General features: G+C 36.6%; 6 protein-coding genes and 3 long non-coding RNA genes across 14 annotated transcripts; 3 read left to right on the top strand and 6 right to left on the bottom strand.

Annotated features, from left to right (window-relative positions):
- Nucleotides 1–6,536: 6,536 nt before the first annotated feature.
- On the bottom strand, nucleotides 6,537–14,965 carry LOC129278963 (uncharacterized). The gene is made up of 7 exons (XM_064111581.1): nucleotides 13,731–14,965; nucleotides 13,117–13,219; nucleotides 12,388–12,643; nucleotides 10,835–10,898; nucleotides 9,899–10,058; nucleotides 8,648–8,748; nucleotides 6,537–7,152 (listed from the first exon to the last, which is right to left on the bottom strand). Exons 1-7 carry the CDS (start codon nucleotides 14,943–14,945, stop codon nucleotides 6,583–6,585), a joined length of 2,469 nt encoding a protein of 822 aa, XP_063967651.1. The 5' UTR covers nucleotides 14,946–14,965; the 3' UTR covers nucleotides 6,537–6,582.
- Nucleotides 14,966–17,617: 2,652 nt separating this feature from the next.
- On the bottom strand, nucleotides 17,618–53,433 carry LOC129279346 (histone deacetylase complex subunit SAP130-A-like). Of its 4 annotated transcripts, none has more exons than XM_054915439.2 (18): nucleotides 53,302–53,433; nucleotides 46,474–46,773; nucleotides 45,103–45,655; nucleotides 44,400–44,539; nucleotides 42,960–43,096; nucleotides 41,214–41,749; nucleotides 40,250–40,345; nucleotides 39,141–39,395; nucleotides 37,071–37,145; nucleotides 35,972–36,145; nucleotides 32,349–32,505; nucleotides 30,688–30,801; nucleotides 29,489–29,764; nucleotides 28,841–28,965; nucleotides 25,458–25,619; nucleotides 23,989–24,092; nucleotides 22,485–22,598; nucleotides 17,618–22,228 (listed from the first exon to the last, which is right to left on the bottom strand). In XM_054915439.2, the coding sequence occupies exons 2-18, from the start codon at nucleotides 46,756–46,758 to the stop codon at nucleotides 22,079–22,081; spliced, it is 3,453 nt and encodes a 1,150-aa protein (XP_054771414.2). In that variant the 5' UTR covers nucleotides 46,759–46,773; nucleotides 53,302–53,433; the 3' UTR covers nucleotides 17,618–22,078. The 4 variants fall into 4 exon arrangements, with proteins under 4 accessions (XP_054771414.2, XP_054771415.2, XP_054771410.2 ...); XM_054915440.2 differs by having other exon boundaries at nucleotides 25,458–25,616; XM_054915435.2 differs by having other exon boundaries at nucleotides 35,930–36,145; nucleotides 53,302–53,427.
- Nucleotides 53,434–55,043: 1,610 nt separating this feature from the next.
- Nucleotides 55,044–63,581, top strand: LOC135156999 (mediator of RNA polymerase II transcription subunit 11-like). Its single transcript, XM_064111285.1, has 3 exons — nucleotides 55,044–55,278; nucleotides 59,860–59,990; nucleotides 61,636–63,581. Exons 1-3 carry the CDS (start codon nucleotides 55,152–55,154, stop codon nucleotides 61,780–61,782), a joined length of 405 nt encoding a protein of 134 aa, XP_063967355.1. The 5' UTR covers nucleotides 55,044–55,151; the 3' UTR covers nucleotides 61,783–63,581.
- An 8,750-nt stretch (nucleotides 63,582–72,331) lies between these two features.
- LOC135157060 (phosphatidylinositol 3,4,5-trisphosphate 5-phosphatase 2-like) lies at nucleotides 72,332–124,433 on the bottom strand. 3 transcript variants are annotated; one of them, XM_064111525.1, is made up of 22 exons: nucleotides 123,274–124,433; nucleotides 121,306–121,386; nucleotides 116,787–117,020; nucleotides 115,388–115,526; nucleotides 112,191–112,285; nucleotides 111,426–111,528; nucleotides 110,717–110,925; nucleotides 109,026–109,143; nucleotides 107,108–107,204; nucleotides 105,427–105,565; nucleotides 104,560–104,659; nucleotides 103,048–103,136; nucleotides 101,084–101,165; nucleotides 97,921–98,010; nucleotides 89,651–89,767; nucleotides 87,718–87,812; nucleotides 85,822–85,909; nucleotides 84,490–84,586; nucleotides 82,590–82,657; nucleotides 80,880–80,969; nucleotides 79,373–80,379; nucleotides 72,332–76,008 (listed from the first exon to the last, which is right to left on the bottom strand). In XM_064111525.1, exons 1-22 carry the CDS (start codon nucleotides 123,412–123,414, stop codon nucleotides 75,940–75,942), a joined length of 3,348 nt encoding a protein of 1,115 aa, XP_063967595.1. In that variant the 5' UTR covers nucleotides 123,415–124,433; the 3' UTR covers nucleotides 72,332–75,939. The 3 variants fall into 3 exon arrangements, with proteins under 3 accessions (XP_063967595.1, XP_063967594.1, XP_063967596.1); XM_064111524.1 differs by having other exon boundaries at nucleotides 72,332–75,870; XM_064111526.1 differs by having other exon boundaries at nucleotides 73,400–76,374.
- An 8,475-nt stretch (nucleotides 124,434–132,908) lies between these two features.
- On the bottom strand, nucleotides 132,909–147,110 carry LOC135157019 (phosphatidylinositol 3,4,5-trisphosphate 5-phosphatase 2B-like). Its single transcript, XM_064111356.1, has 3 exons — nucleotides 144,960–147,110; nucleotides 138,143–138,284; nucleotides 132,909–134,521 (listed from the first exon to the last, which is right to left on the bottom strand). Exons 1-3 carry the CDS (start codon nucleotides 145,074–145,076, stop codon nucleotides 134,274–134,276), a joined length of 507 nt encoding a protein of 168 aa, XP_063967426.1. The 5' UTR covers nucleotides 145,077–147,110; the 3' UTR covers nucleotides 132,909–134,273.
- Nucleotides 147,111–200,061: 52,951 nt separating this feature from the next.
- LOC129256567 (uncharacterized) lies at nucleotides 200,062–205,311 on the bottom strand. Its single transcript, XR_010296117.1, has 2 exons — nucleotides 205,162–205,311; nucleotides 200,062–202,764 (listed from the first exon to the last, which is right to left on the bottom strand). It is a non-coding gene; the product is annotated as an uncharacterized LOC129256567 (long non-coding RNA).
- Nucleotides 205,312–208,513: 3,202 nt separating this feature from the next.
- Nucleotides 208,514–211,579, bottom strand: LOC135156977 (uncharacterized). Its single transcript, XR_010296044.1, has 3 exons — nucleotides 211,226–211,579; nucleotides 209,781–209,871; nucleotides 208,514–208,931 (listed from the first exon to the last, which is right to left on the bottom strand). It is a non-coding gene; the product is annotated as an uncharacterized LOC135156977 (long non-coding RNA).
- Nucleotides 211,580–211,600: 21 nt separating this feature from the next.
- On the top strand, nucleotides 211,601–215,877 carry LOC135156976 (uncharacterized). Its single transcript, XR_010296043.1, has 4 exons — nucleotides 211,601–211,904; nucleotides 213,768–213,869; nucleotides 214,286–214,404; nucleotides 214,903–215,877. It is a non-coding gene; the product is annotated as an uncharacterized LOC135156976 (long non-coding RNA).
- A 4,011-nt stretch (nucleotides 215,878–219,888) lies between these two features.
- On the top strand, nucleotides 219,889–223,779 carry LOC135157084 (uncharacterized protein K02A2.6-like). Its single transcript, XM_064111580.1, has one exon. The coding sequence runs from the start codon at nucleotides 219,889–219,891 to the stop codon at nucleotides 223,777–223,779; it is 3,891 nt and encodes a 1,296-aa protein (XP_063967650.1).
- Nucleotides 223,780–235,876: the final 12,097 nt, after the last annotated feature.

Raw genomic sequence — 235,876 nt, 5'->3', positions numbered from 1 at the left:
ACATATATCACTCTTGGGCCTTTTTATCAAAGTGGAGACAATGGCAGAGTTGGGATTCAAACTCACAACCTTGCGATTATGAGTCCAATGCTCTAACCACTGGACCACACGACCCTTACATGTCGTAAGGATGTCCCGGTCCTATGTCAAAACTCAAAGTAATAATAATGAAAATTTTAGCTCTTTTTTTTAAGTGCGATCCATATCCACCTTACAATTTTCCTACAAAGTGCTTGAAATATAAAGCTGTAATTGACTCTTTTTTCAGATCGGAATATCAAAGTTTCATGATTTTCATGATTAAAGATGTATTTAGAATGCCTAGATTCTAGGTCTAAATATGAAACACGCGCGCGCATGTTTATTCAAATACTCAACTTGATCTCTATTTAAATCATAATCCAGTTTCAGATCACAATATCAAAATTTTTCTGCTCGCGCTTTGTGCTCGCATTATAAATGTAGGAAGCCCGGTGTAGGAAGACCCCCTATTACTCATCCTTTTCATGATTTACAAATCATTGATTTTGATTGATTATTTAAACACGGTAAAAAGCCCTCGATCAGCCTATGGCTGTTTACAAAACATGAACAGAGTGGCCCATATTTAGGTCTAAATCTCGATTTTTTTCTGCTCGCGCTTCGCGTTCGCATCAATTGTTACAACAATTGATTAAAATTTTCCATTCTTTCTTTGAAATTTTCTAAAAATTTCAGCTCGCGCTTCGCACTCGCATTTTTTTATTGTTGTAATATGCTAAGTGCAAGCAGTCCCCTTAACAGGTACCTTTTCAACAGGTACCAGTTCAAAACGTATATAAAAAATTTCTGCTCGCGCTTTGCGCTCACATTATTAATACTCATCCTTTTCATGATTTACAAAACATGAATAGAGTGTCTCGTTCAGTAAATATTATAGGACTAAATCTCGAAATTTTCCGCTCGCGCTTCGCATACACATCAATTGTCTACTTATATACCTATTCTGCTTGAGTTACAAAAAGTGCTTAGAATTTCCATTCTTTAGGTGAAAATGTCACCAAAAAAATAAGCTCGCGCTTCGCGCTCGCATTATTTGATTGTTAAATGCTAACTGCACGCAGTCTTTAACAGGTATATTTTCCATCAGTTCATTTCTGCTCGCGCTTTGCGTTTGTAGTAATTATTAAGTTGCATACACATCTTTTCAGGATAACAAACATTGCCCAGAATGTTCAAATTTTAGGAAAAAATACATAACATTTCCAAAAAATTAGCTCGCGTTTCGCGCTCGCATCATATTAATAAGGATTATGATATTATATATGAATATATAAAAATAAAGCTAAGAAGTGACTAATAAATGAGGACTACCCCTTCAAAGAAACAAAAACAAATCATCTTTGAGCTGCCGATCGGGGAAAATATGGCTGAAACAAATTTCCGCCCCCCCTATTGGCGAAGGCTGGATCCGCCCATGTGTCCCCCTACCTTTTGGGAGAGATTTCCGCCCCTGAAACTGCGATATGTTTACCGCAAATTTACAAAGGTTGCGATCATGATGGTGATGATAAAAATGACGAAGATAATGATGAAGATGACGATAGTGATTACTCTCTCGAAAGAAAAAAAAACTGCTAAATGAAATAGTCAGTTTAGTGCTACTGTTATATTAATCACATTTGACTATTTTCTTGTCGTATTTGAGTAGGACTCGGTCATTTCTAAAATTATGTTCTCTAAGATTGGAAATCAATCAATAAGATTGTGATGGGGGCACCAATCCAAAATTAAATTGGGAGTAAGATTGAGTTCTAAATCGGTCAAAGTGATATATTTAATCTATTTTTGGATTAACCCCCCCCCATTGCGATCTAAAGACCCAGACTATCATTGACCTAGTGTATAATGATGGCCGGACACTGCCAAAAAACACGACGTTTTTAGAGGTGGAGTTCAGCCTGATGAAAAGTTTGTTAGGGGGGCGTGGGGAGGGGGCTGAAATTGACCGAAAGTGATGAGATGAAAAAATAGGATTTACGCTAGAGATAACGAAATGTGGTAATCACATGATGCAAAGTAACAATACAGATGTGTAGTACATGATCTATGGACATTAGCGCTCACCAATCTTTTTTCTTTAGTACTTAAAGGACAAGTCCACCCCAACAATAACTTGATTTGAATAGAAAGAGAAAAATCCAACAAGCATAACGCTGAAAATTTCATCAAAATCGGATGTAAAATAATAAAGTTATGACATTTTAAAGTTTCGCTTCGTTTCACAAAACAGTTATATGCACATCTCGGTTGGTATGCAAATGAGGGAACTGATGACATCACTCACTCACTATTTCTTTTGTATTTTATTATATGAAATACGAAATATTCTAATTTTCTCCCCATTGTCCTGTGAAACAAAGTTTTGTTTTTCCCAGAACATGTGGAATTACCATTGTTTAACATTTTGTGGTTCAGTCAAGTTTGTCCTTATCAATCTGTAAAAATTGAAATATTGCATAATTCAAACAATAAAAAACAAAAGAAATAGTTAGTGAGCAACATCATTGACTCTCTCATTTGCATGTAACTGACTCGTTCATATAACTATTTTGTGAAAAATAAGCGAAACTTTAAAATGTCATAACTTTCTTATTTTACATCCGATTTTGATGAAATTTTCAGCATTATGATTGTCTGATTTTTCTCTATTGATTCAAATCAGCATTTTTCTGAGGTGGACTTGACCTTTGATATTTCTCATTTTCTCTCCCTGCGATATATTCAGATTCATATTTAGCTTTCATCAAACAAACTACATGTATAACCAATGGGCCTTTTTCATGATCTTCGATTGTTGCAGATTATATCATTCACCTACGCTTTCCCTATTTCCCCCGTTTTGTTTCTTTCTTTTCTGTCTCACTCTTCCTTTACCCCTTCTTTTCTTTATTTATTTTTTCTTCTCTTCCTTTCTTTCTCTTTATTTCCCGCCTCTTTCTTAGTGTTTCCTTTCTTTCTGTCTGTCTCATTTGTCCTACTTTGTCTTTTCCCCCTTCTTTCTCTCTTTTCATCCTCATTTCTTTCCTTCTCTCCCTTTTTATTTCTTTCCCCTTCTTTCTCTCTTTCTTATGGGGCAATGCAATCAATTGCAAGTCAAGCAATTAATTGCAATTCCACAATAAGTTTGCTGGTCTGCTTCTTGCGACTAGTAATAAAGTGAATCAGGCGAGTGTTTCATAAAGCTGTTTGTAAGTTAAGAGCGGCTTTAAGAACGACTGGTGAACCTCTCTTACGTGCTATTCACCAATGAAAATAATAATGGTGAACATCAAGACCACAAGAAAGGATCACCAGTCGTTGTTAACTTACGAACAGCTTTATGAAACGGCCCCCTGGTATAGTTACGATTGATATATCAATTGTAGATTAGCAATGAAGATTTGCATTTGATTGCAAACATTTTGTCTTTTCTTTGTCTTTCTTTCCTACTTTTTCTCTCTTCGACTCCTTTTTCCCCTTATTTCTGACCTTCTCTTTCTTTCTCTCTGTCTCCTTTATCCTACTTTCCTTGTTTCTTTCTTTCTTTCTTCCTTCCTTTCGCCTTTCCCCTTCTTTCTTTATCTGTCCTCTCTTGCTTCTCTGCCCTCTTTCTTGTCCTCTCTCATTTCTCCCTTACTCAAAAATTAATGAAAATCCCACAACCTACACATGCTATGACAAATATGAAATATAATTTCTAAAATTAATCCAACAGCAATGTCACAGGAATAAAACAAGATCAAAATGAAAAACAAAAACGTTCCATCTTATAGTAGCATGGTAACATGGCAATATGAAAGTTTAGCACTTTTTGACTATTAAACAGCCGTTCAATAGTTAGAAATTGAATTTTCAGAAAATACAAGCAATTATTATCATTGAATTGTTGAATATATTGAATTAAAAAACATTGCGCTTGAGTAAGAAATCTATAAAGTGTTATGGCTGGCACTTGCACACATAAGATTTGGTTATACAAATCACTACATGTAATCAAATAATTGAATAACTATTTTGGTAATTGTTTAGTTTTTACCAGACGTAGTTACTGTTTGGTGTGACGGTCTACATACATTTGAAATAATGCACACGTATAATTCATTTCCGGTTCGTTTTTAATAAACCGTACAACAGAACCTGGGCCCATACCACAGAGCTTCGCAATCATTGTAGAATATTGTTTTTCTAAGATGGATTGTATTGATTACAGTGTACAATTAATTGTGAAAATCAAGCGTACAATTAATCATTAACCTTTGTATTACAGGACCAAGGACCCAACTGTATTGAATGTTACTATTTAATTCAATTTCCTTTCAACAGAGTATACATGCATGGATGCAAACCTCTTACTATGAGTTTTTATACTTTGAGGGGTGCAAAAACAAGTTTTGGGTGAAAAATGGTAACTTCAACATTTTTGCCATAGACATAGTACAATACAAATGTGGGTAAAAGTATTTTTCGTTAAACATTATTTCCTTGAAAAAAAAAGGTATATTATAAAAAAAATACTGTAAAAAGGAGCATTTTTGGAATGCAGTGTGGCAGGGTAATGCAAGTTATTGACACATTTTCCGACAGTATTTCATAAAACTTTTCATAAAGGACAACTTGCAAATTTAATTAGCAAATCAAAATCAAGGATATTGATCTCCGATGGTACCAATTAATGACTGATAACGTCATCAATAATAAGAATCTTCATGAATTGGGTCCCAGGAAAAATGAATAGCACTTTATAATGTACCTTAATTTACCATCACAGACATGTGGTAGGTATTCCCTAAAACTTTCACTGTAATCATTTATCCCTTTATGTATATTCTTGCAATTTGAATGACCAAAGGAGATGAGACTAGCTGTGAGTCATATGACATAAAAGGACAAACATTAAAATACAACTGCTCATTTTTCTTTTTGATTGTTCTGAAACTACAACAATTGACAAACATATTCTTTATTATTGAATATGCGATTTTCTGTACATCTTACGATATATTTTTGCACTTAACTGCAATAAACTTGAAAGTCAGTAATGGTGAAATTTTATCAAACCTCAATGACAAATTTGCATTTCAGTTGAACGTGATTTTAACTTGATTGGATCAGAAATCAAGAATTGTTCACAACATTCTCAAATTACCCAAACAACAAAAATATGCCACTTTAAAATAGTTTCTTCATAGACAAATAAATCAATGCAAAATGATAACTCCAATTTTTTCTCATCATTCAGGTTACATTGTTGAAAGTTTTGCAGCATAAACACAAAATTTACAATTGCTTGTAACCAAAAAAAAAATCTTAATTATAGTAAAATAATGAAATACATTAAGTCAGTAAGAATATCTATGAGTCTGAAAGTACTCTTGCATCAAAATGGCAAATGCTGCATTCATGTAGATATTTGCTCTTGCATTTCATATCAATTTGTGATGTAAATATAGGATTTAATACTGCAAACAATTTACATCAAGTCACCTTTCAAACACTACTATGAACTTTCGGGGTAATAATAAGAAATTAAAGTTAAACGGTAGCTTACAACTTGTTTGGGGGAACCCAATGTTCATTCTTCTCCCTTAACACCAATCTATCTCACACTAACCAATTAGTACAGTGTAAAATCTGGGGTGTTATAACTGACATCAAGTTGGTGTCCCTACTAGAGGACTACACCACGAGGTGTTAGAATTACACCCTACAAATTGAATATAACACCAAAGAACCTAAAAGGTAACTATTAACTAATATAGGTGTTGATGGAACTAACACCAGAAAGAAATTAACATTGGAGTAAAATGACTGGTGTCCTCTATGTACACCAATCAACACCATAGTTTTTTGCTGTGTACCAACTAACCTTTATGAAAACAGCAAGCATGCTACACACTGCCTCCTCGATTGCATCAACAGATACAGAAGTCTCTGGTACATCCAATGAAAGTACTGGCTTTTAAAGTTTTCATATGGTTTATAAGTTAAATGGTGACCTACAACTTCTTTGAAGGTCTTGAAGGTACAGCCTTAGCATCGTATATGTTCGAAGATGATCTACTCCTGCCACCTTTTTAAAAAAACACTGCACTGCAGTAGTACTCCATCTACCATTAAGCATAGTACAGATCCTTTCCTCGATTGCAGCATCAGATAAAGCAGTCTCTAGTAAATCCAAGGTAAGAACTTGCTTTCCAGAATGCATAGTTTATGAGTTAAATGGTGAACTGTAGCTTGCTTGAAGGATTTAATGGTACATCCTTTTTTTCAGCAGCGTAGAAGGACCGTCACTGATCTACTCTTGTCATTGTTGTCAAAACATTGCAGCAGTAGTCCACCAACCATCAAACATGCTACAGATGTTTTCCTTGATTTCAGCATTGGATGCAGTAGTCTCAGGTGAGTCAATGGCAAGTTCTCATTCAGGACTTGTTTAAAGGACTTTAAGATACATTCTTCCTTTCAGTATAAATATTGATTTACTCATGCCAATCATTGTCTAAATACTTCAGCACAGGAGAGAGTAGTCTTTGATGAATCCATGTTGAGTACTTAATTGCTTTACAGAATGGACAGAGCATAGGAGTTAAATGGTGAACTGCGACTTGCTTGAAGGATTTTGAGGTACATCCTTCCTTTCAGCATCGTAGACGGTCCAACATTGATCCACTCTTGCCAATCATTGTCAAAATACTGGAGCAGGACTTGCTCCCTCATGTTATGCAGCATGCTACAGACTGCCTCCTTGATTGCAGCACCAGATACAGTATCCTCAGACGAATCCATGGTCAGCAACTGCTTGGAGTTTTCCAAGGTCACATGGTACTTGAGTGTGTGTTCCTTCCGCCCGCTGGTATTCGGGATCTGATGGCGCAGCTCTGCCCCGCTACGACTTCTCTGGGTAACCCTTAGTCGCGTCCCTCCTCTCAAGGCCATTGATTCTTCCACGTCGATCCACTCTTGCCAGCATCCGTCATAGTACTGCAGCAGAAGGGAGTTCATCGGATGTTGGAGCTTTGAACATATGGCCTTCTTTAGGTTGGCACCCTTGACAGTTTCATTGGGCGAGTCGATGGCATATATCACCTTGGTGATTCCCTGAGTCACGTGGAATTTCAGTTTGTAGATCTTCTGCAGCGAAGAGAACAAAGAGGAAAATATTGAAAATAATCTTTTCTTTATGTTCTTTATGTGATTGAAGGTTTCATTCAGCGAGTGGAAGAGTAGAAGTACACAGCAAAAAGTGTGGTGTTAACCGGTGTACATAGAGGACCACACCAGTTATTTATATGGGTGTTAAATTGACAGTGTTAGTTTAACACCTATAGGTGTTATTACACCACATTTGGTTGTTACATTTACACTCTTTGGTGTTATGTTCAATCTCTAGGGTGTAATTTTAACACCTCAGGGTGTGGTCCTCTATTAACACCAAATGGTGTCAGTTTTAACACCACAGTTTTTACAGTGTACCATGTATGTTGGTGTTGGTCGCAATGTCCCACTTTCCATGATTTTCTCAATAAATGGACAAAGTCCTAGACTTTCCAAGACACTTAAGAACTGTAAGTACGCCCTCTGAACTCATACTTTGCCTGGTATGATACTAGTACTTACCACTTGGTCTCATTTACCATTTTATCTAATATCCATTTAGGCTATACCGATTCCTACTGATATCTTATAATTCAGTCTACCATGAATAGATGAACTGTTTATAGATCAAATTTTCCTTTGACAAAGAGCAAAATAATTAGTTGACGAAGTATAAGTTATATCCTCATAGGCATTAGACTATTATGCGCCAGTATGTTGTTTTAGTACTATAATGATGATTTGATGTTACATGCGCTAAGTGTAAGCGCGCCACCTTGTGTTGGTGTCTTGGCCACGGTTATTAAAGACTGTTACACGTAACCTCAAAGTTGTCTAGTTTATTTACTTCTTTTCATTAAGTTTTTAGTTGGCCCTTATTAACCCATGGCGATGAGAATTATATGTAGAATAACTGTAGTGTAGAACAGCAATTAGACCAAATAGAAAATAGACCAAAATGGGTTCAGTGCTTGTGATATTGGACTATCTGACAAATGGGCCAACTGCTTGTAGAGTAAGTGAATAAAAACCCACTATTGATGCCGGCCGTTAATTGTAGGAGTCCCCTATGAAGCATGATGAATGTTAGTATTGAATCTTCCAACCCCAGTTCACAGTTGGCACCTTTTGACAGTTTCACTGGGTGTGGGTCGTGTGGTCCTGTGGTCAGAGCATTGGACTCGTAATCGCAAGGTTGTGGGTTCGAATCCCAACTCTGCCATTGTCACCACTTTGATAAAAAGGACCGAGAGTGATATCTGTCGTCTATAACGTCAGCCACTATGACTGATTAACCTAGACGTAAAATGTTTCATAGGTATATACAACAGCTTGGCGTTTACCAGCAAAATGCTGTCCTGCCGAGTTCCTGCAGGAGTTACCGTAAACAGAAACAGAAACAATTAAGGGTGTTACCAATTTTATTTTCCTATAAGGAAGCAAGAGATGTTAATGTTGTGGATATACATTACATTTTATAGAGACAGTCAAACTGCCCCCACACATCACTTTGAATCACATGTATATTTACATTTGATTTAGAATGCTGTCCTCTATTCTCTATTGGGGCTCTCATGCTACTACTCTGCTGGGGTGACCTCCAACGGTTAGGCTCCAATTGTGGTGTACAAGCTGAAAAGATAAGAAAAGAAAAAAGTAAATTTTCTTTCTCCAAAAAGAATAGAAATAAAGTTGAGAAAGAACTATTGAAGTTTTTTACAAACAATTTTGGAGCAAGCTTTGAAAAAACGATCAAGAAAATAAAATGCTCTATATTAATCACTGTATGAAGCTGCTAATACTCATCAAATAGAACAAAGTTTAGGTTTGTCAAATGTTAATTAGGCAGCTACAGTGTCATGATTAGGCATTCGTTCTCAATACATACCAGACTTTACTCAATTGCTTAGGATTATATGTTAGGTTAAGCTCCACATATTATTATACTGTTAGGTCTAGGAAGAAATGGTCTTGAGACAGAGAATGGTTAATCAGCCAAAGATCATCATCTGCCTACAAAAATGTTTCATTATGAATGCATTCCCTTTGAATGGCATCAAAAAATAAAGATGAAAGTACGTCCCTCTCAGACTTTATTCTCATCCAAACAGAATATCCCAGCTGGATTTTACGTTTTATTTCTGGGCAACTTTTCATAAAGCCTTGCAGTTAAAGTAACTTTCCAAAATTGTAACTACCAGAGTAACATTGGTCAGCAGTCAATTAAAATCAAGGTTTCTGTGGTAGCTTTAATTACAACAAATTAAGAATAGTTGTAACTCTTTATTGGGGCCTATATCTGCGATTAAATCATTTTTGTTGTTGCAATTTTAAGCCCTTTTTAGACAATTCCTGTCCCAAGTTCAGAGGCAGTGCTGCTGTATCATTATTATTGGTTGTAGAAACAGTTGCAATTGAACAATACTCCACCAATCAAGTACTACTTTAACATCATCCAATCATAAGCCTCCATTTGGAATATGTGCTTGATTTTTGGATTGGTATTTAAACAGAATTCCTTCTGCAATGTGCCCTTTGTTCTCTTAGACCATGGTACTTCTTACCTAATGACATAGATACAGATTCTTCAGCTTCAGCATCAGTTGTAAAGAGTTGCAATTGAACAATGCTCCACCAATCAAGTACCTGTACATGTACTACTTTAATATAATCTAATCAAAAGCCTCTGTTTGGGATTTGTGCTTGATCTTTGGAGAACTTTTGCAAACTATATACAACCCTCTATTGGAATGTGCCCCTGTTTTGTTAGACTAGTCCTTACCTGATGACCTTGGCATTGTTGTTATATCATCATCGCCATCCTGATCATCAGGGGGCTCTTGCTTGATGTAGAATGTCTGGTAGTCTGATCCTTCAGACTCTTCATCAATAACCTCTTGTAAAATTTTCCTCATGACATTGGAGTTGGTTTGGTCTCTTTCCTAAAAGGTCAGATTTCAAAATAGATTTATTCTATGTCTATGTTGATCACTATCATTCAATTTGGCAATTATCCAAGATACATAGAAAATGAATAAGAGAAAAGGCAATTTGATTAGAAAACAATATGAAGTTAAATCTTTTAGCATTTGAAAACTCATACTGAAAAACAATTTCTTCAAATTTCACAACAAAGTCTTTTATCTTTACACTATTCTACTGAAAAGTATTTTTTCTAGAGATAAATGAATTTCTTTTAATTCCATAACTACAATGCTTTATTTACAAAAAAGAGAAGATACTTTTAGATAAACCTATAAGAGAAGTTTCAAATGAGAAATGATGTGGGAAAGCAACTTCTGAACTCATTTTCAATGAAAAACATTTACTTAAAACTGTTCAGTTTGCTTTTGAATAAAATTATTTATCTTTCATTTAAAAGTGAAATAGTGGTTTTCAAAATATATTTTCTGTTCATGAACAGGGCCTCTGATGCAATTGATTCAATCAACCACATCTATGGATGGCCAGCAACGTCAACATCTAAAACTAAAAGGCAAATCTGTTCAAAATATTTTCTAGACATGATGTATATTCATACTTATTCATTGCATGTTCTCTCAAAGATTCAGTGTGATTCTTTTTGTTTACTATGGAGATTGTGCAAATTTCCTGTAGAAAAAAAATCATGGTATGGATGGATTTCCATACAATTGAGATTGATTTGATCAATCGTAACTCTTTGTATAAAGACAGGGACCCTATGTTGCAAGCTTACCTTACTGGCTTCTGTCACAGTGTGTTTAGGTCTTGCTTCAGCGGTTGACACATGATGAATATTCCTAGAATTAAAATAAACAGAGAATTAGTAACTTGAAAAATACTTAAATTGTACAAGAAAGAGCAACAGAAATAATATGCAATGTTATAGAAATATAGTACTTAATATGAAACTTTTCTAAGTGCTGAATATTATTACCCCAGCTCCAGCACGATTACCATGATCGGGAGCTCAAACATTTAAGGAATTATTTCATTTCCCACACCTGGATGGAGAATGGCAAACCTATGTAGGAAAGAAAAAACATTGACAAGTATAGCAAGATTTGAAATTTATTCAAATGATTTTTCCTTGTCTACACATAAGCAAATACAGTGTGTTAAGTAAACAAAAGTGAAAGGAAATTGTTGCTTAGAAGTGTCCATTAAAAATGAAGGTGGGGAGAAATAAAAAGAGAAGAAATATCAAATTCATTATTACACAGTAGGGTCCTGCTTTTGGAAAACATGAAATTGAAACAAGCATTATACATACATACATGTATGCAAGACTACCACACTTATTACTATTATCACTAGTATAACAATTTTTTGTTACAATTCTACTGTATAGCACTGAGAAAGCACTGTTTATCTAGTTTCCTATTCAAATTATATAATTTTTCAGTGTTGTCATCGTTGCTATCATCATCTTTTAAACTCATACATGTATGTAACCTTCTCTTAAAAGATCAATACATTCATATCTTCATAAGATCACAATTAAAATGATCATAGCGATACTGCTTTTCTTGAATAGCGAGTTTTTGCTCACTTATGCATATGAGCAAGGCATTTAATTGACAGCGCTCTTTTATCATTCATTCATATAAATGGAGATGCTATATCGTGAATGCATGTATGTGTGCACTTGTTGTTTGTTTTTTTAAAAAGAATTTTCGCTCAACGACATACGGGGCTTTCAACGACGTGGGCATATGGAAAGCCCTTTTAACATTTATTTCTTCATAAATGTTGAAAAGGCACCCTTACGCCCATATCACAAAGTGGAAACTTGCTATCTCATCACTTTATCAACTCTTAAAGTGTATTCACATCTTCAGAAGATCATAATTATGATTCAATGGTGATGATACATGTACTCCTGCTTTCATATTTTAAAGACTTTTTATTGTTGTTTGTATTACTATTATTTTGTAAATTCCATATAATCTATTTCATTATCATCATATGCCAACACCATCATCATCTTTACTATCACCCCAAAACCATCAATAAGTTGCCAGGGAAGCCAAAATTGTTCTTCAAAAATCCAAAATCCAAATCTTAGCTTGTATTTCTTCATCTTTGTACTGTATCTTATGCAATCAATCAACAGTATAATGAACTGCTTTAGCTTTGCACTATGGGCCAGCAGGGGACAATTTCATGAATGCTAACACTTGCAACACACACCTCAGCAATTTCATGATTGATTACATTGATATTAGCAATGAACTGCATTATCAATCACTATGTGCGATTAATCAATCCAAATCCTTCAATACTTACACATCTTCAGTAGACTCACATCGATCCATTGCTTCACCTACTTGTATTACAGGGGTGTCTTTGGAGCGTGATGGTGAGTTATGATCAAACCGTTCAATCGCTTGCTGCTGTGGATGTGCTGTAGGTGTGGACGAGGTGGTAGCAGTGGATGTATACCTTGTCTTCAGGGTTACAAACATCTTGCATTGAGTGGATGCATCTGCAGATTGTACAAGGAATCTTGGTAGTTCGGTCCAGCTTAGGTCAGTCATTGTACCTGGCATAAAAGTTCAATACAAGATAACGATATTGATTATTTTCTATTAAGAAATTGCATCTATAGGTCTGATGAAGTCTGCACATTTAAACACAAAGGATCAGCTAGAGCTACAAATAGTAGGTCCAATATATTCTCTCTAGGGTATCATTCCCTGGGGATGTGTTTGGGCTGCCATGTAAAAATTATATATGAATTATGTACATTTTTCTGTTAAGACCCATGTGGTTTGATGAACTTCTCTAGAGAGAATTACTGAGCTAGAAAGCTGAAATCCGTTTGTTTCAGTTTTCAAAACATTTTTACTTTTTTGGTTTCTCCTCCAACACAGTCGGCTAGCCATCTCATACTGGAGATCTAGTGAAGGAAGACAAAGTTGAGAGGAACAACTGACAAAACAGAGATTGAAGCTTTTGATTTACTACCGACCATACTGCTACACCTTTCAAGAATTTGGGTGGGGAGGGAGGTACCTTTCTCGATGTTTGTATTTGATTTCAAAGTCGTCCTGTTGTCCTGCTGAATGGGATTGGTTGCTAAGTTACTTGAGGAACCAGTCAAACTAGGTCTAGGAGTCTATGAAGGAAAGAAACAATAACGAAAATATAAAGTGTAAATAAAGTTTTAATGATCATTGAGAGAAGAGAAAAGATAACTCTTCTTTATCAAATAAACCCAAAATTTACAATGATGGTTCACTCTGTCAGTGGAGAGAGCTTACAGTAGTAACATACATTCAATATCTCGACTTTTTAAAAATCAAGCTAGACCCATTTCTTTTTATTCATGTGTGTACATGTACATCGATCTTCCCTCCCAGACAGCTGGTCTCAGTGCAAAGTTTGAATGTTGCTATTCATTGCAATCTCCCATTTAGACATTTCTTGTCGCAGAATACTGTGTAAATTCAACTTTTGTGATCAAACGGAAGAAGTTGGGCTATATTTATCCTTAAAAGATTATTAATACTTTTTAATTCCACCTATTGATGGATAATATTCTCAGAAAATCATAAACTTAAAAAAAAAGTTCCTTTATTCATAACTACATAAAATTTCAAAAGAATTGAAAGAGGTGGACTTCTCACCTGAACGATGTTTACCAAAGGGCCTTTGAGAGCAGTACTGGTACTGGCAGGGATTGGAATATTGGGTCTAGTGGTGGTAGCCCTGTTCATGTCAGCAACAATGCCATCCCCAGATGATGCCGGAGTTGGAAGTGTGATAACCGTGATGGCATTGCCTTTACTGATGTTTGAGCTTCCCGATAACACCTCCAGTATCTCGTCCGTCAAGCTTATCCTCAATGAGTGCGTGGTGTAGATCTTCTTGCAAGATGCTGCTTTGCTGATTGTCCGCATCAATGAATTCAACATGTTTCTCCCCAGGGGTGATGTGCTGTACCAAGGAGATTGGTCCTGAAATTGATCTCCTTGGCAGGCCTGGGGAATCGTCCGTATCCTGGGCCTCTGCCACAAGAACGGACAGTCCAAGTGAAGTTTCGAGATGTACTTGTTCAGGTTCAGGACAGGGCAACGAGGATTGCCAGGCATGGCTTGCATTTTAACGTCATCGTCTCGAAACGTGTAGTAGAGTTTGTTATCCTCCCGATGCAAGACGAACTCACTGTGTCTTGCCAAGCGGAGGATCTTCATGCTACTTCTACCGAAGTAAAGCACAGTATCCAGGAATACTTTCCACTGTAATCCTTGTGGGGTCTTTAAATCTAAAATCGCCTGGATACGTCCCATGTCCTCTGGTGTGATCGGGGAGAATTTCCTAGATTCCTTGTCTCCATGGACTCTCCTTATCTTACGAACCACAGCCTTGTAAATACTGTTAGACGAAGGAAATTTGTCTCTCTTCATGATGTTGACACTACGGGTTTTAAGAAAGTGGCGCTGCAGGCCATATCGAATTGCATGCATTGATTTTGTGGAATAGAAGCCCCCCTTTCTGCTACGAGCACCTTTGTAGAAGTTTGACAGAAGAACATCCAAAGACTTGATGTCAATATCATCATCAAACTTTTTGTTCACTCGCTTACTGAATTGCTTCAACAATGATACTGCATATCTAATCTGCTTTACAGTATTATAACTGCTGCTCGGCCCGGATTCAGATTGCATCCATTCCTGTAAACCATCGCCTTCAAGCCAATCTAGAACCTGCCTGACATTTGCCTCCATAAAGTTAGACTTATTTGAACTTGAATCTAAAGTTAAGTTGTCATCTGCATTGTTTGTTGAACCTGAGCCTGGTCCTAGGTCTCCTCCTAATCCTAATGAAAAAGTTCCTGCCATTTTTTTTCATTAGGCCTAGATCTAACCTTAGATCTAGGTCTAAAGTTAGATCTTCTTAATCTTATCTAGGCCTAGATCTAGTCTTACTTTTTTATTTTCAGATTTGCCAAAGTCTAGATCTATCAGTATTGCCTTGGGCCTAAATGTTGGTGTTAGTATCTTCTTACTGTTGACTCTTGACTTGTTCAGGCCACGTTGAAAACTTTGTCTTCCGTAGATCACGAAGTCGCAAGCAGTAACGTTACTCGTTAGGCCTTAAACTGACAGACAGAGTCACAGGGACACAGCAACACGTGGCGATGTCTATACTTCATACTCAATTTAGCCCCGGGGACCTAGCCACTTCACACACAGCACGGCACATATTCGGGCTGCCGCAGTAAGCCGATGTCATCCCCTGGTCCCGATCACACCAGAGCGAATGGAGAGTGGCGCGCAGAGCCTGACGTCTAGTCTACGTTAGAATCTATCCAAATCAGGCCCAGGCCAGGGCCAGGGGCAGGTCCACAGACCACACTATAGCGGACTGGAAAAGTGCGATGTGGTCCATCCGAGATCCAAAACTCTAAAACTCTCGCATCGATTATCTTAATTCTGATAGCCCCTCAGTCTCGCGTTACGGTTAAGTTTTTCTCCTTGGCCGGCCTTGCTCCTTTTCTTTTTGAAAAGTTGAAAAGTTAAAACGTGGTACGCATACGGTCGACACGATCACATGGCATGGTCATGGCGTCAGAACAGATCACGTCACGTCAATATAATGATTCGATAATGTACGACGCATACAGCGCATGCGCACATGAGGCGCTAATAAGTGTCGATAACAAATGTACGTGCAATGGTACTTTTCATGAGAAGAAAAATAAAATGTTCCATTCAACGAGGCGTTATATGCCAATTTATATTTAGCCTCATGCAATGTTGTTAATGTTGAATAGAACATTTCACCTTTCAGTTTTTTCGAACGGAAATTGTTCTTAATATTGCACAAATATACCGGTACATTCATTATTAGTTTTATATGACCCATATAACGTAGGCTAATTATAACATATTCGTTATATAACATGTATAAGATTTTTTTTTTTTGACCGGGCGGGGAGGGGGCGGGGTGAAAACTGCTATTGCGAAGCCTAGAATCCATATAAAAGAGGCCTAGCTGTACTTTAAAATGATTGGCGACTAGAACAACGGAAAAATACATTGAAAAGTACAACAGTGATGGGGTCAAGGGGGATCCCCAAACACTCGTTCAGGATTACGATTTTTTTAATACACATTGATGTTTCTTATATTGGTAAACAACCTCCAATTTGGAAAAGGCAAAATTTGCATTACCATGATGAAATACTATTAGACTGTATGTCATTGTGATCGATCGTTCCATGTAAGAACAAACGATTATTACAAAAATGTATTATATATTGATTAATGTCAAAATGCAGAAGAATTAGATTATTTTGTGACTAGGGGCCCATGTATGGTCTCAGTCGGTGCTTTCATGAAGTGAAAAAAAAAATGAAAGAGAAAAAGACAATTGAGAGGAAAAACGGAAAATCATACAAGAATTTCAAAAGGAGAGTCTCGTTTGTGTAACTGCTTCCTACCCTATACTATAGCAAAGATACTACAATGCCTATAGGCCTATAGTTCAATTGAGATATATGAGACGTCATTTTTTTCATCTTGCCCCGCCCCTTCCGCATAAATTGAGACAATTGATATATCAATCGCTGGATAGGAATTTAGAAGCAAACACACAGATAAATTGTGAGATTTATAGCAAAATGTCGGACAGAACATGATTAATAAATATCGCAATTGTGAAGGGGTAGGCCTAATCACGAATGAAGTGTCCATTCTTTTTCGTTCTATTTAACTTCTTAGCTAATGTTTGAATTTTAAAACCATACTCCTAGTTGAAGCATATTGCATAATATTTGTATGGACAAAATGGAGAATGTTGGCCTTACATGCATGTAAGGCCATCTTTCATTGTGCTCATGCAAAAAAAAATCAACATGATGAATCTTCCTCTAGATAGCACAAACTTTTGCAATCAGTTTAGCTACAAAATGAAATGGGCCAATGAAGAAAACTGTTGCATGTTCAGAACACTGACCTGGACCCAATCAGAATTGTTCTTTCACAGGGCCCAGGTGGGTGTTTCATAAAGCTGTTCGTAAGATAAGAGCGACTTTAAGAACGACTGGTGATCCTTTCTTTTAGTAAATGGTATACACCATTGGCAATGGTTTAGCGCGTAAGAAAGGATCACCAGTCGTTCTTAAAGTCGCTCTTAACTTACGAATAGCTTTATGAAACGGCCCCCTGATCAATTTTTCTCCTCCATCTCAGTAAAACGAAATAGGTATATAAAACTCTCTGTTTATAAAACTTTATTATAATTATTTACCCATCGTATAATTTCCACTTCTCAATCTCCTTCTACTCTTTCTTTCTTCTCCTCCCCCTCTCTCTAACCTCTCTGGTCTCCCTCCATGCCTGTTGCGAAAAAAAAAAATCCTCACCTCATTCCTTCCACATACCCCAAACCACACACAAAAACAAACAAACGAAGAAAAAAAAATGTTTTGTTTCTTCAGACATCATAATTTGTCTGATATATTGTGATTTTTTTGTTTTTTGTTCAAAAAAAGTCAACAACAAAAAGATTTAAACTGAATCCTACAGGTATGTGACATCTTTATGTACAGGTATAATACAAATTAATAATAATAGTGAACCAGTACTGGTCCTTACACAACAAGAATATATTACAACATAAACACACTATTACATCCTTCGTATACATATCTTATTCATATTAAAGCCTTTGTATAGGCCTACATACTTTCTCCTCAATATGGCTTTTTCTTCCCTTTCCTAAGTTACAGTACTTGACGTGGAACAGATATTCGCCCTGGGCTTTCTTACAACAGAAATGCAAGATAAGGGTTTGCTATTGTGAAGACATTGTGGATCAGATATCACAACGTTTAACATCTTTAATCTCCTCAACAGGACTTGGATATAAACCCACTGCCCACTACATGATTCGAATATGACAAAATTTTTGAACAACTTTAATTTTGCAGTAAATATGAAAGCAGCAAAATCATTATAGTTGGAGTTCTGCAAAATGATAAACATATCAAAACCTGAAGTCTGCTTTGCTCCAAGCCTTGTGGTCAGAATAAAATCCAAAATTGCAAATGGAAATAAGCTTTTATTTCTACCAGCGTAGGTTGAAATGGCTGGAATTTCAATTTTGGTATTCATACCACTATTTGGAAGTTTGATTGTTCAGAGTTTATAGGTTTGAAATGTTCATATCAAATGATGATTACAATTTCTTTGATTATCGCATCGCAAGGAATTGTGTAGTGTGTGCTAGGACTTAGGTGGTCTAAACCAGGTTTCACTGTATATGTAATATGAGGAACAAAGGACATCACTTGCAAAGATGTGAACATCCAATGTCATCATTCACATTGCTGGAATTGATAACAGTTCAAGATATAGAAAGGGAAATTCACAAAATTTTGAATCAAGGGAGAAAACTCATTATAAATTCATAATTGAAATAAATAAAATTTTCTCATCGTGCTACCATCATTCACAGCTTTTAACCCCCCTTACATTGCCACATGTGGTTGACTCTGTAACAGGAAAATCGCTATCGTGAAAACTACAAAAATACTGGAGAGCTGCACTGTAAAAACTGCGGTGTTAAAACTGACACCAGTTGGTGTTAATAGAGGACCACACCCCGAGGTGTTAAAATTACACCCTAGAGATTAAAAATAACACCAAAGCGTGTAAATGTAACAACCAAAGGTGTTGTATTGACACCTATAGGTGTAAAACTAACACCACCAATTCAACACCGGTGTAAAATAACTGGTGTGGTCCTCTATGTACACCGGTTAACACCACAGGTTTTGCTGTGTAGCTATTTTGAACACATGAGCCAATTGTGGGACATCAGAATTTCTATCAAAAGATATTGAAGATATCAATCAAGCACCTTTATAAGTTTGCCCTTCGGGAATTCGCCAATATGAATTTTCAAATTTTTTTGTGTACAGACACAATTGAAATGAGAAGTTATTGTGCATTGGACATCCAGACCCTATTTTAAATGATGTATTCTTTTCTGACAATGGAATGTATTCTTGAAGAAAACTGAGAAACAAATTAAGATCATGATTTCACTTTTAAATGCACTACTCTTTAGTTAATCTCATGATAAGAAAAAACAAGTAGATTTATTTCTGCTTCTTCTACGAGAGACATCATTATTTGAACAGTTTCAAACTTCAGTATTTTTAAAAACGAGACCTTTGAAATGCTAGCCTGTGCCTTTAAGAGAACACAGCAAATCTCATCATCAAGAACAACACCTTGAAATATTATGCAATCTGCAGTGTATAAAAAATCAAAGCAAAGTCACTGTCGACCGGCAGCAGAGCCCACAAAGCTCCACTGAGAGAGTTCAATTGCCAGCCACACATATAGCTTAGTTGGTAGAGCGGTGGTTTTGAAATCCATAGGTTTGATTTCCACTTGGTTCGCTAGTGCTCTTTGGTAACTTAAGGCATCAATCCTCATTACCATGTTCCTTGGAGAGGAACGTCAGTCTTTGGTCCTCAGGCAGATTGCTTACAAGCATTCATGCTTTCCTAACAATCATGCTTTCAGGGGTGTGAGTGGTCACAAATAAAAAGTTCTGAAAAAAGCTGAAGAGTGTTGAAAAAGTCTGAAATAGAAAGAGCTCCCATACTTTTTGTACAGAGGAAGGCCAAAAATAAGCTGAAATTAAGCTGAAAATCAAAACAAAAAAAATCTGAAATCAGATAAAAACCTGAACTCTCACACCCCTGTGCTTTCCTAAAGAATCACCACCACCACTACTACATACAGTTGATCATATCTTTTTTAGGTGTGATCAATTCAAATGAATCTATGGAAAGCCAGCTGCACCATACGTCACCCATAATGAGTGTGGCATAGTGCTCCCTCGTGAGAACATGAAAAATTTATCTTTGTCAAAAATAAGGGCACACTAATTGGTTGAAATTAAGCTGCATAAACACGTATATTCATCTCTCAATCTGGCTCTCTAGAAAAAATAATTTTTCATGTACAGAAGACTTTGCATAAGTCATCTTTCCGTAAGCCAAATAATCGCCGAAGCATTACTATTTCAGATCAGAACATGCAAACATGTTAACATCTTCTAAGCTATAGGTCTTCAGTGACTCAATGGCCCGTATTCTGAAGTCGGGTTTAACTTAAACTCAGGTTTAAAGTTGTGGTTTAAGTATGGATAGCCAATTGTTACATAAATCACTAAGAGTAGAGATATCATATTCCGGCTCATTTGGCTCTCAAATCATTCGTAATTGTCTAGGAAGTATAAATCGATGATTGTCTTCACCATTGAAGAATCAGGAAAGAGCACAGTAAATATAAGAAACATACAACTTAATAAAAATTTTGACACTTTTGGCTTCCCATAATTTTAGTACAGAGTTAGACCATGGTCTAAGTTAAACCTGACTTCAGAATACGGGCCAATATCAATAAGGTACCCTAGCGTTCTTCAAACAGACTTTCACTCTACAGGACGCCGCACACCTTACCACTGGTCCACGACCCAACTCTGGAACAAATTGCATTTAGCTTATTTTCTGAAAATGTGAACCAAAAAGAATCTGTCTAATTTCAGGTTCAAATTAACTGTAAGTTTGGATGATTGCAAGCCCTTAAGTTTGGAGAAAAGGCCAAATTGGTTTCAAATCTAAGCCAGTCATACATATGATTGCTATGATGTCATTGTGACAAGATATTCAATACACTTTTATTCAAATTAGAAGGTAGCAAAATCACAGATTCAAACATCCATGATTTGTACGATGATTAACACTTTACACAGAAAGATGTTCCACGTCTCAATATTTGCATCGGATTTTAACACATTTTGTTTGAAAATCAGGTTGCAGTCCAATCGTATGGTGTGCGGTGGCCTTTAACTTTGCTTCTGATAAATAATATGAATAAAGCAATTCATGGAGCGTACATGTGGGCAATGCTAAGGACTCAAGGTGCTGACTTTCATTATTACCGTGACTCTAGCCCCCATATGGAGACAGGCTGCATCTAAAGATTTGTGGAAATAATGAATAGCCTTGGGTCAGGGAGTACATTGACACATAGGCCCATATTCTAAAATCTGGTTTAACAAAACCCCCAGTCTAAGTCAGGGCTAAAATTATGGAAAGCTAAAAAAGTAAAAAATCTGTCGACACTGTAACGTGTCTTGTGTTTACTTGGATCTTCCCTATGCTTTAACGGTGAAGAAAACTACTTTAGATATTATTCCGAGAGAGATGTGAACGAAGCGAGCGCCAAATTTGCTGACAAATCAACTTCTAGTGTATAGGATGTATCGGATTAATGTGATAATGGCTATACATAGTTAAACCCAACTTCAAACCAGAGTTTATATTAAACCTGAGTTCAGAATATGGGCCATATTCTTGACAGTTTACTCTCTTTAGAGAAAATGATTATTCTTGTGGGACAAAGGTTCAAAAGATCCAACCCCGGGCAGTGTTCATCATCAGATCTGACAAGTTCCCTTTGCTTCAATTGGCTGAGAAGCACAGGTTTCTTACTGTCACCATGTTAACTTTTTCTGTTAAAACATCCATCAAATCCTTTCATGAAACGCTCTCAAGGAGTTCATCAGGCGTAGGTTTTCATCAGGAACGGCTGTTCTATCTTAGGGGATCGCCAGCATTCAATAACTGCAGCAATAGCCAGTACGTCTTCCAACGTTACATCTGTTTCTACTATTCCCTGCTCGACTTGACAGCACTGACCCTTGTCCAAGCCATCAAGGGAGCACTCCATCACCCTCTGTCATCTAACAAGTTGTCTGATCTGACAACTTTCCTGGATTTTGATTGGACGAGAAGCACTGATACAATGGTAATTGTCAGATAAAACGTCCATCAAGTCCTTTCATGAAACGTTCTCCTGGCCTGAATAGACTCCGACCCCATCTATAAATAATAATGATGCTCCGTGGAGTGCGAAAGTTCTTGAAGACTACGCAACATCGGATTTCAAGGACTGTGCTTCTTCTTGACGTGCCTCTTGTTGGCGTGTTTCTTGACGATACCAGCAACCTTGGTCTTGTGGTCCAGCATCTTGAGTATTGTTCCTTTGGCTTCCTCTAAGTATTCCATCACATATTGACTCCTTTGTATTGATCCCTGTGAATACAAACAGCCAAAATAACAGTTCTGAAATTAGGATCAGTTTGTAAAGTAGACACAGAGCAGTCATACCACCAACCCAAAGTCCCTAGCACCCCATGTTGTCATCAGATCTCGTTGATTGACAACCAACAATAGTCAACACTTCACAGAACTCTACCCAGAAAGACTTCTTCTCTTTTAAACACTCGTAAGGGCAAAGACTTGAACAAATAAAATAAAATTAAACTATCAAAACGAAATGCGCACTCACCTGTACTAGTTCTGAGAGTTTATCCGTTTCTGATTCTTTCAGTTTGCTGTTCAGCCCCAGTAACCCATCTTTCATTGACTTCATTTCATCGTAACAATCCTTCTCCATCGTATTCTGACAATAGAATAATGATAAAATATCATGTTACTGGATATTCTATGGGATACACATGCTTTATTGAAGGTGCAAGATACCCAGGGCTGTTGGACGGTTTTGTACAAGCGGCCATCTTCAATACGAAGGACGTCGATGTAATTTGCGTACAGCTGTCAGTCATCGGCCAGTCGTGCAGCAGCACATGCACACATGCATGGGACACATATGTTACACTACATCGACTTTGGCCAAAACATCTGCTGACGACAATTCATACAGCAGGAGGCGGAGTCAACCTGCCAAGAAATTTTAAGTATTGCGAGCATCTACAAGGCGCAAAGAGAAGCTCCGCCCTAAAGGACTTGTTGGGCACCCGTTATACATCCCAATACAATGCACTGACACAATGCCATGCAACTCTTTTCTTTTCAGCATCATTCGGTATCATTGCGACACTCAACATTTTTGCGAAACAGTGTCATGCCAAACGTAGGTCTTTTGTAATCCATGTAAAAATGCAGTGGAAATTGGCTTCATTTTTTTTAAATTTGTACTCTTTGTGATTCATCAGCAAAGGAATTTTCATTTTTCATTGTTTTCTCGTTTTGGATACTTTTGGTTGATAAACAGCAAGTAATGAATTTTATGAAAATTTCACCAACAAAGCATAGAACTGTATAACTGCATAGGAAAATGTAAAAAGGAACAGAGATAAAGCAACAGAAATTTGGAGGATTATGCTTTAAAGGTCAAGTCCACCCCAGAAAAATGTTGATTTGAATCAATAGAGAAAAATCAAACAAGAACAACGTTGAAAATTTATCAAAATCGGATGTAAAATAAGAAAGTAATGACATTATAACGTGTCGCTTATTTTTCACAAAACAGTTAAATGCACAACTCGGCAACACGCAAATGAGAGAGTCGATGATGTCCCTCACTCACTTTTTCTTTTGTTTTTTATTTGTTTGAATTATACAATATTTCCATTTTTCCAGATTTGACAATAAGGACCAGTTTTACTGAACCATAAAATGTTAGAACAATTGTAATCCCTATGTTCTCAGAGGAAGAAAACTTATTTCACCTTCCAATGAGGAGAAAATTAACATATTTCATATAATAAAATACAAAAGAAATAGTGAGTGACGTCATCAGTCCCCTCATTTGTATACCGACCAGGATGTGCATATAACTGTTGTGAAATCTAGCAAAACTTTAAAATGTCACAACTTTCCAATTTTACATCCGATTTTGATGAAATTTTCGGTGTTATGCTTCTTGGATTTTTCTCTATTTGTTCAAATCAACTTTTTGTTGGGGTGGACTTGTCCTTTAAGAATAGATAGAGCGAGAGAGGGAGAGAGCGCAAGAGATGGAGAAATAGAAGGTTCAGACCAGAACTTACTAAATCATCAAACTGGTAGGCAATGTGATGTATCTTCCAGCCATCTGTCTTCTTTAGAATACCTCGCTGATTGGCAATTTCATGAATACCAACTTTCTTCTCTTCTGTAAACAACAAGCAAACAAACACAATCAATTACCACTTTTGTGAAAGTAGTGGTGTTGATAATATAATACCTTTCACAGAAGAAAAACCCAACTGAAAGCATTCCTGAAATGTAAATAGATCTTGCCTGTCGTACTAAGTTCATTTCTTTATTTTAGTAAACAGGAATCGTAAACTGCAAAAATACCATCATAAAAAAATGACAAATAAGAGAGCATTGTTCTCACTCCTGCCACACTCTCTGAATACATGTTATCCGAGGATTAAATATTTAAGAAAATAAAGCTTAAGAATTTATTTCCATCAAGGATATGATAGAGTAATTAGATATCGTTTTTTTCTATTGAACAAGCTACCATCCACATTCTAATCAACTGTCACCAGGGGGGCATTTCATGAAAGGACTTGTCGGACGTTTTATCAGACAAGTCCCATTTTATCCGACAGTTACCATAGTAACAGTACCTCTCAGCCAATCAACATCAGAGAAAGATGTCAGATCTGACAACTTGTCGGATGAAAATGTTGATGAAACACTCCCCAGGTCTCCGAGACAATCTTAGCAGAATTTAAGCTTTCCCTTTTACTGGGATGCACTGTATAAATGTGGCTTTTTAATATGATTGCAATATCGATCTCTGAAAACAGGTTTCCTTTTTTCTGGGTCACACTGTATAACTATGGATTTTTAATATGATGATTGCAATATTCATACGTTTCAACTGTCATCAGTTACAAGTTTTTTAATGATAAAGTTACATATCTCTGAAAACAGGATTCCTTTTCTCTGGGTCACACTGTATAACTATGGATTTTTAATATGATGATTGCAATATTTATCTGTGAAAACAGATTTCCTTTTTTGTGGGAAACATTGTATATCTGCCGATTTTTAATGAGAGCAATGTTTATCTAACCCCCCAGGTTTTTCTTTTCTGGGAAAAACTGTACAACTGGATTTTTAATGATTGCAAGATATTTGTCTCTGAAAACAGTTTCTTTTTTCTGGGACACCCTGTATAACTGTGGGTTTCAATCATTTCAATCAAATCATATGTTTCAACTGTCATCAGTTACAATTTTTTTAATGATAAAGATATATATATCTCTGAAAACAGGATTCATTTTTTTCTGGGACACACTGTATAATTGTGGCTTTTAACGTTCAATGATCTTTATTTCTGAAAAAAAGGTTTCTTTTTTCTGAGAAGCATTTTATAACTGTGGATATTTAATGATTGTGATTTTTATCTCTGAAAACACGTTTCCTTTTTTTCTAGGACACACTGTGTAATTATATTTCTAATGATTGCGATATTTATCTCTGATAAAAAAAAACCCGGATTAATGAGAAATAAACTTACCCTTGGGTTTGACATCAGTGTATCTCTCAAAATGATTATGAGCTGGTTTCCAGGATTGTCTGTAGCTATCCACCAACCTTGGACATGGTCTCTTGAAGAACTGCACAACCTTCATAGCCTCTGCTTCTGCATTGGCTGCTGCTGCCGCCGCTGCTGCTGCTGCTGTAAAAATACAGATGGTTGCATGCAAGAGATTAAAGGAGAATGAAACTCTTGGAGCAAGTTAGCTTTTGTGAAGGCAGAAAAAGCAAAGAATAAGATCAACAAAAGTTTGAGTAAAATAGGACTAGCAATAGAAGAGTTATGAGCATTTGAATGTCAAGATCACTAATGCTATGGAGATCCTCTCATTGGCAATGCGACCAAGATCTATGATGTCACAGATGAACAACTCTCCCCTTTTGGACACTGAAAATATAACCCAAAACATCTCTTTTTGCTCATTCTAATCATATGACAAATGATTCATCAATTATATAAGGTTGTGAAACCTCTGTACCTGTCCTCTCATAAAGAGAACACCTCACCTTGTGATAGACTCTATAAAAGTGAGAATATAAGTGAAATAAGTACTAAAATAATGAGGGAGTTGTACGTGTGTGACATCACAGATCTTGGTCGCATTGCCAATGGGAGGATCTACATGGCATTAGTGATCTCAATATTCAAATGCTCATAACCTTCTTATTATTCATTCAATCTTCCTCAAACTTTCAACAATATGTTTCTTTGATTTTTCTCTTTGATATGGATTCAGCTTGTTTCAAGGGTTTCATTCTCCTTTAACAAACAAGTCAGTTGCCCATATCACAGTCGACAGATTATGAAAGACATGTGCTATTTAATTTCTGAAAGTCAAACAGACTTCTGGGGTCCCAAGAGAGTTACGTGTAAATAAAAGTTCTGCTAACGATCTCAAAATTAGTTAAAACAGAATCCAATATAACAACCAGTGATTGTGTTTAAAGAAAACCAAAACCAAAGAAGAGAAGCAATCTTATTTGAAAGAGTAAAATGAGAGGACCAATTTAAAACAAGTTTCATCAAAATCGGTTATAGAATAAGCGAGTTATGGAAGTCTGAAAAGTCTTGTTGTACTTTCTATGGGGATCCTCAAATTGGCAAACATGCTTCAAAATGGCTGATTTTGTGGACAACCCTCCATTTGTTTTGTCCACAAATTTCCAGATTTTCACCTTTATTTTACATATTTCACATCTCCTCCTGACCTTGACATATGTGGTGTGAGTCATATTTTTCCATGACATATGTTATGCTCAGATTGAGGCAATATGCATTTTTAAAGATAGAAGGGAAAATCTGAAAAGGTTGTGTACAAAACAAATGGAGTGTCTCCAAAAAATCAAACATCTTGAAGCATGGTTGCCAATTTGAGGATCCCCATAGAAAGTACAACAAGACTTATTATACGTCCATAACTTGCTTATTTCACAAAATTTTTGATGAAACTTGTTTTAAATTGTCCCTCTTATTTTACTCTATCCAATAAGATTGCTTCTCATCTTGGGTTTTGGTTTCCTTTTTAATATAAGTAAAAAGATATGTGGCAAATAATTCTGGTAATTAATAAGTATCACTGAAAAATAAGCAAAATAAGCACAACATTCCTGCCAGATGAGGGGTATTTTTTCAAGCCATGACAAAACATGCTCCCTCATGTGCTCATCTGTGTTGGCTTTCCAGCGTAGATTTCGTTATTTTAAAAGTTTAGTTTGTATAAACCTGCTCGTCTACATGCTCATAAAAGAGAAATCTCGGTGATTTGGTTTTATTTCATTTGTTTTCATCTCACAAAAGAACAATAACATAATAAAAATATCTCCTTCGGGTGGCCTTAAACGATCGTACAATTTTCGTTTGGATTCATGATCACTGTAGGATCTACCAGTTTGATAAGCACGGAGTAATACAATGATTTCAGAATCATAGGATCTTAGCCCATTAACATAGTAGTACAATCAGCGCAAGGGAATGGCATATTGTACGTACTCCTACCATCAGCGCAGGGGCATCGTACAATATCTTCCCAATCTCTGTAGGCCTCTGATCTGTGGCATGACATTTGCTCCTGCGACAATTGGTCCTGGCTGTATTTCATCCGAACTGAAGGGTTAGGGTTGCAATAGGGTTTTATATTATGTTTAGGGTTGTGGCATAGGGTTAAATCCAGGGTTGACGCTAGTCATTTGATTTAATAGCGTGTGGAATTTGGACCGAAGCAATTGTCGCCGGAGCTCATGTCATGGAATCCTTTGTATGGCTTTGTCTTTGGACTTCTACGATACTCAACACATGAAATCACCTACAGTGCCACCCAAAAAAATGTAGACTAAGCCATCGCACAATGATCGTAGCAAATGTAGACTTGCCATCACTGTCAGCATACGTACGATGCTGGTTATGATCCTTAGTACTTGTATGATGCTATATGTATATACAGTGGTGCTAAAAGTTAGTGAACCCCTACAGAAAATGAACATATTTAAAAGTGTTCAAATTCTGCCATCTTTTAGATATTCAACTGTAAAGTCAGGTAATAGAACATTACATAGTTTGTTTCTCTGGGCTTGGCGGACGATATTGTAGTGTTGATTTCTACATTCAACACTCGGCATGAAGGAGTGCATTTTCTGGTGGGGTTCGCTACCTTTTTCGCACCACTGTATCTATTAAAAACATTCAAGCATGAAAACACCTCAGCAAAATAAGCATTTAAAGGAAAATGCAAATCTTAAAGGAGAATGAAACCCTTGGAGCAAATTAGCTTTTGTGAAAGCAGAAAAATCAAAGAATAAGATCAACAAAAGTTTGAGTAAAATAGGACTAGCAATAGAAGAGTTATGAGCATTTGAATGTCGAGATCACTAATGCTATGGAGATCCTCCCATTGGCAATGCGACCAAGATCTATGATGTCACAGATGAACAACTCTCCCCTTTTGGACACTGAAAATATACCCCAAAACATCTTTTTTAGCTCATTCTAATCATATGACAAACGATTCATCAATGATATAATGTTGTGAAACCTATGTACTTGTCCTCTCATAAGGAGAACACCTCACCTTGTGATAGACTCTATAAAAGTGAGAATATAAGTGAAATAAGTACTAAAGTAATGAGGGAGTTGTACGTGTGTGACATCACAGATCTTGGTCGCATTGCCAATGGGAGGATCAACATGGCATTAGTGATCTCAATATTCAAATGCTCATAACTTTCTTATTATTCATTCAATCTTCCTCAAACTTTCAACAATATGTTTCTTTGATTTTTCTCTTTGATATGGATTCAGCTGGTTTCAAGGGTTTCATTCTCCTTTAACTGAAGTTGAGAAGTCTAGTCTTAGTGGGATGAACTGACCTTTTGCTGCGTTTTTCTTCTCTTTCTTCTCTTTTTTATGAAGCTTGAAAGGCACTTTCTGTTTCGTCTCTTTCTCATCGTCCGTTGACTGGTCATCCAGCATCATGGGATGGTCAGTGGCAATACTGGAAAATAAAGAGATATCACCATCGTCATAGTCATTATCATCATCATGATAAACATAACTGCTATCATTATCATCATAACTATAATAAACATTTATTTACATTATCAGGGTTCCCACAGAAATTTGAAAACAGAATTCCATGACTAAATTGCTGCTTACCATGACTTCCCGGGAGTTATGTAGAATTTGGGATGTCACAAAACTGGGAAAAATGGAAATCATGAAGACCAATTATAATAGCAGAGTAGGATCACAGTGTATGAGAGTTGCGAGACACGACAAACTGGAAAGCTGTCATAGCCAAGAGGTAAATGCAATTCCATGACTTTTCACAAATTTTCCAAACTTCTGCAATATTTTTCATCATTTCTTCTGCTATTTTCAAAATAAACTTTTTGTCAGAGCGAGCTTCCCCTTTAAATGTAAAGATATAGATGTTAGTGACTACTTGATATGTAAATTAAACAATTCTATTAAAAAACTATTTGCTAATCTTAGAATCCTAATCCTGCACTACTTACATATGCTGCTGTTTCCGCGGTTTCTTCCTCGGCGATGGGCCAACTTCCTCCGTACTAGCTACTGAGGGCGCCAAACTACTAATGCTGTTCTCATGCGTCAAGGCAGAGCCCCCGAGTGGTACCAGGTCCAGGCCATTGGTGTCTGTTTCCTGTTTGATCCGGATCGAACCACTCCCGGTGGAGATGGGACCACTGCCAGTAGAAAGGGGAGCGGTGTCGGTACTTGTCTCTGATGCGTTGCTGTTTTCAGAGTGTTGACTGCTGGGTAGCGAATCACTGGACATGGAGTGGAAGCATAAAAGTAAAGGAAAAGGATGTTAAATCTCAAATCTTTACATACGCAAGGATTTTGGAAGAACTACTCTTGTGCCGCACTCAACCCAGGTGAGGTAAATGGGTACCTGATCAGAATCCTTTCCTTAAACTGCTTATGCAATGTAAAACAAATTTGCTGGGCCTAAGCCAGGGTAATAATATCAGAGTCCCTATGGAAGTGCGTAGAAACATTAGGTGGTACGTGCGCTATACAAGAATTGAATATCATCATTACTATTACTAAATTTCAAAGGAATTGTGTAGAGTACATGTGACCTTTGGAAGAATTCAATCAAGTGATATCATTCATGCAATTCTAAAAAAAACACAAGCTGATAGATAATAATAGAAAAAATAGAAAAATAAATAAATGAATAAAAATGAACCAAATAAATTTATAACTCCATAAATGAATGAATAAAGAGGACAGGGTGCTACATAAGCACTTGCCCGATTGCCCGGGGCAAGTAAACGTTAGAGTCGGGCAAGTGTTTTGAAGTAAAGACCAAAAGTTCTTGCCCGAATGGGGAAAGCAAAATTCTCACAGTAGAATGACCAAAATTAGGCTCGATATGATATTGACCCTAATTTTGGTCATGGCAATAACAAGGTAGATCAGTTCTTGTCAAAAGATAGAAAAAGGTCAATGGTTTATAAAACCGCAATACTTTCTTTTGAAGAGGTAAAACTTTTTTTTCAAGGATTTTTTTCAGGCAAGTGAAATAGATTTTGGGGCAAGTATATTTCAACTATTTAAAATTTACTTGCCTGACTGGGCAAGTGCTTCTAAAAAGTTATGTAGCACCCTGGAATAAATGAATGAATGAATGGATGAATGAATAAATAAATAAATAAATGGCAGAAGAAGGGAAGTCATAACTTACCTTGGCTTTGGTGAATTACTTGTGACAGGTATTCTTGTGATTTCAACTTTGACCCCTGGGCTCCCTGGTTGTGATGTGATGGCACTGGCCATGACAGGTTTCCGACTTGTCGCACTTGAACAAAATAGGAAAACAAGAACGTATATTCATAGGCCCGTAATCTGAACTCAGATTTAACTTAGAACATGGTCTAACTCTGTACTAAAATTATGGGGAGCCAAAAAATAAAAAATTATGTTTATATTGTGTATTTCTTATGCTTACTATTTTGTTTCCTTTTTCTTTCATAATGAAGGAAAATACTTCAAAATAGATCAGATATCTTTCACAGACAATTTGAGTGTCAAATGAGTTAATAAATTGGATATGTGGTGTTAGGGATTTGTGCCCTAATTGGCTCTCCATAGTTAAACCACAACTTTTAACCAAGGTTTCATTTAAACCCAGAGTTCAGAATACGGCCATTGAATCTAAGATAAGGATTTCTATTGGTGTCAAATCAACATCTTTGAGACCACTGCATTAACAAATATTATCTCATGATTCTAGTAAAACATGCATAATTGCTACGATAAAAATAGCATAGCAATTCTGACAGGTGACAAGGTATTTTATCCATGGAGATCTTTAATGTGCTTGCTTTTCAGCTTAGATTTTATTATTTTAGTTGGGTTATATAATCTTACTAGATCATGGTCTACGATAAAATGGTAACAATCAAGCTACGTTTTAAAGACTTTCAAGAATGGGTGAAATGATCGCTTGTTGGAAATGCTCGAGTTTAAAGACAAATGCTAGTTGTGTATAACGATCTCAAAATAAATTCGAACAGAATCCAATAAAATGACCACCCAAGTGTTTGTGGATGGATAAATAAAAAATATGTGGCTGTGGGAGAAATTGTGTAATTGATGAGAAAAGAGCAAAATGAACAAAGAATTCCATCAAATGTTGGGCATTTTTCCCCAATAGAAATATCAATACAATGTCCCACACACGCTTTTCTGTGTTAGTGATCATAAGTGTTATCAATTTTCAACTACTATTTTATGATTTCACAAAGATAAGTTCATGTTAATGTTCCAGATCTAGATCTATGATAATAGGGTGACAATTAACGATGATTTTAAAGACTTTCTCATGCTTCACGAATGAAATATCACATAAGAAATCAAACGAATTAATGAGTTTCATAAAATTACAATATCATTCTATATACATTATACTAAAGATATATCTATACATACATGTAACCTGAGTAAGCATAACAAAATATAAGAGCAAATTATCATACATTATCAATATCTGCAGAAATGCAGGGATCCACTAAAAAGTAAATGCTTGTAGTTAATAAATAATATAGAATTTGTATGGTGCACGTATCCACCTTGCTAGGTGCTCAAGGCGCTCCTATATTACCCCGGCTAAGCTAGTCTACCGATTCTGGTGCGCACAGCTTTTTGAGGAATTACTTCCTGCCGGTACCCATTTACCCCACCTGGGTCGAGTGCAGCACAGTGTAGATAAATTTCTTGCTGAAAGGAAACACACCATGGCTAGGATTCGAACCCACGACCCTCTGTTTGAAAGACGAGAGTCAGAACCACGAGACCACGACATGCCCGTGGTTTGTTTGATGAAGGAGCAAGAGCGGAACTCACCCATCGTTATTTCTTTTCCTGAGAATACTTGGTCGGGGGGAAGCACCTGGATTGGCTGCGGAGGAGGAAGTGGGCATCTGACCCTGGGTCAACCCTAGAGTTCCTGGGGGAACCTGAGACATTGAGAATGAAGGAATGCTGCTGCCATCAGCTGATCCTGGAGGAAAAAGGATAAGATAATCGGCGTAAAGCTAACGATAAATGCGAGATGTGGTAAACATTTACAATGTATATATAATAATATAGGGTATTTATATTGCGCACATATCCACCTTGTTAGGTGCTCAAGGCGCTCCTATATTACCCGGCTAAGCTAGGCGTTCATAGCGCACACAGCTTTTTAAGGAATTACTTCCTACCGGTACCCATTTACCTCACCTGGGTTGAGTGCAGCACACTGTGGATCAGTTTCTTGCTGAAGGAAATTACGCCATGGCTGGGATTCGAACCCACGACCCTCTGTTTCAAAGTCCGAAGACTAATCCACTGGGCCACAACGCTCCACAATGAGTTTGAACAGATTTCAGTAAAATGACTGGGCAAGCGTTGAATGGCCATTCTTGGTCACGTGTGTGACCAAAATTATGACCAATCTTTTCTTTAATAAGTTATAAATCTAACATTTTTTAGAAATTCATAATTATGATTTTGAAACTCCTGTGCATTTCAAAATGAAATCACACTTTCAAAATCATGCTTCTGTGTGAAGTCACACACGTGACCCACTTCTTTTGACCTTTGACCTTGAACCTGCATATTGGAGGCAGCAAAAATATTTCCAAATCATAGGTGACTATAAAAACATGTTAATGTTATATAATCTTTGAATTACCAAATCTCTAACATTTTTAAATTTATAACTAATTAAAGTTAAGATATGTCCTAATTTTGGTCACACTCGTGACCAAGAATGGCCCTTGTATGTATGAATAAAAAATATTTGCCAAATGATTTTGATAGAAAATGTGTAAATGCTGATGAATTGATGGAGCAATAATGATACTGTCCCATTTGTGCTTATCCGTGTTGGTGAGCTTCAGTGTGGTCATTTTTGGCCTAGATTTCATGATTTCACAGTGTAAGATTTATGTAAATAAACCCGATCTGGATCTACCGCAATATGGTGCTATTCATCTTAGTTTTAAAGACTTTCTCGTGAAATCCTTCTTTGCTGAAACTACAAGCGATTAGCTTCAAACCTGTTTATACAGACTACTTAAAGCCAATATTCTACAGCTACTTTTAACAGGGGGGTATTTCAAGAAAGTTGTCAACACTGATTAAATTGTCAACTCTGATAGTTACCATAGTATCAACAATCAGAGTCCAGCGTTTCTCAGCCAATTAAAACCAATCCACTAACATTGCTGGAACTGACATTTTAGTCAGTGCTGACAACCCTAGTGTAACATCCTCCTGCTAAAGACCTAAATTAAAGGACAAGTCCACCCCCAAAAAAATTATTTGAATAAAACGAGAAAAATCCAACAAGCATAACACTGAAAATTTCATCAAAATCGGATGTAAAATAAGAAAGTTATGACATTTTAAAGTTTCGCTAATTTCACAAAACAGTTATGCTGCATATCCTGGTCGGTATGCAAATGAGGAGACTAATGACGTCATCCACTCACTATTTCTTTTGTATTTTATCATATGATATATGAAATATTCTAATTATCTCCTCAATGTCAAGTGAAACAGTGATTAATTCCTCCCTATATACGTGGAATTAGCATTGTTTGATACTATATGGTTGAGTCAAGTAGGTCCCTATGGTCAAATCTGTAAAAAAATGAAATATTGTAAATTTCAAACAATAAAAAACAAAAGAAAAAGTTAGTGATGGACATCATCGACTGACTCAATTGCATGTCACTGACTTGTGCATATCACTGTTTTGTGAAAAGTAAGCGAAACTTTAAAATGCCATAACTTTCTTATTTTACATCCGATTTTGATGAAATTTTCGCTGTTATGCTAATTTGATTTTTCTCTATTTATTCAAATCAACATTTTGCTGGGGTGGACTTGACCTGTAATCATGTAATACTTCGTGGATCCTTACCCTAGGCACAACATTCTGATCATGTAGTATTATACAATATGCCCACAACTATGATATATAGACGATGAACATTGCAAGTACTCACTAGTCTATTGAGGTACAAAGTCATATGCTGTGGCATTCAGAGCTGCATTAGCACATTCCTCACAAATTAAAATAATGTAATGTAAAAAAGTAATGTAAAATAGATTGAGTATTCTTTTTTTTTTTTGAGAATAGTCACATGCATGAAAAAATGAGTGTTAAAAAAACCAGTGGAACGCCTCTGGCAGTCTCGCCTGCATTACGCGATTTAATATAACAGCAGTGCTAACTTTGAAAACTACTATAAAATAATCATTCACAAAAACACCATTCATATAATGACATAATACCACATTCATTGACCATAAATGACATTTGAACGGTGACTTAAGACATGTCAACTACATTTCATTCACTCTATCCATAAACTTTCAAAGTTATGATGGCAATTCAACAATTACCCCAACATGGCCTAAGTTTATTGACCTTAACTGACCTTTGACCTTGGTTTTGTGACCTGAAACTCACAGGGGATGTTCAGTGATACTTGATTACTCTTATATCCACAGTTTTATGAACTAGATCCATAAACTTTCAGGGTTATAATAGTAATTCAACAAATACCCCCAACTTGACCAAAGTTCATTGACCCTAAATGACCTTTGACCTTGATCACATGACCTGAAACTCGAGCAGGATGTTAACTAATACTTGATTAACATTATGCCCAAGTTTCATGAACTAGGTCCATATACTTTTTAAGTTATGATGTCATTTCAAAAACTTAACCTTCGGTTAAGATTTTGAAAATAATTCTCCCAACATGGTCTAAGTTCATTGACCCTAAATGACCTTTGACCTTGGTCATGTGACCTGAAACTCAGGCAGGATGTTCAGTAATACTTGATTAACCATATGTCCAAGTTTCATGAACTAGGTCCATATACTTTTTAAGTTATGATGTCATTTCAAAAACTTAACCTTAGGTTAAGATTTGATGTTGAAGCCGCCGCAGTCGGAAAAGCGGCACCTATAGTCTCGCCCTGCTATGCAGGCGAGACAAAAATATAAGGCTTCAATGTGCAAAGAGTGCATTGTCATTTGGCAAGCATGCATATCTTTCCTTGAAACAAGATATATCAAGCTGAACTTAAAAAGTACAAAAGAATCACATGCAATATGCAAAACTCAAGTGTGTATAGTGTATACGCCAAAAATATCAAAACGAATACTTCAAACTGGTATCCAGACCCTAATCATTAATTTCAAAACAAACAAATCTAAGACTGAACAGATAAAGAATACTCTGTGCAAAATAATATAAAATAATGTGAAATAAGGAAAACATGCACACCAAATCATAAAACTACCTAGTTTATCATAATGTTCCAAATCTACCCACAGCAAACATGCTACCTCTACTTCAAACTTTCCCACTGGACACGACCACACAGGTCAACAGACATGCCAACAAGCATTTTTGACCAACCTTCCCCCACACTAGTGCTGGGCACCCCCGGGGTAGTATTACCCTGCAAGCCAATAGGCCGCCTGTGGTCCGCTCCCACCATCATAGTCAGCTGGCCCGGCCTTCCGGGGGCCCCGACCATATTGGCTGCGTGGGCCGTGGCTGCCAATGCTGCTGCAACGGGACTGTTCTGATTGAGGGATGAGCCGGGGTGAAGAGGTAATCTGTGTTGGCCATCTGAAAGGAGTGTGGAAAAAAAAGTTAAAAGCTACTGAAACCCTTCAATCTGATTGGCTATTAGGAATTTTATTATAGAAACTGTGCATTTGTTATTATAACAAGCCTTTCTGAAATGGGACCCTGGTCATATGAAAGCAATCCATGGAACGCTACCAGACCAAGTTCTGAGGGGTGTTACATAATTGGCTCCAGTACACCAAAAAAAGGAAGGAAATCTTTGGGTGTGTTCAATATCGAGTTTCATATTTAAACATCAGCATAAATCATGATTGAAAACTCAATTACAAAACACAGAACACAAACACGATCAGCTGAACACTGTTTAGTGTCGAAAATATAAAGCTGTTTATATGTTGATCGTCCTTAAATTTTCTGCTTTCTTTAGCGCAGCTTTATTGTGTAGTTTGACCAATCACAAGAAAGGTCCATTCTGGCACCTGCTTGTATAGGCTTCCACTGCGAGAGCAAATTTAAAGATGCTTAAAATCTCAATCGTGTTCAAGGTTGCATTCACTGCGCTGAAGATCATAAAATCTGAGGTGATCGCGTTTACAAACGCATCTTTTCTGATGTTTAAATTTTCCTCCGAATCATGATTTGAACACGTTTACTTTTACGATAGGCAATGGAGGACATTGAGCACACCCTTTGTTTGTCATTATATCCATGTTTTGTAATCGTGTTTTTAATGATTCATGTTGCCATTTAAATTTTGAAACCGACATTGAAAACCCCCTTAGACTGATCAACCAAATACATTTTCACTTTAAAACATATAAGTATGGATTAATACAGGGTGTTTTTTTATGATTAAATACCTGCTTAGAGTCTAGAACTTATGATTGATGAGTACTTTGAAAACTAATTATGATTTACATAAAAAGACAGAAAAAAATATTACAAGGGAAGAAATAATACATACCAACTGGCGGTCTAATGATTGGATTGTAACCATGACGACCTGGATACTGTTGCATAGCAACAGCATGCTGGTAACCTATGGAAAACAAAACAAAAAAATATTTAAAGTTATTACCGTGAAAATATAGTAAAATGAGTTATAAATCATACTCACATTTATTCAATTGGAGTCACTGTGTGTGATCATTAAAGGTGAAAATACAGAAAAATCTTAAATGCATAAATTGTATTATAAAGTTTAGAGATTAATCATACGCTTGATTGTACAATGTAGTCAATGCAATCAATCGTAGAAAATGTTCTATGATCATTGGTAAGCTTTGTGTTACGGACCCAGATTAACTCAGGCCGTGGTTTAACTCTATGCTAACATTATAGGAAGCCAAAAAGTCAAATTGTGTTCACTTTCTTATCTTTCTACATTTGGGGTAACCTGTACAATAACTTGGGATATAATCATTAGACCATACCGTATATAGCTTCAAAGAAAATGGGTAAAACAACTATTTCCAAGCTGTATGTAAACTTGTGAAGTATCATAAACAAGCAATTTGTTTGTGCTTCAAGAAGGGTTAGGCTGATTCCTATGATTGATTGCACTGATTATTGCGCATGATCAATCATAAAATAATAATAATAATAGGCTTTTATATAGCGCCATCTATCTAGAAATATTCTATTCCGAGGCGCGTTGTTATTATTATTACCCCGGCTTTAGCTCAAGCTGCCTTTCAGCGCTCATGCATTCAAGGAATTATTTCTGCCGGGTACCCATTCACCTCAACTGGGTCGAGTGCAGCACGATGTGGATTAATTTCTTGCTGAAGGAAATTACGCCATGGTTGGGATTCGAACACACGACCCTCTGTTTCAAAGTCAGAAGACTAGTCTACACTGGGCCACAACGCTCCACGTAATCATGTAAATCGGCATGATGCAGCACGGGCCGCAGGGGCTTCAGCCCCTGCCGCTTTTTTCCAAAACCGTGTACAAAAACGAAATAATGACCATCTGGTTGATTTCTTGCATGGTCAGCCTCTCCCCCCACTTTTTAAAACCGTTCCGCGGCCACTGCGATAATCAATCGCTAGGCTTTGTATCATGGGGCCCTCCTCTCAAACACAGTCAAACCCTATCTTCGCAGCCACCTGTCTATTGTGAAAACATGGCTTTTTCAGTGGCCGCCAAAATTGTCTCCCATTCGAATGGAACATGGGTTGCAGAATCTGTCTATATGCTATAAGGGCCACCTGTCTTCAGAGGCCACTTTTTCTGTTTCCCTTGAGTTGTCTTACTAGACAGATTTGACACTACACTTTAAAAAAAAGAAGAATATATTTATCATTTTAAAAATCCTTTTTTTTTTTTTTTGGGGGGGGCCCTACTTTTCACAACCTACTGCCTAAATATACAACAATAGATATGCTTTAACAAATTAAAGGGGAAGTTCACCCTGAAGAAAAGGTTGTGGTGAAAATAGCAGAAAAAAATAATAAAAAATATTGGTGAAGGTTTGAGGAAAATCAATTCAAGATTAAAAAAGTTATTAGAATTTAAAGTTTTGGATTTGTGACGTCATAAACGAGCAGCTGCCCCATATGTTGTAGAATATCAAATGCATAAATTTCATTTTTTTCATTGTTCGTCATGACTTATTTTTGTTTCCTATTTAGAAATGGGTGTGAAATGATTTGTCTACTGATATATTGATGGTACAGTAAAAACAATTTTCAATTTTCTGAGAAAATGACATATCATTGATTTTTTTACAACACGATATGTAGGAAAGCTGATCGCATACGACGTAAAAAATCAAATGATTAAAATTCTAATAATATTTTATTCTTTGGTGGATTTTTCTCAAATCTTCGGCAATATTTTCATTATTATTTCTGCTATATTTACAGTAAACATTGTGTCAGGGTGAACTTCCCCTTTAAGTAAAAAAGAATGAAATCTTTTCCCTGCTCATCCACCCCGCCCCTCAATCCCCGAGGGGAAAAAACAATTAAAATAAAATATGGATTTTCATCATTTCTTCAATTAGGAGACTGAATCCACTGATTCTTACCTAATTCTGGATGATAATAATACGAGAGGGCATATCTCTCCATCTTGACCTCCGTTGACCCTGCAGGCGTGGTGTGGGTGACCGGTACGGTGGTGGCGATGGTAGCAGGGTGGGTCGAGGATGGGGTACTGGTGGTCACACCCGGTGAGCTCCGGTGCATTTGGATATAGGCGGGTCCCGTTTGGTCCGAGAGCATGGGGAACCTCTGGGCGGGTGGGACCTGTGGAGTGGGCTGCTGGCGGGGATAGACCTTAGCTGATGGGGTAATATTAAAAAAAGAAATATAGGAGGTGAATTCATTGGAATATCTGTTGGTATTAAAGATTTTTATGTCTTCATTTATTCATTTCAAATAAGTCAGATTGATTATTGACAATATAAAAATGGTGCACACATGAAAAATAGGATAAACAAATACAAATATAAGAACAGGAAAAAAAGAATCATATTTAACACTGTACATGAATATCAATGTGAAAGTAAGGAAAGAACTACAATGAGGAAATTAAGAAGAAATAAGAAAGAAAAGCAAAGGAGAGGAAATATGACAGAAAACAGGAGTGGAAAGATGAGAAAGGAAGAAGAAATGAGATAAGAAAGGAAATATTGGTGAGGGGGGGGGGTACATGGAATATCAAATAATAAATAATGAAATACTAATTATGCTGATAATTACAATATTACTTAATCATTAATTAACAGAATCTGGGTTTTGCTACTCAAGACAAAGGCCTTATCCTTGGACGACAATTCCTTAGCCTTTGCCATAGCGTCAGAGGGATAAAGTCATTTGACCTTGGCCTTTCTGGCCTTGTGCTCAACACTACATAGAATCGAACAAATTTACCAATAAGTGTTTGAGTCTAGAAGAAGATATTGTTTTCTAGCCAAGTGATTCCTGCAGGAAATAACATATGAGTGGATCGTCTGCAGAGATTGGTCGATCCCAAATGTGGCGACAAAATCTAGAAGTATTTCCTCAGGGACCGGAGAATGTTGAAATTTTTAACTGAATCCAGTACCAAGGATACTGTTCTCATGAACCATTTGGTTAATTATACTTAAAAGTGGTAGATTATTGGAAAAAACAAAATGAATTTGGAACTTACCAACAGGAATGTTGCCTGAATTAGTTGCACTGGGCTGTGATGTTCCTGTGCCTGATGTCGTGGGTGGGGGCGCCCTGACCATATGGTGCGATGACGCTGAAGCAATAAATAAATCAATGAAGAATGTAAATGCTTTCATGACAAAATGATATTTTACATTGAGTTCGTAGTTTGAGTGATGATTTCTTATTTCAATCAACTAATTGAAAGGAACAAGATTTTCTATTCAGTTTCTATCATGACATTGACACGAGTCTGAATTGTGTTTGAACTGCATATACATCAAGTGAGCAACAAACTATTATAAAAAAAAAACATATTAAATTTTCATACTGATTATGAGGCTGATGCAATTGCAGAGCTGCCAAGTTGTATTTTGCATTTTCAGTATTCTTATCCCCAAAATCAGTATTTTGACAAAAAAAATCAGTATTTCTACCGTGTGAGATAAATATTTTGTATTTTTCCCCAAAAAAATGTATTTCATAATAAAATGCTTGGCGCACTTGCCCATCACGGCGCTCAAGCTGCATACAAGCTAAAATGCGCACTGCTCTTGCAGATGAAAAAAAAAACCCATTGAAACTTGTGTATATCTCACCCTGGTTTTTACAAAATGATTGAAAAAAAAAACAAGTTACCTGAAATTACATTGATCTAATAACCATATTTGTGTACGTTTTATGAAATAGAGACATATAGAGATGATTTTTCTCAATAAATTACGATTTTGTTAAAAAAAAAAAAAAAAAAAACAAACACATTTTTTAATGAAAACGTACTAATTACAGCTAAAACGTACTGGTTGGCAGGTCTGCAATTGCCATGCATCCCTTTCAATAAAGTTTCCTCCTTTTGCTTTTTTGTTATTTTTAATTACCAGGGGCTCTGCATCAACAGTGATTGAGCGAAATCACAGCATGAGGACCCTCATACCCAAACGGGGGTAGGTTAGGCTACTTACTGCTCGCCGTACCAGCAGGGACAGTCGTGATTGGGTGAACCATACCGCCGACGTTGGTGACCACCTGGGTCATCATGTGACCTGGTAGAGCACCCGGTGCCCCCGACGACGGGATGCCACCCCACCTCTGAGTCGGTACAGACCATCTCGGCCCCATCACCTCCGTTGGACCTCTGTGCATGGGCCTGACATCTACCCTCATCTCTACCTTGGTAGTCTCAGCGGCACTTCGTGCAACATCGTCCCTCGGGTGATCCTTCTCCAGGGTTGAGGCACCCTTAGGAGCCGCCATGGCCACGGCAAGCTTGACTCCTTGCACACGCTCTTCCGCTTTCCCGTCCTTCTTCGCGTCTCCCGGTTTATCGGTGGTGTCTATCCGCGATGATGGTCTCGTGTCGGGTTTGGGGTCCGTCTTGGCGGCTGGGTCGGGTTTGGTGGTATCCTTCTTGATGACCATCTTAAGTTCAACCTTCGTTTGCTGGGAAGAGCCATCTGGTTTCAAACCTTGACTTGATGGGATCATATGAGGTATCAATCTGACAGAGAATAAACAAAAAGAACAAGGAGAGATCAATGAATAAGAGTATTCAACATAAGATGTTCTAAAAAACCTTGAATAGGTATGTTACTTGAAAGAAATTGAGATCACTTCTGGATTATCTTTTATCATTTAGCACACATCTATATTTAGAACGTCAGACTAATCCAACATTCCGACACAATCTGACATAATAGATTAGCCATTGGAGGCCATAGTATGTGCTGGTATTAAATCTCTAGATTCAAACCATTAAATAATAGTCACTGATCCAAGAGCACACTGGTGAATCACTAAGAACTTCATTTTAAGACAAAAACCTAAACAACACTGGGATATTACCTACCACCTTTTATCGCAAAATTTTAAATTCTTTAAGACAGCCCAGAATAAGCTTACTTTTAGAGCTAGGTCCATATACTTTCTAAGTTATGATGACATTTCAAAAACTTAACATTGGGTTAAGATTTCAATGTTGACGCCGCTGCTGTCCGAAAAGCAGCGCCTATATTCCCGCTCAATGCAGGTGAGACAAAAACAGCTCTTTCTAAGCTGCCTTTGTTCTTTTTAAAGGTCAAGTCCACCCCAGAAAAATGTTGATTTGAATAAATAGAGAAAAATCAATCTAGCAAAACTACAACATCAAAATCGGATGTAAAGTAAGAAAGTTATGACATTTTAAAGTTTTGCCTATTTTTCACAAAACAGTGATATGTACAACTCAAATCAGACAGTCGATGATGTCCCTCACTCAATATTTCTTTTGTTTTTTATTGTTTGAATAATACAATATTTCATTTTTTTATAGATTTGACAATAAGGACCAACTTGACTGAATCATATAGTATTAATCAATGCTCATTCCACATGTTCAGGGAGGAATTAATCGCTGTTCCACTCGACAATGAGGAGAAAAATAAGATATTCCCTATTTCATATAATAAAATACAAAATGAATAGTGAGTGGATGACATCATCAGTCTCCTCATTTGCATATTCATCAGGATGAGCATATAACGGTTTTGTGAAATTAAGCAAAACTTTGAAATGTCGTAAGTTTCTTATTTTATATCCAATTTTGATGAAATTTTCAGTGTTATGCTTGTTGGATTTTTCTTTTTTATTCAAATCAACTTTTTGTTGGGGTGGACGTGTCCTTTAAATTTTGAAAAACATTATGAGAGATCTCGTAAAGATCCTAGGCCTACCTTAGTGATTCATGAGGCTGTGACGAAGCCAGAGTACTGGCTGGGGATGCAGCCCGAGGGAGGGCTCCTGCTGCCAGGACACCAGGTGACCCGGCTCGCTGCGTTAAGAGATGGACCTGACCTGGTGCATGGTGGCGCTGTTCAAATTGTTAAAAGAGATTAGATATTTTATATTCTGAGTTGAATTCTGACGACAAGGGTTGTGAGGTTAAGACCAGGGGCCTGTCTTTCAAAGAGTTACGATTGATCTGATCAATCGCAACTATGGAAAGCCAGCAAAGTCAACATGTGAAGGCATGCTGGTTCAAAAATTCTTCTGGATATAATTGTATATCCATAAAGTCATTGATTTTTTGACAATTAAGTGTGTTTTCCTTTGTTTACAAAGGACATTTTGTCAATTTTCGGTAGAAAAAATTATGACACTGATGGATTTCCATAGAGTTAAGATTGATTGGATCACTTGTAACTCTTTGTAAGACGGGGCCCAGGAGAGCAGATACATGTTAATCATTAATTAATTCTACAAACTTCAACTGCATGTATAAGCACGACTTGAATTTGTATTCCCAGAAAAGATTATAAAGCGGTTCAAAATCCATATCAGCAAGACTTTCTGAGTGATACATGTAAGTACTCCTGGGCCCCATTGTACAAAGAGTTACGATTGATCCGATCAATTGTAACTATGGCAAGCCAGCAAAGTCAACATACGAAATGCATGTTTGTTAAAAAAAAAAACCTAGATATGAATGCATATCCATAAATTCATTGATTTCTTGACAATTTGGGGTGTTCTCCTTTGATTACAAAGGACAATTTGCAAATTTCCTGTAGAAAAAATTATGACACTGATGGATTTCCATAGAGTTACGATTGATCGGATCAATCGTAACTCTTTGTACAACGGGGCCCTGGGCCCCATCTTACAAAGTTATGATTGATCCTATCAATCGTAACTCTATCGATATCCATCAGTGTCATAATTTTTTTTACAGGAAATTTGCACAATGAGAAGCACAGTGAATTTTCGAGGAAAAAATGGAATGCAAGAATATACATCATAGTTAGAATATAATTTGAACAAACATGAATCATAGATGTTGACGTTGCTGGCTGTCCATAGTTGTGAATGATTGGATCAATCGCAACTCTTTGTAAGAGGGGGCCCTTATGTTTCTATGTAGTATAATATGCTACAGGAACAATCACAATACAAACTTTATACTAAATTTACAATATATACTCCTGTACTTTACCACCAGCAAAAATAAAAACATCATAAAAACTATACACATTTTTTTTAAGTGCTGGTGATTTTTTCTAGCAAGTAATACATAAAATAAAAAAGGCTTCAAGGATTACAGATTATTGTACATATTGAATAATGGACTAAAGGACACATTCAAGCAGTATCAGAATGAATATCCCTCAACTTACAGAGTAACCATACATGGGCTGCTGAGGAAATGTACTGGTGCTAACAACTGCGCCTTGAGGGACACCAGCTCTGGTCAACAGGGCTGTAGTGATACCCGACTTGGCTGTGGCAGCAAGACCAAGGTTAGCTGATGTTGCTCCTGGATAAAAATTCAATATCTTGATAAGTGTGGTACAGATAATGTTTAACAGTTTAACAGATAATGCAAGGAGTATAAAATGTATACAATAGCCAATAGATATGGTTCAGATTCAGTGAGAAAAAAGAGGAAAATTCCTGTTACAATTGAGGAAGCTCAGTGACAGGAAATTTGAGGAAATTTCAGGAATCCATGTAGAAAAAAGCTTTATACATAGAATAGTTTATGGATATTATTACCTCATAAATGTAGTTAGTGGGTAGTGTAGTCTGTTGTAATTTTTCCTATTTTATTGCAGCATACTGATTAGACAATAGACATGGACTGTCAATAAACTTATTTCATTCAAAATTTAAAGACTTTTTAAATCTATATATTCATGAGTTTTCTGAATTTCAAATGATACAAAACTAAAATATTTAGATATTATGTGCACTAATCTGGCATCTAAAAAGAATATCTTAATTACCCTCCCCCCTTAAAAAGAAACAAGAAAATCCCCTATATTAAAAGTAGGGAAGTCCAGCACTATGAATACCAAAGTGGGAAACTTGTTAACATACCCCGGGGAAGGTGTGCGGAGTATGGGAGGGTGCCTGGTGGCAGCTGCAATCCAATAGGAGCACCGCTGATATACGGTCCCGTTAACATACTATGGGTAACTGTCGTCGCCCCTGCTACCAGGTGTGAGGAGGGGATCGAGCCCGCTTTGGTATGACCAGGTACTTCTGCTGCTTGTGAGTTGGGTGGTAGCTTCTGAACAGTGGGGATGTACTGGGCTGGGACACCGGTTGCTGGGACAACGCCTACAGCTGAAGCTGCAGCGCCCGACGTCGCAGCAACCGTAGTCGTGATCCTTGTCGGAACCACAGTGGTCATGGTAACGCTCAGGGGTTGGTACCCTGGTCGAGCTTGGGTGGTGACTATGGCGGGGGTGTTGGGCGTGGCAGAACTGGTGCTGTGGGGGTGTGCAAAGGGTGTAGTGGTCGGTGCGGTTGAGGTGGTGGTGGTGTAGGAAATTGGGGCACTCGGGGTCAGCAAAGGCTTGGTGGACGCTACCCCTGATAGAATGGGCACAGCCTGTTGTTTCAGGTTAGGAATGCTTGGCTTGATGATCTGTTCAAAATAAAATTTAAAAAATTAAATTAAAATAGTGTTAAACTATATTTCATAAAGAAATTAAATTTCTATGATTTGTATGACTGTACTTCAAAGTAATGCAAACATTTATATCGGATTCATTTTTTTAATTTGAAAACTCGGGCTGGTGCAGACGGCCCTTGGATAATCTCATTGTCCTAGAATATGGCACCTACATGTATTTAATAACATAGTGTTCCTGTTAATGAAAGCCTCAATAATTTGAAATTAAATCGGATAAAGGAAAGGATTACAGGTTTTAACAAAGTCAGATGAGAATAGCGACACAGCTATAGAGAATATGAAAGCAGTCTAGAAAGATAGAGGTTACTTGAAACTTATCAGCTGCTTTACCTGCCTATTATAAAATTTATTCTCATTCACAACTCTTTGAAATCTAAACGAAAACCAGTGTGGTGCCAGGCTCATTTGTATCTTGATGCTATGATTTTCTAAGACCTAACCACACATACATGTACTCTGTGCTACAAATAATCAGCAATCATTATTACCGGTATCTTCAGAATTCTTAATGAAATTATTCCATTCGATTTTGTCCAGGATTTTTTTCTTTAGTTGATTTTAATTCCAACACTTCGTCTAAAAATATCATGAAACAGAGCCTACATAACTACATACATCAACAGATGGGTGATTACACATTAAATAACAGCTAAAAAGTCAAATCAATTAAAAAATTGTGAGCCAATCAAATCTGATAAAATTGACTTTATCTTGCTTAAAATCGATTTTAGCTGTTAGTGAAAGCCAATCATCCCCCAGGAGTAACTCACAGGTACGGTAGTTTCAATGATGGCAGGCGTTGGCTGCTGCTGTTGCCCAAGAGTAGGCGAATCACTCTGTCTCAGCAGTGGAAGCGTCGTGGACAGGGGCGGATGAACCGGCTGCACTATTACTTTGGCCTTTTCCTGGGGCTTCTTCTCGGCTACGACCTTCTGCGTTGGGGGCGGCTGCGTGGGCTGCTTGGGGAGTTGGGTCGAGGTCTGGCTGGCCGGCGCTGAAGGGCTACCCCCAGCCTTGCCGCCCCCTCCCTCTGGGGGCAGTGTGTGACTGCTCATGTTTCCAATTTTGGACTGCAGAAAACAAAAGAAGACAAATATCAGGTTATAAATTTGAAGGTTAAAAAAAAGTAGGTTCTCTAAGGGGGTGCTGCAAGAAAACATGTGTACTTAATCAAAAATTTCTGTTGCTAAATTGCAAGTACATTGTAACAAGTAACATTGGAAGAAGACTATAAATCAAGAATGGATATGCAAGTAATACCTTGGTCACATTTGCTCTACGGCGGCCGTACGGCGAGTCGAAAACAGCCGTTTTATTCAAACAAACTATGTATAGCTGGTACCAAAAAAATGTTAAAACGGCTGCTTTCGACTCGCCGTACTGCCGCCGTAGAGCAAATGTGACCGAGGTATTATTGCAAGAAATTTGTCCAGGATATGCCAAAAGTCGCCCCCAAAATCATGCATTCGGGGGTGGTATAAAATCTGGAAGTTGCCCCCGAAATATTTACCAAGCGATAGCACGCTGCGCTGCTAGCTCAACGGCCCCGGCCCAAGCCGGCTGGAACGCACAAGGTCCCTCCATAACTTCGATAGTGAAAATTTTCCTTTTTTATTGCATTTTGAAGATACTATCCTAAATTTGCAAGAAAATAAGATCGTGAACTCTGAACAAAATCACAGGATTTTTTTTCTTCATTTTAGCGCATTTTTCGGCAACCCCAGTTCTTTAATCTAAACTAAGCCTTCGGGTGCTCTTGAAATATGCCGCGGAATCCGAAATTTGAAGGCCGAAATTAGGATTTCAGCGGGGATTTTTGGTGAATAACAGTCAGTGCCTGGGTATTCATATATTGGCAGATTTGGCACTAATGCAGTTTCACACCACCTGTGTTGTTGCGGTGATGATTGACTGTGAGCTGTGCTGCATTCTGTGGCTATAAGGATGGGTGAATAGTCCTGGGTCGCACAATACATACATACATATTTACGAAAAGTGGAGCCCCCTAGAGGTAAAAAATGGAGCCCCAGAATTAAAAAAAAAAGGAAAATGGAGCCCCCAAATATTTATTTTTTCCCTGACAGGTAGTGTTTATGCTTAGCATGCAATAATGTGTACACATTACTTATTTTAACTACATACATTGAAACAGCAGTATTACTCTCTGGAGGGTATATTATATCATTATCTGTCAATCTACAATGTAGGACCTATCCTGTCCGAGATGTTAAATCTTCTCCAATATGGGAAATTCCATGAATTATGAACATGAAAAAATGGAAATTCTTGATGAAATGAAAATCCATATTGTGAGAAATATGAGGACATTCTCCCAAACTTTTTTTTTTGTTATAAAAAAAATCAGCCAACATTGACAATAAAAGAGAGTCCTCTACACCTACATGTAGGCCTAGACATGTACATGCACTGTCAAATGTAATATCTATCTGATAAAAAAAACACAATACCTGCATTCCTAAACCTAAACCCTTCACGTTTCTACTTTCTACAATGAGGCATGTAAATGTAATCTGTAGGTCTAGTCTACTTGGATACAAAAAACAAAACAAGAAATACATGTTGTATTTGTTAGTCAAGAGGCTACGGTCCCTTTAGTTTAAACAGTTCAGTCACTTCATATGGACTGTAAATATATAGCAAGTTCTATAAAATGCAACATTTCAAACAACCAGAGAGCCTACACCTGCAAAAACATACATGCATTGCCTTCTCCATACACACTACTAGTACTACTCAATACACAATGCAGAGATCACATGACATAAGGTACTTCCCCTTTAGTGAATCACCTCCATGGCTGTGCTGACATTCAAAATTGGCACTGTGCCAAAACCTGGATATTACCTGGGGATGCACCATACATGTACGGTACGCATAATGTCCTGTACATGTACTGTAATAAGATTCCACATGTACATGTACCGTACATACCGGTATTTGTCAATAATATTGAATGTGTCTAAATATTTCAGCCCATATTTTGTTGATAATTAGTATTTACATATGTCCATTTTTTTTAAATAAATTTAAACTGGAATTCTCCTTTTTTTCCTTCTTTTTTTTCCAAGGACAACAAAAATATTTACAACAGGTCAGTGTTGAATACAAAACTACATGTAAATTGATACACTGGAACTGCCAAGGGGTGGAATCTCAAGACTTATTGGAAAAAATTGTAATAATCATCTAAAATTTGAATTGAAGGTCAAGTCCACCCCAGGAAAATGCTGACTTGAATAAATAAGAAAAATGAAACTAGCATAGTTCTGAAAATATCATCAAAATCGGATGTAAAATTAGAAAGTCATGACATTTTAAAGTTTCGCTTATTTTTCACAAAACAGTGATATGCACAACTAGATGATGTCCATCACTCACTATTTCTTTTGTTTTTTATTGTTTGAATTATACAATATTTCATTTTTTTACAGATTTGAAAATAAGGACCAACTTGACTGAACCATATAGTATTAAACAATGCTAATTCCACATATTCAGGGAAGAATTAATCGTTGTATCACTTGAAAATGATGAGAAAATGAGAATATTTCATATAATGAAATAAAAAAAGAAATAGTGAGTGGATGACGTCATAGTCTCCCCATTTGCATACCAGCCAGGATGTGCATATAACTGTTTTGTGAAATTAAGCGAAACTTTAAAATGTCATAACTTTCTTATTTTACATCCGATTTTGATGAAATTTTCAGTGTTATGCTTGTTGGATTTTTCTCTTTTTATTCAAATCAACTTTTTGTTGGGGTGGATTTGTCCTTTAAGTATATTTTGAAAGGCCTACATGTACACTACAGTACATGTACACCATTAGATGAGTAGCCGATCAATATACTATAAAAAAATAGATACCTGAGAAAATCACCATCAAATTGCAAATCATCCTTTATTGCAAAAATAAAAACACTAACAAAATGATAAAATATCAAAAGAATGTGTTAAACATGAACTTCCAAACTACTTGAGTGTTGTACAATTTTTTCCTTCACAGCTCACACAGACCATGTTCATTCTATATGCAGCAAATTCTAATGAAAATGCTTTTGACTGTTAGAGCTGTCAACATGAATCACACTATGTTTAATTGATCAGATACATAATTTTTAATTGTAACAATGAGAATTGAATTTCTCCACCTCAGCGTCGCGTAACGTTGGGGAAGTACAATAAGAAACAAGATGGCGGCGTAAACATCGGGCAAGTCTCTTCCGTCTTTTCACAATACTTTTTCATTTTTTTGATGAATTCTTGTTTTAAAAATAACAACGAGAGCGTAGAAATGTCGGAAATGAAGTTTTATCCCATGTACATGATAGAGCTAGATCTTTTAGAAGGAAAGTAGAAATCTCGGGGGTGAAAGTTTCAGGTTTTGGCACTCCTAGTACCATTACATGTATGGACCTCATAGGCGACATCAGTAGTATTTTTGGTTAGAAATCTCTGAGAACAGGATATTTATATTATTATATCACAAGTACAAGCTATATTCCTTTCTCTTATTTAAATTATAATTTTATAGTGTAAATGCATCGTTAGCAACAACAAAAAAATGAAAGAAATGAAGGGGAACTTACATTTTCACGGCTTTTTCCTGATTTTCTGGGCAGCTGCTCTTCTCTTCTGACTCGCGATCGAAGCTGATATGAAGATCACGTGATTCGCGTTCTCGTCAGCTGATCGGTTGGTTATTCTTTTCGTCAGACGTCGGTATTTTATAGATGGCAAATATAGCGATCTTCAACGCTTATATATAAGCGTCGAAATTTGTAGCCATCTCCTTGTATTAGTCTATATATATACGACTTGTCAAACTGTAGCGAACTAGTTCGCTATTTTTCGGATCTCTATATATATACGAGGGGGCATTGTAGCGAACTAGTTCGCTATTTTTCGGATCTCCTCTATGTATATAAACGAGGGGGAATTGTAGCGAACTAGTTCGCTATTTTTCGGATCTCTTCTATATATACGAGGGGGAATTGTAGCAAACTAGTTCGCTATTTTTCTGATCTCTACAAGAGGGGGAATTGTAGCGAACTAGTTCGCTATTTTTCGGATCTCTACGACGGGAAATTGTAGCGAACTAGTTCGCTATTTTCCAGATCTCCTCTATATATACGACGAGAAATTGTAGCGAACTAGTTCGCTATTTTTCGGATCTCCTCTATATATAAGCCTTTATACGATGGGAAATTGTAGCGAACTAGTTCGCTATTTTCCAGATCTCCTCTATATATACGATGGGAAATAGTAGCGAACTAGTTCGCTATTTTTCGGATGGCCTCTATATATACGACGGGAAATTGTAGCGAACTAGTTCGCTATTTTTCGGATCTCCTCTATATATAGGCCTATATACGACGGGAAATTGTAGCGAACTAGTTCGCTATTTTCCAGATCTCCTCTATATATACGACGGGAATCTCCTCTATATATATATACAAGGGGGAATTGTAGCGAACTAGTTCGCTATTTTTCGGATCTCTTCTATATATACGAGGGGGAATTGTAGCAAACTAGTTCGCTATTTTTCTGATCTCTACAAGAGGGGGAATTGTAGCGAACTAGTTCGCTATTTTTCGGATCTCTATATATATATATACGACGGGAAATTGTAGAGAGCTAGTTCGCTATTTTCCAGATCTCCTCTAGAGATCAGAAAAATAGCGAACTAGTTCGCTACAATTCCTCCTTGTAATATATATAGAAGAGATCCGAAAAATAGCGAACTAGTTCGCTACAATTCCCCCTCGTGTATATATATATAGAGGAGATCCAAAAAATAGCGAACTAGTTCGCTACAATTTCCCGTCGTATATATATAGAGGAGATCTGGAAAATAGTGAACTAGTTCGCTACAATTTCCCGTCGTATATATATAGTGGAGATCTGGAAAATAGCGAACTACTTCGCTACAATTTCTCGTCGTATATATAGAGGAGATCTGGAAAATAGCGAACTAGTTCGCTACAATTTCCCGTCGTAGAGATCCGAAAAATAGCGAACTAGTTCGCTACAATTCCCCCTCTTGTAGAGATCAGAAAAATAGCGAACTAGTTTGCTACAATGCCCCTCGTATATATATAGAGGCGATCCGAAAAATAGCGAACTAGTTCGCTACAATTTCCCGTCGTATATATAGAGGAGATCTGGAAAATAGCGAACTAGTTCGCTACAATTTCCCGTCGTATATAGGCCTATATATAGAGGAGATCCGAAAAATAGCGAACTAGCGAACTAGTTCGCTACAATTTCCCTTCGTATATATATATATATAGAGGAGATCTGGAAATAGCGAACGAGTTCGCTACAGTTTGACACGTCGTATATATATAGACTAATACAAGGAGATGGCTACAAATTTCGACGCTTATATATAAGCGTAGAAGATCGCTATATTTGCCATCTTATTATTTCCCGTCAGACGTTAATAATATATATTTTATAATGCTAGCATTCATCGCTAATTTAGGTGAAAGAGATTGAAGTTAAACAGCGCCAGGTCGGAATCATAATTATTTTGGAAGAGTGTATTTATACACTCGATCTCATACCTGACGTAGACGGCGCTATTCAACAAATGCACAATCTTCAATATAAAAAATAAAACAGAAAGAACGCCTTGAACACAGGCCAAAATGCCTAACGATTTCTCCGCGGCATTAACAACTATCGTAAAGGGCGCTCCATTTATCAATAAAGATGGATGCTAAGCTGTCTATGGCGACAAAATTTGCCGCAAATATTTACGAAGAATTGTGAGAAATGGTCTGAAAATGCAACAAAAGAACCGGTGAGTACCGATTAAACATTATTAAAGTTGTAAATAGATTATACATACCTTGTAGATTTAGTTTTTAAGGTGATATTAGTGCTTAGTTCTAAGCTAGGGAGGCCCAAACGCGCGTGAGTGGAGTCCCAGTTTATTAGCACGGGTAAGTATTGGGGTGTCGCCTAGAGTGGGTTTTGGCTGGCTCTGTGTGGGTCTATGAGATAGAAGGCCTGGCTTCGTATGAGAGTAACCTTATGTTAGTAAATGATTTTTACTCTCTAGAAGCCGCCTGGCTACATTGCAGACCAGAGGCAGAGGCTGCCAGAGACAGAGCAGTCAGCTTGTGTTAGGCCTAGGCCTAGTTGTTTATAAAAAAAAAGAGTCAACATTTTCAATTCACATCACATCAGTGATCACATTGATTGTACAGAAATCTACGATTCCTAAAAATTAATTCAAAGTAAAATTATTAAATGCCATATTCTAGAGGAACTCGTAAATACTTCAAATCAAGCAGATATCATATGTCATTTGGAACCATTATTAAAACAAGACATGCTACTGCTAGTTCAGTTGCCACGAAAACACCTACATCGCGACACCGACGGCTCGCACAAGCCGCGACGGTGCCGTACCAATTTACACGGGAATTGTACATGTTCCCGGCAGCAGACAGAAAACACGAAAATAAGGCTCATGTTTGCAATACAATTATCACCATACCGTACGATAAATTTTCTTTCAAATCGTTCACTCAGATAAGAAAATAGTATAGATACTGACTACTTACAAAGATATTTCTTGTCTATTGTGAATCACGTAAATTTCCCAAAAATCTTTGACAAGACACTTCGTTTTTCGCGAAACAATCCCTGACGTACTTCCGATGTTTGAACCGTGTACCACGCCAGGAACTGTTTTTGGTAGCCTTCGTCTGATTGGCCAAAGTACCAAGTAAATACGACAGGGTCACGCTTTTTAGAACGGGGGCTGCCATTGGATCGACTCTGACCCATTGACAGCCTAGTCAATTCATTAGAGGGGTATAAATCAATAGACTGTAGAGGGAACAAGAATACTCACCGGCGCAAGGTCAGGGTGTATTTTTTGCAATCACATGTCAAAATTTACATCCAAGTTCAGAGAATTGAACGAAGTGACTGTCAGGTGAAATGGATTCTGCAAATCCAAAGAATGATATGTCTCATTGGGGGGGGGGGGTGATTCACTAAAATGTTTCAATCATGTCAATTTTCCTTATGTACAGGGCTGTACCCCGGCCGGTCAAATCATGGACCTATATTTGTGCGCGTGCCGATTGGTGGACAATTTTTTTTTTTTTTTTTTTTTTTGTTTTTTTTTTTTGGGGGGGGGGGTCTTCGATTGGGGCCAGTGCCCCCCATCATCATGACTATATAGGGGAAAAATTGACAAAACGAAAGACAAAAGAATTGTCCAAAGACTAACATAGGCTACTATAGCTGTTTATAAATATTTTTTCATCTGATATTGTCCAGTTATATCATCTTTTGTTTTTTCACCAGATCAAGCTAGTTCGTGGTCAGCCCTTTCCCATTCTTAGTTTTCCTCCTTTTATAAAGTAGTTATCTTGTCTTGTACTGTCCTGTCTTTTGTTTTGTCTTGTCTTCTATGTCTTGTCATCCCATCTCTCTTTCTGTTTTTTTTTTCTGTCTTGTGCAACACGCACATCCTAGTATACGAAGACCTCTTTGTGTGAAAAGCTTTGCATTTGTTCAGTAATTATATTTGCATCCGTATGATTTCTTTTGTTCTCTTTTTCTTTCCTGTAATACATATATTGTACGCATATGAGAATAAGTCTACTATACTTCCTTTCCAAGGGGGATCCACAATTTACAAGCTTTGCTTTTTATATTATACTGTTTTTTCTGTTTTTTTTTTTACGAAGTAAGAATGCCCTTCTGTAAAATTGTACTTGATTTGTATTACTTTATATTACTTTGTATTATGTTTTGAATGGAAATGAAATAGAAGAATTGAAATTGAAAAATAAATAGAATCATATAACCAAAATATGATTTAAACATTATATAGTAAATAATATTCAAATACAATACACAAATTCATACAAACGAGAGAAATATATATATATATATATATATATATATATATATATAAAAAATGAAGGAAAGAAAATAATGAGACCCAAAGAGAAAAGGGAAATATAGCTAGGGGACGGGGGGGGGGGCAATTTTTGCATGGGACGGCCCCAAAACTAACTTTTTAATTGCGAATGAAAATTTTGATAGTTTATTGTAATAAAATCCAACACCCAACGGGCAATTGGGAATTAGGATCCCCAGCAAAGCTATGGGGTTCCTTGTTGTTCAGATTAAATTTATTTGGCTCATGCACTCTATCTACGAAGCGTCGAAGGCTGAAACTTTCTTATGAATGAGTATGGATATGGGACGTGTTTCAGCGATATATTTTTCATCCCCATATGAATGGAATCGTCCACGTTACAATAATCATTTCTCAGCTGAGTGCACATTCGTTCAGGTAGCTAGCGCTAGCGCTGGCCTAGTCTATATATATATGCACAGTACAGCTACATTGCATCGCATGTAACGCCGGGGTATTAAACGCGCGCTATATATGATAGCCAGCGCGGCGCGAGGTATATTCCGTACATACAGTTTCATCATGTCATCCGGATTTGAAGATAGATTAAAGCAACTGGAGAGCATTGAAACAGATATTGCCTTAGTTGTCCAACATGCAGGTATACTCTCTTTCCGCTATGATTGCTTATTTTGGTTGAATTTTGAGTGTGTCAGTGATGGGTGAATGAGATTCCCATGAGTTTAATTGAATTGTTCATTGATGATGCGATGCGACTTGATTGAGTGAGGAGCAGTGACCCAGGCCCAGTGACAGTGCAGTGTGCATACGTACATCCAAGCATCAACTCAACCTATATCGACCATGGTATTTCTGTGTATTGAGCAGCTGCAGGGAAGCGTTTCATGAAAGGTGAATCGGTTATCAGGCCAGGCCGTGACCAGATTTCACAAAATGAAATACGGGACAATCAACATAAAAAATCAACAAAGAAGGCCACACTTGTACTTGTGAAAAAATATAAAGAATTGGAAGGGAGGGTGAAGGAAAGAATGAAGGAGAGAAAGAAAAAAGAAAGAAAAGAGATTAATTGAGAAGAAAGAAACAAAAAAAATGAAGCCAGAAGGGGGAAAACAAAAAGAGTAAAAGAAAGTTAGAATAAAAGAAGGATGAAAGAAAGAATAAAAGAGAGAAAAGGGTTTCTGTCATTTGAATTGAATATAGAAAGAAAGAAAAAGAAAGGAAGGGAAGATGAATAAATGTTTGACCGACAAAATAAAGGAGAGAGAAAAAAAGAAGTAAGAAAAAGGAGGAGGAAAGAAAGAATGAAGGGAAGGAAAATGTTTCCTTCATTCTTTGACAGAAAGAAAAAAAGAAAAACAGGAAGGGAAAGAAAGAATCAGAAGGAAAAATAAAATAAAGAATGAAAGAAAGGAGGAAAGATGAGGAAAATAAGGAAGGGAGGAGAGATTGAAAAAAAAAGATAATGGAAGGAGAGAAAGAACGAACAGAAAAAGGAGAGGAAGGGAGAAGGAAGCAAAAAAAGTTTAAGGAAAGAAAGAATGAGGGAAAAAAATAGGAAATTTGATAAAGAAGGCAGGTATTAGAGAAAGAAGGTAAGACAGAAAATGAACAAAGAGAGAAAGAATCAGGAAAGACAGATATAAAGATAGATGGAACATAAAAGGGCAAACAGGAAGGATGAAGAAAGAAGGATAGAAAAGAAAGAAAGAGGAAAAAGTTAAAACTTCAAGCAAACAAAAACAATCCAATCTAACAAAAATTATAATGATATTTGGTATTTTTTAAAAATATTTTTAAAATTTAAAGTTGGGGGCATCTGTTTAATTACCATCATAATTATGGATCTGATTCATGAAACTTGGACATAAGAGTAATCAAGTATCACTGAATATCCTGTGTGAGTTTCAGGTCACATTATCAAGGTCAAAGGTCATTTAAGGTCAACAAACTTTGGCCAAGTTGGGGGTATTTGTTGAATTACCATCATAACTTTGAAAGTTTATGGATCTGATTCATGAAACTTGGACATGATAGTAATCAAGTATCATTGAACACCCTGTGCAAGTTTCAGGTCACATTACCAAGGCCTAAGGTCAATGAACTTTGGCCATGTTGGGGGTATCGGTTGAATTACCATCATAAAGTTTATGGATGTGATTCATGAAACTTGGACATAAGAGTAATCAAGTATCATTGAACGTCCTGTGCGAGTATCAGGTCACGTGACTAAAGTCAAAGGTCATTTAAGCCTTTTAAGGTCATTAAACTTTTGCCATTTTGGAGGTAAAATTATTAGATTGCTGTCATAACTTTCAAAGTTTATAGATATAGTTTATAAATTAAAATGTGGATTTAGGGGTAATCAAGTGTCACTGATACATGTAAGTCTTACATGTAGGTCGCATGATCAAGGTCAAATGTCATTATTGTCAATGAACGTAGTATTGTATCATTATATGAATCCTTTTTTTTTTTAATATTTATTTTATAGTAGTTTTCAAAATCAGCACTGCTGCTATATTGATATGTGCGATGCAGGTGAGACTGCCAGAGGCGCTCCACTTGTTTGTACCTTAAGAACTAAAAGTTCATCATGTCACAGTTTGTAGCTCTGTAAGAGTAATCTTTTGAAGTTGTGTTTTGTTAGATTCACTTTGTAAAAAGTTGGTTTCAGTGCAAAAATGTTGAATTTTGTGAACAGAATCTTACACCTCTAAAAGCTGTGGTCATGTGACTTATAAAATATTAATGAGTATGCAAAAAGCTGCCAATACGTGTGTATATAGTCAATCAGATGACAATAAAATCAAATTATTTCATGGATAATACATTGTAATATTACAGTAAGTGAATAAATATCAAAAGAATTATGTTAGAAAAAAGTTAAGGATCTGATTTTGTTCGAGAAAAAAAAAAGTGAAATTCTAGCTTTTTTGAATCACTAACTACTTTCTAAACCTTATTTTTTGTACATATAGAGGTGCATATCACAATATTTTCTCAACACAGGATGTTTTCAATAGCAAAGCTTTGCTGTTTGGGATATTGGCACTAATTACTATTAAATATGTCAATATTTTCGCGTGTTAAATTTGTGGCCGATCGGCAATTCGCGAAATCCGTGAAAATAACAGCTTACAGTATACAGTATATGAATTAAATATCCATCAGCTGCTTCAGACAAAATAAAGTTACCGAGAGGTTAGAGGGAGACTAGATGAAGAATACTAGGGCTTGTACGGCATCATAAAATGTTTTGAATTCCGGCAGGGATTTATTTAATCTTTATTCTGCATGTCATAGGCCTATATATATTTCTTAGTATGTATATATATATATATATATATATATATACACTAGCTTATTTTTAATATACTTTATATTTGGTGAACTTTGGTCTCTCCGGTCGCTTTATCCTCGAGTCTCGCCCCCCCTCTCTCTCTCTCTCTCTCTAACATTATAGATCTTGTAATGATCAAACTAAAAAACCTGATTTGCAAGGGACTACATGTATATATATTTCCCCCCAAATAACAAAAGCTAACTTACTAGTTATGGAGATAAAATATATTATGATCTACAATATGATTCTCGTAAATTAATAGACCTATTCTTTAATGGAAAAATAGCCTCAGGCTCTCTTCGGATCCAGCCGACGTGCTCTTTTTAAAAGTCGATAGGCATTGACCTGCAATCACCATGCTCACTTTTCCTACAAAATCTTCCCAAATTTAGCCCCAGAAAACTATGAAAATATTGTGAGCATTGAGTTCATACTTTCATTGTGCAATCATGATTCAAAGATTGTTATATAAATCAACATTCAAGTATCAAGAATAATTTCAATACGAAGAAATCAGACTTAAAAAAAAGCCTGGATTTTGAGTGACACTACACAAAACATATGGCGTTGTATGGCTTCCCGAAAGCCGATTCCGCGTTTGCTCTGTTTTCATTCCCGTGATCCTTTGCGGTGACATACGCCATCACGCTATTTGCGATAAGGTCTATACACCGGGTGGATTTCCCTAGGAAATCCATTTTTAGAGGGTGAAATAGGTTTGTATCTGCCAATGAAGGTGTAAAAAGTGTGTTAGTTTAAATATGAAAATTAGAGGTTTCTTACCAGACCGATCTCATGTAGATCCCTAGATCCATTTGTAAACAAGGCAAATACAATAGGCTTGACCCTTGAACCGCTTCATTATGATGTACCTTCGATTAGCGATGTTACAAAATGCTGTTTTGAAGAACAATTTATAGATCAGAATCATTATTTAACAAATAATAAAATTTGATACGTGATTATAAATAATTATTATTATAAATAAGCAGTTTCTTACCAGTATTTGTAAACTGATTCAAGAACAAGGCAAGAAAGAAAAAGAAAAAACCCAAAAGTTTATAGGGTAACTACTTTTTATGCAGTCTGCCCTCTGTATCACTTGATCTGAAGGTAAATTGCCAACTCGTCCATGCATCACATGGTCTACATTAATAGTCTATTGCCATTCCGTCCATCAACATTTTGTCTAACAACCATTTGGTCCAATAATCACTTTGTCTAATCACATGTTCGTCTATGACCATTTTGTCTCATAACCAGTTGGTCTAATACCCACTGTGTTTTTATTCATTTCGCCCAATTAACACTGTCAAATTAGACCAAATGGTATATGGACTAAATTGGCTATTGGACCGACTTGATATTAGACGAAATGGTGAGTTGATGAAATAGCATTTAGACCCTATGGATACTGGACGAACTGATGGTAGACCAAATGATAGTAGACGAGTTGGTAATTTAATAATAATAATAAATAATAATAATAACGGCATATTTACCCAGGGTAGCCACTTCAGTTCCAAAAACTGTTCTCCCAGCGGACCCTGCTATACTTATTACCCCGGCTTAAGCACGGCTACCTTGATAGGGCGCTCGAGCATTCGAGGAATTTCTTCCTACCGGGTACCCATTCACCTCACCTGGGTCGAGTGCAGCACAATGTGGATAAATTTCTTGCCGAAGGAATTACGCCATGGCTGGGATTCGAACCCACGACCCTCTGTTTCAAAGTCCGGAGACTAATCCACTGGGCCACATTGCTCAACCAATTTGACAAATTGGCAGTAGACCAATTGGAAATAAAGTTAATAAACCAAACTGAAAACGTTTTACAATATTTTTTTTGCCTTCCCTTTCAATCCTGATTCACAGGAAAAGTGATACAAGAACTCTCCAAGGACAGGCCACTTGAGAAACAGGTTGACTCCAGCACCAAAACCTTTGCCAAGACACTGGAAGCTGTGGAGAAGAGACTCATGGAGCAGATAAATTATCTTTCACAGGTAAATGGATAGGTTCATGGTAATAAAGATAATATTCCTCTTTAACCCTAATTCTCCCGGGGGGGGGGCCATAATGGCCCCCCCCTTGACAATTTTCGCGATATATCTGCTGCGCAAATTTTGTTGACCTCGCCGCTCACTGACTTTTTACTTTCAAGTCTCGCGCAAATTTTGAGACCAAATTTGTGACGCCCGGGTACACGGTTACGACATTACGCAACATTATGTAAGTGCATGTCAGACCCAAAATTGCTCATAAACGTGATTTCATGTACAAATCCAATGCAAATTGTGTATTTAGCCAAAATTCATAAATGTATCATTATTTCTACTTTTACTGATTAAACTGAATTAATTTTGCCTTGTTTATGATCAGAACTAAGTCTGGAATGATTTCCATTGAAAAAAACAATAAAAAACAAAAAGTAAAAAAACAAAGAAATACATAAGAAATTCATAAAACAATAAAATACATAAGAAATTGATTTCCGAACCGAAGTTTTTTTAATTGCGATTGTTAAGATTGCTACAAAGAATTTTTTTACCAAAAATTAGCATTCTAGGAGCTTTATTTAGTGAATTATAGCAAAAAGTATGATTTATGCATAAATTAGCATAATTAATTCATATAAAATAAAATCTCATTATTTTGGAAAATTTTACCATACAGCCTTGTAGATTACATCGCACACTACCAGTGTGCAAATTTTTGCGTCGCTCGCGCAATCGGCGGCCGAGATCTTAAGGGGGGGCCATAATGGCCCCCCCCCCCCCGGGATTGACAAGAATCAAAATACCCCGGGAGATTGAGGGTTAATGTAGCCCTAAGGCTATCTATATAGTGACACAATATTTGCTCCTGCACCAATTGCTCTGGGCTTAATTTCAAGATGTAGGGTTAGGGTTGCAATAGGGGTTTATGTTCGGTTTATTTAGGCTTAGGTTTAGGGTGGGGTATAGTGCTGAACCCAGGGTTGGAGTTGGTCATTCGATTAGTGTGTGGAAATTAGAGCGGAGCAATTGTCGCCAGAGCAAATGTCATGGAACCATCTACATTTATATTCTATACATGTATGTACCAAGTGATTACTTTTGATTAGTGTTTTTGTAAAGTCATAGTATTACCGTATTCATTTAGTACTGGCATGCTTGCAATTTTGATAAAATTCAAAATTGAAATATTCAAATCAAACATATCTTGTGCCCTCTGTAGGCGGTAAAGACGAGTGATGGATTTCTGCTGATAGAAAAGGTTCTTGCAAAGACGTTCCACTTGTTAAAGAATATTCCATGTTCTACCTCCCTTTTGATACCTCCTATGGTTACATGATATTTGCTCCGCCGGCGATTACTCTTCTGCAAATTCCGCACATTAATGAAATGACCAACTTCAACCCATCATTTAATAATACTACCGCTATACCATATCCTAAACCTAACCAAACACCTAACATAAAACCCAGTTGCAACCCTAACGTTATATCATAGATGAAAAGAAGCCTGGAGCAATTGGCTTGTAACCCTTCTTATTGTATCTGTATTGTTATTTTTATACTGTTATTTTACTGTTTTTCGTACAATAAAGTATTAATGGAAATTGCAAAACGTTCATTTGATCAATTCGATCCAATTCTTGCAATTCCAGGTATCAACGGGACAGCCCCACGAGGGATCTAATTACGCCGCCCAGAAAGAAGCTCAGATGGCGATACACAGACTGGAGCATGCCAAGACAAAACTCGTAGAAATCAAGAAAACGCTCACGGTTCCGCCATCGGGAGTGTCGTCGTGATGAATGTCGTAGTAGTCGTTTGCATGGACATGTTATGAGACTCCCCCATTGGTGTAGCCATGTCAGGCATGTCATACTGAGAGGAAGAGAGTAAGCCACGTCCCATTATCGCTAGAGACTGACATCGTCGGTGATGCAAAGTGAGCCGGCAAGTGACCAGTGTTGCCATGCTGATGTCAGCGCTGGTGTCAGGTCATCTTGATGATACATGAGCATGCCAAGAACTAAGTATTGAACAGTTTCAAAGGATGAGATGGAACCACTGATATTGCCATCAGCCCTTTGTCTATTTCATCATATCCATTTGATAACTCCAGGGGCCTGTAACACCAAGTTTAGCAATCATTGTATTGTAGTTGTCCTCAATTATTTTGACGATTGATTACATTGATTACAACATACAATTCTTTATTATCATTATTTGTTTGGCGTCAGCTGTGCCTGGGAGGCGAAAAGCGAACTGAATCACTGACCCGCAGGTCTCTCCTTCGGATAACTGATTTGGGGGATGGAGGCGGACCACTACACCGGGGTTTCCCCCCCCCCCTACTCTTATTCGAATAGTGCAGTGGGTTATTAACGTGCAAAGGTGGTGACTCTCCTCTACATGGGGCCTCCAGTTAACTTCCTATCCAAGGGACAGTGTTTTTCACTGTAACAAAGCCTGCATCTATGGAACAGGGGAGAGATGTTAACACACAATGCAGGCTTCAGTCATCCACCCGGGGTGGACTCTAACCCATGACCATTGGTTCGATAGGCAGACGCTTTTCGGGACAGTGATCTTCCAGAGTACTGGTAAATCAAAACTGAAGTCCATTTTGTTTTTTTTTTAATTTGCCTTTGCAAATCTTGCAAGTTTGTTATATCATTTAAAAGATTGAAAAAAAAAACATTTCTCAAAATTTCCTGAAATTTATGTATGTACTTGTAGGTCTTTAGCTAGTATAAGAAACCATAACCTTAACCCTCACCCTATATTGTCCACATTTTCCTTGAAAGTATTTTAGTGTGGTGACTGGTTAAAAATTACCAAGAAAATGAGAAATGTTCCCTTCTTTGTCAACTACATAAAGATTGATTTCTGTAAATTTCAGTTGACGTTAGACCTTACATCAATGTATCCCTGTGGGACAATAGTAAGCTGGATCATATATACAGGTGAAGCCAATGAAAATTTTGGCTTTTTTTTTTTACTTTTAACTTGTAATCACATGACAACTTTGCAGTACTTGTACGTATACTTACACTACACTGGGTGATTTCAAGTTCAGTGTCGACCTTTTGGTGTTGGTGTTGGGTCAATTTTTACACGGTTATAACACCAAACATAAAATGAAGGTGGTCCCGAAAAGTCACTCGCTGGTTGTTGAGATGTCAATTGTGTGATCTGGATCAGTTTTACAAACTCTGAATAAGTTTTGGAACTCGGAGAAGCAATCCAAATTTCAACACCAACACCAAGGCCAACACCGGACTTGAAATCACCCACTGCGTGTAACATAGATTTTACTGGTGAGAGTGTAGTAAAGGTGCATACACACCAAAAATGATCTATACACACCAAATATAGACTGGGACAAATAAGTCACTCACAGTACAGATGCATAATAACGGCAGGTTTTTCTTTCTTATGAGCCGTAGGTAATGATGATGTTCATTCTCCTCGAATAGCTTAAATAAATAATTTCATTTTCACTTGTCTGTGAACTGTAATGTATTGACCAATGTCCTTGCTGTATTTGGTATGCATGCAGGTGCCTTTAGTTGCTCTAAGCTCCTTTTGACCACCACCCCCCCCCCCCAAAATTTATTTTTTATACTGTCTCTTTGATTTTTTTTACTTTGGAACAGGAATAAAATCACACATGTGAATTGCAAAGGTCACATTGTATTGTATACTTTGTTTGTCTATCCAATATCCATGGAGGTAGAAAGAAATGGTCTATGATCCCATCATTGGAAATGTATGTGATAATACCATGGAGGTTGATTATATACATGAAGTGCATCCCACAAAAAAAAGGAATATAGATTTCTTAATAAATATGTTTTCGATATATTTTTGACACTTATGGTAAGAGTGGAATCTATTCTTTTATTTAAGACCAAAAGCTTAGCAAATTTTCCATACATGATATATTGCAAATATTGAGGCATATTAGAAACTTACATGTAAATCCGAATCCACTCTCATTTTAAAGATCAGTGACAGAAAGGGATAATACAAAAGAAATGCTAACGAGCCAATAGTTGAATAAGCCTGATCGTCGTATCGTTAAATCAATCTTGTTCAATGTTTCTGTGCAACCCGATTTTGACATCAAAATTTCAAATTTGTCTTGCTCATTTATGCTTGAAGTTTTTGTCTTATATAAATAGGTATTAAAATAGAGAGCAAGAACTGAATTTCATGATGATGTAAGTGAAATATCAAAATTGCCTTTGACGAAAAAAGACGTGTGAATCCAGATTTCCTTTTTTTCTGGGATGCAGTGTATATCATTAGCTTCTGTGCCAGTGTATTTTGAATGGAGGAAGGGGGGGGGGGTCAAGGCCTAAAGAAACCTTTTATTCTCAATTGAATAACAGGTGATATGTATAGAGTTACTTATATGATCCACTTTCACCATTTTGTATATTCTTACCTCTCTTTCCCCCTTACCGTAGCCAGGGGCAGATCCCGGGGCGGTATTCTGAACATTGTCTTTTCTCCATATTTTATCTTTTCTCAGAGATATGACAAAATCGGTATTCTGGTGGATGTCATAACTTTTGTCACAAAAATTGTCATAAATTTTGTCTTCTCTTTAATAGCGCGCACCAAAAATACGTGGCTTTATATGCGCGTAATCCTTTTATACAAGCAAAAGATATGACAAAAGTTATGACAAGGGGGTACCAGTCGTAAATTTTTGTCATATCTTTTTGTACCAAATATCCCGATACCCTGCCGACTGAATGTCAAGCATGTAATGATATTATTTAGATTAGATTGTGGTATTAGTTTCACTCATCATCCATGACAATTTTCAAAATTATATTTTCATGCTACAATTAGTTAGGCCCTACATATTAATTCCTCTTTTTCTCTCTGTTTTCCTTCTTTTTCTATTTCTCTTCTAAAATCCTTCACAGCTCAGTCTCTCTTTGTAATTAAGCGCATCAATATACGCATAGTTGCGCGATGCCAGCAAATGTATTGAGGATACGCCCTACCTGTCACGGGGCCTTCCTATTGGCTAGAAGGGCTCCCACTGGGAACCAACAATGATTTTGATTGGTTTGCTTCCGAAAAGATGGGCGGGAACTCAGAGAGATGACAGGGAAAAGACAATGTTCAGAATACCGATTTGTGACAATCATAGCGGTGTTACATCTCGGAGATAAATGACAAAAGTTATGATAGTGTTTCAGAATACCACCCCCGGATTCTTTTAACTTTCCCTTCATTTATTTCTTCCCTGCCTTCTCTTGTCCACCCCTTCCACTCTCCCTTTTCCCTTCCTCTTCTTTCCCTCTCCCGTACCCTTCTCTTCCTTCTTTCTCTCCTATGTTTGTTATTCTATTCTTTCCCCCTCCCTTTTTCTTCTCCCCCCTCATTTTTCTTCTTCTCTTTGTTTCTTCTTTCCTCTTCATTGTATCCCCTTCTCTCTGTCAGGGGTGTGAGAGTTCAGATTTTTATCTGATTTCAGATTTTTTTGTTTGGATTTTCAGCTGAATTTCGGCTTATATTTGGCTGTCCTCTGTACAAAAAGTATGGGAGCTCTTTCTATTTCAGACTTTTGCAATACTCTTCAGCTTTTTTCAGATCTTTTTATTTGTGACCACTCACACCCCTGCTCTCTGTTCACCCTCAGCCCCTATGTATATATTAGTGCCTGGTCCCAGCAATTCAGGTCCCACATTTGTATTGTTTCACTCTAAATTACACACACTAATTGAATGACCAACTTCAATCCTGGGTAACACTATGCCCCACCCTTAACCTAACAAAAACCCCATTTCAACCTTAAGCTAGGGTTACATCAAAACCGAATTCTCCAGAATAAATATGGACCGATTCGGATGGTTTTGGTGTATTCGAATGTACCCGAATCCCTCCCGAATTTTCTCGCATTCGCGGAGGGAAAACAGAATACTCCTGAAACCACCTGAATAGGTGGTTTCAGACCGCCTCGAAGTTCGCCAGTTCCAGGTATTCTCTGATCGGGAAATTTACCCCGATCAGAAAATACCAGGTGTTTTGGCGGTCTGAAAGCAAACTACGCGTAATATCCCCAAAAGAAAATACCCGATAAATAGTAGGTACTTGGCGAAATTACGAGAACTTTCGCGGGGATTTTTCCAAGGTCGTGGGTATTTTGGCGGTCTGAAAGCAAATTACGGGAACTTTTAGCCCAGCGTGTCGTTGGGTGCGGCGCCGTGCATGGGTTGCTGCTGGGCTAGTGATTTTGAATTTCGCGCCTTGCTGCTTATCAGACCATACTGCGCATGCTCGTAACTTCAGGAACTTATCCCGAAGGGTATGTTTCAGGGCGGTGTGAATGCAGGAATAATTAATGGGTATTTTTCAGCCTAAAAAAGTTCTCGTAATTTAACGGGGATTCTTGTGATCGAGGCGGTTTGAAACCACCTAATGTGTATTCGGTTCCGGTGTAATCCTATAGCTTTACCCGAAATTAAGCCCGGAGCAATTGTGGCAGGAGCAAATGTGTCAATGATATTTAGAACTTTCCCTGCACTCATATGATTGAATTTTTTTAATGGAATGATTGGCAAGAAAACTTGGACACCACCTTTTTTCATAAAATTTTAATTTTTGCAAGAATTTGACCATTTCTAGAGGTCAGATCTTTGAAGGAGGGTCAATGTATGAGGCAACAAATTTAAGAGTATTGTGAAATTTAGAAGAATTTATTACACAGTACAGGGATAAGAACTAGGGGGAATCCCATTCTGACAAGAATTTGACTTGAAGAAATAGAGAATAAATGTTAAACACTAAAATTTCATTTAATTGGATGAAAAATAAGAAAGTTATGATGCTTAAAAGTTTCACTGAATGAAAACAAAAAATTCACAAAGTGGTTGGCATGCAAATTTGGTTTATATTTATATTAATAAATTTTATCATGTAAAATACTTTAATTTTTATCAAAATGTGAAACATAGTTTTATTCCTCCTTGGATATGTTTAGTCTCCCTGTAGTCAAATATACAAAAAATTGCACAATTGCATAAATCATACAACAAATTATAAAAGAAATAGTGACAGTACTGTCTCTTTCGTTTACATATCACTTTGTTGTGAATGTATCTGTTTTGTGAAGAAATCAGCTAAATTTGTATTTTGCATCCGATTTTGATGAAATTTTCTGTGTTACAATTGTGTGACTTCTCAATGCATATTTTTTTCTCATTAAAAAAACTTATATTTTTTTAAATCAACTTTTAAGAATGAAAATTCATAACTTGCAATTCTTTCACAAATTTTTGTGAGAACATTCACTAAAAGAGATTTTTCTCCTTTCATCAAAACCACTTCGATATCTTGGCTTCCTCCCCCAATAATAAGCATACAGTATTTATTTTATATGGCCTTTAAATCACCAACAGAAAAAACACACTCAAATCTTAGTTTTACATAGAAATTTATTATTTGCACCTCTTGGCTTCCTCTTCATGTAGCAAAAATAGCATGATTTCTCTTAAAATTCAATTATAAAGTCTTGACTTCTTGTATAAAAGTTCAAACAATAAGACATTTTCAACAAGCAAACATGTACATGTATTACAATCAGTGAAAAAAAAGCTGATTTCTCTTCAACAAAAAAAGTGTCTCCTGTTATACAAGCTCAAAGTTAACAATAAAATACAGTTAAAGGGGAAATTCACCCTGGCAAAAAGTTCATTGTAAAAATAGCAGGAAAAATATTGAAAATATTGCCAAAGGTTTGAGAAAAATCCATCAAAGAATGAAAAGCTATTAGAATTTTAATTATTTGATTTGTGACATCATATGCAAGCAGCTTTCCTACATAACTGTATGCTAAAAAATCAATGAAATATCATTTTCTCAGAAAATTGAAAATGATTTTACTGTACCTTCAGTATACCAATACACAAATCATTTCACACCCATTGCTAAAAAGAAAACGAAAATAAGTCATCATGAACCATTGAAAATTTAGATTTATGCATTCTATATTACATAACGTATGGGGCAGCTGCTAATTTATAACATCACAAATCCAAAATTTAAAACTCTTACAACTTTCAACGGATTCTCCCTCAAACTTTCACAAATATTTTGTATTTTTCTTCAGGGTGAACTTCCCTTTAAATCTGCCGTTAAAGGCCACCAACGGAAACCAGAAAAAGCAACCACTAGGGATTGGATGCCTTTAAAAGGCAGCTCCTATAACACATATTCCCTCTGAATTGGAGACAATTATGGTGGCTACAGAAGCCAGGGGAGGTATTCTGGAACACTGTCATAACTTTTGTCATAAATTTTGTCATTTCTCTCCGAGATATGGCACTGCTATGATTGTCACAAATCGGTATTCTTAACAATTTCTTTTCCCTGTCATATCTCTCTAAGTTCCTGCCCATCTTATGGAAGCAAACCAATCAAAATAGTTAGTTCCCAGTGGGAGCCCTTCTAACCAATAGGAAGTCCCTGTGGCAGGTAGGGCGTATTCCCAATACAGTTACTGGCATTGCGCAACTATGCGTATATTGATGCGCTTAATTACAAAAGAAAGACAAGGAGCTGTGAAGGGTTTAAGAAAAAAAGATAAAGAAGGAAAACAGAGGAATTAATATGTAGGGCCTAACTAATTGTACATTGTAGCATGAAAAAATTATTTTGAAAATTGTCATGGATGATGAGTGAAACTAATACCACAATCTAATCTAAATAATATCATTATATGCTTGGACATTTAGTCGGCAGGGTATCGGGATATTTTGTACTAAAAGATATGACAAAATTTCTGACTGCTATCCCCGTCATATATTTTGTCATATCTTTTGCTTGTATAAAAGGATTACGCACATTTAAAGCCGCATATTTTTGGTGCGCGCTAAAAAGAGAAGAAACAAAATTTACGACAATTTTTGTGACAAAAGTTATGACATCCACCAGAATACCGATTTTGTCATATCTCTGAGAAAAGGTAAAATATGGAGAAAAGACAATGTTCAGAATACCACCCCAGGTTTGACTATATTTCAACGAAAGAACATGAAACGTCACAATAATCAGCGAAAGAGATGATATAGGTGAGAAATAAAAAAGAATATATTTGACAAAATATTGCCTCATAAGCTGTGCCCCTTGTAAAGATGACTTGTGTGTTTTGCAGTTGAAAAAAAAATCAAAGTTATTGGAAGAATTGACCATTACCAGTAAACACTTCTGAATTTGGGTCCATGCAGATATAGCTTGGCAAAAACATGTTCAAACTGCTAACAGATTTGATGTGCAGATTTTTTACTTTTATAAATGCACAACTTCATCTTCATTGGATTTTGCTTTGATATGGATTATTTTTACTTTTTTGTAATTCAATTTTTTGGGCCCAAAAAATTGCTGTTTCTGTAAAATTCTGTGAATTCCCTGTTAGTGAATTTAGAGATATATATTCTCAACGTACTGGAATATTTCCCTCAATATTTACAACAAAATTTGCAATAACTGTTCAAAGCTACTGAAATTGTTCAATTTGATTGGCAAACAGTAAACTTGTTATAAGAATTGTGAATTTGTTACTATAACAAGTGTTTATGAAACAAAACACTTATGCTAATCAATTGATCATAACCTCTCTTTACAATCGACTGCATTGACCACTATGTGCATCTATCAACCATAAAATCAATTACTAAATTTTGTGATGTATGGTCTCTTTCATTTCATCTGTATGGATCAGAATAAAAATTAGTGCACTATTTTTGAAACTACACAAATGAAAACAGGGCCCTTTAATATAAAGGGTTGCAATCAATTACAATATTTGAAGAACGATTTTGACTGGTAACTTGTCACTTTTGAACAAAATATGCATGCAACAATGACCCTGATTTACAACTGATTGCAAAATTCTCCACATAATCTGACATTATTAAGAAATCATTTTCACACCCTTTATTCTCAAAAGACACTTCTTCAAGTAAAATATATTTTCAATCATACTTTTTTCATTCGAAAGATATATATACACAACTTAGAAACTGATGTTTAAAAAATATACAGCAGCAAACAATGTAATAAAGAACATTAAATCCATACTGACAAAACAATGCGAAAGAGATCATTAAAGCATTAAAGCTATACTGACAGGAAGAACATATACATGTATGTATACACATAAAATGGAAGATAAGGAAAACAATTCTTTTCCCTGTAAGACATTGCAACTTAAGCTACGTTAGACCATTGCTCATCAACTGGCCGCAGCCCTCTAGCGAGTACCAGAGCTTTCCTTTGTGGGATACGAGATCGACCGAAAACATTTTAGGAATTTAAGATTCTGAGAGAGAAATGTATCTGATGTGACAGAACATAACTTTGTTTTGCACTTATTCATAAATCATATCACAGTTCTAAATTATTATGTGATCATGTCAGAAATCAGAGTTTTCTCTTTATTAGGGCAAATCCACCCCCAAAAATCTTTGGAATATTTTGAATATAAAGAGAAATATCAATGAGCAAAATGCTCAAAAATTTCATCGAAATTTGATGTAGTGAAATAGCAAATTGAAGGCCTTTTGCAATTTATCTGAATTTCACACCAGCCGTACAGAACATTGCTGGCGCCAACAGAGGACTAACAGTAGACCCAGACACATCTCACAGATTGCGATGTTAATCGTTGATCTGAGATGTAAATAACCTGTTGTTGTGACTTCAGGTATCACTGCAACATTACCGGTTGTAACAGGGCCTCTGTTTAGCGCATTGTTAGCACTAATCACGTTTCTGTACGGCCAGTGCTGGTCAATTTGCAAATGAGGGAACCGATGGTGTCATCCACTCACTATTTCTTTTATATTTCATTATGAAAAATCTGAAATATTTGAATTTTTAACTCAACATAATGCAAAACAAGGATTGTTTCTTGCCCGAACATGATGAAATTCTCTTGTAATTTAGGATTGGACAAGGAGTTTCCTTATTGTCAAATCTGCAAAAATGAAATATTATATCATTCAAACAAACAAATACGAAATAGTGAGTGAGTGCCATCATCGACTCTCTCATTTGCATAGCAATATGTTGTGCATAAATATGCAAAACTTATCAATGTTGAAACTTTTGTATTTTACATCTGATTTTTGATGAAATTTCAAGGTTGTTGATTTTTCTCGCTTCATTCAAATCCACTATTTTTTTTGCTAGGGTGAACTTGACCTTTAAGAATCGCTCTCCTAGACACCACCAGACATTTGCCTCAATTAATTTACATCTCAATCAATTATTCTTAAAAGGCACGGAAAGTTTTTTCTTTGACCACCTGTTGATTGACATTCTTAAGATCTGCATGCAAAACAGGATAAACATTGTATTTACTATCTTTTCTGTATATTTTGGTCCAATAAAAATTAATCACTATTATATTCATAAACATATGCTTCTCTTGTTTATTAAAATGTGTGACTTTTAGTGTAGATATTAGGGTTTAATGTGCCTTTTACAATCATGATTATATTTCAAACAAACAACATATGTATATTCAATGAAAAGAACATGTACATGACAAATAATCAATTTCATTTGTCAACATCGTAATTCAACATGAAAACTTTTCAAAAAATTTATATTCACACTTGACAGTTTCCTCTCGTAAAATTCAGCCAAAATATGCAGTTATTGATATATATACAACAGGTTTCTCATTCTCTAATATATGATCAATTTATACAAACCAACTGTCTAGAAGTACTTCAAATTGTGACACAACATTGATACAACACTACTACAGAACATATACGCACCTATAAAAAAGAAACAAATTACAATAATTTCTACAGATTCACATCAAATTATAATATATACATGTACATCAAATATCTTTGTTATATGCAGATTACTTTACACATTACATAAATTCATAACTTTGGCATTTGACATCAATTCTATACACAAGCCCCAATAGGGGTACTACATAACCATTATACAACATACTCATACTTTCCATTGCCAATATATCATATTACATTACAGGCTTTATTTGAAAGATTATCACACTCTATAATAGCTGTTGTTTATATCATTTATAACAAATCAATAATACAAAAATATATTTGTCCTTTAATGTTTACTATTGTTTTTATTAAGCTATATTACATATCTATCACTCCAGGACCAAGACAGAACAAAGTTTGTATTGTAATCCTTTATATACACATCACAAATAATTTTAATAAAGAATAATAAAATGTTTGAGTTATCTTTCATAGAAATGGTAAGATATTCAACACCATTTCAGATTAAAAAAATATTATCTGTTATGCGTAAGCCTTTTTTTTTTTTTTTGGGGGGGGGGTTAAGCCATCCATCTTTAAAACTTTTACAAAATTTTATTCTAGGCCTATATAGTGGTGTATCTAGATAGCAGCGCCTGGGGCAAGGGCTGAAATTGTACCCCTTCAACTGTCTAACCTCAAATCAGTTTGCTTGTCCATGATATCCAAGTTGTCTTTTTCTTAGATATTTCTCTCTTTTTTTGCAGCCCCCTTTAAGTTTTGCCTAAGGCACTTGTTCCCCTTGCCCCCTTTCCCAAGATACGTCACTGCTTGTAATGTACAACAATTTGTGTGAAATTCTGTAAAACCTAAAACATTAATAAATTGTGATTGTTGTTTCTATGTGTTTCACTTAAATCTTCAGCATGCAGACTATAATATAGCAGATTGCACAAATTGGATGCCATACATTACATGTGTATCAATTATAACATGCTTTGATGCTAGTCTACAGGCACAGACATTTGGTTTTCCTAATTAGAATAGTCACACAATGTAGGGTCTGGAGAAGCAAGACTAGATTCACCATGTTCTGTGGCTACCTCTATCAAACTCTTATTTGACGAAGACAGAGAGTTTGGAGTCTAGTCTTCACTCTAGACACAGTATATTTGGTAGAAGTAAAAATTTGAGTCTGTGCCTGCAGACTATTTTGATGTCAGCATCAGATGAAATAATATATAGATATTGATTGAAATGTGAAATGACACACATTGAGTTTAAATAATATACCTACATGTACATGTATATACCTATTCTATACCTAATATTGGTATAACTTCAATTAACACAAATTTTTTTCATTCCTTAGAAAATACAAAATACACATGAATCATATTTGCTCATATACAGTACATCAATATGCTCAGGTAGAAAAATATATATATATTTTTTTTGTTAAAGAGCAGGCCTGTGATATATCTTTCATAAAAAAACAATATAAATGTATACATGAATGTATATATACAATGAAAATACAATTGGGTGAGAATATTTTTGATGGAAAACATTTATCAATCGTCATTGACATGAAATACATGACTTCATGGTATCCTCTTGTTTTTTAATAGGTTTTTTTGTGAGGCCAGTCCGGCAAGAACACATGCAAGTATACATGCCATCTCGATAACTCAATCTAGTATCAATTACTGTTACTTTACTTTTTTTTCACATTTAAAAAATAATATGCTTTTGTTTGCTGTTTGTCTTGTTGCACAGACAAGGGGAGAGGTGCTACAGCGGGACTGGGGAGACAGCACCCCAATGATTTCTTTAAAAAAAAGTTACAAATCAGAAAAAATACATGTTTTGAAAAAATCTACTTTCTCCTGTGATGTTCAAATGGGCAGCATTCTTTAAATTTGATAGGTTTAGTATGACAAATCCCAATAGGTATAACTTTCTCCAATATCTCTATGCTGCGAGTCTTTTGGTGAATTTGTCGAATGGTGCACATGTCAAAAACGTTTTCAAATTAGGTACAGAGACAAGCTGCAACTTGAGAAATTATTGGGAAATCATTGAATTGTTATTGCCAATTTGAGGATCACAGTAGGAAACAAATTGTGACTTTTTAAAACAGTCATAGCTTTCTCATTTTTGCTTCTGTCTATCTCCTTTTTTTATTGACAATGAGTTCTCCCCAGGCCATCATTCTAATCTAATCTACTTTTTATCAGAATTTATCAATCCTTTCTTTCTCATGATAATACCAGATATACATAATATATTTAACATGCTCATTTCACTTTTCTTTAATCTGTCAAAAAGCTGGCAAACAAATATCTCTCTGAATTTCCAAAGTACATTTAGTCCTTTTTTGGCAAGAAAGTTACTAAACTGCAAAAGGGAAATATGTAGTTTTGAAAAACATACATCAATCACTCTTTTAAATGACTCCTTACCAATTTTTACCTCAGAGATGTATTTTAGGATTTGGGCTTAAGTTACAAAATGTTGAGCTATGCCAGATGACATATTTCACATAGAGATCTATGGTTCAAAGTCACTTCGCACAATTAAATGCCGTAACAGTATTATAAGAAATAAAGTCATAACTTAATATTTTCTCTTCCATCTAGAGGAAATGACACGGCGTACATGTGCATTAGTAAAAATTTTTTGTAAAAATGCAAGATTCAATTTTCTACAGACATTTAAAAGCAGATGTAACTGCATATACGCTACATGCTTAAATTAACACCAACATGACCACATGTGATGAGATTTGTACAATGAGATTCCATACACCATAATGCAGATCAAAGGAATGACTAGATAAACTTCCTTGTATACGGGTTGAAAGACCGCTTGGAGTTGCACCATTTAAAAGTCCTGATTCAAATGCAGTTGATATGAAGCAATATACATACATGTACATTTGTTATGAATATGTCCCATTATGTTATGGACGCTGTATGCACTGCTGTATATTCAGTGTCATAGGACCATAGGAGACTGAATGATTTTGCCATAACACACGTTTTTCATAGGCTCCACCAGCCTACAGGATAACAGACATGCCGAGTCTCACGCCTTAGGGCATGAGACTCCTGCTTTTCTGGACTCTTCCCCCGTATCTCTTTCTCACACGTGTACATCGATCACTGCCTATCCTCATACATATTATACATAATGCATGGTCATCTCAGGCCGAGTCAAATTACCATGCCTGAAATTTCACACCCCGCTGGTCTTTGACCTTGGAACCTCTGGGCTCAATATGATAGAAGTCATGGTTATATTAACCAGACCATTAAATGAGCGCATTTGACATTGTTAAAGGCTATTTGTCTTTGTTCTTTGTCAAACAGTCTGGATCCTTAATCATACAATCATAGACCTTTTGTGATTTACTCCTTGTTGATGTGATCTCAGCCCTGTTTCATATTGAATCTGGGCCTTGTTACAGTGAGGACAGTTTTTACTTAAGTGGTTTACAGTAGACCCTTCTTTACATTCCCAAGGTCCTCCTTCTTAGACTAGGTCTAAGGATAATTGGGATCCTGGACCATCTTAGCTGTGAAGGTTCACTGTGATATATTGGAAGTTCTCCCTGAAATGATTGAGACCCTTTTTTATCATCGCAACCTTACTTTTCAAACCTTGATTGGGCCTGATGTAGGTCTAACTATTAAGACCATATCCTAGCTGTGTTCTTGATTTTGTAAAGGTCCTTACTTTTATAAGCCTAGGTCCTATTTGTCCTGAACAAGGCCCTATTCTATCATGCGATCTAGGGCATATTACAGCTGTGTAGGATCTCCTAAATGTGGTCTAGGTTCTCCTTGACCATGGTCAAGGTCCCTATGGTGTAGGTCCTGGTCTTCCTCATCGTTGCATGGCCATGATACAGGTGATACTCTCCAGCATTCGCTGTCGGTGATTACAGCTCTCCACCCTGGCATCGATCAGGTCCTGGTCCGTGATGGTGTCCAAGAATGCCACGTTGTCCCAGCCATTGTCGTACAGCTGCTGCTTATACTGCATCAACCCCAGATTGCTGAGCCACTCGGTGATGGTGATCGGCCGCCGTAGGCTATCGTACTCCTGTTTGAACCCAGTGGGCGGGAAGGGAGGAGTGGTTGAGGGGAGGAGGAGGAGGGGCAAGAGTTGGAATTAAGGATTGTTTTTGTTTCTTTCTTTCATATTTTTCAAAACGTGCATGAGTTGATCAGGTTTACTCCTCTGGAAGAAATCAAAATGAAAATAAAAGCAAACGAAAAAACACCAAATAAAACACTAAAACTTATCACACCACCGAAAAAGAAAATGAAATAGAGGAAAAGGAAGGAGGTACATGTACATACATGTAGGTCATGCTAAAATCATAGGGCTATTTTATTTATTTGATTTTTTTTTCAGCAGAAATGAAATCAACGCTTTTCATATCCTTCAAAAACCACCAAACAAATCAGAATGTTAAACACTGCAATGATTCTCTTTCAGAAGATTTGAAATTATGGCAAAACAGCAAATGCGATGTTAATGAAATGGGAACGAGGCTGTGTTTAGTTTGTGAATAGGAATGTGATGACTTCTCATGAATTTCATCTGAAAATGAAAATGGAAGAAAAAAAATCAAAATCATAGACGACAGAAACAGACTTTAAAGGCACAAATTCACAATTTTTTTTCAATTGTACCAAGGTACAACAAAACCATGGACTTCCCGCAGGCAGATCTCTAGTATTATTGCACTTCATTCTAGCATGAATTTAGCTTCCTTCCCCAAAAGAGTGCAATCATAATTTGATTTTTTATAATGTATGCGATGAAATAAGCATAATTATGTACATTAAAATCTGCATATACATGGTTTTGTACCATGGTACAATTAAAATCACCCTCGTGACTTTGGGCCAAAGAGATGGAGACATGAAATGAATAAGCACAACAAGCCAACACCAATTATCAACTTTTAGCAAAATGCAAAATACACAAAAAACACAAATGCATTATGGATGTAGCGTTTTTGAAAGCTGTAATGAAATATTGGGGCCTGCCTGTTAAAATGCCACAATTCAGTGGATTCACAATACCGCACACAACCTATCGGTTGCAGCGGACAGACCAAAATTAACAATGCCTCATGGGAAAAAGTTGACATCTGTTGCACACGCTAATGCATGAATGCGGATACTGTATGCTGCGCTGGCCAACAGGGCTCAACCAGCTTGCACATGCTATTTATCAGGGTCCAGGGGGTGGAAGAGAAATTTGCCGCATATTTCTCTGCAAAATGTAGATAAATCTAGGTGAATTCTTCCTCTGCTTTTGCCATATGGTTTTCATTTCTGAAGCATCACAGTCACATTACAGTACACGAGCACTGTGCGCTGCCTGTGCAGGCCCTGCGCATGATGACGACCCAAAAATTAGAAATTGGCCTGTCTGCTGCAATCGATAGATGGCCCACCGTATTGTGAATCCATCGAATCGATCTAATCAATCTGAATTATGTAAAGCCAGCTATGTCATAATTCTTCATTTATATTGCATGAGCTCCATACACAATCTAAACACAATCAAGCACACTGATTTCTTTTTTAAATTATGTATTCACTACTATTTATTTATTTCATTTATTTTTGCCAACTGATTTATTCATTTCATTTATTTACTTTCTAATTCATTTATTCATTTATTTTAATAATTATCTACATGTAGGTAATATTTGTTATTTTTGCAGGGGGGGGGGGGTTGAATCATTCATTCTCTATGAAAAATAGCCTTTAGGTATATGTATATAACCACATGAACATCAAGATTGCTGAAAATGAAGAAATTATATATCTGACATTTATTTCTACAGTACTGCATTAACAAACAAAAAAAGAATTTGAAATAGAAGCAATAATAATGAAAAAATTCATTCATTAATTCCTGCCAAATTTTTTTTTTTCAATTTAGGCTTGGACTCATGCAATTTTTTGTTTTTTAGAGTTGAACACACACAAGCACATGCACAATAAGAGAAAGCACATTGTGAATATTACGTAGGATTATCCCCATGCAAAAAATTTGAGAGCCAAAGTGGCTATAAATCATATTTGAGGAGTAAACAAGTTAGGACTTTGAAAACATAGCCCTGTAAAGCATTGTTCACTCATCACAAAAATCCATCTTCTGTAATATTTCTATTAACTTTTGAAAGTTTATAATACACTGTTTACAAACACCTCAGTCCCACAAATTCAATATTAAGACTAGCAGGTACAAGGACCTTTTCACACAATTTGGATATCAAAATGTAATGAAGATACCTTGCGAAAAAAATCATCTGATCTGAAAAATACTGATTCTATGGTTGTTGTTTATGAAGATGCTTGCAAAATATGTGACAAAAATGCATTATGCAAATTTAAAGATGCATCAAAGTTACGATTCTGAACAAATTTTGAAGTTTAAATGTTTTCATCCTTACAAAAAATATGTATCTTAAGTCATTAAGAAACAATGTAGGTAATAACCCAAGTCGATTGGCCTCTATGGCAGCCAAGATTATCCCTAAATTTTCCTAACAATCTTGTTCACTGGGGCACCATTTCTCAAAACTTGCCTCAAACACGTCACAAACATTTTCAACAATTATTATTCTATAATAATTTCTATATGTGCCTGACAGCTAAAGCTTAATGATAAAATCCTATAATCATGTTAGTACAGAAAAGGTCTAATGCTATGAACTTTGAGCATTACCCAATCGTGAGATGTGCACCAAAAATTATTCCCGAATAAAAACAATTGCCCTGGTTAGTTTAAAACATTCCCATGACCAAAATGGACGAGCCCAAATGACTAAATACCTGTACTTTATTACAACCCAGTTTAGCATGAATATTCAATCTGTGCATTAATTGTCGAAGATCTATCATTTTGGGTAAATGAGTAATGGACCCTGTCTTGCAAAGACTTGAGCTTGATCAAATTAAACTCAACTACGGCAAGCCAACATCAACTATGGAAGGCCAACATCACCATGACCTAGAATGAATATGTCTCTTCAAAGTGTACATGAAATATTGATAAACATCCTGCATGCTCCATAATCAGTGGAGCGTTGTGGCCCAGTGGATTAGTCTTCGGACTTTGAAACAGAGGGTCGTGGGTTCGAATCCCAGCCATGGCGTAATTTCCTTCAGCAAGAAATTTATCCACACTGTGCTGCACTCAACCCAGGTGAGATGAATGGGTACCCGGTAGGAAGAAATTCCTTCAATGCTTTGAGCGCCTAGGTAGCCCAGCTAAAGCCGGGGTAATAATAATAGCAGGGCCCGCTGGGAGAACAGTTTTCGGAACTGAAGCGGCTTCCCTGGGTAAATATACCTGTATTATTATTATTATTATTATTATAATTTCAATATATTCTCATGAACCATTTTGTTTACAAAGCGAGAGGTACAAAAATCCTGTAGATGAAGAATTATGATTTCCAAGGCTTTCAATAGTTGAGATAGATTGGATCAATTGCAAATCTTTGCGACACTGGGCCGGGGACAACTCATTCAGAGACCTCCATGTACTAGGATGTCCTGCCATTGATACTTACTTCCATCTCAGAATCATTTGGTCTTCTAGGCGGTGTATTCTGTTTGGACTTCACAGGAAGAGGAGGAGGTAGACCTTCTAGAAGTACTGGATCATCGTCGGTAGAAGACGAGGAAGGTCTGCCATCAGGAGCCATTCTCTCTGCGATCCTGACTGGGAGCGCTGGTTTGGCATCTCCTCTATCTACGCTAGATCGGTTGCTCTCGGGGGATGAATCACGACTGGATCGCCTCTCCCAGTGGTCGCGCAATGCGCTCACTTTGGACGCGCCCTGCTGACCTGGTAACGGAGGAGGCGTTCTCCGCGGCGGCGAATGTCCGAGGATCATACCCTCATCGGATGTCTCTGAATCCGAGCGATCGGAACACATAGGAGGAAGCGTATGCATCGGTCTTGCGGGGAGAGGTGGGGGAAGGGCAACGTCTCGGGAGAGTGATCTCTGCGTGGGTGGGGGCTGTCGGGAAGGGAGCGGAGGTGGGGTGTCCGATTCGGCAGGTACCGACCGACACCCTCTGAGACGAGGCTTAGTAACCTGGTTCATCCCTCGATCTGGCCCCGTTGACTGGTCACCCGCTGCGGTTCTGCTGGGAGCCATTGCGTCTACATTCAATCCCATGTACTCCCCTCCATCCATTGGGTTAGTACTCAGGGGCGTGGCACTCATCAGGATAGAACTCAGTGGATTCACACTCATGGGGCTAGCGCTCATCGGACTCGCTCCGACGCGTGGAGGCGGTAACGGCGGAGGCTGTTCACTCTCTTCCCCAACTCCATTCTGATTCATTGCTTTCGCAGTCGATAGCTTGAGACCGTTTTTCCTCCTCGTTGGGGGAACAGGGGCGGGGTCACTCTGAGGTGGAGGGAGAGAGGCGGTGGAGATGTTTAGATCCCGTGGGCGGGGTGCGGTAGGTATAGGTGGAGCAGCTTCTTGGGACTTCCTTGACTGATCTTCGCTGGGCGTCTTGTTGACCCACTGTCTCATCTTGTTCTTGGTATTCTCAATTGCCACTGAACACAAACAATTGCAAAAGCAGAGAAAGCTTTATCACTAGATATTCATCTGTCAAAAAAGGCTCTCAAAATAAAGATGTTTATTTGTTTCTTTTTACTTTCTTCTGCAATAAAGTAATGTCAAAAGTGCTATCTTTGTCATAGCGTACTGTCTGTAAATGCAAGACCAAATTTTTCACATTCTTGTGCATTTACCAGACAGTAAAAATTTGATATCTGTATGTCAAACAAAGTACAATTAAATTTTTCAACAATGTGTTCGTTTTTGCTGGAACGCAGTTATTTTTCAATTTGAACAAAAAATTGTCAAGTTGAAAAGTAAATAATTCAATACATTCCCTTCTGCACATATATAATATGAAGTACACATATTTAAATATAATTGGAGGATTTATTTACAATGTCATCAGTCACAACACCTTTTATTTTCAAAATCTGTATATTCATTTCTCAAAACGGCAACTCCCTTTGACATAACTTTCACTTTGCATTCGTACCTTTTGCTTTGCAGAACTTTGCAGAGGAAGCCTCATCACTCACATCACCCGATGACATGCTGTCTGTTTTGTCTTCAAACTTCACCAGTTCTGATTATAAAAACAGTAAATAAGACATAAGGAGGTGTTACAAGAAAACAATTATTGCAATCAATTGCAAACTTTTATTAATAGATAAATTTTGGCTGTAACAAATCATTTTAAACTCCTTGTTTGCGAGAAGCAGAGCATTAATCAATTGCAAATTTCTGTTGCAACTTCACAATTGATAGATTAATTAATTTACATTGTAATTTTTTTGCACTTTTTAAAATTAAAATTTGGTTCATCAACAGTTCATTTAATCATATTGGCCCGTAATCTGAAGTCAGGTTTAATTTAGACCATGGTCTAACTCTGTGCTAAAGTTATGGGAAGCCAAAAGTGTCAAAATTTTTATTAAGTTGTACATTTCTTATGTTTACTGTGCTCTTTCCTGATTCATCGATGGTGAAGACGATCATCTATTTATACTTCCTAGACAATTATGAATGATTTGAGAGCCAAATGAGATGAAATATGATATCTTTACTGTTAGTGATTTATGTAACAATTGGCTGTCCATACCACAACTTTAAACCCGAGTTTAAGTTAAACCCGACTTAAGAATACGGGCCATAGAGTATTAGTAGGTGGTGTTAGACTGGCGACAAGACATTTGCTCCTGCGACAATTGCTCTGGTCTTAATATCTCAGAAGGCATAGGATTAGAGCTAGGATTATAACACAGTTTTCAGTTCAGAATAATGTAAAGATTAGGCTTAGGGTTTATTTACTTCTGGAGGTTAGGTTTTGTGTTTCGTATAATGTGCAGACTTTCCATCGGAGCAATTGTCGCCGGAGCAAATGTCATGGAACCATTAGACCAAGTGGATATTAAACAAAATGGGAAGAGCCTAACTGGAAATTAGATGAAATGGTAAATGGGCTACATGGCAATTAGACCAAATGGTTGGTAGAAATACTGGTTGTAGATGAATGAGGATTATCCTATGTGAGATGAGACTAACCATTAAAGGAGAATGAAACCCTTGAAACCAGCTGAATCCATATCAAAGAGAAAAATCAAAGAAACATATTGTTGAAAGTTTGAGGAAGATTGAATGAATAATAAGAAAGTTATGAGCATTTGAATATTGAGATCACTAATGCCATGTAGATCCTCTCATTGGCAATGCGACCAAGATCTGTGATGTCACACACGTACAACTCCCTCATTACTTTAGTACTTATTTCACTTATATTCTCACTTTTATAGAGTCTTTCACAAGGTGAGGTGTTCTCTTTATGAGAGGACATGTACAGAGGTTTCACAACATTATATCATTGATGAATCGTTTGTCATATGATTAGAATGAGCAAAAAGAGATGTTTTGGGGTATATTTTCAGTGTCCAAAAGGGGAGAGTTGTTCATCTGTGACATCATAGATCTTGGCCGCATTGCCAATGGGAGGATCTCCATAGCATTAGTGATCTCGACATTCAAATGCTCATAACTCTTCTATTGCTAGTCCTATTTTACTCAAACTTTTGTTGATCTTATTCTTTGATTTTTCTGCTTTCACAAAAGCTAACTTGCTCCAAGAGTTTCATTCTCCTTTAAGTAGACCAAATGGTACCTAGACCAAGTGGCGATGGACTACTTTCCCCAAGATCAATCAACAACTTACCATATGTCTTTGCTTTCCTGAACGCTCCATACAGACTCTCATCTCTTGAATGGACATGAACCATACCTCTGTGTGTAAAAAAAACCAAATAAGTTTAAAAGCTTTCACTAATCATCATGACTTAAAAAAAAAAAATTCGAAAGAAGAACAATATACATTGTACCATCTCCTGTTGCGTATATCCTGTGATAAAACATCTCGGTGCTTCTAAATGGGTTGTTCAACGCGTACTTAGCTTGTTGTAAGCAGGCAAATGGGAAGCTTAATGTGCAACATTCTGTCTTGTACAACGCCTACTTAGCTTGTTGTACGCGAGCAAATGGAAGGCTGAATGTCAAACATTCGTACCGTTGCACTGCGTTGCACACACGACGTACCATCCAAAATGTACCGTTGCACAGCTTTAGGAGGTGACGTCACAATACGATTCAATTCATTGCTTTTCACTTTTGATAATTCTTTCCTCTTTTTCATAGATTAACGTACGAAAAAATTATTGTTCATGTTTTCGCCAACTTCCAAGACATTGCACAACACAAAAAAGCGAATATTCTTATTTGTGCAATGGTATGACATTTCGCATTCGGTGAAAGAAATAGCGCCCTATCAGAGCCCTTTTCTTCCACCTCATTCGAAATCTTGTACCATCATACTCATGCCTATTTGCTATTAGTATACTGTTTGTAACCCTGAACTTTTTGCACAACCATATTGTCCTATTCTACTGCTGAGGTTAACTCAAAACACAAAATGGACTAAAGCTTATAAACCTCACACTATATCAGACCTGCCAACCTCTGGGAATGAAAAAATGTATTCTGTGATAAAAAAAGTGTATTCTGTGATAAAAAAAGTGTATTTCATAATAAAATGTGTGGCGCACTCGCTCATCTCGGCGCTCAAGCTGCATGCAAGCTAAAATGCGCACTGCTCTTGCAGATGAAAAAAAAACACATTTAAACATGTGTATATCTCACCCTGGTTTTAACAAAATTATTGAAAAAAAAACAAGTTACCTGAAATTACATTGATCTAATAACCATATTTAAAGGTCAAGTCTACCCCAGAAAATTGTTGATTTCAATTAATAGAGAAAAATCAAACAAACATAACGCTGCAAATTTCATCGAAATCGGATGTAAAATAAGAAAGTTATGACATTTTTAAGTTTCGCTTATTTTTCATAAAACAGTTAAATGCACAACTCAGCAATATGCAAATGAGAGAGTCGATGATGTCCATCACTCACTATTTCTTTTGTTTTTTATTGTTTGAATAATACAATATTTCAATTTTTACAGATTTGACAATAAGGATAAACTTAATTTAACCATAAACTGTTAAGATAATGGTAATTCAACATGTTCATGGAGAAATAAAACTTTGTTTCACTTGACAAGGAGGAGAAAATTAGAATATTTCATATTTCATATAATAAAATACAAAAGAAATAGTGAGTGGGTGACATCATCAGTCTGCCAATTTGCATACCGACCAGGATGTGCATATAACTGTTTTGGGAAATTAAGCGAAACTTTAAAATGTCATAACTTTCTTATTTTACATCCGATTTTGATGAAATTTTCAGTGTTTTGCTTGTTGGATTTTTCTCCCTTTTTTCAAATCAACTTTTTGTTGGGGTGGACTTGACCTTTAAGTAAGTTTTATGAAATAGAGACATATAGAGATGATTTTTTTATTTTTTTATACAAAAACGTATTTTTAAAAGAAAAAACGTACTGCCATACATGTATTTTGGTTGCAAAAACGTACTAAATACGCCAAAAACGTACTGGTTGGCAGGTCTGCTATATGTGGGGGCCAACTTGCCATCAAGCCTCACTCATCATATGGGATGAAGGAAAGGTTGGCTTGTGACAGAAGGATATGAGAGACTTACTCCACTTCTCCTGTTCTATGTCCTTGATGTGTCAGAATACTCTTGAACGGAACGGGTGATGATTCAAAGCGATGACGTAATGACACAACAAACTCTCCTGTAAACACAATAAGAAAAAGATTCAGCCGAAGTTATTCAGCATGTTTCTACAGAGAATCGTTAAACTTATTTCCCGCATAAGTATCCAGAACTCTAGAAAATTTTCTTGTAGAAATAGACGCGATGCGGTTGATTGATAAACTGCATCGTGAAAAATATGGTTTCTCATAACCACCTCTGGGAGGTGGTTATTGCCGTGTCGATCCATTTATTTGCAACATGGAATGTGAGTTAATCAGATTATTTGCTCTGCAGAAACAGGTTGGTTTAAGGGCAATGCGGTTTTTCGATTCCGTAAAAAATAAACCGTTTTTAACGATTCTCTGTAGAAACACGCCGATTGACTTTGAAAGTACATGTAACTTCTGGAAATGAAAGGTGAAAGAATCACAAGGGATAAAAAGAATTAATCCAGTACTGATAAGAAACTCTGGAAATACATTGTCTCCAATCTTCGGTCCAGTGATCAAGAAACACCGAGGTACAGACCATTTTAATATCTTAAGTGTAGTTGCTGTCTTGGTTACTTTCTCGTATTAGGGCATGATTTCAGATTTTGTTGGATTGCACCTGCACATGCTCAGTGGGGTACCGGTCTCCAGATACTCTCTGGCATGTCGGGAGTGGGTGGGTTAATTTGTGCCCGTTTTTATTTCTATTACTGCTCTTGTATTGTACATATGTTTATTATCATCATGTTTGATTCTTTTTTTCATTCTTTTTATTAATCTATTTTTTTTGTTACCTTGGTATTTTTTTCTTATGCCTATTATTGCCATTGTTGTAAGTTGTTATATTTCTTCTATGCCCCCAGGAGGGGCCGTCAAAGAAATAAAATCATTGTCATTGTCATTGTCATTGTCATCAAAGGCAGCAAACCTTGTGACTGATCAATTGGCTTGAGAAAGACCACAGGAGTGGACAAAAGCTCGCCCCAAATAATCATAAAGTGTGCTTCAATTTATGACTGCTGCTATTACAGCAAAATTTTTTTTATACTGACAGCCGATCACAGCTCATCACTTACCGTCTATTGCCTCTTTTGGTTCTATTATATATTGATTCGCTCTAGCATTCTGTTCATTCATGCGATTTTACTCCGATAAGTGCATGTTGAAAATCTTCAGTATGTCCGTGTTTAAGGTTATATACTGTATACCAGTATATATTTCTTCTCTTCAGGCGGGGGGGGGGGGGGGGGGGAGGGGGGCATGGTAGAGGATATATTCTCACCATAAGATTCATCGCTGTCTTCTGATTTGATAGCAACCAAGATAAACTGCTCTTCAAGATACTCTACGTCAGATACTATTGGAGTCAACTGCAAACAAACAAAAAATAATTATTACAAGTCTTGAAAGTCTTCATGGAGCAAGTTGGCACAGACAGTTAAGCGTCTGCCCATCAAACTGATGATCGTAAGTTCAATTCATCTCCAGGCGGATGACTGACGTTTGCTAAGTCAGTTAAGTGTCTGACTGTTATACCAAAGATTGTGGATTCATGTCCACCCAAGGCGAATGAATGTAGCCTTGTGTGTTAGCATGCCAGTCATTTGTACCATAGACACAGGCTATGTTATGGTGGAAACACTTGGTCCGTTGCATACGATGTTAAATGAGGAAACTGTGTAGAAAAGTCACCGCCTTTGCGCATTAAGAATTCACTGCAATATTTGCATACGAGTAGGGGGAAACCCTGATGTAGTGGTCATTCCTAGGATAGGACGTAAATGGATGCCCAGTATAGAGGAGTCCCACTTTTGCAACTTAAAGAATCCACTTCACTTTTTGCATACGAGTAGGGGGAAACCCTGATGTAGTGGTCATTCCTAGGATAGGACGTAAATGGATGCCCAGTATAGAGGAGTCCCACTTTTGCAACTTAAAGAATCCACTTCACTTTTTGCATACCAGTAGGGGGAAACCCTGATGTAGTGGTTGTCCCTCGGATAGGACATTGAATGGAGGCCCCATGTAGGGGAGTCACCACCCACCAACCCACTGCACAAGTAGAATAGTAGGTAGGAAACCCTGATGTATTGGTCCACCTGTGCATCCCAATAATTCACATCAGGAGATCTGAGAGACCCACACATCACAGTGACTCAGTTTACTGTTCGCCTCCCAGGACCTGGGGGCCGTTTCATAAAGCTGTTCGTAAGTTAAGAGCGATTTTAAGAACGACTGGTGATCCTTTCTTGTGATAAATGGTATATTGAATTGGCGATGGTTTAGCGCGTAAGAAGGGTTCACCAGTCGTTCTTAAAGTCGCTCTTAACTTACGAACAGCTTTATGAAACGGCCCCAAAGGTGACATCAAACAAATAACAAAAAACATACATAGTAACACTATTAATATTCATTTCATATACATGTAGGGCTTATGGATAAAATAGCATGTCACACGCTATTTCTGGAAGATGCAAAGAACCCGACATAGCATTTCATGACTTTTAATTTCTAGTATCTTGTATCTTATGAGATGAAATCGACAACATCTGGGAATACCGGTCTGAAGTTATGCAACATTTTGTTCTTGCATGTCAAATAGAAAATCACAGAAACATGAATTTTATTAAACAAACTCTGTTTCAATCAAAAGGTCCTAAAGGTATACATGTACGTCTAATTATATAATCAAATTGAATTAGTTTTATGAAGTTTATGAAAACACTAGTGTCACAAGCAACTTTTATTGGAAAAGAAATAAAAAATAAAATTATACACAAAAAAATTAGAAAGAAATACATTTGATCAGACTTCCAATTGACTGAGCATAGGATTCATTGAAGAATGACAAATTACTTAAATTATATCTAAACTGATCTCAGAAAGGTTGTTGACCCAGTAGGCATTATAATTTCAGTAGATGTTTAACTTAATCTGATGAACCAGCACCTACATGTCACAAAAACATGGCACATTATAAATGCTATGGATCATCATCAACTTCGGTGGTGCATGTATTATGTAAGTGATGCACAGATTGCCCGATATCTTTGCATTTCTGTGACAATGAGGTATCAATTCTTCACCCTAACCATGGCTTTAAACCACACTCAACTAATCATCAATCCGGTTCTTGGAACAAAATATTAAATAAATACATAAACAGAAATTATCATACCTTTACAAGCTGGTCTTTTGTCCAAGATGGTTTGATCAGTTTCAGTGTATTGTTCTGCTGGCAAATTGAGTTGTAACTGCTTTTCTCAGACTTGGCTGAAGATCCAAACAGAGATGAAATATTGAAATGAAAATGATCAATAATAAAAATAATAATGGATGTTTAGAGGCGCTAAAAACAGAAAGTACCATAGCGCATACAATGTATGAATAATAATTCAACATTTGCAATAATGACCACAATATTCAAGATAAAAAGGGAAATTAATTATTGAGGAAAAAGGTATGTCTTAAGGGAAGATTTGAAGCCAAGAATACTGGAAGCATTTTTTATTGGAAGAGGGATGGCATTCCAAGTCGTGGCAGCTGCAGCTACAGCAAAACGTTTAATTGAGGAAAAAGGTACGTCTTAAAGGGAAGATTTGAAGCCAAGAATACTGGAAGCATTTTTTATTGGAAGAGGGATGGCATTCCAAGTCGTGGCAGCTGCAGCTACAGCAAAACGTTTTTCGGTAGAGGAGAGTTTCGACAAGGGAATGCAAAGTCTGCATGCGTCAGTGATTGAACAAAGATTACGAGAGAGTGTGTATACTTTTATTACGATATTCAGGTGCCAATTGATTTAGAGTTTTGTATACATATAAACAGGCTTTAAACTGAATACGTTGGAATAGAGGTAGCCAGTGGAGTTCCTTAAGTAGGGGTGTAGTATGAGTTCGGGATCCAAAGCCAAAAATTAATTGAGCGGCACGATTCTCAATAACCTTGAGTTTTCTTCTATCCCTAGCTGACAAAACAATATATAAACTTTAATTGCAGTAATCTAACCGAGAGAGAATAAGATTAAATGTAGAAATCACTTCTTTATAAACTAGCGATCATTTCTTTCAACATTCCTCATTTCAAGAACTCCACTCTTAACAAAAAAATATGGTGTTCATATGACTAACAATGAATGATAGGAAAATGGACTTACATCACAAAAATATAATTTGCAACATTTGTAAAATTATTCTACATTAAGAGAGAGGGTAATATATGTACAAAGAATCAGGGGCATTGCTAAGAATTACAAACACAGTACCCTTGGAACAATTCTCACATACAGTACCTAAGGCATAGCTGAGCTGCATTTGGACCATTTCCTCGTTATCAAGTGTGTGTAATTATTTCAATGCCCGAGCAAAATGATGTGAATCATATTTTTTTTTCTTTTTACAAAATAGTGACTGGTTTATGGAACCAGTCATAAGTAACAGTCATCAGCAAATTTTCCAATCAGCTGAAAGAAATGACTGGCCATATGATAGATATAGCCAATCATCTCATTAGGAGCCATATCACACTTTTGTAACACATGATGGCTCTAAAAAACTTTGATAGATGAAAAAAAATGGCACAGGGGGGAGAGGGAGTGGGTGGAGTCAAAGATACTACAAGGGGAAGATCGGAGACTTCGGCGATTTTTTTAAACGCCCGATTAATGCTCACGAGGAAGGGCCCCCACTGGCGTTGAGTAAGTAAACCATCGCACGCGATGGCACGCGACTTTGTACGAAACATATGGGGAAAACGAGAGAGGGGATTTTGGAGAGGGCTCAAGGGTGGCGCATCAGAATAATTCCCCCTTTTATTACCCAGAAACCTCTGAAATATATTCATCTTTAATTAAAAAAAAATTGAATAAGAAATATTCTAAAATGTAAAAACCGTCTACACTGTATTCCTTCACCCGTTCACCATTTCTCTCACGTTTTGTACACAACCATATCGCGATACGCAAAGGTAAAAAAAAGGTCGCTACTAACTCAACGCTGTGGGGCGCTCTTCCCGAGCGTTTCATTGCGCGCTCTATGTACTGTCCGATCTTCCCCTTGTAGTATCGTTGGGGGAAGGGGGGAAAGGAGGGGGGGAGGGGTGTGTGGACGACCTACCTTCCAGACACGTTGAGAAAAACTCAAGATAATAGCGACTGCTGCACATGCTGGTGATGGTAGCATCGACCTGGGTGAAAATGATCTTCACGTCTTGGGCACCTTCTTCTCTCTGCTCTACTCACAAACAAATCAACAAAAAAATGATTAACACAACAGATGGTTTCATGATTTTAAACAAAATTCAATTTGTGGTGACAATGCCAAAATGACTTCAAATTCCAATAAAATGACAACCAAGGGTTTATACGCATAAGTAAGAATATCTTCCAAATGATGCCGGAAGAAAATGCATAATTGCTGAGAAATATGCAAAACAGCATGGTACATGTATTCCAGCCGGATGTTGGTTCATTTTCCAAGCAATAATAACAGTGCATCTACACTATCCCGTGTGTGCATATCTGTGTATGTGATCTTCAGCGTGCTTGGTTTCATGATATTACAGGGTTAGGTTTAAGCAAATAAAGCAAATCTAGGACTTCAATGATATGGCGACAATCAACCCTGATTTTAAAGACTTTCTCATGAAACCATTACTTGTTGCATATACAGACACTTAGCTTTAATATTAAATAGCAACCAGCGGCTTTGCATAGCATCATCTGATCAGCTTTCCATGCCATAATGCAACATTGTGAACAATATGATCTTGAATGATAAAACACTATTAAATTTACAACTCAATACCTTCATACCGCAGCAATTATGTTAGTACTTTATTTCACTGATCTTTGTGTATCTTTGTTAATTTTATTCCATATTTTCCACATTTATTGGACCAATAAATTATAGTAATTTCTCCATGAAAGCTGATAATAATATGTCTTTAATATAAAATTGATTAGTATGGTTAAAGTTGATAAGGGATTTTACATTTTTGTGTCGAAAGCACGCTTTGTAACTTGATGTATAATCAATATTTAATAACTGAATACAATTTCATGATTCTTTGCCAACAGGTCATTCATGAGAATATTTATGATACCCTATCCTTCATAGAGAGATACGATCCAGAAAGCAAGGGTGTCATGTACATTTACTTCAACATGGTTTAAATCTGTGTTTTGTCTTAAGCTTTAATCAAATGTGAAAATTCTGCACACTGCAGTATTACTTTACATTTATGAAACGATTCAGCTCTAAACCCTCCTTCAAAATCAAAACTAATGTAGTGCGCAAGGAGGGGGCCCTAAAAAGACAATGGAAGGGGCAAGCTTAGGAGGAGAGTAGGATGGTTGGGTAGAGGATGGAGGGTGCACTGAATCAGGTAAAGTGGAGGGAAGGGGTAAGGGTAATTTCTGAGTGTGTAAGGTGCATCCAGCCATCCCTGTTCACGGGGACAAAACCAGGGGCCCGTCTTACAAAGAGTAATGATTGATCCGATCAATCGCAACTATGGAAAGCCAGCAAGGTCAACATATAAAATGCATGTTTGTTCAAAAAAAAATCTAGATATGAATGTATATCCATAAATTCATTGATTTCTTGACAATTTGGTGTGATCTCCTTTGTTTTCAAAGGACATTTTGCAGATTTCCTGTAGAAAAAATTATGACACTGATGGATTTCAATAGACTTACAATTGATTGGATTAATTGTAAGTCTTTGTAAGATGGGGCCCAGATTCACAACTTTGGAGTGATGATGACGATGATGCATGATACCTCATCATATTTCTTAAAGACAATTCAATGCAATGTTCATGGCATAGGTACAAAGATCCTAAAAATCAAACAACTCATGTCACCAATTGTATTATTTTTAAAATATTTTTACCACCAGACACTTTTTTTCCCCCATAATACATGTAGCTCTCTATCTTGTGCAAAACATAGTGTAGTATGAAACAAATTCAAGTCAATCCAATCACGAATAGTCCATTTATCCCAAATCATAAGTGATTTTGAAAAATACATTTCAGTTTTATAGAAGTTAATCACATCTACCCAAGTGGAAGCGTCGTGGTGTAGCGGTTCTGACTCTCGCCTTGTAATCAGAGGGTCGTGTGTTCGAATCCCACCATGGCCTAGCGTCATTTGGCAAGGCGTTAATCCACACTTTGCCACTCTCCACCCAGGTGTTAAATGGGTACCCGGTAGGATGTGAAAGCCTATATGTATTATGCCTAGCAATTGAGTCTTGGAACTCTTGTTGGAATGCTCCCCAGGGAGTGGAGAAGGTGCATACATTGTATGCGGGCATGCAAGGATCCGATGACCGGGGTAATAATATGTCTGTAAAGCGCTTAGAGACGTCGTTCCGATGTATTAAGCGCTATATAAATGCGGAATATTATTATTAGTATTAAGTGTGAAATAATAGTTCAATGACCCTTGCTCCTGCGAAAATTGCTCAGCTCTAAATTCCACACACTAATCGAATGACCAACTTCAACCCTGGGTTTAACCCTACACTAAACCTAACATAAAACCCTATTGCAACCCCAACACTAAACCTACAAATCAAGCCTGGAGCAATTGTCGCAGGAGCAAATCCTGTGTCACCGAAATAATGGACTACTTGATTCAACCAACATTTTACACACAGAAATATAGTTCAATCAATGCAACTGATAAATGACTTGATAAAGCACTGGAACCATTTGGATGATACGCAACAGAGCAGTGCCTACAGAGGCACATCCAGCACATATCTGAGACCCACCTTACAAAGAGTTACGATTGATCCAATCAACCACAACTATGGACGGCCAGCAACATCAACATATGTATGTTTGTTCAAAATATTTTCCAACTATGATGTATATTCATGTATTCATTGTTTTCTTGAAAATTCACTATGCTTCTTTTTGTTAACAGAGGACATTGTGCAAATTTTCTGTGGAAAAAATATGACACTGAAGGATTTCCATAGTTACAATTGATTGGATCAATCATAACTCGTTGTAAGATGGGGCCCTAGGACCCATCTTACAAAGAGTTGCGATTGATCCGATCAACCACAACTATGGACGGCCAGCAACTTCAACATCTAAATATGTATGTTTGTTCAAAATGTTTTCTAGATATGATGCATACATACTTTCATCATTCTCTTGAAGATTCAGTGTGATTCTCTTTGTTTACTTGAGATTGTGCAAATTTCCTGTAGAAAAATTATGGTATGAATGGATTTCTATATAGTCGAGATTGATTGGATTAATCGTAACTCTTATAAGACAGGGCCCAGAATATTAATTAACTGAACGTAGGGTGGGGATTATTTTATCCCTGTAACATCGAGTTTAGCAAATTTTCTCTGTGAATTAGCTTCAAACGTTGAAAAAACACCCACTATAATCTAAAAAAAACACCCACTATAATCTATAAAACACCCACTATAATCCAGGATACTACTCTAATGAGATTCTTACACAATTAAAATATTTCGAAAGATTTATGTTGACTAATAATGTCATTGAAATGATACATGCAATGATGTGATAAGACATAGAAGACTAAATGTTTATTTTGAGGACCTGCAGTCGACTAGTAGTTTACTAAACTAGTACATTACTAAATTCCGAAAGTATTTTGAGGACCCAAAATTAACCCTACGCTTGATTTCTTATAATATCTAAATAGAAATGGTAATCCAGCCAATTTCAACTGATGGGTGATCACTTCATCAATCACAAGACCATTTTGTCAACTCAACTAAGTTCAAGTGTTAAGTGATCAAATATTGTTGCAAATTTAATCCAAAACCAAACAGAATTTAAAGTTGAAAAAATGCAGAACTTATTGTACATTTGAATAGTGGAAAAAGCACCAGTTGGAATTAATTTATAATATAATATTTTTTTCTAAAGAATGTCATTGGAAATACAAAGAAGGAAAACATTACCATTCACCACATTTGAAGTTTTCATTAATAGTCAAGAGCAAAGAACTGGAGGCTGTTACATAAAGCTTGTTTGTAAGTTATGAGTGACTTCACGCATGACTGGTGATCCTTTCTTGTGCTACATGATATATCTCTATGTAACTGACATAGCACCTAAGAACATGTTCCAGTCATGCATAAAGCCATGCAAAACTTCACAAACAGCTTCATGAAACACCCTTCAGGATTTCATGCAATTAGATATTCATATTGAAGAAAATGATGACAACTTTTGAGAAACTACTTCTTAAAAAACTTATTAAAAAGAATAGAAGAACAGTAACAGTAAAAAATTTGCATCTTTGGGTCATCTACTCATAAAGACAAACTAAGAAAAACAAGATTTGATTTCATGCATAAATGAGCATGAGCTCGTTCAAGAAACGGTGACTTTGGAAGAATGAGCAAATGTGTGCAAAATTTAAAGGACAAGTCCATCCCAATAAAAACTTGGTTTGAATAAAAGGAGAAAAAATCCAACAAACACAACATTGAAAATTTCATCAAAATCAGTTGTAAAATAAGAAAGTTATGACATTTTAAAGTCTTGATTACTTTCCCAAAACAGTTATATGCACATCCTGGTCGGTATGCAAATGAGCAGACAGATGACGTCACCCACTTACTATTTCTTTTGTATTTCATTATATGAAAAATTCTAATTTTCTCCTCGTCGTCATGTGGAACAAAATTTTATTCCTCCCCGAACATGTGCAATTACCATTACTTTAACAGTTTGTGATTATATCAAGTTGGTCCCAATTGTCAAATCTGTAAAAATTGAAATATTGTATAATTCAAACAATAAAAAACTAAAGAAATAGCGAGTGAGTGACATCATCGACTCTCTCATTTGCGCATCAATGAGTTGTGTACATAACTGTTTGGTGAAAAATAAGCAAAATTAAAAAATGTCATAACTTTCTTTTTTTACATCCGATTTTGATGAAATTTTCAGTGTTATGTTTGTTTGATTTTTCTCTATCCATTCAACTCAACAATTTTCTGGGGTGGACTTGACCTTTAAACTTATCAGCATCTGAGGCTTCAGCAAGGTAACTTTCCGCCGCCGCTGCCTCCTCCTACAGGGGCTGACAATTCTACAGGATCAATGACATAAAATTAAGCCAATTTTATGAATTATAACGTGTTCAATGCAGCAAAGAAGCTCAGTGCATTTTTCATCATTTTAGTGCAGTTTTGTTTTATTTGCTGGACTATCTTACCTTTTACATTTTTCAAAAAAAACAACAACATTCTTTTAACAGGTCAATGAACTTTCTCGAAACCATTATAAACTACGAATCATCAAATTACAAATTTAAGGAGGATCATAACACTTCTTTGCTGGACTATCTGTGTGCTTTTACATGAAGAATTTACATTTTTCACAATTCTATGCATTCTCAAGTCAGTAAACCATTAATATTAAATCATGAATTTACTATAGGAGTTTGAAGAATGTAAAAATAAGGGGTAATACCTCAGTCACATTTCCCCCACGGCATCCATACGCTGAGTCGAAACCAGCAGTTTTATGCATTTTTATTCAAACCACCTATGATGTAGCTGGTACAAAAAATGTTAAACGGCTGTTTTCGACTTGCCGTAGGGCCGCCGTAGAGCAAATGTGACTGATATATAAGAAACATTGAAAAAACAAACTCTGCCAATAATCCACATGCACAAGTTGGTACCAATAATGCATACGGTAAGTATTTTTCATTTATTTGATACAAGATTAAAAGAGCCATGCAGATAAAACACCTTGCTCAATTGAATCAAACCAGGGACTTTTCTTTGTGTGCAGTCAGGTGTTAAAGACCCCTCGCCCAAGTCTACACCTTTATTGAGTTACACATCTCCCCCCCTCCCCTCCCAAGAGACAGCAATGACAATGACAAGGATGTGCTAATGGTGATAGATTTGGAAAGGACAGAATCGCAACAAAAAATCGTTTGTAGCAAAAATTACTTTACCTAATGGGGCAATGGTCTTTACGTTCCTATGTGACCAAACTTGAATAAGGCGTTTGACTTTATTTCGCGCCTCATTTGACCCATCTGAAAAGAAAGGGATGTATGGTCTGTGTATTGTGTAATAAGCCAGTTCGTAGTTCCTTTCTGCGCATGATCAAAAGATTCTACGCATGATCAGAGGAAGGTCATTTGTACTAAAGTGACATGGTGGTTTAAAATCTAATGAGATAAGCACCAACTTTGATGTCTTGATTATTCATATATTCTTTTGAATCATGGTTTTCATTTACATCCACAAAAAACAACAACGCGTCCACGAACGACTGGTTTTCACAGTTTGCTAAGTACATTGTGCAACATGCTATGATATGCATTCAAAGTAGGAATGCAACAAATACCTTCATAAAGTGTTCATTTGTGTGCTATTCTAGTCACCTGGTCTATTCAATTTCTTCATCCTGCTATGTAAGGCAAGCTTACGTAATATTTTGCTTTGAAATCTGCCTATCATAATGAAAGAAATGAAAGGTCATTTGACCGAAAATTGTCCATGAGTAACTACGAACTGGTCTATTATTCTTAAATCCCTGAAAATCTTTACCTTTCACAGAGCACATTTATTATTAATTCTGCATGGATTTTTTAAAACAAAAAATAATGCAAATTAAACTATCTTCACTGCAACCTTTAATTACAGAAAATATTAACATACATGTACATTAGATAACTGCTAATAATAACTGATTGTGAATGAAAAGCAACTCCAACCGACCCTTTGAAAAATTGGCTAAGCTTCCAAACATTTTATGTGTACGTTTTGTGCACTTCTGTCGCATAACATACAAATGCTGGTCTCTGTCATTGTTTGACATTGGCATCCTTGCGAAAACATTTGTAAGCCCTGTGAAAGCGGACCTTACCCTTACATTACTGTGCAAGGTGACAAGGAGATAGTTGACCTCATTCTAATCATCTTAGAAAGGGTCATCAAATAACTCCAAATTTGTCACACTAATTAGGCTCATCCAGTTCCTGAATACAGAGATGTACATGTACCAATTAAATACCCTTGTACAGTTTTTAATTTATTCAATTTTTTTTATAAGGGGATAATTGGGTTTCCAGGGAGAATAACAAAAAATTGCAAAATAATAAAAAAAAGACAAAATATGGATCTAATTGAAACTGTCATAACAGTAATTTGGATTTGTTTATACTTTGGTACATCCATCTCTTTTAGTCCATTAGAGTCCGTTGAAAAATTACTCTATCAAGAAATACTAAAAACTGAAATTTGACCATTCTATTATAAAACCAAGACCACTCTTAATGTCTTTCTACTGAAAATTACACAGTGCGACTTTTTGTGGGTTTTGCCATGCCTGAGGCCCATAACAAAATGCTTAGCAATCATCGTAGAAGAATATCTTTACGATTGACTGCATTGACCACAATGTACAATCAATCGTGAGAATCAAGCGTACGATCAATCGCTAACCTTTGTGTTACGGGACCCTAGTCACAGGCAGTGAAGTGCACTGAAAATCTACAATAATTATCAAAAATACAAGACAAGATAATAGTGTTCCAGTAGATAAAGCAAGACAACGCAAGGTTTACTGAATCTAACCCCAGTAAAAATCAAAGGGGGAGGGGGGGGGGGAGGTCAAACCTAAGAATGTATGTGGTTACGTGTTTTTTTTAATATACTATACTAGTAGCTAAATCCTTGGTCTAGGGCCCTCATGCAATTAAAGTTTCTATTATGGTATCTTAGCAATCCAATGGTAACTACCATGGCAATAATGCTTCAACACCGGTGCGTTGGCTCAGTTGGTAGAGCGTCTGTCTCACAACCAGGAGGTCGGGGGTTCAAGCCCCGGCCGCGTCAGACCAAAAGACTTTAAAAGATGGGAGCTGCTGCCACCCTGTTTGGCGTTAAACGATTACAGGGATAGAGCCTCGTCGATCTGTCGCTGCACAGCGGCTGCCAGGCCCACGATCAATTGGGCAAAGCAAATTTTCGGAGTATTTCATTTCATGTCTATTTCAAACAATAAAATATGGATTTTCATTTTTTTTTCAATTTCAGAAAAGTTACCATTGGATGACAAAGGTACCATAATAGTAGCTTTTAAACGAAGGGCCCCGTTGCAGAAAGAGTCGCAATCAAACACAACTCAAAAAATCAAACACTACTTTAATAATTAAACGCAACTATATTTTCAACCCGTCAAAAGCACATACTTGGGACTTGTGTTTGATTTTGATAGTTGCATCAAACATCTTTAAGCAACTGGTGCATATTGCCCTGTATCTGGATATCCATAGATTCCCACGCTGATGGCAGAAAACACCCTGGTAATATTTGTAAAGGTTGATATGACAAAAGAAGCATATTACCTTTGGGAACAACTGTGGAAGCAGACAGGCCGACATCAAAGGTTGAAAAAACAGGAGAGTGGTCGCTGCTGAAAATATCCTTTGTACAGCCTGAACAGACAAGAACGGACAAACTGATTATAGTTTCAAGTTTATTTCATTTCTCAACTCAATGATTCAACATAGGAAATGATTACACAGATATAAAATGATAACCATGCAAATCAATACAAATGAATGTACATTGCAAGCAATATGACTATACAAGAAAAGTAAATAAGACTTTTTATACTAAATAGGTTCATTATTGCGGAATGAAATAATCGCTAGAGGGTATTCATTTGTCTCGCAATCTACTATGGTCAACAAGGAAATTCGTGATCACTCTCGCAAAAAGTGTTCACTAGCTTTCTAGGAAATTCGTGATCACTCTCGCAAAAAGTGTTCACTAGCTTACAAGTTCACGAGCTTTCGAGTGCCGCTGCAACTCTTTATCAAGACTTTTTATGGTAAACACTAAATAATGTGACAATCATATTAACCAATAACAATACATATAATGAAAATAGAACAAGATGTATAACATTCTCGATAAAAAAATTTGCAAGGCTACCTTTACAACTCTTTCTTCAATAAAATAAAAGTTGAGTAAATGGAGGGATCCACTAAAAAGCATGGCTTGTTGAGTGTAGATCACTCAAGGATCCACACTACGGGAGAAACTGTGAGCCAATATTTCCAAGTTTGCAAAAATCTTTTGGAAATTGAATTATGTCGCAGTTTGGTTTTAGGACTAATAGGAACTGAGAGTTTTTCTTGTAGTACTTTCGTTTATGAACAATGTTTTATCATTTTATTGTGCAGTAGAGTAAAGACATACCTTATAGTGCATGAATTATTTAACAGTAATATTGTGTAGCATTTTGAGAATTTGACAATTTTTCTTTTCAATCGTGTTGTTATTATATCTTTAATCCATAACATGCAGAATATCAGAGAAATAGTCTTTGAAGAAAATATCGGTACAGATATCAATGCTTTGTGAAAAAAAATTACTAAGACCCCGCTCTCATCTACTTTCTAACCAGTTGAGTGAAAACTAATCTAACGTGTAATGGGAATGCTCGAAGTGGCAATGGAAGTGATCTTACGTAGTCTACCAAACCAGTTTGGAAAACCACCTCACGATGTGGTTTTCATGACTGCTTTGCCTCGTTGAAGTGGTTTAAGCCTATGTGAGGACACAACTGTTCTTCGTTAAGCAATCTTCATACGAAAGTACAAGAGTGTAATAATAACGGTATATTTACCCAGGGTAGCCACTTCAGTTCCAAAAACTGTTCTCAGTGGGCCCTGCTATTATTATTACCCCGGCTAAGGTAGGCTACCTATTCAGGTGCACACAGCTTTTTGAGGAATTACTTCCTGCTGGTACCCATTTACCTTACCTGGGTCGAGTGCAGCAAGCTGTGGATGAATTCCTTGCTGAAAGAAACTACGCCATGGCTGGGATTTGAACCCACGACCCTCTGTTTCAGAGTCCTGAGACTAATCCACTGGGCCACGGTGCTCCATTGTGCATGTCGGGCATGCTACTCAGTACACACCACACCTCGAATGGCTACAGTTAGTGTTCCTATAGTAACAAGACCACTTTTCGTGAAGCGGTTCTGGAAACCAGTCCAGAAGATGGTGATGAGAAACTAGCGACGCGATTTTCTTAACTGGTTTCCCACACTTGTTTAAGGCAAACCAGTTCAAAAAAATTGATGAGAATAGGGTCGAATTGCCCACCTGACACCATAGGGGAATATCTATATAATAATTATATAATAATTACAATTATAATAATGTTTTTCTATTCTTTCTTTCTTATGCTCTCTATTAAAAAATACAAGACAAGATAAGAGTGTTCCAGTGGATAAAGCGAGAAAACGCAAGGTTTACTGAATTTATACCTTGACCCCACCCCCCCTCCGTCTTTTTGGTCGTTTTCCATTTTCATTTTATCTTACTAGTTTTATTTTTATTTTTTTTCTACTCCATCATTTTCTGGTAACTTGATGCCTTTTGATATATTTTGTGTAAACATTCTATGTAATAAATATGTATTCCGTTTCCACATTTTTTCGCTCAAAGTAACAACTTATATTTTCTCCCAATGGGAGCCTAATTTTCTACAAGCTCTGCTTTTATTTAGGCTCCTCACTTTTTTTTTATTTTGTAGTGTACCTTATTTAATTTGATCATTGATACACGACATGTATGTTTACGAATACATTTGTTATGTATATTATGTTATTTGTTTAAAAAGTGGAATAAATAAATAAATGAATGAATGAATGAATGAATGAATGAATGAATGAATTTTCTCAAGGGCCTTGTCATTGATTTTAACTGACAAATTGAATCTCAGCCATTCAGATGCAAGGGTTGTAGAGGCCTATAAGAGGTGAAAATCATTGACAAATTGTTTTAAGAAAGGTTTTCCTGATTCTGAAACCATTCTGACATCTTGAGAATCATAGTAATGGTCAAATTTAGCAAATTAGTGTAAAGGTAAAAGGTGGATAATAAAAAAGACCAAGTTCCATGGGAGATTCATCAATCTTAAAATTGATTTTGAAATAAGATTCATCAAAATGGATATCAAATGATAGATAAGTGATAATAATAATAAATAATAATATAGGATTTGTATAGGGCACATATCCACCTTGCTAGGTGCTCAAGGTGCTCCTATACCCCGGCTAAGCTAGTCTACCGATTCTGGTGTGCACAGCTTTTTGAGGAATTACTTCCTGCCGGTACACATATACCTCACCAGGGTTGAGTGCAGCACAGTGTGGATAAATTTCTTGCTGAAGGAAAACACGCCATGGCTAGGATTCGAACCCATGACCCTCTGTTTGAAAGGCGAGAGTCAGAACCACTAGACCACAATGCGACCATGTCATTGATTTGAATTAATAAGTACTCTCAAGTATATGAATTTCATAAATTATGTATAAGGTATTTTTACAAAATGGTGTTATACCTCCTACAAACATTCATCCATGTTAAAACCAATTATGAAATCAATTTTAGTTGCTGATTCCCCCTCCTAGCATTAAACCACCATATTATTGTCCGATCACCAGTCATGCCAGTCTCTGATATTTAAGATGTTTCCACACCGACTCACCGTACGTGGTATTGAGTATATGGGTATCAGGGTAAGACTTCCACAGCACTCGATCACACCAGGAAGGCTGATTGATACGAATCTAATCAAGAACAAAACAGGTTGAAAATTATCATAGAATGAAAAATAAAAATCAACTACTCTGGCTAGGATTTGAACCTGGGACCTTGGTTTGCATAATAATGATAATAATACACAGCGTTTATTATGCGCCATCTATCTAGTAAACTATTCCGAGGCGCAGAGGGATGGAGGGACTACAGGAAAAAAAATGTTTGCTTGTGTGGGTGTATGGTCAGATCAAATTACTTTCACATATTTAACAAAAGTAATAAGAAAACAGAAAGGATTTTCAAATACTTTTTAAACGCTTCAAGCGATTTTTCGGATCCTCAGTGGAAGAGCACAGAGAGATGGAGCTGAAGAGGCAAAGGCCTTTTCTCCTAGAGTTAAATTTGTTCTCTGTGCATTTAGCTGTTTGTTAGTGGAGGAACGGAGATTTCTTGCGGGAGTGTATTTTGAGATGAGGTTTTGAAGGTATATAGGAGACAGACCGTGCAATGCTTTCCATGTGTGGAGTAAGATTTGGAATTCTACTCTTTTAGATACCGGTAACCAGGTCATGCATGAAAAATGTTCTATCAAATGAGTTAAAGATAAATTCCAGTTGTGGGGACGATCTCAAAATGACTTTTTACAGAATTTAATATAATTATCACCAAAGTGTCTGTTTGTATGAATAAAAAATATGTGCCAAAGGATTCTGGAAGAAATTGTGTAATTGCTGAGAAATAAGCAAAATAAGCGCGGATTCTGTCAATTCCGTCGGGTCTTTATTCCTGCAATAATAATACACTGTCCCACGTGTGCCTATCTGTGTTGGCGATCTTCAGTGTGATCGTTTTTTAGCTTAGATATTATGATTTCACAAAGTTCAGTTTATGTAACTGTACCAGATCTAGATCCACGACGATATAGTAATACATAACCTTGTTTTACAGACTTTCTCACGAAATCAGTATTTTACTGCAAGTACTGTCATTTAGCTTTAAAGATAAATGGACGTACAGTAAGCACTGATTTCATGAGAAAGTCAGTAAAGCCAACTTTATCATTGCAGATCTAGATCATACAACTATTTAAGCCTTGTGAAATCATGAAAGCTACATGTATGCTTAAAAATATTCACACTAAAGATTTTTTTCAACATCTTAACCTTTTTAAGTGACATGCTTCAACATCATTCAATCCATTATGCAAATGAGAATGCATAATATTTTTATACACCATAGCATCAACATCATTCAAAGTCAATCCTACAAAATATTGGGGATTCACTGCTGAAAAAACTAATTTTGCAACTTTTCCTTTTTAACATTGCTGCATATTTGTTAGGACTGCCTATTCCACGATTACATCAAAAACGAATTTTGCAACTTTTCCTTTTTAACATTGCTGCATATTTGTTAGGACTGCCTATTCCACGATTACATCAAAAACTAATTTTGCAACTTTTCCTTTTTAACATTGCTGCATATTTGTTAGGACTGCCTATTCCATAATTACATCAAAATAACAATTGAAAGATCATGGAAAAAAAAAAAAAAAAAATATCCATACTTTATTATTCAAAATACAATTCTGAAATAAATATACTCTGAAAATTATTTTTGCCCAATTGATCTTGGACCTGGCAGCCAATGTTCAGCGCCAGATTGAAACGCTGAACAGGGTAACAGCGAGTCCCATCTTATAACGTCGTTTGGTCTGACACAGCCGGGGTTTGAACTCCTGACCTCCCAGTTGTGAGATGGATGCTCTACCAAGTGAGCCAATACACCTGTTTTAAAGAGAAATAACCATGCTTTCCAATGATACCATATTTATATATGATAATGGAACAATAGGATGTTTATTACTCATCAATCTTGAGTTACTGAACCTTATTTTATGCAACTGCTTACCCCTGTTTTCTTGATCTTCTTGTAGGCATAAGTTGACCTATGACCCAGTTCATAGCGATAGGTCGGAGGGAATGTGATGTCATCTTCCTCTGCATAAAACAATATAGAACGAAACGTGTACATGAATAGCACAATGTGATAAATTTTGAATGTTGCATGCATAAGACTGTTGATGAAACACACGATTTACAGTTTGTTAAAGACATTTTTAACATTGATTTGACTTTTAAAAAGCACAGCTTTAAGATCACAACTATTATCTGTGACTGTGACAGAATAATTCTTCCTTAATAAGTCAGAAAAACATCACGGGCAGGTTCTTTATAAGGCTGTTGGTAAAAATTAGGCTCAACTTTACGCATGACTAGGGCATGTTCTCAGGCACTACATGTACATGCTAGCTAAGGAATATACCATGTACATGTAGGGCAAGAAGGGTTCACCCGTCATGCATAAAATTCAATTGCAACCCACAAACGGCTTTATGAAACACGCGCCATCTTAATAATGCAATTAAGTTGACTTAAAACCATCCCCTTTTCTACTGTATGTCATTTTATGCAAGATTATGACTCTCATTTTCATCAATTCAAGTCAAAGTTTACCATGAAAAGGCCAAGTACATACAAAAAGAACAAGCATACATTAATTGCTTGGATAATTTCACTTATATACAGCCATTAATCTACTTGCAAATCTATGTGATTAATACTTCGCATCAATTTGCCGCGATCAAGAGAGTATAGGAACTGGTGGCCATCTTGAGAGTAATAAATAAAGAATCAGTTTCATATTGCTGTGTAATAATTGATTTTAAAGCATGACCCAAAGCGTGAGTCTCATCATTTAAGCAGAAATCCCACCAGCATTTTATAATTGCTAAGCCTTATTTTTATTTTGTGATGTCGGATATGAGAAGCCCCCCCCCCCCCCCCACTTATAACATAGATTTGTTTCTATGAGAAAATCATCTCTAGTCATCATCCATGAACCATTAAAAAAATTGAATTCATGGAAGCCACACACGGGACAGCTGCATGCACTTGTATGTATTTGATACAACACTGAGAATAAAAATTTCACAATTTATTCAATCTGATTATATTTGATGATTTTTTTTCTTTCTAACCTTCACTGATGTCCCAATTTGACACAATGTATCTCCATAATCCTTTACATGTAGTAACTATATATGGATTACTCTTGCATCTTAATCGAATAGTATACATTCTAAATATACAGATCTTCCATCGAAAAAAAAGTTTAAAAATAAGAAATATATAACAAACATGGGGCCCGTAACACAAAGCCTAGCAATGATCGTAGAACATTTCCCTACAATTGATTGCATTGACTACAATGTACAATCAATCGTGAAAATCAAGAGTACAATCAATCGCTAACCTGTGTGGTACAGAACCCTGGTCACACATACACACACACTCTCTCTCTCAATCACTCCGTCTCTAGTTCTCCATCTATCCAATCTGTCTGAGCTGTTGATCGTCTTACCAAATGCCACAAAGACATGTCCCTGATCTTTCTCAATCTTCAGCTGATCGTGGTCAAACAGCACTTCATAATGGCCTCCCTTAATGTTCGTAAGAACATCCTGAAAAATCACAAATCCATAAGAGTTATTAAAATACTGATAAAATTGCATTGCTTCAGGATTAATTCATTTAATGAATATGGAATGATGTTCTGGTTTCATTTCTTCTGCTTGTAAAGTTTATTTTCCTTTGCAAAATGCAGTGAACTACAGATTGGCTGGCTGGAGTCGTCTTCTTAAGCTGGTTTAATTTTGTCCCCAATTGCATTCAACTGATACATACAAATAACAAGTGATAAGGATGATGTTGAGGAGAAGGAAAGGCGGAGTAGTCGGAGGATGATGGTGATGATAATGATGATATAACAATGATGATGATGATGATGGTGATGATGATGGTGGTGATGATGATGATAATGATGATGGTGATGATGATGGTGATGATGGCGATGATGCTGGTGATGATGATGAAGATGGTGATGATGATGAGGATGATGGTGATGAAATTAGAATGATGATGATGGTGATGACAATGACGAGGATGGTGATGACAATGACGAGGATGGTGAAAATGATGGACATGTTTATATTAAGAGTAATGACAATGATGATAATTATTTGATGATGATGATATTGATGATAACGATCGTGATATCCCAAGATAAACCACACCTGAATAATAGCCCAGTCTTATTTCGACTAAACTACCTATGAGAAAAAATTAGTATAATAAAACATGAACTTTGTAAATATACACTTTAAATAAAGAACACAGCTATCATGGAATCTGTATAAACCATTTTAGGATTTAAAAAATGGAGACAAACCTGTACATTCCAGTCGATACGATAGTTGAGATCACCCAGCCAGAAGACATGATGGAACTGATTGTTGAGATCAAAGAGACTTAAACCCTTGGCACCAAGACTCAGACCTCGTAGGATGTCATGGAAGTTGTTGTTCCGCCTTATGAGTTTGGAGAGAGAAACGGAGACATATGACAGAGAAACACAAACAGATTGGAGACAGAAACATGGAAAGTGAGGTACAAAGTTGCAATAAAAAATTCAAGGAGTAAAATTAATTGTTGTGGCATACAGATAAAATGAATCCACGACACTTCCTCCATCAACAATTACTCTGCACTGCTTGAATGAAAAACTTCAACCCTGGATTTAACATACCTACCCTAATCCTAATTACAGTAGAAAAACAGTACAGTAGTGGAGCGTTGTGGCCCAGTGGATTAGTCTCCGGACTCTGAAACAGAGGGTCGTGGGTTCGAATCCCAACCATGGCGTAATTTCCTTCAGCAAGAAATTGATCCACAATGTGCTGCACTCAACCCAGGTGAGGTAAATGGGTACCTGGCAGGAATTTATTCCTTGAAACGCAGCGCGCGTAACAGCTGCACTGCTAAAGCCAGGGTAATTATGCTGCATATACTGTAGAGCGCTTAGAGACTTCTGACAAAGTAAGTATTAAGCGCTATATAAGCAAGTATAATCATTATTATAGAAAAAGAAAGGACCATGGCTGGATGGAGGACGTGGACAGAAGCCATAGCTGTGACCTCTGAAAGGCAAAGGTGGAGACGTTCGGTGGAGGCCCTATGTGCCACTAGGCATCTGGAGGATAGGTATCCCTCATCCTAACCCTAAATTCAACATAAAACCCTATTGCAACCCCTAACCCTATACCTGTGACAATAAAGCCTAGGGCCCCGTTTTACAAAGAGTTACGATTGATCCGATCAATCTCAAGTCCATGGAAATCCATCAATGTCATAATTTTTTCTTTTGGAAATTTGCTCAATGTCTTTTGAAAACAAAGAGAAGCATACTGAATTGTCAAGAAAACAGTAAATGTATGAATATAAGACTCATTTCTAGAAAATATTTTGAACAAACATGTAATTTAGATGTTGACATTGCTGGCTTTCCATAGTTGCGATTGATTGGATCAATCGCAACTCTTTGTAAGACGGGCTCCTGGAGCAATAGTCTCAGAAGCAAATGGAGTGTCAACAATAAAACACACAGATAAAAAATCAGGGCACAGAAGTTGAAATCGCTTAAACATTATCACATATCTCCGTATTAAAAATATTACATTAAGGACAGAAAAATCTTCGGCAAAATCAATCATTCAAATTCTTTAAACAATTAACACCGTATAATGATAAAACAAAGAAAAGTAAGAAAAAAATCCAAATATTCTATTGAAATGATATTTCTTGAATTTATAGAGAAAGCACAACAAACTTGTGAGCATTAACATGTATGTAAAACATTGCGAGGAGTATAGAATTATAATAAATTGTATAATCATAAATACCATAGGATACATGTACAATGTATCTTCTCTGGTCCCAAATACTAATAATTGTGCCGGAGAAAGACTTTACAACATCCCTAGAGTGGAAAACAAGGCAAGGCATACCCTAACTGCAATGAAGTAATAATTCAAAGAAAGTTTTGCCAGGAATCCTTGAGCACATTCGCTTACCTCGTACACTTTTCCGTCCCTGACGTAAGATGGCAATTGACAAAACAGAATGATGTCCCATTGAATGAAAATGACACACCAACTGCCCCCTTATTACCTAGAACACAAAGTGAATGAGATCAAGAAATTTTTATGACTGGAGTTCCAATGGGCAACAAATTTATTCAAGCAGCCGCTAAAGAAGCACAAAAGAAAATACAGCAGTAATGTTGCCTTTGACGTTCGTCGTTCGAAGTCGCCAGGTTCATGGGTAAATCCGAGGAGTGATTTTTGGTAAAAATCATTTATATTAATATTTCATCTAACAAACTAGAAGTGGAGCACATGTTAACACACCAATTCCTACGCCATCACAAATTTGGCCAGACTGTATGTACTGTAAGTGCATGTAGCCTTTAATTAGTGAAAAACATAAGAATTTGACCTTTATTTGAAACCAGATTTTGACACTGTACCAAAAGTTCCTGACAAATTAAAATTCTAAATGCAGTCATTAGCATATTGTTGTTCATTATTTCATAAGTCAGATTAGTGCACATAAATTTGAGTCATATTTCAGAAAATATTGCATAATTTCTTTTCGCATGCTTCAGAAAAAGTGAGAACTATGTCCTGCTCCTCTAACCAGACCAAGATACAGTGAAAAAGTAATTATCACAAAGGCACATTTCCCTTTATATATGACCTATAGGTATGGAGTCATGCAGGAATCTTTTGTCTTCCCACTTGCAAGAAAGATTGAGCAAACTGCATGCCTGATGTATTTTCTGATGGCTGCTTCGAATGCAGTCCAAACGTATTTTGTTTGCTGTTACGCCACCTCACTTCAAACCTCCTTATTTACATGTAGATTTAATTCAATCAATAGAGGGTATGAAAGTTGCAGAAAATAGTATTTCTTCATGCTATTAAAAGGATCTGTGAATGATATTAGGAGATACCATTCTACCATGGCCAATATTAACCTGTCACAGTTAATTGTGTTCCACGCCTTTAATACGCAAATCAATTTCTAGATATTCTGCATTTTATTTTTGAGCGCCTTTAATTGCAATCTATCAAGTCTTCTTCTTTTTTTTTGGGGGGGGGGGCACAGGAAAGTGACTGGTGTTAAATAGTTTACAAATGATCCATTCAACTAGGCGTAGCTGAGTTGAATGGATCATTCATTTCATCTTTCACCGAATGAAGTATTCTGTCCATTGCACGAATGAACAGAACATTTATTATTTGGTTTATACAGTGTATGACACCTAATTAAGTTTCTTTTTCATATTAAATTTATGAATTTCGATGCAAAATATGCTCATGCAGTGCGAGCTCGGTCTGTGGGTTGTCGTATACGACATACAACATGCGCGCTGCAAACACGAGTGTTTTACTTGAGGTGCCTGCAGTCTCGGTGCGCGTGTGCAATGGACAAAATTGTACGGATAAAAAATTGCACGATGAATGGATCCCAAATTGCACGGTTGATGACGTCATTGTAAAATGGGCTGAATGATCGATACTAAACAACTAATCAAATGACAAGAATCTATCTCGGTGTCATATAATCAGTGACATTCTGGAATGAAAATCTATTTCAATAGGAAATGACTGGAACCAATCATAATGTGCGTTTCACATGCCAGAACATTACTCAGGCTTGCTTCAAATGATATCAATCTCATAACCAAATGCTCTTCTTAAATCATCAAACAACATCTGAGACAGTGCTTTCAGTGGACAGGCATGTTTCATTATATTTCTGATTTTCATTTGCTCATTACTCTGTAATTATTTGGCAAATTATGGTTTCTATAATTCTGTGAAAGTTTTGTTCAATTCTGAAAAATTTTACTTAATGCTGTTTTACTTTTATGCCAGTACCATAATTTATCTTTATTTCAGAAAAAAATTGTCGAAATGAACTCACCGAGGGCATTGGCGATACCTGTTTTGACGGAATCGGAACTGATATGAGTGATACGGTCATAATGTTCAGGTTTGACAAGTACTGCTATTCTAATATCCCACAGAGACGTCACCGACACCTACATGTAGAAAATTAAAGTCATACAAAACCATCAGGCCCATATTCAAAAGTCGGGTTAAATTTAAGCTTTGGTTTGAATAAAGTTGTGGTTTAACTATGGATAGCCAATAGTGGCAAAAATCTATAGCAGTATAATCTCAATGCAATTTAAATATATCAGCTCATTTTTCTCTCAAATTTCGGAAGGATAAAATAAGACAGCTTTCTTCACTATTCACGGGTTATGAAAGAGCATTATCATCATTAAAGGTCAAGTCCACCCCAGGAAAACGCTGACTTGAAAAAATTGAGAAAAATCAAACTAGCATAGTGCTGAAAATTTCATCAAAATCGGATGTAAAATAAGAACGTTATGACATTTTAAAGTTTCGCTTATTTTTCACAAATCAGTGATATGCACAACTAGGTCAGACCTGCCAACCTCTGGGAATGAAAAACTGTATTCTGTGATACAAAAAACTGTATTTTCCCCCAAAAAAGTGTATTTCATAATAAAATGCTTGGCGCACTCGCCCATCACGGCGCTCAAGCTGCATGCAAGCTAAAATGCGCACTGCTCTTGCAGATGAAAAAAAACCCATTAAAACTTGTGTATATCTCACCCTGGTTTTTACAAAATGATTGAAAAAAAAACAAGTTACCTGAAATTACATTGATCTAATAACCATATTTGTGTACGTTTTATGAAATAGAGACATATAGAGATGATTTTTCTCAATAAATTACGATTTTGTAAAAAAAAAACGTATTTTTTAAAGAAAAAACGTACTGCCGTATTTTGGTTGCAAAAACGTACTAAATACGGCTAAAACGTACTGGTTGGCAGGTCTGCTAGGTGAGTCAGTCGATGATGTCCATCACTCACTATTTCTTTTGTTTTTTATTGTTTGAATTATACAATATTTCATTTTTTATAGATTTGACAATAAGGACCAACTTGACTGAACCATATAGTATCAAACAATGCTAGTTCCACATGTTCGGGGAGCAATTAATCGTTGTATCACTTGACAATGAGGAGAAAATTAGAATATTTCATATTTCATATAATAAAATACAAAAGAAATAGTGAGTGGATGACGTCATAGTCTCCTCATTTGCATACCAGCCAGGATGTGCATATAACTGTTTTATGAAATTAAGCGAAACTTTAAAATGTCATAACTTTCTTATTTTACATCCGATTTTGATGAAATTTTCAGTGTTATGCTCGTTGGATTTTTCTCTTTTTATTCAAATCAACTTTTTATTGGGGTGGACTTGTCCTTTAATATTACTATTATTATCATCATCATTACTATTATTATCATTATCATTATTATTATTTTCATTATTATTATTGTTGTTAGTATTATTATCATTATCATTATTATTATTATCATCATTATTATTATTATCATCATTATTATTATTACTATGATACTTAACTGTGTAAATCATGAAGCTGCAAAATTCAAATAATATATAGAAAATCCTCAGTACTTTCATAGCCCAGTACAGAATTTTCTGCCTAAATATTATGTATCAATCCCACATATAGATTCTCGTGTATCTCAACCCTATTCACATACCACAGAGTACTCCTTCTCCCCGGGCACCCTGCATATGTTGTGTATCTCTGCTTTCAGACGATTGACCCAATCCCTCTCGCTGAGCGTGCTCTCCTGCGTGCCGATCACGTAGAGGTCATGCGGCATGTAGACCAGACGGCTGTCTCTTGTCTTCCCGTCCCCTTGGCATGTCAGCCACGATGTGATGCAGTCTGGGGGCGGGGCATCTCCTAGATAGGGCATGAAATAAACAGATTGAAATTCAAATTAAATGGTTGCATGAGAGCTAAATGTAATATTAAATGAGTAGTTATAAATGCAAACTTTCAACTTTTCAGGAAAGCCCACTCCTCCCCCCCAAAAAAAAAATCAATAAAAAATATTTCAAATGAATAACATTACATTCAATTAAACAAATTAAAAAAGACCAAAAAAAATAAAATGAAAATAACAATAAATTAATGAATAAACAAGTGAATAAACAAACACATAAATAAAGAAAGTAAATAAACAAATCAATAAATTAATAAATAAATATCCACAAAAATAAACAAACAAATAAATAAATACATAAAAACTAAATAAATGAAAATATAAATAAGATAAAATAAAAGACAATAAAAGATGAAACAAAAAAGGAATACATTCTAAAAAGGGTAACATATATAGTGGTAAGCAACTTATCTCTATTAAGAGTTCTAATTCAAGATTAATTCAAAATTAGACTTACCCATATTCCAAGTTCCGATGAAAACTGAGATCTGGTCCACTTCCTTGCTCTTAGAATGAACCATCTTCATGTACTGTAACATCTGACAAAACGTCTCTCGTTTCTGTTAAAATAAACAAAATTAAATAAAATTCAAAAAATTCAAAGAAAACAGAAACTGATCTAGATGCTGCGACAGTGAGATGCTGTTTTCAGTTTTACTAGTATATTTCAGATGTTAATTAAGCAAAAAGCATTTACCTCTTTTTTTTCTTTCTCGCAAAAAGAGAAGCCTCTCTTATCTGTATACATGTACTCTTTTTTCATCAAGGCTTCAGAAAAAACTCATTTCACATAACATCTTCAAAAAATAAAACAAACAACAGACTTTTATTCATTTTTCCATCTGTTCCAACTCTTAAATATTAATCATAATAATATTCCACTTTTATATCGCACGTAACACATCCACAGGATATATCTAAGCACTTTACAGATAAATTATTACCCCAGTCATCGGATCCTTGCATGCCCACCCAAATGTATGCGCTTTCTTCACTCCCTGGGGAACATTCTAACGAGAGTTCCAAGAATCAATTGCTAGGCATACTACAGACTGAGGCTTTCTCATACCGATACCCATTTAACACCTGGGTGGAGAGTGGCGAAGCGTGGATTGACGCCTCGCCAAGGGACGCTAGGTCATGATGGGATTCGGACATACATGTACAACCCTCAGTTTACAAGGTGAGAATCAGAACCACTACGCTTCCACCAGGGCCTTACCTTAGCATCCTCGAAGGCATATTCCTTCTTTTTGCCATTACTCAATTTAATGGCAAGTTTGGTATTACTTGTCCGAGATTTGATCAGCTGTGCAACTGAAAGAAAAAATGGCGGAAAATATCAGAAACTCTAATCGAGGGTGCGAATAGGGAGAAACATGTCGCAAAGCTTTAGTGTATCCCTTTTTAAGACTATTTTACGATTAAAGGGTACCAAACACTTATTCATTTATACTTGAGAATAAAATTATGTAACATAGCCAATAAAAATAGGAAAAGGCTTCTTTTCACAAGGACTAATAATTCTCGCTACCCCAAATAGGAACAAAAATCTCATAATGCAGGAGACGAGATAACTTTCACTCCGTCGGGTCGTCATCACCACTTCCGGTTCAGAGTCATGCTCGCGTAAGGTTCGCGATACTGCGTTTTCCACCACGCTGAAATCGATGCCAATCAGCGTAATATGTACAGATTATAATACTTTTTATTTAATGTGGTCAGTTTTGATTCCATTTGAATTATAAATAAAAATAAAAAATATGTTTCACGTGAAAATAATTTTTATTCATGTTTTTATTTGGTTATAACAAAATTAAACAAAAAATGAATATCTTAAAATTTTGCATTAAGCGACCGGCCTGACATCACGATCGTATTCGACTAGACGCTAAATATATACAGCATTCATTCCGTTCAATTTTTCGTCGACCACAAAATGGATAAAAAAAATCAGTTTCGGAACTTAAAAAATATCTTAACTGACAGAGGAATACCGTGCAGTGGAAAGCATCGGGCAGAATTAGTGACTTCAGAAAAGGCCGTAAACTGTATCGTGAAAGAGAGGGTTGTGATCACGAACTTTCCGAGCGAAAGCGACGTTGTGTTGTTGTGCATGACGGCACTGTTGATCTGAATGGCAAAACAGTGCATTGGACTTCCGAACAGGAAGTTGTACTACCGAAAAGCTATCCCATAATGCAATGCGCGTTACAGGGATTTTCCCGGATCTCGGCGAAATCGCTATTTGGGGTAGCGAGAATTGATTCAATCAATCTTATAATCAATCACAACTGTTGTAATCCATTGATGTCAAAGGGGATTTCAGAAGTAGTTTCCAGGGCCCCTGTCTTACAAAGAGTTACGATTGATCTGCTCAATCGCAACTCTATGGAAATCCATCAATGTCATAATTTTTTCTACGAAAAATTGGCACAATATCCTTTGTAAACAAAAGGCACAGTGAATTTTCAAGAAAAAGCAATGAATGCATGAATATACATCATAGTTATAAAATATTTTGAACAAGCATGCTTCATAGATGTTGACGTTGCTGGCTGTCCATAGTTGTAATTGATAGGATCAATCGTAACTCTTTGTAAGACGGGGCCCTGACTTGTCAAGTTCAAGACTAAATCCGATTCCATTTGATTAAAGCCTGAGTTTTATGAAATGACTGTGGCATAATATACATGACAAAAATATCCATGACGGTGCTACAACCCTGGGCAAAACATCTTCATACAGCTTTCTTCACAATATCCTTTGCAGCTATCAGTTGGTAGATCTTAAAATATACACATGTACATGTGCATTCATGAATGAATACAGTACAACTTCAAAGGATCTGTCATCAAACTTCTTTTCAAATATCCTGAAGATCGCGTGAATAGTTTCAGTTTCACATAATAATAAGGAATTCATTACACTGGTTTGCAATATCCTCATATGTGTTTTGTGCGATTCATCGGTAATAGAAACATGCACTCTGCAGTTATTTACTTTCCGGGAATTTATTCTCAGCTGACTATATCTATATTTTAATTGGTGATATCGGACAGTGGTCCCCATGGGAGTGATTTAGAGCCATTCCACATATATACATGACCAAGACATAAACCAAGTTATTATTCATTTATTGCATGTCCTTATTTTGTGATTATTTCTTATGAGTTCTATTTTTCTCATTTTGTGATCGCTTTTTTTTGTTACTTAATGTCAAAATGAGAATGTTTTGCTTTGTTTATACGAAAAAAATAAACTATTTAAATGTCAAGTCGACCCCAGAAAAATGATGATTTGAATCAATAGAGAAAAATCAAACAAGCATGGCACTGAAAATTTCATCAAAATCGGATGTAAAATAAGAAAGTTATGACATATTAAAGTGTCGCTTATTTTTCATAAAATAGTTATATGCACATGTCAGTGATATGCCAATGATAAAGTCAACGATGTCCCCCACTCACTATTTCTTTTGTTCTTATTGTTTGAATTATACAATACTTCATTTTTCATAGGTTTGACAATAAGTACCAACAACTTCACTGACCCATGATATCTTAAAACAATGGTAATTCCATATGTTCAGGGATGATTTAAACTTTGTTTCACAAGCAATGAGGAGAAAATTAGAATATTTCATTAAATTAAAATACAAAAGAAATAGTGAGTGGATGGCGTCATCAGTCCCTCATTTGCATACCGTTCAAGATGTGCATATGACTGTTTTGTGAAATTAAGCGAAACTTAAAAATGTCATAACTTTCTTATTTTACACCCGATTTTGATGAAATTTTCAGTGTTATGCTTGTTGGATTTTTCTCGTTTTAGTCAAATAAACTTTTTATAGGAGTGAACTTGTCCTTTAAGCTTGAAAATGAATTCAACTCAAAGTACACTGGGGTGTGAAACTGTTTGAAAATTAGGGCTTTTCTCATAACTGGTGAAGTATTCTTGTTTCAATACACCAAATTTTATGTACTACTTCAACAAAATTAGACTGCACCCCCCACCCTGGTTCAACAAATCTCTTACTACTAATAGGATTTTTGTTGCATTTTTGTACAGACTTAAGCAAAGATATATCCAAGAAAGAAATAAAACCTTGAGATCAAATGACGAATTGGACTTTACATTAGAGCACATGTACATGTACTCACAAAGCAAGATAGTAAACATTTGAGATCTGGAGTACATGTATATTACAAGGTCCTGATATAGAGCCATATGATTCGTTAAGAAAATAAGTCATACATTTCTTGCATTCGTCACTGAAAAAAGTTTTGTGAAATAGGACCCGGACATGCTCATATATCAGAAAAGTACAAACAAATTAAATAAATAAATAAAAAATTTAAATTTAAAAAATAAACACATGAAATTAAATATTGTGATAAATACTGCCTTCTTTGGTACCTTTGTCATGAGTCAAGAGCTGGACATCTTCATTCATCTCTTTACCCGTTACCTTGGCAACCACCAGATGACCAGTGGCAAGGTCAACGGTCAACTTGACCTTTGGATGGGTCAAGGATGGGACATTGAGTACTTTCACCTGATAAACAAAAGAGATATGAAAATATTAAGAATATAGAAAAATAAAAATATTTGTATACAAATTACAAGTGCTAGTTTGCAGCAAAATACCTGTATATGCAATTTATTATTGCGTACTACCTAATCTGGGTTTCCAGCTTTTCAAGAGAACAAAGTTCCCTCATTTTTCCCTGATGAAGTTTAAAAAATCCCTGATAATCATTCAAACCCATTCCCAGTTTCGCATGTTTTCTAAGTCGTTGCAGTGAATTACTTGTATTTTCAGTATAAAAACAGAAATCATGTAAAACTAATAAGTTCCATCATAACCAGTAATTCAATGGATGTTGTTATGATAAGCAACAAAATATAACAGAGTCTGACTGGCTACCGTGCTTTTAACTTTTGGGCTGATCAAAATTTCCTGATTTTCCCTCATTTGAGGCATTTTTCCCAGATTTGAGGTATCTTTAAATCTAATTCCCTGATTTTTCCCTGACTGGAAAAAAATTAAATAATTTTCCCTGATTTCCCTGATGGGCTGGGAACCCTGTAGCAGGCAAAAGTGCTAATAACTATTTCTATTGACTGGTCATGGCTTTAGATTAGGGTGGGTTATCAAATAACAATGATCAACATCCCTAACTTCTAAAACATACAATATGCATCATCTTGCTTAGGAATTAGAATAAGTACTGTACATACCAATGTTAACTTTCAAAAAGTAGACTCCAAACAGAGTTAGAACTGTCTAAAGGTACATTGTGGTCATCATTTTTTAATTATGTCCTTCATGTATATCGTTTGTATTCTACATGTGCAGTATCTAATGCACAAAAGACCAATTCATTCTATGACTTACAACTACATGATTGTACACAAATATGTACTCATGAGGGCCAATATTGCTCTCATCTATGATTTGTGCAACATTGGCTCTAACTCGTGGCATATTATCTCTGGTATCCCACTCCGAGCAATGCAAGAACTATCCATAGCTCAATCGGTGTAAGAATCATTATCATCATCATCATCATTATCATCATCACCATCATCACCATCATCATCACCATTACCACCGCCACTACCACCACCACAATAATCATAATCACCACCATCACCATCATCATTATCTTCATCATCATCATCACCATCCCCATCATCATCATCATCATCATCATCATCATCACCATCACCATCATCATAATCATCATCACCATCACCACTACCACCACCACAATCATCATAATCATCATCATTACTATAAAGATCTTCTTACCTCAAACGATGTCGGAAGAATGTTTCTTGTTGGTAGATCTCTGACATCCTTGTCGCTGGAGGAAGGCATGGTCTCTGGTACAGGCATGTACGTGGCAGGCTCATCATCCTCCTCCTCATCGTCATCATCATCTGCATCACGCATGGGATCAGGGGCCGCCTTAGAAACCAACGTAGACGACGGGCTATGGGAGTCCATACATGGCTTGTACAGGTCACGTAGTGTCGCTTTGACCTGGATACAATCAGATCAGAACACTTGATCATTGTAGTCAGGAATAAATTTTCATGCTCCAATTTTTTCATTTGATTTAAACAAATACTTCCTTGAAATCTTAGACATGCAAGCCGGGGTTCCTTGTCATAACAACGACACTGCCAACTTAGGACACTCAACCTGCTTTAAGAATAAATAACATTACAATGCTTCATCAAAATTAAGTGCAGACTAAAATTGTATTCAGTTTCTCTGTTGTGTGCAGTAATGATAATAATATAATGAAAATAGCTGGATTTATATAGCGCTTTTTGCCTGAAGAAAAGCTGCAATTATTATCTAGGCATTAGCTGTGCTCCTTTCACCTCACCTGGGTTGAGTGCAGCTCAATGTGGGTAAATTTCATGCTGAAGGAAAACATGCCATGGCTGGGAATGGAACCCATGTCCCTTAGATTGAAAGACAAAAGTCATAACCACTAGACCACGACGCCCTCACATGTACATGTACATGAATGTCAAACGTCACTGAAAATAAAACACTTCCTGTATGTATAGGACAAATCGCATTATAAGGTCTCTATGCACTTCCAATGGATTTGGATATTTACCCCAGCTTTAACCCGGTTGCCTTTTACAACACACCAATATTTCAACATCACCTAGGTAGGGACAGTGATTTTCCGTTTAAAAAAATTGCCTTTTCCGTTTCAGAAAATCTCAAATTCCGTTTCAGCATGTCAGAAAACGGAAATTCCGTTTCCCCATAGACTTTGTACACACGGAAAAGTGACAATTCCGTTTACACATTGAATAGCAAAATCACAACATGTATACTCGCACTGGTCAAAATTTGTATCTGCTACTGTACCAACAACACAATAGAATCCGTTCTAATCGGATCTATGCGGGTGCATAAAATATTTTTACAAACCCATTTAGCATGCATACATCCTCACCTTTCACATTATTAGCATTATTTCACGGTGAAATGATATTTCATCGATAATTTTGGGGTATTTGGACATCGTTATCATCAGTCAACGGCTTTTGCCAATCCGCCATCTTGGATTTTAAGACCACGATATTGTGCTGTTACATCTTCAAACTTAGAGGGCAGCAACACACGACCGTGTAGTTGAACGATATGTGTGCACATGTGAAGCCCAACCCGGCCGGCCGGCCGGGTACGGGTGCGGGGTACAATCGAGTGTGCTGATATCGAGTGCACTCACGATGTGTGAATTGTCATGATAATAGCGAAGTGAGATCGTGTTTTCTGGGGTTTTGTGGCCATTTAATATTCTCAATTTGTTGTGATTTTTGAGTAATTTCTGTTGCTATTCTGTGTATTTTGAGGGAAAATACGTTTTCCGTGATTTTCCGTTTGAAATGCCACTTTCCGTTTCAAAAGGCCCTTTCCGTGAATTCCGTCCGTTTTCCGCGATCGCGGAAAATCACTGTCCCTACCTAGGTATAAAGTGCAACACAATGAGTATAAATATCTTGCTGAAGGAACTAACGCCATGGCTGGGAGTTGAACCCAGGACCTTCTCTTTCAAAGTTCTGAGGCTAATCCACAGGACCACAATGCTCCGTTCCTTGAATCTGACTGGCTCAATGTAAATTATTCATTGATAATCACTAACAAAACTCTCTTCCTGAAACACTCCGGGGGGGGGGGGTTCACAAAGAGCCGAGTATGGCATAGATTCATGTTCAAATTTATACTGACGCGCAGATGATATGAAACACGCAATCTTATTGATAAATACGCAGTCCTCTTAGCATATCTGACTTATGTTGTGATGCCTTTGAAACTGCACACAAGTGGGAATTTGAATATGACCAATATGACTCTTTAAAGGAGAATGAAACTCTTGGAGCAAGTTAGCTTTTGTGAAAGCAGAAAAATCAAAGAATAAGATCAACAAAAGTTTGAGTAAAATAGGACTAGCAATAGAAGAGTTATGAGCATTTGAATGTCGAGATCACTAAAACTATGGAGATCCTCCCATTGGCAATGCGACCAAGATTTATGATGTCACAGATGAACAACTCTCCCCTTTTAGACACTGAAAATATACCCCAAAACACCTCTTTTTGCTCATTCTAATCATATGACAAACGATTCATCAATGATATAATGTTGTGAAACCTCTGTACTTGTCCTCTCATAAATAGAACACCTCACCTTGTGATAGACTCTATAAAAGTGAGAATATAAGTGAAATAAGTACTAAAGTAATGAGGGAGTTGTACGTGTGTGACATCACAGATCTTGGTCGCATTGCTGATGGGAGGATCTACATGGCATTAGAGATCTCAATATTCAAATGCTCATAACTTTCTTATTATTCATTCAATCTTCCTCAAACTTTGAACAATATGTTTCTTTGATTTTTCTCTTTGATATGGATTCAGCTGATTTCAAGGATTTCATTCTCCTTTAAGAAACAACCCCGGGTCTTTACAGGCAATTCTTACTACACAAAGAGTAAGGTGTGTCTTTTATGCTTTGCTTACTTCCTTCAACCAGTGTTGATTTATGATTGAATTGACAGGATACACTGAGTGAACACCCTACTCTTTGACGAATAGTTCATTGGTTTTAACGTGCGTAGGTTACGACTCTCCTATACACAGGACCAACATTTATATTCTTTCCGGTGGACGGAGTGATTTCCAACTGCATTCACACCTGTACTGAATACAGTGAGGCTCGCTTACACCCAATGCTATAGCAAGGCTCGACATTAGCGGTGGCCCGGGGCCACCAGAAATTCACTTCGGGCAACCATTATTGATAAAATGTTAAGTTTTGGTGGCCCGAATCGGGCAACCAATAATTTTCAAAGTAGCGCAATTTTTCTCCCGATTTTGCACGCATTTATCAACATTCTACAGTTCAAATTGCAAGCCATTTCGTCATGCGCCCTTTTTGTTGATCTACACACAAATACACACACACAAAGTTTGCATATTAGGCCTACAGCTATAACATACAGTAGCTATTATCCAGCCAGCCGCGCCGGCCGGCTGGCGTGAGTTTGCATGAAGCCACTGCTCTAGATCTAGCTCAGCCTATTCAGACTCTGGGAGCTGCGATAAAAAATGTTGCTGCTAAGAAATCTTCCACAGAACTTTGAAAATCTAAGTCAAAGTCACATTTTACACCAATGAAATGACATTCTACAGTCTATATTACGAAAATTTGGTGTACCCTGATTATTTGCAAGCATTAAGAAGAGGAATTATGACCTCTCTTTTGACTACAAAAGACCGATTTCCAAATGAATTAATACACATAAAAACACATAGGCAAGTACATCACAGTCCCACATGTGCATTTGTATGTATGTTGATACTTGGTTTCTTTCGAAGCTGTGTCTTTTCTAGCCAAAAATGAACAGACAGTTTCTTTCTTTCTTGTTTATAAATGACTTCTTAAACCACTCTTGAGAAAGTAAATACTTTTTTTTCCCTGTTCTTTGTTTTTTCTTTCTTCATTTTCTTTCTTTTGTTTTATTTCACTTATTTCTTTTATTATTTTTGTTTTCTTTTTGTAATATACTTTTTGAAAATTATTTTCATTTGTTTCCCCCTTTTATGCATTGTTCTAATTTTGCAGCATATTTTTCTGTGATTTTCTCCTGCTATAATATGCTGCAAAATAGAAAACAGAAATAAACTGGATTTGGGGCCTGCATAATCTAGGTTTCAGGATTCAAAGAGGAAGAAATGAAAAACCATTGTTTTGTACATCTATCTGAGTTTGCTATGCACTATTTATTTACTTTACAATTATGAGTGTGTGTCTATACGGAGATAAAAAAAAAAGTCCACACAACCTGTGAACAATAAAATTCATTTATTCTCTTTCAATCATTTCATTTTTACAACGATAGAAACAATTTATATTTTACCACAAACCAATTAGCAAAGTAAAATAACAGCAAACAAGGTTTACATACAAGATGATAAATTGAAAGTAACTTAGTGGTAGTGGCTGCAGAATTAATATTTCAGAAGTTTGTTTTATTAATTTTTAATGTTTTTCTTTATATTTTTCGGGCCACCAAACTTTAATATCGGGCCACCAAAAAAAATTATTTGATGGTTTTGGTGGCCCGAACGGGTCACCACCAAAAAGAGTTAATGTGGAGCCTTGGCTATAGCATTAGTTCTTTAATAGGTGTTAATTCGGCATGAGCGGGACTCAAACCAACTTACCCTGAGATATCTTAAACAGGCGCTCTGACTGACTGAGCTATACTGCCTTAATAATATTGATATAGACATACCTTTGACTCCAAATTTTTGACCTGCTTTTCACAATCCGCGAATCTCTTGCATAGATTCTCAGGGCTGCTCTCAAGTGGGGGCTTGAAGGAAAAAAAAAAAGATTTAAAGCTCAAATAGTTTAATGATAACAATAATATACATGTATATAGCAATTAATACAATGTTCCTAATACCTTGTTCACATTTACTCTACGGCGGCCGTACGGCAAGTCGAAAACAGCCATTTTAACATTTTTTTGTACCAGCTGCATATAGGTGATTTGAATTTAAATTAATAAACAAGTGGAATGCCTCTGGCCGTCTCACCTGCATCACGCGATTCAATATAGCAGCAGTGCTGATTTTGAAAACTACTATAACTCGCACAAGATGTTCAGTGATACTTGGTTACTCGTATTTCCACGTTTTATGAATTAGACCAATACACTTATAGAGATATGATGGCAATTCAACAAATACCCCCAACGTGGCCAAAGTTCTTTGACCTTACATGACCTTTGATCTTGATCATGTGACCTGAAACTCGCACAGGATGTTCAGTGATACTTGATTACTCTTATGTCCAAGTTTTATGAACTAGACCAACACACTTTCAAATTTATGGCTGTAATTCAACAAATACCCCAATTTGGCCAAAGTTCATTGACCCTAAATGACCTTTGACCTTGATCATGTGACCTGAAACTTGCACAGGATGTTCAGTAATACTTGATTACTATTATGTCCAAGTTTCATGAATCAGATCCATAAACTTTCAAAGTTATGATGGTAATTCAACAGATACCCCCAATTCGGCCAAAGTTCATTGACCCTAAATGACCTTTGACCTTGGTCATGTGTCGTGAAACTCATGCAGGATGTTCAGTGATACTTGATTAACCTTATGTATAAGTTTCATGAACTAGGTCCATATATTTTCTAATTTATGATGACATTTCAAAAACTTAACCTTAGGTTAAGATTTTGATGTTGATTCCCCCAACATGGTCTAAGTTCATTGACCCTAAATGACCTTTGACCTTGGTCATGTGACATGAAACTCAGGCAGGATGTTCAGTAATACTTGATTATCCTTATGGCCAAGTTTCATCAACTAGGTCCATATACTTTTTAAGTTATGCTGTCATTTAAAAAACTTAACCTCAGGTTAAGATTTGGTGTTGACGCCGCCGTCGCCGTCGCCGTCGGAAAAGCGGCGCCTATAGTCTCACTCTGCTATGCAGGTGAGACAAAAACTGTTTTCGGCTTGCCGTAGAGCAAATGTGACCAAGGTATAAGCAGCAAGTACTGTATACTTTTTATCCCACCAGAGTTAACCTGATCAGTTTCAATAAAGGACACAAGTTCACCTCCCACAAAGGGTTGATTTTAATAAAAAGGTAAAAATCAGTCAAGTTGGTCCTTATTTTGAAATCTGTAAAAAATGAAATATTGTATAGTACTTCAAACAATAACAATAAAAATTGTCAGGGAGGGACACCATCGACTCTCTCATTTGCATGCGTGTCACTGAGTTGTGGATATAACTGTGTTGTGAAAAATAAGCAAAACTTTCTAATAACGTTTTTTCTTTTACATCCCATTTTGATGAAGTTTTCAGCGGTATGCTTGTTTGATTTTTCTCTATTGAATCAAATTAATATTGTTCTGGGGTGGACTATACCTATAGTATAGAACTAACGGGTACCCATTTACTTCACCCGAGTGGAGAGAGGCAAGTGTAGATAATGCCTTGCCAAAGGACACATCTGCTGCATTTAGATTTGAGCCCGGGAACTTAGAATGTGCCTACTTCAACCTATATAAAAATGTTAAACTTCATTTTGGGCGATTGTTGGTTTAGGGGTGCCAGACACATATCTGTGTGGAATATGCCGCCCTCTAATGTTGAACCTTACTGTACATCAGCAGCAGGGAGAGTTGAATCAATGAAACTTGATGAAGGAGAGGTAGGTTTAAAAACTTACATTATCTTGAAGAGTGAATTTCTTATTGGAAGGAAGCTGTACATCAAAGAGGCACTGCATAGCATCTAGTTGGAGCTGGAAAATTCTGAGTTGTCTGTAAGATGGCAAGATAAACAAGAGGTAAATTTTTACGGTCATCATGAATGGCAGGAGGATAAATTTTGATAACAAGCATAAAAATGAATAAAGGTGGTCTTATCTAATCCACATTCCATGAAAACATACATATTTGATATCATCTGACATTCAACTCACATACTCTAGTTACTTTTCGATAAACTAAATTCATATTTTGCACATCAATTTTCACAGTCTAGGCAAAACTTCAATCTGTGCAGGGAGCTCCTCTTTTTAAAGGAACATAAATCTTATGGGTCCTCTGCATGAGTAGCATTAAACAAAACTTACTCAATATTTTTATTTCACGTAATTTAGCCAGTTCTGAGCCCATTTTGCTCAATACATTTACATTCCATGTACCTTGGTTTGTAATTTACAAATCTGTCATCAACATCACACATCATAATACATGTACATGTACATGTACATGTATACATGTACTTCCACATTTAATGATTATAATCAATGCGAATACATGTTTTAATTAAATTGAATTGTGGAAATGAACAAACCGCATGAAACCAAATATCTATTCAGTAGTCTACTTGCTAATCCACCATCACTGTAACCCAACACTACACTTAATCTATTAAAACCTCAAAGTCAGTAGGGGCATTTACACTACAAAATATACTTATTTGAAATACAATATTTCGCAAAAAAAGAAAATATGCAACTATTTACAAAAACAGAGCAGCCATTGGAGGCATACATGTGTGAACAACTGATAAAAGAATGTAAAAAATTCATATACTACTTTTTCAGAAAAGTATAGAGTGGTACTCTTGGCACAAATGTGATACAATGATTTTCCACCTTGTGAATAAGTTCAAAATCTTACAGAATATTTAAAGAAATTAAAATTCTAACTATAATATAATTGCATGCATGATTAACAAAAATTGCCATGCTTTCAATGCATGAAACATTCTTTGCATGATTTATGCAGACAGATTTTAAATTGAATCCAAAACGGCTTTTAGCTATTTGTTTTATTTTTATATTCTAAGGCAAGGTTACTTGTTAGTAATTCACTAAATTTGAGTGATGTTACTTATCAAATAACAACTGGATGCATCAGTATACTGTTTCAATAATATGTTGTGCAGCCAGTATCACAATCACAATCGGGTGATACTTGCTATTCTGTTACATGAAGTTCTAAGAGGAAATAACAAAATAAATTCCCCTTGATTTTTTTTCCATGTACCATCTTCATTGTCCATTGAAATCGCACGTTCTTTGCTTTTGGAAGGAAGTGGTTTGATGATAATACACACTATTCATGTCTTAAAGGGATTAGTTAGCTCCGTTATACTGCATTGATATAAATGCATTTCGTTCTTTGTGATTTTTATAACATGATGAATATCTTCAGTATGACCTGCAAGAAAGGGAAGTTCATATCATTTCAGGTAAAACACAGTAGTTACAGCAAACAATCATTTCATGAGAAAGTCTTTAAATCAAGGTTACACATACCATCATATTATCATACATCTTGTTCTGGTACAGTAAAATAAACTTATCTTTGTGAAATCATGAAATCTTAGCTGAAAACCGATAATCATGATGCTCACTTTACACAAGAAGGCATATGTGGGAGAGTGTATTAATATTGGTCGGAAAAATACCAGACATTTTATGGAATTCTGTGCTTATATTGCTCATTTCTTTATTAGCAATTACACGTTTTCACTATTTGGCACACATTTATCATTAATACAAACAAACACAATGGGTGGTCATTTTATCGGATTCTGTTTGAGCTCATTTTGAGATCATTACCACAACTGTTAATTACCTTTAAAGAAAGAAGGTGAAAAAATAGCACATGTTGACAAGTTGACCACCATTTACCTCTCAATGAATATATGTAACTATGATTCAATGAGGTTGATGCTTAGATACAGTACGTTACTGACAATGTTGCCAATTTGCACTTTATCATGATTGTCAACAAGTACAGTACTTCTATTGCGCCACCAATTAAATAGATGATATGTTATGAAACTGTCCTTATTTCTGAATGGCATGTGATACTTGGAATTAAAATGAAAGTCATTTTTTTCTCTCTCTCTTCCTGCACATATGAATGATACATATATGTTGTAGGCTAACAAGGATCGATAGACGACTGAAAAAGAAGTTGCAACCAATACAGTGTGTTCAAGGTAAAAAAAAGGAGTCTAAGATTGAATTGTACAATCAATTCACTGATACATACACAGATTACATTATAAGACAAAGAGCTAATGAGACCTTAGCTTGTTAAAGTTGCAATGAAATTCCAAAAAAGCAAAATAAGCAGAATTTTATCATATTTTAATGTCAATGCCAATCTGACAGCACTGATAAAAGCTTACTTGATCCAAATATGATAGAGTAGAGAAAGCATATTTATGTCTAGTTTACAAAACGGGGAAGTTCCTTGAGAGAAATGAAAGTTACGAACAGGAAATCCTTTATGGATAAACATTCTTTCACCTGTTTCTATCAAATATGGGCCACTTTAGGGTTTTCTAAATTGGGTATAAACAAAGACAATAAACAACCACAATCAACAAAAGACAATTATGGTATTCCTGAAATTGGTGAATCCCGAATGATGATGTGTCAACATATCGGGGGGGGGGGGGGTGGGGGGGGGTTGAAAAGAGCAATAAAGAAAATTTCTTCTGCAGTCAGAATTGAAATCCGATAGAGCTTGGATTCTATCTTATAAAACCTTTGGTCATGCACAATCAAAAGAAATCGTATGCCTATGATAACAGCCCCTCGATTTTACATAGATCTACAATTTGAGAAATTTAGATAAATATGATTCGCAATCAACACATTGTCAAGTTTTGAAATCTCCATGCAGAATTGCTACAAAGCACTCACTTTAATACTTCCTTTTAACCTACATGTACAAACATACAGCCAAGTCTTTTGCATATTTGATAAATTGATAATGCCCTTCGAGCTTTGATGACGAGTAACAATGACTATGACTCAATAATCTGACGTAGTATGGAAACACTTGCTTAGGGCTTTTTAGGGGGAAATACAGCAAGAAACTCACTGAAATCCATGTTAAGGGCTACCTAGGATTATATTCTCAATAAAGCAAATCTAAAGAGAATACACACAGAGGCATTCAAGGATAAGGCTTGTGTCAATGGAGAGAACGGTATGGAGGAGGGGGCAACAAAAAAGGGAAGAGGACAGTAATTTTTCTTTACCTTTTCTAACACATCCTCTCTCTCCCTCTCTCTCTCTCTCCGTCCTTATATGTTTATCTCTCTCTACCTTTATCATTTTCTTTCTTTCTTTCTCCATCCGCTGATAATGTTACTTATTCTTCACTATCTTTGTTCTTTCCTGATGTGCCCAGTACATTACTTCTCCCATTTCTCTTGAAGGCTTCTGTAGTGACATGCGATATAATTTTAATCACTCTTTACCCCCCCTCTCTCCAAAGTTTCTCACTCTTCTATCCCTTATCTAGTCTACTGTATAAACCCTTCACTCGAGTTAAGGGTCTGAATTGAAGCCTACTCATGCCTTAATATGTACTGAAGGCCCTCCCTGAATTGAAGCAGCTAGTTTTGTATGTGCTAGTCATTGCGTGGAGACACACTTGTTGATCAAAGTTTCAATCAGGGTCTGTGCCTGCAGACTATCCCTTATTTGTGTGTCTGCTCTTGAAACCCACTTTCTACCATATATGCATTCTATTGCATCTACATGTACATGCGATACTTTCAAGTTCAGTCTCAATATTTACATTAAGTAAATGAAAAGAATACACAGTAAGCCACTATTCAAGCCTAAGACTTGCATTAATGGAGAGAAGGGTATTAGTCCGGGGGCTGGGAGAGTTTATTTAGCTGATCGGGTACAAAAGGTTTGATGGTCCCAACATGTTGGCATGATATCAGTGGTCAAGAAAATGTGTTGCTGCCGGGTCATATCCTGTACGGAAGGCCCAGAAGACCCCATTTTTGTCGGCCATCTTGGATTTTTCATGAAAATCAATTATTTTCATTTTTTCGCACAAACAAATGAAAAATATTAAATAAATACGCATTTCACAATGATTTAGATAGTCTAAATCGATTGCAATCGTTTTCTGGACAGTCCGGTTAATATTTTTTGATAAATATAAGAATTTATGCCAACATTTCCATGTTTTCAGGCAAAAATTTGCATGTGCATTGATATCTTTCTGTTTTGTCATTAATATCAACAATTGATACAAAATATCAGCACTCTACACGAAAGAGGATATATAAACGAGAACATTGATATGCTTCATGACCGTATTAATGTCTTAACTTGCTTAGATATAGGTAAAATACCCCCAAATGTATTCCCCGATATTGCGATAAAATGACACCAAAAAGCAACCTCCGTCACTAGTCACACTAGTGATACCGACTACAATGCGCTCGCTGGCTTGCCTTTCAAAAGAGTACAATAGACTCAATCGGTCTTGCATCGCCTTTGTTGGTGTGACTACCGCGCATAAATGCATGTAATTAGCGTCGCATTAGAATGTTAGAAAAGTGTATATTACATATATGGGTATGAGGGCAAAAGGCGTTTTTTACATATTAAAGCGACCTTTAATTATGTTAATGAAACCTCTTGGAAAAGTTAGAGGAGGCATTGCTCTGCATGTCGCAAGCAATTACATTCGGGCACCTTAAAACATAGTCCTGCAAGAGCCTGTCGAAGGTACCCCACCCTTATCCGAAGCTTGACCATTAAAATATCTTGCCTTTTGGAGCCCTCATTGTGGCAAAATGATGCATCGGATAGGTAAAAAAACAACATTTATCTTCTTGAAATCACTTAGAGACGGAAGAGTAGGCTTTTCTCTATCAGCTACATTTAAAGAAGTGAGGGCACAGCAAGGCCTACCCTCTCAGGTGGCTGCCCCAAGTCACCCAGCCCCTTTTTCGTATTTTGCCCATTTCTTGGAAAATTCGACATTTTGGAACCACATTGATAAAAAAAAGTGATTCTACTATGTAGTAAAGCAATTTATATTGTTTTAAACCATTTGGAGACAAAAGAGTAGAAATTATTATATCTACTACATATAAAGCATTGCTGGAAAATTGAAGCCACCCCCGTCAGTGGGTTGCCGAAGACACCATCCCATTTTTCCGTATTTTGCAAATTTATGGAAAAATCTGCAAATTTGGAGCCCCCAATGAGGCTAAAGGGTGTTTCTGCTAAAAAGCAATCCTTTTTCATTGTCTTAAAATCAAATGGAGACAAACGAGTTGGCTTTCCTCTATCAGTTACATATAAAGAAGTGCTGGTACAGCAAAACTTACCCCCGTCAGGGGCTCCTGAAATTACCCACCCCTTTTCTCTTAGATTACCTTTTTACTAGAAAATCTGCGAATTTGGAGCCCACATTGAGGCAAAAAGATTTTTCTCCTATTATAGCAAACCACTTTCATCGTCTTAACACCACTTGGATAAAAAAGTAGTATTTTTTCTATCTGCTTCATATAACGAATTGCTGGCACATCAAAGCCCACCCCCTCAGGGGGCGGCTGAAGTCACACAACCCCCAATTTCGCATTTTAACAATTCATAGGAAAATCTGTCAATTTGGAGCCCCCATTGAGGCAAAAGGGTGTTTCTGCTATATATCAATCCATTTCATTGCCTTAATCAACTTGGAGACAAAAGAGTAGCATTTATTCTATCAGTTAAAAGAAGTGCTGGTACAGCAAAGCCCACCCCTGTCAAGGGCTCCCGAAATTACCCAACCCTTTTATTGTTTTGTAACTCATGGGAGACAAAAAATAGTATTTTCTCCATCAACTTCATTTCAAGACGTGCTCGCACACAGAAGCCCACCCCCGTCATAGGCTGCCGAATCCCCCCACCCTTTTGCCTATTTTCCCACTTTATCAGTTTATTGAATAATTCGCAGTTTTTGACACCCTCGTTCGGGCAAAATAGCATTCTTGTTATATAATGAAGCCAATTTGATTTTTTAAGCAACTTAAAGATGAAAGAATAGGCTTTCTTCTATCAGCTACATGCACAAAACGTGCTGGCGCATCGAAGCTACTCAATTCAGAAGCTGTTGAAGTCACCCCACCTTTTTGCCTATTTTCCCTCTTTATTGGAAAATGTTCAGTGTTTAGCCCATTGATGCAAAAAAGGTATTTCTGCTATGAAGTAAAACCACTTTTATTATTTTAATTTCCCTGGGCTTGGGATGAAAGAGTAGGCTTTTTAAATAAAGAAGGGCTGGCACATCGACGCCTACCCTCTTCAGGGGCTGCCGAATATTAAGTCACCCCATCCTGTTTATCCATTTTGTCTAATTATTAGAGAATTCGTCATTTGGAGTCACCATTGAGGCAAAGGGTGTTTCTGATATAATAGTAAAGTCACTATTATTTTTTTAACCACCTGGAAATGAAAAAGAAGGCTTTATTAAATATATCAGCTACATAATTTATAAAAAGTTGCTGGCACATCGATGCCTACCCTCTTCAGTGGCTTCAAATTGGCAGATTTTTCTATAAATTGGCAAAATACGGAAAGGGGGCGGGGGACTTCAACAGCCCCCTGAGGGGGTAGGCTTCGATGTGCCAGCACTTCGTTATAATTTATGTAGCAGATAGAGAAAATACTACTCTTTTGTATCCAAGTGGTTTTAAGACAATAAAAGCGGTTTGCTATATAAGAGAAACATCTTTTTGCCTCAATATGGGCTCCAAATTTGCAAATTTTCTATTAAAAAGGTAAAATACGGAAAAGAGGTGGGTAATTTCAGGAGCCCCTGACTGGAGTAGGCTTTGCTGTACCAGCACTTCTTTATATGTAACTGATAGAGGAAAGGCAACTCTTTCGTCTCCATGTGGTTTGAAGACAATGAAAATAATTGCCTTTTTAGCAGAAACACTTTTTAGCCTCAGTGGGGGCTCAAAGTTCCCAGATTTACTAATAAAAAAGTATAATACGGAAAAGGGGTGGGTGATTTCGGGAGCCCCTGACGGGGGAAGGCTTAGGTGTGCGAGCGCGTCTTCAAATGAAGCTGATAGAGAAAATCCTACCTTTTCGTCTCCCAGGAGTTACAAAGCAATAAAGTGACTTTTTTGAAAAGCAGAAACGTCGTTTGTCATGTTTGTCTCAATGGGGCTCCAAAATGCCAAATTTTTCTAGAAATGGGCAAAATATGAAATAGGGGTTGGGTGACTTCAGCTGCCCCCTGAGGGGATGGGCTTCAATGTGCCAGCACTTCGTTATAATGTAACAGATATAAAAAATACTACTTATTTGCATCCAAGTGGTTTTAAGACAATGAAAGTGGTTTGCTATTTAGAAGAAACATCTTTGTGCCTCAATGTGGGCTCCAAATTCGCAGATTTTCTAAAAAATGGGAAAATATGGAAAAAGGTTGGGTAATTTGGGGAGCCCTTGACGGGGGTAGGCTTTGCTGTACTAGCACTTCTTTATTATGTAACTGATAGAATAAATGCTACTCTTTTGTCTCCAAGTAGATTTAGGCAATGAATTGGATTGATATATATAGCAGAAACACCTTTTTGCCTCAATGGGGGCTCCAAATTGACAGATTTTCATATAAATTGTAAAAATGCGAAATGGGGGTTGGGTGACTTCAGCCGCCCCCTGAGGGGGTAGGTTTCGATGTGCCAGCAATTCGTTATATGAAGCAGATAGAAAAAAATACTACTTTTTATCCAAGTGGTGTTAAGACAATGAAAGTGGTTTTTTACAGGAGAAACATCTTTTTGCCTCAATGTGGGCTCCAAATTCGCAGATTTTCTAATAAAAAGGTAATCTAAGAGAAAAGGGGTGGGTAACTTTTGGAGCCCCTGACGGGGATAAGCTTTGCTGTACCAGCACTTCTTTATATGTAACTGATAGTGGAAAGGCAACTCTCTTGTCTCCATGTGATTTTAAGACAATGAAAATGGATTGCTTTTTAGCAGAAACACCATTTAGCCTCAGTGAGGGCTCCAAATTTGCAGATTTTTTCCATAAATTTGCAAAATACGGAAAAAGGAGATGGTGTCTTCGGCAACCCACTGACGGGGGTGGCTTCGATTTCCAGCAATTCTTTATGTAGTAGATAGAAGAATTTCTACTCTTTTGTCTCCAAGTGGTTTAAAACAATAAAAGTGGCTTCACTCCATAGTAGAATCACCCTTTTTCATCAATGCGGCTCCAAAATGTCGAATTTTCCAAGAAATGGGCAAAATACGAAAAAGGGGCTGGGTGACTTGGGGCTGCCCCCTGAGAGGGTGGGCTTTGCTGTGCCCTCACTTCTTTAAATGTAGCTGATAGAGAAAAGCCTACTCTTCCGTCTCTAAGTGATTTCAAGAAGATAAATGTTGTTTTTTACCCATCCGAAGCATCATTTTGCCACAATGAGGGCTCCAAAAGGCAAGATATTTTAATGGTCAAGCTTCGGATAAGGGTGGGGTACCTTCGACAGGCTCTTGCAGGACTATGTTTAAGGTGCCCGAATGTAATTGCTTGCGACATGCAGAGCAATGCCTCCTCTAACTTTTCCAAGAGGTTTCATTAACATAAAGGTTGCTTTAATATGTAAAAAACGCCTTTTGCCCTCATACCCATATATGTAATATACACTTTTCTAACATTCTAACGCGACGCTAATTACATGCATTTATGCGTGATAGTCACACCAACAAAGGCGAGGCAAGACCGATTGAGTCTATTGTACTCTTTTGAAAGGCAAGCCAGCGAGCGCATTGTAGTCGGTATCACTAGTGTGACTAGTGACAGAGGTTGCTTTTTGGTGTCATTTTATCGCAATATCGGGGAATACATTTGGAGGTATTTTACCTATATCTAAGCAAGTTAAGACATTAATACGGTCATGAAGCATATCAATGTTCTCGTTAATATATCCTCTTTCGTGTAGAGTGCTGATATTTTGCATTAATTGTTGATATTAATGACAAAACAGAAAGATATCAATGCACAGGCAAATTTTTGCCTAAAAACATGGAAATTTTGGCATAAATTCTTATATTTATCAAAAAATATTAACCGGACTGTCCAGAAAACGATTGCAATCGATTTAGACTATCTAAATCATTGTGAAATGCGTATTTATTTAATATTTTTCATTTGTTTGTGCGAAAAAATGAAAATAATTGATTTTCATGAAAAATCCAAGATGGCCGACAAAAATGGGGTCTTCTGGGCCTTCCGTACAGGATATGATCCGGCAGCAACATATTTTCTTGACCACTGATATCATGCCAACATGTTGGGACCATCAAACCTTTTGTACCCGATCAGCTGAATAAACTCCCCCAGCCCCCGGACTATATGGAAGAAGGAGCAGCTCATATGGAACAAATCAGTCGCTTATCTCATCATTTTTCTGGCATTCTGTTCCTCTTATTTCCCTTTGAATTTTCCAGGTTTACAAAAAGCCTCTCCTGATATCCCTTTCTGGATTTTGTCATTTCATTCATTCATTTTTCTGTTTTACAAAAAGCTACTCCTGATATTCCTTTCTGGATTTTGTCATTTCATTCATTCATTCATTCGTTCGTTCGTTCGTTTGTTCATTCATTCGTTTGTTCGTTGATTGATTCATTCATTATTTCAGCCATTACTTGATAATATGTTTCTATGGAACTGACAAAAAAAATCCCCTCCTCTCTTTCTTCTAGAGTTTTACTGGTACAGTATCTCTCCCCCTTTTAAAGAAAAAAACCTATGCATATGGATTCCACTGTATATATAATCTCTACATTCTATGTTCAACATTGTCTACGAAGGGCTTGTAAATGATCTTATTCTCAATATTTACAGTGTAAAGCCAGAGAACATCCAGCAAGGCATTCAGATATTGGACTTGTCTCAATGGAGAGAAGTGTCTGGAAGAGAGTGCAAGAATACTCTTATTGTTACAGAGCTTCACTGGATCATTTTGTCATCAATATCAACTTGTATCTGGTAAAGACTTGACTACAAACCCATTCAACTCAATATCTCTTATAATCTCTACATTCTATGTTCAACATTGTCTACAAAGGGCTTGTAAATGATCTTATTCTCAATATTTACAGTGTAAAGCCAGAGAACATCCAGCAAGGCATTCAGATATTGGACTTGCCTCAATGGAGAGAAGTGTCTGGAAGAGAGTGCAAGAATACTCTTATTGTTACAGAGCTCCACTGGATCATTTTGTCATCAATATCAACTTGTATCTGGTAAAAACTTTACTACAAACCCATTCAACTCAACATCTCACTCAAGGGAAAGGTTTCCTTTGACCCCATGCTCGAGTCGCAGAAAAGCTTGGTGCGACTCTACATTAGTTATCCAGTCAGCTTCATTAATTAAAAATAACTATTAAGGACAGCACCTACACAGAAAATATGACATTTGGTATTTGTATATATCGGTTATTCTTTAGCATCTTGGTTCCTTTTTTCACCATTCTCTTTCAATTCATCATTGTACATGATTTCTTCATTTTATGCATTATTTCTTCCACTGTAACATCCTATGTAACAATGGGGAACTTAAGATTTGTTATGTAAATTCTATGGCTTGTTTTATTTGGCAAATAAAATGCTATATTCTTGTAGATTACGGTTTCTCTCTGTCTTGTACTTAAGCACATCACAGACGCTGTATTAAAGACACCTGTTGAAGTACAGACATCAAACTAAACCCGAGAGAGGTTCATGGTTCATAATGTGGTTAGTCCTGAAAAGGACTGTTGGGTGGTGGAGAGTTAGAGATGAAAGAGAAAAGCAACAAAAGAGATAGATGAGATTGAAAAGTATCTTGTGAAATAAGGCGTAGTCCTTGAAAGGACCGTATTACCACATGAGACTATTTTACCTTGTTAGTTCTTTAGTAGAAGCCATCATCATGTTCCTGAAGTGAGAGGCATGTCCTGCGCCAGCCCTGACCTCCTCACTATCCTCCCGCACACCCTTGTTGACATACTCCTTGAGACGGCCAACAAAGTCTGCTCCTTCTAGAGGGGCGAGGTCCATGGCATCTAGCCTGGCTTGAAGCAGATGTTGAGGTCCATCCTGGAAAGATCCAGAGGTATCGCTTGACAGTCTCTCGTCTTCATCATCTACAGAAAAGAGATAGCATGGAAGACAACATTTACCATATTCACATTTATCTACATTTGCCACTCTCAACCAAGGTGTAGTAAATTAGTAACAAGCAGGAGAGAATTCCAAGATCATTCTAGATCAGGGTAGCCATGCAGAAGCCGGGGGTAATAGTATGCAGAACTTACAGGTAGACAAATCGAGACATCATGTTAAGTGCCTTACAAATGTTGAATATTATCATTCTCACATAAAATATTTTAAAGTTTAATAATGAATAATCGCTGGTATACGAATTACATGTACAAGAAAATCTAACCCAGTAAAACAAATCTAGAACAAAGTAGTTCACTTCTTAAGTCTTATACTTGGGCAAAAATTTCACAAACGAAAGTTTTAAGCTCAGGACTGTATTGCAATTGTCTTCTTATCATGGGTTACCATAATTGTTAAATACAATGTATTTTGATTTGACTCCTTTATTCGGTAAAAAAAAACATTATAAACATTTCAAAGAAAATTTCCTTATATTAAATTAACTGTGACAAGAACAATATTTAGTAGGAAGTAAAAGTTACGCTTGACAGTTGCTAATTTATATTTCGATATCCACCCAATCAGATGGAATTGCTGCCAACTTCCTGATCAGAAATCCCGGCAAATTTCATCTTCTGCCATCTTGTTGACAGTTCAGCCAAGCTCTAGCTTCGCCCAAGACCCAAAAATAGAAGGCATGGCGACGTGGGGTGGATGATTTCAATGAGTGGGGAGGAAATGTTCTCCATGCTTCATATGAACATGAAGTACACATCAAACCATCGAAGATCATTTACACTCAATTTTACACAGAGTCCATCCTCATGGCAATTTCAACTATATATTTCAAGTATATTTGGAGCTGATTGAATAGTGCATGTAATAATTCAAAAAATAAAAAACTTCCACGAAGAGTACAAAATTTATGTTATGAGATACCATCATCTTATCTGAAATCGATAGATCATTTTCAGAGTAAAATCTTTTAAATCAGATAATAAATGTTTATAAGTACCTCTTTATCACTCATCGATTTCTCCTTCATTAAAGGGATGGTCCGGGCTGAAAATATTCATATCTTAATATATAGAGTAGAATTCACTGAGCAAAATGCCGAAAATTTCATCAAAATCGGATAACAAATAATAAAGTTATTGGAGTTTAAAGTTTAGGTGGGCTGATGATGTCACATCTCCACTTTCCGTTTTCTTATGTTATTACATAAAATCATATTTTTTTCATTATTTCATACTTGTGTGAATAATATGTCTCCCTTATAATGAAATAAGTTGCAGCAATAAATATCTAATGCACTAAATCAGTTGACAATCCAATTTTTTTAGTTCTTGGAGGAAAAAATTTGAATGAACAAACCTATTTTCATATAATAAAATACAAAAGAACAAGTGGAGATGTGACATCATCAGCCCACCTAATGAATATTCATGACGACTGTTTTCACAAAATATTGTTAAACTTTAAAATTCAATAACTTTGTTATTTGTTATCCGATGTTGATGAAATTTTCGGCATTTTTCTCAGTGAATTCTACTCTATTTATTAAGCTATAAATACTTTCAGCCCGGACCATCCCTTTAATTCATTACTATGACTCCATTTCAACCTATAGACTCTCGCCAAAGATACAAAGTTGGCATAGGGCTTGATGGGTTAACAGTTCTGACATGTACATGTACAAGAACAGTGCACTTTACTACAATTCAAATAATCTGAAAAATTCAGTGTGAATGACATGTCATGACGCAAATGCACCCAATTCAGCACTGTCAGTGGTAATTCCATGAACTTTATAAAAAATTAAACTCTATGTCATGTACACATGACATGAGTGGATACGTTGGGAGGAGACAAACTAGAAATCAAATTGCTTTGGAAAGTTTGCATATGGCCTAAAAGTTTATGTCTATCATTACGATTTACCCAGGGAAGCAAAGCCAGATTCAAATCTATTCTATCAGGATTCCAGGTCTCTAGGACCTGAAATTCTTTGAAAAGTGTCATGCTGTGAAAGAAGATTTAAACTTGGATCACCTGGTTCATAGACCAATGACCAGTGAACATGACCACCAAAACATACAAGAGATCACATGTTATCCTTGTGGTCATGACTAGGCAATAACACTTAATTCCTTAATTGCTCCTTTGAATGCCAGCAAATTCAACACGTTTTACCGCGATTGTTTGGCAGATATCAGTGATTCGCAATCTTGAACACTCATTCTAAGGTTTATCTAATTTTATAGATGACTCATTTCCGTCATCAATTCGTGAATTTCAAGATTGCGTTCATACATGTTGTATGTGACTTTTTATGCCCTGTTTACAATTGGTCTACATTCATCATATAAAAAAGAACATATAATAATAATTATAACAATATGGAACATTATATAGCGCTTAATACGTTTCTAAGCGCTGCATACTATTACCCCTGCTTCAGCCCGGCTCTCTTGATCGGACGCACAGATATTCAAGGAATTCCTTCCTCCCATGTACCCATTTACAACACCCGGGTGAAGAGTGGCAAATGTAGATCAATGCCTTGCTAAAGGACGCGAGTGCTGTGGTAGGATTTGAATCAGGTCTGTTCCTGCAGACTAACTTGGGCTCTGACTAAAAAAACTTGCTATGCTGGTAATCTATGACAAAGTTGCTTTTGACCAATTAAAATAGAAGATTTGTGTAACTTCTATCCGTAGGAGCCTGTAACAGTGTAGACCAAGCTTACCACTAATAATATGCATCCTAAAGCAGCCTCTGACGTTTTTCCAATGGAATCTCAAATAAGTTACAACAGATATGAAACGACTAATGATAATTTCATGAAATGGGTCTCATTTTCAACAATCTGCGTCACAACTGATGTCCAGAACAGTCCTTGCCACCCTATTAAAGAGATGGTCCGGGCTGAAAATATTTATATATTAGTGCATAGAGTAGAATTCACTGAGCAAAATGCCGAAAATTTCGTCAAAATCGGATAACAAATAATAAATTTATTGAAGTTTAAAATTTAGCAATATTTTATGAAAACAGTCGTCATGAATATTCATTAGATGGGCTGATGATATCACATCCCCAATTTCCGTTTTCTTATGTTATTACATAAAATAATATTTTTTTTCATTATTTAATACTTGTGTGAATAATATGTCTCCTTATAATGAAATAAGTTGCAGCAATAAATATCTAATGCACTAAATCAGTTGTCAGCCCAATTTTTCTAGTTCTTGGAGGAAAAAATTTGAATAAACCTAATTTCATATAATAAAATACAAAAGAACAAGTGGGGATGTGACATTATCAGCCCACCTAATGAATTTTTATGACGACTGTTTTCACAAAATATTGCTAAACTTCAAAATTCAATAACTTGTTATTTGTTATCCGATGTTGATGAAATTTTTGGCATTTTGCTCGGTGAATTCTACTCTATTTATTAAGCTATAAATACTTTCAGCCCGGACCATCCCTTTAAGCTATAAATACTTTCAGCCCGGACCATCCCTTTAATGCAATCTAAACTGGACTTGGGCCAGTGCGGCCAGTCTAATAATAGGTCTAATCTATTCTAATCCTACCTGTGTCCTGGTCTTCCTCTTCCTTCTTGGCTTCTACGGGATGCTGTAGAGGGCAGCAGAGGCCATTATTTACAATCCTGTAGCTGTTCACGAGCTCCGAGAGGTTACTGAACGGGTGGAACTTGCTATTGGGATCGGAAGACTGAAAAGAGAAATAGTAATTCATGAGTTAAAAATCAATCTAGATTGACTGCTATCATATTCAAAATCAATTCGGACCGCTGCACTCATGGTTATAAATGTAGTGGGTGTATCATGAAGCTCTCGTAACTTAAAAGCAACTATAAGAACGACTGATGAACCTTTTTTTGTGTGCTCAATAATCACCAATGAACATTCAATGGCGAATAACAATTACCACAAGAATGGATCACCAGTTGTAACGGCCTCCTGGTAATGTGTCATTTGCTCTTCTGACAATTCATTGCTCCCCTGCTCGGGGGGGGGGGGGCACTTAATTCCATTGATGAGAGGATACCATGCGCGACCATGGGGTCTCGAAAAGCACCCTAAACAAGTATTTTCCATATTCTGAAAATGCACCCCTTAACAAGTATTGGCGTGTGAAACCCTATCCTTAACAAGTATTGGAAACAAAATGATACCCTTGAAAAAGACATCCTTTTTACATTTTTTGGGGGGGTCGCGCATGGTATCCACTCATCAATGCAAATGCCCCCCCCCTGGCTCCCCTGTTAGTTTCTCTGAGGATATCAGGTGAGGGTTAAGGTTGTGATAGGTTTTTGTTTGTTCAGATTTATGTGAGGATTAGGATTTAGGATTAAGGTTATGGATGGTTTGAAGGTCAGGTTCATGTTTGGCTTTATGGAGCGTTGTGGCCCAGTGGATTAGTCTCCGGACTTTGAAACAGAGGGTTGTGGGTTCGAATCCCAGCCATGGAGTAATTTCCTTCGGCAAGAAATTTATCCACATTGTGCTGCACTTGACCCAGGTGAGGTGAATGGGTACCCGGTAGGATTTATTCCGTGAACAATTTAGCGCCTATTAAAATGGTGGGTCAGCTACAGCCGGGGTAATAATATGATACAAAGTATCAAAGCGCAGTTGAGTATACACATAGTAACTGCGCTATATAAATGGACATATTATTATCATTATTGAATAATGTGTGGAATTCCAGTAGGAGCAATTGCCTCATGAGTCAATTTCATGGAGCTCTGGAGAAATGCATCCCTTTATTAACATGAAAGGTGCATGCCCAGGAATCTGAGTAGAACTGAAAAACGTATGGCTTCCACACATGTATTACTTCCTTTTTTTACATCGAAAGCTGGAATTAAGAAATTATAACATTTCATTGGCTATCCTATCCACTATCCATTCATTCAAAGCAGAAAATTGAGCTTGAAGTCAGAACACTTTCGCGAACGGAGAAAATATCTGCATGCTCAGTAAAGCATAGTTTCTAAGATGCTACGTTTTATTGTAAGTTCTATGTGACATTATGTTTACACAAATTTTGTATAAAGTGATTCCAAAATTTGCGAACAACTTGATGACTTAAGTTCAGATTTTTTTTGTATGTTTAAAGTAGCACCAAAGCAAATATCCTACAATTCATGAGAAATGTTAGTCATTAGTTTTACAATGATTGGCACCGACAGTCAGATTTGTAAATTGGCCACAAAATTAACATCATTATATCTAAGTTTAGCCCCTGGCAGTGGTTGTGGTGCAACTAAAATAAGCCCATGAAGATCTAATCTGCTTTGAAACAAACATAACATTTATTGTCATGACTAACTTCAAATCTTGTTTGTCTGAGATATGTTCAGCTAGACATGTGTACGGATCAACTACCCGCTCCCATCCCCCTGAAAAATATTTATGTGGATCTGTCATGGCATACTAGCTGCAGGCTACTGAACATTTCACCATTTTTCACCACACTTGCTTCCTCACAATAACAACATTCATTTTACTTTGAGGATATTTATTAGTCTCCTTGAGAAAAACGGGCCTGCTTTCAGCAAGTACATGTAAATGTACATGTACAATGCCAATTTTGATAACTAGGTTTAACAAGTGGACTGCCTCGATATAGCAGCAGTGCTTACTTTGAAAACAACAAAGATGAATAATTATTCACAAAAAACACCATTGATACTACACGTAAGTTCATTGACCCTAAATGACATTTGACCTTGATCATGTGACTGAAAAACTCAGGCAAAATTATCAGCGATGCTTGATTACCATTATGTCCCAGTTAAATGCAAAATATCGATATACTTTCCAAGAATGATACCATTTACAGGGGTGTGTGTGGTCACAAATATAAAGATCTGAAAAAAGCTGAAGTGTGTTGAATAAGTCTGAAATAGAAAGGGCTTCCATACTTTTCTGTACAGAGGAAAGCCAAAAATAAGCTGAAATTAAGCTGAAAAAAAATCTGAAATCAGCTAAAAATCTGGTAATCAAAACTTCACTTTGGTTAAGATTTCAATAATGATACCAAATCATATTTAAAGTTTATTGACCTTACATGACCTCTGGCCTTGATCATGTGACCTGAAAATTTGAAACTGATTCAAAATTATCAGTAATATTTGATTTCCATTTACCTTTTGAGTTATGATTGTATTTCAAAAACTTTAAACCTTGGTTGAGATTTCAAGGTTTACACCAGTTGATGCCACCACCGCCATTGTAAATACGCCGCCTATAGTCTCACTCAGCTTAGCTTTTAGATGCAGGCAAGACAAAATCTCGAAATCTCAGTACAAATGGGCCAATAAAAAATGAAAATCTAGTTTGGAAAATGGAAATATCCTATAGTAGAGTCAGAACTAAAGCATGCAGCCCTACCTGTAGAAATATATCTAAAAATAATTGAAATTATTATTCCATTAAATTTCTATTAAAATCTTAACTTCTCAACATGGAAAAGATACATGTAGAATTTTTGAAAAATTTGTTTCACATAGAGGCTAGGAGTGCAAACTACGAATTCAATCTGTCTTTCACAAGAGTGCTAAGATCCTCATTTCTTGTTATCACAGCGGTTAATCACCTATTGAGTGAGTAGGGATCTGCAATGTTACAACGCTCTAGATAGGTTCACACAACAAGGACTCATCCACCTGTAGAATGAGTGGGGATCCGAAATGTTGCAATGCTCTGGATATGTTCACACATCACGGACTGGAGTACTACTTCAGTTTAGTTTAATTTATCAATCCACCTATTGAATGAGTAGGGATTTGCGATGTTGCAACATTCTAAATAGGTTCACACGAAAAGGACAGAACAATTTAACTTGCTTTCCCTCATCCAGCTATTGAATGACATGGGATTTGCAATGTGGAAATGCTGTAGAAAGGTTCACACAAGGACCCAAGTACAATTTAATTTTAGCATATGGTTTAAATCACAGATCAATGAATATTATAAACGAATAATTTAACCATACTGAAATTTCTTCAATTTCTATAAGTAAAACCCAATAAATCCTGGATCCTAAGAATTTTTGTTTGGTTTTAAACCCGATTAATGCATTGGTACTACCCAAGAAACTTGTTGTTTCTTTTTACAAAATTTTGTAAATTTCTTTTCATAGATTTTCGCTGCAGTTAAGTTACAACAAATATATACCGTAACTTTCACACACCAGTACAGTATAATTCATGTTTGTGACTGAGGAACTGCACTGAAGGTACTGAATTCTTTATAGAAAACTCAACTCCACCCCCCTCCCTTTCACACATGCATCACAACTTCCTGCTTGAGATATATATGAACTGTAAAAAGTATGCCCAATCTCAAAACAAATTATACTTCACAAATTGGGCATTGGGCATCCAGATTCCCTAATGAGAATAAATTTTCATTTTTCTTATTAACTTGGTGCTTTGCTCACTCATTGACTTTAATACAGACATGATAGGCAATTATGGTTTCAATAAACTATGACCAAATCATGCTGACGATGCCTCATAACCAAAGCATCGTGTGAACACAATGTCTACGAACATGACGGATAACAACGAATGAGTGACATCATCAGGGTGAAAATTAGTGACACATTCCTGTAGTCTACATGCAGCTCTACAAAACACAATCAATGTCATTCCAATTGAACTTCGATACCACAAGGTGATTTACTCTAAAAATACTATTGCAGTCATGTCAATTTTAATCAATACAGTCCAAAGTAATGAGAATCATTTTCTAGACTTTGGAAGTCAACAGAACCAGGCTTTCAGAATACAAACAAACAGTCAGTTTGATGAATTTTGTCAGAAAATTGTGTTTACAACAGGTTCTAAATCAGCATCGATGTGAAAGTCTTTTTATAATAGGCCTAGTGAATCAAACAGAAATGAAAACTGTACAATATTGAAAACATAGTGCCTTGCAAATTCAAAATGTTAACTTCTTAAAGAAAAAAGACTATGAATATTAATTGATTCATGGAAATCCGAAATAATACATATATGCATATAAATTGTAAGCCAAAATTAATACAAAATTTGCATATTAAAAGTACAGCGCACACTGAATGATAGAAAAAAAACAAGTCAGCAACAGAGTATACACTGTACATATAAGTGCGTCACTCAAAATGTTAAATCCCATTCTTTCTCTCTGCACTGTTATCAACAATTTAAAAGGATATATCCAGTGACTTACAAGAAAAAATAAGTGTACTTTAGTTTCAACATCAATTGCTATTAAAATATGTTCAACATTATATAGTAGATTAAAATGAAGAAGCATTCAATGCACCCATCTCAACTTCTACAGTCGATGAGAGGCGCATACATTCATAATTCCGAAGCTTCGTTATTCCGAAGGTTCGTTATTCCGATGGTTCATATTTCCGAAGGTTCGTAATTCCGAAGGTTCGTTAGTCCGAAAACGAAGTGAGGTTCGTAATTCCGAAGGTTCGTTAATCCGAAAACGAAATGAGGTTCGAAATTCCGAAGGTTCGTTAGTCCGAAAACGAAATGATTAACGAACCTTCGGAACAACAAACTTTATTTTGTTTTCGGATTAACGAACCTTCGGAACAACAAACCTTATTAAACGAAATGATTAACGAACCTTCGGAACAACAAACTTTATTTTGTTTTCGGATTAACGAACCTTCGGAACAACAAACCTTATTTCGTTTTCGGATTATCGAACCTTCGGAATAACGAACCTTCGGAATAACATCACAAATGTTCGGATTAAATAACCCTTTTACGTTTTCGGATGAACGAACATCGAGGTATAGGCAATTTACGTGTTTCGGAATTACGAACCTTCGGAATTACGATGTGTAACCGATGAGAGGAACACTCTTGGCACAATCAATCTAACAATTGCTTTGATTTAAAGGTTGTTGCATGAGTAACACAATGAAAACTGTCCACAAAACAAATTTTTTTCTTTCCATTTTGTGAATGGTAAATTGAAATTGCGGTAGAGGGTGAATGTGTATACATGTATATGGAATTCTGTTTTTCTCTATAAATCAAATTGCCCATATTCTGTAAAGTAAGACTTGCCTAATTATATTATGGGAACAAGAGATAATGTCAAATAAGGTGAAAATGAGCCACTACTAAATAGAGATCTGTGTCACACTTGCCTATCCATGTATGTAGTTGTAACTAAAACTTTAGACCAGAGATTTTTCAGTGGATATGTCTTCGGACTTTGAACCACAAGGTCCGGGGTTCAAATTCTACCGCAGCACTAGCGTCCTTTGGCAAGGCGGTTATCTACATTTGCCACTCTCAACCCAGGTGTAGTAAATGGGTACCCAGTAGGAAGGAATTCCTTGAATGCTCTAGCGCTAAAGCCGGGGTAAAAGTATGCAGCGCTTAGAAACATTTGTATTAAGCGCTATTAAATGTTGCATATTATTATTAAACAAGACATGTACATATTTCTGAATACGAGTCGATAGCTGGCTTGGCATGCTTAGAGTGCGTGTGTGTGACCTAAATTACAGTACTTTGGAACATTTTCGCGGATTTTCTCACAATATCAAAGAATTATTATAACTATGTCCCATTCCTTTGAAGCAATGACATGAAATTGGTTGAATCATGGAATTAACTTCTTGATGTTAAATATCAATCAAGATATTGTATAGTGAATGTGATTTGCTGTGATGAATTTTCTTTCATTTCTATAAACAAATGCATTGATTCACTGACTCAAAGTTGTCCGCAAAGAAAGTGAATATTCTAACATCAAAGAAAGTTCTAAATGTTCTGAACTAAAAAATAAAACAATGTTTATTCTCTGAAATAGGTAAATGTAAATTATTGTCACTCAATATACATGTATTATAAGTTTACACAAATGGCAAGGATAGGGGAAAGAAAATCAGTCTTCAAGTATCAAGTTCTTTCAGAATAGTTTTTCACTAAAGGCCACAACACACCTTCAACTGCTCTATGACCAAATTTTGGAAGAAACTGCATTATAAAAAACATTTTCTATGATATAAACATATGAACTGATCTTATTTGAAGTTCAGGGTAAATATTAGAACATTTTAAATGGTTGCATTTACATGTTTTTAGTTCGCAGTAATGCCCAAATTGGCGAACAATCGTATGACTGCTATGACATCATTAGGATTCTGAATTGAATTCGCTTTGAAAGCTATGAAGAGGAATTTAATAGTAAAACATTTTCACTATTAAGATTTAGAATTTTGGCTCTAGTTGTACTTTGATTTTATATTCTCATCAATTGTTTAAAGATTTTATTCAAATTCTGCTTGTAGGCCAATTGTAAGGTGTGCGATGGTGTTTGCACAAAGAGTAGGATGCAGACATGACACGGTATTTACCTGCTGGGTGAGTTTAGTCCTTGCGGGATTGGTTTTCCTCCTCGGTGGTGGTATGGGAGTCTTATTCCGATTATACTGGCTTTGGAAAGCAAACTGGGCTATCGCTGTTTTCATCATCTTCCCAAAATAAAAAACAAAAAAACTTTCACAGAGGCACAGAATGAATCTCCCTCCTCTGTCAGTAAAGTCGCAATGGAGGCCAACACAATCTCGAAAAGTTTCTTCAAGTTTTCCAAGATTCGGCTCGGCTGGGAAAGCAGTTACAATTCACATGACTCTAAATCCTTAACAGGTAAGGATCCAAGACATGGGACAATGAGGGAGCGTGCATGGGAGAGAGCGTCAGACTGCTTGAATGGGTGGTTTACGGGTACTAAAACAATCAAAGCCTCAAGATCCAAATGACTCATGTCATTGTCACATACATGTCAAACGAGAATTCCGAAAAGCTACAGGGGAAAACAATCCCGACAGTTAAACAATTGCAGCAATCGCAGCGATGTGCCCACCCCGTCGCTACGAGACAGTGAGTGAGCTAGTTATATTAAAGGCAGTATGCGGCTGTAGGGTGACTGACGATCATTCACAGACTGAGAGACTAACTACCCTCCTCCTCCTTCTCCTTCATTGATGGGTGATTCAACAAAGAGATCACTCAGACTCAATCACGTTGAATTCAATTAGGAAACAACCCGCCATGCAGGATCTATTCTCGTAAAACCCCAGCCGGTTAAGGGGGTGCTCCTGTGATGCTGTACGATCTCAACATGCAGATAAACGTATCCTGTTTCCATTTCTATTCACACAAACACTGTCTGCTTATCCAACCCAAATGCACAGAGAAACAAACATACATGTACAGGTAACTTTGGATCACTGGCAAAAATTTTCAAAACTTCAAGTTTTCTTTGTCAAAACTTCAAGTTTTCTTTATGAAAACTTTTCTTCCCACTATCCTACAAAAATCAATTATTTTAACAAAGAAAGCAGAGAATTTTCTGATTTCACGACAATCACAAGTTATCAAAATGTGATAGATCGCACATCTGTCAGACTTTCAATAAACTTCATGACCTGAGTTAATTTTAGAGAGTACATTGCACCGCTTGACTTCCAGGAGACGGATATAAATGAATATTATCAAAGAAGTGATGTGAAAAAGATTGATCCTATATTTCCTTTTACAAATAGGGGCCTACATTCAATGTTACAAGAATATAAACAAGACTTTCCTTTAGGAAAAGACGAGAAGAAATAACATACAAGAAAGCTGGTCCCCTAGTTAAATGTAATGAATTAGATCGAAATAAGATCAAACATCACAGCCCGTCACTTCCAGAGGAAACCCAGTTTCAGGTGGGTATGGTCTTCATGGAAACATTATTTCCCCGGTTTTCAAAGGCTAATTCAACAAGGCCAAAATGATTTCCCTGTTATTCTAGATTGTGTTTAATCAATTTTCTGATAGAATCACAAACGTACATAACAAAGCAAACCGTAAACGCAGAACATCCAAAGACTGTTTTTCTCTCACATTTCAAGACCACCCACTCCGCATGAGTTTGACCCAGGAAGTAAAGGTCAATTTGGAGTGTACACCGCAAACACTGTAGTGTTGATTGGGGTACACAGAGGGCTACACCAGTCATCTTTTTATCTGGTGTTAATTTTGGGTGTCGGTTCAACATCTATGGGTGTTATTACAGCACCTTTGGTTGGTACATTCACACTGTTTGGTGTTATGTCCAATCTACAGTGTTATTTCAACACCTCACAGTGTGAGTATCTAAGGACACCTACTTGTCAGTTTTAGCACCCAAGAAGAGTGTACTTGAAGAATTCTTGAGTAGAATCTTGATCAAATCATTATTATGTCCAATTGATTTGCACAACATCTTTGATTACACAGATCACCCCTTGAAGTTTTACAGCATTTCACATTTGAATTTTTACGTGCATTTTTCTTTTGCATTTGCATTCGTGTGAATGCACATTAGTTTGAGTTAACCAAATAAACTGTCTTTGAAAAACAAATTTCTTGGGTTGAAAAACTGTTGAAGTGAACACAGCCCTAGCAGTAATACAACTACATGTAGCAAATGAGCATGTTGATTTCCGTAGCCTGCAGTTTGCATTTAGTTTGACCTTCGCTGGAATTAATCATCGATTAAATACTCTATAGTTGTTTCATGAAGCTTATTCTTGGTGAATTTGACAACTGATTATAAGCTACTGAAATTCTTGCACCCTATTGGCCGAGAGCAGATTTCTAAGTGAAAATTACTGTAAAGGTACTGGTGCAACAATCCACTGATCAACTTGCTCCAAACCTGACAGCTAGAACAAAGACTCTTCAGACTTCAGCTGTTTCATGATTTTTTGACAAACTTACATGTAAATCAAGAAGTGTCTACTGTTCACATGAAAATAAGCATTGTAATGTGGAGAATAAGATGTTTTAAAGCTATGTAAGCTGAAAAAAAAAGCATGTGACACTATCAACATTTCAGAGTATATAGCAAGGTACTTTTATGAAAAAGAAATATTATAAAAAAATTAATCAAATCTGCACAAGATATACAGGTATGTACAACAAAAAGTCTGAAATGAACCATATTTCTACCATCTTGCTAAATAGATTAATTCCACTTCCAGAAAGGAGTTTATTTTAAACATGCCGATAAATTTGTTTTGATACTGTTTTTAATGGTAAGTTCTGTCGGCTGAAATGTAATTTATTAACTGACATAGCGACACACTAGGCTCATTGCATGACCCATTGAAAAACCTTTTGTTATTCTAGGCCCCCCCCCACCTGATTTACAGTGAGCACTCTGAAATTTGATGTTTCTAAATACAAATGACAGAATATAACACTTGGTACATGTAGATAGGAACAAGTTAAAGTCAACTACCTTCAGGAGGAGGGGCCACGAGGCCAAGGGTCCACAGGACGATTTCTCATAGTTTCTTTTATTAAGATGTTTGACAATGTCTATTGAAGACTTCTCACTTTTCTTCAATGTACAGTGAATTGTAGTTATACCCTTTATCATTTGACCAAGTTACAGGTAATAACAATTCATTACCAGAAAGAAATGTGAGAAAAATCAGCCTTGTGGATCCTCGGCCTCATGGGAAGGCCCCAACTTTATAAGTGCATGGACCTAACAGTCCATGATTAGTGGGAACTTGGCAGACTGGGAAATCGAGTCATCACAAAAGTCACACACTGGCCTCTTCCAGAAGGATCGATCTAGATCACTGTGTAAAGTAGACCATGATGATACTTATCAAGGTCAATGCCACTGGATAAGACAGAAGCGTTGAGAGATAAACTAGAGCACTGTACTGCAGGACTTCCAGGGGGTGTACTAATCGATTCCAAGGCATTGGCTTTGGCAAAAAAAATTGCCCCACTATTAATTCCATGTGAAATGAGCATTTTCAACCCTAAAGTTCATTCTTCATCATACCCTGACTGTAACATAAAACGCTACATGTGTATGGCAGCCCTAACCCCACATTTTGATGAAACAAAGCCAGGAGCAATTGTTGCAGAAGAAAACATTGTGTCACCCATTTATTAACTACTTTCTGGTAGAATAAAGGTCTCAAAACTCATAAGTTCTTGCAGAACTTGAGAAAGGCAAAATATGTTTTGATTATGGATTGAGTTTGAAAAGCCTTTTTGAATAGCACGTATTGGTGAGATCCGAAATAGATTCAGGCTCGAGACACATTTTCTGCACAGCGATGCACAAGAGCAATATCCTACATGTGCACAATCACCAAAAGTTTTTTTTAAACATGTACACGTAGGTCAAAGAACTTCAACTACAGAATATTGGAACATACCACATTTTCAAATTCACTTGCGACTAAACAGCTTTACATGTAAGTTCACCTTTATCAGAAAAGACATAGTACCAGTACCCCCTATTCTACTGAATTCGTTGTTAGTACCGATAAATACCCTCCATCTACATGTATACCTGCACGAGCTGCCTTCAATTACTGAGATATATAATGTGACCATGATAAAGCTAATATTTCCTGTTGGACCAACAAATGATTAATCCCTTCAGAGAATGCAGGTAACATCTGTTACTGATCTCTTCGGCTCTCTGGATCATTCTGATTACATCCTTGTCACAACTTGGCCAGCACACACGGATGCCACTTGATTGGCAAGATCACTAAACTTCCAAAACCAGCTTTCTTAACTCGGTCTATGCCAGGAGATGTATGTATTTTCTAATTTGGGTATCGCTGCTATTGATACTGGAAGAGTTTTCATTCTGCGACTACAGAGTGTTCTAGAACAGAGAACATGTACATGTATTGTAAAATGCTCACCATGACAAAGAACAATCAAGAAGTCTTTGTCGAAAATCTGCAAGAATCTTCAACCCTGAAGGAGGCAGATGTAACCTGAAGAAGAAAATGGTTGAATCAAAACAGCAGTTTCCTCCTTGATTCTGGACAAACGACATATTTGCAATTTTTTTACAGCTCCGGAACTTGGGAGGAAACAGCTGTTTTGGTTAACCAATTTTCGACAAAGACGTCCAAGCTTTTATTAGTCATTTGATGGGCAGTCTCAATATATTTAACCCTCCATACGTCCTGAGCTGAAACTCCCTAATGTGACAACACCACAGTTACTACAACTGACCAGAGACATAGAGGCTGTTCTCACTATGTTCCTAAAACTAGTTTACTGGAAACTTGTTTAACGCGTAGTGAGAACGGTTGAAGCGGTCTTGGAAGCGATCTTCCAAACCAGTTTGGAAAACCACCTCGCGATGTAGTTTTCAAGATCGCTGTGCCTCGTTAAACTGGTTTTAGCGTGAGGACACAACCGTTCTTCGGGAAGCGATCTTCGCACATTTTGAGCGCGCTACTCCACACGACAGGTGTAGAATGCCTAGGCTGCGGTTTCGAATTTCGCGCGGAACGTGTCACCCCACTGAGAGCGTTTCCATAGCAACAAGAGCGCTTTACGTGAAGTGATTTTGAAAACCACTTTCATGTGATCAAGTGGGAACGCTAGCAAAGCGATCTTCCCAAAGTGGTTTCCTGAATCGGTTTCCAGTAAACTAGTTTTAGAAAGCGTAATGAGAACGGCCTCATACTTGCATCATGGAAAGAGCAGTGGGCATATTCACTATGAACATGCCAATGTCGCTCCATTGCACCAAATGATACACACAAATCCTACAGACCTACAATTCATCTTGCATACAAAATTAAACAAAATGTATAATTTCTATGCAATCTGATCTACTGTATGACCTTTCGGCTGTTCTTTGACCATTTATCAAAGAGAGTTTAAACAATTAAGAATGTCAAATTAAAGCAATAGATATTAGGATCTGAACATTCCTGTTTAAATTGTTGACATTTTGTTTATTAAAGAACATAGAGAAAACCAGGTAGTATGAAAAAATATTATGTTGTAAAAAGAGTGAAGATGTTTAGCCTTCATTAGTATGTGTCTGGAATGGAGAGGCACTTCACACCAAGTTTTGATGCAAGAAAGTTGTAAAATCCCTGCTCAACAGACTACATTATGAACCTTTAAATGTGTAGAGTACTCAAGACATTGCTGGGCTTTTCCATGTTTTTTATAAACATTTTTGGTGGCAAGAAGGATCTGAAGCCAGTGACCTACATGTACATCATACATGCATGCTGACATGAAGGATCTTTTTGTACACCCTACAACTCAAAACATTTATAGAATCATGGACGTACTATAGAATACAGTTACTCCCAAGTGTACAGGGGGCAACCAAAACAGAAACAGAGATAGAAACAGTAACAGGAACATCAGGGGAGCATGTCATGAAACACAAAGTCAGTGACTTCCACTGACTACTGTTATAAGCTACTGAAATCCTTGCTTCTGATTGGCTCAGCGCAAATTGGTAGTGAAAATCCCTGAGAATGTTTCATGAAACATGACTTCCCTTGTTTAAGAGAACAATGAAATTTGTGATATGCCAAAAAGATGCTTGTTGACGTAATGGGGAAAGTCACATTCAACCTCATGAACATGTGAGCCAATCAAATCACTCAAGCTTCTGATTCGATTACAATGTCATCCCCAAAGCACAGGTACCCATAGTTGTAGGTGACATCACTTTCCTTTAATGGTAATTGAGTTCATTTTTGCAGCGATACATATACGTACAGGGCAAATAAGTCCATTTTTGGTCTGTTCCAAATTCAAACGCTAACCCACGAATAGAATCAGTGATTCTATTCGTGGGTTAGCGTTTGAATTTGGATCGTGATTTGAATTTGGATCGTGATTCAATCACGATCAAATATCAGATGCTTTCTGTCCATGCTCAAAGGGTAAGGCTAACCTTTATGTAATGTAAGAGCCAACTAATACAAACAAACTTAAAAATCAAATACAGAAGACTAACAGTAGAAGTACCATGACTGATTTCTAATATCTGAGTTCTTGAATGTTTGCTTTTCCCAGCACTCTACATGTAATTTCTATGACTTTTACTGTCTTTGCCCACTAAATGATGATTATAGCGATGATGAGGAGGAGGAGGAGTATGCATGATGGCAATGACGATGATGATAAATATGATGATAATGATTATAACGATGATAATGATGATGATGTGATGATGAATTGATAACAATGATAATGATGATGAAGTTGATGATAATGATGATGACGACGATGGTCATGTTGAGGAGGAGGATGATGATGGCGATAATGATTACAATGATATTGAAAATATTAAAAATTTAGAAAAAAATAGACAAACTAAATAAAATAATACTTTAAACATGTATGTGCCAAAGATTCCACTATCAGCCAGGTTACCCATAACTAAAGAACCAGAGTGTTATGACCTTTTGGGTTTACTGTGTCGACTGTCAGGAAGACCTGCTTCCAGGTTCTGCAAGCGTCCATCCTATACGTCAAGACCTGAGAACCTCAACACCAGATTTGTCGGATTAACCTGAATCAAATTACAGTAAGCAAGGAATGCCATATCTACAATCAACAGATTACAGATTTACAGGAATAGTTTAGGCGGCCTACAGAATAAAAACAAATTGTCATTTCTTGGCAAATCGAAGAAGGGCTAACGCCGCTAACCCTTATGCAAAAATAACTGTTTACAATTCCAAGATTTAAGTTAATAGCAAAACATGACATCCTGAACCACTACAGTAACCAAAGATAACGTAACCACAGAATGTGCTTCCTTTGTAAAAGTTCCCATAGAGGTTATAATTTCTAATTTAAAGAATCAACCACATGAACTTCCTATGTATCGCATATCTTTACTACCATACATGCATGTGTAGCATACAGGCCCTACACAATTGTATAGATGTAGAGTTATGCTTTGGTACATTGTACATTCACACTTTGATACGTCTATCATTAGTTGATGATTCAAATCTCTGCTCGATACTAACATCCAAACATTAACCTACATTTGCCATTATACAACTCCCAAGAATCATTCTGTAATCTGATTGCTAAAATCGGATCACATGATATTCAGCATATTGCACTATGGCATCCAAAATGCACTATCCTGCACTCTGACATCGTACCAAATGTACTATCCTACCCAAATGTACTATCCTACACTCTGACATCATACCAAATCAGAGTGCAGGATAGTGCGAGGTCTGGAATTATCTAAAATAGCATTCACGGCAACTCAGTAACATGGGGAAGGGGGTGTATAAAACAAACAATGCACACATTCTTGTGCACAGAGGACCTAAATAATAAACTCTGTGCTCAACTCGCCAAATGGATATACCGCACTCTGTCCTGCGGACATCGTAGCGGGATGTCCATTGGTTCTTCTCGCACATCGTTCATTATTTGGCCCTGCATGCACGTAATATTTGTGTACTATATTGCCTTCAATCAAGAACTCTGTCACATGGAAACGTTGACGTAACATATGGTTTGACCAGTACTGCAGCAACTAAATTGTCTAGAATCCGGGGAGAGGGAGAACTCAACCACAAAAGTAGTAGGTATATGTGCCGCAGCGATACAAAAAACGGTGGCTTTTGAATGGGCTTCGGAACTAAAAATAATTGTGAAAACGGGGGTCCTTGGAACGGTTCACCTGCGTATGCATCCCTATGGAACGGGCATACGTGCATGCAGCTAGCCCAGCAGCACGGCCGCCGGGTGTGCTCGTGCAGAGGCGATGGTCGGACAGCGCTCTGTGGGCCACTTTTCACCCAAATGCAGATTACTGTAGTGGATCAATGTAGCCGGAATTGTGTAACGAAAAATATGCAAAGCTTTGGAACAAATTTCTTTCTTCTTTTTCTTGATAAGAAGAAAATGCTATGCTTTGGAACTCCTTTCTTTCGTTTTTTTTCTCAATAAGATAAAAATGCTGTCTCGGAACAGAAATTTGATTGTAAAAATGGGGGTCCCCTCTGCGGCACTACCCAGATGCATTATATATACTGAGTGCCCCCCCCCCCCCCCCGGTCTAGAATGCTCCAAAATATATTGAAAATTGAACGACTATCTTTTGTATCCATGGCATGAACATTTTGTTTCTGGGAACACAAGCAAACATTACACAAACATTGCAATACCACTAAAAGGCATACTGATGATCACTGACACTATTGCACAAACATTGAGCATTATTTGCCACGCTCCACGGGTGCGCGGAAAGCAAAATGTAGGCCTACATTTCCAGTGGCAAGATCAAAACTCTTTAAAATCCATGGGAATGATATCTCAGCAGAGAAATCTCACGATTGACCAAATTCCTGGGCGTATTTCATGGAATCTCAATTCCAAATTAACACAATTCCTGAAGAGCCAAAAGGCTTCTAACCTCCCGTATTATTGTACTAAACTCAAATCTTCAAAATCATTTCACAAATAAAAAAAAATGTAAATAACTATTCAAGACAGTTTACGAAAAAATATTCCGATGTTGAAGAAATGTCTACAGGTCATCACTTTAGCAAACAACATTTATAAATATACATGTAGGCCGGATTTCACTTTGACACAGTGATGCTGCAGTATAGAATTCAAAAGCAAAATGTATCAAATAATAATTTGACTTTCAGATCAAATTTCCATACGGCACATCAAGAGAAATCCATTTCACAGTTTGTTTAAATTCCAAGTGAGCACATCATTTGAAGACTTCAAACAACAACAAAGTTTAAAAAAAAACAATCAATGTTATACCGAGAGCGAGATTCCCCCAAAGCACATCAGCCAAATTACATGTACAAATGAAATGTGAATGTCACCGAAGAGCACTGGGATCTAGTCGCTGCAGAATGTATTCTGCGATGATTTTTTTTTTCTTTTTGCTCTGTCATCCTGTCACACAATGGAGAGGGGAAGTGGGTCAGGAAGGGGGTAAAAGATTGGGGGCAGCGAGAAGGTTAGGAGACCCGCAGGGACAGATCACTGATCCACTGCGGTTGTCTCTGGAGTGGGGGATTGAAGGGTTTGAATGAAGCCTCCCGCTTTTATTAAAGATAAATTCCAGTTGTGGGGACGATCTCAAAATGACTTTTTACAGAATTTAATATAATGATCACCAAAGTGTCTGTTTGTATGAATAAAAAATATGTGCCAAAAGATTCTGGAAGAAATTGTGTAATTGCAGAGAAATAAGCAAAATAAGCGCGGATTCTGTCACTTCCGTTGGGTCTTTATTCCAGCAATAATAATACACTGTCCCACGTGTGCTTATCTGTGTTGGCGATCTTCAGTGTGATCGTTTTTTAGCTTAGATATTATGATTTCACAAAGTTCAGTTTATGTAACTGTACCAGATCTAGATCCACGATGATAAAGTAATACTTAACCTTGGTTTTACAGACTTTCTCATGAAATCAATATTTTACTGCAACTACTGTCATTTAGCTTTAACATTCAGAAACAAGTGCATCTCTTCGGTAACACCAAGAAGCAATCAGCTGTCCTCTCTTCAAACCATGATCAGACAGTTCTTGGACATCCCTTTCTAACTGTTCTGATAGTTCTGTTTCATATGTGAAGTGGGGATAGAGATTGAAGGGGCTGATGCAGGCTCCTGCTCTGAACTTTCAGAAATTGAGTATTAGCATGTTAGCATGAAATAATTCATCCTATCTTTAAAGGTCAAGTCCACCCCAGGAAAATGCTGACTTGAATAAATGGAGAAAAATCAAACTAGCATAGTACTGAAAATTTCATCAAAATCGGATGTAAACTAAGAAAGTTATGACATTTTAAAGTTTCGCTTATTTCTCACAAAACAGTGATATGCACAACTAGGTGAGTCAGTCGATGATGTCCATCACTCACTATTTCTTTTGTTTTTTATTGTTCAAATTTATACAATATTTCATTTTTTATAGATTTGACAATAAGGACCAACTTGACTGAAACATATAGTATCAAACAATGCTAATGCCACATGTTCAGGGAGGAATTAATAGTTGTATCACTTGACAATGAGGAGAAAATTAGAATATTTCATATTTCATATAATAAAATACAAAGAAATAGTGAGTGGATGACATCATAGTCTCCTCATTTGCATACCAGCCAGGATGTGCATATAACTGTTTTGTGAAATTAAGCGAAACTTTAAAATGTCATACCTTTCTTATTTTACATCCGATTTTGATGAAATTTTTAGTGTTTTGCTTGTTGGATTTCTCTCTTTTTATTCAAATCAACTTTTTGTTGGGGTGGACTTGTCCTTTAAACCTTCAGACATCGGACAGTTCTTAGACATCCCTTCCAAAAACGGTTTCAACAGTGTGCATTGCAGTGGAGGTATAAAGGGATGCTCTGTGCTGAAAATATTTTATATCTAAATAAAACAGAGTAAAGTTGTATTTCATTATATGAACCTTGAATAGGATCGATATTGATCCACATTGATTGCAACACTGAATAAGAAATGAGTAAGTGATTTGTAATTCTACCAACTATTATAAATACTGAGGATCAATTTTAATCATGATAAGACTAAGACAAGCTTTTATAAACATTCGCTACAGATTGTGAAAACTAGCTGCAGAGTCAAGGTTAGAGTCTTTCCACCAGATTTATGAATTGAGACGCACTTCTCCTCTATAAGCCTCCATATTTAGTCACTAATTATTATTACCACAAAACTAATGAAGGATGTATGTAACTTTAAAAAATTCATCTTTTTGTTTAATGTGTCTTTCTTTTTCCCTTTTGTGAGTAATATCCATATTTACAAAGACAATTTAGCCTTAATTTTTTTCTCAGAGACAGGAATTTCTGAACTTATTTGCTTTGACTAATTGCATTGATTTTCAAATCTGTTGGTGTTACATCTATGGTTTAGAGTGAATATTTGTATGAACATCATACTTGATTTTTCATTAATTTTCTGTTGAACAAAAATATTGAAGAAAGAAGAACAGAGGTGGGGTGGGTGGATATGGGGGTGATACGGCATGCTATTCAAGCTCTTCATTTTCAGACAAGCTTGCTCTGAAGTTTGAAGTTGTTACATACACTGTAAACCTTGACTGTACAACAATGCCCCCCCCCCCCCGGAAAATCCTGGATCTGCTCCTGGTAGGAATAATTTGACAAGCATAAAAAAAAAGGGTCTTCATTACCAATAAATTGGTAACTGTGATTTATGTCAGGAAAAAATTGACAATGCTCCCCCCCCAAAAAAAAAAACCAAAACGTCCTCACTAGCAAACACAAACAACTTTTCCAGTACAAAAATATATTTATGGTTCTCAAATAGGGGGGGGGGGGCATGGGCCAGATACCTGGATCCCCTGCTTGTTGCAGATGTTCTGTGGCACTGCACAATTTTAATGATTCGATCCAATATCAAATTTTGAGCTTTTATCACTAATACCATGATGATAATCTGTATTATTTCCTCACTGCAATGCACTCATGCAATTTTATGCCTGGCATACCCATTTATGATCCAGGCTTTTTGAGGCTGTAAGAGGGTACATGTATGAGTGTTCAAGAGGCCATTCTCATGACGCTTTCTAAAACTAGTTTACTGGAAACCGATTCAGGAACAGTTTGGAAGATCCCTTTGCTAACGTTCCCACTTGATCACACGAAAAAGGTTTTCAAAATCACTTCACGTAAAGCGATCTTGTTGCTATGGAAACGCTCTCAGCTGTGGGGTGACACTTTTTGCGTGAAATTCAAAACCACAGCTTAGGCATTCTACACCTGTCATGTGGAGTAGCGCGCTCAAAATGTGCGAAGATCGCTTCCCGAAGAACGGTTGTGTCCTCACTTAAGCTAAAACCAGTTTAACGAGGCAAAGCGATCTTGAAAATTACATTGCGAGGTGGTTTTCTGAACCGGTTTGGAAGATCCCTTCGACGGTTCTCACTACACGTTAAACTAGTTTCCACTAAACTAGTTTTAGGAAGGTAGTGAGAACGGTGTCTATGTGCACTACAGGTGTGTGCATGGAGGCTTGATTTCATCATTCAGCAAGGGGAAAGGGGCAGATTTGCAACAGGGATTTAAGGTATAACAGCTTACAAATCCAGTGTACCCTACTGCAGATAAACACAGATTAGCCACTTACAGGAAGGTCTATTGGGTGCGCAGAAAGAAGTGATCAGGAGTATGTATCATGATCCTGCAAGCCCGCGGGGGGGGGGGGGGGGGGTACTCGACCAAAAAAGTGGTAGGTATGTGCCGCGGGCGAGACAAAACACGGGGGCTTTGGAGCGGGCTTATTGTAAAAAGGATGGTCCTCGGAACGGGCTACAAATGTTTATGAAAACGGGGGTCTTTGGAACGGGTCGCCTGCGTGTGATTGCGTATGCATCCCTATGGAACAAGCATACGTGCATGCAGCTAGCCCGGCAGCACGGGCACCGGGTGTGCTCGCGCAGAGGCAATGGTCGGACAGCGCTCTGCAGCCGCTTTTCACCCAAAATGCAGCTCATTGTAGCCGATCAATACGGTCGGAACGGTGTAACGAAAAATATGCGAAGCTTTGGAGTGGATTTCTTTCTTCTTTTTTCTTCTTTTTTTTTTTGGATATATTTATATACATATCACTTATAGATACATATTTACACTTACCTTCTTCTCTTAGTTTGTTTAATGCTTTATCATATATACTTATATGTCTTTTGCACATTATCAGTTGTTCCCCATTCTTTTTCTTTTTCCCCCACTCTTATGCACCAGTTTATTAAGCCTTTCTTTGTAACCTGTTTGACCCACCTCTCACTAATTCTCTTGTTTTTCATCCCATTATCACTGTTTTGTTCCAGATCCTGTTTGATGTTGCCTGCCTCATTATTTTAATCCCTCTTGGCTTGAGGTCTTTTACTGGCCTTACTTACACTAACTTCCCTTTGTGTCTGCCTACTCCTTTTCTTTCATCCCCTTCACTAACCTGATTGGTCTTCTCTACTCACTAATGCCCCTTTTGTCTCCTTGTTTCTAGTGTTGCTGTAGCTTGTTTGTGGTCTATATTATGGTTGCTCCACTTTATATGTTTGTCATTTTGCCTCCGACGAAGATTCTGCTAGGATCGAAAGCTTAGGCCCCTTTTTGACTTTCTTTTTTCTCAATAAGAAGAAAATGATATACTTTGGAGTATGTGGCTTTCTTTGTTCTTTTTCGCAATAAGATAAAAATGCTATGCCTTGGAACGGAATTTGAGGGTAAAAATGGGGGTCCTCTCTGCGGCACATACCCACCACACATATACTGAGTGCCCCCCCCCCATAAAATCTTGGTAGCCTCATGAATATTCAATACTACGTCATTGTATCCCCGTGCTCATTGGATGATTTTTACCAGAATATCAGTGAAACAAGAAATACAAGAGAAAGTCAGTGAAATTCAACTCAAGATGCATGAGAGGCCCCGGCTCGCTTCGCGAGTTATGGTATATCAGGGCCTGCATGGACAAGAGGCTAGCACTTTTGTTGCGCAATCTATCTCGATTCCATACACTTCACACCCACAACCCTCACATGCTGAAGTTTTACACAACATACTACAGTAATTGCTAAGGTCATGTGACATCCCACCTGACATTCACACCCCCAACGATATCCAAGAGCAATACAGACAGATTGAAACTGGGGCAAAAACAAAATGAGATACCCTGAACTTATTTGTGCAGTCTCCATCATATTTAAAAAAACATCCCTGGAACAGGAAACAGGCTACTAATGTCCAGGGAATGAAATAAACACAGACGGGGTACTAAACAGACAAACCTGCATTATTAGCAGCCACCTGTCTATAAAGGTCACTTCTCTATATTGCTTAAACGTGGGGGTATATTATCGACTACATAAGCACTTTTGTTTCCGCATTTTCATTATTTTTAAAATTCATAACTTTCATGTTATTGATTGACATTTGAACAAGATTTACCTGCCCAAAGTATTTCGGGAGCATATTCATTTCCACTATAAATAGAATCTTCTTAAAAATTTAATCCTAAAATAAATCATACATGTACTCCCTATAAAACATTAGTCTGCAAGCGCAGACTCATATTTATACTTCACCCAATAACAGGTCTAGAGTGAAGACTAGACTTCAAGCTCGGTGCCTTGAGAGCCAGCCACAGTATATAGTGAATCTGGGGGGTTGTTTCACAAAGATTTAAGTATGACTTAAGTCGCACTTAAATGCTGACGCGCACATCATATGCAACGCGCATTCTTATAGATCAGTACACAGTAATACGCGTCCTCTTGGCATGATCTGAGCAATGCAGCCATGCCTTTTATACCGTACGCAACTAGACATTTAAGTGTGTCTCTAAGTCATACTTTAACCTTTGTGAAACACCCCTATGGTCTGTCAATTCATATTCTGAATTATGTACAATGCAAATCACAAAAGCCTAGGGTCTGTGCCGGAACACTATACGTGCCCTGTTAAATAGAGGCATTCTAGATGCCACATAATCAAAACTTATCAGGGGGAAAGCTAAAAACAATAATTTAATAATTAAAGGGGAATGAAACCTTTGGAACAAGATAGCTTGTGTGAAAACAGAAAAATCAAAGAAACAGATCAACGATAGTTTGAGAAAAATCAGATAAATAATGAGAAAGTTATGAGCATTTGAATATTGCGATCACTAATGCTATGGAGATCCTCAAATTGGCAATGCGACAAAGATGTGTGATGTCACTTGTGAACAACTCTCCTCATTACTTTAGTATATACATGTATTTCACTTAAACTGCCTCTTTTATCACATCTAGCTATCAGTAGCTCATGTGTTCTTTCTATAGGAGGGCATGTAATACAGATTTCATAAAGAATACATCATGGTTAAAAGTTTGTATCACCACAAGAAAAAGCAGAAAGAGACATTTTGAGGGTATTTTATAGTCCATCAAAGGGAAAGTTGTTCACATGTGACATCACACATCCTTGCCGCATTGCCAACTGGAGGATCTCCATAGCATTAGTGATTTCAATATTCAAATGCTCATAACTCATTATTTGCCCGATTTTTCTCAAACTTTTTTTGTTCTTATTCTTTGATTTTTCTGTTTTGACACAAGCCTACTTATTCCAAAGGTTTAATTCCCCTTTAATAAATTTTTATTGCTGATAAAGTCTATATCTGACAAATGTACCTGTTTCATTTTTTACTGTGGGGCATTTTAGTCCAAAAACATTGCCTTTAAGTTTAACATATTTTGGGCTATCCTGACACCCTGATTGTGTCGAGCAAGTATTGATCAACAGAAACTTGTTTATTATTCTGGCCGCAATTGTGACACTAGTCCAGATGCTGTTTCTTCAAGATTCTGTTTTCCACCACCCATAGATCACACAATCATTCGGGAACGTACGAACAGTGGGTGAAGCGTAGTGTGTGGACGAAAACAAAATCTCAAAAGAAGATCATTTGAACTAATGTGTCGCCACATACTGCATTATTGTTCATTGGCCAACGGCCCCTTGTTATCCAGAAGAATTAAACATCGAATGAATTTAGATGAACACGAAATAAAAAAAGTAAATTTCACTTGAGAAAGGATGACAAATGCATCAACAAGATATGTCAAATCCCGCAAAAAGGTCACAGGGTTACGAGGATTAACATCACTTTGGAGACAATGTTGAGGGACACTCCTTTTTATGTTAAATCTAATCCAGAATGTGATGATCACATCACATTTCTTCCCAGAATCAAGAATGTTGAGCGGAAGTCACAGGAATTAATAATGATTCTGGCTTGTGAACATTATGAGATAGAGTGAGAGCGAGAGAGGCTCAAATCTGTTTGCAGACGTGGCTTAGCACTTGACGACATCTTAATTCCGTCGACTTCAGTACCGTATTCAGCGAGTCATTCTCGCCTTGTGACGTAAAGGATGACTGGAAATATCTACAGCTTCACTTCGATGAGGTATGGTACCATCAATTGAAGAGGCCCTAATAAACCACTGTGTCTGTCAAATGAACCAAAGATTTGTGGTGACAGACACATATGTAGCTATGACATGTGACAGATATTTTCAGGAGGGGGAAATGACCCCATTTTTTTAAATACAAAAGTGACTTGGCAACGAACATCTTACTATCACATCTTAGATGAGTTGGGACTTCAAAGTAATCAGCAAGGGTGGTGTTGGCAGAATTCTTAAAAGAATTTCAAAGTAATCATCAAAGGTGTTCTACAACCTAGGATTTGAAGTGACAATGGTGATCGCAACACATTTCTTACCATCACATAGATCTACAGGAGTTCTGGGCCAATTTGACAGAACTTCAGGTGTTGAAGTGACAATGATGATGGGAACATATTTCTTACCATCACATAGATCTACAGGAGTTTGGGGCTAATTTGACAGATCTTCAAAGTAATCAACAAAGGTGTTCTCTATATTAAAGAGTACAATGTAGGATTACAGGGATTAAAGTAATTGACATTTCAGGGAGGGGGTACTCCAAGCATTAGCAACAATATCATGGACCTACATACTGTACTTGCAAGAGGTGTTCATATCAACACCCAGAAAATCAGTAAGTAGGGTAAGGATAAGTTTTTTAACAAAAAAAAAAAAAATCAAAAGGCTTATTCAGACCCCTTCAAAGTTTTAAGTTCCAGGTATTCTCTGACTGGAAAATCTTCAATACCGGTACCAGGTATTTTTGCCAGTGTGAAAGCAAAATACCTGTATCATTCCCGAAAGAAAATACCCACTAAATTGTAAGTATTTGCCAAAATTATGAGAACTTTCACAAAGATTTTTCCAAGGTCACAGGTATTTTGGTAGTGTGAAAGCACATTACAAGAACTTTGTCAACCCAGCTGGCATATGGGCGCAAGCACCATGACCTCATCAGCTAATCCAGCCATACTGCGCATGCTCCTTACATGTACTTTGAGAACTTACCTCCGAAAGGGTGTACTTCGGGTCAGTATGAAACACAGAAAATAATTATTCCAAGGGTATTTTCAGCCTGAACAAGCTCTTGTAATCAATGTCAACCCCTTTGGAGAAGGGGCACACTCCTGTCTTACAATGGTCTTCAGGCAAAGGAACTTGTCATCAGAGGAGTAATATTTCGTTTGAAGTGGTGACACAACATCTATGCTCCTGTCTACCTTATACCATGGTCACATTTGTTCTACGGCGGCCGTACGGCGAGTCGAAAACAGCCGTTTTAACATTTTTCGTCCAACTACATTTAGGTGGTTTGAATCAAAATGAATAAAACGGCTGTTTTCGACTCGCCGTACGGCCGCCGTAGAGCAAATGTGACCAAGGTATTACAGGGCATAGGTTTAGAGCACTGGCGGATCAAGGGGAGGGGGGGGGGAATCCAGCCCATGCCCCCCCCCCCACGTTTGAGAGGAATAATGAAAATTCATAATGTAAATTTGCCAATCCAACACAAGTGTGCCCCCTTTTTTTCTGGTCAAATTTTCCTAGGGAAACGTGCCCCCCTCCCCCTTTGGAAAATCCTGGATCCGCCCCTGGGTTGGAGTTAGGATTGTAATACAAGTTTTTACTAGGTTTAGTTCAGAATAATGTAAAGATAAGGATTGGGGTTTGTTTAGTATTGGAGTCTAGGATTTAAGTGTGGCTTTAACGTGCAGATATTCCATCGGAGCAATTGTCGCTGGAGCAAATGTCTTGGCAAATACTCAGCTAACAAAGGAGATATTGAACAGTTCACTTCATAGAAGATACTGCATCTCCATTAAAAAATGACCTCACCTTTTTTCTCATCTTTCACGTTCGATCGGGATTTACCTTCAAATGTATACCTGGTTCCGCGACTTGCTCTATTAATGTTGTTTCTACAAACTATAAAATCATTATGTCCCTGATGAACATTTCATCAAAGTTTAACATAAGATCTGATATTTCCCTTGAATCATACTGGCTGAGAAGCACTGTTACTATGGCAACTGTCAGATAAATCAGAACTTGTCGTATAAAACATAACTCTTTTGTTTTTTTTATATATTTTCATCAAACCACCAATATTTTTCTCCTAATTTTCTTGTTTTAATCGTCAGGACAAGCTTCCCTTAAAATGGCCACCCCAACCAAAGGCCCGGAGCGGCCACTTCCAATGACGAGTGGATACCATGCGCGACCATGGGGCCTCGAAAAGCACCCTAAACACGTATTTTCCATATTCTGAAAATGCACCCTTAACAAGTATTGGAACCAAAACAATACTATTGGCAAGTTTATACACCCTATTGCCATGGCATCGATGAGTGTGGGAGTATACACCATATCTAGCAAGCATTCTGAATACACATGCAGTTAGTTGGCATCTAGCTGGCTTTCCAAAGATTGATGGGATCAATCACAACTGTTTGTAAGACTGTAGGGACCAGGGCCCTGTCTTTCAAAGAGTTGCGATTGATCCAATCAATCGTAACTCTATGGAAATCCATCAGTGTCATAATTTTTTCTACAGGAAATTTGCAAAATGTCCTTTGTAAACAAAGGAGAACACACCAAATTGTCAAGAAATCAATGAATTTATGGATATACATTCATATGTAGAATTTTTTTTTAACAAACATGTATTTTATATATTGACTTTGTTGGCTTTCCATGGTTGCGATTGATCGGATCAATCACAACTCTTTGTAAGATGGGCCCCAGATGTATCCAGGTAACCATCCAAGGTGACCATTTCCTGTTTCTTCACAAGATCTATCTCTCCCCCCCCCCCCTCTCTCTCTCTCAGGTCACTCTGTTATGACTCATTACATGTGATCATGGCCTAAAACGATCACGCACAAGCTACAAAGAGGTCTGTAATCGAGCCGAGAAGCGGTAGAATTTCCCACTGTCGTTCAATATGACTTTCATGTGTTACCCTTTTCAACTTTTCTTTTTAAAAATATAATCTGAACTTTCGAAGATTAAGTTTTCATACAAATGCCCCCCCCCCCCCCCATCCCCATCCCCAAACATCACCTATGAGAATGTTTGACTTTGCTGGGAGAACTGCAGTGGGGGGGGGGGGGGCAGAATCACTATCAGCCCTAGTAGAGTCCATGATATCATTCATAATACCCCCAAGAATCAATCACGAATCAAGTAGTCTGCATAGATCTTCTACAAGTAAATGCACACTCTAATAAATGGATGATGAAATTTAGAAGAGCTCCCTCTTGAGTCCACTGTTTTACAATGCACTGTGCGGATGAAAAGTCAGAAATTATGTTTTTCCCGTGACATTCAATTATGGAGCACTATATGAAATACTAATCAATGAAACAATTACATACAATCAAAAATGTATTTAAGTTTAATATGGGATAGAGTTGACCAATCTCTGTGATTTTGAGCAATAACAATTTTAAATGATGTTACCTTCATAAGATACCCAGGACCTTCGGAATCAGGTACTATCCTGTATTGATAAATCCTCCCTTCACACCTGTATAACAAAGACGAAATGAGAGAGATTGCAATAATTAGAAAATAGAACTGGTTTACAGGGGGAGGTTGAGAGGGCACTGCCCCCCCCTCCCATAAAAAAATCCATGACCTAAAAAAAAAAAAAAAAAAAAAAAAAAAAAAATGAAACTAAATATCATGAAATTAGATTTTCAATTTTAGAATGTCCAATTTCTGCTCACTCGCTCACAACTTTTTATATATTTTCCCCCAATACAGGTATGTCATATTGCCCCTCAAACTTTTGGTTCATTGCACCACTGAAAATAGATCATGGACGATTATTTGGAATTTAAGAAAATCAGAAAAAGATTCATTATAATTGGACTATAATTCATGGCTTTACTCCTCAGAATTTTAGAGATATCAGAAGAGCATCATTATAAGGACAAGAGGGTTGCTAAAATAACAGTTACATGTACATGTACATGTAGAGGTTTTGTGGCTCAGTGCAGAAGTCTTCGGACTATGAACCACAAGGTCCGGGGTTCAAATCCCACCGCAGCACTACCTTCCTTTGGCAAGGCGTTTATCTACATTTGCCACTCTCGACCCAGGTGTAGAAAATGGGTACCGGGTAGGAAGGAATTCCTTAAATGCTCGATGTGCCCGATCAGGGTAGCCGTGCTAAAGCCGGGGTAATAGTATGCAGCGCTTAGAAACATTTGTATTAAGCGCTTTATAAATGTTGCATATTATTATTATTATGTATTTATATTTATTGAGGCTGACAACCGGTATGTTGGCTCAATTGGTAGTGTCCGTATCACAACCAGGGGAGTGTTTCATCAACATTTTCATCCGACAAGTTGTCAGATCTGACATCTTTCTCTGATGTTGATTGGCTGAGAGGTACTGTTACTATGGTAACTGTCGGATAAAATGGTACTTGTCGGATAAAACGTCCGACAAGTCCTTTCATGAAACGCCCCCCTGAAGTCAAACCCCAGCCGCGTCAGACCAAAAAACGTTAAACCGTTCAATGATTCAAGGGATAGAGCTACGTCAATCTGCACTGCACAATGACTGCTGGGCACACGATCTGGCAAAAAAACTTTTCAGAATATTTCTACTTCAGATTTCATTTTGAACAATAAAATATGGACTTTTGGACTTTATTCTAAAGAAAAGAGTCACTGTACAGTATGTGTGCATATATTTCTTGTATGTAGTAATAAATTTTGCCAACTATTAAAAATAGATGCAGCAAATTTGTTACCTTGGAGTACCCCCATGTAATATAATCAGGGAATACCACAAATAAATTTTAGACTGTGGATTGTAAGGGTGGAAGTTTGAGCATGTTACACCCTAATCGATTCATTCAACATTGAGAAATGCGGGGTGAAAGGTAGCACTTCCTGTACATGTAGCTTAAACTGTAATGAAAGACATTGATGTGTATCCTTCCTAAAAACATCCTGAACTTCACCCTCACCAAAGTCTATTTATGGACAGGAGATTGATTACATTCACAAAAAGTGTCTACAAGATCTTTAAACATTGGCAAATCCGCAGGGAGGCAGTTGAGGCCAACCTCAAGGCCACAATTTGTCGGCCTTGGCACTGACCTCGGGCCGAGTCATGCGTTCAAAGTCTATGGCAGAAGGTTTTTCTCTGGTGGCCTTGTGACTCAAAAAGTATTGGTATCCTCTACCTCCCTACTAGTAGTCGGACATGACAACTCTGAACATGCTCTTTATTGTTCTTTTAGGTGATCCCGAGGAGGGGTGCAGGGGAGGAGGGGTAGAGACCCAAGGGCACTCACATTATATTTTGACGAGGGGGGGTTGCCTCAAGAATAATAATAGTCAGTTCTTGTATAGCGCATAACACATTATGAATAACGTCTCTATGCGCTTCCAAAGGACTTGGATATTATTACCCTGGCTGTAGCTCAAGCAGCTTTTACGCACTCGGCATTTCAAGGAATAAATTCCTGCCAGGTACATGTGTACCCATTCACCTCACCTGGGTTGAGTGCAGCACAATGTGGATTAATTTCTTGCTGAAGGAAACTACGCCATTGCTGGGATTTGAACCCACGACCCTGTTTCAAAGTCTGGAGAATAATCCACTGGGCCACAACACTCCACTAGAAACCTCAAAATGTAGGGCTAAGGAACTGACTTGGAGGAGTCAAATAAGGTGTCTTGGAAACTATGATCTATCAGGCATAGTGATGAACAGGGTCTAGGGAACTTGTTCATGTTTAGTATAATTTCTGTACTGAGCTGTAAATATTAGTCTAGATTATTCTTTAGCAGTGGTCGATCCCTCCGTTTTGCACTTGATCAGTGGTACATAAATGTACTACATTGGGTGATTTCGAGTTCAGTGTTGACCTTTTGGTGTTGGTGTTAGGTCAATTTTTACACAATTTTATTAAACACCAAACATAAAATGAAGATGGTCCCAAAAAGTCACTCACTAGTTGTTGAGATGTCAATAATGTGATCTGGATCAGTTTTACAAACTCTGTGTAAGTTTTGGAGCAAGGGAAAGCAATCAAAATTTCAACACCAAGGCCAACACCGGACTTGAAATCACCCATTGTATGTAGACAGCCAGAGCCCCACTATCGCAAACACTGCGGTGGAGTCGAGGCAGCCAAGTAGCCAGCAAGCTAGATTGTGCGAATTACAGGCAAATGACCATAATCTCCCCTCCCCCCCCCCAGCTTGTGCAAATGTGCAAGCTTCGTGAGGGGTTCTTCAGAGCGGGGCGGGATGGCTTCTGAGCGGAGTAGGGTATGTAGACAAATGAAATTGAGGCCTGAAAAAAGGGGCATCAAAGCAACATATCCCCCAGGAACTTTGCATTTGTATACAGTATGTACAAGATGGAGAGGGTCATAATCCTCCCACAAATTTATTTATTCATTTTATTTCCAGGCAAGATGATATTCATGACAGATTCAATATACCGGTAAATATTACAAGAGAAATATAAATTTGAGCACCAGCTAAAAGATGTTGCAAACTCAGACATCAATCAGTCAGGATCCGAACTTGCAATCAACATTGTATCAGCTGAGATATTACCATCATTTCATGAAAGCAACGTGGTGTACATGTACATGTACATAGTGGCTCTCACTAGGCGGTGCTGCACCAGCCCCAGTTTGCTAAATCTCGAGATTTTACGCCCAATCGGCCCTCTTCACGATTAATCTCGAGATTCAAGAAACCCCATCTCCACCATGGCAAGAAGAGCGATTCCTGCTCGAGCGAGGCATCAATGCATTATGGTCCGATGCCGTGCATAAATAATCCCGAGAGCGTCTGCACCTACGAATTAGCGTGATAATTCGTAAAATAGCGCGCTACAGTGTATTTTGCAAATAATATCAAGTTGACTTGGGATTGCAATCTCTAGATTAATCCTACGAACTAGCGCGATAATTGCGTCTCAATTACAAATATCTCGAGATTATTCAGATCGGGATAATTTGCCGGATCAAAAATAGCACGATAATTTAAAAACTCGGGCTGATACAGACGGCCCTACTCTATCTTTTAAAGAGGATCTTGTGTTTGAATCCCAACGGGGCTTAGCGTCCTGGGGCAATACATCTATCCACACTGTGCCACTCTCCACCCAGGTGTTAAAAGGGTACCCAGTAGGATGTAAAAGCCTGTAGGTTGCCTAGCGACTGAGTTTGGGAACTCTTGTTTGAATGCTCCTCATGGAGTGGAGAAAGTGCATACATTGTACGCGGGTAAGTTTGGATCTCATGACTGGCCGGGAGGTACTGTAAAGCGTTTATATGCTTTTCACACTGCATTTGCTTAACCCCATACTATCCTTATCCCTGGACTATCCTTAACCCCATACTTTCTCTTTTTGGTTTCACACTTTCTTTCTTAACCCCATACTTTTTGCTCAGCCGGGATTAACGCCTTAACCCTGGACTATCGCACAGCTCATGAATATTGATGATCTTGCCTCATAGAACGTAATTAATGAGCAATTTTGAGATTGGCTAATGCTGAGCCTACTTTTCCTTAGCCCGGTTTCGTTTCACACTGCATCTCTTAGCACCACAATAAGCCAGCTAACCCTGCTTTTTTTGCAGGGCCAGATAGTACCGTACTATTTACCGTGCTCTAGCCCACTTTGCTAAAACGTAGTGTGAAAACAAAGTGGAATGAGCTTAACCCCCGAGAAATAGGTGGGGCTAAGACCCCCCCCCCCTTAGCCCCACCTATTTCCCAGGGTTAAGGAAAATAAGTGCAGTGTGAAAAGCATATTAGAGATTTTGTTTTTAATCACATACAGACGTGGGCATGAACATGATTGTCTATTTGCACTATTAATCGTTTAACACGATGGCATGATGAATATTGTGTGGAATATGGCCAAGATTCCACTTCAAGGAGGCTAATGTTCATCACTTCTCTTTTCCTTTTCATGAACTTGGAACCTCCCATGATTCCTACAAAAGATAGCGGTGGTGAGCAGTACAATAATGACCTGGCAAGGGCATACACTTGTAGTGTTATCTTGAGTGTCATAGCAGGATACCAGTATAAAGCCATGATTATGGGGGGGGGGGGGGGTGTTGAACAATTTGAACATTTAATTTTTGCTCACTTAAATTTCAAAACTGAATGATTATATTTTTCCTGGACCAGTCCCTAATAATCAACATTTTATTGTGGTATACTAGGGTGCAAGATCATTATTGAACAGTAAACTTTTCTACAGAACAGAATCATTAAAGAAATGAAATGAAATATGATCGATTCCAGGGATGTATTCATGCCCGGTACTTCCCAGTCTCAAGTCCACTGGCAAAAACCTTCTCACATATAGAAGATGTATGACACAAGTGACTTGGACCAAGACCAAGGCGGAGGCTGGCAAAATGTGGCCTCGACTCCATTCCTGTCTTCCCTGATCGATTCATTCAAGAAGGGGATCAGCTGTAGGGCCCCATCGGATAAAATTTATTATTATGGTAACTTTGCCATCCAATGGTAACTAACTACCATGGTAATGATGATCCACAGCCAATCAAAATCAAGGATTCCATGCAAGCTACAATTGGACGGCAAAGTTACTTTTATGTAACGGGCCCAGGAAATGTTCACTTTTTACTTTTCATAGCTCAAATTTGATTTTTTTTTTCATTAAACTTTAATATTTTAAGAGTAAATTTTAATGTACAAGTAGGCCTAAATAAACCTGATGAGCAATTTTTTAACATACCACTTAAACACGTTACATTTTTCATAATTTTAATAGTTTTTATTTGGTTACAATTTTTCAATTTGCAATTACTTTTTCATATTATATATTTCTTAAATATGTCTTTTAAAATCTGTCAAAGTCTGGACTATCTCGCAATAAAATAGACCGAATCACACTAGATTGAAATGAATGAAGTACCTATCGATTACATAAACCCGGGGTAATGGGAACAGGCCACAAGAGACAGAAAGTATATATGGAGCAAGGACCTTGCAATTTGTTTCCTGGCTCAGGAAGAGTCAATTTGAATGACAGGAATAAAAACAGACATGCACCGGCTCACACAGCATGTTGCTACGGCGACTCGTCAAAACTCTTGCGAGATGTAGGGCATTCTAAAATATCAGTAGATGTTGATGCACTGCACACATTCCACCACAAACAAAAACAAAAACAAAGAAAAAAATCAACCAATCATTGAAACTTTGTAGACTACATGGCCCTCCATTTTGTTACCAAAGGTTTACTGTAATGGTGGTCAGAAAACTCTTTAAAAAGCTTTGAAAGCGTGCAACAGGACTTCTTTTTGCAGTTTCTAATTTTCATTTGCCATTCTATTTTTGACAACAGATTTTGTGCAGTATTGTCTCAGTTCTAGAGCAAATTTTATTAAAAGACCAGAGTAATTTGTATAAATTTGTACCATTATTGACTGACAAAACCAATTTTTCCCTGAAATGGCTTAGATTTTAATAAGACTTTAAAGAAATAAAACCTGCAAGAATTCATTTTAGTTATTTTCCTGGCCCTTTTCAAACCAACCAATAATAAGAAGCAGGCTTCTATTACAGTACTTCCTTTCATAATTAGAATTCATCCATGGTTTCGCCGACTGGTTCCTCCAACTTTCTGTCCCTTGTCAAATGAAAACTAACCCAACATGTAGGCCTACAGATGGGAGACTTCCACTTAAAGATAAATGCCAGTTGTGGTAACGATCTCAAAAATGACTTTTTACAGAATCCAATATAATGACCACCCAAGGGTCTGTTTGTATGAATAAAAAATATGTGGCAAAGGATTCTGGAAGAAATTGTGTAATTGCTGAGAAATAAGCAAAATAAGGGCGGATTCGGGCACTTCCGTCAGGTCTTTATTCCAGCAATAATAATATACACTGTCCCACGTGTGCCTATCTGTGTTGGCGATCTTCAGTGTGATCATTTTTCAGCTTAGATTTGATGATTTCACAAAGTTTAGTTTATATAACTGTACCAGATCTAGATCCACGATGATATAGTAATACTTAACCTTGGTTTTACAGACTTTTGCACGAAATCAGTGTTTTACTGCAACTACTTTCATTTAGCTTTAAAATGAGCCTAAAACTGATTGAAGGGAACCTGAAAGAAGTCAAAGACACCGTTCTCATTATACCTTCTAAGACACCGTTCTCACTACCGTCCTAAAACTAGTATAGTGGAAACTAGTTTAGTTTAGTTTAGTTTACTCCAATGATGTTGTAGGACTAAGCCTGTTCATCGATCAAAGTAGAATGTCTATTGCTGCTCTCCTTCAGACAAAATTAGGTGTGCTACTTATGTTGGCAAGGAGGGGTGGCAGGGGTATCGTAGACAGCAAAAAAATTCCATGAGAACACACGAGAATCGAAAATCACTCAAAATCATAGGCAATCTTCTCCCAATGCTTATCCAGTCTATTCTTAAATGCAATCACTGAACAAGCAGTAACTACATCTTCTGGGAGACTGTTCCACACATCTATCACTCGGTTAGCAAAGAAAATGAGAACGGTCGAAGCGGTCTTGGAAGCAATCTTCCAAACCGGTTCAGAAAACCACTTTACGATGTAGTTTTGAAGATCGCTTTGCCTCGTTAAACTGCATGGGTTTAGCATAAGTGAGGACACAACCATTCTTCGGGAAGCGATCTCACATTTCGAGCCTGCTACTCCACACACTGTATGTGGAATGCCTATGCTGCGATTTCAAATTTCATGCAAAACATGTCACCCCACTGAGAGTGTTCCAATAGCAACAAGAGATTGCTTTACGTGAAGTGATTTTGAAAATCACTTTCGGGTGGTCAAATGGGAACGCTAGCAAAGCGATCTTCCAAACTGGTTACCTGAAGCGGTTTCCAGATTTTAGAAAGTTTTAGAAAGTATAATGAGAATGGTGTCTAAAATTAATTTATTGGAAACCGGTTCAGGAAACCAATATGTTAAATTATTTTTTCTGGTATTTGTACAATAAACTTTTCATCATGGTGAAAATTCCCCTTTAAAGCACACATACATTCTTGTTCAAAGAAAGGAACTCTTTGGTCAAGGTATTTTCAAACAGGAAACCACCTCAAACCAAATTTCAACTACACAACACCAATACAAGATAATCTACATTGTATACCAACCTCTGCAGTATATTATAGAATTAGAAGCCTACCAAAGAGACAATTTTGATCAACTTGTATAGCAGCAAAAAGGAAACATGGGCCAAAATCTGCCCCCAAAGAAAAAAAAAATAAAAAATAGGCCCCCTGTATATAAGAAGGTTGCAAATTGTTCCCTTAACTGCTATTAGTTCAATTGAAAATTATCATTTGAAATGCATAAAGGAGATACTTTTCCCAGTCATTTAGACAAAAATAAACATCGGCCTTGCAATCCCTACTTTGTTCAATACTTGGATAATCTTCTGAAAAATGCATCTTTGGAGAACCTCAGTTCCTAAATTGAACATAATTCATTCCACTTTATAGTGCACTCTTAATTTCTCTTTGAATATTACCCTTTAAAATTCATGCTATTTTTAAAGTAAAATATGGGCCTGTGATTTTTCCATCCAATTTCATATTCCAAACTCGAGAAAATTTTATTTAATGTTATTCCCTTAACATCACCTCATTGCCATTATGAGAAAGAACTGCACGATATTTCAGTTGATATCTTTTTAATACTTCCTCATAGCATGGACCCGGCCCTACATGCAAATGCTACATGTACATGTATGTGAAAAGTACTTGGTGTTATTAGGGCTTTGTGACAAATAAAGTGAGTGGGTGTAGAAACATGTCAATACAAAAGTGCATGTACATTTAAAGCAGACTTCTATACAATTTTTTTTAATACAATTGCACGGAAACCCCTCAATGGGAATAATACATAAATGTGTATGCATGTCTAAAGGCCAGGTTATTTTCCCGGGGGCGGGGGGGGGGGGAGGAGTTGGGACTGTACAAAGGACGAAGTTCAATTATGTGAAACACATTGCAAGAACATCTTTGTGAATTTTACATTTGAAAATATACATGTAAGTAACATGTATCTGTATTGCTGTTTCCCCATTCTTAAAGTCAAGTCCACCCGAGAAAAATGTTGATTTGAATAAAATAAAAAAAATCAAACTAGCAAATTGCTGAAAATTTCATCAAAATTGGATGTAAAATAAAAAGAAAGTTATGACATCTTAAAGTTTTTCTTGTTTTTGCAAAACAGTGATATGCACAACTCAAATGAGACAGTGGATGATGTCCTTCACTCACTATTTCTTTTGCTTTTTATTGCTTGAAATTCTTTGAATTATACAATATTTCATTTTTCATAGATTTGACAATAAGGACCAACTTGACTGAATAATATAGTATTAAACAATGCTCATTCCACATGTTCAGGGAGGAATTAATCGTTGTTTCACTCGACATGAGGAGAAAAATAGAATATTCCTTTATTTTATATAATAAAATACAAAAGAAATAGTGAGTGGATGACACATTATCAGTCTCCTCATTTGCATACCCGCCAGGATGTGCATATAAAACTGTTTTGTGAAATTAAGCAAAACTTTAAAATGTCATAACTTTATCCGATTTTGATGAAATTTTCACTGCTATACCTGTTGGAATTTTCTCTTCTTATTCAAATCAACTTTTTTTGGGGTGGACTTGTCCTTTAAGAAAGCATGTTTGAAAACCTTTATTTTACTGAAATTTAGTGATTGTAAGAAGGAATCGTCCGAAGAAGGAGGGTGCTCAAGACAGAAAGCAGAGTCTAGAAGGATGGAGTGCTATCATAATATGAGCGTCTGTAAAACCATTCATGAGAAGGAAATGAAATAAATGATAATGTAGCGCATATCTCACTTTGACATTACATATGTATGTCCCTATGCGCTTCCAAAGGACTCAAATATGTTTAATTACCCTGGCTTTAGCCCCACAATCTTTCACAGCGCAGAGACATTTTCAAGGAATAGGGTAAGTTTCTGCCATTAAACCTCACCTGGGTTGAGTGCAGCACAATGTGGATGAATTTCTTTTATTTCATTTATCTGGAAAGGCCACCATGGCCAAATAAAAATGGAAAGCACACTTAATGTAACCTTAACAGGAGCACAATTTAAGGCCATGTCCTATATAGTGGCCTCCAATTATTTAGAGAGAATTGAGAGGAATTTTGTGAACATGCCAAAAGGAAGCAACTCTGATTTGTTTCAAAATCTTTTTTTCTCTCACTTCGGGATATTTTCTAGGTATGCTCTGCACAATACTAAAGGAATTGAAGTAATTTAAGCCCCCTATTCCTGAAATATTTTCCCTGGGAGGGGGGGCACTTACATTGACAAGTGGATACCATGCATGACCAAAAAAAACATGTAAAAAGGATGTCTTTTTCAAGATAGGGCATATTACGTACATAACGTAATAAGGGTGTCAAAAACACTAAAATTATGAAAACAGGGTATCTATTTCGCTAGGAAAGATTCATGTTTAAGATCAAATTTGCGAGGTTATAAAAAAAACTAAAATGTTTTATAAAGGATGTACATGTACTTGCCAAACATTCAACACTAGATCTACGTGTTCAGAGTACGATTTGCACAAGGTGTGTACTAGATCCCAATGATGTCTACAGGTAAAGGTAAAACCAACGACCAACATCCGTGACATAACAAAATATCGGCGTACTTGTTTAGGGGTTCAATAGGGAATACTTACATGTACAAAGAGTATCGTTTTATTTCCAATACTTGTTAAGGGTAAGGTTTCACGCGCCAATACTTGTTAAGGGGTGCATTTTCAGAATATGGAAAATACTTGTTTAGGGTGCTTTTCGAGACCCCATGGTCGCGCATGGTATCCACTCATCAATGGAAAAGCCCCCCCCCCCCCCCCGGGATATTTTCAGATTAAACAACATTTGAAATATCTTCCTTGTCTGGTTTTACCAAGAAACATTTTGTCATGGGAAAGCAGAATAAGGAGGAGATACATGTAAATGTATACATTGTACATGAGCACTGTTCAACAGAGGAAAAGAAACTACTCATCAAGGTTTGATCCAGATTTACCTTGATTAACAACCCCCATTCCCAATCCAATGTGACAGAGGCATCCCCATCAAAGGTGTTTGAACTTCTTCCACAATTTCCCAATCAACCCCTCCTGGAAACCGAGCCCTTCGGAGACGCGGAAGAAGTGGAAAGCAGGAAGGAAAGATTGATCTTGGCTTCGGCTCCCGACCCCCAGGAAAGGGAACTTCCCTTTTATGAGTGCTGGCCTTGATATAAGTGTGAATGAATACATATCAGACCAAGCAAATACAGATTGTACTGGACTGTACATATAGATGTAGGGGAAATCCCTTTTTTAGACATGTATGATGTCCATTGCCAGTTTAATTGAGTTTGATTTATCTCATTGTATCAGTTTAAGTATTACCAACAGCAAATAAATAGGTTTTCATTTTTGTTTATCTCTCTCTCTTCCTATTCTTTAAAGGGGTACTCCAGGCTGAAACTCATCAGGCCCAATAGATATCTAAAAATAATTTTTTAAATGCTGAAAACTTCATCAAAATCTGTTATAACAAATAACGCTATTGAATTTTAAAGTTTAGCAATAGGCCTATTTCATGAAAATAGTTATATACATCATGAATATCCATTAGGTGGGCTGATGATGTAATGTCCTCAAATTCCCTTTCCTTATATTATTACATGAAATAATAATTATTTCATACACATTTTCATAGTTGCAGTGCAACTGCCAAACCTTTTAATTTCTTTTTCATTTTTGGTGGACAAAATTTCAATTATAATTTCATAAAATAAAATACAAAGAAATTAGCAACAAAGAGGGGGACTCTTACAATCCATTTCTCTAAATGGCACCAGTACGACAATACACCAGACGGTGGACTGTACTGTTTCCAGAAGAAGAAATGAATAAAGAGGTGTGACATCATCAGTTAGCTCATTGTACATTATATTCATGAAGACATGCAAAGAACTGATTCACCAAAATAATGCCAAACTACAATGTCAAACTATTCCTTGGCTGATTTGAATGAAATTTTCAGTGTTTTGTTGTCTGATTTGTGTTCAAACCATATACCTGTACTTGGAATATCCCTATAACATACTGAAAGCACTGTATTAGAGAAAAATACTGGTGGTGATTTGATGGAAATCTGTCAAAGAATATTAAATAGAGTTATGTTCCTGATTTTTTATTTGGTTGATGGCACAGGCAAGCAGACCCTCCATACATGTGTTGAGTAATATAAATGTAAAATAAAATCAATTTTCTTCAGAATCATTAATTTATATTAAAGTTCTTAGTAACTTTTCTTCTGTGATCCTTTCACTATTCTTGTAAATATCCTGTTATAATGTATTTTATTTTGAATATTCATATTTCTTGATTTGTATGTTTTCTTTATGAAGATGGTGGTAAATAAAAGTTTCAATTTGAAAAAGTGAAAGTGACTTTACGGCAGATACAGCATACCATCAGACACATCATTTCACATCTCCTTCTATAGGGAATATATTTTCACTCATCATGTTCATTATGGAATTCATGGAAATATTTAGGTAATATTGGATGGCCTTGAGTGGGATGCGAAGAAATATTGTACGAGCGGAAGAACAATATTGGATGAGTCAGAGACGAATCCAATATTGTTCTGCAGCGAGTAACAATATTTCTATGCATCCCACGAAAATTGCTCATCCAATATTATTATTATTTAGATATAGTACCCCCACAAAGCTAAAATACAGAAATGAAGCAAAAAAAATGTTTTTAGGAACCATCATTTACATGTATGTCAATCCTGTAAATAATGAGCATGGCGCCTGAGTATTGTCACTTTTAAAAAAGAAATCTCTGTAATGAAGTACAAATGCGCTAGCGTATAGGGGAAGCGCATTTGAATTCAATAAATTGACGCTCCTTTACCACACCTCCTGGCAGCTAATACGCAATGCAATTTCATTGTGACGTAACAATAGCTTCATGCGCACAATCATTTATAAACCAATGATAATCTTGTGGGCGGGGCAAAATATTCATTTCGTCCAATATTTTCAATATTGGATGGTTTTCATACATGTAGGCATGCACGTTACAAATCAGTTTTAATATTTTGTCTCTTTGAAACTACCTCATCAGATGTAAAAGAATATCTAAAACCCTACATCTAAATAATATTACTTGATATGGGGGTGCTGATTGCATGTCACAAATTTAATACATGTACTTCAAAACTTTTTTGATGGATTTTCATCAGACCTCCACCAATGTTTTTCTTGAATTTGTCTGCTTTTATTAAAACTAGCTTACAGTATTGTCAGAGTAAACTTTCCATTCAGACCTACATGTACACTTGTAGGCCTACATGTGATAATGTAAGTAGGCCTATGTCAGGAAACTTATATAATAAAATAAGCAAAATTTTAATATGTCATAACTTTCTTATTTTACATCTGATTTTGATGAAGTTTTCAGCACTATGCTAGTTTGATTTTTCTCTATTTATTTAAATCAGCATTTTCCTGGGGTGGACTTGACCTGTAATGCAAATGCTGTCATTTACACAACTTGACAATCCCCTTAAAGGGATGGTCCGGGCTGAAAGTTTATCAATATTTGGTGAAAACAGTTATATGCACATCATCATGAATATTCATTAGGTGGGCTGATGATATCACATCCCCACTTTCCTCTTTTCTTATGTTATTACATGATATCATAATTGTTTCATTTTTTCAAAAATTTATGTGTAAATGATGTGGCTCCATTATGATGAAATAAGTTGCGGCAAAAAATAGCTAATTAATGCACTTAATCAGTTGTCAATCCATTTGTTTTAGTTCTTGGTAGAAAATTTTTGAATTAACCTAATTTCATAGAATAAAATACAAAAGAACAAGTGGGGATATGACCTCATCAGTCCACCTATTGAATATTCATGAAGACATGCCTCGGAACTGTTTCACCGGAATAATGGAAATCTATAAATTTCAATATCTTTGTTATTTTTATCTGATTTTGATCAAATTTTCAGCATTCTGCAGAGCTGTGAATTTTACTCTTATTTTAATATTGAGATATAAATATTTCCAGCCTGGACCATCCCTTTATCACATACCTTCCTTTAACTCCATTATCATTAAAAGAACAATGTAATTACTTTATTAAGTATATCCTGAACATCCACTGATCTTTAATAAAGGTGGGCTTCAATAGGATAATGGGCAGGAGTGCAAGTTAATCCTATCATCAGCTCCAGAGGATCTTATCTTGACTCCATGTCCTTTTGCATTAAAGGGGAAGTTCCACCTGACAAAAAAAATTGTTGTATAAATAGCAGAAAAAATAATCAAAAATATTGCTGAAGGTTTAAAAAGTTATTAGCATTTTAATTATTTGATTTGTGACGTCATATGCGAGCAGCATTCCTACATACACTGTAGTAGCAAACGGCAAAAACAACCAACCCGTTGCAACCTGAAGGCCGAAAAAACTTATGAATGACTTTACATTCATGTATGATATATGACTGGACTGGAGTCAGTTATAAATATTTTGCACAAGGGCCACTGGTAGTTATGCATGAAATCATTCTTAAAATCAGCTTTATGAACCAGGCCCCCTCCCCCCCCCCCAAAAAAAAAAAAAAAAAAAAAAAGAAGCCTACTGGAAGTTTTGGTTCTTACACACATAATAAAGATTAACAACCACCCAATTACAACCTGAAGACCTATCAGGATATAGTTCACAGGGGAAATAACTATTTTTAATCTAATGGGATTATCCTGAGCTTAAAACAGCCTGAAGAAAAGTGTCCCATCACCAAGCAATTCATTAAAAACAAGTGGAACGCCTCTGGCAGTCTCGCCTGCATTACGCGATTTAATATAGCAGCAGTGCTAACTTTGAAAACTACTATAAAATAATCATTCACAAAAACACCATTCATATAATGACACAATACCACGTTCATTGACCATAGATGACATTTGAACAGTGACTTAAGACTTGTCAACTACACCCATGTCCACATTTCATTCACTCTATCCATAAACTTTCAAAGTTATGATGGCAATTCAACAATTACCCCAACATGGCCTAAGTTTATTGACCTTAACTGACCTTTGACCTTGGTTTTGTGACCTGAAGCTCACAGGGGATGTTCAGTGATACTTGATTACTCTTATATCCCAAGTTTTATGAAATAGATCCATAAACTTCAGAGTTAGGATGGTAATTCAACAAAATTCCCCAACACGGCCAAAGTTCATTGACCTTAAATGACCTTTGACCATGGTCATGTGACCTGAAACTCGTACAGGATGTTCAGTGATACTCGATTACTCTTATGTCCAAGTTTTATGAACTAGATCCATAAACCTTCAGAGTTAGGATGGTAATTTAACAAAGACCCCCAACACGGCCAAAGTTCATTGACCTTAAATGACCATTGACCATGCTCATGTGACCTGAAACTCGCACAGGATGTTTAGTGATACTCGATTACTCTTATGTCCAAGTTTTATGAACTAGATCCATAAGCCTTCAGAGTTAGGATGGTAATTTAACAAAGACCCCCAACACGGCCAAAGTTCATTGACCTTAAATGACCATTGACCATGGTCATGTGACCTGAAACTCGCACAGGATATTCAGTGGTACTTGATTAACCTAATGTCCAAGTTTCATGAACTAGATCCATAAATTTTCAAAGTTATGAAGGTAATTCAACAAATACCCCCAACTTGGCTAAAGTTCATTGACCCTAAATGACCTTTGACCTTGGTCATGTGACCTGAAACTCAGGAAGGATGTTCACTAATACTTGATTAACCTTATGTCCAAGTTTCATGAACTAGATCCATAAATTTTCAAAGTTATGATAGTAATTCAACAAATACCCCCAACTTGACCAAAGTTCATTGACCCTAAATGACCTTTGACCTTGGTCATGTGACCTGAAACTCGAGCAGGATGTTCACTAATACTTGATTAACCTTATGCTCAAGTTTAATAAACTAGGTCCATATACTTTCCAAGTTATGATGTCATTTCAAAAACTTAGCCTTAGGTTAAGATTTGATGTTGATGCCGCCGCCGCCGTCGGAAAAAGCGGCGCCTATAGTCTCGCTCTGCTATGCAGGCGAGACAAAATTTCGTTCTATTAGCACAATACTCTCCCTTTTTTTAAATCCACAAGCCATTAAAACCAGTAAGATTTTTTACTATGAATCGAAGCCTGATGGTTTACTCTTCCAAATATTTGTTCTCAGGTTTTTCTTTCCAATTTTCATTTTCATTCCTAGAGCCATGGTATTAAAGACTGAAGTCTATTAATGTGGGGCATCCTGGTCTAGTCGTTACGACTCTCGTCTTACAATCTGATCGATGTGGGTTTGATTCCCAGCCATGGCCTTCAGCGAGAAATTTGCCCGCATTGTGCTGCACTCAACCCAGGTGAGGTGAATGAGTACCGGGTAGGGTGGCTCAGCTGGCGGCCGGGGTATTGATTCAATTTCAAAGCGTCAAGTGCAAGAGAGCACAGTAACTGCGCACGTACATGGTCCATTATGTGATATATGCAGAATACAAGATGAATTCATTTCCAAAGGAGACACCCACTGCTACACAATACATGCCTAATAGGGGATTAATATTTAATAGTACCAATCAATAAATTACCAATTACCAACTGACCAATCACCATCTTCTCGTCTTCCTATAGGTTCAACCTTTAACTTACAGTACCGGTACCTGCTTTATACCCAAGTATTCAAGTGGATCTTCATTCCTGATGATGACAAGATCATGCTGAACGAAATGTAAACAGTTCTACATGTATCAAACCACCAAGACAGATAACCAAACAAATCCTTTTCAGGACAGCATGTACATACCCGGTATGTATGGGGAGAACATGCTGCTTCGTGCATTTGCATCAGCTGCTCCCCGTCTATGGAACAATCTTCCAACTAAACTACATGTAAAAGACTGTAGATCAGTAGAATATTTCAAGGCCAGTTTGAAAACTTATTTAATGGTCAAATTGTAAGTGTACCAGTAGTGAGTTAAGTTTATTGTAAGCGCCTTGAGCACCCCTTAATAGGGTGGATATGTTTTGCGCATTTTAAATGTCTTATTATTATTTATGCTGTTTACTGCAAAACTTCCATAAGTCATGCACTGTTACAGTATTTACTACAGGGCAATTCCGTAAAATATGTACGTCCAACCCCCTATATGTGGGACCTTCATGAAATTTTCTGTCTCTGATTCTTGTACTTTTTACAGTCTGTAATGTTCTCAAAGAACCATGCCTTGGTCAGTTTAAGTGAAGTAAGACTTGAGAAAATTGGGGTCGGATGTACAAAAAGGTTGATCATTTTATGGAATTGCCCTATATAGGGAAGGTACTGTATACAAAAGCTGTGTCCTTTTTTTTCCAAGAAAGATCAATTACTAGTAAAATTTCTCCATGGCATAATCTGTCTTACTTGCTGTCTAGTCGTATTTGACAGTGAAAAATGAAATGCATGGAACATGTAGATCTGGGTTGCACTTGACTTTATTTTACGCACAACTGGTGACGCTTTCCAAAGCTACTAATGACGTAGACCAAAAGCTTCGGTCTCTGTTATATTGGTTGTTCCGCTGAACTCTGTTGGCTCCACTCACCAATTACAGAGACCGAAGTTCTAACTCGATCTGTACAGGGACTCAATGGCCATATGTTTATGTGTTAAGTTCGGATAAACCAGGGGAGGGGGAGTTGCGCAACAGCCGTAGTCCCTGTTTTTGTCCTTTTAAGTTTATTTTTTTCATTTCAGGCCAAAACGGAATAATCTTTGTGGTCCAGTTCTTTTAATGAAATAAAAACAAAAATCGATGAGTCCCGTCAGGGGGATTTTGCATTGTTTACCCCCTAATGGCGGCTGCATGATAGCGAGCCGTCTGTGCACAAGGAGAAATTCAAAAATGTTAAAAAACTCCTCAAAACAGACGACTGCTAGCTTTCTATTAATGATGTAGCCGAGTCAACTTAGCACCTAAAGTGTAGAACATATCCACTTGTGCATAAAGTTTACATCTAATTGGCCATAACTTTACAAAAATATTATGAATACGCCAAGAAACTACACAGATAATATATTGCTTAATTTGGAAATAACAACGATTTACTCTTTATGAACCAAATGTCAGCATTTTAAATATATTTTTTACACATTTTCTTTGAGTATCTCTTGGATGATACATGTACATGTACTATTGTAGAGGTATTCTCATCTCAGTCTTCATAATAATATTCGTGGGAATACAGCTGGCTAAATGTTTTCCATTTGGACTCCAGGAATCTCCAAAGAAGACTTGGAGGGATCAACAAAGAGAGACAATGTCTGAAGTCACATCAACAAAAGATTACAAACAATAAAAGAAATGGAGATACAAAAAGATGAGGCTCAATCTGAGAATGGAAAGGCATGAAAACAACAAATTAATAATAAAATAATTCATGATAATAATTATAAACCCTAACTTAGGATAAAGCCGTAAAGGTATAATAATAATAATAGAAATAATAATAACAACAACAACAATAATAACATTATAATTACTAATAAATACTACTACTACTAGTACTACAACTGTAGTACCGGTACTACTACTACTGAGTACTAGTCTACTACTACGATTACTAATACTACTAGTACTACTACAGTACTAGTACTTTCTACTACTACTAATAATAATGATGATGATGCATAATAATATAATATTAATTAACAGACTAATTATAGTAGGTTGGGACTTGAGAATGAGATATTATTGACAAAGCTCACGAGTCACAGTAATACTAAGTACTACTAGTATTAGTAATACTAGAGGACGGAATGGGAGCAAGTGTTTCAAGCCAATAGGTCCGGCTACGGTGAAGGACCAAACGCGCTGCCAGTGGTGGGCGGAGCTGAGCAAGCTAGTTGTCAAATTGTCAATCAACAAATAAAATATACATCATATCACTTACAAGACTGACAGCACGTATGCCCCTTTAATGTTCTCGCTGTCTCGAACGATAAAAGAGCCATCTTTTCCTTTTTTCTGCAGCAATGATTCCGTTTCAAGTCGTGAAATCCGACCATGATACCACGGGTATTGGGTAGCCATTATTTGTTCATGCTATAAAATCATGTACAATTCCTATGGCGATTTTGCATTTGCGCGAGATAGATCGACACTAGATAGGGTAATCCAAAAATACAAATCATAACACAACACACGTGTGAAGTATTATCGCTGTAATCTCCCAAGAGCAACTAATTTGTGAATGACAACTCCAACTATTCGATGTTAGTCCTTGTCTAACTCTAAGTGCAAGAATTATATGTTTCCTCTCCTGATCCTGTAATATTATCCATATTCCACCGACAAGTATGCAGGAGGAATTTGGTTGGTAAATTGGACAATACATACACAGAAATCGACTGACGGTGATATTTTACAATCGGAACTTCCGGGTTCGCAAGCAAGAGATAAGTGTGTCATCTATCTTTATCCTATTAATAGCAATTAAAGTTCTTACCCAGCAGCGGTCAGCCCCCCCCCCCCCTCTCTCTTCTCTCTCACCAATTTCTTTAAAGAGTGGGAACATTGCATAGGCGAATCAAAGGAGCGAGCCCCCCCCCCTCTATTTATATTGGCGTAGCAAAAAAAAAGGGGGGGGGAATAGAATGGAAAGGAGGAAAAAAAGGAGGAAGACGAGTGAATAAAATAAGATGAGGGGAAAAATGGGGGGGGGGGGAATCTTTCATGTCACTATATAAAATTTTCGCTCGCATTGCATGTTTGATGAGATACATAAGATTCTTGCTCGAAAGGCTGATATATGGAGCTTAAAATATCAAGTTTTGAAGCCAATACTTTGTCTAATACAAAACATATTTCAGCCAACCCCCCCCCCCCCCCCCCACACATCGAGCTTTCATTATTTTGTTTGATTTACAGTTTGATTGCCAAAACTTATGGCGCTGCGCGCTCACATTTTGATTGGCGAGTAATTACCTCACAATAATAAGTAATTCTACAGGTAGTCCCCGATAACAAACTCCCCTTTTAATGAATGTTTATCAAAAACGCGATTTGTGCTCGCATTATTAACAAAGGCGGATCTATAGGGGGCGAGGGGCCCGGGGCCCCCTATTGGCGGAGCAAAAAAAGAAAAAAAGGGGAAAGAAAAAAAAGAAAAGAGAGGAGAGGAGATGAAAAAAGAAGAGGAAAGATAAGAGGAAGACGGATGAATAAAATAAGATGAGTGGAAGACTTGGGACAAAAAATTCATGTCACTATAAAAAAAAATCGCTCGCGCTTCGCGCTCGCAATGTCCGTTAGATGATTTACATATCTTGCTCAATATGGAGCTTAAAATATCAAGTTTTGAAGTCATAATACAAAACATATTTCAGCTCGGAAATCGAACTTTCATTATTTAGTTTGTTTAACAAATTGATTTTTAAAAAGCTAGTGCTCTGTATAAATGTCATATTAACATTTTTTGCTCGCGCTGTTTGATTGTCAGGTACCTATCGTTTTCGTGTATTCCATAAAGTTATCAAAATATCCCCATTCGGGTCTGATTGTCAAAAAGTATCAACTAGCGCTGTACGCTAGCATTTTGATTGGTGAGTTATGTATAATTATCTCAATATTAATTCTTTAACAAATCACTTGAAATCCCCATGGACAGTTTATCAAAAATTTCGGCTCCGATTTGCGCTGGCACTATTGTTAAAAATATATATTAACTCATGCATCCTATTCATAATTTCAAAAATGCTTGAAATTTCCAGTTTTCAGGTCATAATATTAACAGATTTCGCGTTCTCATTATGCTTATTAGATTAATGAATAAGATTTTGATAAAATAATTAAATTGTCCCTTTGTTCAGAATGGAATATCGACAAGTTTCATCTCGCGCTTAGGAAGAGGAATAGGAAGATTTTGTCATCAATTCAATATGATGACAAAATGTCCTTTTAGATTTAGATTTAGATTTATTCATTTTCCGTTCACAAAGCACAACAAAATCAAACAATACATAATCAAATTTGAAGTACAACATCAATCGGAGTAAGGTATAAACAATGAGAACTAATGCGAACTAAAGTAACTTTGACTATAATGACTATATAAAACAGAACGGAGGGGCTTGCCAAGAAAAGCATAGCTTGTATGAGAGGCAAGCCCCCGTAACTTAGTTTCAGTACGTATATTACAAAATTATAATATAAAGGAGAGACGGGAGACAGTTTAAAAGGAGGGAAAAGGAGGCTATACAAAATATCAAAGGTAACAACGGAAGAGTAACACAAATTAGAATAAGTGATAATAGTAATAATAATAATAAAAAAATAATAACAGTATGGTTACAATAATTGTGATAATGAGGGAGGAACTGAGAAGCAAATGTAGGGAGAGATGGGGGGGGGGGGTGCAGGTACAATTGGAGGTGCAAAGAGGAGCATGGCAGGTGCGGGAAAAGGTCGGCAGGCAAGTTGTATCCTGGGAGGTTTAAAAAAAAAGTTTTTGTTGTATATAGTTTTGGTTATATGGTAGATTGACTTGTTTGTGTAAAGTATTGGCTAATAAGCATCTTTTTAAGGTTATGTTTAAAAACTGTGATGCTTGGGGATTCCTTAAAGGCGTTGGGCAAGGAATTCCAATATACGGGACCAGAAAAGACAAAAGAATTTTTTGCAAGGAAAGTTCGGGTTGGAGGTAGGTGATAGGAGTTTCGTTGTCTTGTATAGGATAATCGTGTACAGAGGAGTTTTTGCAGAACATAATTGAAAAAATTGCGGGGAGATCATCTTTATTTAGTTTGTACATAAATTGGCCGAGTTGGAACAAATATATATCATTAACTTTAAGGATTTTATTTTCAAAAAATAATTTATCTGTGTGACATCTGAAATGTGTATGAAATATTATCCTAAGTGCTTTTTTCTGTAACAAAAGTATCCTATGTAATTGTGTTTGGATTGCACAACCCCATGCCAAAATACCGTAATTAATGTATGGTAATATTAAGGTGTGATGTAGTGTAAGTAGTGTACGAGATGGAAGAAAAAATTTGAGCTTGTTGATAATTCCAATATTTCTTGAAATTGTTTTGCATATATTGTCGATGTGTGGTTTCCATGATAATTTATTATCAATAAGTACACCCAAGAATTTTGTTTCAGAAACATTTTCAAGGACAGTGTTATCAAAAATGAGATTGTCGGGCAAACTATTTATTCTATTACTAAATAGCATGTAATTGGTCTTTTGTAAGTTAAGTGAGAGTTTATTTGCCTTGATCCATTCAGTCACATGCATGAGTTCAGAGTTAACAATCCTAATAAGTTGGTTTATGTTATCATGAGAAAAGAAAATGTTGGAATCATCAGCAAAGAGTATGAATGAAAGTAAATTTGAAGTTTTGTGGATGTCATTAATGTAAGTGATAAAAAGAAGAGGGCCGAGTAAGCTACCCTGTGGTACCCCGCATGTAATTGGAAGGTTGGATGAATTGTGATTGTTTATTGATACAAACTGAGTCCTATCTGTAAGGTAGCTCTTGAACCACTCCAATGCCTTCCCCCTAATACCGTAATGAGATAGTTTATACAAAAGAATTTCGTGGTTAATGGTGTCGAAGGCCTTGGAGAAGTCCAGGAAAATACCGACAGTGTGACAACCTTTGTCAGTGGAAGTAGTGATTTTGTTAATGAAAGATAAAATTGCATGCGAGGTGCTGTGATTTTCGCGAAACCCAAATTGAAAGTCCGAAAAGATATTGTAATTTTTAAAGAACGTACTAGTTCGTGTATGGACAAGTTTTTCAAGAATTTTTGATAACGAGGTGAGCAATGATATGGGACGGTAGTTGGAGACGAGCTGATTATCTCCTTTTTTAAAAAGAGGGACTACTTTTGCGATTTTCATAAGACTGGGTACCCTTCCTGTGTTCAAAGAAATATTAAATATATGCACCAAAGGATCGACGATAGCCAAAATAATTTTCTTAAGTAGGAGGTTGGAAATACCGTCAAACCCCGGGCACTTTTTGGACTGCAGACTGTTAACAATATTTATGATTTCTCTTGAACTTGTGGGATTAAAAAAAATGGAGTTTGGGTTAGGGTTGTCGAGAAAATTGTTGTAAGATTTATTCGTTTGAGGGATTTTGCTTGCTAAATTGTTGCCAACTTGTGAAAAATATGAATTAAACTCTTTTGCTATTATGTTATTGTCATCAGTGATGGTATTGTTTGATTTTATTTTTGTAATTGTAGAACTCTTTTTCTTATTGTTTAATGCACCATTGATGATTTTCCATGTGTTCTTCATATCATTTTTGTATAAATCGAGTTGAGAAGTGTAATATTCTTTTTTCGCAATACGAAGTAAAGATGTAAGAGTGTTTTTATATGAAGTGTACTTGTAGCGAGATGTATCACTTGGTTTAGTTATGTATTTATAATATAAGTTGTTCTTGCGGTTGATGGATCTTAAGAGTGATTTAGTAATCCAAGGGTGGATAGGGATCTTTTTATAATTTGATCTTCTGTTGGTTGTAAGGGGAACATGGGTATCTAGAGAAGAGGTAAGTATGGTAATAAAACAGTTGTATGCGTCGTCAGCGTCCGAGGAGTCATATACAGTAGACCAGTCTGTTATGTTTAAATTATTAATCAAATTGGTTATGTTGTCGTCAGTTATCTTTCGGAATGTGGGATTAAATGTTTCTTTATTGACACTTTTATTCGTAGATAATTTGGCAAAAATTGGAAAGTGATCAGAGATGTCACTAAGAATAATACCAGCTTTATGATTTTGTCGAATTGTATTACTGAAAATGTTGTCTATTATAGTGGCTGAGTTATTCGTCACTCTTGTCGGCTTCGTAATAAGGGGCAAAAAAGAATGTGATAGAAACATTTCAAGAAACTCTTGCGAGGTGCTATTAGAGTTGCAATTTACTAAGTTAATATTGAAGTCACCCATAAAAAAACAATCTTTATTTTTCAAAAGAGGATTTAGTAAAATTTCATTCAGGGTTTCTAAAAAAGCATTGGCATTTGAATGTGGAGGTCTATAAAATACACCTAGCATAAAGTTTTTACCTCTTGGATTTCTGATTTCAACAAAAAGTGTTTCTAAAACATCGTTAGATATGGTCATGTTAGCTATAAGAGTATAGTCGTATTGTTGCGGTATGTAAAGTGCGACACCACCCCCTGGTCTTTTTGTTCTATTATTAACAATCAAATTAAAATTAGGGAGTGAGAAGAGGGAACATGGGTTGTCCGAGAACCACGTTTCAGTTAAACCAATGAATGACGATTGCGGAAACTGGTTATTATCTAGAAATAACTTAAGTTTATCAAAATTTTTGCTTGCACTGCGAATGTTTATATGGAGAATAAAGGGGTTTTCCTCGGCTTTGTCTGACGAAACGAATGATCTGAAATGTTGTTCTGTGAAATATTGTGACGTAACGAGCTGCCCGCATTGATCATTGGAATCGAAATTGTAATTAAGATCAGCGGTATTGTTATTCATAAAATTTCGTATGTGTGTATCGTAATAAGAATTTTCATGATTATCTAATGTTTGAGTAGTGCCACGTTGCGCCGAGAGAGACAACAAGTCATCATTGTTCAAGAAGCTAAATGGAAACTTAGTTAAGTCGGTCATTAAAAAAGGGGAGGAATTAAACAATAGTACCTAACGAATAGAATACACTATGCCATATACTTAACTACCTTTAAATAATTTACAGAAAAAAAACAAAACAAAAAAAAACAAAAAACAAACAAACAAACAAACAAACAAAACAAAACAAAAACAAAATATGAAGAAAAAAAAAACCAAGAGAGAAAGGAAGCAAAACGTAAGTGAACAAAATAAGAAAAAAATATAGACAACAAATGTTCAACCTGTATCCGTCTCTCCAGTAAAATTATGACATAATTAAAACAAGTGAGGATACATAAAGTACAAATGAGAAAACCGTATACTAGTAAGCAAATACAGGATTTAAGCCTAGATGATCGATAGAAAGCAAAAGAGATCGATCAACCAACAAGCGGACGGAGACTACAGATTATTTGGTCTCTATACTGTACATTTATATATTAAAAAAAAATACCGAAGATAATCGATTGGAAACAAGTTAAGAATATTGTACAGTAAAGACACTGCGCATGGATGGAGTCACGTTACAATCAAAAGAGATATACAGTCAATTCAAGCGAAGAGAGAAAACGAGGACGAGGGACCAATAGTCGTATGCACCGCCATATTGACCAAAAACATGCATCACTGCATGAAATATTGTATCAGATTATTAAGTTCATGTAAACACGATATATTTATAGATTGACTGCACTTTTTTTTATTTATTATTATTTTTTTTTAATAGTGAAGTCATCTTTTTCATATGTGGAAATATCAAATTGTCCGAAATCGTAAAATAGGCCTTCTACACTGGAAAATATTTATTTAAAATACTGAAAAGATATTTGCATGTCGGCAAAAACACATGGAACATCGGAGCCTCGTGGAACAGATTTTTCACGTACGTACGCTTGAATAAACGTAGTGCACGAGAAAATTAACAGTAGTAGAAGTCATATGTGATCTTCGATCAAGAATTGATTACCAATGTTAGATGTTTAACGCAAAATCGCATGTTTGCATCGAATTGAATATAAAAACAGTAACAGTAATATCGAGCCGATATTTATTTTTTTCCATTTGCAAACCATACTTTTTAAAACAATATAAATAACACTATGATTCCGTTACTCGAACTGACAGTGTGAGGTTGCGTAAGCCGGATCGACACAGAAAAATACATATTTCAAGATAACAATTCAAGAAAACAATTAGTTATGATTCTGAAAGCAAACTGCTGGGTGTTTCAGAAGGCTAGTCGGAGCTGCCAACGGCCTACACACGACTGGCTACCATTTCTTGAGAAAATCAGCAATTATGAGGGGTATAAATGAATAAATAAATAATAAATGAGGGGTATATCCGTAAAGTTACCCTGTGGGTATATCCAAAAGAAACGTGAAGATAGTGCCACCAGTCGTGCGCGCAGCCGCGAGCAGCCCACGAACAGCCTTATGAAATGGCTCCCTGAAACAAAGTAAAAAAGAGAAAAAGGTATAGTTGTGTTAGGCGAAAACGCCGAACGTGGATGAATCCTCGTGTACAATATATTGACTAACTGCATTCAGCCGGCACAACCGTAGAATTGCGATCTAAAAATTACTCAAACTTCAGATTGAATATCAATATATATAAATGTAAATATATATAAATATATTGAAATGACGTCCAAGGTAGCATCTACATTACTACCAGGGAAAATTCAGTAAAACTAAAAACATCAAGTTTTTACATTTAGTCGAAATGCCAGAGCCACTGCTTAATCGGTAGCTAATTACTCTATCAGGAAAAAAAAGGGACATTCTCATTAAAGTGAAACATTGCGGAGAAACATATCCCTATAATTTGAGCCACTCTCTGATCAACTTTGCTAACGTTGACAATTACACGAGAGAGAACCGGAATATGAAGCAGCATAACGTGGAAACGTGACTGAATTTGCAATTGATCCTTGCGTTGAATTCAATTAAGGGGTTGATAACAGATAAATCGAAAAGAATATAGTTCAGTACCTCAAGCTGAGGGTTATGAGGTTGAGTATGAATGATTATTGTACACAAAAAATATCTTTGTGGAAAGCTACAAGAGTACTTTGAAGTCAGCAGTGCAAAGTGCAACCCTTAACACTCGAAGACGGACTCCCACCATGGACCTATTAGTAGGTCCATGCTCCTACAAACAAATAAAACCCAAAGCTGTTGTTTCCTAAATAAACCAAAACAACATGATGATAACCCAATAAAGTGTTACATGCCGCTCATCACACAACTGAGATCTCTTAGTTGAGTAACATGAAATACAATTTAAAGGTGAAATATGTGCTTAATTAGGGGAGATCGCCGAACGTGCATGGTTCCACATGTACAAGGTTGACAGGATTAATTCAACATGACAACCATATTCTGACATGTCCGATCGCAATGTCGTTCGAAGAATAATGTACAAGAAAGGAGTGCGTCCAACCGGAAACATATAAACATAGCTCTCTAGATGCGCATTCGCTCAGAGGGAAAGAGGTCGGGTTGGACTCACTCATGCACAGGCAGCAACAAATGAAAAGTGTTTTAAAGAGACAACACTACCAATTGTGAAAAAAGTGAAATTTTCGTTTGAACTGTCGCAAGCATCAAATTGACTGATAAAACCTTTTCTTTCTAATGATTGTATAATACATTATATTTTCAATTGAAGAACCTTAAAGGATCAAGGAACATGGAAAGTAAGGCACAATGTACCAAACCAATCTCGTTTTAAAAACAGTAACTCAATTTGTTATATATCCACATACAGTTTGATTATGCCAGCATAATAAAAAAAAAAAGATCAATCATCCCCAAACTGCATCATGTAGCAGTAGAAGATTGGTACTGTAAAGTCAGCGACTGAAAATTTAATGCTTAACGCTATGACCCGAGGTAAATGTGTTTTAAAGGAATTATGTCGTATGATGCTTTTTCATTGACAGGAAATTAAAGGGAAAATGAATGTCAAGGTCAGTGTTTGTAAGTAAAAAGAAAACAACTAGAAAATTTTCAGATTCACATTGTTTCAGCAAATTAACATAACTCGATTGTATTCGTTGTGATCGAAAGATTACTAAAAATCAAGTATCCAGGCAAACTCAAAACACACATAGAGAAGGTGGAAATGATGATGGAGCTAATGCTCGGCCAGGAGCAGAACAAAGTGTGGAGGCCTAGCCTACTATCCAAAGAGAGAGGGGAAAAATCACATTTCAGTCGTGAAATAAAGAGCTCATCTCCAAGAGTAACAACTGCATGTTGAACTATTATTGTAAGACAAAGGTTGCAAAAAAACCCATGTTTTGAACCATTTTCTTGCTCAAATATGTTATTGAATATTATGGAGAAAATTACCCACTTCTCCCAAGCTTGTTATGACCAGATTATCTCAGTTTGCAGAGCTTTGTATTAAATTCAACGAGATGGAATGAAGTATAAACATAATAAGAGGTATTTAGTTACTCCAATAAGAAAACGAAAATGTGGCTTTATAATAATAATTTAAAAAAACGATCGCATCTATATACCTCGAAGAAACGAATATGATAAATTCAAGTCAGATATAAAACTGAAGGCATTAAGCTGAGGTGGTGACAGAGTAAAAATGCATACACGCCTTTGCCAAAATGAGCCGTGAAAGTGACATCAGGAGGTTTAACTAACCTGGTTGGTCGAAAGAGTTATCTACTCACTACTCCTCACCGGTTGCTGAATTACGTAAGACATCGTGGGATGGGGTCTCAAAATGATAGGCATCTCCTCCACGGACGCGCCACTTCCCGGCGTAGAAACGCATCCTTGTACCTTGGGCATAGAGCGCCTGAACTTGCTTAGCCCATTTGCGCTTTTCTTGAAGATCTGCGTTAGTGAGATCATCGATGATGAAAAACTTCTCATTTTTTAGGACATTTCTTGCTTTCTTCATCACTTCAACTTTATCGCGGTAGGATAAGAGCTTCACAAGAATGTGACGTGGTTTACCAGCAACTTTCCTACCATCGCGGTGAGCACGCTCAACATTCGTGTTGATGGCGAAGAGGGATCGTAGCTTTTCTTCTACTAACGCGATGCAATCTTCACTTTGATGAGGTTGGGAGGCTGCTAGAAGCTGAGAAGATGATCCACTATCGTCAAGACCTGTCGTTGGCTGGAATTCATCGATCCCGACGAGACGAATGTTGTTCCTTCTCGAAAACCGTTCGCTCTTGTTCGCGGCTACCTCGCCCTTGTCGGCATCGGCGCGGAGTCTGGTTACCTCTTCATCTAAGGCCTTTAATTTCGCTTCAAGGCGGCGTTGGTTGTCCTGGAGATCGTTAACCCTTTGTCTTTCAAATTCAAGGGAAGCTCCGAGAAGAATTTCAACTCCCTCAATCTTTTTCTCGAGACGGCCAACCGCCCTATCAAGCATTTCTTCGAATTTCTTTGTGATAAACGAGCTGTATTCATGTTGGAATGCTTGCTCGGGCGGAGAATCGCCGGCGACTGTTGTCATGGTGATGACGTCTTTGGGAGTGGCTGAGTGGCTCTGTTTCCCAGGATTGGGACTTGAGGTTGAATTCAGAGCTTGCTCCTCAGCCGGAGCTTTCGGCGAGAAAGGGTTTGGTCTCTTGTAGCTGGATTTCTGCACTGCCCCTGGTGGTAGTCCTGTGGTGGGTTTTAAGCCTTTTGCTTTCTGTGATTTTCGCAGATCATACGACATTGTTATTCCAATATATTAAGTCCGTGGATGTGTAGATGTCCTATGATTAGAATACGTAGGTTTATATCCGGATAGGTGCAGATTAAATCCTCAAAAGTTTGACAAATCAGGAGAGACGGATTTACGTGTTGTCGTTACGAAATCGCCATGTTTGAATGTCCAGGTCCTATATGTCAAATCTCAAAGTAATAATAATGAAAAATATCAGGGGCCCATTTCATAAAGAGTTACAACTGTTGTAAATTCGCCATTATGGCAACTACCATTGATTGTGATTGGCTGCTGAGCCCTGTTGCCATGGTAGTTGACATAATGGCAAAGTTGCACTGTTGTAACTCTTTATGAAACGGAGCCCAGCTCTTTATTAAGAGCGATTCATAAATTAACCCTTTTTCAGATCGGAATATCAGATATTTTTAAGCTCGCGCTTCCCGCTCGCTTTATTGATTTTTTAATGATAAAAGATGCATTTATATATTCTTTCGGTCTAGTAATATATTATAAGGTCTTTGATTCTAGGTCTAAATCAGGCCCCCGAAGCTCCGCCATTTTGTTGGAGACATTTGGGCAAATCCTAAGCCCCCATTTGCATATACATGAATAATTCATCAGTTCGCTGCTCCACACATTCTAATAGATTCTTTATATGACGGAGCAGAAAGTAGAGATCAGCGTCACGCATGCGCATTGAGCGAGGTCAACTTTGCGTTAATTATTCATGAAATTTAATATATTCATCACGTGATTAATCTACTGCTTACTACTATTGACCAATCAGCGTTCTTCACTACAATGAGTCATCATGATATGCATGCATGTTTTTCAATCCGTGTATAGAATGCAGAGCCCCGGACCGGTCCACAGCCTGCACACTTCTTAATCTTGTTTAACCTGAAGATGTATGAGGCGCCGAATGTACCAATATTATATAGAACAATTATTTGTTATATAATCATTATTTATTAAATAATAACTATTATTTATATATAATTTACATTTTATTTGTAAATAACTACTATTATATAAAATATCATTTCTAATTATTTATATATAATTCCAAGTAATACTTCATTATTTGTAAATAATAATAGTTCGACATTCCATTATTTATAAATAATGATTATTTATTTTTCATTATTTATAAATAATGATTATTTGTTTTTCATTATTTATAAATAATGATTATTTGTTTTTCATTATTTACAAATAATGATTATTTGTTTTTCATTATTTATAAATAATGATTATTTGTTTTTCATTATTTATAAATAATGATTATTTGTTTTTCATTATTTACAAATAATGATTATTTGTTTTTCATTATTTGTAAATAATGATTATTTGTTTTTCATTATTTATAAATAATGATTATTTGTTTTTCATTATTTATAAATAATGATTATTTGTTTTTTATTATTTACAAATAATGATTATTTGTTTTTCATTATTTATAAATAATGATTATTTGTTTTTCATTATTTATAAATAATTTGTTGAGTTTTCCATTATTTATAAATAATGATTATTTGTTAAATAATGAAAACGTCTACTTCATTATTTATAAATAATTTTTTCGAGTGCACCATTATTCTCATTATTTATAAATAATCATTATTTAATGTTCGAGTTTTCCATTATTTATAAATAAAGATTATTTGTTAAATAATGAAATATCTACTTCATTATTTATAAATAATCATTATTTATAAACAATTTTTACAGTTTGCCATTATATACAAATAATCATTATTTATATACAAATAACCATTATTTATTAAATAATGCCATTATTTATTATATAATGCCATTATTTATTAAATAATGCCATTATTTATTAAATAATGGAAAACTCGCTATAACATGCAAATGTGGGACCGCCCATGATATGAATATTCATAATGCGATTTCCTTTTTCGTGATTTTTCTTCACAAATTTTTGTCCATTTCCTCTTCATAATGACATTTCTTGAAGCAATTTTCTAGGGATATAGTCTGATTGTAATATTCTTCATTTTCTGTATAACTTCGTCTTCGTAGAAATATCAAAAAGTGTAATTTTATTCGATTTTTCCTACAGTTCACAATCCCCATAGGCGCGCGTGTACGGTAGGGACAACCGGTGAATCGACGGAGTGCTCTTCATCGAAATACTACGTTGGTTGGTCCCCGGAAGTGGCGGGCGGAATTTAGCCCGAATCCTCGACGGAAGTCGATCAAGTGCATATTAGCTGAGAGAGTGAAATATCAGTGTACTTGTACAGGTCCTTCTACTTTTTATAAATATTTCTTGTTGCTTTTTTTGTTAAGTTAATTTTTCCTGGTGTAGAGATAAGTTTCAGTTCTAATAATGCACTTCAAATACATTTTGGAGTGTCTGTTTGAGGCGTTTGGGGCGATTTCACCCTGGCCCCAAAATGCTCGCAACGACAATACGGGGGCATGATGACCCCTAAATTTTTAAAAACTTATTTTTCTATTGAAAATTATCACAAAATTCACCAAAAGTGTGCACGAAAGCCTTCGTATTTCACTTTTAAAACTCCAAAAAGTGCCCAAATGACAAGCTTGGTCGCTTCGCTGTGTCGCTTTCAACTTGAGAACGTTTACGCGTCTGCTTCCCCCCCCCTCCTCCGAAAGAAATTCTGTATACGGCCATGCTCTAAAGAGCCTGGCACATTGATTTATGTATACTTTCATTTTCATTATTTTTATCTCATTATCAACATGGCCTTACGCAGAATTTTTTCCAGGGGGGCCGGGGCCGGAGCATGACGCGCGTAAACTTTCTCAAAAAAATCTTGAAAGCGAGACAGCCACGGGACCAAGCCCAAATGACAAGCTTGGTCGCTTCGCTGTCTCGCTTTCAACTTGAGAACGTTTACACGCGTCTGCCCCCACCCCCCGAAAGAAATTCTGTGAACGGCCATGCTCAAAAGAGCATATGGCACATTGATTTATATGTACTTTTCATTTTCATTATTTTTATCACATCATCATCATGGCCTTACACAGAATTTTTACCGGGGGGGGGGGGGGGGGGGGAGCAGCTAGGACGCGCGTAAAGTTTCTCAAAAAAATCTTCAAAGCGAGACAGCGACGCGACCAAGCTCAAATGACAAGCTTGGTCGCTTCGCTTTTTCAAGATTTTTATGAGAAAGTTTACGCGCGTCCTGCTCCCCCCACCCCCCCCCCCGGAAAAAATTCTGCGTAAGGCCATGATGATGATGAGATAAAAATAATGAAAATGAAGTATACATAAATCAATGTGCCAGGCTCTTTAGAGCATGGCCGCGTACTATACAGAATTTCTTTCGGAGGAGGGGGGGGGGGGAAGCAGACGCGTAAACGTTCTCAAGTTGAAAGCGACACAGCGAAGTGACCAAGCTTGTCATTTGGGCACTTTTTGGAGTTTTAAAAGTGAAATACGAAGGCTTTCGTGCACACTTTTGGTGAATTTTGTGATAATTTTCAATAGAAAAATAAGTTTTTAAAAAATTAGGGGTCATCATGCCCCCGTATTGTCGTTGCGAGCATTTTGGGGCCAGGGTGAAATCGCCCCAAACGCCTCAAACAGACACTCCAAAATGTATTTGAAGTGCATTATTAGAACTGAAACTTATATTTATAAAAAGTAGAAGGGCCTGTACAAGTACACTGATATTTCACTCTCTCAGCTCATATGCACTTGATCGACTTCCATCGAGGATTCGGGCTAGATTCCGCCCGCCACTTCCGGGGACCAACCAACGTAGTATTTCGATGAAGAGCACTCCGTCGATTCACCGGTTGTCCCTACGATACACGCGCGCCTATGGGGATTGTGAACTGTAGGAAAAATCGTATAAAATTACACTTTTTGATATTTCTACGAAGACGAAGTTATATAGAAAATGAAGAATATTACAATCAGACCATATCCCTAGAAAATTGCTTCAGGAAATGTCATTATGAAGAGGAAATGGACAAAAATTTGTGAAGAAAAATCACGAAAAAGGAAATCGCATTATGAATATTCATATCATGGGCGGTCCCACATTTGCATGTTATAGCGAGTTTTCCATTATTTAATAAATAATGGCATTATATAATAAATAATGGCATTATATAATAAATAATGGCATTATTTAATAAATAATGGTTATCAGTCACTCCGCCGCGCGAGCTAATTCGCACGTATTTATTCAGCTCGTATTCGTGACCGCTCGGTTCATGAATACGTAATGAGGAACGCAAGGGTCTAGTTTCTCTGCGTTTTACCGGGTTAATTTACTGTTTTAAACCATAAACATTATATCGATAGAAAGGGGAAGAATCAAGGATTCGATATATACCATAATTATCGACATATTTCATTAACTTAGTAAGGTAAACTGCCCTAGAACTTTGCCCCCGGAAAAATTCAAATCATTCAGCTTTAACGACGTATAATACCATTTCATAATTCTTGCGTCCTTCAAATTTAATAACAGTTGTAAAGCTGAATTATCACTCTTTAAAATGAGACATAATTCATGGTTTTTCATTAATGAGGAGAGTCAGGAACCAGGGAAACATACCGCCAAGTCATTATGAGGGCCTGTCCAAAACGAGCTTCAAACGAGTTACGTAAATAGAGCAATCTGATTGGTCAACGCATTCCATGGATTCAACGCGTGATCGCAGGTCATGACCTTTCTACACATCGACTTTCGAAGCGAAACCCCGAATAACAACGTCGTCTACTTTCATAGAGTATTTGTTCTTTTATACAAAGTTTATAGACGTAAAATTGTTTTTGATAGATTTTTCAATATAGGAGACTGACAAGAATGCAAGAAATTTTATGGGATATTTCCTTATATATCTCTGCATTCATTATTATAGCCATTCTAAGTGAGTAGAGTCGTATTTGTGTTTTATCAATAAACTCAGTCCCATGTATGCAATTCTGCGTTTTCTGAATTACATGTACCGGTATGTACTTAGTTAACTTATTGATGCTGCCCCCCCCGGCCGGTTTTGTTGCCAAGATTTGTTGAAAAGAATTACATACATGCACACATCCCGTTTTCAGAAACAAACAAGAATGGATAGAACAATTAATAAATGTCGACATGCTTGGAAGTTTAGAAAAGCATAAAAAATACAAAAATGCAAAGACACCCTCCATAATTCATGTGTTTTGTTTTACTGTTCTAAATCATTATCAATCCATTTTATCAATTTTCTTTCTCCCATTAGTTGATTTTGTTTTATTCACTAGTATTTCTGTTTATTTATTTATTTATTTGGGGGGGGGGGGGTGTGATCAGGGCCAGATCCAGGATTTTCCAAAAGGGGAGGGGGCAAATATTTCGTAGGAAATATTGACAAGCAAAAGTTTTCCCTCCAAAAATGACTGACATTTTGCCACATTTGAAATTAACAACCCCCCCCCCCAAAAAAAAAGGGGGGGGGGCTCACTTGTAAAGGAACCACATAATCCCATTTAAAATATTTGCTGCCACTCTAAGGGGGGGACACTTGTGTATTTACGGTATGTTTACATTTAAAAAAATAGACAAGTTACTCTCAATACTCTCAAGGGGGGGGGGGGGGCACGTGTCCCCCCCCCTGGTTCCACACCTGGGTGCGATGTATATTTCTATTTATCACGATTCATTATCCACCCTTTTCTCTGAACAATTACATTCCATCGTGCAGTGGGATACTTGGATATCATTTGTTCAACAGATCTCGTCTTCCTCCTCAATTTTCAATTCCTCATATTCACAAATCTTGTCCCACTACTGTGTTTTTTTTATTCATTTTCAAACACCTTTCTCCGTGGGAAACACCCATCTCTCTCCCTCTCTATTAGTGTTGCTCTGTCTGTCTCTCTCTCTCTTGATATTACATGTAATATTTTCCTCACACATCCAGCCGACTTTCTAATCGAACACATCTTTTCTTTTTGTCATGCACAGAAACGTGTTTAAACAGTTGTGTAACTGTAACTTAAGTTCATACACATATTCTCTTCTTTTTCTTTAAATCTTGATTTTTTTCTATTTCTTTCTTCATTTATTCTTCTATATTCTCATATTCAGATCTCCAGTGCAATACAATGCATGAATTCAAAATCTAGCTCATAGTAAATGGATATTCCTAAAGAAAAAAAATTGAAAGCATGTTCAATATCTGATCAATTTTAACAAGAAAAAAAGAGTTTATTTCCAACATCAAACTCTTGAAACTCATGTTTACAAAACATATAAATACAAGCAAAAAACGTTGGCACCTAATATCATTCAAGGCAAGTACATGAAGAGAGTATAAGTGAATACTGTTTTTGTTTTACAATCAAACATGTTAATAAAGATAAAGGCAGTTTTACATCTAATGCTCCCTGAATGTCTTTGGCAAGCAGACAGTAGTTGAGGTAAATATGAGTTAAAACAATTTTATAAACAAGAAATGTATTGTTTAGGAAAGCCCGTCATCAGTGAAATTACTTTGGTAGTCATGACAGGAAACAAGTGAAATAATCTTTGTATACAGAAGTCAGTGCCATCAAAACTGCCTCATAAAAGAAATAATTCAGCCATACGTTTACATACATGTATATCTAGGTAATACATATTACAATATATGGAATTACTGGGGTCAATATACGTATCACCAACTGTAATAATGTCCCCATTGTTAACATGTGTATGAGATGTTAAAACTGCCACTATGCACTCTCTAAATGGCAAGGAAAAAACAATTTATAAAAAGGTGATCATGAAAATATACATAATGTACATGTAAAAGTAGGAACAAGGGTAGTTCAATGCTCACCATCATGACAACTTGTACAAGTGCTTCAACATATAAACAAAAAATTTACACATTTACATAATCATAAGTAGGAACAGCAACAGCAGGGTAAAATAATATACACAACTGTTTTATAGGATATTGTAAATCACAAACATATTGAAAAAGCTGCGTCAAAGTTCAAGAGGAAATACATGTACTGCACCTCTATATATTGCTAATGAAATAATTAGCCAATCTAACAAAATACATGTAACCATCATGTATTTAGCTTAAGCCTCACAATTGCTGTAAGAAACTTATCATTTGTTTCATATACATGTAACTACAAAAACTATTATCTGAGTTGCCAAAATGATTGACCTGCAAGAAACTGCCACAATGCACTATCTAAATGACAAGGAAAAACAATTTATAAAGAGGTGATCATGAAAATATATATAATGTACATGTAAAAGTAGGAACAAGGGTAGTTCAATGCTCACCATCATGACAACTTGTACAAAAGGTTCAATACATGTATGTAAGCAAAAAAGTTACACATTTACATAATCATAATCATAAGTAGCAAAAGCAAAGCAACAACAGGGCAAAATAATAATAATAATATACACAACTGTTTTATAGGATATTGTAAATCACACACATATTGAAAAAAGCTGCGTCAAAGTTCAAGAGGAAATACATGTACTGCACCTCTATATATTGCTAATGAAATAATTAGCCAATCTAACAAAATACATGTAACCATCATGTATTCTGCTTAAGCCTCACAATTGTCGTAAGAAACTTCACATTTGTTTCATACAACTACGACAACTATTATTTCAGCTACCAAAATGATTGACCTGCAAGACCTCAATGGAACTGGCAAGAAACGTATACATACACTGACTCATATGTATTGCAGTAAAAAGCAAGAATAAACATAACATGGCAAGGTACGTTAAATATATGAAAAATGTGCATACTTGTGAAAAAAAAAATAGTTCAACTTCTTCTGTTATGCATAATGTGGAAATAGTGTAATGTTGCAGACACTTAATGATATACAAATAAAAAGGTATCACATGCATAAAAAACATGTGTAAATGCTCACCAACATTTCCACATTGCCTGTCATGCCTTCTTATAAATGTTCTTTAAACAAAAATTATAACCATTAAAAAAAACATGTACATAATATAAAAGTAATAGCTATCATGAATTTATTCAATGTAACAAACTTCACCCTCACAGCAGCCAATGAATACTGGCATATAATAGACTGATTAAATGACTGATGAATGATTTTAAAGGGCTACAAGAACATGACACAGAGAATGCCTACTCATAATCTGAACAGTCTTCCTGCAAATCTTCAAACAGAGATAAATCACCATCAATGTCGATTTCAATGGTACCTTCGATATTTGTTTTATCACAAGGAACTTCATCAAAATCAGAATCATAATCAAAATGATCAATATCAGAATCTTCTTCACTGGAGTCGCTATCACTTGCCAGTTTCTCTACAGCAGTAAGATTTTGGCACTGTCTACAGCGGCAACCTGGCCCACAAAATCTACCCTCTTTTCTACATTTACATAAACGGTTATGACATTTGCTCTTGGCACAAGAACAACCCCTTGTGAGATATAAAACATTTGATTTAATCTTTTCAATACTTTCATCTGTGTCCCACTGGCATGCTACATGTACTTCCCCATCATCCCTGGATACAACAAAGCCATATAATTCAATGTCTGGATAATAGTATATGGGAATCTGTACTTTATCCCAAACAGTTAATAATCTTTGCACACCGAAATTGCTCTCTAACACTAATATACAAATTATGAAATGCTTTGGAATCCTTTTCCCAAACACTATGTTCTAAATTGTTTGTTCCTATATGGATGAAAACAGCCTTTGTAGAAAAGTCGAAGTAATTCTGAAAGATTTGACGAATGATGATCTTAACGATGTAACATTAGCCCCTGGAAAGCACAAAGTTTCAGAAGAAAAGGGTCCATTAAAAACAGCGTGTCGCACAATTGAGTCTCCTATCAAAAGAACTTGGCATCCAGCCAGATGTGAAGGTGATCTGTAAAGAAAAAAAAAGAAAAGATTGCTTTTACAACAAAATAAATTCCAAACTAGGAAAGCAATAAAACAAAAGGACAGAGAGTTAAATGTCATTACAAAGAAAATAATTGCAATATGTAATAACATAACATTTAACTTCCTATCATTTATTTACTCAGAGCAAAATTACAATGTTCACATATAAAAATTTGTCAGCACTTAATGAAGAAGGACACGGTGGAAAAAATAGCAAACATATCTATTGAAATAGCAATAGAAGCGCCCATCCAAGTAATATTTTTGCCCAAAGCAAAAAGAATTTGCAGGCTCAGTAATTTACAATAAATAAAATTCATAGATTCATATTTTAGTTTATCAAAATATTGCTCATATTTCCTAACTATATTAAAAACAAATACATGTTCATGTATGTTTCCCTCTTGAACTCCCATTTCAGGGTTTGAGGGACACATCTCCATCAAAAAATAATTTTGCTGCTCCCCCAGAAAATAAAATCAGCAGTGTGACAATTCAATTATCAAAGCGTTGCTGTATCAGTATGGCACTTCTTAAAAAATATCTGTACAATGACATTGTCTGTGTGGATACCCAAAGGCCGCAGAATGTTTCTTCTTTTTTTTTTTGGAGTGGGAAGGGGGAGGACTGAGCAGAACATAGCCTGGGATCATGCAAAAAATCATAATTGGATGGTAAGTTTTAGCTGTTTGTAATAAAATTTATAGCAAAAAGTGCAGTTATGATAATGAAAGCCCCCCCCCCCCCACCATATCAGGGCCCCTCAGGCCTCACCCATCTGCACAATTAATCATGTAATGATACATGTTTTTAAAAATGCAATAAAATTCAAATCTGAGTCTATGTCAGATTGTCACCTGAAAAATGCAAACTTTCTTGAATAAATCTTGGGCTAAAATGTCTTTTTGTCTCATCAAAATTCAAAGTCCACAAAATATGAGTAAATGAATGAGTTCCCATGGACGTTAACTTCTTGATTAGTATATTGCCAGAGTCTTGAATTTAAATTTTCAAAGAAAGTAGATCAAGCTTAGATCTAACATTAGATTCTACGATTAAATTGAATTCTAAAAAAAATCTATAATGACACCTTTGTTAACCAAGGTTTATTATTGAGGTTTCCATAATTCATTTTCAATTTACTTAATAACTTTAATTCAATAATCAATTACAATAGAGATCTATTAGTACTGACAACTAGAGAGAATACCTGTAGCCAGGAGGCTCCTGACCCAGAGAGTAAAATGCATACTCTCCCCAAGATTTCTACTTTCCTTCTAAAAGATCTATACCTAAATCATGTAAATGGGATACAACTTCATTTCCTCAATAGGCGTTTTGTAGCCTTGGCAAAAAAAAAAAAAAAAACATGATGGTGACATGAACATCGTTGAAAGTTTTCTGTCTTTTTAATGAATTCTTGTTTAAATGTAAAAATGTCAGAGATGAAGTTGTATATCCCATTCACATGATTTAGGACTAGATCTATCTCTCTTATATGGAAAGTAGAAATCTCGAGAGCGTAAAATTTCTGGGTTTTTTTTCGCGGTACACGCAAATGTATGGGATGCAATCCCTGGCTCCAAGGAGGGTAAGCACACGTTAATGAATGATATTTACTCTCAAGGAGCCTCATGGCTAGTCAAGAAGTCAGTCAATCTCAATCTGTCAATTCCCTTTTTTTTTAGACAACTGTTGACAGTGTCATGTCACTGACACTAGTGTCACAGCTCTCGAGCTCTATCTCAGTCTCAAATAATCATGATAATAGTCTGATTTGGTACATGTATTTTGGATGAAATGCATCAGAATATAAGGCACAAAATTAGATTGCAACCTCATGGAATAATTACAAAATAATTTCAAACTAGATCTACTCTTTATTTCAAGTTCGCATGGCAATGATTTGGCCCTCGCACAATCAATGTGAGAGAATTGGGCACCAAGCTTTTTAAACAAGACACAAAAATACACTAATGGGACTGACCCACCAGTTGGTTACTCCGCGCGAGACCATGGCTGACGTCATCACTCAATAAAATAAACAAGTACAAAAGAAGAATCAGCGTCAGTGCAGTTGACAAAATGGAAAATTTGAGGTAGTTTCATCGTAAAATACGAGTACGAAGGAGATTTTGCGTCCCAGAGATATTTACACATGTTCATCACTGAAATATATTCTACAACATCGGAGGCTTCACGAAAGCCAAAAATTCTGAGGAGGGTCAGGACGTAAAAAACAACATTCTAATGAAAAATTCGATCTCCGATCCGGCTAAAATATTGCCTAGATCTAAAGCATTATTTCAGGTTCAATTTTTTTCTGGATTACCACATATTTCATATCAAAATAAAGCTAAAGATTTCAAGATTTACTTACGGTTGCATTCTTCCATCTTGGCTTTTCCAGTGAAGAGTATGACGTCATTAGAACGAGACCTGCATGACTCTCGTGATATCTCGCGATCTACGAGAGTCCCGCTAGATGATTTTCGGGCGGATGGGATTCTGAATAAATTTCAGCGATCGTGCTCATTAGCATACGCGTGGCGCTCTGACTGTTATTTGTATATAAATAATGATTATTTGTATATAATGGCAAACTGTAAAAATTGTTTATAAATAATGATTATTTATAAATAATGGGATATTGAAACAAAATTATTATTTATAAATAATGAAGTAGATATTTCATTATTTAACAAATAATCTTTATTTATAAATAATGGAAAACTCGAACATTAAATAATGATTATTTATAAATAATGAGAATAATGGTGCACTCGAAAAAATTATTTATAAATAATGAAGTAGACGTTTTCATTATTTAACAAATAATCATTATTTATAAATAATGGAAAACTCAACAAATTATTTATAAATAATGAAAAACAAATAATCATTATTTATAAATAATGAAAAACAAATAATCATTATTTGTAAATAATGAAAAACAAATAATCATTATTTATAAATAATGAAAAACAAATAATCATTATTTATAAATAATGAAAAACAAATAATCATTATTTATAAATAATGAAAAACAAATAATCATTATTTGTAAATAATGAAAAACAAATAATCATTATTTATAAATAATGAAAAACAAATAATCATTATTTATAAATAATGAAAAACAAATAATCATTATTTGTAAATAATGAAAAACAAATAATCATTATTTATAAATAATGAAAAACAAATAATCATTATTTATAAATAATGAAAAACAAATAATCATTATTTATAAATAATGGAATGTCGAACTATTATTATTTACAAATAATGAAGTATTACTTGGAATTATATATAAATAATTAGAAATGATATTTTATATAATAGTAGTTATTTACAAATAAAATGTAAATTATATATAAATAATAGTTATTATTTAATAAATAATGATTATATAACAAATAATTGTTCTATATAATATTGGTACATTCGGCGCCTCATAAAGATGGGGGGGGGGGATGAATCGGCCGATTTTTTATCTTCTCTTTAACATCGGTGTATAAAATGAAAGGGGAAGATATTTACGACCGGGATTTACGAACTAGTTTATTTCACAATAAGTTAACAATACGCCAATATAAATAATGATGTATTATAGTTTGAACATTTCACTTTAATACTGGTTTTGTAATTTGGTTCTTTCATTTTAAAAAAAATTACGACCTTTCTCGATCTGCTGTTCTCCAGATCAGAATCACTAGATGCATGTTTCACATCGCAGTGTAATTAGAACCTATCAATTTTCTGTAATAGTGTTGTTTTTTACGCCAAGCTAGCCTTTCCAATTATATTGATAATGATCTTTTAATTCTATTTTGCAGGGGGTGGGTAATCTAATTTCTTTGTGTTCACTCTTTAAAGGAGAATGAAACCCTTGAAACCAGCTGAATCCATATCAAAGAGAAAAATCAAATAAACATATTGTTGAAAGTTTGAGGAAGATTGAATGAATAATAAGAAAGTTATGAGCATTTGAATATTGAGATCAGTAATGCCATGTAGATCCTACCATTGGCAATGCGACCAAGATCTGTGATGTCACACACGTACAACTCCCTCATTACTTTAGTACTTATTTCACCTATATTCTCACTTTTATAGAGTCTATCACAAGGTGAGGTGTTCTCTTTATGAGAGGACAAGTACAGAGGTTTCACAACATTATATAATTGATGAATCGTTTGTCATATGATTAGAATGAGCAAAAAAAGATGTTTTGGGGTATATTTTCAGTGTCCAAAAGGGGAAAGTTGTTCATCTGTGACATCATAGATCTTGGTCGCATTGCCAATGGGAGGATCTCCATAGCATTAGTGATCTCTACATTCAAATGCTCATAATTCTTCTATTGCTAGTCCTATTTTACTCAAACTTTTGTTGATCTTATTCTTTGATTTTTCTGCTTTCACAAAAGCTAACTTGCTCCAAGGGTTTCATTCTCCTTTAAGAGTACAGATAAGTGACATGTTATTACCAAACCTCATCAATTTCAGACAGGGTGGATCTAGGATTTTTCCAAAGGGGGGGGGGGCACATTTTCCCAAGGAAAAATTTGACGAGCAAAAAAAAAAAAGGGGGGGGGGGGTCTTCACTTTCAAAAGGGGGACACACTTCTGTTTTAACAGCATTTTACATTACAATTTTTAATTGAGCCTCTCAAGGGGGGGGGGGGGGGGCGCACCGGTCGGCTTTGCCCCCCCCCCCACTCTTTATGAATTGTTTCTCCCTCATTTATTCCAGCCTCCTCTCAAAATAAATCAAGAATAAAATGGCCCTTTATGGTTGCTCCCTGTTGGTAATTTGTCAATTGGCTTTGTCCACTCTCTTGTGCACCCTGGCCTATGCCCCTTCACATTATTATTATACATTATCTATTCTTTTAATCTCTCTTCAGCTCTCTCTTTGCCATATCGCACTGTTATTATTCAACCACACACACAACTCTTTCTCTTATATTTTCCACCTCTCATCTCTTCTTGCAATTCATTAAAAAGGGTCAACAGCAAACTTGAAATCACCCATGTATCTTTCCCATTAAAAAAAAATATATTTTTAGAAATTCTCTGTCACATCTACATAACAGCCATGGATCAAAATTCTTTAAGGGGGGGTGGGGCTTTTGCCCTCCCCCTTTAAGATCCTGGTTTTCAAAAGGATTATTATTTATTTTATTTTCAAATTTATTCATTTTTATATCTTTATATATTTGTTATGTTTTATGTTTTTAATGGGGGGGGGGGGGGGGTGATTTTTACAGGGAAAACCCGCAACTACCACCCCCTCCAACCTAGATCCATGGCTGCACAATGTAGGTCTCATTACTCTTAACTTTAACTTTATGCTGCTTGTTCACTTTTGCTCGTCCATTAATTCTACTAGTAGTACTTCCAGTCTCTCCTCAAATAACTTGATTCACCTAAACTCTCGGCTAAAAAGAATCATAGACGACTTGTTAATTTAGTGACAAAGACAAAATTATTATTTTAATTCATTTATTCCAAATACATAAATCAGGTAACAATTGTTTTCCTCTTGAGTTTAAAGATAAAATTTTGATCAGAGCTCATTCCCATCTTCTTAATATGAAATATTGTGAAAGAGACTACTGTCCTCAGTCTTTTCACAAACACAGATGCGATGTCACATCCCCCCGAATTCATTCATAATTTTTGTTAAAAATTCTTCATTGTCAAAATTGTTACACAATTTCATGTACATATTATAGTGCTGAATTATCATATTTATTCATCATTCCTGTTATGTCATTGTAATAAATTTATTATTCGAAGTATTATTATCATTTATAAACATCATCATTATCTACATCCATATTTGTAAAAACTACTGCTACGATCAGCAAGGATAATTACCCCTAAAGTAACCCTATCCCTCTTAAATTGTTTGTGGGTTTTGTTTGGTCAGTGGTGAGGGGGGAAGCGGTTACAATACTCTATTGTAAATACATGCAGTAATTCAGTTTGATATAGGATGTTTGGCATATTGTCAATGCATTATTCCCTAATTCTTCCACCAGAAAATTATTGTTGGAATTAAAAAAACAAACCCTTAATTTGGTCTTGTATTTCTTGAGTCTCTAAAACAAAGGATGTGAAGCAGAGTCATGTTCCATGTCTGTTGAAAAAAAAAACACACAAAAAGACAGAAATGTTAGCAATTCAATCAAGCCATCATCAAAATAAATAGAAATAAAACAAATATATAAAAGCTTAATGAAATCACAAGCCGAATGAGTCGCCTTTACAATATCTGGTGTTGATTGAAGAATTCAATAAATTGATTACAAATGACTTTCCACTTGCTTAGCCTATTCTGATTTTCTTATTTAATTTTGACAAGCTAGATCTACCGGTAGGTGATATTGTCCCGTGAAAATGAAAATGGAGCCTGTCAAAACGACTCCAGCCTAGTCTCTGAGCTGATTTCATTTTCATTTAGTCAATGAAACTTAGATCTTGGTCTACCGTGCGAGCCCCCCCCCCCAAAAAAAAAGGGACACCTCACAAAACCCCAATTTAAGGTAAAAATATTTCTTAAACCTAGAATTATATACCACTAGAAAGAGTATATTCTGATTCTCCCAAATAATTTGATATCATATTCATGTTTGGATAGTCAGTATGTATTCTTTGCAGAGATGTAGATTTTGATTTGCACCGAAATAAGGCATGGCTAAAATTAATGACTCCAGATGCCAATGATGTCAAAATCTATGAGTTAGCCAAATTTCAAAGAAATTAATTTGTGTATTGACACTAAAAAGAGTTTACTAAACAATTATCTTGTAAATTATTGAACATGGCCATGGGTATTGACATTTGAAATGGATTTTAATATAACCATTGTAGGATTATGAAATCATCGACATCTGGACTCGATCATTCTTGGATAAAGTCATTTGGTATGTAAATACATGAAGTCATTCAGTTTGATATATAGGATGATTATTGTGGTTTTTTTTACCTTTTTGAATCAGGAGGGTCCTGCAGCTTAATTTGGTCTTGTAATTCTTGAGTCTTTAAATGAGGATGTGAAGCAGCATCATGTTCTATGTCTGTTGATTAAAACAATACACACAGACAGAAATGTTAGCAATACAAGCTATTGTAAAAAAAACACATAACACTTGGACTATAGCGTATATATCTAGATCTAGTCATAGACTCTGACGTACATAGATCTGGAACTAAATGTAAGTAGAATAGTAGATCTAGATCTACATCAAAAGTAGATCTAAATTTCATATTTGTTAAACCTACCATTCTGCGAACTTTCAATGTTATTGAATCATATAAGTGTTAGATCTAGACTAAAGCTGTCTTGACACAGGGTTTTTTAAATAGTTTCATGACATTTGCTCTGATGACAAGTGCTCCGATGGAAAATCTGCACGTTAGGCCAAGCAAAAGCTAACCTCCAAAATTAAATAAACCCTTTGGCCTTAACTTAAGACCCTGTCCCTGACTGAAATAGGCCTAGGGTCCTAGATTCTACAGGTCGCTTTGACTTTGTTGTAGGCCTAGATCCAAGTCTAGTCTAGCCTGGTCTATAGACCTATATAAGCTAGATAGGATAGGAGGTAGACATGTTTTCTTTTAGCTTTAGCCAAGACCTGTAATCAGATCTACCGATGAATTAGGCCCAACTTAGACTAGATCTCTACTCCCCTCTCCTCTAGATCTACGTTGCCGAGTCTGAGGCTGTCCGAAGTGGCGACGTTCAGACCCCGGGGTAGGCCCTACATCTAAGTTAGATTAACTTAGACTAGGTCTAGATCTAGGCGGTAGGCCCAACTTTCAAGTTTAAAAAAATAAAAGAAAACATAAGAACTAGCCTAGCCCTAGCACTAACAAAAAAGTTAGGCCCCTAAAAAAGGCCCTAGATCAAGTAATAGTAGAAAGAAGTTTGGGAAAAACATCTTTTTACAAAATGATCGAGGACTAGACTCTAGTCTAGATCTACTAGAGCCGAGGCTATGGTCCTATTGTCTTGATATGTGAATTCAAAGGGAACGGGTTAATGGAGTGAATGTCTTTCTAAATTCAATATGTCTAGCCTAAACGTTATCTAGATTCTATTTCTAGTTCTTTTCATGCCTGCCGAGATCTTCGGTAGGAATCGAAATTTCAGAGAAACTCTCGCCCAAAAGTCTGGCGTGAATTGAATATACGAGGTCTGAAATGGTAGCAGATGGAGATTTACATGTAATATAGCCGCCATATTTAGCTCACGACGATGGAAATAGTTTTGAGTTTTTGCAAGTCGTTTGCTTCCTAATTGTTCACTTTTTATAAACAAAAATTAATTCATGTTATACCCAGACTTCTAAAGATCCCATATAACATAAGATCTTTTGATTTATTTTTGTAAAATGAATTAAAATTCAGCGTTAATCTGACAGTACTCACCGAAAATCTTTCAAGGACATAACCTTCTTCTGTGCGGGTGACGTCACCTTTTAGATAGGGGTCAAATTATGACGTACGAATTTCAATAGAAAAATATATTATTCATGAGGTAATGTCCAATCAAATCACAGTATCTTGCGAGTACGCAAAGAAAAAATAAATGATTCATTAGCAATATGCAAATGGGGGCTTAGGATTCGGTTCAAATGTCTCCCAGGAGGTGTGGCCGAAAGTGGTAAAAAATACGCTTATCACCATGGAGCTTCTATGGAGTATCTGTACGTTATATGCAAATGTTATTTAAATGAGGCTTTTCCGCGGGTGCTACCTTTCCGTCTATACGTATTTATTAGTCTATGGCAAAGACCTTATAATATATTACTAGACCGAAAGCTGCGTGCGCGTTCAGCACAAAACAAATGAGATTAGGCTCCGCCTACCGCGATCATTTGAAGACAAAAATAAGCCCTCATTGACATTCATGAGCATGAAGATATTCATAATCCGGCCTTTTCATTGGCTAAGAGCGTCATTAATACGCGATTTCCCCGATTCTTTGTCATCGATACTAGTGGTATCGTGTTACAGAATTAATTATTCATTTGACCTCATTACGTCATCTAATTTATTCATTATGAAACTTTTCTTTCCACACAAAAATGGACCTACAAACACTCCGGTGAGTACGTATAAATTGATATAACCACATTAATTCTGTGGACTATTTACACATTTCACACTGTATTTTGTGATCTTAGGTTATTTCTGTAACTAATTAGAGAGTTTGTTATCATTCTTCTGTTAAAGAAAAGCAGAATTTGGTCTTTGAAATTGAAGTTAGATTGTCATCGTCGCCCGGCCCAGTGCAGCCTGTATGTTGCTTTTCAGTGGTTATGCCGCTGTGTCAACCACATGTATTTTGTACGGGCTCCTAGCTAGCCGGCTGGGCATCGAGAGAAAATCGGGCCGGGAGCCCACGATTGATTAAAACAAGAAGAATGAAGCTTATTTTTGTACACTGTATAACGTTAGATCTAGAGGGAGATCTGCATCTATCTTCAGTAGATCGAGACTCAGTCAGGAATACTGTGAAGCGGAGTGTGGAAGAAGATATGCCTGTCATCATTGTTTCAATCCTCACTAGATTCTCGTCAGTTTCTATATCAAATTTATTTTGCATAACTTCAGGCTTCTTCTGCATTTAGCCCCCACCCATTTTAATTCTTATTGTTATTTATATAGTTAGACTCGGTATTAGAAATAACATGCTGCTCTGCATGTTTGTCTCACTCTTATTATCAATAGATCAAGATCTAATTTCTGGTTAACAGAGCCTAGTCTTTCTTCTTTATTTTACTTTATCAGTTTATGTTACTTTACTTTTATCCATCGATGCTTGTACGTAGATCTATCTGGGCCTACCTAATTCAAATCTAGTCATCTAACTTAGTTATACTTTCCCAACCCTCGACACGTACCCCCAGGGCTTAGGATCTAGGTCTCTAATTTTAGGCCTAGATGTAGGTCTGGGCCTAAACGACTACATTTACATGAGTATGACTGTCGGTAACCCAGGGAGCTCCCGCCCGCGCAGCGGGAGCTCCCTGGGTTAGACTGTCGGTGGACCAAGGACTAGATCTAGATGATAGATCTACTCTCGGTCAATAATGGCAATGAAGGTTTAGCCAGGAATAAAAGTCAGACATCAAAAATTTCTAAATCGATATACATCTAGGTAAAGTCACCGAAGGGTTAGCTTTACATTGATCTAGGTCTAGATCTAGATCGAGAGTCTATCGATAGTCTAGATCTAGACCTTATTTAGATAGGGCCTACATGAATGCTGTCACGCAGCACTGATTCTGGTTGGACTAGATGGATCTATACTTCCTTACAAATAGATCTAGACCTAGTGCATGAGATTATGAAATTATGTTGCTAAAATCAAATGAACTAAGTAAGATTCAGAATAAAAAGATGCAGATTTTTTTTTTTTTTTTTGGGGGGGGGCAGACATGTGAAAAAAATTAGAGAAACCTGACATTCAGAAAGTGAGGGCCCGAACCTACCAATATTGCCTAGGGCTGTTTTTTGCATTTTCTAAAGTAGAATTGAAGGATTTCACGCAATTCTTTTTTTTTATGAAGGTTTTCACATTTCAGCTCCCACCCAAACCCCTCCCCCTACACTGTTAGAAAATTTATTCTTAAAATAAAAGAAGTTCCTGCAGCAGAGTCTCGAGAACACCTGTAATTTTACCAGATTGCATAATCTTACATTATATCATGTAAAATTACAGGAAATTGGTATTTGGTGTATGGAACCTTACAAATTTCCTTACATAAAACACCATTTTCCTCTTTTTAAACAGACCTGTTCTGTAGAAAACTTCCTGTTTTATGAATTTACAGAACGATTCTGTTATTGCTTTCTGCAAAATCTTGCTTTTTTTCTGTAAAATCAGGGTTTTTTTAACAGTGTACATACGGCCATGAAAGAGATCACTTGACACTTATTGTTCTCTCTTTTCTTTCACAAACAGGTTGAGTTTGAAGAACAAGAAAAACAGTAGAGGTCTACCCAGTACCTATGGTTAAACATGATGATCATAAGTGCATGTATCATTTTGCAGATTCTCATCCAGGTATAAAAGTTAAACTAACCCATAAAAATTACAGATACATTACATGCATTGAAATGAATGTTAACCATGTTTACATTAAATAAAAATAACCTGAGCCACTGCTAAGAGGTAGGATCTATACTGAATATACACTTCTTATATATACAGGCTCTCGACTCTCTCGAGTCTAAAATAGAACCAATGCCAAAAGTTATGTACCTTGGGCAAATTTATAAAATAAGGTCATGTCCTTGATCTACTATTATTTAAATGGCCTTTTTATTTCCTATTTGTTTATAAACAAAGCAATATTTATTTTTTATGTTTTATATTTCAGAAAATTCATTTTATTCATTCTTTAGTGTGATATTCATATTTCATATTTGTAGATTTACAATTTTTTTTAAATCTTATTATTTTACATTTTGTCCAATAAGATGATGCAGCTCTACAACTTCCATGGAGGTGATTGATGATGATAAACAATTGGTGAAGTAGGCCTAATAGAACAGTGATAGGACCACAAAGAGAAATACAACCTACAGCAGTTATATGAGTGAGTTAATAAGTGATTATTTTTAATAATGGGGGGTTTTCACAATATTTTTAGGCAACAAATAGACCTGCCTTTGAAGAAAACATTTCAATTCTGTTTTTAGGTTATAGATAGGTGTCGTTTTTATTCGCAGATCAAAATATTCTGTGCAACAAAACATCATCTTTAATTCTGACTATTATATATAATTTATATATGTTAATTTATATATTCATATTTATGGGAAATCTCTGACATTTTTTTTTATAGAGTACATGTAGTTATAATGGAGAGTGGTATGCAAACTGCATAGAACAGGTTTAAGTGATATGCTTTGTAGATGTACAAGTTTATAATTAGTAGAAGTAAGATTTCCTATGTTATGTGATGAAGAAATTTATATACCGGTATCGGCGGTATGTATAGTCTTACTTTTCTTAAAACATTTATGTTTTACAAATCATGACAATTTTAATTTAAATTCATTGATTTTATTTCTCTATTTTTTTCAATCTGCAGGACTGGTGTAACAGATGTTTTCATTCAAGAAACCCAACAAATTGAAAAGTGACTTAGCTTAGGAAGCACTTGATAAAGATGGAAAAGGTTTTTTTTTTTCAAGTCCAATTTTTTTTTTTTTAATTATCATCACAACCCCAAATTCATGAAGTATGAAATTTCCTGTCGATTTTCATTAAAACTGGTTGCAAAAGGAAAAGCTATAAACATACAAATAGGAGCGGCGAAGTGAAGTTGAAAGTGGGGGGGGGGGGCACAGGGAAAATGCTGTATTATGTGAAATTTTAAAGAAGTTGCGAGAGAGCAAAATTTTGACATTTTAAAAAAGAAAATCCAATTTTGTGATAGATTTCGACAAAATATTCAGAATGATATATTTCACCCTTTTTTTTTGGGGGGGGGGCAAGATTCCTTCAAGCCCCCCCCCCCTCCATCTGTAGTGTACGAAACTGCTTATCTACCCCCACTCACATGAATTATTAAACTTAATGCACAAAGGATTTCCTTATTGTTTTCTTGTTTCAAAGGGCACTCGTCATTCTTTAGGAGCACTTTTCTTGGGTAAAAGGGGGCAGTTATTCGAGAAAGGGCACTTACAAGAAGGCGAGGGGGTACTTTTTAACACTTAAAACGGGCCCTCAGATGAAAGGGCACAGAACACGTTCGGGGGGCATTTTTTGGTAAAAATTTGCACACAAGGAAGAGCACTTGGTAACACCTAAAACAGGTTCTCGTCAGGTTAAAGGGACACAGTTCACGTTCGTGAGGGGGCATTTTTCTTACATAAAATTAAAGGCACTTTTCAGTGCTTCAAAAAGTAGGGGGAACTGTGCCACCCAGGATCGCTGCCCCTGCATACAAAAAACATTTTTGTTCGATTCAAAGTATTAACATACGCTTAAGAAAAAAAGTAAGGCTAAATCCTCTGATAATGTGATATTTTTTTCTGGCTATTAATAAAATTCACAACTAACCAGAAAATGCCTTCATGTCTTTCATTTGTATTCATATAGTATTTGTACAGAGCTAAAATGAAAGGGATTTGGAATTGGCAAAATTCAAATGAGATGGAGATCGAGAGAGAGAAAGAGTGATGAGAAGGGCCGGGGGTTGAAAAGAGATGAGAAAGAAATGGAGGGGCACATATGAAGAGATAATTTAGAGGGGGGGGGGGGTAAGAGAGCACGAATGGTGGGAAGTAGGAACAAAGGGGTGGAAGAGAAATTAGACGAGAATTATGGTAACCAAGAGACAGATAACAAGTGGGAAAAGAAGAAGGAAATATAGGAGAAAGGCGGCACCAAAATAACGTGAGTGGGAAAATTATTAAATGGAAAAACAGAGCAAGAAATGCTGGAGAATAGAGGGGACAGGAAACGTATTAAACATGATAAACTGGGGCCCGTTTCATCATGAGTTACAAGTATGGTAATTATGATTGGTTATATATAGCCGTTACCATCGTAGTTAACTACGATGGTAACTGCTATAAACAATCATAATCTAGGTTACCACGGTAATCACAATAACAGCGATGTTTAAATAGCTGTAATTCATTATGAAACGGACGCCAGATGAAGAAAACAGGCACGGGGATCCTTGAGGGCCGGGGCCGGCCCCTTACGTATTATACCTTGAACAAAAGATTTTTTTTTTTGCTTCTCGAAATTTGTAACAAGAAATGTACTCTATTAGTGGTGACAGTTATTTTTTTTCAGTAACCATACTCAACCAGTGAAAATTACCATCAAATTGTAATAACCATGTTCTGCCCCCACCCGCCCCCCCCCCCTAGAAAAAAAAAGAAAACAAGACTTTTGGGTCAGTGCAACAGCCCCCTTTGATCCGTTCGGCGGCCTCTGCCGGCTATTCAGAGTCTAGATTCAATTCAATTATTTTATTTTCCACTTTCAATTTCATATTTACAATTATGATACAATTGACAAAGTAACATATAATCACAATTGAAGTACATACAAAAATTGACAACATTATAAAATTACAATAGACAATTATCAAATCGAAATATAAATGATTGAAAGGGAGGGAGGGCCAACTGAAAAGCAGAGCTTGTATAATGTAGGCCCCCCTAATATTGATTAATTAATATTGATTCTTTACATTTGTTAAAAACTAAGATTGCTGTATATCTTAACATGCGACAATTTGGGGATGGCAAAAGCACTTGAGACCTCTTTAACTAATCATGACTTGAAGACTACTCTTTTCATCTTCCCTTTATAGGCCTATACGACACAATACAAACAATGCTTTGTTTTTAAGTGATATCGATTGTGATATCGATACTTTATTGAGCGCAATGTATCGTCTCAGATTTGCGCTTGCTTGATTCGCTGAATCCTTCGCGTCACGAGCGCGTAACAAAATGAATACATTAATTAATTTGCCAAGTTGACCTTTGTCATTGCGCTGATGTGCGTATTGTCTAATACACGTACAAAACCACAGTCGACGAGGGAGCATCGTACGAAATTAATATTAATGAGGGCTTATTTTAGCTTCTAATGGATTAAACAAAATGGCGGTAGCTTCGGGGGCTTGGTCTATGGTCTAAATCTGAAACACGTGCGCGCATGTTTATTTAGATACGCAACTTGTTCTCTATTTATATCATTATCCAGTTTCAGATCACAATATCAAAAAAAAATTGCTCGTGCTTTGTGCTCGCATTATTAATGTAGGGAGATCCCCTATTTCTAATCATTTTCATGATTTAATGATTTAAGGAGGCGCGATAGCTCAGTCGGTAGAGCGGGTGATTCGTATTCCGAAGACCCGGGTTCGATTCCCTCTTGGTGCGCCAGTGCCCTTCGGTAAGGCATTAATCCTCATTACCAGGTCCTTCGGAGAGGACCTTAATCCGTCGGTCCTCTGGTTGCTTGCTTACAAGCTGTGATGTATGAACTGAAGACTAACGACGCAAGCTTCATGTGCAGCCTTGTACGCATGCGCGACAAAGAGCAAGATGGCGTAACATTAAATGGCAGACACTACTCTACATCGCTGTGCTATTATCTCATTATTATGTATCCCTTTAAGAACCACAACACAAGAACATAACAATTTGGCGACGAGGATGCAGGGATAAACATGAGAGTATAGATTGGACTTGATTTCCAGTAAGTGACATGCATTGCGGATAGCTTTTGGAAATTAGCCGCGGATATTGTCATTGATATCTGCAGTGCAAGCAAGCATAGTGTGATCGGTCAATCGCAGCCTAGCCGTAATTTGGATGACGGATGAATGTGGCTTGTTGAAATGAACGCTTTGCAGAAGCCTCACACCGCTCATGCCAGCCTATATTGAGACCGAGTTATGTAGTGTCTACAGCCCATATGTAGCATAGGCATAACGTTGACAATTGCTGTAAATTATGCCTAGCCCTAGATGTTACTTGTTAACTACTACATTTGACTATTGACATAGCAAATTGGAGCCAACTTCAAGCCCGAAGTCTCCAAAGCAGCCCAGCCCAGCAGCAAGCAACAGAGCCCAAGGACCAAGCCGATCGAGGACCCAGCCGAGACCTCTTTTGCCAGGTTCAGCCCAGACGGTGTTGCATTCATTAGTCAAGTCCAGCCAAGCAAGTTTTGAGTCTGCAAGCCAGGACAAAGTTGTCGTGCCAAGAAGACTCAATACAAATTCAAGCCAAGCTGCATAATTAATGTATGAAACAGAAACAAAACATCAAAGACTTTAAAGACTTTTTGATGGACTTATTATGAATAATAATAAACACAGCATTTATTTATTATGAACTGAAGCTTAATCTAAGACTAAAGGTAAGATTAAGACAAATTAGTCCAGGTCCAAAAAATACATTATGGTTGTATTTGCAACGTGTTGGACTAAACTAAAGAATTAGTCGAAACATAGATCTGGTCTAATGTAACAAAGTACCGTACATGCCCTGGTGAGTTGTTACACTGGTTCAATTAGGTAGTATTTAGATTTAGGTCATTAAAATAGCAATTATAGATCTAGGTCTAGAACCAACAGGACCAAGTCCAAGACTGAATTGAGATCTGATGCTACAGTAAATAACTATAAACTTAAGCTGAGTTTATGCCGTAGTCATATAGCAAGTTGGTCCAGTCAACTGGTCTAAGACTATGCAAGTAGGACCAGGCCTATGAAATTTAGGACCAACAAGAAGGTCCAGGTTTAAAAAAAACAGGACAAGGTCTAATCAGTTGTAGGACTATAACTTAGGCCCAAAGTGTTGATCGATTATAGTCTAAGACTTAGCAATTGGGACCAGGACCCAGTGCCTATATTTGCTATGCAATTGAATAACTGCAGCCCCACGACACGGGAGTAGTCCCACATATACCAGTTGTGTGTAGTGATATAGTATTGTCAATCGTTGGACTATATATGTCGTTCTAGCTTTGTTTCAGGTATACAATAATGCTTTGTATAGGCATTATGTACTAAGAAAATAAGCTTTGCTTACGCGCAATTGCAAGATCAAAATCATATTTTATGATCAATAAGTCTTGATATACTTAGTGTTACAGCTACCTATTGTGTAGTCACAATCAAGTTAACAGCTGAATTTTGTACAACATAGGAAACAAAATTATGGCAAGCCAACATATAGGTAGTGTGCCCAAACTGAGTGATGGGTACAATTTTGACGAATGGCTTGAACTCCTAGAAGCATGGTTTGATGCTAACAATATACAGGATGATGGGAAAAGAAGGGCGATATTTCTCACCAATCTTGGTAGCAAGAGCTATCACATTCTCAGAGCTCTCTTGCAGCCGAGTAAACCAATAGATCAAACATACACAGTATGCAAAACTACGCTTACGTCACACTTCGTACCAAAGCCTACCGAAATTGTTCAGCGCTATAGGTTTTACACTTGTGTGCAAAAGCAAGATGAGTCCATACCGCAATTTGTAGCAAATTTGCGCCAATTAAGCGAAGGCTGTAATTTCAAAGAATTAGATAACATGATTAGGGACCGCTTAGTAGTGGGTTGCCGGGATATCGCAATTCAACGCAAGCTGTTAAGTGAGTCATCCCTAACCTTACAACATGCACTTCAGACCGCCACAGCTATGGAGGTAGCAGACAGAGATGTTGAAAAGCTCAAGGTATTGAGTAAAGGGACCGAGTCACCTACAGTTCAGAAGATGGAGGGCAGAAGCCAGCGTAAACCATTTATGTCCTCATCGCGTAAAAATACACATCAAAGACAGAAGCAGGAAGTGCAGGAAAAGCCAAGCCAAAAGAAACAGGAAAAACCTGCCTCAAGATGTTGGAGATGTGGTTCAGGTGATCATGGCCAGTCAGCATGTAGATTTAAGGATGAGAAATGCTATCAGTGTTCTCAAGTGGGTCACACCCGCAGCCAGTGTGAGAAGATCAAGCAATACAGATCTAGAAAGAAATATGCAAACCACTTGAATGGTGAGGAAGGTGCAGAACTGATAGAAAACATGCCTAGTGGAGAACTCAGACACCTTAGGGGTGGAATGGTAAACAAGATGGCAAAGTACAGTGAACCGTTCCAGACTAGCCTAAGCCTAAATGGGATCCAAGTTAACTTAGAAATAGACACAGGAAGCCCCTGGACGATGATGTCGCAGCAGGATTTTCATAAACTGGGACATCGAGCTGATGTGAAGCAAGCAAATGTTTCCTTGAAAACATACACAGAGTCATCAGTACCAATCATTGGTGAGGCAATGGTAGAAGTCAAGTTTGATGCCAGCCAACCACCAAAGAAGTTGACACTTCTTGTAGTTGAGAAAGGTGTTGCGTTACTGGGCCGAGACTGGATGCAAGCCGCACCAGAAGGAATCTACAGATTCCTACAGAATCGCCTCAACCTTCAAACACATGTTTCCAACAATCCAGAAACCGTGCATAAGATACAAGCTACCTTACAAGACATGTTAGTGAAGCACAAGCAAGTGTTTGACTGTTCAAAAGTTGGTAAACTTGAAGGCTACCAGGCAAAGGTGCATCCTCAAGATGATGGAGATAAAGCCAGGTTCTACAAAGCTGCACCAGTCCCATATGCAATGCGCCGGAAAATTGACGAAGCCATTGATGAGCTACAGGACCAAGGCGTGATTGAGCCGGTGAAGTTTGCTGATTACGCATGTCCTATCGTAGTGGTGAAGAAACCAAATGGTAAAGTCCGCATCTGTGGCAACTATAAGTTGACAGCAAATAAAGTTCTAAGGGTGGAACGGTACCCAATTCCTTCGCTCCAGGATATGCTCCAGGACTTAGGTGGAGGTCAACAGTTCAGCAAGCTTGACCTTTCACATGCATACCACCAGATAGAACTTGATGAACAAGCAAGGAAGTACACCACAGTAAATACACACAGAGGACTTTTTCAGTACACTAGGTTACCCTTTGGTATAGCCACAGCCCCTGCGCTCTTCCAAAGAGCAATGGAGTCACTCTTAGCTGACATACCAATGTGTCGCCCGTACCTAGATGATATTATAGTTAGCGGGAAGACAGATGAAGAACACATTGCCAACTTGCAAGCTGTACTGCATTGCCTAGAGAGTAATGGACTTCGACTGAAAAGGGAAAAGTGTGAGTTCATGATGGACTCGGTGGAGTTCCTTGGCCACAAGCTGGATCAACATGGAGTTAGCCCACTCCCAGACAAGATAGAAGCCATAAAGAAGACTCCAAGACCACAGAACCAGAGTCAACTACAGGCATACCTAGGACTTCTTGGCTACTATCGGAAGTTTATACCAAATTTGACCAAAGAGATTGCCCCACTAATAACACTGTTGAAGGCAGAGTATGCTTCAGTTCCAAAGAAGCCGGGAGACCGGAACAAAGCAGATCCAAACCTGAAGTGGGGAGGAGACCAAGAAAGAGCCTTCCAGAAGTCAAAGGAACTGGTTCAGAGTGACACAGTGTTGACACACTATGACCCCAGTAAGCCTTTGTTGTTGCAATGTGATGCAAGCCCCTATGGTCTAGGTGTAGTCCTCAGCCATGTAGGAACAGACGGTCTAGAGCAGCCCATTTCTTTTGCATCACGCACGCTCACCAGAAGTGAAGCAAATTACGCCCAATATGAAAAAGAAGGACTCTCTGTCATTTTCGGTGTAAAGAAATTTCACAAGTACCTGTACGGAAGACGATTTACAATCGTCACAGACCACAAGCCGCTGTTAGGCATATTCGGTGACACCAAACCTGCAAGCCCCATGGCCTCTGCAAGGTTAGCCAGGTGGCACATGATCCTCTCAGCCTACGAATATGACATCATATACAAGGAAGGTAAACAGCACCAGAATGCAGACGCCCTATCACGCCTACCCTTGGCAGATGATCAAACAGTGTGGTCGCATCAGAGTCTTGCAGAACTGGATGAGCAGCCTCCAGTTCAAATCAATATGCTGGATATTGACACAAGGCCAGTTGAAGCCGATGAAGTCAGAAGAATCACCAAAAGGGATCCTGTTCTCGCAAGAGTAACAGCCTATGTGATGAATGGATGGCCAAACCCCAAGAGCGTTCCACCAGAGCTCAAAGCCTTTGCGCAGAAGAAGGAGGAACTCTCGATTGAGGATGACATCATATTATGGGGGCATAGAGTGGTCATTCCAGACAACAAGCAAATGAGACAAAGGATCCTTGATGAACTTCATGGGACTCATCCAGGCATAGTCAAGATGAAAGCACTTGCACGATCCTTTGTATGGTGGCCAGGCATCGACAAAATGTTGGAAGAGAAGGTGAAGACCTGTACAACTTGTCAGGAGCACCAGCGAAGCCCACCACCTGCCCCTATCCACCCATGGGAGTTCCCAGAACGTCCCTGGAGTAGGATCCACATCGATTACGCCTACATCGATAACCAGAACGTGCTGATTGTTGTTGACGCATACACCAAGTGGATTGAAGCTATTAGAGTAGCACACGCCACTGCAGCTGCTACAGTCACTGCCATGCGACGCCTGTTTGCAACGTATGGTATTCCAGAAACAGTCGTAAGTGACAACGGCACCCAGTTTGTCTCTGAAGACTTTTCGAACTTCCTGTTCAACAACAATGTAGAACATGTGCAAACAGCCCCAAAACACCCTTCCAGCAATGGCCTTGCGGAAAGGGCTGTGCAAACCTTGAAAAGTGGAGTTAAGAAAACCAGTGGAACATCATTGGAGATGCGCATCCAAGTATTCCTAATGACCTATCGGATAACTCCACAAGGAACTACCATGAAAACACCAAGTGAACTAATGTTCAAAAGGAGGATCAGAAGTAGAATGGATCATGTCCGTCCGAACCTGCACAAGTCGGTTCAGAAGCAGCAATCTGCAATGAAACAGGCGGCAGACAAGCGCTCAAAGATGAGACAGTTCAAGTTGAATGATACTGTCTTGGTGAAGAACTTTGCAGCCGGACCAACTTGGCTCAGAGGAATAGTAACCGAAAAACTCAATGAAGTCATGTACGTGATAGAGTTACAGGATGGTAGAGAGGTACGTCGCCATGTGGATCACATTAGACTTTACACTCTATCGCATGGAAATGATCATGACAAGGAAGAAATGCCTGATCAGAACACCAATCTACAACCAGAGATTCTGATTCAACAGACGCAGTATCCAAGCCAGACAACAGAAAATCCCAATATGGCACCTAGTACTAGCGAATCCTTAATTTCAAACACTGAACAGAGTATCGCTGATACTACAGCCATGTCACAGCAGGTCCAAACAGAGTCACTAAGTGATTCTGATGGAGCTGTCATGCCAAACATGCCAAATTCTAAAGTCATGTCAGAAAGACGAATGTCCAACCGGAAGTCAAAGACACCCTCAAAGTTAAGAGATTTCATTGTATATCATTAAAGCTGTACACGATAGCAGCTAAAAAAAAAAAAAATATATAATAAAAATAAAAGCTGTTAACATGATTGTAAATAGTTGTTGGATATACAGTTAGGTGAAACACTTATAGCCACGTTAGAAGGCTTCTAGTTGGTATTATTACTAATTTGTAAAGAAAAGGAAAGAGGTATGTTATAAATTGGTAATTCAATTTGATAGTTGAATGATTTAAAAAAAAAAAAAATTGAGGGTGGAGAGAAGAATGAAGTTCTATAGGTAGAGAAAAAGTGTTACCTTTAAATTTGATATGGAGGAAAATAATGACAATCACAAGTGTTGTAATCTTGAAAGTTTGTTTATTAGAGAAATATGAAAAGCACATAACTCGCATTGTATATAGTAAACTAGTCTGAGATTTAGACTTTAGCCGTTATGAGTCGTGAACATTGTATTTGGAGTCATTCACGAGATATTATTCATTGATGCAAACACATTTATGCAAACTTATTGATAAGGTTTAGTATATGATACAGTCTTAAGGATTACATTATTATTATATCCTGATTCATGATAAGAGTCACACAGTTTATGCTAGTGAACAATTAACAGATAACCCAATTAAGTCAAATGCCACCTGTAGCTATTTCTTTATAAAGTGAGATTTAGGATGAAGTATATTCACAGAGGTTAGTTTGAAATAGCCATGTATGTTTAATTGATTATGGTTAATTGTTGAGTAAGCAAAGTACTATGGCGAAGTTTAGCCTAGCGTGCCTAGTTTAGTATTACTGTTATCTGGTTACAAGTTATACAGTGTTACTTGTTGTATCTAGTGTTATACATGGGTAGTGAATGTATTACATTAGCCAGTTGAAATGAAGCAGGATATGCTCCCAATTAAAAGGGGAGGAATGTGATGTATGAACTGAAGACTAACGACGCAAGCTTCATGTGCAGCCTTGTACGCATGCGCGACAAAGAGCAAGATGGCGTAACATTAAATGGCAGACACTACTCTACATCGCTGTGCTATTATCTCATTATTATGTATCCCTTTAAGAACCACAACACAAGAACATAACACAAGCATTCGTGCTTTCTTAGCAATCAGGTAAAAAAAAAACCAATCAATCAATTTGCAAAACATGAATAGAGTGTCAATATTATTGTTTAGTTATATAGCTATCCTGTTCACGATTACAAAAATTGATTAAAATTGTCCATTCTTTATGTACAAATGTCAGAAATTTTCAGCTCGCGCTTTGGGCTCGAATTATTATTGTAAGGAAGATCCCCAATTACTCATCGTTTTCTTGATTTACAAAATATGAATAGAGAGTCTCGTTTTTATGTCAAAATCTCGAAATTTTCCGCTCGCGCTACCATCAGTGTTTAAATATATAGCTATCCTGTTTAAGTTACAAAAAGTGCTTAGAATTTCCATTCTTTAGGTAGAAATTTCAAAAATGTTCAGCTCGCGCTGAAATTGTTGAAATATGTATTATGTAACGTCTTATCTGTAAGCTGTCCTTAACAGGTTCTTATTCGATCAGTTCGAATTAAAATTTCTGCTCGCGCTTCGCGTTACGTAGTAATTATTAAGTTGCATACACATCTTTTTCAGGATAACAAATATTGCCCAGAATGTTCAAATTTTAGGACAAAATACATTTAAAAAAATAATAAATTATCTCGCGCTTCGCGCTCGCATTATATGAATAAGGACTATGATACTATTTGTTTATGTTGATTTATAAGAATAAAGCTAAGAAGTGACTATTAGGACTACCCCTTCAAAGGAACAAACAAAAATCATCTTCGAGCGGCCGATCGGGGAAAATATGGCTGAAAAAAAATTCCGCCCCCCCCCTATTGGCGAAGGCTGGATCTGCCCCTGATTAAGCCATGCATCCTATTCATAATTAGAAAAGTCCTTAAAATGTCCAGTTTTTAGGCCTAAATATAAACGAATGTCATAAGGCTTATTACACTGTAAAATTTTAAAATTTTAAGCACGTTGTTTAAGCCCTTCACCTAACAACTACTGTTTAAACTTTTAAAACAAGTTGTTAAAGAAGTGATTACGAAAAAGTTTAAACAACTTGTTGTTAGAGTGACGTACAGGCTTAAACAACGTGCTATTTTTTTACTGTGTAGATTTAAGATAATAACATTTTTCATGAATCCATAATAATGAAATTGTCTTTTTTCAGAAAGGATTATCTGCTCAAGAGAATAATTCGCTCGCGATTCGAGATTCATGATTACAAAAGGTGCTTAGAAAGCCTTGTTTTCTAGGCCTAAATCGCCCCCAAAACTCAACTCGCATTTCGCGCTCGCATCACCGATAGTATCAATATCCTCTTCATGTGTTACATTGCTTTTACTCCTTAACATGATCCCTTTCGGGTCAGTATAGACCGACCGCAGTGGCGTTATGAGCTACAAATTTTGAGGGGCTAAGTATGGCGAATCGAATAAAATTTATAAAAAGTTGCGAGCGAGCGAAAAACAAAGACATTTTTATTACATAAGTAAATCCAAATTTTGTTTTAGATTTTGACATATTATTCAGAAAATAATTTTATATTTCACCCCTCTCTTTCCTTTTCTCTTTTTATTTTCCTGGTCGTGAATTTTTTTTTTTTTTTTTTTTGGGGGGGGGAAGAGCCCCAAAGGCCATTCATCTGTACTCCACTAGTATATGGTAAATTTTGACCCTTGCTTCCCGCTCGCATTATTTTGTTTATTGAAATGCACAGCTCGTTCTTTATTGAAAAAAGTGCTTAAAATGTTAAGTTTTCAGATTAGAGAATCAGCAATATTCATCTCGCGCTTAGTCTCACTCTCATCATTTATTTAGCAAGACACCCATCCTTTTCATGATTACATATAGTAAATATAATGTCCCATTTTAGGTCTAAACCTCGAAAAACATTCAACCGCGCTTCGCGTTAGAAATAATTATATAAATTGATTTGTATTTTTTGTTTGTATAATGATTTGTTCGCTTTTTAAAATGACGTGCTTAATCTGTCATATTTCAAAGATCTGAACACCAAACCTAGCCTGCTGTCTAAACTCACCAAATGACAGCTCGCGCTTCACGCTCCATTTGTTCTTGATCAAATCATAAAAATATGTTATTTAACTGAAGAGTTTTTACGTTGTAATGTCGAAAAATTCACACTCGCATCGATTGTCTAGTTATATACCCATCCTGGTAAGTGATAATAGTTACAAAAAGTGCTTATGTAGATAATGTTAAGTTTCCAAGTCAGAAAATAAAAAAAAAATCGGTTAGAAGTTTGTGCTCGCATTATTTCATTTAATAACATATTTTCTTTACGAGTCCCTGCAAAATATTCCTTAGTATTCCCTTTTCAGGTCAGTAGGCCCACAACACATATATTTCAGTTGGTGCTACGAAGTCGCATCGATTTCATTACCATTCATCTGTTGATGACAGTAGAGCGAAATTCACCGAGCTAAACGCTAAAATTTCATCAAGTTCTAATAACAAATAATCCTTGATTCCATTCTTGATATCACTAATTGCATTTTTCATCATTTATAAATTCTTGATATCCTTCACTAAATTCTTGATATCATTCATTCCATTTTTGATATTATTCATTCCATTCTTGATATCACTAATTCCATACATAATTCCAGCTCTGGTTACAATGTTCATGAAAAATAGTGACATACATAACCATTATACACGAAATGCTTCTGCATTCCACTTACCAAAGTTACGTACAAGCTTTGCTTTTAGGACAGTTGTAAGTACTGGACCCAGCTTCTGGAACTCTCTCAATTCAAATATAAAAAAAATTGGTAAGAATTTATACATTTCAGCGTGTACTTAAAGGTTATCTTCTAAATTGTTATTTGTGAGTTGCTATAGGTGAAGATATGCTTTTTTATTTTGCTTTTAGAGCCTATAAAAAGTGTATAGAAGACTGGAGAATGTTATGATATATCAATATCTATTTTTCTTGTATCTTGTCTAATTGGATTCTTCTACAGAGGGTCAGCCCATCTTTTTTTCTTTTTGTATTCTTTTCTTGTGTTTCTTTTACCTTTGTCATGTTTTTATTCTTCTTCCATCATATATAATTTAATTATATTGTTGTTAGTTTATTAGACTTGATAATTGTACAATCAAGCAATGTATTCTATTCTTTTTTGTGTGTTTTTTGTCATTTATTAGTTTTAGTTTTGTTGTTGTTGTCTTTTTTAGTTGTTTGTTTTGTTTTTTTTGTTTTAAAGATATTACATGTATACACTGAATACTATTTAGTCATGTACTTGAAACAAAGGAGACCCTAGCCTTACAAGCCCTACTTTTTCAGGGGTTCTCCTTGTCTTTCGTTCAATACGTAATTCGTTATTTGCTGTGTTTCTTTTTTCTACTCTAACAATGGTTTATGATCAATTGATTTGCATTTGTAGAATGTGAAATCACACTTGTAAGACAAAATGTATTTTCAGAAAGAAAGACGAAGAAATATCTTATTTTTTTTTTATATCATTCATTCCATTCTTGATATTATTCATTCCATTCTGATATCATTCATTCCATTCTCGATGTAATTCATTTCGTTCTTGATATCATTCATTCCATACTTGATATCATTCATTCCATTCTTAATATCATTCACTCATTTTTGATATCATTCATTCCACTCTTGATATCATTCATTCCATTCTTGATATCATTTATTCCACTCTTGATATCATTCATTCCATTCTTGATATCATTCATTCCATTCTTGATATCATTCATTCCATTCTTGATATCATTAATTTCGTTCTTGATATCATTCATTCCATTCTTGATATCATTTATTCCACTCTTGATATCATTCATTCCATTCTTGATATCATTTATTCCACTCTTGATATCATTCATTCCATTCATGATACCATTGATTCCATTCTTGATATCATTCATTCCATTCTTGATATCATTCATTCCGTACTTGATATCATTCATTCCATTCTTAATATCATTCATTCCATTCTTGATATCATTCATTCCGTACTTGATATCATTCATTCCACTCTTGATATCATTCATTCCATTCTTGATATCATTTATTCCACTCTTGATATCATTCATTCCATTCTTGATATCACTCATTCCATTCTTGATATCATTCATTCCGTACTTGATATCATTCATTCCATTCTTGATATCATTCATTCCACTCTTGATATCATTCATTCCATTCTTGATATCATTCATTCCGTACTTGATATAATTTATTCCACTCTTGATATCATTCATTCCGTACTTGATATCATTCATTCCATTCTTGATATCATTCATTCCATTCTTGATATCATTCATTCCGTACTTGATATCATTCATTCCATTCTTGATGTCATTCATTCCACTCTTGACATCATTCATTCCATTCTTGATATCATTCATTCCACTCTTGATATCATTCATTCCGTACTTGATATCATTCATTCCATTCTTGATATCATTTATTCCGTACTTGATATCATTCATTCCGTACTTGATATCATTCATTCCATTCTTGATATCATTTATTCCGTACTTGATATCATTCATTCCGCACTTGATATCATTCATTCCATTCTTGATATCATTCATTCCATTCTTGACATCACTCATTCCATTCTTGATATCATTCATTGCATTCTTGATATAATTTATTCCATTCTTGATATCATTCATTCCATTCTTGATATAATTTATTCCACTTCAATTACCTATACAGAATAAAATATAGCATTACTTTCAAATCATTTAAACAAATATAGTACATATTACACGAATGACTAAATATTCTACAGAATTACAAGTGAAAATCTTCATCCTAAATAATCATAATTATTGGTGAAATATTTGAAAAATGGTGAGTCATTTATACCTTCTGAAATGGATCAGTATTTGAAGCCTTTTGAATTGTCCATGAAAGGAAAGATGCACAAACTGAAATACATATATTTTCATCTCAATCTCTATTTTATTTTTTTCATTTATAACCCTAAAAATAGCATAATTTGCCAGAACTATCATGTTGCAATTCAACCAGTCTCCCAGGTCAAATATTGATGACGATGTGCCTAATAACAAAAGTAATACCAATATAATTGTACGTACCCGTAGCGGTAGGGTAATCAAACGGCCAGACAGGCTAGTCTTGTAAAACGTTTTAAAATACAAAAAACAAAAACAAATCAAAGAAAAAAAAATGAAATAAAAACATACAATAAAAAAAATGTAGCTCAAGTATGATACTAGTTTTTGTTTATTTTATCTATACAATCCATACTAAACTCTTATGCTCTGTGTTATATCATTCACGTACATTACATGTTGGATTTACTCTGTATTCAATATAGGCTGAATATTTTTTTTATATACTATTATGTTCACATTTATTATGTTTGTATATCTTTTGTAAATATTTGTCTATGTTTGTACTCTCATATCCCGAGAGGGGGGTCGATAGCGTCAATAAATCTTATTTTATCTTAACCTTTTAATGTATTTTTCCTGAAATATTTCGCATGCATCTCTTTAATATTAAATATGTAACAATATATTTTGCTAATTATTAAGACATAAGCCGATGTTTTGCGCAAAAATAAAAATCAACATTAGATGACCATGATGAGTTTTTTTATTCCACAAAATATTTCATATAATGATTTATCTTACATTCTTATGAATAAGTGTGCCCAGGATCTCATCAAAATTGAGAGAAATATATGATTTTCTTGGAAAAACATCAGTCACTCATTTTAAGATTAATTGCCCCGTGTCTACCCCCGGGGTCTGTGCATCCATTCACTTTTCCCATGTGATTCAAGGATGTTTGTTTGTTTATTTCAATTTGGTTTAAAAAAGTAAAAAAAAATCAGCTGACAAGGCTGTTTTTCAGCAAGTCCCTAAAACAAAAATTTCAAAATATAAAACAAGAAAACCAATTTATTCCTTTTTTAATATTAGCATCAATACGCACATGTATACATAAACACACCCACCCCTCCCCACACACACACATAAACTACAGCATCTCAATGTGCTTAAAACACCATGGGAAGGTTATTCTGATAAAAGAAGACAGATTGACTTCATTCCGAATAAAGAAATGTTAACAAGAAATGCCAAAAATTCAATATTTTCACACCATTTTAAGTCGATGTTTAAATGAACATCTGTTTATGAAACGAACATCTGTTTACGTATTTCCAGTTTCAAATTTGTGGTCGTTGCGTGCCTTCTTAATTAGAATTGGGCAGATAAGCGTATGTGCAGGCAAAGGGCACATGACCATACTTTGTAATTTTTTTTAAATATCTAAATCACAATTACTTGCCTTTTGATTGAAAGATGTGTCTTGTTCTTATACTTTTTAGACGTTTGTTATGAAGTGCAACTATAGAAGAAGGCTCGAACACTAAAGACCTTTTCTCTGTGTGATTACATCTATTGTCTCATCTTATTCGTGGATAATATTATATTCGTTAAAGGGGAAGTTAACCCAGAGGCCCCAAGGATATTTTTTGAAGAGGGTTGCTGGTTTTGAAAAATAAAATAACAAGACAGGATTTCATTAAAATATGAAGGTGATTTTGGTCAGAAAAAAAAATGACAGGCAAAGAGAAAAAAGAAAACAAAAAGAATGATAAAAACAGCACAGTTAATTCGATAAAAGCAGTAAAAATTAAAAAAAATAAAAACATTTGCGAAAATTTGATAAAAAACCATTAACTTTTTTTTCTATTTTTTTTAAGGTTTGATTTGACGTCACATGTAACAGACCTATGAATAAAAAGAAAAGAAAAAATTGAAAGTGATTTTTTTTTGCGGTAGATTACCATCAGACACATAATTTCAGGCCACCTTTTATTAAAAAAATATATATTTTATTCCTCATGTTCCTTGGAAAAAAGGAAATTACTAGAATTCATATGACATGCTATATGTGGTAGCAGCTGGCATATGGCGTCAAAAATTAAATAAAATTTAAAAACATATTCGTAAATTTTTGGCTGAACTGTCCTTTTTTTTCTTCTCTTTTTATAACGATATTGCAACATGTGCTGATGTATACTTTCTTCATGTTCTTGTTTCAATAAAACATCCAAAGTTTTAAAAATGTAATTAAATCAATAACCTTATTTTCTCTGATGAATTTTCATCACATCTTCATCAACATTTTCTTCTATTTTTTGCTGCTTTAATTAAAACAAACTGATTGTCGGGATGAACTTCTCCTTTAATCTAAATGTTCGTTTTTAAAATTCCAAAAATGGAATACTATTCAATACTCTGAACGTTGGTTAATCCAAAAACGAAATCGCTAATCCGACAATGATATACTGTTCAAAATCCTAATGGTTATTTAGTAGGAAATTGCAAGAATCATACGTCATCAATTAAACACGAGATGATTAACCTTTTACAGTAATAATAAGTTTATCATGTCAATATTGCACTAGGCAATAATACCTCACCAAACAGCTGCAAACCGAAAGAGCCAATATAAAAACATTTCGTCGCAGATGGCGACATTACACAATCGTAGCGGTGCCTCGGCCGTGTGAGGTGCCGTGGCCGAGTGGTCTATGGCGCCTGGCTATACATGGAAAGTCCGGGTTTCGATCCCCGGCCGCGGCACATATGCCCGTGAGCAAGGCATTTAATCTACAATGCTCTTTTATCCTGCTTTCAAATAAATGGAAATGCTATATGCATTATTGGTAAGTAGGTCTGCACTTGTAAAAAAAAGTATAAAAAAAAAGAAAAAGAAAAAAAGGCTGTGTGATCCGAGGCGCCTGCATGCCTACACCATAGAATTCCGGGGTTTCGATTCACAGACTCTGCCCTTGAGCAAGATATTCTATTTACATTGCTTTTTTATCTTTCGTCAAATAAATGGAAAAAAATAGACAACAATACGTGTGTTAGTTTTCCCTATTTTTCGTTTGTTTCAATTTCCGTATTTTAGATTCTCTCTGACATTTATTTTTTTGTCTTATTCTATCCCCTCCCTCTCTTTGTCTTACGAGCGTAAATACATGACGTCATTTTACTCAAAAGGGAAAGGGGGTGGTGACATACAAAGGGTCAAATGTAAAAAACAGTAGCAATTGTTTGCAAGCTATTACCTTAAGAACAAGCAATTGCTAACCAAGCATAAGATCACGCCTTAGCAATTGCTTGATTTTGTATGCTTTAACCCTTTACATGATTGCTTGTGGTTAAACCTTTTCTCGCCTTCATAGACCCGGAGCAAAAATTTATACGGGCCCTATTTAAGGAGTTCGTACAACCCACACCACAGAAAAGATTTAACACCATAGGTAGTTAGTTTGGAACCTCTAGAGTCTAGAGCACTACTAGGTAGGTAGTAGTCTCAAATTGTATTATCACCTTTTTTTTACAATCGAATTTAAAGAGCGACGTAAACAAAACATTTAAAAAAATCAATAACCTTTCAAGAGAAAGTGAAATGTAAGTTGCCAAATCTCCGCTTGTATATTTCATAAATGCGTCGTTGATGTATCGATACGTTGCTGGGTGATAGCTCTCAAGTTACAGAACATTTAAAAGTGAACTTAAGACATCACACCTTCCAAACAGGAATACAATCATGGCCAATGCATATTTCTATCTCAAGTATATATATGAAATTATTTATCTTTGATTTTGACTAATACTGTCCAATAGTTGACTATATCAGAGGAATATATCTGTTTTGATCTTAATCATTGGAGGAATTTGCTACTGGTGTTATCGACTGGCTCAATAATTATGTAAGCCTAATATTGATATAGGTTTCACTGCCTGGAAGAGAAACTCTGGTGACATTTTAACAAACTTTGGTGACTTTTTAGTTACCACCAGGATCCCACTCTGCTTGTTTGGAAACATACTGCAGTCCCACTATACTGCTTTCTGCGTGATGTTTTGCCTTCAGCATACTGGACATTCACCTTTGAAACATATACTCCATGAACGAAAGGATTAGTACTGAACCTTGAATAGATGTTAATCTCTGTTAATCCTACATAAATAGCTTCATTGACATTCTCCTGATGACCACAATGGCGTCTGGAACACGTTCAACAAACCTCACGAAGAACCTGGTGAAAGAAGCATTGATGGACGAAGAGGTGATTAGTTTTATAAAGCAATCCATTTGTGAAGCCCTTGACTCGAAGATTGATCAACTGTTTAAAATCATGGAGAAACAAGAAGGCACCATCTTCGACCTGCAAAACAAAGTAGAGAAGCTTGAAGATGAACTTGTGAAAATTCGAACGAAACATCAGGATCTGCAAGAAAAACATAAAAAAAACAGAGTCGACACTTAACGATCATGAGCAGTACTCACGACGGAACTGCATACGGCTTTTTGGAGTGCCTGAAAGCGAAAAGGAAAACACCAGCAAAATCGTCTGTGACATTGCCAACACAGTTCTGGGAGTCGATCTGAAGCTGCAAGATATCGACAGAAGTCATCGAGTCGGCCGGCCAATTGAACCTCAACCTGGATCTGCTAGTTCCCGTAAACCTAGAGCCATCATCGTGAAATTAACTTCATACCAACATCGCCTAAGCCTGCTGAGAAATAGGAGAAAACTGAAGGAAAAGAAAACTGGATACAGCATATTTGAAGACCTGACCAGCACAAACAGATCCTTACTGTGGGACGCCTTTAAGGAGATCAACAAACCAGAGAGCAAAATATTATCAGCTTGGTCCATGGACGGGAGGATTATTGTAACTGTACGATGTACAAACAACAAAACTATGAAAAAGCAAATCAACTCAAAGGAAGACCTTGTCAAACTTATATGAATAATTTTGCCTTAAAGGATGATAATCCTTCTACTCTTTTCACCATAGCATGAACACTCACTTTATAATATAAAGTGAAATTACTTCCAGGCCAGTGACTTACACTGCAACTCACAGTTATCATCGAAACATTTGTTATCAATCTCTTCAGTTTTTGTATTCTGTTCTATTACATAGTCTTTTTACTTTTTACATCCTAATTTGTGTACTACTACGAAATTTGCCTGTTTTACTCATATTTTGTCACCTCTTGGTTCAATTTTGCATAGTATACCGTTCGCTAGTTTTAAACATTTTGTTCATTTCAACTTTTCTATTCTAAGTGTTTATTTGTAAAATGTTTGTAAATCCCTTACCTATTGATACTGACACAATGTTACATTTACAGTATGCTGACGACAGCAACAATTCCTCTGAATCTTGTTACTATACTCCAAACCAGTTTAATAATTGTAATATCCTTAAAAATGAAGATCCTAAGAATATGTTTTCTCTTTTACACGTTAATTGTCGGAGTGTTCCAAAGAACTTTGAAAACTTATTAGTATTTCTCAATAGTATTGACCTTGAATTTACAATCATTGGCCTTTCTGAGACATGGCTCAAACCTTATTCACATATACCTCTTTATTACTTGGAGAATTATGATATGTTAACGAATAATCGAATATGTAAACAAGGAGGTGGAGTTGCAGTATATATTAATAAATCTCTAGCATATAAACAGAGACCAGACTTAACGTACATGTTTGAATCTCTAGAAACCATATTTATAGAGGTTAAACCAAACAATAACTCACGCTCTTGGTATATTATTGGTATAATTTATAGACCTCCCTCAGGAAATGTAGATGATTTTATTTGTAAAATAAATTGTATTCTGAGTATTGTCAATAACGAGCACAAAAAATGTTATTTGCTTGGTGATTACAACATAGATCTCAATGATATGAATGCTTCTCAAACCACCAAGAACTTCTCTGACTGTATTAATACCAATTCTTTAACGCCGCTAATAACTGTACCCACACGTATTACTGGTCACACTGCAACCCTCCTAGACAATATATTAACGAATGATGAAAATAACTTAATGAATGGAGTGTTTGTTTCCGATGTAAGTGACCACTTACCTGTTTTTATCATCACTGAAATCCCTTCCTCAATAGATAGTCTTAGCAATGCTTATTCTAAACGGTCCATTTCAGACACTTCCATTGCAACCTTTTACCATAAACTCTCTTCCGTCAACTGGCCTAT

This window comes from Lytechinus pictus, chromosome 16, assembly GCF_037042905.1.
Source record: "Lytechinus pictus isolate F3 Inbred chromosome 16, Lp3.0, whole genome shotgun sequence".
In the NCBI taxonomy this organism is placed as follows: domain Eukaryota; kingdom Metazoa; phylum Echinodermata; class Echinoidea; order Temnopleuroida; family Toxopneustidae; genus Lytechinus; species Lytechinus pictus.
This window is presented reverse-complemented; position numbering and strand designations above follow the sequence as displayed.

Coding starts and splice junctions, on each gene's coding strand:
- LOC129278963 (XM_064111581.1), bottom strand. CDS start 14,945: ATGGCAGGAACTTTTTCATTAGGATTAGGAGGAGACCTAGGACCAGGC. Junction 13,220..13,730: donor CTTTGGTAAACATCGTTCAG/GTGAGAAGTCCA, acceptor TTTCCTTCATAG/ACTCCTAGACCTAGTTTGAC. Junction 8,749..9,898: donor AACAATGCCAAGGTCATCAG/GTAAGGACTAGT, acceptor TTATCTTTTCAG/CTTGTACACCACAATTGGAG.
- LOC129279346 (XM_054915435.2), bottom strand. CDS start 46,758: ATGAGCAGTCACACACTGCCCCCAGAGGGAGGGGGCGGCAAGGCTGGG. Junction 45,656..46,473: donor TCATTGAAACTACCGTACCT/GTGAGTTACTCC, acceptor TATTTTGAACAG/ATCATCAAGCCAAGCATTCC. Junction 22,229..22,484: donor AACTCTCAGAACTAGTACAG/GTGAGTGCGCAT, acceptor TTGTATTCACAG/GGATCAATACAAAGGAGTCA.
- LOC135156999 (XM_064111285.1), top strand. CDS start 55,152: ATGATAGCCAGCGCGGCGCGAGGTATATTCCGTACATACAGTTTCATC. Junction 55,279..59,859: donor CTTAGTTGTCCAACATGCAG/GTATACTCTCTT, acceptor CCTGATTCACAG/GAAAAGTGATACAAGAACTC. Junction 59,991..61,635: donor AGATAAATTATCTTTCACAG/GTAAATGGATAG, acceptor TTGCAATTCCAG/GTATCAACGGGACAGCCCCA.
- LOC135157060 (XM_064111524.1), bottom strand. CDS start 123,414: ATGATGACCGTAAAAATTTACCTCTTGTTTATCTTGCCATCTTACAGA. Junction 103,137..104,559: donor ACATGTCTTTGTGGCATTTG/GTAAGACGATCA, acceptor TGTTTTATGCAG/AGGAAGATGACATCACATTC. Junction 80,970..82,589: donor CAGGAAAGCAAAGACATATG/GTAAGTTGTTGA, acceptor TTTTATAATCAG/AACTGGTGAAGTTTGAAGAC.
- LOC135157019 (XM_064111356.1), bottom strand. CDS start 145,076: ATGATGAAAACAGCGATAGCCCAGTTTGCTTTCCAAAGCCAGTATAAT. Junction 138,285..144,959: donor GGACTAAACTCACCCAGCAG/GTAAATACCGTG, acceptor TTCTCTTTTCAG/TCTTCCGATCCCAATAGCAA. Junction 134,522..138,142: donor AGAGGAAGACCAGGACACAG/GTAGGATTAGAA, acceptor TCTTTTCTGTAG/ATGATGAAGACGAGAGACTG.
- LOC135157084 (XM_064111580.1), top strand. CDS start 219,889: ATGATTAGGGACCGCTTAGTAGTGGGTTGCCGGGATATCGCAATTCAA.